This window comes from Taudactylus pleione, unplaced genomic scaffold (genome assembly GCF_031769625.1).
Source record: "Taudactylus pleione unplaced genomic scaffold, aTauple2 ptg000615l, whole genome shotgun sequence".
Classification (NCBI taxonomy): domain Eukaryota; kingdom Metazoa; phylum Chordata; class Amphibia; order Anura; family Myobatrachidae; genus Taudactylus; species Taudactylus pleione.
Window position 1 is genome coordinate 5,883,435 of NW_028285017.1, and position 288,358 is coordinate 6,171,792.

Genomic DNA, 288,358 nt, shown 5'->3' on the forward strand with positions numbered 1-288,358 from the left:
AAGGAGGGAACTATTACTGGGGGCACTGCTTCAGGGGGGACCACTACTGGGGGGATACTACTGGGGGGCACTGCAACATGGGGGAGCACTACTGGGGACTAATACAGGGGGCACTGCATCAAGGGGGACTCCTACTGGGGGAACTATATAAAGGGCACTGTATAGGGGGGACTGATACTGGGGACACTGCATCAAGGGGGGTCTCCTACTGGGGCACTATATAAAGGGCACTGTATGGGGAGGACTACTACTGGGGGCACTGCATTGGGGTGACCACTACTGGGGCACTATATAAGGGGCTTACTACTGGGGGCACTGCACAGGGGGAACCACTACAGGGGGCACTGCATAGGGGGGTAACTACTGGGGGCACTGCATAGAGGGGGTAACTACTGGGGGCCTGCATAAGGGGGACAACTACTGGTGGGCACTGTATAAGGGGCACTGTATAAGGGGCACTACTGGGGGCCTGCATAAGGGGGGATCACTCCTGGGGGCACTGTATAAGGGGAACTAATGGCAGGCTGCATAAGGGGGACTACTACAGGGGGAACTGTGTAAGGGGCACTACTGGGGGCCTGCATAAAAGTGACCACTACTGGGGGCATTGTATACTGGGGGTACTATATAAGGGGCCTGCATAATGGGGACCACTACTAGTGGCACTGCATAGGGGGGACTGTATAAGGGGCACTGCATTAAGGTGCAAATGGAAAGAAATGTTCCCAGTGACAAGAAAGGGGTGTGTGTCATGATGATGCCCCATTTTTCAGTGGCCACGCCTCTTGTGACCACACCCATTTTTTACCGAGGGCACACATAGTAAGGGGGGGCTCCATTTTAAGATTTGCCCTGGGCTCCAAATACCCTAGTTACGCCACTGGTCGTGGGCATATCAGTGTCACAGCCTCTACTTCAACTGTGTCACCCTTTGAATCACCCCCAGAATTAGTAAATCCAGCTACAAAGTACAATTTTACACCTTTGCAAACAAGTATTGTCCTTTAATTTAAAATTACCTATGCACCCCTTGCATCAAAATGTGTTTTCTCTGAGGGCAAATTTCCACCAATTAGCTGCATTTTATCAAACTCTAAGGGCCTGATTCAGAGGTGGACGTAGTGTTGATGTTTTCAGTCTGCGCATGCGTCCCGATGGGTACCACCAGCGGCTACAGAACTAATTTGGATGCAGAAAGAGGCAATTTCATTGGGCATTCCTGGGTCGTAACAGGAGGGTGGCTAGCATTGCACAAATTATTGCACAGTTCCACATCTCTAATCTGTTGTGAAACCCTACCATTCCTGCCCAAGCACACACCTTCCTACAAGCTCTACACCAATGGATTTTAATGATGTATCAAATTACAGCAGAATTTTAAGGTGTGTTTTGTGCAAGATTTGGTGTTAGCTAGGATTTAGGATTCAGCCAACCAAATCCTGAGTTCATATGAATTTAGTGTGCAGGACCCCTAGATAGGCACCTGGGGTATATTTACTAAAGTGTGGGTTTATAGAAGTGGAGGTGTTGCCCATAGCAACCAATAAGATTCTACTTATCATTTATCTAGCACCTTCTAGATTATAATAGCTAGAATCAGATTGGCTGCTATGGGCAACACCTCCACCTCTATAAACCCGCACTTTAGTAAATAAATATATCCCCATAAGTTTCATTTTATGAAATTGATGAATACAGTTTTTTTAAGGATTTGGTACAGCTACTGTAAATTCTAAACTCTAGTTTCATGCATTGTTTATATAACTTACTAGTCTTGAGTGTTGTACACATTGGCCCATACAGTATGTACAGTAAATAGCCTGTGAGTTGTGGTAGGGGCCAAGATTCTTGCACTTAAGCCATGCGATTTAAAATGTTAACTTTCTAAAGGCAAAACATGTTGGTTTTGCCTTTAAAAAAATTGGTGTTTTAAATCTTGTTACTAAATCACAGAAACACGGTACTTGGCTCAAATCGTAGGCTATTACATTTGGTCCATTTACTTATACTGCAGTTTATATAGAGTTTATCCAGTGTCATCTTAAGGCAGGTATAATGCAGTATAGAAAATTTACAATGCATGGCAAGCATAGATGCACCTGTGTATTCCAAAGAAAATACAGTAAGGATGGCCAAATCAAAATATATTTTTCATATTATCACCCAAGTTGTCCTCGAATTCTAGGCATATATGATAATGATATGATTGCTATATTTGGGGGGAATTTTCTTTCATACCAAAACATCTGTTCATCTTGTAGATGCCATTAGATTGAGTAGCAGGATCAGCCCTGGTTTGGCTTTGGAAGAGACTGATATGGTATGAAAAAGAGGGAGAAGGGGATGGGGGAGAATGTCAAGAGAATTCCCATTCTGAGAGAGATGACACTGCACAGTATTTTATTATTACCAGGAAGCAGAGAAGCAGAATGTGTAGTAGTGTAGTACTGTAGAAACAAAGACCAAAAATTAGAACTAAGGGCCTGATTCAGACCCACTCGCGAGCGGCTGTCCGCTCGCAAGTGGGTCGATGTTATGCACTGAGCATGCGCACGACGGAGGGAGCTCCGTCGTGCGCATGCGCCAGACGCGACTAGCGAAGGAAAGTCCTTCGCTCGTTGTGTCCGATCAAAGGGGGCGTGCTGTCAATGTTGATTGACAGCACGCCCCCTTTGGTGGGCGTGCCGGGGGCGTGCCTCCCTGACGGGGGCGTTCCCACGGGAACGCCTCCCGTCAGAAGCCGGCCCACTGACATCACTAGTGATGTCAGTGGGAGTGATTTTGGCTCTGATAGAGCCAAAATCACTCCGGAGCTTGCGGTTGAAAACCTCAACCGCAGGCTCCGGCTCGCAATTTCGATGGTCGCGATGGTCTCGACCATCGCGGCCATCAAAAAGCACGCTCGTATAGCCTGTGGGTGGTGACCCACAGCTATACGAGCGTCCAGGAGGACGCTCCATGAAAATGGAGCCCGGCCCTCATTCAGAGCGTGCGCTCTGCTCAGAACGTACGGCTCTGAATGAGGGCCTAAATTAGTAGAGATGAAGCTAACACACAAGACAGAAAATTAAACAAATAACTCTGCATTAAATCCCATTAAACCAGAGGTTCCCAAACTTTTTTGAATCACGGTGCCCTAGAGTATCAGCATTGTTATTATCACGCCACCCATAAGCCAAATGTTTGTTATTGAGAAATTCAGAGACAAATTTAGTAAAGTAAATTGTGCTTACCTGTCATCTTTAGGGTCAGTTATGTGGTGGTGGACAGGTTTGCGCTTCTGTTTGTCCTCATATTTACATTACATTGACCATAAATATTTTTTTATTTTGTGCCAGACCACCAACCTGAGGCACCCCTGCAAGTGTCCTGAGGCACCCCAGGGTGCCTAGGCACACAGGGCCTGATTCAGAGCCAGACGCTCTGACCAGAGCGCTCGCTCTGAATCAGTGCCCTCCTACATGAAAATGGAGCGGCCTCTTGGACGCTCGCATAGCTGTGGGTGACCACCCACAGCTATAGCGAGCGTCCATGATGATGGTCGCGATGGTCAAGACCATCGCGACCATCGGGCTTGCGACGGAGACCCTGCGGTAGGGTCTCGCTGCCACAAGCCCTGGAGTGATTTTGGCTCTATCAGAGCCAAAATCACTCCCACTGACATCACTACTGATGTCATTGGGGCCGGCTTCAGACGGTATGCGTTCCCATGGGAACGCCTCCGTCTGGCAGCCACGCCCCCGGCACGCCCACCAAAGGGCGTGCGCATGCGCAGTCGGGCACCATCGACCCGCTTGCGAGTGTCCTGCGCTCGCGAGCGGGTCTGAATGACCCCCACAGTTTGGGAACCACTGCATTAAACAATCATATACAAACAAACAAATAGATTTGAACAATATAAATATTTATTAGGACAGTCCGAACATTGTCACAATTGTTTACAGCTATATATGTGTAACAATTTAAACTTGTTGCTTTTCTAATATAATACACCTTCTTTTAATGTTGTTCAGGCAGACATTCGTCCACCGCCAGTTATTAAGGCAGTTCATCTATCATCGTTAACTAACAGGAAATACAATAAGATATCCTGTTTTTCTACTGTTGTAAAAATGTTTTGTAATAATTTTGAGTAGTAAGGAAAATAGAGTTCATAGTACAAATCTGGTTAGACATAATGATAATATATGCTATACGCCTTATTGAACATGAGATAAGATTCCAGTAAACAACACATACATTTTTCATCTGGTCCAGGATCTTGTTTAATATTAAGGGGTCTATTTACTAAGCAGTGTTAGGAGATAAGAGTGAAAAGAGATAAGATATCAGCCAATCAGCTCGCAACTGTCATTTTTCAAACACAGCCTGTGAGATGGCAGTTGGGAGCTGATTGGCTGGTACCTTATCGCATTTCACTCTAACTAACACTGCTAAGTAAATAGCACTGCTTAGTAAATAGACCCCAAAGAGTTTCAGCCAAATGAATGTGAATCTTTATTTCAGTATTAATCTAGTGGACATGATACAGCAATCAGGGGCAGAATTAACATTAAAATGATACCTGCCCTGTATCTTTTATGTACCTAATACTTCATTTCATTATGCAAAATTAGGGTTAAGGTTTGGGTTGGTATTCAGCAGGATACTACATTTGGTATTTGGTAAATCCCTTGCACATACAGCTAATCTAAAGGTTCTATTCACTGAGTCATTGAAGGTGGGTATATAAAATAGGACTAAGTAGTACTGTTTGTGCATGCTTAGGGCAGGAGAGCTCTGTTCATAACAATTGTTTTTTTTGTTTTGGGTATTGATAATATGGCAGACATTTACTGTAGGCTGAAATAGACGTGTTCATTTTTGTAAATTAGATGATACCAATAGAGCTATGTTAGTAGTAGAGAAGACATATATACTAAATAAATAAAGATACATCTGTGCTGCTTACAGTACCTAGGCAATTTCTTAACTGCTTTTGGGTTGGGTATGAAACCCCGTGCTTTTATGTGATTTAAAATGGTGATATGACTGCAGTGTGTATATGTTTGGTGCGTAAGAGGCAATTGCAGCTTAACCACTTGTACATGCAACATACGAGGTGCATTTGCCTGAAATGGCTGATAAACAATTCCTTTAAGAGTGGCAGGTGTGCAGCATGTGTGTATGTGCTATATCTTTAGCTCAGTGTCATGATCAGTATGAGTGCTGCTATACATTTGGGAACAAAAGAGATCACTAGTTCTCATTATATAGGGACATAGTTACCATAATTTGGGAATTAAGCAGAATAATTCTAATTCCTTATTGAATCATATCATAGGAGCTCATCCCTGTGATGTGCAAAAAGAATGTGATTGCTAATACGATCACTTTAGTTCTGGATTTGCCCCCTGGCACAGCTACTATAATCGGGAGTAGAATCATGTGCACATGTGCAAGCAGACATTTTGTCCACCAAAAATTAGCATAATTAGCCCAAAGGGTACAATGGCTAACACCATGATATCTGGCTGATGCCTGATAAATTTCACAATTTAGCTGCTTTCGCGAAACAAAACAGGAGGACCGATGCAGATATATGCGCAGTCTCTACTTCATACATCCTGGGACACTTAGTTTAGGGATGTAGTTAAATTACCGGTCATCAGGATGTTGGCTGGCGAAATCCCGGTGCTGGAACGCCGAACCGTGGACAGTACACCTGTGCCAGAATCCCAACATGAGGGGAGATGCCAACACCAGGATCCTGACAGGTCTAGGCACTAAGGGGGGAGAGTTAGGTTTAGGCACTAGGGTGTGGTGTAGGGAGGGTTAGCACCCTAGTGCCTAAACCTAATCCTGTCAGGATTCTCAGCATCGGGATGCTGCTGTCAGTCTTTTGACAGCCAGCATCCCAAGTGCCGGGCTCCTATCCCCAATCCCTTAGATTATGCAGGTATTCCACAAGAGCAGCTGATTTCGGAGGATCACTGTCAAAATATTTTTGATAATTTGCCACTAATACCCCTTTTCCACCAAAATTCCGGGTCTGACCCGGAGTTGGAACAGAGTTCCTATCCGGATCAGACCTGGAATTTAACCGGCGCCGACTTGAGATATTCCCGAGTTGGCGTCACTCACAACGGAGTCGGGTCTGCATAGACCTGGCTTTCCCGGCATGAAAGTGGACGCTTGGAGATTACGTCATCTCCAAGCGCCACTGAAGCCGGACCAATCGGCCGGCTTGCAGCGCACTCCAGGTCATCGTGACCTGGAGTGCGCTGTTCTCACAGCAGGGTTTCACCCTGCTATTTACCTGGGTTGGATTGCCGGGTCACTCGACCCAGCGATCCAACCCACTCCCCTTTTACACCAGGGAACTGCCCGGGTTAACCCTGCAATAACCCGGGTTTTAGCTCCGGTGTAAAAGGGGTATAAAAGTGATCTAAAATTGCTGAATGACAAGAGATATATAAAGCAACTCTTGCAGCTTTGTGACCAAAGGAGCCAGTACATTGGATGTTTGAGAATCCCCAATATTTATGCTCCTATGCCCTAATACAAATATAGTTTTAAAAAAACAAAAGTAAAATACAGGTATAAGCTAAAATAAAAATTTTAAATATTGATATGTAAAAATAAAAATATCCCCATCAAACTGCTTTCCCCCACCCACCCACACTGTATGAAGTTTGAACCCATTCACAGTGATAATGACACATTTTGCCTAAATATTTTGCAGCTGTTCTTTTGTTCTGGGGCTCTCTAATTATCAAACCTTGAATAAAGTAAACCTGTTTGGTATAGCTGTACTTAGGAAAACTTGTCAACTAAGTTATATTTTTGCCTGCTTTCCCTGGGTAATGTTTATGAAATATCAGAAGAAAGTCCTTTCTGTAGTAGAAAAAAACTATATAAAACTAATTTGGGTAGAATGAGAGACAAAAAAAAGATTTTTCCATTTAAATTGATGCATCCAAAAAAAGTTAAATTTGGTCTGGTCGGTGAAAAGAATAAACCTTCCAGTCATCAAGTGGTTAGCTATACAGTTGGCACCCAGAAATCATTATATGACCTGTTTCATGGAGCTCTAATGGTGCAAACACACGGTCAGATTTGTTGTCAGATATGAACGATAACGATTTTAAAAAACGTTCAATCATTCATATCTGAAAGAAAATCTGACATGTGTGCCTGCAACGATGAACAATGTGCGTTCCTGAATGTCAGATAGCGATATCTGACATCGTCTGCGTTTGCAGTCAGATTTTGACGATTTCATTCATTTTAATACTGTCTGAAATTGTTCAATCGATGGTAAAATCGTTCATCGTTCATCTGACAGATCTGACTGTGTGTATGCACCATTAGAAGAAACCCATGCAAGTGTGTGCGATAATAGCTCAAAGCTTAAGAAATATCACATTAGAAATGTCCAATGTTGAACTAAAAAGTCACACACGAAATGTAAAATATAACTACTCAAAGCACAGTGTCTATTTAAAAACAAAATGTGAAGCTCAATGTTAAAAACCCTTCAGGTTGAAAATTAACAGTAGCACAATTATACCACAGAATACATTTACATGAGTGCACATTATATGTTCCATGTGGTGGGTGGATTTCTGGGACCCTTTGGTTTACAAAATCGATTTCCAAATCCTAAAAACAGTGAATAACAAAAATATGTTAAAATGGAAGAACTATACACAATTGACAAATTACTAAAGTTTTTGCAGTGGATTGAATACTATGCAAAACATTGCAGTGCAAATTGAATGATATCAACAAATGAATATAATGATTTATATACTTAACAGTGTATAACATATAGGTTGACAATAAACAAAATAAAAATTATATCAGGAAATGCCGCTGAGTTCAAAAAGTTGACTAGCAGACACAGGGACCGATGTAGAGTTGAACACAAGTCAGTTTTGTATACGTATATTGTGTGTTTTCACCTGCACATGACCTTTAGCCGAGCGACCGCATCTCCACTTGCAGCTGCGAGGATGTAACTGGGTGTTAACCGGTAGTGACCTGCTCTGCTATTTTGGTGTCAACCCCTCGGATGGAGTCACCGAGCAGCCACACTGCAGAGAGAGGCAGGGGAGAGGCTGGGGGCTGCCAAGCAGCTGCTGCTACAATGTGTGACCGGGGCTTACTCAGCGAAGCAGCAGCTGCTGAGCAGCCCCCAACCTCTCCCCTGTCTCTAAGTCCATCGAGTGCCGAGAACGGGTGGTGTGTGACATGCGGTCACAACCCCCAGGAGTGGCACACATGACTTGGTGTGGTGTCGCTGCACAGGGTGCACATGAGAGGATCTATGTCAGCCGCACCGAGTGTCACCAAGGTTAGTAACAGCGCTGGTAACAGGGTATTCATGTGTAGGCAGTAGGGATGTGCAGGCTCGGATAGGTTCGAGTTTGCACGTGGAGTTCGGATTTTTCCCTCCAAAAAAACGGAACTCAGAATGAGGCAAAACGTCATCTTACATGGACGAACATCATCATTCCTGGACAAAAGACCAGGAATGATGATGTTCGTCCATGTAAGATGACGTTTTGCCTCGTTCTGAGTTCCGTTTTTTTGGAGGGAAAAATCCGAACTCCACGTGCAAACTCGAACCTATCCGAGCCTGCACATCCCTAGTAGGCAGGTGAGGAAGTGTCAACACAACTGCAGGCTCTGCAGAGTTGTGCATACACAAAGATATATCTCTCACACCAGGCATAGGGCTGGTGCAAGTGTGCAATGATAATGATAGCTATTAAACCAAGCGTACGGATAGGAGCATAGATGCACACAACTCTGCATACAGGCGAATATCCATGATATTTATCTGTGCACACAAAGGGGCTGTAATAATAACCGACTTAAGTTCAAATCAGCATCAGCTAGGGGTGGGACTACCAACGGTGTAGCTGGTGCATTGCACCAGGACCCACGGCAATGAAAGGGTGCGCATGTGCTGTGGGCCACCATCGACCCGGTTGTGAGCGCTCAGCGTATAAGGGGATGTAGTGCAGTGATGTAGGGTAAAAATGTAGGTTAGCGAGGTAGTGTGGTTATGTAGTGCAGAGGATGGGGGGGGCATGTGGTGCAGTGATGCAGTGTAGTAATGTAGTACAGCATATACGATGGGGGTGGGCGGCAAAGCATATTTTTGCCACTGCAGGGCTGACAGTCTGTTTTTAGTAACATCATGTGGGTCCGGTTTTCATAGCAGAGATGAGTGGGTTCAGTTTTGGCTCCCATCTTCCCGCCAAGTGTCATCTTTCATAGACATCTGTGGCGATATGTCTGTAAAAGATGATATTTTGCCTCATTCTAAGATCCAGACTTGGCAGGAAGATCCAAACCAAAACAGAACCATGTTTCCTTGTTATATATCATTTTAGATAGACCAATAAAAGTTATTTTTTAGTATTTGTTTCTTCTGCCTAGAACTACATACTTTAGGCATTTCAAAAGAGCCCTTACCAAAATTTAAAAATGAGAGGGAACCACTTGACTGAGACGTTTCAGATTCTTGCTTTACCAAATTGCATACATCTGTGAAGGAATAGCAAAATATTAATCAATAGTTGGGGAAAATTGTCTTTGGAATCTCAACTCATCCGTACAAACTGATTAGAAAGAGCTCTAGCACACTTACTGCATGGAAAAAGCCAAGTCACCCGACTTTAACAAAAGTTATTAAGCTAATCTAGCAGACATACAGAATGGAATATATGGTGTATTTAATGATATTTGTCCTCTTTTTATAATGTTTGGGCTTTCCCGGGCTTATTATTTATTCAACCAACCTCTGGTTAACGTTTGAACTAAAGTTTCCTCCCTTGACTTCATCCTTGGTTTCAGCTTTGTTCCAATTCTCTCTCTCTCTATCCCTGTATCCCAGTTTTACCCCCTTCCTCACTCTCCCTATAATATTCTTTTTCTTTTCCTACCCTCCAATGTCCTAATTAGTAATTGAAATATTTGTCATTGTCTGCACCTTAACATTCCTAGAATAACAACAATACATTGGCTGTGCTATCCAGCAGTGTATTTATAGGCATTTTACATGCTGCCAACTAGCGCTTTTACTGCCACCTTCTGCCATTGGAGAGTTGGAAGTACTAAATATAAAATAATAAGTATTTGATGCAGTGGTGGTTCTTACCTGCCTCCTGTGGAGAGGCTGCCCGGGCTGAAGTATCCCCTTGCCTCAGCCACAATCCTACCCCTATCCATTTCGCATGCGCAAGAAAAGAACAGGGGAAAAACACATGTCTAGTGTATCCTCAGTATAAACAGTATTGGCTGCTAGAGGCTGCATCAGGTGCAGCCCCTAGAAACTGAATAGGGCTGCTATAATAAAAGCAGAAGAGGCTTCCCTATGGAAGCTCTCTATAGCTAATGGCAGCCCCAGGGAGCGGAAAACTCCTTCCCCTGGGACTGCCTGTCTGAAGTGTGAATAGCAGAAAGCACTTCCAATGGGAAGACGCTTTTATAATAGGTGCCATGGGAGGAAGGTAGGAACTGCCACTGTTAAGTGGGGCCAGGGACTGGGGGCTCACAGTTAAGTTGTGGATTTTACTGGGAGGGCTGCATCCTTGCATCCTCTAGGTAATATCTGCCACTGATTTGTTGCCAATATTAGAGGTGTTTCTGTGCAGCAGGATTGTTCCCTGACTGTTGACAATCAGTGTTGAACCATTAGACTAGCTATTAGTTCCAACTCTCTTCCCCCATGCTTCTTTGATACGTTATAACATTTTAAGAGATGTTCTTGATAATTCATTAACTACCACAGGATGGCTTATTGGCGGATCCTATGTTGGTAATAGGTGCCAGCAGTGTGCCATGAGGTTAGTTCCCAAAGTAGATAACTTAACCGGGAATTGCTTTATTAACCAATAGAAAACAGGTGCAGAATAACACAGGGTTCAACATTATGCAGCAGATACAGCATGCAATATCCACAGGTACAACCGGGAGCATAAGGGATAAATTCTGGATGGTAAAGTACACCTATATGCACAATGGTGACAGCGGGAAGTATAATATACAATATACAGCGATTGTGACAAGCCCGACCTAGGCATAGACATTATAGGCAAATGCCTATGGCATCTGGGAATACCTAAGGGCATCCCGATTCCAAAGCCTAGGGGTCAGCGCTGTAGTGGGTTGGGCCGGTGGCAGCTACCGGGATCGAAGCTCAGTTCTGCCTGTAGTATATAACCTCCTCTAGGAGGCACTGTGGGCATGTTCTTTGGCTACACTATGAACGCTGGAGAAGAGCAGATGTGCAGAGAACAGCACATGCGCAGTAGTGCAGGCAAGGTTGGAGGGCACTTCTCCAGTGGTCCTGGGTCTTAGTGCCCAAACAGAACAGAGGATACAGCATGCAGTGCATGCTCCTCTAACATGGCTAAGTGGCTATCACATTTTCCCTCACTCAACATAGATACTATGGTGAGAGCACTTCAATTATCTTGCAATTCTTTCTATGCTAGAATATGCACTGAACTTATTCTAAATATCTTTCATAACACCTACTTATCTCCCCACAGGCATTACCAAATGGATATTTTTCCTAGCCACAAATGTTGTAAATGTAATCATAATGAAGCAGGCATTTACCAGTGCCTATGGGACTACCCCTTGGTCAAACATTTCTTAGATAGACAATATGTTAAGCAAATTGTGTACATTATATTTCATTAACTCCAGAGTGGCCTGTGTTGCTGGAAAACCAACATTTAATCAAAGGATGGAAAGAATTATTGCTTGCACTTAATGCGGCAAGGGAAAAACCTACGCTCCTATGATAGACAGTGACTGGACATCCCCAACTAACTGTGTTCTTGGACAAAGCGTACTTCCTTGATTGTGTTGATAAACTACCAAATAAGGGTTGCTTTTTCGCAGTCTGAGAGAGCTATGTTGATACCCTACTGACCGTTACCAAAACTCAAATTTATAAAGGCCTATACCAGACCACATGGCATGAACTCAGAGTGATTGCAGAAGACACCTCTATTTAAATGCAAATAATTTTTGCACTTATTGTATAAGTCTGTGGTGTGGTTGTATTTTTTATTCCCTGTTCTTCTGCTGTGCTTTTACACTCATGTGGATGATTGTGAGTTGGGATCAAAACCAAAAAATCCATATGGCACTGCAGGTGCGGCCGGTTTAAAATGTGCAGAGAGATTTAGGGAGATTTGAGAGGGTGTGTCTAAACTCAGATCTAACTTGCAGTGTACATATAAAGCTTTCCAGCATTTGTGGGCTACATGCAAGACATCATCAGTAGTATTTACTAGAGATGAGCAGTTCGGTTTTGCTGAAAACCAAACACACCTGAACTTTGGGGTTCCGAGTCGAAATGAGTCCCATCTAGGATAACTTTGGGGTTCCGATTAGAACCCGAGGACTGACTTGGGTCTTCTTGCCAAGTTTGGAACTTGGATCTAAAAACCGGATCTTGCATATTTTGGATTGCATGTAAGTTCCCCCCTCATGATTTCAGGTGCTGTCAGGTGGTCCAAATTGACTGGAAATCAATCTTATTGATGTTAATAATACTATAGGAACAAAAAACAGGTCCAAGTTACAGAAATCCAAAACCGAATATGCAACCTAACCAAAATACTTGAGGGTGGTTTTGCCAAAATCAAAACACTGGGGTTCGCACTAGGGGTGAGCGGGTTCGGATTTCTGAAATCCGAACCCCCCCGAGCCCCCCCGATCCGAGTCCGATCCGAGTCAGGCTCGACTTTTCCCGCCTGACTCGGATCTGACATCGAGGCAAAACGTCATCATCCCGCCTTCCGAGTCTCGCGGGTTTTGGATCCTATATAAGGTACCCGCGTCGGCGCCATTTTCTCACTCGGCTGTGGACAGTGAAGAGGGAGGGTGGGAGTTAGTGCTGTGTAGTGTAGTGTAGTGTAGTGCTGCTGTTGTCCACTACTTCAAAGTCCATAGGGGCTGGCTGTGTTGTGCTGTGCTGCTGTTGTTAATAGGGGCTGTGTCCACTACTTCAAAGTCCATAGGGGCTGGCTGGACTGTGTTGTGCAGTCAGTTCCAAAGTCCTGTGCAGTGTCCCAGTCCTAAAGGGGTGCTGTAGTGTTGTCCAGGGGGTGCTCTGTCCATCAGGGGTGCTCCCCCCAAGTGCTAAAAAAATAATATATTTTCTGTGTTTGTGAATTGTGTGCGCAGTAGCCGCACGTGCATCAACAAAGTAGTGCCAAGCGTGCGCCTGTGTCATAAGTAAAGGGCCGGCTGGCTTGACTGTTAAGGGTGCTGTAACCCCCGAAAGTACACTCCAGTCCAAACCAAAAAAAAAATTATTTTCTGTGTTTGTGAATTGTGTGCGCAGTAGCCGCACGTGCATCAACAAAGTAGTGCCAAGCGTGCGCCTGTGTCATAAGTAAAGGGCCGGCTGGCTTGACCGTTAAGGGTGCTGTAACCCCCGAAAGTACACTCCAGTCCAAACCTAAAAAAAAATTATTTTCTGTGTTTGTGAATTGTGTGCGCAGTAGCCGCACGTGCATCAACAAAGTAGTGCCAAGCGTGCGCCTGTGTCATAAGTAAAGGGCCGGCTGGCTTGACCGTTAAAGGGTGCTGTAACCCCCGAAAGTACACTCCAGTCCAAACCAAAAAAAAATTATTTTCTGTGTTTGTGAATTGTGTGCGCAGTAGCCGCACGTGCATCAACAAAGTAGTGCCAAGCGTGCGCCTGTGTCATAAGTAAAGGGCCGGCTGGCTTGACCGTTAAGGGTGCTGTAACCCCCGAAAGTACACTCCAGTCCAAACCTAAAAAAAAATTATTTTCTGTGTTTGTGAATTGTGTGCGCAGTAGCCGCACGTGCATCAACAAAGTAGTGCCAAGAGTGCCCCTGTGTCATAAGTAAAGGGCCGGCTGGCTTGACCGTTAAAGGGTGCTGTAACCCCCGAAAGTACACTCCAGTCCAAACCAAAAAAAAATTATTTTCTGTGTTTGTGAATTGTGTGCGCAGTAGCCGCACGTGCATCAACAAAGTAGTGCCAAGCGTGCGCCTGTGTCATAAGTAAAGGGCCGGCTGGCTTGACCGTTAAAGGGTGCTGTAACCCCTGAAAGTACACTCCAGTCCAAACCAAAAAAAAATTATTTTCTGTGTTTGTGAATTGTGTGCGCAGTAGCCGCACGTGCATCAACAAAGTAGTGTCAAGCGTTCGCCTGTGTCATAAGTAAAGGGCCGGCTGGCTTGACCGTTAAGGGTGCTGTAACCCCCGAAAGTACACTCCAGTCCAAACCAAAAAAAAAATTATTTTCTGTGTTTGTGAATTGTGTGCGCAGTAGCCGCACGTGCATCAACAAAGTAGTGCCAAGCGTGCGCCTGTGTCATAAGTAAAGGGCCGGCTGGCTTGACCGTTAAGGGTGCTGTAACCCCCGAAAGTACACTCCAGTCCAAACCAAAAAAAAAATTATTTTCTGTGTTTGTGAATTGTGTGCGCAGTAGCCGCACGTGCATCAACAAAGTAGTGCCAAGCGTGCGCCTGTGTCATAAGTAAAGGGCCGGCTGGCTTGACCGTTAAGGGTGCTGTAACCCCCGAAAGTACACTCCAGTCCAAACCAAAAAAAAAATTATTTTCTGTGTTTGTGAATTGTGTGCGCAGTAGCCGCACGTGCATCAACAAAGTAGTGCCAAGCGTGCGCCTGTGTCATAAGTAAAGGGCCGGCTGGCTTGACCGTTAAGGGTGCTGTAACCCCCGAAAGTACACTCCAGTCCAAACCTAAAAAAAAATTATTTTCTGTGTTTGTGAATTGTGTGCGCAGTAGCCGCACGTGCATCAACAAAGTAGTGCCAAGTGTGCGCCTGTGTCATAAGTAAAGGGCCGGCTGGCTTGACCGTTAAAGGGTGCTGTAACCCCCGAAAGTACACTCCAGTCCAAACCAAAAAAAAATTATTTTCTGTGGTTGTGAATTGTGTGCGCAGTAGCCGCACGTGCATCAACAAAGTAGTGCCAAGCGTGCGCCTGTGTCATAAGTAAAGGGCCGGCTGGCTTGACCGTTAAGGGTGCTGTAACCCCCGAAAGTACACTCCAGTCCAAACCTAAAAAAAAAATATTTTCTGTGTTTGTGAATTGTGTGCGCAGTAGCCGCACGTGCATCAACAAAGTAGTGCCAAGAGTGCGCCTGTGTCATAAGTAAAGGGCCGGCTGGCTTGACCGTTAAAGGGTGCTGTAACCCCCGAAAGTACACTCCAGTCCAAACCAAAAAAAAATTATTTTCTGTGTTTGTGAATTGTGTGCGCAGTAGCCGCACGTGCATCAACAAAGTAGTGCCAAGCGTGCGCCTGTGTCATAAGTAAAGGGCCGGCTGGCTTGACCGTTAAAGGGTGCTGTAACCCCTGAAAGTACACTCCAGTCCAAACCAAAAAAAAATTATTTTCTGTGTTTGTGAATTGTGTGCGCAGTAGCCGCACGTGCATCAACAAAGTAGTGCCAAGCGTGCGCCTGTGTCATAAGTAAAGGGCCGGCTGGCTTGACCGTTAAAGGGTGCTGTAACCCCCAAAGTACACTCCAGTCCAAACCAAAAAAAAATTATTTTCTGTGTTTGTGAATTGTGTGCGCAGTAGCCGCACGTGCATCAACAAAGTAGTGCCAAGAGTGCGCCTGTGTCATAAGTAAAGGGCCGGCTGGCTTGACCGTTAAAGGGTGCTGTAACCCACAAAGTACACTCCAGTCCGAACCAAAAAAAAATTTATTTTCTGTGTTTAGCCGCACGTATATATCAAATCGATATAACATAAATGGAGGACCAAACTTTCTCCGATAAAAATAAAATAGAGAAAGATCAAGAACCACTTCCTCCTAGTGCTGAAGCTGCTGCCACTAGTCATGACATAGACGATAACATGCCATCAACGTCGTCTGCCAAGGCCGATGCCCAATGTCATAGTAGAGGGCACATACAATCCCAAATGGCAAAGTTCAGGAAAATGACCTTGAAAAAGACATTTAAATCAGCTGAAGAGAAACGTAAACTTGCCAATATGCCATTTACGACACGGAGTGGCAAGGAACGGCTAAGGTCGATCCCTAGTATGTTCATGACTAGTGGTTCAGCTTCACATGACGATGGAAGCACTCCTCCCACTAAAAAAATCAAAAGAGTTAAGCTGGCAAAAGCACAGCGAAGAACTGTGCTTTCTAAGAAGATATCACAAATCCCCAAAGAGAGTCCAAGTGTGGTGGTGGTTGCGATGCCTGACCTTCCCAGCACTGGACGGGAAGAGGTGGCTCTTTCCACCATTTGCACGCCCCCTGCAAGTGCTGAAAGGAGCACCCACAGTCCACTTGCTGATATGCAAATTGAAGATGTCACTGTTGAAGTACAACAGGATGAGGATACTGGTGTAGCTGGCGCTGAGGAGGAAGTTGGCGAGGAGGATTCTGATGGTGATGTGGTTTGTTTAAATCAGGCTCCGGGGGAGACAGTTGTTGTCCGTGGGATGAAAAATCCCATCACGGTCATGCCTGGGCAGAAGACCAAACATTCCACCTCTTTGGTCTGGCAATATTTCTATCCAAATCCGGACAACAACTGTCTTGCCATATGTACCATATGTAAAGGTGAAATAAGTAGGGGTAGGGACGTCAACCACCTAGGAACATCCTCCCTTATACGGCACCTGCAGCGCGTTCATAAAAAGTTACTGTCAAGTTCAGAAACTTTGGCTCAGACCGTAAGCAGTCCAGGGACACCTAAATCCCGTTGTCCTGTTGTATCCAAGCGCCTGCAAACCACACCGTCAACTCCCTCCTCGTCAATTTCCTCCTTAGTCAGGATCGGAAGTAGTCCTGCAGGCCATATCACTGGCATGACTGACTCTCCTATCCGGGATTCCTCCGGAGGATCCTGCATTGCTACGCCTACTGCTGCCGCTGCTGCTGTTGCTGCTGCTGCTGGGAGTCGTTCATCATCCCAGAGAGGAAGTAGGAACACCACTACTTTTACTAAACAATTGACCCTCCAACAGTCCTTAGCGAGGAGGATGAAGTACGACAGCAGTCATCCTGAAGCAAAACGTATAACTGAGGCCTTGACTGCTATGTTGGTGTTAGACGTGCGTCCGGTATCCGCCATTAGTGCAGTGGGATTTAGACAATTGATGGAGGTAGTGTGTCCCCGGTTCCAAATCCCGTCTAGATTCCACTTCACTAGGCAGGCGATACCGAGACTGTACAGAAACGTCAGAAAAAGTGTCCTCAGTGTCCTGAAAAATGCCGTTGTACACAATGTCCACTTAACCACGGACATGTGGACAAGTGGAACAGGGCAGACTAAGGACTATATGACTGTGACAGCCCACTGGGTAGATGTATCACCTTACGCAGCAACAGCAGCAGCGTCACCAGTAGCAGCATCTCAGAAACGCCAGCTCGTTACAAGGCAGGCTACGCTGTGTATCACCGGTTTCAGTAAGAGGCACACCGCCGACAACCTCTTAGAGAAACTGAGGGAAATCATCGCCCAGTGGCTTACCCCACTTAGACTCTCCTGGGGATTTGTGATATCTGACAACGCCACCAATATTGTGCGGGCATTACATCTGGGCAAATTCCAGCACGTCCCATGTTTTGCTCACACAATAAACTTGGTGGTGCAGAATTTTCTGAAAAGCGACAGGGGCGTGCAGGAGACGCTTTGGGTGGCCCGAAAAATTTCTGGCCACTTTCGCCATTCAGCGACTGCGTGCCGAAGACTGGAGCGCCAGCAAACACTCTTGAACCTGCCCCGCCATCACCTGAAGCAAGAGGTTGTGACGCGGTGGAACTCAACCCTCTATATGCTTCAGAGGATGGAGGAGCAGCAAAAGGCCATACAAGCCTATACATCCACCTATGACATAGGCAAAGGAGGGGGTATGCACCTGACTCAAGCGCAGTGGAGAATGATTTCCGTGTTGTGCAAGGTTCTTCAGCCCTTCGAACTTGCCACACGTGAAGTCAGTTCAGACACTGCCAGCTTGAGTCAGGTCATTCCCCTCATCAGGCTTTTGCAGAAGCAGCTGGAGAAAGTGAAGGAGGAGCTAAGACGGAGCGATTCCGCTCGGCATGTGGGACTTGTGGATGAAGCCCTTCATTCGCTTTGCCAGGATTCCAGGGTGGTCAATCTGTTGAAATCAGACCACTACATTTTGGCCACCGTGCTCGATCCTAGGTTTAAAGCCTATGTGGTGTCTCTCTTTCCGGCCGACACAAGCCTGCAGAGGTGCAAAGACCTGCTGGTGAACACACTGTCAGCTGAAGCGGAACGTGACACGTCAACGGCTCCTTCTTCATTTTCTCCCGCAACTGGGGCTGCCAGGAAAAAACTTAGGTATCCTAAGCAACCCGCTGGCGGTGATGCAGGGCAGGCAGGACCAAGTTTGGACATCTGGTCCGGACTGAAGGACCTGGCAACAATTTCTGACATGTCTACTGTCACTGCATATGATACTGTCACCATTGACAGAATGGTGGAGGATTACATCGGTGACAGCATCCAAGTAGGCATGTCAGACAGTCCATACCTGTACTGGCAGGAAAAAGAGGCAATTTGGAGGCCCCTGTACAAACTGGCTCTATTTTACCTGAGTTGCCCCCCCTCCAGTGTGTACTCCGAAAGAGTGTTTAGTGCAGCCGGGAACCTTGTCAGCGAAAGGCGTAGGAGGTTGCTTCCACAGAATGTGGAGAAGATGATGTTCATCAAAATGAATTATCAGCTCTTCCAGGGAGACCAGCCTCCAGAAGGTACAGAGGGACCTGTGGTGGTGGATTCAAGTGGGGACGAGTTAATACTTTGTGAGGATGAGGATGTACACACTGAAGAGGGTGAGGAATCGGTGGATGAGGAGGATGAGGATGACATCTTGCCTCCGTAGAGCCAGTTTGTGCAGGGACACATTAATTGCCAGCTTGTTTTGTGGGGGCCCAAACGAACCAATCATTTCAGCCACAGTTGTGTGGCAGACCCTGGCGCTGAAATGATTGATTTGTTAAAGTGTGCATGTCCTGTTTATACAACATAAGGGTGGGTGGGAGGGCCCAAGGACAATTCCATCTTGCACCTCTTTTTTTCTTTGCATTATGTACAGTTTGGGGCCTAGTTTTTCTAACTGCCATCCTGCCTGCCACTGCAGTGTCACTCCTAGATGGGTCACGTGTTTGTGCCGCCCACTCGTGTCGCTTAGCATAGTCATCCAGCTACCTCGGTGCAACCTTTTGGACATAAAAACACTATTGTGAGGTGTGAGGTGTTCAGAATAGACTGGAAATGAGTGGAAATTAAGGTTATTGAGGTTAATAATAGCATAGGAGCAGAAAAACCTACAAATTCTGTGATTTTAGCTGTTTTTATGCTTTTTTTCAAAAAAATACAGATCCAAAACACAAAACCCAGAACCCAAAACACGGAAGGGTGGTTTTGGCAAAACCAATCCAGATCCAAAACACGAAGAAAGATCCAGATCCAAAACCAAAACACAAAACACGAAAAGTGGCCGGTGCACACCCCTAGTTCGCACACAGTATTTACCCTGCATGAAAATAAAAAAAAAGGATCTGCACCCATAGCAGTGCAGCATGGTTTGTTTCAGGTGCAAAGTTACCTGCTTTTTGCTTCGCTCCCAACTCAGAATCAGGCCCTATATGTTCACCAGGGAATGGTATAGAAATACCGGCAGCTGTTCATCCGCCGGTTCAAATCCTGACCACAGAAGCCCAACAGGAGGAGGTCCCGATGAGGGACGGTAAGTACCCTCTCCACCCTAAGCCTCCCTTAGTGGTGCCTAACCCTAACCTCCTGGGGGGGTTCTTAACCCTAATGTCCCCCAGTGGTGCCTAACCGTAACCCCCCTCCCATCTCCTGGGAGGTGCCTAACCCTAACCTCCTCTCTGTGGTGCCTAACCCTTAGGCTATCTCCGTAGTCTAACCCTAACCCTACCGGGGGGTGCCTAACCCTAATTTCCACCCGGGGGTGCCAAAACCTAACCCCCCTTCCCCTGGGACATGAGCATACTTACCCATGGACATTCGGAATACCGGCAGTTCGGGATGCCGACGCTCGTATCCTGATCTCATTTGGGATATCGGCGTCGGTATTATGCTGATGGGATGCTGATGGGATGCCGGCATATCGACGGCCGGCATCCTATCTGCCGGCAATATCACTGCATCCCAATTATCAGATTCTTTTATGTGGTGAAAACTAGCAATTGATATTCGTGAAATGATGAACTAGTATACAGCATGTATTATTGATAGGCAGTGGTTATTATGGCCAATGGTGATACTAATACATTATTTCAACATTCTTTCCTGTTGCTCCAATATTCATATTATGTAAAGCTATATAATAGTTTGAAACATATATTAAAATATTTGTAAAATACTCAAATGTGCTGTTTGGTTAATTTTGTGTCAATGTTCCTATTTGTCCCTCTAGTGCACTCATTGGAGTTTGTACACATCCTAGTTTTAGAAACTGCTCTTAATAAACTGAAGATTAGACTACATTTACAGAATTTGAGTGCACAATTAAATGCACAAGTAAAAAAAACCACATAAGTTATGCTTAATAGCCCAAGAATCATCCCTTTACCTTTTGGGAGGAAATTATAGCATCCTCCAGTCTCTTTTGTGTCTCTCTTTTGTGTCTTAAGTCAATCATGAGAGTTTGGATGCGACCTCCCCCTCTCTCTCTCTCTCCCCCCCTCTCTCTACCCCCTCTCTCTCCCTGCCCTCTCTCTCTCTCTCTCCCCCTCTCTCTCTCTCTCTCTCTCTCTCTCTCTCTTTCTCTCCCCTCTCATCCCATCTCCCCGCTCTCTCTCCCCCCTCTCTCTTTCCCACTCTCTCCCTCTCCCCCTCTCTTTCCTTCTCTCCCCCTCTCTCCCACTCTCCCTCCCCCCCTCTCTCCCCCTCTCTCTCCGTCTCCCCCTCTCTCTCCCCTCTCTCTTCCCCTCTCTCCCCCTCTCTCTCCCTCTCCCCCCTCTCTCTCTTTCTCTCCCCTCTCCCCCCCTTACCCCCTCTCATCCCCTCTCCCCGCTCTCTCTCCCCCCTCCCCCTCTCTTTCCTTCTCTCCCACTCTCCCTCCCCCTCTCTCCACCTTTCTCTCCGTCTCCCCCTCTCTCTCCCCTCTCCCCCTCTGTCTTCCCCTCTCCCCCTCTCCCCCCCCCCTCTCTCCCTCTCCCTCTCTCTCTCTCTCTCTCTTTTTAAGATCTAAGAATAGTTTTAAGAAATAGTTGAGAAAACTTACTCTTTTTGACATTCCTCAATATTTTTAAACTCTGTAAAGTAAAAAATAATAATTTTGAAATTAGAACATTAACACATTTAAGAAAGCATTGTACAAGGTAACAAACAATATCATGGGCATGTCCTGCTTATCCACTTTCCATAAAACCCTTGGGGGTAAGTCTAATAAAATTGTGGCATATCTGCACTTTTGCCTGCAGAATTTTAAACAGTAATAGTATTAAGTGCAAAACCTGGTGTGTTTTAAATATATATAATTGAATGGCACCATATAAGCTGCTTTGTAATATGAGTGCTGACTTTTTCTGCAGTTATTTTTAGAGCTGAAAGGACAAATTCTATCCCTGGCATTTTTGTGTGATCCGCGCACCACATTAAAGGAAGCACATAAGCCAACTTTGCCTGATATTATGTTATTTTTCCATTAAACATTGGAAATATCCAAATTCCCTAGTTGCAGTAATACTACTACTATCTCCAGTACATCTGTATAATGAGATGTCACTGAGTAATGGTTAATTATCATGTTTCAGTATTTGATAATTACATTTTAAATGGAGGAAGATAAAGATAAGACCATGCACATTCTTATTTATGTCACTTAAAAGCACTTATTACAATTATGTACCACCTAACAGCATATTTTACCTTTTTCCTTGTAATTTGTTTGCCAGGCTCTTCAGATGACAAAGAGCCACTCGTTCTTACTTCATTGGGTGGTAAAGGTAGCTGCATTTCCGAAAAAATGTTTTTTACTCCTGAAAAACAAGAGACTATGTTTAGAGTCTGATTAGCAGCCACAAATAAGAATTCTTTTTTAGTGCAATACTTTTCTAAACACCAATCTCTAATAAAACATTTTGCCTAATCAGTGGTACCTATTTTACTGCTAAATCAGCTATCTATAATGAATAAATACATGGGCATAGGGTTGGTTTCTATCTCCATTTATAGTCACGTTAAAAAAAAACCTTAAGCTGGCCATACACCTACATGATGAGGCCAATGCGACTTATCGTGCCATTTTCCCTTCAACTCCCCGGCAGTTCCCTGGCAGTTCCGGCCACACGATTGACACACAATGTACATACAATCTCACTATATGATGCATCGCGCGCCTGTGATGTGACCGGCTTCATTTATTAAAAAAAAAAAAGACGGATGCACGCATGGCGATATCTGTGATGCATGCTTCTGTCTGTAATAAAATAAGCACAGATAACCACCCGTGCATCTGTGAAAAAAAAATAAAGAAAGTGTTTAAAAAAACGGCGTGCACCCACCCCCCAAAGAGCAACCAGCCCTGGGCTTTTAGGGACCCAGTGCTGGTTGGGCAACATATGGGGGACAAACGATGTAGGGATCCCTCGTATGTAAGCACAACCAGCACAGAGCTAGTCAGAACCAGCCCTGGTTGCCAAAATATGGGGGGACAAATGACGTAGGGGTCCCCCGTATTCTGCGCAACCAGCACTGGGCTCTGATCCAGTTCCTGGTTCTGGAAATTAAGGGGAAAAAAATTAGTAGGGTTCCCCAATATTTTCCAGAACCAGCACCTGACTTTTTCTAGCGGGGGGGCGGATGCCACAGCCAGGGGAGCCCTTTCACTGCGCCCCCCAGCTGCAGCATCAGCCCTGACCGCTAGTCAGCCCAGGCCGGGGATCCCTGGGGAGCTGGGCCCCCCTGTATTTTGGCAACCAGGGCTGGTTTTTACTAGCCCGGTGCTGGTTGTGCTTAAAAACGGGGGACCCCTACATTATTTGTCCCCCGTATGTTGCCCAACCAGCACTGGGTCCCCAAAAGCCCGAGGCTGGTTGCTTTTTGGGGGGTGCACGCCGTTATTTTTTTTTTTAAACACTTTTTTTTTCCACAGATGCACGGATGGTTCTCACTGAGCCATCCCTGCATCTGTGCTTATATTATTACAGACAGATGCATGCATCATGGATCTCCCCATGTGTGCATCAGTCTTTTTTTTTTTTTAACAAATGAAGCCGCTCACACGACGGACGCACGATGCATCGTATGGTGAGATCGTATGTACATCATGTGTCAACCATGGGGCGGGGACTGCCAGGGAGCTGCCAGGGAGTTGAAGGGAAAACGGCCCTCATCATGCAGGTGTATGGCCAGCTTTAACCTAACACATTGCTGGAGTAGTCACAGGGGTTGTAGCCAGGCCATATGTGCACAGTGGAACCAGGGATGGGCTTTCACTTCCACCAAGTGACAAAAAAAGTAAAAATAGATCAAAAGTATTACACATTTATATCAGAATTCCACACTGACGAATGCTTTATTTGAATAATAAAGAATTATTTTAAATAATTTTTCCTCCTATCGCTGGTAAAACTCAGGGGCGTGTTACCTTCAGCAGCGCTATCGCCATTGTGTTTACCACATGACAGTGAGAACTAAATAAAGACCTTTCTATTTGGAAAACATCTCTCTTGCTGGAGATAGGGCATTCTCTCTTTGATAACTAGAATCATTAGCATTGTGTGTAGTAAAGACAATAGAGATTAAATAAAAATGCAAATTGTTTGTGGTCCTCCCTGTTTTAGTAGAAACCATCTCATGCTGTCTAGCACTCGGCTGGTACAGGATTTTGGATGCAACCCAATTATTTTATTATTATGTATCAGCAGCATCTGTTATCTGAGTGTAAATAACTTTCAACCACAGACACTTGTGTTGCACAGTTATTCTTTGGGAATCAGACTTGACACAATGGGCCTGACTGAACAGAAATTGTCAGCATTGTGTGCATATATAAGTACATATATTCGCCCTCATGCATCTTGTGGTTTGCCCACCTGCCCCCTATTTGAGGACTTATTTTGATGATCGTCATCATCATCAGTGCACACTTTTTGCAAGGCTATATTTGGTGCACACGATACGCCTGGAAGCAGGCATGCTTACATATACATCTAATGGAGCTAATATATCAATAGGCCGATTCCTCTGATCCACAATCACTCACACGATTCACAGATGATAAGCAAAATCCAACATGTTAGAAATCCCAGACTCATCGATTCCGATGATTTTTGGGTCGGAATTGGCGAATCGAGGATATCCAATATGTTGGATTTTGCCGATTCTCTGACAAAATCATCTGCAAAACGGAGCATTGTGCCAATAAATTCTTTATGTATTGGCTCCTTTACTCTGCATAGCCAACTGTTGCCTGTGGGAGAAGACCCCGTTACAGCCCATTTGAAACGCAAATGAGTATGCAACACCCGTACTTGTGTAAGCAAGACTGCCGAGCTTACGCAGAGTGAAACCACGCAAGGTATACCCCACAAATGAACATATGTCCAACTCAGCATCAGACCCAATGTGATGGGTTTCCTTAAAGAAGAAAACTCTCCCAGCGTTAGAAGACAATTTGATTAATGCTACATCCACGAGAAAATTGCTAAGACAAAATAAAAGAAAACCAAATATTTCCAGTTTACTTCAGGGATTTTTAGCAGTTTCTTCCCATAGTGCAATTGATAATGTGATATGTTTCTGCTTTTATACTCACCACTAGCTTCCTCAGCAACAACATAAGAATCCTCAGTTCTTTCTGGCAAAGGTGGCGGAGAAGCCGATCTGTCCCGTGTTCTTTCTACAATACAGAAACCTTTGGTTAGTTGCTAATTCATATCACTGCAAGCTATGAAATAATTCCTACATCCAATAATTATATTTTGATCATTTAATGCATATAATTAAAGGGATTGACGATTTTTATATGACCTAATGGCAACCAAGAGCCAAACAATGCAGTGTAAGCAGCTGCTGTAGGAGGGCAGAATAGAGTACTATTGTTATGCAGTATTGAATAGGACAGAACTTGGTAATTGATACATGTGGATAGGGCAAGTACATAGAAAGGTGATAGTAAATTGTCTAAAAGTTTCCAACCTCTGTAACCAGGACTGTCTATAAAATGCTATGTTAGTATCTGACTATGGGGTCTATTCAGCAGCAGTGACGATGTTGCACAGAATATTATCGGGCAACATCGTCATGATTTTTTATCAATAGCTGCTATTCAGCATTATATTCTGCAGGGACAGTGGTTGCGGTAACACGCTGTTCCTGCGACGTTACAGAAGGCATTGTTTTTGGTTTCCGAAAAAAATACCTTCCCTTTCTGCTTCTCTGTATGCCCAGTCATGCGCTTCCTTTGAGGTGACTGCGGAGGGGTAAGTTCAAATAAGGCCTGTACAAATTGATTGACATGTGTACACAGGCTTTACATTAGTCTATATACATGTATGTTTATGTGCTTTTATAATGAACATTTATATAGAAATTTTAAATATAAAGCACATAAATATACATGTATAGAGGCTAATATAAAGCCTGTGTACACATGTCAATCACTAAAGTCAGGTTTGACATGCTCTAGATTGACTTAACCGTCGACTGTCACCGCAAAGCAGGTACGGAGACTGGGCAGAGTTACACGATGCTGCAGGGAATTATGGGAAAATTTCCCTCTGTCCCTGCAGTTTTCAGGGAATTTAATGCATTTTCTTCATATAATGCCATTCTGAGATGGCGTTATATAAAGTAAGGAATTTTTGAGTAATTTAACGCTTTTTGTTTTGCTGAATAGCAAAAAGCGTTAAAGAACTATAGAGATCAATGGCGTTATCTTCTCCATTAACCCATTGCTGAATAGTGGATTTATATAAAAATGCAGAAATGATAGTTTCCACATTTTATATTTAAAACAATCCTTGCTGAATAGACACCTCAATGTTACAGCATGCTTTCTTATTTCAGCACAGTTTTAAATATTTGATTATATGAAAAAACCATCTTACCTAAATGAAATCCTATAGGTGCGTACACAGACGATTTTTTGAACGATTTAACTATAACGTCATCATTATCATTCAATCGTTTAAAAAAATTGTTGCATTTTTTAGCCTAAACCATGAACGATTATCGTTCATGCGCCTTCACGTTTGTAGATCGTAGTTTGTTGTTCATCGTCCATTCTGACTGAACAACTTAACGATTTTCATTAAGGGAAAGTTACTAAAATCGTTTGTAGTTCAAAAAAATCGTTCATTACATTTTGTAAATGAACGATTTCATTTTTCCCTTAGGGCATTATGAAAAAACATACACATTTCTTAATATGACATGTAGAAAAATCTTGCTGCATATATGGTTTTTAAGTGCAAATTGCTCAAATGTTGGGTCAAAGTGACCTTGAGTCCTTATCAACATCTAATCAGGACCAATCAGATATCAACTGGGAAAGGTGGAAAATCCATTTTGATTATAGCAGCAATATGGTAAAGTGTGCAGACAACGTCTGACCACACAAATCGTCTCCTATCCATCCAATTTGGTTGCCCACTTGTTTGTAGATGTAACTAAACACTTACACAAACTAAACAGACTTTTTATTTTTTAGTGTTCTTATTTTGTTAGCATAATTAAATTTGAATAGAACATTAATAATACCAATGTGCTTTAGAATAAACATGATAAAAATGCTGCACTCTTTTCTAATAAAATAAATCAAAGTTCAAGTATATTTATTTGACACTAAATAAAGATTTAAGGATTGTGGAGGGAAAATTACATTGTGCTTGCAATGGTAAGATTACAGGTCTGCATGGAAATCCACATGGCGTCACAGTATAGGTCAATAAAATCCAGTTTAAAATGACTTTAGGAGCACTACTTAATTCATTACATCTTTGACATTATTCCCCAAAACATTACACTATTAAACCTCAACTATGTCATAACTCATGAGAGTGAGTGGGAATGTCTAAAGTCATGAGAGTGATGGGGACTGTTAATATTACATGTGATACTACTGTGCATATTCAGGATGTTCCTAGAATGCAGGTGACCTCCGCTGCACTTTGGATGTAAAAAGTCCATTTTCTAGGAGAGAAAGGTTTTGAATGTTTTCATATGTGGTCTGAATACAAGGCACACAGGTGTAACCAGTCAGCATTCAGGAAGATATCCCCATATACTGTACACATCTTCCTTTCAAATGATAGAAAATGCTACACCCCTGTGTAGTAACCAGGGCTATTTTTCTGGAAAAATAGGTTCAGGAACTGTTGGTGGAACTACTGGGGGTGGAGTTATAGAAAAACTATTATATAAATATTATATATACATATATGTTGTGTTTAGAAAAGAAAGCACTCAAAAGGGACTTTAAAATAAAACTTATGTTATGGAAAATACATTTTGGCCCAGGACATTATGTCGTAGTTGAGAGTTCCTGCTTGTTTCTGCTGAAAAATAGCCCTGGTAGTAACCATATGTAATCCTCCTAATACATGTGCTTTCTCTTCTGAATAAAGTAATTCATGAAAACTCACAGAACGGCACGTGCCCTTATTTTAGATTTGCAAATGATCTCTAACATACTTAATAATTAGTCAGTGTTGTTGTTTTAAAGAAATAATAACTTACCACTTCTTGACCCTCTTACTTTTACACTCTGTAAGGATTAAGAACAGGAAAGAATAACCAATGTTAAGAGCTGAAATCTTCACAATCAATGGAATATTTGTATGCAATGCCACGCTATAATACATAATACATAACATAAAACAACAATCTGTCGTTTATTGGAGCGTACACACGGTCAGATTTGTCAGACTTGACAGATTTGTCAGATGAACGACTGAACGATTTGAACGATTTGACCAAAGTTTTGAACGATTTGAACGATTTGAACGATTGAACGATTTTTGACTGCATTAAAATGAATGGAATCGTCCAAGTCTGACTGCAAACCCATCAGATGTCAGATATCGTTATCTGACAAACGGGAACGCGCATCGTTGATCGTCCATCGTTCAGGCATGTCAGATATGTCAGATTTTCCTTCAGATATGAACGACTGAACGATTTTTAAATCGTTATCGTTCATATCTGAAGGAAAAATCTGATCGTGTGTATGCACCATATTAGCTAAAAAAATTAGACACTTTTAAAAAAGTACTATTATTAATATGCAGCGTAATTGGTTATCCCTGAAGATGGCGTTTTTACAAAGCTGAAATGTTGGAGTCTGTGACCGTGTTGTACTTTTACTAGTTCTTCCAAGTCCCGGAGTGTAACCTATTTTGGAATGATCAGGAAACTGTTTAAGGTTGGTACCCTGGCAAGTTTTCTGCAGTGCATATTAGGGGTGTGAATGACTGATATTGAGGAAGAGAACGTGTTTAATTATTTCAATTAACTTGATAACACCCTGCACACGTCCTGCCTTGTGCTATGATGTTACCAACTGCTTTTCCTCCATGTCTGTGATAGCCTGGGACTGTGTTGCTGCTCTCTCATGTCTAAGTGCTCATTTGCCAGTGTGTAAGGGTGACACAGTGACCGCCCCATTACACTGGCTGCAGGAACGGCTGACAATGACATCACAACTGGGCGGGCAAATTTAAATGCCTGCCCAATTGTGATGAGTGGCCAGACATAAGTGGCCGATTGGCAAGAGTGTATGCTTACCATATTGGCCGCTCGGTCTGTGGGGACAGTTGGCCAGCCAATGGGTCGCTTAAGTTTGTACCCTACATAAGAAAGACATTCTGCTCCTCCATCTGCTGCCTCACAGCCCGCCTAGTACTAGGTAGGACGTAGTGAGTGTGTGTGTGATGGGCAGCATCTGTGGATGTGAGAGCATTTCAGAGAGCATTTGGTTACCTTGCTGCGTGCCATGAGTCTGAAATCATCCATCTTACTTTGGGGCACCCCACCCCATTCCAGCGACGTGCCAATTCTTACACTTGGAACATTGGGTTGCAATTTAGATTGCAGTTTTAAAGGGTCCTGAGGGGGTTGATCTAAAGAAAATAATAGTAAGGAATCAGTCATGCTAAAATATCAAGACATTCCTATTTTATCTACTCTTGTATACTATTTCCCAAAGAACGACAACAGAAAACAAGTAAAACATTTATTATATTTGGAGCATATCATTTTATTCTGTGATATTTTGCAAGTGAAGTCTGAGGCAGTGGAATTATGCTAATTGTCCTAACTTTAAATGGAAAGGGATCTAAGACATTTAAATCTGTGCCCAATGACATTGGGATAATTCAGTTATATGTGTTAATTTGAATCTTTGGTTTGGAGCACATGACATGTAATCTGGTCTGGTCTCCAAGGCAACCAATAACATTTCACCGTTCAGCATGGTTATTATAAATTGTTCTTAATACATGTATATGCATTTGCCCAGCTTTTTTTAAGTCTTTGTTCTTAGTACATCACCCAATAGCCATCTATATATAAAAAAATATAAAATAAAATTACTAAATAAAAACAACAAAACATCATAAAAAAATCTAAATCTATACCATGCACTTTCTAAATGATTGCAGCTGGGTTCAAAATAGAGGAACACTACTTCTCGAATAATATGCAAAACAAATAAAAAATGAACCTAAGCGTTACCATATAATGTTGTCTTTAAATGTAACAGTTCATATATTGTCAAATGCTGACTGCGTCCATGAAACTCCTCAAAGATCAATCGTAACATGAAAAACACATCAGTAAAATAGTATAACACTGGTAATCCTAACTGGTATCAGTATAGATACACCGATGTACTCACATTTCAATAGATACAATTTATATTGTAGGTCCTGAAGCAAGCAGGCTACCGAAACAGAAAAATGGCTGCAGATGCCTCAAATTTAAAATCAGGGCCCTAGTATGTACACAGCTTTTATCTATTCACTACTTACCATGTTCATCAGCTACAATGAAGGAGTCAGGTGTGCGTTCTGGCAAAGGAGGAGGACTTTCTGCATTGGGAGATGTAACTACATATAAAAAGAAAAATACAAGTTGAGGAAATGCTACCTTTTATGTAGTTATTACACTTTACTGGTATAGATGGCCACACATGCAGCAATATCATCACGCTGACCTAATATTGCTTTTTGGTGTATATCTCAAACACTTGTCCTCACCTTCGATGAGGCCAATTTTAGATAATTTCCAGGGCTATTTTAAGATCCCAACCTGCCCCTGGAGTGCACTTCTATACATACAAGGCAAGAAAATCTGCATAATTGTGCAGAAATAAATATCTTGCTTGTCAAAATAATATTTTACAACTACTAAATAACAGTCCATGGACATCCAGAGAGAGGGCAAAATATTATATAGTATAGTTGTTCTAAGTCCCTAATTTTACCAGAAGTGTACTAGGAATCCATTTATCTGGTTTATATAGAAACATAGAATATGATGGCAAATAAGGACCTTGTAGCCTATATAGTCTGCCCTCTTTTTAACCTTTTGGTAACATCAACCCTATTTGATCATTGGTTCTTTGTAAGGATATCCTTATGCTTATCCCAAGCATGTTTAAATTGCTCTACTGTCTTAGCCTCTACCACCTTTGATGGAGGCTATTCCACTACCCTTTATGTGAAGTAATTTTTCCTCAAATTTCCTTTGAACCTACCTCCCTCCAGTATCAGTGCATGTCCTTGTGTTCTAGTACTTCTCTTTCTTTGTAGAATTTCTCCCATCTGCACCTTGTTAAAACCCTTGATATATTTGTCCCCCCTTTCTCTTCTCTGCTCCAAACTATATATGAAGATCTATTAGTTTTCCAGGTAAGTTTTGTGATGTAGGCCATGCACCATTTTAGTAGCATTTCTTTGCACAGTCTCTATGTATTTATATCCTTCTGGAGATATGGCCTCCAGAACTGAACACAGTACTCTAGATGAGACTGTACCAATGACCTATACCGTGGCATTATTACTTTTTCCTTTGTGCTACTGATTGCTCTCCCTATGTAACCAATCATCTGACTCCCAGGAATGTGACCAAATAGTGTACACCAATTCTGTTTGTCTAAAGCCAGCCCTGACCTCAAAGTATATCACCATTATTGATTGTCTGCAGTGTCGTTTGCATCATGCATTAACCCTGCTGTGTGTGTGTGGGGAGGAGGTGGGACATTGCTCTGACACTAAGGGGCATATACAACTGGGCGCGAGGTTTAGTGAGTTAAAATCCTCGCGCACCTTGTGCCCAATTCCGGAATACCACGGGTATGCGCGCTCCCACTACCCGCAGTATTCAATTAAATAAATCAAAAATGTGGTCGTGGGGTTTTCAGCTCTGAAAACCCTGTGCAGCGTAAAATCACCACATCGGGGGTCACACACACACATACTAATGCACACACACACACACTCACTCATACACACTTACATACACCACACACGCTGACATACTCACCCTGCTGCAGAAGAGCTGGCTCCCGACGCTGTATGCAGAAGTAGATGCAGAAGACAGCGCTTCGGAAGGGGAGTAATTAAGGACTAATTAAGCTAATTGGATGTTTCCAATTGCTTAATTAGTCCTCAGGGGGTTGCCGCGGGTGTCAGAGCAAGTTCCGGTGATTTTTCCTAAAATCATCGATTTTAGGAAAAGTCACGCTTGCTCAGGAGGTGCGTGAAAAAAAACATCCCGGTGAATGTTTTTAAAAAAAATACGCACCTAATAGTATAGCAAAAAAAAACGCACCTGCAGGAAAAGCCTCGCAGGTGCGGGTTTTTTGCTATTCTTGCACACAATTGAATATGCCTCTTAGGCAGACATCAGAAATGATGGAGGTGTTTGGGGATTTGGCAGAATACATTACCTCCTGACCGCAGTTCATGATATAAAGAGGTGGCCCAATCCTTACCTCTGAGAAATGTGAGAAAAGGGTGCCCAAAAATTGTGTGTGGCCTCATGGTAGGGGGCATCTCTGACTGTGCAGCATGCAATTGTTTTTGTCACTTGGGGGCATGCTCAGGAGTTCCCTAGCTCCTGGGCTGCCAACAGCCCTTCTATCTAGTGTTTAGATGCCACCCACATGCATGCTGTATCTGTTTACTTACTGCTCTGGGATCACACTGACTAGTACAGGTACCCCATGTTTACACCATACCTCTCCTTCTGGTATACCATGTAGTGATATGGGACAGGGACTCTTTGCTTACTAAATGCTTCCACATGAGGCCTAAGTATTCTATTGTTGAGTTGGTGGAAGAACAAGGGGAGATGGGATTAACAGAGGGGACAACAGGGGGAGACAGGAGAAACAGCATAAAGAATAAACTAGTGTAACAGAGGAAATGGGAAGAACAGGAAGAGATGGGAGACACAGGGACAGACGGGGGAAAACATAAAGAACAGGGGGACATAGGAGGAGAAGGGGAAGAACATGGGGGAGATGGGTGGAAAAATATAAAAAACAGAGGGAGATAGAAGGAGAAGGGGAAGAACATTGGGGAGATGGGTGGAAAGGGGAAGAGCAGAACGAGATAGGAGGAACAGAGGGAGATGGAAGGAACAGGGGGAGATGGCAGGAACAGGGGGATAAAGCAGGAAAAGAGAAAGAAAAAAAATCTCAGCACAATAGCTAATGATCCGCCAAATGATGGGACAAAAATACAAGTAATATTTGAATTTTCTTCAATTAATTGTTATGCACACATGGTGAATAGATAAGCATATTGAAGAACATTGAGGGCTCCCTTTCTTAAATCCACAGACAATTGTAATACGTTTAAGCCATAGTGCTTTTGCACTATTGACATAATTTAGATTTGTAAGGTGAAGCTGTCATTTCCTACTCAGTAATTTTCATCAGTATGTATAGGTTTGAGCTGGAACCATAGGATTAGGTTGGCAGCATCCACCCATGAGTGTTGATCTATGAAAATAAACCACCATACAAGCCTCAGTCCTAAGGATAAAACTATTATAATTGGTTGGATCATTTTCAGGTATGCCCTTAAATGCATTTGACAGATGACTGCTGTTAGCTTGTGTGTACTAACCACAATAAAAGGCCCCTGTGTTATATGGTTCTAGTTTTTTAAATGTAAAATATTTACATTTATTGCAATCTGCACAAAATGAATACAGAACACATGATGTTACATTAGGCCCAGCTTTAAATAAACTTTGTTGATACTTACTCTTGTAGTTTAGGTTGCTTTCATGAAGTACATCTTGCACTTTTAGTGGCTCTTGGATGGAAAACTCATTCACATGAGATAAATCATAAGAGGCAGACGATGGCAAGTTGAGGCTTGGTATATCTTTGACTTTTGGCATGCATATATCAGGGGAAGTGGCTTCCAGGCAAAAATCGGCAAATTTTGGTGAGCCGGGGTCAGAAGATGAAGTTGGGGAAAAATAAGGATCTTCAGTCAGGCGTATGTATACATGACTACTATGTACAGTACTGATGTTACCCAAAGAGCCCGTAAGTCCTGAGCATTGGTTAACATTAGATTCCAGAACATTTGGCTTACATGGGTAGGCAGCTGATGCTTTGACAACATGCTCCGACATAAAGGGCTGTCTCTGTTGTAGCAGTTCAAAAGGAGTGGATATAGTTCTCATTAGTGGTGCATGCACATTGTAACATCTTTTGTCTGTGACAGGAAGCACGGTATCAGAATCATTGCTGGCGATATTTGGGGTATTTCTGCCATATTGTGTCCTGGGCAAAGGATGAGGTGTATCTATACATGGCCAGATAGAATCCAGGGTATGGATGCTGAGATTATTTAGCTTTGATGTGTTGCAAGTTTTATACATCTTTGGAGTTGTTAAAGGTACCATAATGTCATTATAGCTTACTCCACTGTTGCATGCTGTTACAGATGAGCTCCCGATAGATGTCTGAGTATTTTTCCCCATCATGTTAGTACCTGTATAACTATAACAGAACAATATTTATCTATGTAGGTATATGCATGCCTTTGATGAATTTTATACTTTACTATATTTGTTCAACTACTTTGTATTAATGTTTTTTGCTACACTTGAGAAAAGTTAATATTTTAACATGGAAAAGTTGGTATAACAAAAGAAGAGCGAGGGGTGGTGGGAATGGGCAAAGAAATCATAATGTTGATAAATCTAACTATATTTGGGTCCTTTTACTCCTTGATTTCACATTCATATAAACCATCGGCTCACAGAGAATTATTTAGTAACTTGGATTTCCTTCATTGGGCAACACACTGAATGAAGGAAATGTAAAGGCCGTAACCAGACAATTGGAAGAATTGTTAAAGGATTTATAGTTAAGTGCATTACCAGATAGATATGTTTATTAGGTGCAATAAAGAATACAAATATCAGCACCCTATTAAGAATTCCAAATAATATAGATCACTCTTCAGCTAATCAACAAAAATGAATGAATGGGACCGGAACCAAGAACAGACAACAGATGACCAGAGGCAAAGGGGCCCATTTATCAATGATTTTTATCATTCACAACGAGTTTTAAAACTCATTGCGTATGATAATTGTGCTACAGCCAATCAGCTCCCAACTGTCATCTGTTTGAAAAATGACAGTTGAGATCTGATTGGCTGGAGCATCATTTATCATACACAACACATTTTAAAACTCATTGTGAATCATAAAACTCATTGATTAAAGAGGCCCAGAATCACCTAACTGGGATGTACATACTGTATAGTCAGCAACACTTTTCTGAGTATAATCTCCCAGACCCCTTTCTATATTTGCTACCAAATTTGTTTTTGTTTCTTTATCTTGCGAAGCATCTTTCCCTGCTTATGTTCAGGGCGCAAATGCCGTATTAAACATAGAAATATGTAACAGCACTGTATGCTGATTCTTCCTTTATCTACAAATATAGTCTGTGCTATATGAAGATATGACACATAGCTGAATGTTTTCTTGTTTGGTTTAGGCTAATGTCTCCCAGACCTACAAAATGCAGGTGGTTTTCCGGATAATGTTATTCTCTACATTTTTATTTCTACTATTTCCCATGTGGAAGTGGAAAATGCTCATGTGAGACTAACAAAGAATCTATATAGATTATAATGGGAAGGAAATGCAGCGATTAAACACTACATTTCACTACATTAGCCTTACACTGATAACTTCAACCACGGCTAATTATAATTTCAATAATCCAGTTGGTGTAAGAAGTGTTGCTGTACTGTTTAGTTAATGAGCCCTATTAATCTTAGAGATGTAGGTATTGTTGTTGCCTGAGCTAATGACAAAGACAAGAAGTGACAGCTAACGTAAGAATAATTGCCTCACTGAGTCGCAATGTACGATATAATTAGCTATTGTTATATTGTGTAAAGCTAAGTACAAGGGTGGTTATTTATAAGCATTCGGTGCTTTCAGTGTGGACTGTGAAATAAAGGCGAGGGTGACGTCACGTGTTTGGTCCTGTGTGTTACTAGAGCAGTGATTCCCAATCTCAGTCCTCAAGGCACACCAACAGTCCTGGTTTTAGTGATATCCATGATTAATCACAGATGGTTACATCAAAATAACCGAAGTACTTTTTAAGTCACCTGTGCTCAAGTATGGTTATCCTTAAAATATGGACTGTTACTGTGCCTTGAGGACCGTGGTTGGGAATCCCTGTACTAGAGTATCAGTACTGGATTATTAGCTCAGGAAGGTTTTCAGTAGACCAACAAAAATTATTTGGTTGATTGGAGAGAACAACTGCAGACATAAGGAACTATTTACTAAGGAACTGCAAATAAGATATCACTCGAGTCATAGCAACAAATCACATTTTTCTTTTTCAATTAACCCCACAGGAGGTTATATTTAGATTATATGCAGGTGATAGAGGGGAGGTCATTTACAGTAAGAGAATATATAAAGAGTAGTAGTGAAGTTATAAGTTGATCTATGCCTTGTGGGAGACACATGCAAATGTTATATTTTACTGTCTACCAACGCCCTCTAATAATTGTACAAATAGTACGTTTCCAAGGAGTTCCATTTCCATGATCTGTAGAAGAGAATGTGATTTATAGTATCTGTATAGTTTTATATTGTATTGGAACTCTCCAGTCTAAATACCTAATATTTAATGTGTAATATAGAATATATTGTCCATTTAAGTGGTTAGCTTTGTGCAGTAATAGACAGGTTATTGCACATTATTTGTGTGACTGCAGGAAATGCATCATGGTCAGTTTTTCCAAGATTCTACACTTACCCGCCTGGCAGCCTATTTAAGCCACTGTCACCAATTTGTAGGTCTGTCGCATACCCAAATGTCTGCAAATAAAATATAGAATATTATATTCATAAAATAAAATCATTAAAAAAATCATAAAAGTCAAATTTAACAAAGAAAGTGTTTATTAATAACAATAAACATAATGTCTACACCCAGGACTGGATTAAGGCTTGTGGGGGCCCTGGGGCAACTAAATTGTGGGGGGCCCTCCAATAAAATTGATACCTAGTCACTAAGACCTCCTTGCCTCACCACACAATGCCCCACATCTTTATGCAACACATAGGGGGAGATTTAATAAAGCTTGGAGAGAGATAAAATTGTAGATAAATGGCACCAACCAATCAGCTCCTAACTGTCACTTTACAGGCTGTGTTTGAAAAAATGATAGGAGCTGATTGGTTGGTGCTGCTTATCTCCAATTTTATCTGTCTCCAAGCTTTATTAAATCTCCCCCTTTGTGTCCCTCCCAATAAGTTCCACAGTGCACCCCCCAGTGCCCCTGATTACTCAACTCCCATGTAGCTGGCTCGTCTGGAATGGTTTCGCTTGTTAGCTGAGCTCTGTATTCTTCTGCATGCAGAGCGGTTCCAAGTCCCCTCATCAGTGATCAGCAACACATACTGTATGTGATGTGTCACATGATGCTGATGAGGGGATTCTGGAGCCGTTCTTCGCTGTATGCAGAAGAACGCAGAGCCGCGGTAGACCCCATAAGGGAACAGGTGCTGCTAGATACCTGTTCTCGGCAGGATTACACCAACCCTGTGTGGGGGCCCCCTCTCTGTGTGGGGGCCCCGGGGTGATCTCCCCTATCACCTTCCCCTTAATTCGGCCCTGTCTACACCTAATAATCAGTTCTGATAACTAGCATGAACTGTCTGGCAAATAATTCTCATATACTGTACTGTAGCCATTTCAATGCTGGTACCAAATGTTTTGAAAGACACATATACATTTGTTTCTTCTGTTTTTGTTTTGCCTATTCCTCACTATAGCACATTCATAGGTGAGAACTCACATCTGTTTCTGTAAAAAAAAAAGGGTGGAAATGTCCATGTTAAGCAGGAATGAGCACAGAATAAGCCAGTTCTTAATCCAAGATCTAAAATTAGGGCAGGAATGAGTGTATGTTTCTAGATGCTTAGAACAAGCAACCATAAGAAGTTAAAACTAACATTTTTAACTACAGTATTATCCCGGATTCTGGAATATGCATTTCTTGTTTTTGTAAAAATAATTTTGTCCAAACCATAACCATTAATTTGTAAGGACCAGTAGCAAGTGCATGAAGGGCGCTGTCTAAATGGTGCAAAATAATTTTCATGTAGATTTCATGAATTTTTTTTAGTAGATTTTAAGCAGAATAATAACTTTTTCATGCAGATTTGGTGACTTTATTCATGTGAATTTCATTAATAGTGATATATTGTTTATGTAGATTTGATTAAATTAATTAGATTTCTGCAGATTTAATAGAAACATGAATTTCCAGTAATATTTAGTGCATATTTCAAGCAGATTTAATTTAGCTTTCTATGACATCTACTCTTCATAACAGAACTGCATGATGTGCCTGCATTAAAGAAGAGGGATGCATTCTGTTGTCGGATGTGCCAATGACATGACACAATACACAATACAACACCCCACACTTTGAAAATTTTCCAAAAGCCATAAGCAAATGCAGGTGGGGTCTCCAGTTACCATGTTATATTGTACTTAAGGGAAGTTCCGATGTACAGTATTTACTAGCATTTGAAATTACACTTTTATTTAAAGCAATCTATATTGTTTATGCAGTTTCCCTTTATAATTATGGGCAGACGTATACGTCCTCTCTAGGTAAACTCATCCGCTCTTTTGACCTCCATTATTATCTCTATGCTAATGATACTCTGATCTACCTTTTTACTCACCTGATCTTTCCGCCTCTCTATTGACTCATATCTCTAACTGTCTCTCTGCTATCTCTTCCTGAATGTCCCAGCGATTTCTCAAACTTAATATGTCTAAGACTGAGCTGATCGTCTTCCCACCCTCCCACATAACATCATGTCCCCCTATGTCTTTATCAATAGATGGCATATCTATCTCATCTAGTCCCAAAGTGTGTTGTCTTGGAGTCATCCTGGACTCTTCCCTCTCCTTCAAACCACATTTTCAGAACAATCTCGCAGTCCTTTCGTTGCCATCTCAAGAATATTTCCAAGATCAGATCCTTTCTCACCCAGGATGCCACCAAAACCCTCATACATTCACTGGTCATCTCCAGATTGGACTACTGTAACCTCCTCCTATCTGGCCTCCGCAATTCAAGGTTCTCACACTCACTTACAAAGCCCTCACCCATTCCTCTTCCATTTACATATCTGATCTCATCTCCCTTCACTCTTCTGTCCGCCCTCTTCGTTCACTTAATACACGCAGCCTGTCATGCAAATTGATTACTTCCTCCCACTCCCGTCTCCAAGATTTTGCCCGCACTGCTCCCCACCTTTGGAACTCCCTCCCTCTCCTCATCAGACTCTGCACCTCTCTACAATCTTTCAAACGAGCTCTTAAGACCAACTACTTCATTAAAGACTTCCAGCTGTCATCCTAACTTACTGCTACATCTTCCTTTCTCCCCTCCTACCCCATCTGTGTCACTCCTGTTCTTCTGCCCCTCCCTTAAAGAATGTAAGCTCTTTTGAACAGGGCCCTCTACCCTGTTGTGCTTCTCCCTACTGTAATTTAATCTATCTCTTACTCCCCACTAGGGCAACTAACATTTGGCTGCTTATGTGGGTGTAAAGGTCACTAATATAGTAATGTTTATTATACATGTTCATGTCCTGCTTTGTATTGTATTGTATGTTACTGGTTACTTATTTGTTTCTGTACTTTGTAAGGCGCTGCAGAACACTTGTGGCGCCATATAAATAAATGATAATAATAATAATAATAATAATAATAATAATAATAATAAATTTGGTGCATGTGCTCCTGTATTGCATGCACAGGAAAAAATGCTTATATTTTACCCAAATGCTGAGGTTGGTTTTGTACTAGTCATCATCATCACTGTGTACTTCCACCAGCCTTATATTAGGTGCATATCATATGCCTGGAGACAGGAATATTTAGGCTTACAGTACCCATATCTCTGTATAGTGCATAGTTGCATAAACACACTCTCACTGAACATTGCCTATGTGAGAACGCCCTGGTAAAGCACAGTTACGATAGATGCAATGAAAACACTTACGACTCTGCACTTGCACATGCTTGGTTCTGGAGTATGTATACCAACAGGCATGCATTTAACTCAGCATCAGGGACATACTGTTTTCTATTATTGTGTATCCCAGTTTACCTCCCAGGATCTCCCAGTAACAATAGACAAGTTCCCATTTGAAATCTTGAATGTTTACTAATTTTTTATGAAAATGTACAGTATGTACCCAGGCTGTTTCCCTGTACAGTCTCTTCTGCAGCAAAGGAAAGTGCAGCTTGTATAATAGAGTCTTCATCACAGAGACCCCCACCAACAGCTACAGAGAGCATACTATTAGTCTATCTAATAGAGCACCTGTCATTATATGTATCAGCTGTGGCCACCTCTAGCACTGCATTACCATAATAACACTGCAGTTAGGCTTCACTCCAATATTAATGTTAATATTACATTTTCACATTCTCATGAGAGGCAGCATTGTCACTAATGTTCAGATGAGCAGGACAAATAAAAGCAACATCAGACACTCACTTTTTCCTCTTTGGAGTCTGTTATCCCATTGATCTTGTCAAGTTCTTTTTTGAAGAGATGGATCACCGCACTATAGACAAGCTCAAACTGTTCCTAGGAGATAATAAGTAGGACATCTTCTAAGTACCTAAGTGGCTGCATTTTATAATAAAAATGCAATATGCTACAGAGCATACAGTAAGAATAATATTTTCTATGCTTGCTTTGTGAAGTAATACTTGTGTGCAATTTAACATTTCAATTTACAATGACAAAAGGACACTTAACATGTATTTAATACAATCCTATGCAACTTTTTCAAAACCATTAAATATAAATATGTTTTAATTATAAAAAGTAGTCTGCATTGTCAGGTTGTGTAAGATACAGAGGAATACTCTTTATGTTTCAGTTACAAGACATACCTTAGTCTGGACCAGCGAAGATCTTTGAGTTCTCATCTCTTGGATAATGGAATAAATGCTGAAATTGACTGGAATAATCTAATGAGAAAGATAAAAACAGGTAAATAGACACACACGCACACACATACATGCGCACACACACACACGCACACACGCACACTTACTTTTTGGTTCGGCTTGGGTACTTGAACATATTTACAATGGGCAATAACTCACTAATTGAAAGGTAGAGGCATAAACAGATAGATGGGCTAAATGACCCCTATGGGAAGCAGTATGTCCAGTGTATGCAAGTGTCTGAGAATAGGCAATTGTTTGCCATGTTATATTTTCAATATGTCAATGTTCTTATACTTACATGAGTTTTGTGACTTAGGGGCAGATGTACTAAGCTCTGGAAAGTGATAAATTGGAGAGTTATAAACCACCAACCAATCAGCTCCTGTCATTTTTCAAACACAGCTCCTAACTGTCATGTTACAGTGTAACATGACAGTTAGGAGCTGATTGGTTGGTAGTTTATCACTCTCCAGTTTATCACTTTCCAGAGCTTAGTACATCTCCCCCATACTAATTTAATTTATCACATTCCAACACTTGTTAGTAATACATAAATGATCTAACATGACACAATACACAGTATTTGATAAGGCTGGTTAGCAATCCTTCTTGTCCCAACTAGCTTCCTTTAATTGCCTTGTAACACAATGGCGACACGCGCCAGACTAGCACATTAAAATAAATCAAACCCTGAGAAGTCAGCTATGTAAGAGTATTTGTTACCTCTGCAAACTGAATAGGTTAAATAGTGAATTGGGCCCCATGAAAACCAGTGTTACATAATATACTTGATATTAGCTGCACCAGATACACTTAATAATGGCACCAATTGTAATGCTGGGTACGCACTAGACAATATTGTGTCCGATCCAGCGGATCGGAGCGACATATCGGGCACATCGTCTAGTGTGTACCCGCTATTTCTCTGATGATGCACACTCCCATATCAGCATCATACTCCGTCGGCCCTACACACAAATGAGGATATCGTTAGTGAGGGCCATTCTGGCAAATGCAGCATGGCCCCCACCGTCGCTTCGTCACTGCCGGCAACATCTAGTGTGTGTGCAATTGCCGTTGTTGGCTCCCCTGCTGGGTCCCGTCGCTGAAGATGTCAGGTACACTAGTCATCGTCTAGTGTGTACCCGGCTTAAGAGTATTTGTTTCCATTCAGGGCTTGACAGGTTGCCACTGTGGTTATGTGGCAAATACAATTATCTAGATGTGTTTGACACCAGGAATGAAATGGGACAGGAGAAAAACCTTGTGTAGTGTATAATGGTTAAGGCTATTGTAAAGGAGATCAGCATATTAATTTCCAACCAGAACGCAATCCGCCTTGGGCAATGCTACCAGTCAGATATGCACAAATGGTCCTATCTGGGAACATTGACAACAATGATTAGTGAAGGTTGGAAAAAAATGCATGTATTAGGGAGCATGTACTAACTACATTATAGGGGGTTTTCTGTGTGCAGATACATAATGTAGGTGAGAAATGGCCCATTCATCTGTGTCTATGGATCCTCCCATCTCCTGTTCCCACCTCACCTCCGCTAGAATCTTCTCAGGAAAATCAGTGTATTTCAGATGTTATAAAGCAGTGACAGAAGGAACATTGAGGTGAAATGGAATATACACACTGTGATTCTAATGTATACATGTAAGGGACAGTCTGGACAGTAAGGCATATACTGTAAGTCTGGCAGCTATCCAAGTAATGGAAAATCTTCAAAGAATCACATTTGTCCTTTGAGACTGAAAATACACTTTTAGCCAAACTCAGGGTACACAGAGGATTATTCCAATGGTGAGTAAGTGATCCAGTCACATGGAGAGGAGATTGTAATTGTTGCTTGTCCGGTCTCATATGTGTCATGAGAAAGCTGTACTAAGGTGCCTCTATAAGGCTCAGGGTTTAATATTTTCAGGAAGCCAAAAGGTAGAGCCTGTAACCATGTTGGACTGCAGCTTCAATGTAAACTCAGTTACGGTCTCCAGAGAGAATACATTTATCACATTGGCACCCAAGTCAAGTAGTATTTTAAAATCTGGACTAACTAAATAAAGTTTCTTACCTGCCTAGATAAAGGTAGAGATCATTTTATAGAGATCCACAATTTTTACCCTGGGATTTTCACAGAGAGAGTTTGAAACAGGTCAAAGGAAATGGAAGGAAATTTATCTTCACTGAAACAATTCTGCTAATCCACAATGTCAGACATTTGTTCCAATTACTGTATTATGGGCCTGATAGAGTATTGTATGCTATTGCTGCCGCAGTTATGATTTTACCAGCTGTGGATGTGCGAAAATATGTTATTGCAACAAGCCACAGAAACTTGTATTGAGACGCCCACCATAGCTTCATAGCTGTGCAACTGCGTACACATCATTAGACGCAGGTAAGGAAAACGTAAACTCCTTTAGAGAGCGTATGGTATGAGTAAGTGCCTAACCCTAATCTTCCCTTCTAGTGCCTAACCCTAACCCTAAAAAAACCCCCCACAAACTTGAGTTGACCATTTTTGTGTCGAACATTCCCATGACAACCTTTTGTACCTGTCAACATTTAGTACTTGTCGACCTAAACAAATGTCAACATTTTGTACCTGTTGACCCATTGACTGTCGACCATCTGGTGTCGACCTTTTTACTGTCGACCTTTCATCCGGAACCCCTGAATCAGGCTCTATAGCTTTTAGCATAGGGAAGAAGATGGTAGACCTTCAGTCATCTATCTAAGTATTAATTAATATCAGATGGCTACCATTTGAAATTAAAGTTGATCTCTAGGTGTTTTTAGAGTGTGGATGGAGTGGAATAGATGGAAGTCTAGAATCTCTGACTATCAACAACCTTTGGGCCTGAATCATCACGGATCACAACTGCAACAGGCCGATGGTACGTACTGCGCATGCATATGCAGTGCGCGTTCGTGAGTTAGCATTGCGATCACACTGCGATCACCTACGCAGATTCCAAGCCAATGCAGACCGAGGGACGGGATGTCAATGTTTGGGGGTGGTGACGGGGGAGTGGATGGAGAAATGCAGACATGCCTGTCCGATTGGATGCCATTACATGGACGTGCATAAATTAGCACTGTGAAGGCATACGTAGCTTGTGTACTCACTACGTGCAGTGAGGTTAACAATTTCTGAGTAAGGTCAGACCTGTTATTATTATTATTATTATCATTTATTTATATGGCGCCACAAGTGTTCCGCAGCGCCTTACAAAGTACATAGACAAATAAGTAACCATTGACTAACAATACAGTACAATACAATACAGGACATGGATAAACATTGCTATATTAGCGACCTTTACGCCCGCATAAGCAGCCAGGTGTTAGTTGCCCTAGTGGGGAGTAAGAGATAAATTAAATTACAGTAGGGAGAAGCACAAGAGGGTAGAGGCCCCTGCTCGAAAGAGATTACATTCTTTAAGGGAGGGGAAGACAAACAGGAGTGACACAGATGGGGTAGGCGGGGAGGAAGGAAGATGTAGCAGCAAGTTAGGATGAGAGCTGGAAGGCTTTAATGAAGTAGTGGGTCTTTAGAGCTCGTTTGAAAGATTGTAGAGAGGTGCAGAGTCTGATGGGGAGAGGGAGGGAGTTAAAAAGGTGAGAAGCAGCATGGGCAAATCTTGGAGGTGGGAGTGGGAGGAAGTAATCTTGGCATGAAAGGCTGCGTGTATTAAGTGAACGAAGAGGGCGGACTGAAGAGTGAAGGGAGATGAGATCAGAGATGTAAATGGGAGAGGAATGGGTGAGGGCTTTGTGAGTGAGTGTGAGTGCCTTGAATTGGGTTCTGAAAGGGAATGGGAGCCAGTGGAGGGCTTACAAAAGAGGGGAGGCAGATGTAGAGCGTTTGGAGAGGAAGATAAGCCGTGCAGCAGCATTGAGCACAGACTGGAGATGAGAGAGATGGAATTTGGGGAGGCCAGCAAGGAGAAGGTTACAGTAGTCCAATCTGGACATGACCAGTGAATGTACAAGGGTTTTGGTGGCATCCTGGGTGAGAAAGGGTCTGATCTTGGAAATATTCTTGAGATGGAAACGACAGGACTGCGAGAGGTTCTGAATGTGTGGTTTGAAGGAGATGGATGAGTCCAGGATGTCTCCAAGACAACACACTTTGGGACTAGATGAGATAGTTATGCCATCTATTAATAAAGAAATAGTGGGACATGATGTTATGTGGGAGGGTGGGAAGACTATCAGCTCAGTCTTAGACATATTAAGTTTGAGAAATCGCTGGGACATCCAGGAAGAGATAGCAGAATATCTGTTGTAATTGTGCGTGATGGGCCGATGTTACTCGATGTTTCCAATATATATACGCAGCACTATAAGGTGTTACGGATGTCATATAGCAGTAGCAGGAGGTAGTGGGCGTTTCTATGCTGGCTGTGTGACGGCTTTGTGATTGCATTCATTAACATATTTTCACAACAGATCACCATGCATAATTGCAGCCACAATCACAATAGCGATCTGTAATGAATAAGGTCCTTTATCTATAAATTGAGATACAATATGATTACCAAAATGTGTAAATGTGGGTTTGATGTGAACTGATAAATATTCTGATAGTTTTTGTCTTTGTTATCTTATTTTAAAATTGTGTACAGAAATGTCACACTTAAGTTGAAGTTCTGTGTGACAAGATAATATATGTAAGGCAACTTAACATTTATTTTTAGGCACCCACTTTGTAATAGATCTTCAAATGATTATAACTTACTCCATTAATTTACTCCAACTTGAATGTATGAGATTCTAAAATGTTAAACCCCTATCTTTCCAGACATAGCACTCTCTTACAACAGTTTTGTCATTTGTAAGCACAAAGAGATAATAGATGTGTTAGCATAGAAAACATATGTATGATTGTACAATGTCTGTTTGTCGATCTGAATGCATATTTTCTATTGGGTAAGAATAAAAGCTGTGAGAGTATTTAGCAATGTGACACTCACATGATAAAACGAGTGAAACCACAGAAGTCATTACATCAATCTCACCTCATCTTTCAGAAGTCTCCATATGTAATCAATTGCACAAATTACTCCAGTTCGCCCACAGCCAGCACTAAATTTAATGCAACATAATAAATGATAGAAATTATGTTTTTATAGTTTGTGAAATATTGATGTTCAATAAGTTACTAATTAGAACATTATTATGTTGTGTTACATCCTGTAGAAATAGTGGTCTAACACTAGATGGCACTGCAGCACCAATAATCCATCAAGTCAACTTGGTTCACTACTGTCACTGCTAGTTGTCTGTAAACAGAATAAAAGCAACTTGACAGCCAGCCAATTGTACTGCTTGAATATTTAAAAGCAGAATGTACTATAGCAGAGAACGTGATAAATGTATGCGTATTTGGGGGTGAATAGTATACTTTGTGCAACTACTATTACATTGAATCAAGTGCTATATTTCTTCTGAGAAACAGACTTTTCTCAAAATGTTTTTTGTCGACAACATTTTTATGGAATTTCTATTTAATTTCTTAAAGTGCCCATACACGGTGCGAGGCACGGTATAGGGTGACTGCCGATCCATCAGCAGACTGATCGTGCTGTCACCGCTGGCAATCATGCATTCCCTGCAGACCACACGATATGCCGGCTCCCCCCTCCTTCAACTGAAAGGGATCGTATCCCAGATCAGATGAATATGCAGGAAGATCTGGGGATGCGATCTATGATCCCACGGTAGTGCACTGCAAGGATATCAGGTACGATATCGTTCCCATACATGGCACAATAAAGCACCTTTATTGTGCCGATTCTGTCGGATCGGCATGTATATCGTGCCGTGTATGGGGGACTTTAGGTGTTTTTTTTGGCTGTGTGTAACTAAGAAATTATGCATTTCTGGAACAAATCAGTAGCAATGATATATAATTCTTTTTTGTAAATGAAATAGTATATTATATTTAATTATTACTACATTATAAATACAACAGTAGAACAGATAAAGATAAGTTGTTTTAAGTAGTCATAGTTGTCAATATAAACTACTACAGTCATTTGCCCTCTGTATTTTATTTATGTTCTAGTGAATAAACCCTGAATGTATAAATTTGCTAAATGTCCTCCACAACTATGACTAGCAAGGATCTGCACCACAGATAAATCACACTTAGGGAGCTGTATTTATTGCATTATAATTTGTATGGACCTCTAACATATCTTACACTTTACAGTATTGTTTTATAGTTTGTCATATAATCAAACATTATTATTAGTATACTTCACTGATCACTCAAACAAGTAATATTTCTAAAGACCTTTTGCTGAGAAAGGTTTCATAGAATAATTGCTCTTATCAGCGAGCCCCCCATACCTGCAGTGGACACATATTGGGGGATAATCATCTTTTTGCAGAAGACGAATGTCTTGTATCATGTCCAAAATATGTTGAACGGAATAGGGGACATCATGATCAGGCCAGTTCTTATAGTGAAATTGGTGAACTATTCGTTCTTCCTGCATCAGATTAACAATGTGACACAAAATACAGCATACATTATTGACTGACCAATAAATAGCAAATCTACACAAAGGTAAATATATGAATTAATATGTATGATATGAGTAAAATAATAATGATTATAATATCAGAGGTAAAAATAAAAAATTATAAGCCAATGTAGTCTAGTACAATTTAATAGGTATAAAAATTAATGACAATGCTTAAAACATCAAATATAAGATGTACAATCCAGACCACAAAATAAAACACATAAATAAATATAGAAGTTAATGCACCGCCTCTAGTTGAGAACACAATCAGCCCATAATATAGTTAATGTTACGTGGCTGATGATTACATGGCAAACAGAATAAAGTGGAATTGTACTATATGATGTAAGTATTTGTTAGAAGAAAACCATGGATCCTATGCACGGGTAGCCACAGACTCAAGGGGCAGTGTCTGCACAAACTCGACGCTTATGGCGGCCTAACATGGCAGTTTCACCACAAACAAGACAAAGGGCCAGCACTCATAATGCATTAACCAATTAATTGCAGTATGAAATTAAATTTAGTTTTTTTTTTTTTTTGCTCATTTGTTAATTTGTGTATTTGTTAATTTATCTATCTACAGACATAACATACTGTACATATACAAGTATGGAAATCTTGAAAGAATAGCATTGTTCTGTGGAGGAGAAGTTGTAAACATATAATAAACAAAAGTGATATTTACAGACTATTTTAATAACATTTCCCCTCTTATGTTACATGTCCTTCAAAAGAACCAGCAATTGTGCTGGTTTTTTTTCCAAGTTAAATACAAGAAATGTAGTTTTCATATTAGGAAGTACATTACAGGAATCCCTAAAGTGACCTGGCCCCTGTAAGCTATAGGTTTTTTTTTGTATTACCGTTACATATAAATTTAGATATCTGGTATAAAATATCCCCACAACATATAACCCAGTGTCAAAAACTCCCCATGTGCAAAGTCACAACTTGTTTTTCATACTTTCAAGGGAAATGAGTGCCCAGCCACAGCTATTTAATTCCCTGTGCTGTAATTCTGCCCACATCCTCCTGATGAGTGAGCAGAAATTTGCATAAACTAGTGCCACAGGGAATGCTGGTGTTTAGAACACCAGTGCCGGAATACCGACACGTGTCAGAATCCCGGTGCCAGCATCTCGACCATCGGCATGCCGAAGTAAGTAACAGGGTTAGGGGGAGGGTTAGGGTTAGGCATTAGGGGGAGGTTAGGTTTAGGCACTAAGGGGGAGGTTAGTTTCAGGCATCGAGGTGGGAAGCTTAGGGTAAAGGGAAGGTTAGCGTTAGGGGTTAGGGTTAGGTATTAGGAGGAGGTTAGGTTTAGGCACTGGGGGGGTTAGGTTCAGGCATCGGGGAGGGAAGGTTAGGGTAAAGGGAAGGTTAGCATTAGGGGTTAGGGTTAAGCATTAGGAGGAGGTTAGGTTTAGGCACTAGGGGGAGGTTAGGTTCAGGCACCGGGGAGGGAAGCTTAGGGTAAAGAGAGGGGGAGGGTTAGAGTTAGGGGTTAGGGTTAGGCATTAGGAGAAGGTTTGGTTTATGCACTAGGGGGGAGGTTAGGTTCAGGAAAAAGGGAGGGAAGGTTCAGGTTAGGGTAAAGAGAGGGGGAGGGTTAGGATATGAAATGGTATCCTAACCATGTCGGGATGCCGGTGTCAGGATTTTTACCGCCGGGATCCCGAGTGCCGGCATCCTGTACCCATCCCATCCGGCACTTAAGTTGTAAAATGCAATTTATTGCTACTAAGCCCCGGGCTCAATGAGGGCAATTGAATAGCTCCAAGCACTCATCCTGGGAGCTTAACAAACTCGCATTTCATTGAATTCTCTCCTTTAAGTTAGTTAGACATGTCTGCACGCTGTTTCATGTAAGCAATTAATCTTTGCCCTGGAAGGCAGTAACAGCTGAATGCAAAATACTTTGCTACTTGTATATATTTAAAAGAATAGTGTGTTTATGTTAAAGTGATGTAATGTATTTACAAGATTCAATAAAGTGAGAAAAGTAACAGTAAAGTTTAGTTTTGGTTCTAAATCATTGTTGTGTTTTGGGTTTGGGTTTGGTTTAGTTTTGTCAAAACCACCATCAATTGTTTTGTTCGGTTTTGCTTTTGAATTTCTTTTAAAAATTGATAAAACAGCTAAAATCATGTAGCTTGGAAATGTTTTTTAGATGTGAGATCCAACTTGCGGGAAGACCTGAGCCGGGACTCAATTCATCTTGAAACCCCCAAAGGGACCCAAGTCGACACTCAGTTCGACTTGGAACCCAAAAGTTCGGGTGTGTTTGGGTTTCAGCAAAACCGTACTGCTCATTTCTACATTTAACTGGAATGTAATCAACATCCCGGAGCACACAATGCAGGCAGTCAAAATCCAGGTGTCGGATTCTCGTCAGCAGTCAGATCCCGGCTCTAGAATCCCGACGGCTGAGATCCCGATGGTTTAGGGTTATGTGCTGGGGTGAGGGTTAGGGTTAGGCTGCGGGAGGGCAGGGTTAGGGTCAGTATGTTGGGGTAGGGGCGGTTAGGGACAGGCTGCGGGAGGGGAGGGATGAGATTAGGCTGTGAGAGAGATTGATTAGGGTTAAGGGTAGGGTTAAGGGAAGGTTTCGGATGCTTCTCTGCATGCGTCGGGGTTATGTTGCCAGGATTCTGACAGCCAGAATTATCAGCACCGGGATCAGGTACCCAACCCCTTCTAACCTACCTGTAAACTACAATTCAAATACAGAGATTCTTAATGCTAGTTTGGCCAAATTAGAATCCTACCACAGCAAAAAGGTGATCTCTGTTAGGGGAAGGGTTATACACTATGTCTGTGCAATCAGGTTTTTATAAATCTAGTAAGAATTAGCTCAGCTGCAAACCCTTAAGGCTAAATCTCCCAGATAAAAAATTATCTAAAAGAATGCTACTTGCTCTTGCAACAGGGGTGGTTTGGTAATAGCCTTCACCAGGTGGGCCAATGGGTGGGTCCTGCAACTTAGTCTAGGTACCTCAAGCTCATAAGGGCTAGCTTTGGCTTATTGGTGACTAGTCCTGACATAGATATGCTTCTTGGTGGCTAGCCTGTGCATTAGCAGCTCTAGTAAAGCCATCCCTGAGAAAGAGCTTTGAGCTATTTAGACAAGCTGAAGTGTAACATCAGATAGACAGTGTCCAAATGATTTAGAGTTATTTCCCAAAATGGGTCATCAAATCTCTAATCAGCAGTGGACGGGATGTAGTTATGAGACCGGTGGCCGCGATGCAGCCGGTCTCAATACTGACAGGGGAATCCCGACAAGGGACTTAAGATAAGCGTCAAAATACCGATGCCTATCTTGATCCCCTCACCGGAACGCCAAGGACGCCAGCCCGAATGAGGTCCGGGGGGCCTTTAGCGTTAAACAGGTCTTTGTTCAATTTATAGCTGGGACAGCTGCTCTGGTAACAAGGTGTCCAAGTGATGTCCCAATCCAGTACTTTTGCTGCTAACTGCCCATTTTGTTCTTATTCACTAATTTAAGGATTAGGAAATGTCACATTTCACATTAAGCAGCTGCATATATTCTTTTTATCATATCAGCACCGAAGGTATTTGTTTTTTCTTTTTCACCTTACTAACAATTAGAGATGTGCAGTTCGGTTCTCCAGAAATGCGAATCCAACCGAATCTTGTGAATCCAGGTAAATCCGAGTTGCGGTTTTGATCTCCTGAGGAGACCCGGGTAAATCTGAGTTACGGTTCTGATCTCCTGAGGAGATCCGGGTAAATCCGAGTCGCAGTTCTGGTGTTTTTGCTGTTCACAATTTAGATTTTAAATCCGAATTTCGGGTTTTTAGATTGCATAAATTACATGATTGTAGCTGTTTTTAGAAAAGTTTTATATATACATTTTTTTTAAATTCCACATTCAGAACCAAAACCAAAACATTTGAGGGTGGTTTTGCAAAACCAAAACATGAAGATGAATACAGATCCTAAACCAGAACACAGCGATCAGCACACATCTCTACTAATAAATCTTCGTCCTACCCTTCCAGTGTCGGACTGGGGCATATAAGGCTCACCAGGGAATGCAGTGTTAGGACTCCAAGTTTAAGGGATGTGGCTAACAACCAGAGAAGGTGTGTCCAGACACTACAGAGGGACTTGGCCAACAATTAGAGATGACATGCAAAGAACAGGGCCCTTTAATAAAGGAGGAGATAGAGGGGGTCTCAGGTCCTCCCACTTTCATTAGCAGGAGGGATAATTTTGGTGTAGTTTCCATAGAACAAATCAAGCACCCAAGTTCATCCATGATCCTGCTCCACCAAGTTACTGACCCCTAGAGAAAGGGGTGAGGCCCTAAGGCAGTGGGGCTCACAGGAGAATTCCCCTGTATACCTGTGGGCCAGTCCGATCTGGTCCCCTTCCTTAAGTAAAGACAGCCTCACTGAACTTTGCCTATGTGAGAGGCGCTATATATTAAAATAGTTTTTAATGAATAATAATACTGGTTCAGCCTACTGTATGTAGGGGACAGATACACTTTATATCATATCATAACAATACATTTCTCAGACACAAAAAGAAAGAAGAAGCAGCTTACACTCCCATAGGTTGCTATCAAAGTCCTGATGACATAATCTTTCTTCTTCTCCTCATTACTCTAATGAAGAATAAAGGTGAGCACAGTTATATGGATGGACAAGTCATTTTCATACTGACTATAAGTATAATCATAATACTTACACATATAATGGAGAATGGACCACACTGTAATACTTCACACCCTTCCTCCACCCAGTAGCGCTCACACTTTTTCTAGTAATAACAGAAAAGTTACAGACATTGGTAATAAACTCCACAAATTACTTCTACTCTAATCTGTACTCCAACCTTTAGACTTTGGGAGAAATGCATTAAACCTTTAGTGAAGAAGGGCACAAGTGAAGAAATTGCACATAACAACCAATCAGCTTGTAGAAAGTATTTATCAAGTACATTTTATACCATGAGAGGTAGAAGCTGATTGGCTACTATGGCTAACTTCTCCACCGGTCCTCTTTTGAAGGTTTGATACATTCCCTCCTTTATATATAAACAGTAATTCATGTATAGACTAGAGTATTGCTTATCAGTGGTAAGAAAACACAAAAGGTTTGCCTTTGATGTGAAGGAAACTTTTACTCACTTTTCCATATTCAAACTCCATACAGGCCATGGCTATAACCTGTCAACAAAGCAGAATGAATAAGTCTCACAAACCCTGAATAATACGCCCTTAGGAAGAGCAATGTTTTTCATTACCAGATACAGTCATATAGGTTATGTGAAGCATACCATTCATTACCATGTGGCATGTTGCACTGCTCTCTCTCCTTTTTCTCCTGTTAAAAAGCCTGTGCCACTCCTGTACAGGTCAGCGCTGGCCAGTATTCCAACAGTTGTGTTATATGTAATAACTAAATATAATATATGGCACCATTCTGCTGCAGACATAGAGCACTGGGGCACTACATAGAGACATAAGTTTCAAAGTATGAAATAGTCTGAAAAGTATATTATATGTATCTATTAGTATGATGCGTATTAATATGTATTAGTAAACGTATGGTTTGTAAAAGTGAGACAGTGATTTTCTGAATGATGTGCTTGTATGTTGCGGTTCCTGTAGGAATCCCTGTCCACTCTCACCACTGTACATGTGATCTCTCAGAGCCCTCTTACACATGCATAGAAGCATGTACCATGTAAACATGCGCTTCATAATGTATTGAGTGCGATTTGTAGCTGTTTTCTGTACATGGCTATTATTAAATATTCTCACATTTTTCAGTCATTGGGGCAGATGTATGAAGCTCTGGAAAGTGATAAAGTGCAGAGTGATAAACGACCAACCAATCCGCTCCCAACTGTCATTTTTCAAATACAGCCTGTAACATGACAGTTGGGAGCTGATTGGTTGGCCGTTTATCACTCTGCACTTTATCACTTTCCAGAGCTTCATACATCTGCCCCATTGTGTTTTGACATACACAAAGCACAACCTTCACAGGACAATGAGGGTAATGTATTAAAACTTCTAAAGAGTGGAGAAGTGGACTAATGGAGAAGTTGACCATAGCAAACAATCAGTTTCTAGCTAGCATTTATCAATTTATTTATACATTCTATAAAATGATAAGTAGAAGCTGATTGGTTACTCTGTAGAGGAGTTGAAACATCTCCCAGCAAGTCTGGAATGTTAAAATGTTCTTTAGCATTTTCTGTCAAGAGGACTATAGCACAGGGTACATGGGAGTTGTGGGGGTGTTGCAACATGTGCTCTGATTGGGTACTTATCTAGTATGCTATAATTGCCTCCCTTTCAGATTGCCAATTGGAGCTCACTGATGGAGAAGCAGTCATAGTGCCATCATAGTATATTAGCATCTGCTACTGTAGCTAAACATATTGATCTTGAAATGTGCAACAATAATATTGGGTAGTTTATCCTGGTCCATTGTGATATATACTGTATTATGCTAGATCAGATGCATCAAGGTTGGGTTATCTACCTTACCTGAGCCCACGTGGGCCCGACAGCTGTTGAAGGGGTCAAATGTCTCCCCTTTGCATTTTTTTGGTAGGGGGTGTAGCCACGCCTCCCAGATTTGACCATGCACTCCTCAGTTGCCAGGAACCAGTGGATGTCTCAATGGCCCAGTGCTAGATATTTGGAGAGGGCTCTCTCTCAGACCCTGGGGATGTAAAATACTTGTGGTAGCTGGGGATGTATGATACTATGCTGGGCAGCTTGGGTTACATTTGATGGTGATAAAAATGAATTTTGGCATAAAGAACAATATCAACACCCCTTTGAAGAAAATTATAGGTTTTCTCCCTGTATGTAATTAATGGATATTAAGTTTTTCTCTGGAAGACAGTTGGTAAGTAGAGCACCTTTATTGCTATTATACGGACAGAGCTTTGATTTGACAAATCCACTGATAATGGCAGTCTAGCCCAGAAGTACAGGTCAAAAATATGATTGAAACATCATAACAGATCAGTAGCTTGATACATGCTTTGGGGTGTGCTGAAACAATACTCCACACTTACCTCAGTCATTAGCTTTTTATTAAAGCTCTGGGTTTCCTGGTTTATTACAGATTATTGAACCATAAGGTTACAGACAATAATCTTACCCCAATATTGTATTCCCAGAGCATTCTCCAGAAGTCTGCAACAGTATTTGGTAGGGGTCCTTGTGTGGCAATATATGCCCTAGGATAGTAAACACCCTGTAATAAATAAATTAGCTTGTCAAATGAGATTAACAAAATACATTTTTTTTAATTATCATCAATACATACGATCATGAGCAACCTAACTATATGTCAAGTGATTATGGGCCTATTTAACAAATAATGCGGTTTCACTTCGTAAACTATCATTTCTTATTGCTGCATGTCATAGTGATTAAATAATTTTCAGTGCCTAATTATAAAACAACCTCTTCCAAAGACTACGGTCCCAGTAAGAGCCTTTCATGAAGAAGAGCATACAGTAAAGATATTGCTTTTGCTATTACTTTACTGTCGGGATCTGACCCAGCTTCCCCACTGCACATTCTGTACAGAATGGAGTAGAAGATCCCTCTTCAACATAGCTCTTCCTATAGGTACACAACAGCCAACACTATCTTCATATGGTGTTCACTATTAGTGCCAAACTTGGTAAATTCAGGACTTAAAAGAAAAATAATTGTCCTTTTTGTTGGCACACAATTGAGTTTTAGTATAAAATATAACTTTTACTCATTCAATTTTAAAATAAATAAACTTTACCAGTGAAATATAAAAATAGTATATTAATGAATCATACAGATAATTTGTCAACTTACATATACGTACGATATAAAGGAATATTACTTCCAAAGCAAATAGTTTACAAAATATTATTACAATTAATATTTATGCACAACATTTAAAGAGTAAAAAATGGACAACGAGATGAGTGGATTTTAAAATGTATTATCATATTCATATAGTAATTATCTTTATGATTCATTAGTATACTCTTTATATTTCACTGGTGAGGTTTATTTATTTTAAATTTGAATGAATAAAAGTTATATTTTATACTAAAACTCAATTGTGTGCCAACAAAAAGGACAATTATTTTTATTTTGTGTCTTTTGGCAGCACCCCCACAATATGAAATGTATTGCACATTATTACTAAATATTGGGGTTATTTGTAATAAAAACTAAAAAGAGGTCTAACCTTCTAGTACAGAAGTATTTCCCTTGTCCCTTTATCCTTATAAACAAGTAAATTCATGGCCTAACTGGGTAAAATCACAAGTGTCTCAGAAATCCCGGGAGAGAAGCACAGTATACAGTACATGAGAGTGACGGAACATCATAACTGTCTATTTTACATGTGACTGGTTTTTGTATTGAAAAGTTTTATTGTATTGATCAAAATAAAAACTGGTAGGTAAAAAAAATCATCAAAGTGAAAGTACCGTATAACATGCTCTGCAGTAACCAGTGTACATGTCTCTAAGGGGCCTATTTATTTAGATACCGTCTCTCTAAAATCATGTGGCAATGGCAATTTCCACATGATTTAAATGACCTGCTACCTAAAAAGAGTCTAATGCGGAATATATCATAAATATCTTCTGCACTATGCAAACTAACTAGGGGTACTGGAATTTAAGACACCATGATCATAGACAGACACTTAACTCGTGGTTCTATGCAGCTTTCCGTAATTTTTTGCACTATACAGGACATGGACGTAGGTCGTCGGGATCCCCCTTTACCTGGATATGGTGGGTAGGCCCATAACCTTGGCCATGATTATGCTAAAAACCTCTATTGGTTGCAAAATTTTATTGCATTTATATATTATCAGCAATTTAGAGTTGTGCACCTGAGCTTTGTCTGTTTCTGTGCCTGCAATTAGTCTCATCAGGTAGCACCTCCCATTATATATATTCAGGGTGTGCAGTCCAGGAATCTTTCCAGCAGTACATTTTAGGACAGATGCCATTTAAGAACTGGTATTAGACTATTTTGCAACTTAGGGCCTGATTCATGTAATAGGGCCTGATTCATGTAATCTCCAATATTTTATGATTTGGGCATGTGTAGGAGTCGCTCTGCGTATGTGCAGATCTGCTCCTGCAACGTCGGTTGCAGTGTCCCAAAAGCCGTAGCATCATTGACATGTTGCTGGCGTTTGGAGGGCGGTGACAAAGAGCATTCCAGAAAATGGGGGCGTGTCAGCCCTGTTTTCTGGGCATGCTGACAGCAGTGGTTGTATCCATTGGCGGGCTGGGCTGGGGGGCAGAGTGCCATGTGCCCCCCAGGCCGCAGCGCCATGCGGGCCCCGGGCAATCTGTGTTACTGTGACACAGCTGCTCCGCGCGTGTAGCACTGACCGGACGGAGCGCTGTCAGACTCTCATCGGCTGCTGCTGCTCCCACTGCGGGAGCCATCTTCCGGCTCCCGCAGTGGGTACTGGGAGAAACGACATGACGTCATGACGTCTCTCCCATTGTGCAAAGCGGCCCTGGAGGACGGACGGAGGAGCTAATAGCAGCGGCGGGACCAGGAGCGGGCTTTCAGGTAAGTGTTTTTTGGGGGTTTTTTAATTACTTGTCTCTCTACTGGGGCGGGGCTACTACTGGGGGCACTACAAGGGGGATTACTACTGGGGGCACTACAAGGGGGATTACTACTGGGGGCATTACAAGGGGGGGCTACTACTGGGGGCACTACAAGGGGGATTACTACTGGGGGCATTACAAGGGGGGCTACTACTGGTGGCACTACAAGGGGGAGAGAGCACTACTGGGGGCATTACAAGGGGGGCTACTACTGGTGGCACTACAAGGGGGACTACTACTGGGGGCACTACAAGGTGGGGACTACTACTGGGGGCATTACAGGGGGAGAGCACTACTAAGGGCACTGCAAGGGGGGACTAGTACTGGGGACACAACAAGGGGGGCTGCTACTGGGGGAACTACAAGGGGGGATTACTACTGGGGGCACTACAAGGGGGGACTTCTACTGGGGGCACTACAAGCTAAAAAAGGGGGGGGGGGACTACTACTGGGGGCACTGCATAGGTGGTACCACTACAGGGGGCACTATATAAGGGGCTTACTACTGGGGGAACAAGTGGCACTGCACAGGGGGGACTACTACTGGGTGCACTGTATAAGGGGCACTGCATAGGAGGATCACTACTAGGGGCACTACTGGTGGCCTGCATAAGGGGGTCCTCTCCTGGGGCACAGGGGGAACTGCATAAGGGCACCACCACAGGGGGCTGCCTCATATCTTTATTTTTACTTTACATTAATTCCATATGGAGACGTCTCCTACCTGGAACACTTAAGGGGGGGGCGCCTAAGCACGCACGTGCTCCGGGCAACCTGGCTACACCTCTGCCAGGGCCACCTGCATGCATTTGCCCCCCAGGCTAAAAGTTGCCAGCCAGCCCCTGGTTGTAACTTGTATGCAGCTTCACTGGCCCCAGCAGCGTGATTTTGCCAGACATCTGAGTAACCTAAGGAGGGTCACTTAGATGTCTGATGTTTCAGTTGATTCCATGCTTTGTCTTTTTATGCAGCAGTAAATCATAGAAGCCGGCAGTGAGCATCTTTTTATTTAAGACGTATTGTGCAGCTTTTGCACAATTTTGCACAGCCGCTGCGTGCAAAGATGAAATTAGCGTATATCTTTGAAATAGGCTCTTACGGCTCGATTCAGACGCAATTGCTAAGAAGTCTTTGCTCTTAGCTGGATGATTATCGCATTCTGCGCATGCGTACGCTTCGCAGTGCGCATACCAGTGCGAGAGATCGTGAAGCGCATGCTCGCTGCGCATAGACTGCCCTGCAGAGTGAGTGACAGGAGAGGCCGTTTGTGGGTGGTGACAGGGGCAGGCCACTAGAAACGGGGGAGTGGAGGTGCGAACGCAGGCGTGCCTGAGCGTCTTAACGCCATTGCAGAGGCATGCATAATTATCAGGCAGTGTCACAGTGCAAGTCACCTGGTTCTATTTCACACTGAAGTGTTTGCAATGCTTGCGGTAGGATATGGTCTGCCTCAAGCGCTGTGATCGCATCTGATGGTTCCCGATGTACCGATGGTTGCATACACTTCCTGGAGATTCCGTGCGCAAGTGGGCGTCTTAAGACAGGATGGTGGGCATCTACTTACACAAAGCGATTGCACACCAAGAGATAGTGGGTGTGTTTATGCCTTGCCATGCGATCGTCTGCCATGCCGCCACTTTGCCGAATTTGCATATGCTGGGAGCGAGCGTACGCATCTAGCGAGCGGGTCTGAATGAGCTCCTTAGTATGTTATATTGCATCTTGGCAGGGATGTAACTAGTGGTGTGCAATAGTTGTGCGAGCGTTAGTATAAGCATTCTTATTAAACCTCTGCATACTGATCCTGGTTTGCTTCTCATTTTGAACCTCTGCCCTTGACCCCAACCGTGGCGTGTCTCTCCGTCGTGAACCTGCACTTGTGACCCTGGCTTTCGGTTTGTCATCTTATTGTTCTGGACATTGGCCTGTGACCCTGACCTTTGCCTGCTTGAGATTTCTCCTGCCTGCTGATGTTGATCCACACCTGTAGTCCCACATAGTCACCTCTATGGGGCAGTTAGAAGGCTGCAATGAGCGGACTCCCAGCAGAGAAGTCTGTCCTGCCGAGAGCAGTGGTGGCCCTGGGTACTGGGGGCATAGCCAAATTGAAAAGGTGATGCCATGTCTCCTCTCAAAACTGTTTTTATTTTTAAAGTACTATGGGCAACTGTGTAATCTCATGCAATGAATCTGCAAAAAACATGCTAATGGCTGCCAGCGCTCAGCCAGCCCAGAGATGCCCACTACTGCCTTCTCACATCCATAATACCTTGCAGGCCTATGTATACATCGGTGACATCGGAGAACATCGGCCCCTCATGCACAATCACAGCAGCTCTGACCTGTCTCAGAAATGACAAGTCTTGTTGCACGCAGTGAGGCTGTGTAGCCAATCGCAGTGGCTAATTTATACGTGACCATGCAGCGGCGTTCCAACGGTAAAGCACATCTGCGTTTCTGCAACCACTCCCCCGTCACCACCCCAAATGCTCACGGCCTGTCACTCATTCTGCAATGGATTCCACAGTGTGTCCGTAATTGCAGTGCGATCGTTGCACACACGCAGTGCATGCACAACATGCAATAATTGGCCGAGCTGTTGCAATTGCAATCTATGCTGAATCAGGCCCTATGTGCGGCACTGCGAAGCATACTTTGCACTGGGAAGAAAGCAGATTTGTCCCCCTCAGCCAGGGGGCAGATCCAGTGGTGGTGGGGTGCAGTGATCAGTATGATAGCCCCCTAGTAACACATTTGCAGGGAGAGAGAGGAGAATGCTGCTGCTCAGTGGAAGTAACCTCCCTGGACCCTCTGCAGTCCAGCACACAGCAGCGTGTAGTGGGCTGGGGAGAGAAACTGCTGCCGCTGAGCAACACCAATCTCCTCTCTCTCCCAGGGGGCGGGATGCAGCACTGTGAGAAATGCGGTCAACCGTTTGACCACATCTCTCATATGCACCAAGCCTTGGAATGCATCTGATGCGGTGTGTAACGCCATCTTCAGATGGGCTTCTATTCGGAAAGTGATGTGAGAGGGATCCAATTGGATCCCTACCAGCACCCCCTGTGGCATGGACATCCTTCTGTGCATGTGCATAAGGATGCTGGAGAGACTTCTGGGTCATAGAACAAGAAGTCTCTCAATCACAAAGGACAGCTCTTACTGGGAGAGCTATTCTTTGCAGCCTTCATCATGCATACCGGCGTAGTTAATATCGGTATGCATGCGAAGAGTGGCGGGATGCATCGCATCTCAAAAGCGATCATGTATTTCGCCCCCCGTCTGATATACTACTGACACGGGCCCCTCAAGCCAAGCCGGATAAGTATCTGCTCCCCCCCCCCTCTTGGCATGCATCCCAGTGCTAACCCTAGCCTGACTAAAGTGATAGCGTACCTCATCGTCAATTTCAGAGCCAAAGTCCTGGCAATGGTATTTTGTTAAATAGCTTCATATCCTTTGTCTTATACTTTTTTGTGGCCTCACTGCCACCAATATACTCCTACATTTTTTATATTTGTCCTTGAATCTCATTTCAATAGTCTCATCCTGCTAAACAAAATGTTGTGCTCTCATTAAGAAGCAACCAAATCTGCTCAGCATATCAGAAAATACAAGATTCCGCAGCCCGCAGTCACTGATATCTTGCAAAAATAGATGCATTCACAGCAAGGAGCATTGGCTCTATGAGCCTGCAGATTTACACTTGTAAATAACAGTTATTGTCTAATATAAATGCATGCACAACCTCCCCCTCTACACTTCTTGACAAATTGGCTGGCCCACTATATGCATGGGGACTGTTTGAAACACATGAGCAAAACTGACATGATCCTGACATTAATTAATGTCCATCTTAAAAAGAACACATAAGACAAAAACTTGATTTTTTAACAAGAAATTTTTTTTACATCAGAGGTCTTTCTGACCACTTGGATCTAGCATCAGTCTGCTAGATCCAAGTGGGCAGAAGGACCTCTGATGTCACAACCATGTGACCTGCGACGGCAGTGGGAGGGGCAAGACCTGTGAGATATCAGTTTTAGTATCCACTTGCACATAGAGTGGGAACAGTAACTGTGGTGAGCAAAGCAAGCCCACGAGGGTACACTTTGGGTCCCATGTTCTGAACCTTACTCCTCCACCTGCCCTCATGTGTCACATAGTGTTCACGTCAGAGGTCCTTCACGCCACTTCACTTTAGACCTAACTGTTTCAGAATGCACATTTATCAGTAAAAATTTACATTTAAATATTCGAATGCTTGAATAAGCTTGAGAAGATATAAGCACACTGTTTTTTATTTTGGTACAGTAGTAGTTAGAGCTGGTTTTTGTTGATAGTTTGTAATTGGTTGAGGTCAGTTGCCAATCATTAATTTGGTTAGCCTATTAGCTGCCCCGTCGAGGCGCGGTTTAGCATTTGTATTTTAAGGCTGGAGGAGGAGTCAACTGCCTCTTGCCATTTTGAGATCCAGAGTGATAAGTACTCAGTAGCTGTAGTGTGCAGTTCATTCTTCACATAAACATTTTTTTATATCTTTTTCTTTTTTCATTCTGTCCCCCTTTCACATAGCCTTTCTCTCTATCACCCTATTTCTCTTTCCTTCCTTTCCTGTCTATTTCATTTCCTCTATCTCCTGTTATCCCAAACCACCCTTCCCCCCCTGTGTGCAGCACGATGCCCCGTCCCCGCAGAAATGCCCCCCCTCCCCGCCACCTTGCGGAGGCTGCCAGACCATTAGCGGCCGCCGTGGCCTCTCCTCTTGCCCGGAGTGCGCGCATGTCCGCAGCGCGCGCGGGCCCTCTCCTCCCGCCCGCCGCTGCGGCCACAGTGACTGACACCTCCTCCGCCCCGCTCCCACCAGCCCCTTTGCCATCCGGCCTCCGGGCTTGGTTGGCTGGGGGTGCGGGGAGCGCACCCAGCACCCCCCGGCTGTTTCCCCCGCCGGACGTTAGCGGGCTGCCCGCCCGGCTCCCCCGGCAGCCCCGCACAGTGACATATTCCCGGTGGCCATTTTGGATCGTGCGGGGCCCCAGCTCCCGCCCGCCGCTCCGGTTACAGCGGCGGGCAGCCCCGACATTATAAACCTGCCAGGTCCGGCGGTCGCTCTAGGGACCCCCCCAAATATTTTGGCCCATGGGGTTAGGGGGATTGCAGGCCACTAGCCACGCCCCCTCGCCTCCGGCGGCCATTTTAGATGAGGAGGAGGTTTTCACCTCCTCTGATTCCCCCCTCTCTGCCCTAGGGACAGGAGGACCGGGGTTTGCTTCAGCGCCTAGGGCGCAGGCCTATCCTAGGAGTCAGGCTAGCATGCCTGCAGATGCTTTGCAGCAACCCCCTTTTATTCAATTCACTAGGCCATTTGCGCAGCGAGATAGGGCAACCCCTTATGGTTCTGGGCCCAGGTTGCTGGCTCCAGGATCGACCCCCCCACCTGCTGCGGCCTACATAAATGCGGGGCAGCAGTTCTTGCGTTATCGGCCTGGCCCCACCCCCACCCCTCCGTTTGGTTTTTCACCTTACTGCAGCCAGGGTTCATACTTGCAGTCATTTACAAACCCGTTCATGGGTGCGAGCCAGCAATTTTACCCTAACTCGTACGCACAAGCGCCTGGGTTTTTGCCCCAGCAGCTCTTTTCTGCCCCGGGCAATTTTGCACCCATGCACCAACAGGTTCAGTTCATTCCTGGGCAGCACGTTCGCCAGCAGCTGGTGTGCCAACCCCCCCTTCCACAATCCCCTCCCCCGCCCTTGCTATCAAACACAGCAGAGGGTCAATCTTTCCCTACAGCAGCGCCGCCCCTACCACCTTCTTCTGCGCTCCCCCTCCTAAAAGTTCCTCATTAACTCCCCCTGCGCCTGTTGCTACTTGTCCTCCCTCTGCTACAACTACTAATCCGAATGTCTCGAGCCTGCAGGTTTCATTAGTTCAACCCTTGGCATCCGCGTCAACTTCAAGGGAGGTCGTCACTGATGTAAGCTCCATGGGCATGCCGCACATCGTGGGTTAAGCCTCCGCCTCCAGGGATACGCCCGAAGTCCCGTCGGCATTTGGATCAGGTGAGATGAGTGTTACAGTGACTTCAATTGCGCAGCTATCACATTTTGATGAGTCTTCGGACTCCTCTAGTTCTGGGGAGAGGCCGTGCAAGCTCATGAAATATTTTGTGCAACAGTTGAAGGGTAAAGGCAAGAGTCCCAAAAGAGCGGGTAGTTTAGCGGCTAGCTCGGTTCTAGACGCTTCGGGGGATGCGGTCCATTGCTCCAACACGGCAATATTAAGAGGAGTTAGGTCCAAAATCAGAGAGCGAATTCGTAAAGGCCGTTATGTCGACATGTTCGCCATTACTCATGACACTAAGAAGGCGTTAGACACAGCAAAAAAGGGGGGAGTAGCAGCAGAGGAGGCCAGGAAGAGCTATCAGAATTGGCTGACTGGTATATATGTGTTTGCTGCCTGTTATATCGAGACGCGCCCAGCTGAATGTCTGAATGTGCTGAAGTACCTGCATTTAGTCCAGGGTATGCAGGTTGCAGCTGGGCATAATGTTTGGAGACAGTATGATGAACTTTTTAGGAAAAAACAGGATGGCCAGAAAGTTTTTAGTTTTGGGTTTAAGGATGTTGAGGTGTGGCTGGAAGTGACGCAGCAGGCCCGATCAGCTGTCGAGCCTACGGTGGGGCGTAAACATCCCTTTCCGGCCCGCCCCGGATTTAATACGGGAGGCAAAGGGAAGTGCTACGCGTTTAATAATGCCCAGTGTAGCAGAGGAGCCAGTTGCCGCTACCGGCACGTGTGCATGCTATGTGGGGGAAGTCATGCAGCAAAGGAATGCAATCGTTCCGGGGGTTCCGCAGCAGGAAAAAAGGACCAGCATACAGGTGCTAAATAAAGCTGCGTCGCCAATAAGATTTGAAGTATTAGAGCCCTGGTTGAGGCGTTATCCTCTTATGGCGGCCTTCCTATTACAGGGTTTTAAGGAGGGTTTTAGGTTACCGTTGGTTCGTCCAGTTATGGTTGTAGCTAAAAGAAATCTTAAGTCAGCTAGGGATTTTCCAGGGGTGGTCGCGGAGAAAATAGAGGTCGAGCTGAGTTTGGGGCGTATGTGTGGCCCTTTTACCTCTCCGCCTCTGGAAAATCTTTGCATTTCCCCGTTAGGCGTGGTCCCAAAAAAGGAGCAAGGAAAGTTCAGGTTAATTCAGCACTTGTCTTACCCGGAAGGAGGTTCAGTTAATGACGCTTTAGATCCGAGCGATTGCAGTGTCACATACCAGTCATTTGAGGATGCACTTGGTATTGTGTGGGAGTTTGGTAAAGGGGCTCTGTTAGCAAAGATCGATGTTGAATCGGCCTTCAGGTTGCTCCCTTTGCATCCTGAATCATTTAAGTACATGGGCTTTCGGATTGGTGATTCAATTTACATAGACAAGTGTCTGCCCATGGGCTGTTCTATTTCTTGTTCCTTTTTTGAGTGTTTTAGCACCTTTTTGCAGTGGTGTCTACAAGCGGGCACTAGCCATGCAGGCGTCGCTCATTATCTTGACGATTTTATTTTAGTAGGGCCGGCCGATAGCGCAGTCTGTAGTGACCTGCTTTTTTCAATCAAGGCGCTTTTTGGTTCAATGGGGGTTCCCATTGCACACAAAAAAATGGAGGGCCCCGTTACTAGTTTATCTTACCTCGGTATTGAAATCGACACTGATTTGGGTTTATGCAGGCTCCCCTGTGATAAGGTGCAGAGGATCAGCGAGTTGTTATTGCATTTTACATCAGTTAAGAAAATAACTCTGAAACAACTGCAGTCGCTTTTAGGTTTGCTGAATTTTGCTTGTCGCGTCATTCCCATGGGTAGGGTTTTTTGTCGCAGGCTGGAGCGTGCCTCTGCCGGCGTTAAAAAAGCTTGCCACTTGGTCCGCCTTTCAGCGGACATGAGGGAAGACTTTAAGGTTTGGTTAAGATTCCTGCGAGAGTTTAATGGGGTTCGCATTTGGCTCGCTTCGTCTGTAGCCAATCACGAACTTCAATTGTTCACAGACGCATCAGGGTCATTGGGTTTTGGAGCATTTTTTGGCGGGGAGTGGTGCGCTGAAGCTTGGCCCGATTCGTGGCATTGGGGGGGTTTGACTCGCAATTTGCTTCTATTGAAGCTATTTCCAATTGTGGTAGCGGTGGAGCTCTGGGCTTCTAAGTTTAGCAATCGTAGTATAGTATTTTGGTGCGATAACTTGGGAGTAGTCCAAGCCATTAACAATCAGAGGTCGGTCTGCCCCCAAGTGCTCAGGCTGCTTAGGCATTTAGTTTTTGTCTGTCTGTTGAGAAACATTGATTTTAAGGCCAGGCACATTCCTGGTGTGGAGAATGAGATAGCGGATGCCTTGTCTCGGTTCCAGTGGGGGAGGTTTAGGTCATTGGCACCGGCTGCCAGGATTAATGGTTTGCCTTGTCCTGATTTTGTCTGGCAGATCATAAATCCGGCATGGAAGGACTCGCTTTGAGGGCACTCGCGCCAGGTACGTTGAGGTCTTATTCCGCAGCTTGGAATGAATGGCAGGTTTTTCTTGCAAATTCCGAGAAGGGTAAGGAGCTGCATGTCAGTATGTCTGAATTTGTGTGGCAGGGGCATGAGAGTGGTCATTCAAAAGCTTCTATGTCTGGCGCCTTAGCTGGCATTTCATACTTCTCGCGAATGTACGGTTTGAATGATCCTACGAAATCATTCATCATTACTAAAGCAATGAGAGGCTGGGCGAGGGGAAAAGGCGGCTCCGGCCGATTCCCGTAGGCCAATAGATGTGTGTATGTTGAGGGATTTAGTTTTGGCAGTCCCAGGAGTAGCTAAAGGTGAATTCGAGGCAATTTTGTTTAGTTTGGCTTTTGTGCTGGCATTTTTTGGCGCTTTACGGGTTGGGAAGTTAGTGGCAAAAAATAAAGCATCAGTCAACTCAGGGTTGCTTCTGTGTAATGTTCTAGTTAAAGAAAGTGCCATACTGTTAAAAATACAGAAATCAAAAACAGATCAGATGGGCCGGGGGCGTTGGATTTCTGTTCCCTCGCACCCTGAGCTGTGCATCTGCCCGGTCACTCTAGCCAACAAATATAATCAGCAGCGTCCAAAAGGGGGAACTCAATGGCTTATTCATGAAGATCTTTCCCCCCTATCTAAGTTCCAGTTTGCAAGCGTTTTCAATAAATGCTTGACAGCTTTGGGTGTGCCGACTGAAGAGTTCGGCACCCATTTGTTTAGGATTGGGGAGGCAACTTGCGCTGCAGCATCAGGTTCTTCCGCGGAGGCAATCAAGCACTTGGGTAGATGGAAGTCTTCAGCTTATAAGTGTTATATAAGCGGCGATAAGTTACAGAAGTAGTGGCGCCCCTGGCGAGTTTGTTATTTAGGAAACCCAGTGCCTTATGCTACCCGCTGCTAGGGGGGATTGGAGTTCTTTTCACATTTGCCCTCAAAGAAAGAGGTTTGGTGTTGTTCACCTCCATCTGGGTCACCTAAGCAACTCAGTTTTTCCCCTTCCATGTTTTCGTTCTGGTTTTAAGTTTTGTTTAATGGTTAATTCAAAATGATTAATGTTATGTTATACGGCTTTTTCCCATCACAGGTTTTTTGAAGAAAGATTGCCGGGTGTGGATTGTTGGGCATTCTTTTGTTTACTGGGCTAGCAGGCATAATGGGGCCAGTTTATCCCCTTTTAAGGTCCGTTGGATAGGGTTGAGAGGTTTTAGGTGGAGCGGCCTTTTGGACTTGCTATGGCAGTCAGAGAGCAAGTGGGGGACCCCTGACTGTCTGGTCGTGCACTTGGGTGGTAATGACCTTGGCACGTGTAAAGGAGTTGAATTGATCATTGCCATTAAGCGAGATTTGGAATTAGTAGCAGAACGTTGGCCACTGGTTAAACTTTGCTGGTCTGAGATGATTCCAAGGAGGTTCTGGCGAGGTACACAAGGGGGGGGCGGCCCTAGACAGAGTAAGAAGGAAGCTGAATGCTGCAGTCTCTCGGTTTGTGGTTGGCTTGGGCGGGCGTGCTATCAAGCACCGTCGTCTTCGATATGAGGAGGCACATTTATATAGGCCAGATGGAGTGCACCTCACTGAGGAAGGTTTAGGATTTTTTGTCTCTGACATTCTAGCCTCATTGGAATAGTTAGTAGGGGCTGTGTTTTTTCTTTGGTGGCGTTACGTGGCCATTCCTTTTTGTCCACGTTGTTGGCGGAAAGCAGTGCTCCTCGGCGGCTCAATTTAGCGCAGCAGAGCTTGGCTAGCATTCCCCCTTTGAGAAAAGCGAGTCGGTTGCTACCTTAAGGGAGAACCAGGTCTTCATCCTAGGGAGGGGCCAGCACTATGCTAGTTAAGGGGGGGTGGTTCTACCCAGGATAGCTTGCGCAGGGGGTGGAGAAAACTCCACCCCATTTTGGTAAAGCGATCAATTAATTATGAGCTGTGGACCGAGGTAGCACTGCTTTTTCGCCACCAGGACTAATTAACAATTCTAATTTCATATAATAAATTTGGCTGTGACCTCTTTTACCAATTCTATACAGTTGTCAGTGTCTTATTTATTAGTTAAGTTATAGCTTAAGAGTGTTGTGTAAAATAATAAAACTATGGGTGACTTAAAATATTCCAATGCTTGAATAAGCTTGAGAAGATATAAGCACACTGTTTTTTATTTTGGTACAGTACTTGTTAGAGCTGATTTTTGTTGATAGTTTGTAATTGGTTGAGGTCAGTTGCCAATCATTAATTTGGTTAGCCTATTAGCTGCTCCGTCGAGGCGGGGTTTAGCATTTGTATTTTAAGGCTGGAGGAGGAGTCAACTGCCTCTTGCCATTTTGAGATATGGCACATTGAGGAATTGGTTTGTACCAATATTTTATTCATGGTGAGAAATTGGTTTGTACCAATAGTTATCAGTTGAGGAATTGGTGTGTTCCAATACGTTTATTGGTGGAATATGCTATGTTTCTTGTTCCAACAGGTGAGGCGCAGCAGGCGGAAAGCAGTGCTCCTCGGTGGCTCAATTTAGCGCAGCAGAGCTTGGCTAGCATTCCCCCTTTGAGAAAAGTGAGTCGGTTGCTACCTTAAGGGAGAACCAGGTCTTCATCCTAGGGAGGGGCCAGCACTATGCTAGTTAAGGGGGGGTGGTTCTACCCAGGATAGCTTGCGCAGGGGGTGGAGAAAACTCCACCCCATTTTGGTAAAGCGATCAATTAATTATGAGCTGTGGACCGAGGTAGCACTGCTGTTTCGCCACCAGGACTAATTAACAATTCTAATTTCATATAATAAATTTGGCTGTGACCTATTTTACCAATTCTATACAGTTGTTTGTATCTTATTTATTAGTTAAGTTATAGCTTAAGAGTGTTGTGTAAAATAATAAAACTATGGGTGACTTATAAGTTGTTGTATTTATTTGTTGTTGATTTTTTTTATTCCATTAGCAACATTTTCAACCTTTAATTTTATTCAAATATTTGAATTAGCTTTTTTAAAAATAAATAAATAAATAAATAAATATATAAATGATTAAGCATAAAAAACAAATGTAAAATGGAAACAGTGTGTATTTTATTATTCCATAAAACTTTAAAACAGTATCTTCACAAAAAGTTAACATATTCTTACAGAAGTCTGAAGACGTCTGATACCCAGAGAAAATGCATTGGAGGCTCCTTTACTCTGCCTTTTATGAACTTTCCGCTTTCAAACCAGATAAGCCAGTTTTTGTTATTTCCACTCTGTGTGGTGTTTTATGTATTTTATGCTCTTGCTAAACTTTTCATTACACAGTCAGGTCCATAAATATTGGGACATTGACAGAATTTTCATATTTTGGCCTCTATTCACCACCACAATGGCTTTGAAATGAAACAAACAAGATGTGATTTAACTGCAGACTTTCAGATTTAATTTGAGGGTAATTACATCCAAATCAGGTGAACGGTGTAGGAATTACAATGGTTTCTATATGTGCCTCCCACTTTTTAAGGGGCCAAAAGTAATGGGACAAACTAAACAATCCTAAATCTAGCTTTCACTTTTTAATACTTTGTTGCAAATCCTTTGCAGGCAATTACAGCCTGAAGTCTGGAACGCATAGACATCACCAGACGCTGAGTTTCATCCCTGGTGATGCTCTGCCAGGCCTCTACTGCAAATGTCTTCAGTTCTTGCTTGTTCTTGGGGCATTTTCCCTTCAGTTTTGTCTTCATCAAGTAAAATGCATGCTCAATCGGATTCAGGTCAGGGGATTGACGTGGCCATTGCATAACATTCCACTTTTTAGCCTTAAAAAACTCTTTGGTTGCTTTTGCAGTACGCTTCGGGTCATTGTCCATCTGCACTGTGAAGCGCTGTCCAATGAGTTCTGAAGCATTTAACTGAATATGAGCATATAATATTGCCCAAAACACTTCAGAATTCATTCTGCTGCTTTTGTCAGCAGTCACATCATCAATAAATACAAGGGAACCAGTTCCATTGGCAGCCATACATGCCCACGCCATGACACTACCACCACCATGCTTCACTTATGAGGTGGTATGTTTTGGATCATGAGCAGTTCCTTTCCTTCTCTTCTCTTCCCATCACTCTGGTACAAGTTGATATTTGTCTCAGCTGTCAATAGGATGTTGTTCCAGAACTGTAATGGCTTTTTTTAGATGTTGTTTGGCAAACTCTAATCTGGTCTTCCTGTTTTTGTGGCTCACCAATGGTTTGCATCTTGTGGTGAACCCTCTATTTTCGCTCTTGTGAAGTCTTCTCTTGATTGTTGACTTTGACACATATACATCTACCTCCTGGAGAGTGTTCTTCATTTGGCCAACTGTTGTGAAGGGGTTTTTCTTCACCAGGGAAATAATTCTTTTGTCATCCACCACAGTTGTTTTCCGTGGTCTTCCGGGTCTTTTGGTGTTGCTGAGCTCTCCGGTGCGTTCTTTCTTTTTAAGAATTTTCCAAAGACTTGATTTGGCCACACCTAATGTTTTTGCAATCTCTCTGATGGGTTTGTTTTCATTTTTCAGCCTAATGATGGCTTGCTTCACTGATAGTGACAGCTCTTTGGATCTCATATTGAGAGTTGACAGCAACTGATTCCAAATGCAAATGTTACACCTAGAATCAACTCCAGACCTTTTACCTGCTTAATTAATAATGAAATAATGAGGGAATGGCCCACACCTGTCCATGAAATAGCTTTTGAGTTGATAGTCCCATTACTTTTGGCCCCTTAAAAAGTGGGAGGCACATATTGAAACTGTTGTAATTCCTACACCGTTCACCTGATTTGGATGTAATTACCCTCAAATTAAATCTGAAAGTCTGCAGTTAAAGCATATCTTGTTTGTTTCATTTCAAAACCATTGTGGTGGTGAATAGAGGACAAAATATGAAAATTCTGTCAATGTCCCAATATTTATGGACCTGACTGTATGTCTTTGTGAACCATTTATGCATATAGCCCCATATGTCTAAGGCTAGATTTTTTCTTAAGAAAAATTACTTTATGTTTTATAAAATCCAATTAAATTTTCTCGTTTTTAAATATATTTATAGATATTGATAATTGAGTGCACTATTCTATTCTTGTATTTATCTGTTTATTTTTCTCTGCACGTTACTAGCACTTTCCAATATACTTACATCATTTGTGGCTAATAAGGATCTGAGGGGTTCAATGAATAGCCATATAGTGGCATTTATGCACATTGCACTTTAAATAATTATTTTGTGTTTGAATTGTTGAGTATTGGTTCATATACACACACACAAGATACAAAAGCACGGTGGGCGCTCTATTTCAGTTCTAATCATTTTATTTCTTTTCACGTAACAGATTACCACTATTACATTCTTACTGTTTAAGTTGACACCCATATTACTGGGGAGCGCTTTTCACACCTTTTTTTTTAAACACACACACATATATATATAGTTGTTTCTGATAGAACAAGAAAATTTAAATACATACCCTAATAAAACTGGCATTGATAAAATCTGTATCTTCATCCGAGGTGATCAGTGAGAGTTCCACACGACTGTGATCAACTGTAATACAAAGGTACATACAGATGTATACAGAACAATTTTTACCCTCAAATTGTATAAGGCAGTGTCAGAGATACCTTTTTAGTCGTATGTTGCTACTGTTTATGATTCAAGCTAAATGTTTGAGATAACATCTGAACCATGTACATAAGAACATTTTAGAAATTGTGGCTATAACAACAAAATGTGTCTTAATCAATTTTGAAGTGATATAAAAAGTCAGCACTGTTCCTGCCATCTTCAATTTATTTACACAGTTTGACCATTTGGCAAGTGAATTCAAGGAAAGGTTTAAGGTGTGTTGAATGTGTGTACAAGCAATAGTACAACATCCTAGAGCAAATGGGGAACAGTAACAGTGAATGCTTATCATGTGCTATAAAATAAAAGTTAGTATTTACAGTATTTCAAAATAAATGTATAATTCATATAAAAGTATATTGTACACATAACTGTCCAACTTATTGCATAACTCAATGTCCATGTCAATTAGTTGTAGCAGCCAGTCAAAGTCCTTATTCTTATTAGAAAGAATAATTGGGTTTCAAAATAGAAAGTGTAACCAGTGACAGAAGATCTATAAAAGCTTGGAATGTGAAAAAGTGGAGAGAGATAAAGTACCAACAGATCAGCTCCTGTCATTTTTCAAACACAACCTGTAAAATAGCAGTTAGAAGCTGATTGGTTTGGAACTTTATCTCTCTCCGCTTTATTTAATTCCAAGCTTTGATAAATCTCCCTCACAGTTGCCAATGCCTTAAGCTCTAATGATTGAGGTTGATTAATTTTTGCTCATAGCGGAAGAATATCCTATGCTCACAAGGCCGGGTGTAATTAGTACTTGTTGGCCGCCATAACAAATTGCTTTGTACAGGAGAGGAAGGGGGGTGGTTTTGAGATGAGCATCCATACATTGCTCAAGATTAATTAATACACTCATTACCACCTGCATTGCCTAATGCATTTATCTCCTTAGTTTCTCTAACCAGACTTCCTTTGCAAAATTTTCTTCTACTCTTGTCAGTCTCTACATTACATTGGTTGCCTATATTTTACCAAATTGAATACAAAATACTTCTACTAAAATGCAAAAGCATTACCAAACCTGCACCAACATACATATCTTCAATTGTCGACATATTACAAGTTACAACGCTACCTCTCAACTCTGCACTAGATCTTTGTCTCTCAGTCACATTCATACCCATTCAGTCCCTGGCTTGCCCTCTATTTCTCTTCCACAAGGTGTCGCTTCTATAGCACTCAATAGAATACTAGCATGTGAGGGTTCGGTATATTATGTTGAAAGTCATCATGTTGTAATGTCGATATGCAGAATGTCAATATCCATCATGTCTACACTGATGAAATGTTGGACATAATTAGGTATTGTGTCAGTATTTAATGATTCACATAATAAATGTGATTTATTTTGTATTTATGGGCATTTCTCCAGAATATTTTTTATCCCAGCAACGCTGTTTACTGATTTAGTTCATATGATTAGGCAAATTCACACCTTCCCTTTTGTTCAATGATTAGAATATCCACAAAACAGTCCGGGTGCATCGATCACTTACCTACTAGCGGATCTCCGGCAGCTCCTGCGGTGCCTTCTAGGTCTGGCAGTCAGTTGACGATGACTTCCGGCTGTCATCCAGTGGTAAGTTATGTCCCTAACCATAACCTTCCCTTCCCGCAGCCTAACCCAAATCCCCCCCTATTGGCTAACCCTAACCCTCCGTTCCTGCAGCCAACCCTAATTTTGGCAGTCTGCAAAATGTCGACATTTCACATGTCAGCATTCTGCAGAATGTCGACATTTTGAACATGTTGACATTCTGCAGATGTCGAAATGTACAATGTCAACATATTAACAATGTCAACATCATAACTGTCGACATTGTGCTGTCGACATTAGGACTGTTGACATTGTGATTGCTGACTGTATCCCACTTGTGACACCTTATCACAACTTTTTTTCCTCTAGCATATCACACATAGCCATGGGAATGTTCAGCCAGAGGGATAGTTAAATGAGGACCTGTTCCAGCCTAGGCTTTCATACTCTGTCCATTGTATACTGCAGAAGCTATAATGCCACCAGGGTATTAGGCAAACAAGCAGTGGAGGGAAAGACATGGTTTGGAGGAGTTGTCCGCAATGCTTCTCTCCTAACAAAGTTTCAAGGGTAATAAGTTAACAAAAACATGCTGCTCGCTTGTATGTTGTCCCCTTAATTCTTGTCTGCACCTACAGTATGTCTCTTGTTTGTTCCACCATGTCTGCGCAGTTGATTGTATTCTGCATTACTTTCCTTTCATTATCTGCCTCTTCTTTTGTGTCTTCTCCCCCTTCAATTTGTTTTCTTACTATTAAATAGAGATGTGCGCTGACTACCGGGTTTTGGTTTTGGATCTGGATTCATCTTTGTGCTTAGCTGTAAATGCGAATTCCGAACTGTGGGAGAACTGTGACTCAGATCTGTCCGGATCTCCTCAGGAGGTCAGAATCGCGACTGGATTAATGAACCGCATATCTCTACTATTAACTGCCACAAGTTTGATGCAATATATAGCTTGGCTACGTAGCAATTCATGTATACTTACCCTTCCGGCAAAGCGATCCGGTACCCAGGTCACCGGCGATCCTGTCTTCAGCTGCGGCCCTCTCTGGGAAGCAAGGAGTTGACAGCCAGGTCCGCTGCTGGGATGTCAAGGGGCGGAACCAGTGCCGGGTGCCGGGCAGAACTCAGGGAGGTAAGCAACTTCCCTGCCCGCTTTGTCACGTTGTTCAGAGTACGCCATCCTCAGATGGCGAATCTGACCACACAGGAGAAGTGGAAAACTCATCTTTCTGTTCTTTAATGAATCACATTCATCATACTACAGTATGATAATGCAATTCAGCCACGGAGCAAGGGTGCCACTGGAGAAGTAATGTAATGGAGAAGTAATGTAATGGAGAAGTAATGAACTTACTTCTCCAGTGAATAGCACCAAGCAGAGAAAAGCCCTGTTTACCGCAAAAAAAGCCCTGTACTGCAAAACAGGGCTCTTCTCTGCTCCATAAATAGACCCCAATTTCTGTTTCTTCTCCCATTCCCCATGGAATAATTACCCCCGTACTTGTACTCTATGTATATTGAGTCTAAACTATTTATGTACCCCTCCACCTCTTATAGCTGTGCTCCCCTTTTTGCTGGTTAGACCACAGCACCCTCTGCAGGATGAGTAAGGCAGACTCCACTCTTTGTCACATTCTATCAAGAAGACAGGAGGCTCTGATACTCATTTGTGGTTTCTTTACTCTTTTAGACTTGCCAAGTCACTCAGTCCCATCATGTGACACCTTGTTAGGGACTGTCTCATGGTCCCATAGTGAATGGCGCACATCACGGGGTGAATTAGATCTTTGTTTTGGTTGTTTGTTTTTCTTTCAAGCCAAATCCCATGACCTGTCACACACCATCATCACTCTCTCTAACATAGCCATGCCCTCTGTATTTAAATAAGCAGAGACAGGAACAGTGGACATAGGCAAGTAGAGGAGCTATAATCTAAGGCCGCACATGTGCAGGAACACTAATGTTGTCCCATTACATCTGGCAATGTAATCTTTTGCCACTTCAACAATTGGGGAAATAATAGGTATTATCAGTCATTGAAACATCTGCTTATTGGAACAGCTGTCCTGGCAAAAAGAGAATGGTGAATAGCCCTGATAGTTCATCCATTATCAACGTAAATATGGGTGATAAGAGATGTTAGATGCTGGGAAAATTAACAAAAGTGTCTTAAATTAGCCCTGTGAAGTGTTTTTTGCCATTAAAGTTGCTCATGGGGTTTTCAAGATCTGTATTTCTGCTTTTAGTCTTGGGGATCTATTTACTAAGCTGTTTTAGGAGATAACGTGAACGGTGATAAGGTACCAGCCAATCAGCTCCTAACTGCCATGTCACAGGCTGTGTTTGAAAAATGGCAGTTAGGAGCTGAGTGGCTGGTACCTTATCACTGTTCACTTTAACTCCTAACACAGCTTAGTAAATAGACCCCTCAATCCTCTAGAAATTGCATTTCTGTAAAAAGGAAGCCCTGGTGCATCTCTAGAATCACCAACTCTACTATCTCTTATAAATCTGCAGCTAATTCACAGACATATTTCTATTACTCAACCTGAACACAAACATATTTCTTCCATGAAAGTGCTTTCAAATCTGCATTATTAGATCCGGTGTTATTTTTCATAAAGTTAGGTACCTGTGCACTTGCAGCCAGGGCTGCCATAAGAAATTGTGGGGCCCAGTACAAATTAACAGGAACCCCCCCCCCCCCCCCCCACCACCAACTCTTTACATACACACAACCAAATCTTGCTCCCGTGGGCATGCAATCCTGGCACATGGTCCTATCAAATAACAGATATGTCCCTCAGATCTCCTTACGTGCCATCAGACCCCACACACATAAAAAAGTAGTATATATATATATATATATACGCACACAGAATAAAAAGGTATAAGCATTTAAAAAATATAAAAATATATATTTTAGATTTTTCAGGGATTGCGGTAGTGCATAGAAAAATAGAGAAGAATAGAGTAAAAGCTCCGGTGGTTTGTTACAGGGACATTGTGCTTACCGGTCATCTGTCGATTCAATGATGTGGCGCACGCTGATCCCAATTGTGTGTCCTTTCGTCCACATCACCTATCACTTCTCATTGGTAACCAACTGTCTTAGAGATGGGAGCAAAGAAACATGTGGGGAGGGGTGCAGAGTCACATATGAAGCAGGAGAGGCACATACAGTATAGGGCAGGAAAACACATGGGGGAGCAAGGCACATGCTGTGAAGGGGCCAGAGACACACATTGGGCAGAAGAGGCACATACAATATGGGGCAGGAGAGACACATGTGGTGAGGGAGGCACATGTGGCGAGGGAGGCAGAGGCACATATTGGGCGGAAGAGGTGGATACAGTATGGGGCAGGAGAGGCAGATGTGGGGGGGTGTGACATAGATGGTTAAATGGAGCAGGTGCATGAAGGGGCAGAGGCGCAGATGATAAAAGGTAAGAGGCAAAGGCACATATGGGGAATGGGCAGAGGCGCAGATGATAAAAGGTAAGAGGCAGAGGCACATATGGGAAATGGGCAGAGACACAGATGATAAAAGGTAAGAGGCAGAGGCACATATGGTTAATGGGCAGAGACACAGATGTGGAGGAGGCAGTAAAGGGGAGGTACAAAGGGCACAGATAGTAAGAGGGGGAAAGAGGAGCAGGGGCACATATGTCAAAGAGGCCAGTGTATGTTGTAAAGTGAAAAGTGGTATCTCTATGTAACATTGTGCATCACAGCTACTGCTCCGTGTGCTGCACAGCCACAGTGCTTCTTAGCTCATGTAAGTACAGTAGTTAGAAGTAGAGAAGAGAGAGCAGGGGAGTACTAGGTGCGGTACACCTGTGGTTGCTTAGTTTGTATTAGAAAGGAAGATTGCTCTGGAAGGGGTCTGTATAAGAAATGGGGGCACGGAGCGCACACCTTCATGCACCTATCTGGCCTTAAAAGTGCAGATGATCCTGACAGGTCAGCCGCAGGGCCGGTTCAAGACATTGTGGATCTCAGGGCGAAAGTTCCTAGTTGCGCCCCCCCGCCCTCCCCCCCCAAAAAAAAGTAAGAAAGAAAGAAATTACTTTTTTAGATGGCATTCCTCTGTGCGCGCTGAAAGTGCACCCGCTTCCAGAAAGGGGGCGTGTCCTTGCGGAACACCCCCAATTCATCACACTGTGGGGCGTGCCCAGCACTTATGAAGGTGCTGGGCTTCCCCTAAGCTCTCCCCTCGTGGCGAATGATTGCCATGTGCAGTAATGCGCCTTACACAGTATGTCTTGCACAGTAGTGCCCTGTATAACACATTATGCCACATGCAGTAATGCCCTTTATAACACATTATGCCACATGCAGTAATGCCCTTTATAACACATTATGCCACACGCAGTAATGCCCTGTATATGACATTATGCCACATGCAGTAATGCCCTGTATAACACATTATGCCACACGCAGTAATGCACTTTATAACACATTATGCCACATGCAGTAATGCCCTTTATAACACATTATGCCACATGCTGTAATGCCCTGTATAACACATTATGCCACATGCAGTAATGCCCTTTATAACACATTATGTCACATGCAGTAATGGCCTTTATAACACATTATGCCACATGCAGTAATGCCCTTTATAACACATTATGCCATACGCAGTAATAACCTGTATAACACATTATGCCACACGCAGTAATGCCCTGTATAATACATTATGCCACAGTAATTCCTTTATTCATGTTCCCCAATTCAAATTACGCCACACAGTAGTCCCTTATTCATGTTTATGACACACAGTGGTGCCCTTTTTAGACAATGCCCAAATTAGTGCCCCTTATACACAAGGCCCACAGTAGTAGTGGCCCTAATACAATTCCCACAGTAGTAGTGCCCCTAATACAATGCTCACAGTAGTAGTGCCCCTTATACAATGCTCACAGCATTAGTAGTGCCCGCAGTGGTGATGCCCACACACAGTGTTAATGCCCCCACTGGTAATGTCCCTTATAATAGTGCCCCCATTGGCAATACCCCCAATAGTAGTGCCCCCAATAGAAATGTCCCCCTATAGCCATGACCCACTATAGTCATGGCCCCAGTAGCAATGCCCCCCTATAGCCATGCCCCCTATAGTAATGCCCCCTATAGCCATAAAAAAACACAATTAAAATACAAACACAATACTTACCTTAAGCCCCGCTCCTGCGTCCACTGCTGTCCGGTCCAACCGTGGCTCCACCACGGATCTATGGGAGAGACGTCATGACGTCTCTCCCACAGTGCTCTCTGCGGGAGCCAAAGCTCAGGAGTGAGCTCCGGCTCCTTGGATCTATGGGAGAGACGCCATGACGTCATGATGTCCCTCCCATAGTGCTCTCTGCGGGATCCGGAAGCCGGAGCTCAGGAGTGAGCTCCGGCTTTCGGCTGCCGCTGCAGGGAGGGAGCTGGGTGCCCGCTGATAACAAATATCAGCAGGCATCCGGCAGATGGAGCCTACCTACGGCGACTAGTGGGGGAGGAAACGGGGCTGTGCGGTTTTTTGGGGGGGATTTTTTTTTCTTCTCTCTTGGGGACTCAGTGGCGCCCTCTAGGCCCTGTTAGCCCGCCCCTAGAACCGCCACTGGTCAGCCGCGTACTGTAGCGCGGTCAGTCAGAATCATCATTGCCGCAGCATCGGGGCCCCCAGTCTACCTGTAATGACAGTGCCGGTTACACATCACTGCCGCTGGTCGGCCGTGTAATTGCTGTGTGATGAGTCTTGACTCATTCACACCTCTCCAGCCACTGGCCAGCACTAGCGGCTTGCGCTGACCTGTGTGGCAATATAGTAATTCATTGCCGACGGGTGGGCCCCCTCAGCTGTCCGGTACCCCCTTGATGACGCCCCTGCTTGCAGCACAGATATATGCCAATATTATACCTATATGGCATAATCAAAGGACACTTTGGAGGAGATGTATCAAACCTTCTAAAAAGGCAAGTGGAGATGTCCTCCATATCATCCAACCAGCTTTTAGCTATCGTTTATCATGTACATTCTATAAAATGATAGCTAGAAGCTAATTGGTTTCTATGACAAGCTTTTTTACCTGACCTCCTTAGAAGGTTTGATACATCTCCTCAAAATATATTAGTTAATAACCTTAAAATCAGTCTATTTAACTTCATACCTAATATTTAGGTGACCAAAGCTGGTCTGCAGGGAAAGTCAATGAGACCTGGAGATACAACTAAAAGTGGGACACGTGTGGCGATATATATTCTTGAAGAAGAGCGCAGCGTGGTAAATGTAGAGATACAGTGATCCACCAATCATCAACAACATATTCAGGTGCTCAACTTGCCTTTTTCCACTACTGGTCCCAGGACCCCATCACTGGCAAATGAAGAGTCACAATATATTGAAATTAAGAACTCTGACCCATCAAATCAAATCTTCAGTAATCACTTTGTACACAGGTGTGTTGACCAACACATGCTTCCATACCACATACCCATGGCGTACTACCTCTCACTGAATTTTTTTACCTGGCCTCTTCACTATGACCAACACCCTCTGTCCTTCGTTGAGTGATGCAGCTGTTGGAGGAGGACTCAGAGATGTACCTTCAAGGTCATCTGTTCCATCCCCACTCAATTTGCTATCTTCAGACACTGTTTCAACTCATGCACCCAACCAGCAAGGTCAACTTGCCAGTCTCCTTCCCTGGATGCCCCAACATCAGGGAGTACAGAGTGTATCCTGTAACAAGATGTATATGCATATTGTAGGTCCATACCAATTTAGGCACAACCTAAATTTTCTGGACTGCTTCAAGGGTTCTGAGCATCTGTAGTATGTAGCGATTGAATCTCTCACATGCCCCATTCCCCTGAGGTTGGCATGCAGTGGTCCTGGACTGCCTCATACCATACATTTGGCACAATTCTCATATTGGACATCCTTGGAAGCAAGCCCTTTGACCTCATATGCAGATAAACTGGTCCACAATAGACTTGGCAGCTGACCCCAGAGATTGATCCTGAGTGCAATGGGTGAAATTGGTAATAACGGTCAGCCATGACCAGGGAATACTGATAACCATTAACAGATTCCCCACGAGCACATAGTCCACCAAGAGCCTGCACACGTCTTCCTGGTCGCCACAGCCACTTGCATGTTTTTTCCACCATTAAAAGGGCACCTTGCACATGAGTGCTTTGCATCATCTCTCATTCAAGCTGCCCTAGATATTTGCATATTTTTTACCTGCAGCATCCAGATATTCTCATGGACACAATAACAGCCCTTCCTGAACAGCATTCCATTCCTAACTGGAACATAGCCGAAGCACTGGTAAGACCAAAGGGCACCTGGTCAAAAAGGCGACAGTTGCTTTCTTCTCCCTGTCTTTCTCAGCCACAGGTATTTGCCAGTCCATACGAAATTCTTAAAGACTCAGGGCCTGATTGAGCAAGGTTCGCTATTCTGCTTATATGCACGCAAGGCAGTTGCTAATATCAGCGTTGATATGTAAATGCTTGCATTCGCATTGCGATCGCAGCCTGACGTAAGGACGCACATTTCCCCTTACATCCGTATACTTTGATAGCATAGCTAAATAATCAGTAACATGGAGTAACATCGCACACATACGCACAGATAAGGCAGCTCAGACCTCACTCAGGAATTGCTTACTTCAGCGCACGCTATGGGGCCTCAGGCTGCGTATGGTATCGCTGTGGATAATTTATGCACACCCCTGTAATGCCGTTCCAAAGCACTGGCACGCCTGAGTTCACCTGACCATCCCGCAATGGGTCTGCGTAGCCTCTGTGATCACAGTCCCGATTCCAGTGGCTAGTTCGCGCAGGCACACTGCGATGTATAGGTATGCGCAGAACGCAACAATCAGCCGATTGCCTGTGTATAAGCGACTGCGGTCTCTTGCTGAATCAGGCCCTCAATGAGCAGTGTTGGACATGCATCCCCGATTGTACAGCTGTTCAGGCAATGTTAACTGATTTTCTCAACAATAAATAATCTACACAATTTAATATTACCGAACAATATATACCAACAGCATATGCGGCTTAACTAAAGGTTGCTTATTAAATTATACAGTTCAGCAAACTCTATGTGGCGGTAACATTAACTGTTAATTAGCAACAGCTATACCTATATAACAATCTCATGCTACATAGCTGCTCATTACTAACTGGGATATCGCTATAAATAACGTTATGTGGTCAGATTACAAGCTACTTATTAATAACCGGTGACATTACTACTGGTGTAGGTTACATATTTTGTGGATAAAAAAATTGTAGCTGCTTAGTAATGAACCAGCACCTATTCCAATGTGTATTATATGGTTATATTACAAACTGCTCTTTAAAGATCTGCTATGCTGTACATTCCCAATTTTAGATCTATACATGTATTCATAGAAGGATTACAAGGATTGTGGGTGTGATATAATATGTCTACATTCAGAATGTCCACATTCAGTATGTTGACAAATGATATGTCGACATCCACAATGTTACCTAAATGTCGACATTATAAAATGTCGACACTCACAATGTTGATACTGATATTTTGGCCTAAAACTAACTCTATCGCCAACTGCAACCTAACCCTACTAGCAGTCTAACCCTAACCCTGATTGTAGTCTAAAGGTAAGTACACACTGGGCAAGTAAAGTGAACGACTGAACGATAACCATATCGTTATCGTTCAGTCGTCCACTTTATCATCCATTTTTTACATCAAAATGATGAACGATAACGACGACGTGCATTCCCGTGGGTCGTTTGTCATTATCGTTCATCGGGTTAACATGCAGGCCAACCTGACGATGTCGTCAGGTTGCTGCATGTTATGGAATGGGGGAGAGAGCCCGGCGCTGAACGATATCGTTAATGATATCGTTCAGCGGGTGTGCTCAATGTCATGAACAACATTGAGCACAGCCTGCCGGGGACACTCTAGACGATATCGCTCAGGGAGCATATCATCTAGTGTGTACACTTACTAACCCTAACTGCAACCTAATTCTAATTGTAGCCTAACCCTAACCCTAATTGTAGCCTAACCCTAAATCTAATTGCATCTGTCGACATTGTGACTGTCAACATGCACAATGTCAAAATTGTTAGTGTCGATGTCGACATACCATCTGTCGATATTCTGAACGTGATGAGATGCAGAATATCCTCCAGTCTGTCAGTACAGTTGTTCCGAGCATGTGATTTCAGAAGGGTCAAGATCTTCAACGGGGCTCTACTCTAAACTCACACGCCTATTTCACTGTGGGAAGAACTGTTTTGTTTCCAGCTGAACCAACATGGTGCACGAATCATCTGGGACAGGTTCCAAATCTACTCTGTGCTTCGTATTCCTTGTTCTAATCCAGGATCAGCACAGCACCAAAACTCAAAAGGCCAGCAGCAAGCTCTGATTAATTATCTGTCCTGTCTTCCCAGTAGACAAGTCTGAATCTTTTCAGATTTAGGGTTTCCAATGCCGAAATGCAGTTTGATTGTACTGTGTAAGGCTCCAGCGTTGATAGCTTCTCAAGGGTGCATTCTGGCAATAATATAGGGCTACAGCTAGTTAAACAATTCTGGGACTTGTACTGATAGAGGTCAAGAATTTGAGCAAAAATGTAATTATAAAGAGTACTAACAAGGGGAAAAACACTGTACACTGTTACAACTCAAGATTGACTATTAAGGGAGTGAAACTAGCAACAGCTAATATATATGTATTAGGGGTGAGCGGGTTCGGATTTCTGAAATCCGAACCCCCCCGAGCCCCCCCGATCCGAGTCCGATCCGAGTCAGGCTCGACTTTTCCCGCCTGACTCGGATTCTGAAATCGAGGCAAAACGTCATCTTCCCGCCTTCTGAGTCTCGCGGGTTTTGGATCCTATATAAGGTACCCACGTCGGCGCCATTTTCTCACTCGGCTGTGGACAGTGAAGAGGGAGGGTGGGAGTTAGGGCTGTGTAGTGTAGTGTAGTGCTGCTGTTGTCCACTACTTCAAAGTCCATAGGGGCTGGCTGTGTTGTGCTGTGCTGCTGTTGTTAATAGGGGCTGTGTCCACTACTTCAAAGTCCATAGGGGCTGGCTGGACTGTGTTGTGCAGTCAGTTCTCCATAGGGGCTGTGTCCACTCCAAAGTCCTGTGCAGTGTCCCAGTCCTAAAGAGATGCTGTAGTGTTGTCCAGGGGGTGCTCTGTCCATCAGGGGTGCTCCCCCCAAGTGCTAAAAAAATAATATATTTTCTGTGTTTGTGAATTGTGTGCGCAGTAGCCGCACGTGCATCAACAAAGTAGTGCCAAGCGTGCGCCTGTGTCATAAGTAAAGGGCCGGCTGGCTTGACCGTTAAAGGGTGCTGTAACCCCCAAAGTACACTCCAGTCCAAACCAAAAAAAAATTTATTTTCTGTGTTTGTGAATTGTGTGCGCAGTAGCCGCACGTGCATCAACAAAGTAGTGCCAAGTGTGCGCCTGTGTCATAAGTAAAGGGCCGGCTGGCTTGACCGTTAAAGGGTGCTGTAACCCCCGAAAGTACACTCCAGTCCAAACCAAAAAAAATATTATTTTCTGTGTTTGTGAATTGTGTGCGCCAGTAGCCGCACGTGCATCAACAAAGTAGTGCCAAGCGTGCGCCTGTGTCATAAGTAAAGGGCCGGCTGGCTTGACCGTTAAAGGGTTCTGTAACCCCCAAAGTACACTCCAAACCAAAAAAATATATATTTTCTGTGTTTGTGACTTGTGTGCACTGTGGCTGCACGTGCATCAACAAAGGAGCAGCGCCAAGCGTGCGCCTGTGTCCCATAAGTAAAGAGCCGGCTGGCTCATTTCTTAAAGGGTGGTGTAACCCACAAAGTGCACTACTCTCCAGCAAAAATAAAAAAATATTTTCTGTGTTTGTGTGCGCTTTAGCCGCACGTATATATATCAATATAACATAAATGGAGGACCAAACTTTCTCTGATAAAAATAAAATAGGGAAAGATCAAGAACCACTTCCTACTAGTGCTGTTGCTGCTGCTGGGAGTTGTTCATCATCCCAGAGAGGAAGTAGGAACATCACTACTTTTACTAAACAATTGACCCTCCAACAGTCCCTAGCGATGAGGATGAAGTACGACAGCAGTCATCCTGAAGCAAAACGTATAACTGAGGCCTTGACTGCTATGTTGGTGTTAGACGTGCGTCCGGTATCCGACATTAGTGCAGTGGGATTTAGACAATTGATGGAGGTAGTGTGTCCTCGGTTCCAAATCCCGTCTAGATTCCACCTGCATCCTCAAAGCAGCAGCGACAAGCGTGCGTCTGTCTGTTAAAGGGTGGTGACACCCTCAAAGTGTGCTACACAAACAATTAAAATATTGTTCTTTTTTTTTCTGTCTTTGTGAAATGTGTGGGCTGTAGCCGCACCTGCATCCTTAAAGCAGCAGCGACAAGCGTGCGTCTGTCTGTTAAAGGGTGGTGACACCCTCAAAGTGTGCTACACAAACAATTAAAATATTGTTCTTTTTTTTTCTGTCTTTGTGAATTGTGTGGGCTGTAGCCGCACTTGCATCCTCAAAGCAGCAGCGACAAGCGTGCGTCTGTCTGTTAAAGGGTGTTGTAACTCTCAAAGTGCTCCAAAAAATCAAAAAAATTTTTTTTATGTGTTTGTGACTTGTGTGCGATGTAGCCACACTTGCATCCTCAAAGCAGCAGCGACAAGCGTGCGTCTGTCTGTTAAAGGGTGGTGACACCCTCAAAGTGTGCTACACAAACAATAAAAATATTCTTCTTCTTTTTTCTGTCTTTGTGAATTGTGTGGGCTGTAGCCGCACCTGCATCCTTAAAGCAGCAGCGACAAGCGTGCGTCTGTCTGTTAAAGGGTGGTGTAACTCACGAAGTGCTCCAAAAAATAAAAAACTATTTTTTTAATGTGTTTGTGACTTGTGTGCGATGTAGCCGCACTTGCATCCTCAAAGCAGCAGCGACAAGCGTGCGTCTGTCTGTTAAAGGGTGGTGACACCCTCAAAGTGTGCTACACAAAGAATAAAAATATTCTTCTTTTTTCTGTCTTTGTGAATTGTGTGGGCTGTAGCCGCACTTGCATCCTCAAAGCAGCAGCGACAAGCGTGCGTCTGTCTGTTAGAGGGTGGTGTAACCCTCAAAGTGTGCTCCACAAACAATAAAAATATTCTTTTTTTTTTTCTGTCTTTGTGAATTGTGTGGGCTGTAGCCGCACTTGAATCCTCAAAGCAGCAGTGACAAGCGTGCGTCTGTCTGTTAAAGGATTACATCGGTGACAGCATCCAAGTAGGCATGTCAGACAGTCCGTACCTGTACTGGCAGGAAAAAGAAGCAATTTGGAGGTCCCTGTACAAACTGGCTCTATTTTACCTGAGTTGCCCCCCCTCCAGTGTGTACTCCGAAAGAGTGTTTAGTGCAGCCGGGAACCTTGTTAGAGAAAGGCGTAGGAGGTTGCTTCCACAAAATGTGGAGAAGATGATGTTCATAAAATGAATGATCAACTCTTCCAGGGAGACCAGCCTCCAGAACGTACAGAGGGACCTGTGGTTCCAGCAGGGACGAATTAATACTCTGTGAGGATGAGGATGTACATAACACTGAAGAGGGTGAGGAATCTGTGGATGAGGAGGATGAGGACGACTTCTTGCCTCCGTAGAGCCAGTTTGTGCAGGGACAGATTAATTGCCAGCTTGTTTTGTGGGGGCCCAAACGAACCAATCATTTCAGCCACAGTTGTGTGGCAGACCCTGGCGCTGAAATGATTGGTTTGTTAAAGTGTGCATGTCCTGTTTATACAACATAAGGGTGGGTGGGAGGGCCCAAGGACAATTCCATCTTGCACCTCTTTTTTTTCTTTGCATTATGTACAGTTTGGGGCCTAGTTTTTCAATGCCATCCTGTCTGCCACTGCAGTTTCACGCCTAGATGGGTCACGTGTTTGTGCCGCCCACTCGTGTCGCTTAGCATAGTCATCCAGCTACCTCGGTGCAACCTTTTGGACATAAAAACACTATTGTGAGGTGTGAGGTATTCAGAATAGACTGGAAATGAGTGGAAATTAAGGTTATTGAGGTTAATAATAGCATAGGAGCAGAAAAACCTACAAATTCTGTGATTTTAGCTGTTTTTATGCTTTTTTTCAAAAAAATACAGATCCAAAACACAAAACCCAGAACCCAAAACACGGAAGGGTGGTTTTGGCAAAACCAATCCAGATCCAAAACACGAAGAAAGATCCAGATCCAAAACCAAAACACAAAACACGAAAAGTGGCCGGTGCACACCCCTAATATGTATATACTCATCTAATTACACTCCAAACTGTATTTCATTTATATTCAGTGAATGTTTGTTCCATAACTAACGTGCACAGCGTGTGCATATAGCTGCAACTTCATAATGTATATGAATGTAATAATTCAGTTTTCCATATATACACACTGAACACATATAACCCCCACATGATCAAAATCATAATTTCTCTGCCAGAGCTATGTTGCGTGTGCTAGTTGTCTCAAACGTGTGCGTGTCACAGCGCTGCAGAATTAATAAATAATAAAAACCGAGTTACCAAATAATAAACACTGTACACATCTCCCCCGACCCCACCCCATGCCCCGTTAGAGAAACAGAAGGCATTGCCATATGGCTGTGTGTATTAAACACCAAGGGGTATATTTACTAAAGTGAGAGTTATTAGAAATGGAGTTGTTGCCCATAGCAACCAATCAGATTCTGCTTATCATTTAACTAGCACCGTCTAGAACAGTGGTGTCAAACTCGGGCCCTCCAGCTGCTGTGGGACTACATATCCCAGCATGCCCTGCCACAGTTTTAGCATGCCCTAATAGCAAAACTCTGGCAGTGCATGCTGGGATGTGTAATTCCACTGCAGCTGAAGGGCCCGAGTTTGACACCACTGCTCTAGAAGATAATAGCTAGAATCTGATTGGTGGCTATGGGCAACATCTCCAATTCTAAAAACTCTCACTTTAGTAAATTTACCCCCTAGTGTGTGTATGTTTGCATTTGGTTTGGCAGGAGTTAATGTATTGTTGTGTTTGTGTTCCATTGTAGTTATCCAATCAGTGGTTTAAGGGTGTGTTCGTGATAGTATTTTCTGTGTAGGGGAGGTTTTTGGACATTCCTGCCTGCCCATCCCATGGTATCTTAGTTGTCAGCTTTATTGCGGGAAAGAAGCAGTGGCTGTCTTGCTTGTAGATCTTGAGGTGCCTTCCCTGCCAATACACGGGTTAGACTGATTCTACCCCACTAGGGTCAGCGGCACTACCAGTCCTGGTGGGCATTTTTGTGTGTCATTGGGAGGGGAGTTTGGCAACCAGGACTGGCTCTGAAAAGCACGGTGCTGGCTGTGCTAAATACAGGGGACCTCTATGTCATTTGTCCCCTGTATTTCACAACCAGGAACGGCTGTGAAAATCCCGGTGCTGGATGTGCTTTAGGGAGGAGGGGGGGACCGCATTTAAAAAAAAAATAATGTACACTTGTTTTAATTTTTTTTAACACAGATGCATGGATGGATTTCACTGATAGATTTTTTTTTCAGATGCAAGCCACACTGATCCATGTGTGCATCTCTGAATCATTTATTTTACTCAGATGCCTGCATCACAGATCTCAATGATCAGCTATCTTTAGATCTTGCATCAAAATGTGCTGTTTAAGCACCATATCGTATCCTGGAGTGCCGGGGAGTGTTGAAGGGAAATTGTTCATGATCTTGCATCGTGAGCACATTGTTCTGTGTGTAAGGACCTTAAGAAGCAGTTCAGGGCTTGGACCATCAGCACCAGTGAGCCTTTCAGTCCCCCCATAGGCAAACGCAGGGGGGGTTTCCGTCTGCCTGGAAACCCCCCTCCCCAGCCCACACCATGACTACAATATAAGTAGTAATGTACTAGAATTTTACTAGTGCTGCATGTTCCTCACAGTATCACAAATGAAATGATTAGCACCACCTGTGCAACTTTTAACATGTATCAATAATCTGTGCACCAACTAGGAGATCTGGAAAACATTCACTGTTAGGGATGTGCTGCTATAGAGCCCAATATGTACATATATGTCCAGGGCAGTGCTAGGTTATTCTGCTGCTCCCCCAGACTTCCGGACTTGCTCTAATACTCTGGAATGGTGCTCACATCTAAAATAAAAACATTCAGCTGAGGCAGGATGGCCCTACTGCCGCATTTAATGGCTTAGTGTGATTGCTAGTCCTCTATATGCTGGAATTATGACACAATTATGATGCATATTAAAGCTGGTTAAGTGCTAATTCTACCCTCTTCATGGACTGGCCACACTCACTCTAAAATCAAGCATTTGGAAACCCCCCTCTAGAAATCCTGCATTTGCCACTGCCCCCGATGCTACCCCTGTGCACTGCCCCGCTGCTGCCAATGCTCCGCACCCCTACTGCTGCCCCTTTGCACTGCCCCATAGCCACTGCCCCCACGCCCGCAGCCTGCACCATCAGCTGCACTAATTTCTGCACCCCCAAAACACCTCCTGTGTGCTGTCCCCTCCACCACCAGCGCTAGTGTACCATTTTGTTGCCCTTCTCCCCTGCAGATGGCCCGGTTTGCTGCTCCCATCCCTGATGGTTAATAAATTATAAAAAAAGCAATAAAATTCCAAAGACAAAAAAATATCTTACAGTTTCACATGTCCATTAAGGCTTCTTAGACGTGATCTGACATTTCACACCTACTGAATTTCTGTCGCTGGATGGGGGAGACAAAAAGGCATGATGGGAAAGGGGGGATTAAGCAGCACAGATGGAGGGGAGCCAAAGTGATGCAGATGGGTGGAAAACAGTGATGAAGATGTGGGGGAGACAGAACGGCACAGTTTCGGAGAACAGAGTGACATGGATGGGGGGTACAGAGTGGCATGGACGTGGGAAGACAGAGCCATGCAAATGGGTAAAGACAGATTGGTACGGATGAGGGGATACAGACTAGCACAATGGGAGAACACACATCAGTAGGGATTTGGGAAGACACATTGGTGTGGATGGGGGGAAGACAGTGCCACGGTTGGGTGGGACAGAGTGGTACAGATGTGGGAATAAAGACTGGCACAGATGATGGGAAGACAAAGTGGCATGGCCGGGGGGAGGGTAGTGGTGCAGATGGAAGGAAACTGAGTGGCACGGATGCAAAAAGACAGGTGCAGATGGGGAAAGACAGATTGGTGTGGATGAGGGAATAAAAAACTAGCACAGTTAGGAGACCACACAGCTGTAGGGATTGGGGAAGATAGAGCAGCTTGGAGGCACAGATAGTGTACATGCATAGACAGAGAATGATAGTTTTAGAAATTAGGGAGCTGAATGTATATTGAGCATGAGATGGATGTATGGAATGAGAAGGATGTTGGAACCCAGTAGGATTGTTGTGGTGAACGAACGGGAAGATTGTGGGCACTGATTGGTATGTGTGTGCCACATAAGTGCTCAGACCTCAGTTGCATAGACTGCATGTGTGTATTTCAATGAGCACACAATTCTGGAAATTAGCAGCTCCACCATTTTGTAAATGACAGCAATCTCACTCTGTGAGAGTGCTGAATCTGCAGTTAGCCACAGGGTGTGATGGCATACTATCTCTGTATTGCGCAAGGAACACATCCATTAATGCATCAGTCTTAATTATCAGAAATATATTGCTTTTTTAAGTTTGAGTGGCAGAAATTCAGTAGGTTTTGTGAAATTTCAGATCATGTCTGAGAAGCCTTAATGGGACATGTGAAACCGCAAGTTTTTATGTCTATGGAATATATATATACTGTAGGTCAGAAGAAGCCTATAAATATGTAACATTTACAAAAAAAAGAAAACAAGACTATAATTATATTTCTTGCACAACTTTTTATATCTTTATTTTATCTAGCTGGTTTTAAACTCAGTACCAGAAAGTCATGTTTTAATAATAATCAGTTAATGTTTTATTTTAGATATAGATTTATCTCACCAGTGCATCATACAATTTTACTTATATTTCTTCGCAAACAGTGTAGTACAACAACTCAAGTTGACAGCAACCCCGGGTATATTATGCACTAAGGGGCTGAATCTGAGTCACATACTTCTGCGACCGCTTTAGCATCTTTTGATATAACTGTGTCTGCAATTTTATGCTAATACTAGTATCAGCCCTTCCCCTGGTGTACAACCAAATGCAAAAACATTGCCTTTAGGAGCCACCCACAAACCAAACTGATGTGTCCTATCATAAAATGCTTTACATTTGAAATGCAAGATTACAAAACTGCAAAACAGATTTAGGTACTGACAAGTCTCTAATGGAGCAGCAATATATGTTCTAGTCTGTATGTGTTACAGTCCAATGTATGAGTTATGTAATTAATGATTACTTATAAAATTGTTTTCCCAAGTTTTCAGGATTCTAGGTATATTTACTTACTTTCATATTTACCTGTAAAAAGACATAAAAAATAAATACTAGGTGTATCACGATGTGAACAAGTTAGAACAACTAAGTGTTGGTAAGAATTTCACTTACATGGCAGGATATCTTTATACCGGTTCTTCTTGATGTTCTCGGACCGTTCTGCTGCCTTCGTGGTATAGTGTTTATCTGTCTTATACTTTGCAGATTGTCTTTTCAAATTCTGTTGTAAGGTAGAAATATGCTTATTCATTACGCTGTATATGTCACATTGATAACGATTTTAGTAGTTTCATCTAATAGGGCCGGCGGCAGAATTGAATGTACGCCCATTAGCAGAGCATCTTTTATATGATTTAGCAATACACATGCCTGAAATCGGGCTAGCGCAAGTGCACACCCATAATGATGATATCAAACCAACATACTGACAAGGGTGGCCTGCTTGCAGATATGCGCACAGCTCTGAAAACGGGCCATACACAGGCATAGCCCACAATTCTGTCACCACCCTCTCACTAAGCTTAACCTACATGTAAACGGAGATGTGACTGAGTTGTACATGACTCTGAGTCACCTATAGATGCATACGCTCATCTCAGGAGCATGCACGGTACGAAAAAACGAAAGATCCATCCAAAAAAAGGCCTTGGGGATTTGAGGGCTCCTTGAGTTTACCCTTTCACTTCTAAAGTCATATATCCTATGTTGGTAATTAACCACAGTGCAGAGTGCCTGCAATCTAGGAAGCACACATATGATTTATTAAACACATAAACGTAATCCTATAGAGAACTAGCTGTTCACCCACGATGAAATCGCTTCTGGCAATATTTGAGGTGTTCTAGTTGTATTGCTTTGCATAAGGGCCATGTTGCGGGAGTGGCCCAGGTGACCAGCAGCGCTATACAGACTAGTGGAAGCAGCGCCTTCACCCATCACTCACACCAATGTCACTGTGTGCCCTGTGTGTAGACTGCTATGTAGCCTATCCTATTCAAGTAAACGCCGGCCCACAACACCTCTCCCTCCACTCCTTACTGGCCACACACATGGTGTCACATCTGTCTCTTGCATTGATTGCTCATCTTTAACTTGACAGATAGAGATGAAACAAAGTGCAGTTTATTTCTAGGAGTTTCCACTACAAAATGCTGCAGATTTCATGGAAATCGGTTCAGTAGTTTTTGCGCCAATTTGGGAAAAAAAAACAGATAGACATGTGGGGCCAAATGTAATAGGGTGAGAATTTAGAAAATATGAGAGTTTTCCCCACTTATTAACTCGGCCAATGTAATAAAGTCAGAGAATAGGCAAACTCGCATGCTTTTCAGACTCAAAAAGCTCTCACGATTTAAACTCTCATCCATGTTTTCCCATTTTGAAAATACAACTGGACCAATGTAATAGTGTGAGATTTTACTGCTAAACTCTCACATTTTCTAAACTCTCACCCTATTACATTTGGCCCAACGTTCTTATTATATTAGTATAGATGAATCGTAATAAGGATGTCACCAGAGACTATGAGAAAGATAATTTTTTGCCACAATGCCCCTGTGTTACATGCTCTGAAAAGACCTGGATGTATGTGACTGACAGCCGATGATATTCCATGTTAGCATATGCTTAAATAGATATTTATTCAACTACATATTTCCCTTGTCTCAATTTGGGTTGACTCTCCCCCAATCTAATTATCAGGCTTTTTGTTTGGATTCCAGATCATTTTGCAAATGTCTTCCTGCTGTAGGTACACATCATTGAAAGGGTCTCTTTAGAGGAATAGAGTGGGATTGTGATAAAACCACGCCCCTTTTTGACAGCCTGATACACAAAATTCTGATTGGAAGAGAAGAAAAGTATGTGACTTTTGTATTGGAAAACAGCACTGTCTGCATATAAATACAAAAAAATTCCAGACAAAACCAACATATTGCGGAAGAAAACAAAAGGTGCAGCTCGCTGAGATCCTGGTCCTTGTGATGAGTACAGTCACAGACGGCAGGAAATACTGTACCTATTTGTGAAACGCTCACAATAAGGACCTGATTCAGAGATGGACAGAATTGCAGAGCTGCACACAAGCTGTTGTGCAACTCCATCCATCTATAATGCTAATGCAGGATGTAGGAAACAGACACCTCCTTGCTGCATCTGCGATCCCAACGCTGCGACCCCCGTCGCAGCCTGGGATCATCATCGGTCGCAATGGTTGCTCCTTTGGCCAGGCTGTAGCGGCTGAAGCTTACCACAGCCTGGCCAGATCCTGGTCACTTGCAAGGCCAAGAAATCTGCATCCACCGACGCAGACCCTATTCTTGTCCCTTACTGAAAATGGGGATGGCATTCCCCCGTTCCAGGAACGGTGACCAGCCACTCCCCCGCTTTGCCCACTAAAAACCGTAGCATGTGAATTATACTGCGGCTTAGAGGGTCTGCAGACAAGATTGCAGGCCCATTCTGCACATGCGCAGAACGAGTCCTGATAAGACCACTCACCATTGGAAATGTATGTGAACCATTAGTGTACATCTCTGAATCAGGCCTTAAGTCCAACAACAAGCGCTAGCCACCGGGGTAGGGGTCGTGCAAACGGGCAGAGAAAATTATAATGTGAATCGTTATTGATGCTAGAAGGAGATTTTTTAATCTGTTAACTGTGTTTATTTCATATACCCATAAAAGAATCTTAACAGAAGTATCCCCCACCCAATTTAACTGCTGGCCTTTTAAATAAAAATTTAAATACACTGCCACAAGTTAGTATAGAAGACAGGGTTAGACTCGCCTCGCTTTATACAGCTGAAAATATACCTCTTTCTGAATATTTTCAACCAAGCAGTTTTTTGTTCTTATGTAAATTTGGATATTCTACATTTCCAGTTATGTTGATATAACAATATAATTTTAAAGAGGACCTCCAATGAATTACAATGCCACAAATGTCATGTGTTTTCAAATCACATTTCCATCTATTCACATAAAATCTAATGAAAGTGGAAATTTAAACATGAAAAAGATAATGTTCCATTTAATGATGTGCTTACATTGACAGAAGCAGAAGTGATACCATATATTATATTTGTGAAAATTGTTTTTACACCTATAGATGGTTAATTTATGCTTAATTTAAATACACAGTTTTATTCAAAGTGAGATGTGCGTAGCTGAGGGACAGTAGTGTAACTGGATCTTTCTGAATTGAAAATATAAAATGTGTGAATGACCCACTACTCTTATTTCCTCTATTGATTCATAAAGTATCATATTTGACACTGGGCATCTCATGAAAGAGCCACAGGGCCCAAAGCACTGTAGAAGAATAGTAATAATCCCTTTAGGAATAAGTGCTTTTGGTAAAATCAACATGACACTCTTTCACTACTGGTAATACAATGCTCTTGAACCAAACTTATGAAACCAGTTGGTTCTATTATAACACTTAGGGCTCTATTTGCTACAATACATTGAATGCGGATTGTAGTGTGATATTACCGAGTGAATTCGCATTGCGAATTCAGGCAATATCACAGGGATTTACTATAAATCCCTTGCAGGGACAGAGCTTGTGATAAAGCTCTGTCCCTGCGGATCCCATCCGCACTCTAGTCGTGGTATTGAGCCCGCGACTAAGAGCCCGCGCATTTCGCTGACCCACCATCGCTGCTACCCCCACAGACACTAAGCCCCGCCCCCCCTGCGATTGCGGACCCCCGCGACCCCCCCCTCCCTTCATTACACTTACTTGCATCCACCTGGCCTCCGGTGATCTTCTCCGGGCTTCCCGTTCAGGTGATCTCCCATACTGCACTGGGACCCGATCACCTGATGACCGGGCCGCAGTGCACTATGGGAGACCAGCTGACCGGAGAGGAGCCATCACCGGAGGCCCGATCACCGGTCCCTGGATTCAGGTAAGTAAAAAAAAAAGTTTCAATTTTTTTTTCTTTTTTTTACAGCAATCAGCTTGCGGTCTGTTTAGACCACATAGCTGATTACTGGTACCAGCTCCCGCCTCTGCTCTCCCCATTAGAGCAGAGTGGAAGCCCGGTAACCGGGGGAGACCCTGGATAACGCCACCTCCAGGTGGCGTTATTATCACAGGGCTTCCCCCGGTATTTTTTTACAATTTATTTTTAGTAACTGTGGTCGGATCACATTTCCCATTACAATTATGGGAAATGCAATCTGCTTTACTAAAAATAAGTGATACTTAGGGGTTGGAGTAGAATTTTACTAATTCTACTCCAATTGCCCTGTAATAACTACAGGTGAAACTAAAATAATGTGAAAAGGGTGTGAAAACACCCTTTTTCACTTTATTTTAGTAAAAATAATGTCAATAAATAGAGCCCCTGAGGAGTTAGCAGCAAAATGTGCATGTCCTGTCTGCACCAGAGTCCAGCAGTAATAGTTACGCAGGTCAAGAGCCAAAATTCCCAACCACTTCTCACAAAGAAAGCGGCGAATCATCTATCACATGATCTAATCATGTGATGTCATGGAGCAAGAGATAGGAGTATGTTTGATGTAATGATAAACCTAGCTGCCAAAAGACGACATGAATATAATAATGTGATTTTGGGATCTATTTAGTAAAATATGCAGAAGCTGGCTCATAATTATCGGCTTTTCTCACATATTTTACTTTGCAGTATTATATAAAAACTTCTGCTAGGACAGATCATGCCATAAAGAATGGGGCTGCTGTGACTAAAGCTGGGTACACACAAAAAGATTTTCTGTCCAACCATCCAACTAGTTGATTGGTTGGAATGAGAATCTGGTAATGTATAGTAGTAAATGATGATCAGCAATTTGCTCCTAAATGCCAGTAAACAGATGAAAATGGTCGTCAGACAAGTTTGTTAAATGTTTGATCTAAACAATTTGTTCAAACAACAGTTTTTGTCCATTTTCCGGCGTTTGGGAGCAAATTGCCGATCATCAGTTTCTCCCATACCTTACCAGATTTTCATTCCAACAAATCAACTAGTTGGATGGTTGGACAGAAAATCTTTACGTGTGTACCCAGCTTTACTCTTTGCCATCTTTCACAAAAGTGAAAGACAGTGGCATAAGTCTGAACCTGGTGCATGTGCAGAACAGATTGTCTGTACCTGGCGCATTCACAGAGCGGGTACCGACGTAGAAAGCAGGAAGAGAATTGTCTCTTTGCTGTTTTTCTCCAGTGACAGGAGACATAATGCCATCCTGAGACGGCGTTAGGTTTTTGATAGAAGCATAGCTTCTCCCAGCTATATAAATAGCATTTGTGCACCGCCCCCATTAAGACCTATGGGCGCTACACAAACAAATGAAAAGGCGGAGAAATTAGTGATGGCTTCTCACGTTTCTCGATATTAAATATAGAGACACAATAATTCTCTAAATTGTATGCTTTCTCCAGCTAGAATGCTGGAGAAAAACTTTTTTAAGTTTAATAAATAGACCCCAAAAGCTTCTGAATTCATTATCAACAAGGTGTTCTTCTCAGAAAATACCTTTTGTTGTTGGATTGCCAGCATCACTGAGATCTTGGGACTTTCCAAAGATTACTACTTATTATTTTTTAACATGACTTCTCAGAATCAGCTTGTCCATGAACTGTGACTGCAGTTATGAAATAATAAACTATTGTGTTAAAAGTCCAACTCTGATTTCTGAGTAAAAAAGATATTCATTTTGTGGACTAAACAGAAATATTTAAGGTGCTTTTTTTCTAAGCTCTGACCTCAGTCTTCAAAACGGGAAATATAGATGTGCAGGGGTCATGCCTGCCCATGTATAGATAATTTGGAAATGGGATAGACTAAGCCAATGTATATTCAATGTGAGCATCTAAATATTAACAACAAAGTGAAGTGGTATGAGACTGCTATAGAAAGATTGTGTCACAATTTCTACCTCAAAATAAAATTTATGCATCCATCTTGTTATAAATACGGACTACAAAGAAAATGGATCTCAGACTGCACACTCTGGACGTATATATATATAATTAGAGGTGCTCCCTGTGGAGACCATTGATATATACACCAAGAAGAAATACAGGTGTACAACTCTAAATTAACTGATTATATATAAATAAATACATTTTGCAGTAAATACAGTAGAGGTTTTTGGCATAATCTTGGCCAAGTTTATGGGCCTGCCCACCATATCCGGGAAACCTCTTGTCGGGCAGGTCCCTAACATACTTGGGCTCAAACCCAGAGCACAGGACACCCCCAAACTAGCCCAGCTAAACCACCCCAAGGCACCGCTCTAATAAGAAAAGTGAAGTGTTAAGAGCAGCCGTTAGCTGCATATAAAGAATAAAAATAAAAAAGTGAAATACATATATATAAAAGAAACAGACAGTGAGGTATTAAAATGTGTTAAAGGAAAATGTGTTATACTGCAGTGCCCTGAAGCAGACCAGCAAAGCAATCTAGGGGGACCCACACCCCAAAAATGAACCAAAGCTGCACTACACAGTCTAAATATTAGCAGGACTTACCTATATTGTACCTTGACTGGTGTGCATATTACATTGCCAGACTCCATGCTGTAACCAATGTAGTAGAGGTGCTAGTCTGAGTGGGAAGTGGCTCAGGCTTCTCAGGTGTGCAAATCAATGCACTAATTAGTTTACAAAGAAAATGGATCTCAGACTGCACACTCTGGACATATATATATAATTGGAGGTGCTACCTGTGGAGACCATTGATATATACACCAAGAAGAAATACAGGTGCACAACTCCAAATTAACTGATTATATATAAATAAATACATTTTGCAGTAAATACAGTAGAGGTTTTTGGCATAATCTTGGCCAAGTTTATGGCTATAACACATTTTCCTTTAACACTGCGGCATAACACATTTTCCTTTAACACATTTTAATACCTCACTGTCTGTTTCTTATATATATATATATGTATTTCACTTTTTTATTTTTATTCTTTATATGCAGCCAACGGCTGCTCTTAACACTTCACTTTTCTTATTAGAGCGGTGCCTTGGGGTGGTTTAGCTGGGCTAGTTTGGGGGTGTCCTGCGCTCTGGATTTGAGCCCTAGTATGTTAGGGAACTGCCCGACAAGAGGTTACCCGGATATGGTGGGCAGGCCAATAAACTTGGCCAAGATTATGCCAAAAACCTCTACTGTATTTACTGCAAAATGTATTTATTTATATATAATCAGTTAATTTGGAGTTGTGCACCTGTATTTCTTCTTGGTGTATAAATAAATACGGACTAATAAGAGCTAAAAGACATAACAGCCTATTTATTAAGGTCTGCATCTTTTGCCATGTTAAATAACATCCGTTATCACTGCTATTGGCAGAAATATAAGATTAATTGATGCTACTATTAATAATAGTGTGCATGGCCATCAGAGAAGAGATCAGGTGATCCCTACCCATCAAAACTGTAGTTTATAGGCTACAGAGGCAAATGTCATATGAAGATAACGTTAGCTTTTGGACCTAAAATCAGAAAAGTTAAGTTGTTGAAACTTGTTAAATTGCCCAAGATCACAGCTCCCATTGAAAAAAAGATGTGGACGTTGTATCCTCTTACTGAGCAGAACTCAGAATATATTTCTCATATCTCCTACATTCAGTTTATGGTAAATAGCAGGGATACATAAATCATGAAGAAAAAAATTAGTAAACCCTCTACATTTTTGAGGCAATCGTGGATGCCCTAGACAGTTCGGGGTAATCTAGTTTTATGGATGTCAGACCCAGTTAATCTAGACTTACAGACAGGGGCAAAGCCTGGGCGGAGCTCATACTCCATACGCCAACTGGACCCCACTTTAGTCATTCCCCACAGCTGTCAATAAGACCTCTTGGGACTGTTTCCTAGTGGCAGTGGTGTCCCTCCCTGCTGTGACATGCGGTGTGGGGAGGGATGCCATGTGCGCGGCACAGTCGCACGCCACCGAAAAGGGGGCCTGGTCTCGCAGACAGAGGGAAATGGATTTGTTAACAGGGTGCATGGCCTCGCAGCCTGAACCCTGGCCCGTGCCATGGGTATCATTACTGGGGTGGTGGGTGGTGCCAGAGGTGCAGAGTGCCGGCTCCATCACTGTGACAGGAGCTGGGTGCTGCACTTAATGCTACAGAGCAGCACCCAGCTCCTGTCACTGAGGGGGAGTCAGCACCTTGGTGTCACCCCTCGGCGGGTGACACCCGGGTGCGGCCCGCACCCCCTTGTGACGCCACTGCCTAGAGGAACAATTGCATTTTCGTGGGGTTTTACTGCATTTTTCACTTTAGTACATCCCGCCCACAGACAGCATACAGTTTTCCTGTTTCAATAGGAGGCAAAGCTCTAATTGCTCTACCTATGCTCCAACCTCCTTTAAATAAACTTTGCACAGCCATAAGACAAATATTAAAAGACTGGAAACATGTACTTCAGAGCCGTAACTAGTGTAACCCCCCTTTTAAAGGAATCTTGGTTACTGACTCCCAATAAGTAAGGATATTCCCTTTGTTAGATCAGTGCCTCCACCTATGCCTCACAGACTTCAATTTATAGGGCTAGCCTAGGTTTTCTCTACAATGTGTCTTAAGTGTAAATGGTAACTTATTGTTTGAATGGTGTAATACAGAATAGCATATTACTAGACATTCAGTTAATGTGAATTCACCATATTAATCCAACCACCTGTTATTCATGTCTCTGTAGGTCTCAGAAGGATGTAGATATCCACACAACTCCTTAAGGTAAGTACTACACACATATGCAGTTTTATATTTCTTATTTACTTTTCACAGTAGATGAATATGCATTAAATATGATGAATATGCATATGCGACCGCCTCTGAATGAGGGCCAATGTTACAAAATATATACTATTTGCGCCCCTCTGTTAGCTTTTGCGTCCTTTCTCACTTTCCTACAACGCTGATGATGGTCATACATATATATACTAGCTTACAAATTAGTCTACATATGAGTCTTGTAGGAATAGAAGCCAGTGCTTTATATACTCTGCTGAATTTCTCCCCTGAATAAGGCTAATACTGTAATCTAGTTAATTTATAGTCTAATCCTGACTTGAAAAGTATCCATTTGATTTGTAGTTACTCTTATAGCCACTCCCTTGCTGTTGCACGATCTGAATATGACAGCCTTCAGTATATTGGCCAGCAGCCACTCAGGATCCGGAGCTGTCGGGACTGCCCACTGCTTAAACCGCTTCCTCACTTGGGATCCACTGACAGCGGCCTCCGGAGCAAGAGGAAACTGCTATTCCATGGCCCCACAGGTAAAACAGCCTACAATGGTTCACTACCAAGGGCTCCCAGCCACTGCCACTAACTACCGCTCAATTGCTATGCAGCACCAGAGAGTCCTGACATAAGCGCTCATGGGGGAACAGCAGACTGGCCCCCAGCTCTACTGCAGCCCCTTATATAGCCCTGTCCTAACACCGCACAACCTTCCATCTTCCCGCACGTGGCACGAGCACCTGCACGCTCTGCCCTATGTTATACCCAGAGACTTCCTAGCCTATAGCTCGCACTATTTCTGGCACTTTCCCTGGAGGGCTTGTGCAGCTGGCTCTTACCCCAGACAAATATGCTTACATCTGTATTAGAGATGGCTAGTGAGTGAATGTCTAGACACAATGACTTGAATCATTTAGATCAGTGGTGTCAAACTCGGGCCCTTCAGCTGCAGTGGAACTACACATCCTAGCATGCACTGCAAGAGTTTTGCTATTAGGGCATGCTAAAACTGTGGCAGGGCATGCTGGTATATGTAGTCCCACAGCAGCAGGAGGGCCCGAGTTTGACACCACTGATTTAGATGTTCGAATGATTCGAGTCACTCATAGTTTGGTGTGCCGAGATTTAGCCATACATCAATTTGTCTACACTAGACTTTTTGGTGCCCTGGGCCAGAAAGAGCATTGGCGCCACCACTCCAATTTTTAAAATAGGGACACAAGATGTGCACCCGCAAAAAGGAATGTGGCCTCATGGGGAAGGGGCACGACTTATCTGATTTGTGCCGTACAATGAAGAAGGTGTACTGATCCCTTTGTACTACTGTTATCCAGGTATCACTGCCAATTACAGCATGAATGAAATGGCTGCAGTGGTGATACACAATAATTATGCAGTATAATGCTGCCCATCCATTACACGATGCGGGGGACGATGGCACAATTACGACGCCGTCGTCTCCCGCGGGGTGAACTGCATAATCTGAACGTTCAGACGTTCAGTGTATGCAGAGCAGATCAATCATCCTCGAACATGGCAACCTGACGGCGGTCGTCAGGTTGACAGTCATGTTCGGGCGATGATTGATGTTAAAAACGACCAGCGAGCGCTCGCATCGCTGGTCGTTTTTAACCTTTTACTGCCCAACTTGCGGGCGATTACCAAGCGATGAAGCGATAACGACTGTCGTTATCGCTCCATCGCTAGGTTTAATCGCCTAGTGGATTGGCAGCTTAACTCTCCAGCTCTAGATGTGGGAGAGCTCTGGTGAAGCTGCACCTGCAGAAGGTTTTGTCCATCAGCACAGCTGGACACCAGCCTAAAGCCAACAGTGTAGATCACCAACTGAAGGTATAGAAAGAGTGCTACTGTAGTGTATATGCAGCAAATATCAGCAGCAGGGAGGTCCATGTAGGTACCCTGCGTCGACAGCTGAACTCGTAGTGTAGTAGTAAAATCTTGGTTGGGAATCGGTGGCTGTGTTCAGGGCTGCCATCAGAAATTGTGGGACAATTTGTGTAACATTTATAGAAAACTTTAAGAACCGTCCAAGAAAATGGATTTGGACACCAAATCCTCTTATACCACATTCATGCGCTTAACTTGAGAGCTCCTTGTCATTCAGTTACATTAGCCTTTATTTTAAATCACACTTTGTGGCCAAAGGGTAGGGGAGTGGGCCAGGGAGGAGATAGGGGTGGCCAGGAGATGTCGGGGCTAAAAGAATAGGAAGCAATAAGTGAAAATGATTATAAACAGGCGCCACCGAACAGTGCACCCTGCTATGCAGTGCCGTGGCACATGTTGCACCACCCTACTTACGGCCCTGATGTACAGTAAGAACCCTTTCCTAACACTGTGTTCAATAAATATGTTAAAAATAATTGTTAGTTAAAACAGTAAAAATGCCTAATAATTCAATAAATATGTTAAGGATGCTGCAGCTTGGGTGTATCTATAATGGGTGCAGGGTGTTTGCTGCACATGGGCCCCTAGGTCTAATGGGGGCCCACACCAGACACCCTGCACCCATATATAGTTATATTTACTTCTCCAGACAAATACAAAAGCACGCACACCGCGCTGGTAAGAAATATATATGAATATGAATAGAAATATAATAGAAATTCAATATAGGCAAAAAATATGCAAATGAGATGGTAATAAATAAAACATATATCAGAATGAACACATATAAATGACAAAAAAACAAGGATAAAAATAGTAAAATGGTGAATAACTAGCACATGTACACATAATAATAATGGTTGTACTGGTTTGGAATCAGAATTGACGATTCCTGCATTGAAAAGTTCCAAATGAGCATATGAAGGATGTTTTGACACACTTGGCTAGTTAATCCATAATTTTGAAATTAAGCAACGCGTTTCATCCCGTTCCTCTAGCTTGAAAAAGTCCCAGGAACGGGATGAAACGCGTTGCTGTCCTTACCTACTCAAAGTGTCTTGTCCTGCAACTTGTTCCTGCTAAAGTGCTGCCAATTTCTATTATATTTCTATTCATATTCATATTTATTTCTTACCAGCGCGGTGTGCGTGCTTTTGTATTTGTCTAGTGTTTGTGGGGTTGCAATTATTCCCCTTTATCACACCGCTGCAAGTCTGTCCTTGACATAGGTTTCAGTGTTGTATTCAAGCGCTAGGGTATTTTCTTCTATATTTACTTCTCCGCAGTCTCCGGAGTGCTGCTTTGCAGCACCGGGTACGGCGCGTGCAGAGCAGCAAAAATCACAGAGAAAATGACGGTGACCATTTTCCTGGTGACTTGTGCATGTGCAGTAGAAATGTCCCCGGGAATAAGGCACGGACACTGGTGTAACTACCGTAGGTGCAGAGGATGCGGCTGCTATGGGGCCCGGGCCACCTCCAGGGCCCTCCCTTGTACCTACATTGCCAGGCCAGCCGTGGTGCTGCGCAAGGCAGGCAAATCTAACCTCCCAGTCGGCTCCACCTTCGGCTCTCCTCATTAACTGATACATACCAGATGCGAATCAGCAGGAATCAGGCCTAATACTTAAGTTGCAAGAATAGGTGCCCACCTGTTCCCTGACAGGGGTTGATGCTGCTCTGTGTTCTGCATGCACAGTGCACACAATGCAGAGCAGCTCCCTAGTCCTCTCATCAGTGTAACACAACACATTAAGTCCATGCTGATGATGATTTGGGAGCCGCCCTGCGCAGTATGCACTGTGATTGACTCACATTCACTCACTTTCCACCTGGGTCTGGTATTTGGCTGAGTTTCATAGGACTACACTGTCACTGGCAGAGCTGCGCCCAGTGGAATAAAAGTCTCCTCTTTTTTCACTGCTCTAGTCTCTTACTGCTCTTTATCTTTTCGTCTGCTGCTGTCTTTTCCTGCTTCTAATGCTTCCTACCCTCAGTCTCTGCTGCCTGACACCTCCTCCCTCTCGCTACTCTACCACCCACTTTCCACTGTTTCTAACTGCCACTTGCCCTGTCCACCTGGCACTGCTCATGTGTCCTCCTCCTGACTCCATGAGCAGCTGAAGAAGGCGCTGGCAATTGCAGTTTGTGGTTTGCCTGGATATTAGCAACTGGCATGTGCATACACCATACTTGCCTACACTCCCGGAAAGTGTGGACAGCTCCCGATTTTTCAGGTAGTCCCCCAAACCCTCAAAAGGCTATTTATGTGCTGTCTTTCATGCTTTTATATGTTGGCCAATTTTGGGCCTAATGACATAATAAATGTGTTTATATTTGTTGGAATATTACACTATATTGTGCCTTCTGTTCTTTCCCTACATGCTTGAAACTTCATTGAAATACATTCCGCTAGTGCGCTCACCGGTACTTGGGTTTCTGCCTGGACTTAGGGGGTCATTCAGACCCGCTCGCGAGCAGCAGGACGCTCGCAAGCGGGTCAATGTTCCCCACTGTGCATGCGCACGACGGAGGGAGCTCCGTCGTGTGCATGCGTGAGACCCGGCAAGCAACGGGCTCACCATCGCTCCAGGACTCGCACCAAAGGGGGCGTGCTGTCGATGTTGATTGAACAGCACGCCCCCTTTGGTGGGCGTGCCGGGGGCGTGCCTGACAGATGGAGGCGTTCCCATGGGAAGGCCTACCGTCTGAAGTCGGCCCCACTGACATCACTAGTGATGTCAGTGGGAGTGATTTTGGCTCTGATAGAGCCAAAATCACTCCAGGGCTTGCGGCAGCGAGACCCTACCGCAGGGTCTCCATCGCAAGCCCGATGGTCGTGATGGTCAAGACCATCGCGACCATCATCATGGACGCTCGCTATAGCTATGCGAGCGTCCATGAGGACGCTCCAAAAAAAGGTAGGAGGGCCCTGATTCAGAGCGAGCGCTCTGGTCAGAGCGATCAGCTCTAAATCAGGCCCTTAGTTCTCACTAGGTATGTAGTGGCTGATGGTGGTGCTGACTGGTACAGGTCACAATGAAAGTCACTAAACTGGAATAGTCACTGTTTTGTTATGAGTATGACTAGGTGTGAATGCGACTTGGACGGCAAGATGTGGGTTTGAGGGCTGAGGAGCATCTTTGATGGTATGATGCATCCTTGAGGGCTGAGATGTGACTTGGAATATATGATGCACCCTTGAGGGCTGAGATGCGGCCGTGATAATATGATGTGGCCTTGGGGACCGAGGTGCAGCCTTGAGGGCCGAGATGCGGCTCCGATAATATGATGCAGCCTTAGGGGCCGAAGAGTGTCAGTGGGGGCCGAGGCGCGGCCTTGAGGGCCGAGGTGCATCCTTGAGGGCCAAGGTGCGGCTCTGATGTTATGTTGTGGCCTTGAGGGCAGAGGTGCGGCATTGAGGGCCAAGGTGCAACCTCGATGGCAGTGGTGCAGCCTTGAGGGCCGAGAAGCCATCAGGTCACAATGAAAGTCACTAAGGTGAAATAGTTGCTGTTTTGTTACCAGTATGACTAGGTGGGAATGCGACTTGGACAGCAAGATGTGGGTTTGAGGGCCGAGGAGCATCTTTGATGTTATGATGCATCCTTGAGGGCTGAGATGTGACTTGGAAGATATGATGCACCCTTGAGGGCTGAGATGCAGCTCTGATAATATGATGCTGCCTTGGGGGCCAAGATGTGGCTCCGATAATATGATGCAGCCTTAGGGGCCGAAGAGCATCAGTGAGGGTCGAGGTGCAGCCTTGAGGGCCAAGGTGCAGCCTTGAAAGCGGAGGTGCTGCTCTGATGTTATGTTGTGGCCTTGAGGGCCGAGGTGCGGCCTTGAGGGCCAAGGTGTGACCTCGATGTCAGCGGTGCAGCCTTGAGGGCCGAGAAGCCATCCAAGTGGTAAAGGTAGCTAGGCCTCGGGCAGGCCAGCAGGTGGAGGTAGTGTGAGTGGCAAATGTAGATGGCAGCAGGCCAGAGATGGTAGTCACCACTCTGAGATTAATGCTGTGGGTGCGGCAAGGCCACAGGCTGAGACTGAACTCAAGATGGCAAAGATGGCCAGGAATACAGACAAGGGAGTCTAAAACACGTACTGACAGGACAAAGGCAGACAGAGACTCCGACAGACTGACAGGAACCAGGATTCACACAAAAGGTGTTAACTTTCACTGGCAACGTGGCGCCGGTCTAGACAGACTGATAAAAGATCCACCACCAATGAGCTGAGGGTGCATAGATTGATTGATGGCTGACAGCTGGGACACTGCATGTCTATCCGGCAGACCCAGCAAAACCCACGACCGTCTAGCGTCTTGATCTCCAAACAGCCACAGGTGCCGTTCCAGTTCAACGTCCATGTGCCTGGTGACCGGAGAGGCTGTTAGAACCTGCGGCCGGAGGATAAGGCGTGAAGGTAACAAGCCACGATGGCGGCTTGTAGCACAGGTATGGATAACATCCGTATCTTTTTATAGCATGATCCATTAAACATTATTTTATATTTTATATGTCCCAAGACTGCATTATAGGAGAATCTCACTATTATTTAATAAACCTCACCTGTAGATGAGCATCTTATGCAGGACATACTGTATGTGGACCACTGGTTTCTAGCATGATAGAGGAATACACAAAGGGAAGTCAGCAAGCCAGCATCCAGTACACTAGAGATCATGGATTTTGCAGAGGAGAGTCATGAACAAACCAAGGTCAGAACATTGCAAGTTGTTGGGTAAGCCACATGGATAATACAGAGAGGAGCCAGGGGTCTATTTAGAAAGAATTGGGTTAACATGTAACCAATTATCGTTGATCGCATTGTAGATTCTGCCGTATTTAAGTAAAGATACCTGCAGGGATAGACCGATCAAATAAGAGCTTGCCCTAGCAAGAAGAAAACTGGCCAACGTTGGGCTCTTTTGCCGTATGTCACAAGTGTGAAATACGGCAACATATACTTTTAGCCCAGTGGAATGCATCTGCCCGCATATGTGCAGAATGAGTCTGGGTGACCTGCATATGGGCTGATCTCTGGGAGAAAGCAGGATGAGAACTCTCTACTTTACCCTAGTGCTGGCAGACATAGTAATACCATTCAGAGATTGTGTTATGTTATAAAAGAAACAGATGAGAGAGATGAAGTTCGAAGACGCAGCATCGGATCAACATCGCAACCTTTCGTCGCAGTATCGGTCATCTGAGTGAGCCTAATGTTAGTCAGAATGGCCTCCTCATCTCCGCTGTAAATCTCCATTGGAAACAGTCCCTCACATTGCAGTGCAGCAGTCCCGCAACTATAGGACACGTGCATCCAAATCAAGATTGCATGATAGCCTGAATCAAGCCCTATAGGTTTACTACATGGATCCCTTTGTAACAAGCTGGGTTATATACTAGAGCATACACATATAAACACTAAGTAGCAAGAGTAAAGTTGTAAGCCTAATTCTCTAGCAGCTGACCTCAGTAGTAGTCCCCCATATACAGTGCCCCCAGTAGCGGCCACCCCCCCATAACATGCCCCCAGTAGTGGCCACCACAATAGTGCCACCCATAGCATCCAACCCCCCCTATAACGTGCCCCCAGTAGCGGTCACCCCCTATACAGTGCCCCCTAGTTGCCACCCCCCCCCCGTACTGTGCCAGATCACGCATCATTGGGGGTGGGGCATGACGGCTTGACAGTGCATTTGCGTCACCATGGCCCTGCCCCCTCTTCACAATGCCAATATTAATGGCATTGTGAAGCAGGGGGCAGGGTCACGATGACGCGATTCTGTACGGGGGGCCTTTCTGGGGGGCCGGGAGGGCACACGATTTTCGGGAGGATCCTGGCCGAATCGGGAGGGTAGGCAAGTATGCCTTTAGATTTATGTGTAATTTCAATAAAGTCAATGTTTAATCATAAAAAACATGATTTACAACGAGAACTAATCAACATAAACTTTTGAACATAATACGCCTTGAAAAACACAAACATTTCATTAGGTTAGGTACGGGATGCTGGGGCACGGATCCCGATGGTCAGAATCCTGATGCCTACACCTGTTGGTAGGTATCCTAACTCTACCCCTAACCCTCGCTCCCCGAACCCTAAACCTAACCTCTCCCCTAGTGCCTAAATCTAACCTCCATCCCCCACAGCCTAAACCTAACCCTTCCCCCCTAGTACCTAACCCTCCCCTTAGTGCCTAACCCTTCCCCTAAACCCACTACTGACCCTCAGGGTGCCAGCGCCGGTATTCTGACTGGTGTCGGGATTCCAGCACCGGCATTCTGAGTGCCAGCGTCCCGCACACAGAGATTATGACTACATCCCCATTTCAACATATAAATGATAACTGCAGCCCACACATATACACACAAAGTCACACCCACATAAATACATACATACAGTCACACTTATACACATACAGTCAAACACAATCTACCACATACATATATACAGTCAAACACATGCATGTAGACATAAGGTTACACATCTACAGTATACTCCCGGCCTGGAGGCTCCCGAAAATGGGCAAATCTCCCAGTGTCAGCTGCCCTATGCATGGAGCAAGCTTTTGCACACTTCGTATAGATGCCCCCGGCCAGCTCGCCCCTGCTCAAAAGCCCTAGAATCGTGGGACTCTGCCCAGAGTGCCAATATATTAAGATGGCCCTGCTGGCAACACAGCATAGACCAGAATTGAGCAGCATGTAGATCAGCCATGAACTAACCGGTAAGACACTTTGGGTGCTGCATGTGACATCATGGAACTGTGAAGCAAATGAGCAGCTTGGAGATTGTGGGCCTATTCATCATACAGTACATAATGGGCCTATCGGCACATGTTTCCGCATGCTTTATGTAACGGGCCCATTTATTTTTAGGGGAAGCCTAATAGTCAGCAAACTCTGGAAACTGGGAGTTTGCCTCAGAGAATCAATGTCATTTTAAGATGCTGCTGATTCTCAGTGTCCCACTTCTTACTATGGAAAGATGTTCCGGTACTACGAAGAGGAATCTGATTGTATCCTTCCACCAAGAAACAATGGCCGTGCGCATGTGTGACCTCAAGTCACACATGCACAATCGGCAAACTTCGGGGGCTAAGTAACGCTGCTACTTTTGAAGCAGTGTTACTGATCACGGACACAGCTGCTTTTCGGAGCAGATGTCCCCACACCAAATCAATAATTAATTGCACTGGTACTTAAGTACCCACCGCCGTAACTCGCGGCAAGTTACTTAAGGATACTGAATTATTGGGGGCTATCCGGCCCAGATGATGTAAAGGCCCATGTATCACCAGAACTTTTGCACCTGTATGAGATGGCTTTTTTGCCGTATAACAAATTTTAATGCAATTTTTCTCTGCCTAGTAATATGTATATAGATCCTAGCTATGAATGAGTGTCAGGAGAGCTTTGAGAAGACTGCCCTAAATACAGGTTAATTTCCTCAATGAGCAAGGGTAATAAACAAATAAAAACTGCTCTCTCAAGCCTAAAAGGATTATATAAAATATAGTTCCTCTCAATATAATCAAGGATAAATAACAAGAGTTAGCAGTTCTTTGATACAAGATTTTAAAATTATAATTTGCAAGTTTAGCAGCTTAACCTCTGGGGAGCTAAAACCTCCCTAGTATATGTCTTTTAACCTTCTTACTGTTAATACGGACTCTAATGAGTAAAGTGCTGTCTTATAAATACTTCATACATGTGTAGCAGTGGCGTTCCTTCCTGCTATTGCACCTGGTGCGTGGAGGGCATTAGCACGCGCGGCTCTGCCACACGCCCGGAGAAAGGGGTTGTAGTCTCACAGGAGGGGGTGTGGCCGTGCAAAAGGGGTGCGGCATCACGGCCCGAACCCCGTGACAACTGGGGAGCTCCGGTGAGGGGGTGTCCCGGAGTTGAGTACTGCACCCGGGGACCACTCTGCGGGCAGTGCCGGCTTGCTCACTTTGTCGGAAGCAAGTGCTTCAAGAAATGTTACAGTGCAGCACCCGGCTCCTGTCACTAAGGGAGAGTCTGCACTTTGGTAACACCCGCATTGTGACACCACGGCTGTGTAGTGTGAGGTGCTCTGCTATACAGATAAGTTAATCAAGTTCATATTTTGTATCATTTACAAGGAAACAACTAATAACAATTCAGGAACCCTTGAGTCATCATCAAAGATCAGAAATTCAGGGGGAAGTACTGTAAATGTTTAGTGTACTTCACCATTTAACAATATTTATATATTTTATATGTATTGTTGCTACATCTTTTGAACTGTATTCAGCACTTTAGGTTTGGGGTTTTTAGTCATCATCCTACGTACCAGAACACACTTCCTGAACTCACTGGGATTCCACAATTTAAGTTATGAATTGTTGGCGTGGGTTCGGGTCCCTCCCTAGGTCTCTGGTTAGTATGCAGAGGGATACAATGCAGAGGGATGCACATGTATGTCACTGTGGGCCTGATTCAGACCCGGTCGCAAGCGCTGAGCGCTCGCAACCTGGTCGATGGTGACCCACAGCACATCTCCGTCGTGCACATGCGCGAGACCCGGTTAGCGACGGGCACTCTGTCGCTCTGTGTCTCGCACCAAAGGGGGCGAGCTGTCGATGTTGAGTGACAGCTCGCCCCATTTGGTGGGCGGGCCGTGGGGGTGGCTGCCCAAACGGAGGCGTTCCCATGAGAATGCCTGCCGTTTGGGGGCGACCCCACTGACACCACAAGTGATGTCAGTGGAGAGCTTCCGGCTCTGTTAGAGCCGAAAGCTCTCTGGGGCTTGCGATGAACGAGACCCTACCACAAGGGTCTCATCGCAAGCCCGATGGTCGCGATGGTCTTAACCATCGAGACCATCATCATGGCCGCTCGCTATAGCTGTGGAAGGGCACCCACAGCTATGCGAGTGGCCAAGAGGCCGCTCCAAAAAACAAAAAAAGCCTGGCCCTGATTCAGAGCAAGCGCTCTGTCAGAGCGAGCGGCTCTGAATTAGGCCCTGTGTTCTAAAACTTTGAACAGTTGGCCTGATTCTGACCCGGTCGCAAGCGCTGTGTGCTCACAACCGGGTCGATGGTGGGCCAGTGCGCATGCGCACGACAGCTATGCGGTCACCCACAGCTATGCGAGCGGCCAGGAGGCCGTTCAAAAAAAAAATAGCCTGGCCCTGATTCAGAGCGAGCGCTCTGTCAGAGCATCTGGCTCTGAATCAGGACCAGTAATCAAAAACTGACCATTACAAAGCTGCAAAAATGCAGTGCCAAAGGGAAAATGGTTTGTAGAAATGAGTGGCTTGGACTCTGAGAAATCTGACAGAACAGAATTTAGGGCTGAACAGTGCGGTGCTTAGGACCCAGAGGAAACTCTCCCCGGCACTCATTAGCACTATAGAGGAGACTCAGGCCCTGATTCAGAGCCGGACGCTCTGACAGAGCGCTCGCTCTGAATCAGGGCCGTCCTTTTGAATTTTTAGAGCGGCCTCCTGGCCGCTCGTATAGCTGTGGGTGACCAACCACAGCTATAGCGAGCGGCCAGGAAGATGGTCGCGATAGTCAAGACCATCGCGACCATCGGGCTTGCGATGAGACCCTTGTGGTAGAGTCTCGTTGCCGCAAGCCCCAGAGAGATTTTGGCTCTAACAGAGCCGGAATCTCTCCACTGACATCACTTGTGATGTCAGTGGGGCTGGCCCCAGACGGTGGGCGTTCCCATGGGAACGCCTCCGTCTGGGCAGCCACGCCCCCAGCCCGCCCACCAAAGGGGGCGTGCTGTCACTCAACATCGACAGCATGCCGCCTTTGGTACGAGACCCGGAGCGACGGATTGCCCGTCGCTATCCGGGTCTCGCGCATGCGCCCTAGGCCACCATCGACCCTCTTGCACCCGCATAGCGCTCGCGTGCGGGTCTGAATCAGGCCCTCTGTCTCTGCGACTCCCCTATGCACACTTCTCACTGAATTTTTAGCAAAATATGCAGTGAGAAGGTGTCCATGCTGTACCCCCACCACGATTTTCATGAAAAACTACTCCAATTGCCCTTTAATACATTTATGTGATACTAAAATAATGTAAAAGGGTGTGAAAACACCCTGTATCACATTTTTTTAGTAAAAATAATATTGATAAAGAGGCCCCTGTGAGAGAATGCTGACACGTTGTGAGTTTACTTTTGCAGACTGTTTATTACCAATAGAGGCCATGCACTGTGGTCCCATATCAGATATTTGGTAGTGTCAGGTGTAGTTGATTGGGTATAGTCTCAAAGTTTAGGCTTTTGCAAGTTGCATTAACATATATATGCTTTTGTGTATATATATATATATATATATCTATATATATAAGGTAGCCGCGGGCTTGGCACTTCCTCCGGGAAATATATGGTGGGTGCCCCCCGCAAAATAGGGAACTAGCAAACAAACAACGGTGGCACTCCAGATACAGCAGTATTAAAGCCGGGTCAATAGATCATCGGCATGTTTATTGAAAATCATATATATATATATATATATACATACATACATATAACCCTCCATCCCCGGTGCCTAAACCTAACCCTCCCTCTCTAGTGACTAACCCTAACCCTCCCCATTGTGTCTAACCCTATCCCTCCCCCCAACCTGCTACTTATCTTCAGGATTTTGGCGGTTGGGATGCAGGCACCGTATTCCGATAAGTGTCAGCATTGTGACCGCCGGAATCCCCGCTGTCAGGATATTAAACGTATCCCCATCTCCCCCTATGTGTAAAATGAACATACTATTTGCCATACTATTGCAAAATCATCAGACTGTATTACAGTGTATTCAGTGATGGATCAGTCAGGATTATCATCCTAGTACTAGCAGCAACACTGGCACTAGTACTAGTAATTCAAACGCCATTCAAAATTGCATATATCTTGCTTAATGTCATCTTATGGTGAAGTGACTGCAGTACCATAACAAGGCAAAGCAGGGGAGTATTAAGAGAGTAGGGGGCCCGTGTGCATTCCTCATCCAGGGCCCCCCTTTCTCCCCAGCGTGGCCGCCATTTTCCCGGCAATTTCCTCACGGCATATGTGCAAAACGCCAGGAAAATTGCAGTGACAACCATTTTCTGGCATTTTGTGCAGGGCTGAGACACCCAACAAGGGACCTCGGAGGGGAAAGTATTAGAAAATATGTGTGCAGGGTATGTGGTGTGGGCCCCCCCAGACCCAGGGGCCTGTGTGCACCGCACACCCTGCACCCCCATTATAGATACGCCCCTGAGGAAAGGAGTGTCCTGCCCCTGTACACTAAGCCCATGATGTCATGACATTGCACAGAGGGAGAGGGGTCACCAGCACCAGGAAGTGCAGCACTGCCCGTGAGAATCCTGAGGATGCTCTGAGCAACTGTACAGATAGCAGAGTGCATGCCCGCAGCTCTGTGTGGCAGCACCGCTCGCACATCCCTACTTACGGCTCTGTGTGACTAGCAGTGGAAATGTCATTGATGATGAAAGTAGTGATGTAGCCTAAAGAAGAAAAATAGCAAGCATCCATATATAAGCCATAGTGCCAAAGAAAGGATCAGGTTATGGCCACTTTTTTGCTCTCCATGTTACTAGTAGAATATAAACAAGCCCAAGTCAAAAGTAAATGGCCAACACAGTCATTGCATCTACTGCAACTTCCCAAGCACTAGCTTCTCACTCTAAGGGGTCTATTTACTAAGCCTTGGAGAGAGATAAAATGGAGAAAGATAAGTCCAGGCCAATCAGCTCCTAACTGTCATTTTTCAAACACAGCCTGTAAACTGACAGTAAGGAGCTGATTGACTGGGACTTATGTTTCTCCATTTTATCTCTCTCCAAGTTTTGGTGATTAGACCCCTAAGTTTAGTACTAGTAGTGCAACTGGTGTCACCTCCAAAACAGACATATCCATAACTGAAAATATTAACACTGAGCCCAAAAATCAAAAACAAAATGAATGTTCACAGAAGAATCCAGAGAGAGTTCAAGGGTGTCCATGAGTGGCATGTGTGTGTCAGACAGATCACATTTTGAAACTGTGATAAGTTCTGAGCAGCATTCTATCAAAATATCTATATAATCTAAAAATGTGAGAATGAGTAGCAATGATCAGGATTTAGGAATCAGGGGATGGAAATTCTGAAGATGTTGTTAATCTGCAACAAGATGCTGGTGATAACTGTGTATCTGACAATGAGGATGGTGATGATGCTGATAATGACTACTGTATGTAAAAAAGATGATGATGATGGTGAAGACAGCCACCAGTGGTCCCACCTCATGCCCATGATAAGCATATTGTAGTTATGCCTGGCCAAAAGACCAAAAAATCCACCAATAAACTCCTCCTAAAAGAAATATCCACCAAATTTTGACCAATAGCTCTCTCTGTCACATTAACCACCGTGGCTATAGACTCACAATCTGCACTCGTGCAGTTGCCATTCTATAGGCATTGTGGGCCTCATTCAGAGGCGGTCGGAGGATGCAAGCAGTCGCTCAGAAACTGGGCGGCCACTTGCATCCTGACCGCCCGCCTCTGTTGCGGTCGTTAGGCTGTGGGTTGACACCCACAGCTCTAACGACCGCTCGACAGCTCGCCCCCTTTGGATCGAGACCCGCAACGACCGGCGCTGTCGGTCGTAGCGGGTCTCATGCATGCGCACGACGGCGCCGGCGCCGTCGTGCGCATGCTCTGTGGGGGGCCATCAACCCGGTACGAGCGCATCGGTGCTAACGACCGGGTCTGAATGACCCCCTGTATCTGTTATGTGTTTGTGCAGCAGCTTTATCACTGAGTTTAGACAGCCAGCTCCCTGCAGCCTTTGGACAATATTGATCAAAAATTTAAATATTGCAAGTTTATATGTGTTCATTAAACACTAATGATATTAATAGGAATGTAGAAAGTTAAACTAAAAAAAACTATAAATTACTGTATTTACCAAAATCTAAAACCAATACCCAATAGCAAAACCAAAACACACAAAGAATTTTAGGTAAAGCCAAAACCAAAGCTAAAACATGAAAATGGTTTCAAAGCCAAAATCAATAACAAGACCAAAACACGGGTTGTTGAAACTTGGGGTTTCCGAGTGGATTCAAGTTCAGATCTCAGAACATGGCAAAACATTATTTTCCCAGAAATATCAGATCTCACGTGTTTTTGATTGCATATAAGAGTCCCTCTTCTTTACCTCAGTAACTGATGCAAAATAGGTTCCCTTTAGTACAGATTTGACTTTAGGGAAAAAAGGCTAGGTCTGGTGAGTATGGAGGGTGTTCTGGCACTGCAATCTGTTTCTCGCCCAAAATCTGCTTCACAGAGAGAGCTGTGTGGATTGGTGCATTGTCCTGATGGAGGGTGAAACCATTTTTCCACAACTCTGTTCCCTTTCTTCTGATTCTTTCCAGCAAATTTGCTAGATTCCCCAGTGCAAATAGACAGTCCCCTCTCCAGACACAAGCAAATAGACAGTCCCCTCTCCAGACACAAGCAAATAGACAATCCCCTCTCCAGACACAAGTGGATGCAAAAAACTATATATGGATGTAGTCATGCATATTTTTGGTGTGCATGCATGGTACACAGGGGTGCCGAGAGGGGGGGGGGTTGCGGGTGCCATTTACCCAGGCCCTGGCTTGCTGGAAGGGATCGGCAGGGGCACGGGCTCAACACCACCCCCCTCCACTTTTCCTGACAGCGGTCCAGCACATGCTGCCGTGTGCTGTGTTGCAGTAGGAGACTAATGGCTGCAGCAGCAGCAGTGTCCTTAGTCTGTAGGTGGAAATGATCACACTGATCGTGTGACGGGCTAAGGGGCTCACAGCGCCCCCTCCCCAACGTGCAAAATTAGGGTTTTTTCTTTTTCTGAGGGGGCGTGGCAATTAAGCCACGTCCCTACGCTCGGCTCGGGCCGACTTTTAAGGGTCCTAATGGTACAGAAATGTATGTTATTCTCAACTGTCAATACTTTGCAACATATTTTTGAATGTGCTTAGGGTTCATCTATTAGTATGTGTGGCACTCATCTATTAGTATGTGTGGCACTCATCTATTAGTATGTGTGGCACTCATCTATTAGTATGTGTGGCACTCATCTATTAGTATGTGTGGCACTCATCTATTAGTATGTGTGGCACTCATCTATTAGTATGTGTGGCACTCATCTATTAGTATGTGTGGCACTCATCTATTAGTCTTTAGTATCTATCAGTAGCTTTTAAGTGTTAAAATCACCTTATAGGGTACTGTTTGTAATTAAACTAGCTATTAACATAACTTGGAAATTTACTTGGAAATGAAATGACGATGGGAAAAATATGTTAGTTATATATGTTTTAAAGGGGCTATTTATCAAACTATGGACCGTATTCAATTAGAGGTGAAAAGCCGTAATCGGTGAAAAAGTATTACTGCTTTTCGCCTGGTCGGACCTTACTGTATCTCCAAATTCAATTCCAGGTGAATTCGCCTACGCGGAAACTCAATGCAATGTATTAGGCAAAAAAGATTTGCCTATGAATGAATAGCAGATAAAAAGAAGTGCAAAATCTTTATTTTAGGATGCAAATGTGGGGAAACGAACCAGAACCCTTGGCACAGTCCCCCAAAGGCCAAATCTTGTAGAAAAAAAAAGAAAGAAAAAAACTAAGAACACTAGGAAAAAGTAATTTCATTTTTGGGACGAAAAAGTGGGGGACAAGCATAAAAACTAGTGAAATAGACTTCTTGGGGTGCTGTAAGGACGGGTCAGGTGTTTTTGGGATTGCAGGTACATGTAGCAAGTGCATTTTTAAAAAAAAATGTAAACTACACTTTAGAAACATTAAAATATGCTAGTACCCAATTTTAAGTACCCCAAATTTGACAGGACTACTTGTTTTCAGCAAAAAATACTGCTTTATACCATTCTTCACCACTTTTGCATAGATGCTAATAAGAATCTATTTAAACTACTTAAGTAGACCAAACACTTTTATTAGGACTATTAGTACACATCTACATTGAGGGGGTCATTTAGACCCGGTCGATAGCGCCGATGCGCTCCGACCGGGTCGATGGCCCCCCACAGAGCATGCGCACGACGGCACCGGCGCCGTCGTACGCATGCGTGAGACCCGCTACGACCGACAACGCCGGTCGTAGCGGGTCTCGATCCAAAGGGGGCGAGCTGTCGATGTTGATTGACAGCTCGCCCCGTTTGGAAGGCGGGCCGGGGGGGTGGCAGCCCAAATGGAGGCATTCCCATGGGAACGCCTACCGTTTGGGGGAGGCCCCACTGACATCACTAGTGATGTCAGTGGAGAGCTTCCGGCTCAGACAGAGCCAAAAGCTCTCCGGGGCTTACGACAAGGGAGGCCCTACCTTAGGGTCTCGTCGTAAGCCCCAGAGAGGTCGTTAGAGCTGTGGGTGTTAACCCACAGCCTAACGACCGCAACAGAGGCGGGCGGTCAGGATGCAAGCGGCCGCCCAGTTTCTGAGCGACCGCTTGCATCCTCCGACCACCTCTGAATGAGGCCCTGATTCCCTATGTTAGTAAGTCTTTTTTGGGGGTACAGACTGACTTCCCCACTTCTTATAGTACTTTCATCCTGTTCCGCATTCGCCGCTTTCAGTTTTCGCGTGGTTTGGAATTGAATTGGGCGAAAAGTGGGAAGCGCATGAAAAGTTTTCGCCTCTAAAATAGGCGAAGGAGGTAGAAAGTTGGACAGGCGAAACCTTTCCGACTTTTCGCCTCTAATTGAATACGGGCCTAATTCTGTCTTTAAAACATGCATAAACTACAGAATTTAGTATCGGCACTATTTGACAAAGCTGGAGAGCAGGAGACATCAGAGACATCTCCCATTTCCGATCACAAGCTCTTGTAGGTGACGGCACTATGAGGCTATTTAACAGACTCCAAAAATAATAGTTTTTCAGAGGTTTTAATCTAATGAGATCTGCAGATAGTGTTAGCCTGCTGCTCTCTATGGGGGAAGCCTGGCAAGAGATAGATCTTCTGATCCGTTCCCAGTGGTCGGGACCTTTTCTCAATGACAATTTTAACTGCAGTATATCGCTTTGCACAAACACGGCATGATGGAAGCAAAGCTGATTTAGTGAAGACATATGCGCTCTACATTGCACAGCATGATCCATCCTCCGTGGGACAGTGGTTTTCAGAAGCGCTGTCCTGGCATATGAAGAATGATACATTTTTATGAAAGAGAGATTTTTTTTTGTGAGAGAAATTATGGTGAGTTTGTAACAAAGTGAAAAATTACAGTTGTTGGCAAATAGACCCCTAAAAGAGGTCCTATAAGTTTTGCACATGATGGTGTGACTTTATTTCTTTCTGCAATTTGTAAATCACATCAGTAGAGCTTCTCCGGATATTACATTGTTGAGGTTTAAAGAAGATGCTAATTACATCTCTCTGGGGCCTATGTATCAAAGCTTATTTGCAGGTACCTGCAAATATTAAGTATCACCTGAATGTGATCCCCCATTCCTGTTTGCAAAAGCTTAATTGTTGAAATTTCCAAGCTTCTGAATGCTTATCTTCCCTGTATCTAATGACATCTGCAGATGGTGTAAGCCCAGAGGTTTCCAAAAGCGGCCCTGAAGGCACAGTTCAAGTTTTAGAGATATGCATGTTTGAGCACAGGTGGTTCAATCAAATTGACTGAGGTACTGATTAAGTCACTTGTGATCAAGCATGGATATCCTCAAAACCTGCGCTGTTAGGGTGCCTTGAAGACCGAGTTTGGGAACCTCTGTGTTTGCCATTATAGCCTACAGTCTACCAGTGATATGTGGTGAGGTGAGGCAGAGCCTTCCCTGTCATACTTCAGTATACTCCAGAGTGTTGACTATAAACATTCTAAGAAAAAATGTAAGAAAATATTATAAACATCCTCTTTGTTTTATTGAAATAATTTTTATAGTCAAAACTCTGGAGTAAAAAGTGTATGGCAGGTGAGGCACTGCCTCCCCTGTCTACCTTTACTACACATTCCTGATCAAAACACACCACACGTTATACTGCTGCTCCTTTGTATAATGCCCACATGAGTCCTTGGGTTCATATATGTATCTGTAAATCTGACTCTGATACTAGCCAGTGCCTCCCCAGTCATTTACCTTCCCGCACGTCACTGCAGTCTACATTGGACAGATTTCTTCAGGATCCCTCTCAGGCGACATCCACTTACACATGTGCCTAGGAGCGCTAGCACGTGTGTGCAGCACTGCAGGTGGGGGTGGGAGACAGGGGCTCCTAAAGGAATGTTAGATTCTGACAAATGTGGACTCCGTATAGCTGTGAATTTTAGTGATAAAGAATCTTTAATATCAGGAGCTGGACGCAATTAATAATAAATATACCCATATATGAGAAACTTATTGATAAGAGTAACTTGCCAAATATCGAAAGCATTCATCAGAACAGCACTTATCTTTCACTTCCTCTTTCTTAGAGGACATTTCCTGATATCTGAGGGCCAAGCAGACTGTAGCTAGTGTAGCCAGATAACTAAAGTGACTAAGGGGTCTATTCATCATTACTTAATTTCTACAAAAGTTCTGTAGGTGAAAATTAAGATTTTCACCAACTTTTCTATAAATTAAGTGTCAAGGTTATTTATAATTGATTACAACAATTGTCCCCCGATAATTTTCACAGTCCACATACGTTAGTATGGGGATGTGGAAATTATGTAATTCATCAAGTACCGCAAAAGCGTTTTTTTCGGCACTTGACAGAGAGACTGTACACAATTCTGAGATGGCGTACAGCACCCAATGCAGCAGAGAGATCTGAATAGATCCCTACCTGATGTGTCCTCTTATCTCAAGCAGCTCCCTCCCAGCTCCCTGAGCAGTCAACCAGTAAGCCAGGGGCAAAAGAGAGGGCACAGCAGCAGCGGCGGGGGAACTTACATGGTGGGGCAGCAGGTCTGAGCAGGGGGTGGGGTGGACACAGACTCTACGGCCCAGGGGTCTGGGGTTTGAGCTAGACAGACATTGGTGGGCAGGCGGGAGGAGGTTGGCTGGGTCCTCCGTCTTCTCTTTTCTCCTGCTGCTTCACTTTACAGGCTCTTTGCAGCCTCAAGCTACACATGCACAGCTTCAAGGCAGGCTGCAAAGAGCCCAAGAAGACTGAAGTAGCAGGAGAAAAGTGCCACATTTCTGAAAACCTGTCTCCACAAAATAGCGGCTTTTCGGAAGTGATAATTAAGTATAGGAGGCATGATCAATGCCTCCGATACATATATTGAACTTGCAATGAGTTCAAACCTTAATTATTACTGGGCATATTTTTATAATTATGAATATGGCCATAAGAAATGCTTGGACCAAAGGTATCCAAGGTTAACATTATTTTTACTAAAATTAAGTGAAAAGGGGTGTTTTCACACCCTTTTCACATTATTTTAGTATCACCTATAGTTATTACAGGGCAATTGGAGTAGAATTCGTAAAATTCTACTCCAACCCCTAAGTATCACTTATTATTAGTAAGCAGATCGCATTTCCCATAATTGTAATGGGAAATGTGTTCCGACCAAAGTTACAAAAAAAATTTTTTTTAAAAATACCGGGGAAAGCCCTGCATTAATAACGCCACCTGGAGGTGACGTTATCCAGGGTCTCCCCCAGTTACCGGGCTCCTACTCTGCTCTAAAAGGCAGAGCAGAGCCCGGAGCCGGTCCCAGTGATCACCTGGGTGGTCTAAACAGACCGCAAGCTGATACACTGCAAAAAAAAAAAATAGTCGAAAAAAAAATTCACTTACCTGACTCCAGGGACCGGTGGTCGGGGCTCCGGTGATGACTCCCCTCTGGTCAGCTGGTCTCCCATGCTGCACTGTGGCCCGGTCATCAGGTGATTGGGTCCCAGTGCAGAATGGGAGATCAGCTGACCGGAGGCATGGAAGACATCACCGGAGCACCGATGACTGCAGGTAAGTGCTATTAAGGGAGGGGGGGTCGCGGGGGGAATCGCGACGGGGTCCGCGACTGCGGAGGGCGGGACTTAACAACAGGGGCAGGGCTTAGTGCCGGGGGGGTAGCAGCGATGGGGGGGTAGCAGCGGCGGCCGGCGTATGCGCGGGCACTTTGTCATGGTATTTTTTTTGCAAAAATATCGTGACTAGAGTGCGGAGGGGATTCGCAGGGACAGAGCTGTCTCGCAAGCTCTGTCCCTGAAAGCGATTTGTAGTAAATCCCTGTGATATTGCCTGAATTTGCAATGTGAATTTAGTCGATAATATCACACTACAATCTGCATTACTAATGCGGATTATAGTAAATAGAGCCCACTATGAGCTCATTACAACAGATAAAAGTCCATTTTCTACTGTCCACCCATTTCTATCCACATATAACTATCTATTTGTATTAAGAAATGTACATTATTTGTTATGCATTCAGCCAATCATAAAAAAGTGGTAAGAGAATAAAAGAAGGGCAATAGTGCAGTATTGCTGCCTTCCAGTTGCAAAAAAACATCATACGAGGCATTACCCTTACAAAACACATTAATATCATATTCATCTATAATGTTGGTAAATGATTCTCAGTAAACCACAGGGGCTTTGCGTACATCATACTTATTAGCTCTCCACTTCCCCCATGTTGGCTACAAAATAAATACCTTTAAATATCACATACACTGTGCCCACAACAAATGTATCGTTGCAAGCTCCCACAACACACATCCTGTCACACTACTTGACATTATGATTGTAATACTTTTTTACTACTGCACATTTTAACTTAGGGCCAAATTCAGCAAGGAATACAGTTGCTAATACGCACATAATTGGCCGATTGTTGCGTACTGCGCATGCGTATGCATCGCAGTGCGTGTGTGCGAACTAGCCATTGCGATCGGGACTGTGCAGACCCATCGCAGAGTGATTGACAGGAAGTGCCGTTTGTGGGTGGTAGCGTGGGGTGGTCGGGTGAACTCATGCGTGCCAGTGTGTTTGAACGCCGTTGCATGGGCGTGCATAAATTAGCCACTGCGATGCCCTATGCAGCCTGAGGTCTCATAGCATGCGTGAAAGTTAGCAATTTCCGAGTAAGGTCAGGGCTTCTGCAAGTGTGTGTAAGGCTGTGATGGTGCTCGATTGTTCCAATGTTTTCGCAGTCTTGCTAGACATTATGGATGTGTGTAAGATAAAGTGGGCGTCCTTATGTAGTGCTGCGGCGGCATAGCTGTGGATTAGTATACTATCGCAGTTGAACTGCCTGCGTAATTGCTATTGCATTCGCAGTTGCGTTCCGTAGTGAATCAAGCCCTTAATCTGGACATACACAATTAATGTAAAAATCCTGTGTCTTTCCTTCTATCTGCCCAATGGTTCTGGTCTATAAGATGAAAGTGGTATCTTCCTCATTCTGCTGTTTAAAATAACTTCAGTGTGCCTTCTCATAGTTTTACAAGTTTCATAGATTTACAAGGAAGAAAACTAACCACTTATTTAACTCGTTTCCATACCGAGTATCTCTGCCTCAAACCACAATATTATTTTATAGAAAAGCACCACCCAGAACTAAATTTGTTGGGTAAACAACCACCTTCCCAAATAGCAGAAATCTGTCACTATCATTTGTAATTGTACGGCAACAGTGCCTGGAGTGACAATAACAAATTTTCTTTCCAGAAGTTTTAAACATCAGTATTGTATTGTGTTGAGAGTGCTGAATGGACAGCTGTGCAGCACTCTTATACAGAAGACATCATTTCCAATAAAGGTCCCACAAATAAGAATGTCCTGGAGGAAAGGTGTGTTAAATAAAATGGATCATTGGATGAATTGTCTTTTAAGGTCACAACTTGTTCAAAATATTTCCTTATAAATACAGAAGTTGTTTTCAATAAAAAAAGATAAACTACTTTACAATGAGATTACATCACAGGATATTCATAGGGCCATCAAACAACATTATGGGGGAAATGTATCAAACTTGCTAAAGAGTACAGGTAGAGACGTTACCCATAGCAACCAATTAGCTGCTAGCTGTCATTTATCTAGTACATTCTATAAAATCATAGGTAGAAGCTGATTGATTGCGCCTCCAGTAATGCCTCCAGCTGTACACTTTAGATGGTTTGATATATCTCCCCCTATGGGTGAAACTTGTCAAACAGCATTTTTTTAAATTTGCTGGTATTTTGATAGATGTTGACTAATTTATTATCTAAAAAGCTGCAGAATAAGGCCCTAAAAACTACCTGTCACAAATTCCTATCACAATTGTTTTCATCAAAAATATGCAAAGCATCAAATACACTAACATTCAGTTACACACAATGCAAGTTAGCCAGAGAAACAATGTCCACCAAAAAGAGAGGTGCTTGGCCCTAACAAGATAGTTGAAGTCACATCTATCTTGCCTGTCATTCTGTAAATAAAAAAATTAGATCCCCTCTCTCTTCTGAATAGGTCATGGTACTTCCTGGACCTCTCATAAGGTCACTCCTGATTGGGCAATAAATTGGATTGGCAGCCATTCAGGTACAGTCTTCTAAAAGTCTGCTCCTGATTAGTGATACATGTATAAATTAAGTAGGCTTGATAATTCTTAACTAATTTTTTTAGGAACATAGATGTGTGCAGAAGCCGGCACAGGGGGTGCCATAGTGTGACCTCCCCCTCCGCCAGGTCATGGACACATCACACCCGCCTCATCCCTCTGGCACATAGATTACTCACCTGTGTGGTCAGGTGAGTAATCAATTTCCTGGACGGAGGGGAGGACAGGGTAGTCAATGACCTGGCAGAGGCGGAGGTCCCGCTGTGGCACCCCCTGTGTCAGCTTCTGCGCAGACCTATACAGTAGTTAGTGTTTTTCCTTATATTATTGTACTAGAAAGAAAAGTAGATATACGATCCATTACACTACAAAATGTTTTTGGAGGGTACAATTATATAATAATAATACTAATACTACTACTAATAATAATAATAATATCAACATGATAAAATATTATCATTTTTAAATGGGGCAATATTATAATTGTTATTTATTAAGTGGTTTACATATTAATGTATTCATTGTGGGAGCCCACACAGTACTTTTTTGTTCTATTCTTTTTATTTCCATGACTATTTCCAGGAACAGGAAGAAATCAGTGAAATAATTTCAGCAATGAATAAAATAAAGGTATACACCCTTATCCAGAGCATGGAAGCTATCATAAATCTTGTATCAACTTGGGTGAATACTTGCACATTTTTCATCGCACTGAGCACATATACTGTATATATTTTTTTCTTTTTAGAGACTAACACAGAAAGTCTTATTTATATAGGGGACAGATTTTTTTTAACCATGGAAATTTATGGCTAGGAGGGTGGGCAATAAGCGGCCCTCCAGCTGTTGCTGAACAACAATTCCCAGCATGCCTTGCAACAGTTTTAGCATAGCCAAATAGCAACACTGTGGCAAGGCATGCTGGGATGTGTAGATCTTCAAGCTGGAGGGCCGCTTATTGCCCACCCCTAGGCTAGAGGTACCATGAAGGGGCACATTATATTTAGCATTGTCTCTGGCATCCCAATGTTCTATCCCTCCATTTAGAACAGTGGTAGTTTTCCTTTAACATTATGTGAATTAGGGGTTTCTAATCGCCGCACATCACTGCCCATCGCCAGCAATTTGCATTTTAAGTATCCAAACCACTGTATAATAAGTCTGGCAGTTTGGAGGGCAAAAATACCAGCGATGTGCAGAGATACAGTATGCGGTAATTACAAACTTGTCGGTAAAATTTCCCGTTGATAAATTCCCCCATGTAATCTGATCAGAGTGCATTGTATAACAGAAGTCACGAGTGCACATAATATCAGCAGAACTCAAGTAACCTGATACACGGTATGATTCATCACTGGGAAGTTTGAAATTTGACCGAGACCTCTACCAAATTGCAATTAAATTTTTCAGAAACACATACGCATTAGCGTCCATCTCTGAATCATGCCCTATATGGGTATATGTTACTGTACTGTATACTGTCTTTACGTGTTGTAGCACCTAAACAGTATAGTACTTAAAAAAGAACAATTGTAAATAAGAAAGGCTTCATTATCTAATCAACTGAACAAGCTAGGGAGAGACTTCTATTTGCAATATTAAAACTTTGTGTTTAGTGAATATAATTTATGGGGAAAATCCATAATTTAATATTTATGTTTATACAGCAGTGACTTAGTTGTTGCATTTGATTAAGTGTCAATATTACTCATACACATTGTTTTTTTTTACAAATCTTCTTTTAAAACCAAAAAACACAAACAAGATTTCTCCACTGCATTGTTAACTACAGTATTAATTGAAACTGTTGTGGTACAACAGAGCCATAACCAGACATTTTGGTGCCCTGTGCCAGAGAGAGCATTGGCGTCCCCCCTCCCCTCCCCTTTTTTAAATAGGACATAAGATAGTGCACCTGAAAAAGGGCCATGATCTCATGGGGAAGGGACAGGGAAGCGATAGGGGAGGCCAGGAGCTGGTGGTGATAAAAGAAGAGGAAGCTACAAGTGAGAATGATAATAAACAGGACAATTGACAGGCCCAAACAGCGCCCCCTGCCCTGTGGTGTCCTGTGCCATGGCTCAGGTCGCACCACCCTAGTTACGGCCCTGTGGTACACTATGGGGAACATGTGATAGGTTGCGGAATTCAGGCATTAGCGTATCTCGTAAAAGACTGCCCAATGTTTTAAAGTAGCAGTCACTTAAAAGGCAAAAACAGGTTGATTTTGTCTTTTAAAAGAATGGTACTTAAAACATTAGGCAGTTTTGCATGGGACTCGTCTGATGCTAGAAGTCTATTACATATACCCCTAGGTCTGATTGTAAAAATGACATTAGCTAATAACTTTTCTTTCATTAAAGTATAACTTTATTCAAACTGAATGTAAATCTGAGCACAATACAAGCCTATATAGAAAAACTATTATACAGAAAATGTTCTAAACAGTTCTCCAGTATAATTAAAATACAGTCGTATTCTTCTGGAAACAGAAATTCATATGGCTTTTCTATAAAATAAGGTTGTATTTCAAAATCCAAAAAATAGATGTTGTAGGAAAAACTTGCCTCCGCCTTCAATTCATTAATTGAGGATTAACAGATGTTTTTTTTTTAGCTCTATGAGCCAATGCTGTTTTATATTATCATTAGTTTTTTATTATTATTATTATTATTGTTATATTATTATTGTTACTATTATATTATGTTTCTAAAGCATATTAATTTCTTATACTGCATATTAAGAAAGTTTTAGTCCATAGATTTAATGTATTGGTTTTGCCAATTAATGCAGCAGGCTATTACATATCTTATGACTTAAGCAACTATTTAATTCACCTCTTTTTATATCCTTTTTTTACATTATATCTTCAACATTATTAAAGGAAATATTCTCTTTTGAGGAGACAATACTAACATAATAACTTCTCCTTTTGTCAATTATCTCTGAATCCTTAAGAACACCATCTACACTGCATAAAAATATCAATTGTAATAAAGAAGCAGACATATACTGTACAGTATATCAAATATACATTTTATTTCACTTTGTTTTTATACCTTTTTCACATTATTATATTTTAACAATTTTAATATTTCACTCAGCTATTAATTACTACTGGTTACTTAAATATTTTAAAGTACAGTAAACCAATAAAATGTAAGTTTTAAATATATCGCCACACACACTTTGTATACCATATAAGAATATTTCCCTCTTCTGGGGTATTACATCATATACAGTAGTTCCTCTGGAGTGCCTCACAGACTCACTCTTTACTTTGTTTTTAGTTTTCAAAATGGTAGGCCTTGTTGGGCTACCATAGTCTTCCTACACATAGTAAGCATTTAAATGTAGACATTGTGCATTTTTAGTTCAAGTGCAGATTTTTTTTTTGTCAATACGTACATATCCTGCTTTTTTTCTGTTTTGGAAAGGTGGGTTATTGGGGAAACAAGAATCACAAAGCATTTATTTGTGGTGTTTATAGGACAAAAATATATCACTTATTTTCTTGAAATTTCAATAAAAAACACTTTGTTGGCCACTTGTTTTTTTTCTGATGTGGTAGAATGAGTAAAAAGACTAATGGTATTTTCTGAAAAAACAAAGTTTTCTGAAAAAAACAAGGTATAAATTGAGTGGGTACTTTATAAAAAAATCTGTAATAATGGGCAAGCGCTAATGTCGGTAAATCACCTCAGCACAAAGGTGAGAAAATCATCATCAGCAAAGGGGTTCAAATCTTTTGTTAGGAATAAATGCTAATAATGCAAAGTAGGCAAGGTTTAGTGTAACTAAAAACACTTTAATTTTAATACAATTTCTAGAATTATGCTAAATAGTTATATTCAATACTGAAAATAAGCTTTCAAAGTTGAAATTTTGTTTTACTAGGAAAACACTTTAATTTTTATCATAAACAACAACAAATGTAATATTTTAGTGTCATTCATTTTTATGGTACTTTTAAGCTTTTATAGAGTAATTTTTTTATAGAATAGGCCTACAATGCCCTAATACTGTATATTGCTTGCAAGAATAAAGACAGAAGTCAGTTTGATAAACATATTACAGTATAACCTCTATGCTGCCAATGATATAACGCCTATGTCCTCTAACTGCTGCACTCATTTTCCAATTTGTGCTAGGCAGCAGCAGCAGTCTCCTCTTCCCTGCCTGTGGGGGGGGGGGGAGGTCACACTGATCGCATCCCCCATGGATTTGCACCGTGCATAGGGGCTCACAGGGGGTAGTGGTCACACCTCATGCGATTAGGTCATGCCCATCGGGGGGGGGATAGTAATGGGGGCTGGGCTGGCTGTCTACGGCCCTGGTGCTAATACATCCTGTATTGCCGAGATACACAACAATAACCCGATATTACACTCCCCTGGTGAAATTACTAAATTGTTGAAAGATAGTGGGAGCAAATATAACAGTGATAAAGAAATAGCTATAGTACTAGGAAAGATGCATTAATACTCAGATATCATATTAAAGCCTCTCAATCTCTGTTTCTTCTCCCTAAGAAAACAAATTACATAAGGTACATAATGCATAGACAACTTAACTCACTCTTCTAACTTTGTAACACTTTTTATATCTACTTTTTAATATTTCAGTTAAAAAAAGATCCTACATAATATGATAATAAAAAAACTAATAAAATGTTTTAATTATCTAAGTAAGCACCCAATGTTTTACCTCTGCACATGTGTCCGAGACGCCCTGCGCATGTGATCCGATGTTTACCTCTGTGAGACGTAAATGGAAATTGGTAGGGATCCATACAATTTTGATGGGCATTTCTGTGTCGTAAATGAATGGGTAGCTAAAGCTGGGTACACACTGGAGTGCTGTTGGGCTGATTTGCCGTTTCGTAACAACAAATCACCTACATCACTCAGTGTGTATTTGCCGATTGCATGCTCCTGCGGTCGCTAGCAACGGTCGCTAGGTTTGATATGCTGCACATCAAACTTAGCGATATCGCTAGCGACCTGTAGTAAGTTAATAAAGGACGGAATAGTCTGGCATTCATTAACTCATTCCGGTGTGTACCAGCTTAACATTCACTGGCGGGTCGATGTCAGTGACTGCGACACTGCCACTGGGGGCCATGGTTACTCATACATTTTAGTCCTGCCATTGGCAGGTGCAATGTCCAACGGTGTGGCCGATGTAATGTCGATAATGAGTACGGATTCACGCTACAGCATGTGGGTGTCCCAATAGGACGTCCATTGGCCATGGCATTCATTAGCAGTGATGTGTAGTCCACCTCTGAATCACCCCCTGTATGACTTATAAGTGTTGTTGTGTTGCATATATAGCATGCAGTATAAGCATGGAGTGACACACAATCTGTAAAACACAATAGGCCAGGACCTACTGCTAAGTGCAGACAAATACAGCAATTTATTGCTGGGTTCACCGCAGGGCACAAATCTACTTTATTCCAATAGAACAGGTTTCATACCTGAATATTTTTACAAATATTTTAGGATAATTTTCTGCAAATATTTCAAGGATATTCATGGCTATCAGCTTGAGATGTTCCAATGGAGAGCAAACTGTATTTCTATGAAAGTACACCTAAAACCGCACGCATGGAAAATAGGCCATGTTAGTGACAATTAGAATATGCACTTATTTTTATGTGTCTACTTTTCATGTCATTCATCATTAGTACTGTGCTAGTTTATAGAGGACATGTAATGCTGCAGTGCATAAACTCACGTCATATTTTCCTTCTGTACAGGAAATGGAAATAAAACAGTCTCACCAGGGTGTGTAAAGATAGAACAGGTTTTAATAGAAATAATTTAGAAATACCTAAAGGTTAAAAGAGAATTTGAGCAGTACATGCTGTAGCTCTTTATAGCAGCAAAGAGGAATAATAAACCTTTGAGTTTTCAAATAATAGATTAGTAAAAGTCACTGAGCAAACCCTGCAATGCCCACTTTGCATATCTGACCAATGCTGAACTGCGCTGGTGGTTCTGGTCACTCCACCATCGAAATCACCATCGGCCACAACATCAACTCCTTCAGCAGCCCCTGCCTAGTGCACAGCCTCTCTTATAACTTTAACAAAATATGGCCCATGACACTCTCTTAACCCGCCCATGCCACCTCCTTTTTGCAATCACTTTAGATCACCTCCCAGTCTTCACCCTGAAACTCCCATGGATCGCCGACAGTGGCTCAAGTCATAGCGATGTTGTATGCAAATGCTTATGCACACATTGGTTCGCACATGTGCAGTAAGGGTTTTTTAAACTCTTGCACATGCTCAGTAGCAAATAATCACTCAACTGGTATTGGGTGCACCTCTGCATGAGGTCTAATGTGAGGGTTCCAGAGCACCGGAAGGAAATCCTCATGAGGAGAACACAGAGATAGCACCTTCATGAAATCGAATCCAAGGCTCCAGAACTGAGAGGCAAAAATGTTAACCACTGTACTACCATCTGACATAAAGCTGATAAATAATAAATAGCAGATATAATGTTGTATTTGTATGAATGGAGAATAGAGCGAACAAACAACTTTGTCTCCCTATTTGGCAGAAAGCACAAATATTTTTGTTCTATGATTTGCAGGTACTGGTTTTATTTTATCCCTGGAATGTAATGCATATGCCTACAGAGCACAAAACAGATGTAAACAATACATTTTATATATACATCTCTAAAACTTGTAAGAAACACATGAATTTTCCCTTACTACCACAAGTTCTTTGAGTTAAAGTGAAACAGGTCGTGCATCAATCAAAACAAAAGTCATTTAATTAAAGTACTTGGCAAAAAGTGGGAATGTTTACACATGACTTTCATTAAACTGGCATTTAAACACACAATACTGGCATTTGTATTAAAGGCAGTCTCAGGACTAATTTAACTGATAAATGAGGCTATTTCTATTTTATTTACAATAGTATTAAATAGGGGTGTGCACCGGCCACTTTTCGTGTTTTGTGTTTTGGTTTTGGATCTGGATCTTTCTTCGTGTTTTGGATCTGGATTGGTTTTGCCAAAACCACCCTTCCGTGTTTTGGGTTCTGGGTTTTGTGTTTTGGATCTGGATTTTTTCTTAAAAAATAAAAAAAAAAACGCTAAAATCACATAAAATGGGCCTTTTTTTGTTCCTACGCTATTAATAACCCCAATAACATTAATTTTCACTCATTTCCACTCTATTCTGAACACCTCACAACTCACAATATTGTTTTTAGGCCAAAAGGTTGCACCGAGGTAGCTGGATGACTATGCTAAGCGACACAAGTGGGCGGCACAAACACGTGGCCCATCTAGGAGTGGCACTGCAGTGGCAGACAGGAAGCCAATCAGCGTTATGGTGCCCATTTGCATGTAGCATGAACCCGGGAGATCCGCGCTACATGCATCTGTGTGATTGGCACAGAGCAATGACAGGTCCGTGAGACCCGTCTGTGCTGCTGTGGTAAAAAAAAAAAAAAAAAAACCTGTGTAAAAAAAGAAAAAAATGGCGTGCACCCCCCCAAAAAAGAGCAACCAGCCCCGGGCATTAGTAACCCAGTTCTGGGTGTGCTTAAATACAGGGGACAAACGACGTAGGGGTCCCCTGTACTTAAGCACAACCAGCACCGGGCTAGTCAGAACCAGCGCTGGTTGCCAAAATACGGGGGACAAACGACGTAGGGGTCCCCCATATTCTGCGCAACCAGCTCTGGGCTCTGATCCGGTCCTGGTTCTGGAAATACAGGGGAAAAAAATTAGTAGGGTTCCCCTGTATGTTCCAGAAACAGCACTGGACTTTTTCTAGCGGGGGGCTGATGCCACAGCCAGGGGAGCCCTTTCACCAGGCCCCCCAGCCGCAGCATCAGCCCTGACCGCTAGTCAGCCCAGGCCGGGGATCCCTGGAGAGCTGGGGACCCCCCCAATAAAGGGGTCACCCTCTCCAGGGCACCCCAGGCCCAGGCTGATAGCCCAGGGCTATCCCCGCCACCCCTGGTGGCGGTGGGTGGCGGGTTGATTGTGTGGTGTGGTGTAAATAAAGAATATCAAACATTGTCTTTACAAGTAGAACTGCAAGTCCCAGCTAGCCTGCCCCGCATGCTGGTACTTGGAGAACCACAAGTACCAGCATGCAGGGCATTAAGGGCCCACTAGTACCTGTAGTTCACCTGTAAAAAAAATGTTTAAAAAAACACAGGACACACACACCGTGACAGTATAAGTTTATTAAACATACATACACACACACACACACATGTACACATACTCACCTATGTAACCTGTAGCATCGGTCCACTTGTCCGGTAAAGTATCCATAGGGGACCTGTGAAAAAAAACATACTCACCATCTCCTATGCGAGGTTCTGTCCTCTTCGTTCCAAAGTAGGCATCCCCGGACTTGGCAAAAAAAAAAACGAAAACGCGATCCACGAACTTAGTACCGTTCTATAGAACGGTACTTCCCGAATGAGAGCTTAGCGGCGGGGTATCACCATGGAAACCCCGCTGCTAAGCGTTCATTGGCTGAGAGAGGTCATCTCCCGTCTCTCAGCCAATGAACGGCTCCCTCCATTGTAGTCAATGGTGGGAGCCGCAGGGTAAACTTTAATAACCTTGCGGCTCCCACCATTGACTACAATGGAGGGAGCCGTTCATTGGCTGAGAGACGGGAGATGACCTCTCTCAGCCAATGAATGCTTAGCAGCGGGGTTTCCATGGTGATACCCCGCCGCTAAGCTCTCATTCGGGAAGTACCGTTCTATAGAACGGTACTAAGTTCGTGGATCGCGTTTTCGTTTTTTTTTTTTTGCCAAGTCCGGGGATGCCTACTTTGGAATGAAGAGGACAGAACCTCGCATAGGAGATGGTGAGTATGTTTTTTTTCACAGGTCCCCTATGGATACTTTACCGGACAAGTGGACCGATGCTACAGGTTACATAGGTGAGTATGTGTACATGTGTGTGTGTGTGTATGTATGTTTAATAAACTTATACTGTCACGGTGTGTGTGTCCTGTGTTTTTTTTAAACATTTTTTTACAGGTGAACTACAGGTACTAGTGGGCCCTTAATGCCCTGCATGCTGGTACTTGTGGTTCTCCAAGTACCAGCATGCGGGGCAGGCTTGCTGGGACTTGCAGTTCTACTTGTAAAGACAATGTTTGATATTCATTATTTACACCACACCACACAATCAACCCGCCACCCACCGCCACCAGGGGTGGCGGGGATAGCCCCGGGCTATCAGCCTGGGCCTGGGGTGCCCTGGAGAGGGTGACCCCTTTATTGGGGGGGTCCCCAGCTCTCCAGGGATCCCTGGCCTAGGCTGACTAGCGGTCAGGGCTGATGCTGCGGCTGGGGGGCCCGGTGAAAGTGCTCCCCTGGCTGTGGCATCAGCCCCCCGCTAGAAAAAGTCCAGTGCTGGTTCTGGAACATACAGGGGAACCCTACTAATTTTTTTCCCCTGTATTTCCAGAACCAGGACTGGATCAGAGCCCAGAGCTGGTTGCGCAGAATACGGGGGACCCCTACGTCGTTTGTCCCCCGTATTTTGGCAACCAGCGCTGGTTCTGACTAGCCCGGTGCTGGTTGTGCTTAAGTACAGGGGACCCCTACGTCGTTTGTCCCCTGTATTTAAGCACACCCAGCACTGGGTCACTAATGCCCGGGGCTGGTTGCTCTTTTGGGGGGGGGGGCACGCCATTTTTTTCTTTTTTTACACAGGTTTTTTTTTTTTTTTTTTACCACAACAGCACAGACGGGTCTCACGGACCCGTCAGTGCTCTGTGTCAATGACACAGGTGCAAGTAGCACGGATCTCCTGGTCCGTGCGTGCATCTGTGTCATTGAAATACACAGCAGCACAGACGGGTCTCACTGACCCATCTGTGCTCTGTGTCACTGTCAGTCACACAGATGCATGTAGCACGGATCTCACGAGTCCGTGCTACATGCAAATGAGCACCATAATGCTGATTGGCTGAGAGCCGTGACAGACGGCTCTGTCAGCCAATCAGCACTTTGCCCATTAAAGGCAAAGGCATTTTTTTAAAAATGGCCGCTCGAGGCAAAACCTCGAGATCCGACAGCAGATCTCGAGGTTTTGCCTCGGGAGAGGGATCCGGGGCAGACAGGGAGATCCGAGCTTGGGCTCGGATCGCCCCGGATCCCCGAAGTTCGGGTGGGTTCGGTTCTCAGGGAACCGAACCCGCTCATCCCTAGTATTAAACTAATGAGAGGGTTGACCCTAAAAACTATACCGCAGAGTACCTTATTCACATTACGCCTCACAGAGCCCAGTCACATTATGCCTCACAGTAGTACTCCTTAAAAACATTATGCCACACACAGTAATGCCCTTTAAAACACATTATGCCACACATTAATGCCCCTTAAAACACATTACGTCACACACAGTAATGCCCTTTAAAACACATTATGCCACACACAGTATTGCATCTTAAAACACATTATGTCACACAGGAATGCCCCTTAAAACACATTATGCCACACACAGTAATGCCCTTTTAACACAATATGCCACACACAGTATTGCCCCTTAAAATACATTTTGGAACATGGTAATGCCCCTTAAAACACATTAAGTGTGTCTATATCTCCTCTCCAACCAGCAGTTCTGACTCCCCCTCAGTGTCCCTCTAGCAGCAGCTCTCTCTCCCTGTGTCTCCTTTACCACCAGATTATATCCCTCCTGTCCCTATAGCAGTAGCTGACTGCCCTGTTTTTCCTCTCCCACCAGATTATACCCCCTGTCCCTATAGCAGCTGCTCCCTGTCCTGTCTTTGCTCCCACCAGATTATTACCCACCCCCTGTCCCTATAGCAACAGCTCCCTGCCCTGTGTCTCTTCTCCCACTAGATTATATCCCACAGTCCCTATAGCAGCAGCTCCCTGTCCCTGTTTCTCCTCTTCCACCAGAATATACCGCCCCCATCCCTATAGCAGCAGCTCCCTGTCCTGCTACAATGTCTTTCCAATCACTGTCAGGAACTGTGTTAATTCTATTAAAGCCCACAACCAAAAAGGAGGAGATAGGGTTGTGTCATGTTTGCCCACTTTGATTGACAGGAGGACAAATATTGGTGTAGTTTCTATAGAAGCGAACCAAGCACCAATGTTCATTAGTGGTACTGCTCCACCAGGTAACTGACCCTCTAATGGAGTAACAATGTATATATTGAGTGCACAGTCTAGAAACTGCACCCTAGAGCAGGGGTGGACCCACAGGCAGTGAGGCACACTAGGGATTTACCCTGTACCCCTGTGGGCCAGTCTGACCTTATTCTTAGTGAATGTGAGTCTGCCCTTTTATCTAAGAGAGACCTATGCTACAAATGTGACAAATGTGACAAGAGACCATCCAGTTACTTATGAGGTGAGATCACACGTGGAATATCAGCAGTCTTTGCAACCAGTCTATATTGCTGAGCCGGAAAAAGGTCAGCCAGATGGAAGCACCCACGTGACTGCAGGTGAAACGGGGCCACGAGACATCCCAGCTGGCTCTTGTTGGTTAACTTAGCCTGAGTCGATGAGCGGGTCCCCCTAGACTGGAGGCAGTGAGGACTCCAGGTACACCTGGCAATGGGATCAGTATGATTTTCTGCTGGCTGCATGGCCGGCGGTTCAAATCCCGACAGCGGAAGCCCGGCAGTGAAGATCCCGACAGGTGAGTATTTTTTATATCTACTAACCTAACCTATCCCCTAACCCTAACCCTCCCTTAGGGGTGCCTAACCCTAACCTCCCCCCCCAAGTGCCTAACCCTAGCCCATCTAAAAGTGCCTAAACCTAACCCCCCCTTTCCCGCAACCTAACCCTAAGTCTCCAGGGGGGGCGCCTTACCCTAACCCTCCTCCCCTTAGCCTAACCATAACCTCCTGGGGGTGCCTAACCCTAAGTCCCCGCCGGGAGCCCCTAACCTACCCCCCCGCGGCTGTGTGCGCCCGGCTTACCTTTGATCGATAAGCTGGGTGTCGTGCTCTCAGCGTAGGGCTAATGACTGGCGTCAGGATTTCGACGCCAGTCATTAGACACTTGCCGGGATTAGACAGTTGGGATGCTAACGGTCGGCACCCCGACTGCATCCCCTGGCAATTATAAACACTGCACCTGCCGTTAAGCGGCTATCGAGTGGAACCTACACAGTGGATAAGGTGGGAATAATCTATTTCCACAGATGGTCAGAGAATATATGGTACCATATGACTAAAAAATGTATGTGCAGAAAATTATTAAATATACACTATCAGAGATCCCCGTCAGAGGCTGCTATAATACAATAATATAGATATTGAGCCCACAGTAGTGTAACAATTTAAGTAAAAATTGTGGTTGAACCAAAATGAAGGCCTATATTAACAAGACATTTGAGGTCTCTCTCCTGCAATGCATTAATTGTAACAGTAACTGCACAGCCCCTGTACAGACACAAATGTTTTCTCTCTTTCCCCTAGGATTATGCACTTCCCACTCTCTCGTTCCTTGTCCAATGCTTGCAGACAAGGGACAGTAGAAGTGGTGAGGCACTTTCAATATCCTGGCTCCACTGCTATCACTTTTTTTTATCTCTCCAGACATCTATAATTCTGCTCTATTGTTATTTCATTGTTTAAGATTGAACAGCTGAAACTTACTTGAAAGTCCTAATTGGTATTCTGTGTGATAGATCTTAAGCTGGGTACACACTAGGTTGACGGGTTGGCTGTTCGGCCCACCTGCAGATCTACCTGACGATTGGTAAGTGTATACACACTTACCAATTGTCTGCCCAATGTGCCGGGCTTGACAGCTCAACTGGGTGGACATGTTAATTTGCCCGCCCAGTTCAGCTGTCAATCACCGCCGTGTCCCTGCAGAATGTGTACAGGCGATCGGCGGGTCGCCCGTACACACCAGCAGATGACTGATACATCTTTCAGATCTATCAGCCATCTGCTGTGCTGCACAGAAGGTCGGATATGTCTGTGAACTACGTCGTTCACAGACATATCCACTGTATACAGGCGGTGATGCACTATAGCTATATCACCCGTTCAATGGAACAGGCAATATATCTTATCAGTGTGTACCCAGTTTTAGGACCAGTCTAATTACAAAACAAGGGAGACACAATCTATGAGTTTGCTTTACTGGCATTTTATTGCCTAAGATTGAACAGCTGCTGCTGATATCAATAACATTCATTTACATTCTAGGATCAGTCCAATTAAGTTTAGTAACATTGTTGTAGTACTGTATATTAAATAAATTGTAGTACACTCTAATAACATTCGGCAATGTGAACAATGATGTAATGAGGTTATATTTTGCCTTATCTCTATTGATTGAACACAAGCCACTTCTGGGGGTAACTTTAGGAGATATTTAATATGAGAAATCTGTGATATAGTTTCCATCTACTGTAGTTCTACAACACAGCGGTAACATTTGTTACTATAGTTATACATCTACTGTATGTTTGCACTACTTTGTCTATGACAACAGATCTACAGTACCTTGAATAAAGGGGATTTTGTAGTATTTACTTCCTCATTATAATCCCTTGTGTCTATATTTTTTCCGCTTTCAAAATATCTTCAGGAGATACCACTCACATGTGTTTACCAACAGTTTAGAAGCATTGATAACACTGCATGGTGGATATACTATTTTGGAGACTTGCACACCAATAACAAATTAAGATACAGTAAAATATTCTTGTAATTTAATAGAATAGAGTGTTTTCATTCATTATAGATTATTACATGTCAACATCATATCCCTTTAGCAATTATGCTATATTATTATTATTATTATTATTATTATTATTATTATTATTATTCTACATAAAGGGATTTAGTTATTTTCACCTTTTTTCATCTTTTTCATTTTGAGCTCTAATTACAGTACGTCATTATTACAACCATTTAATATTACCAGTACACTATGTAGTACACCTTTTTAAGGGTTCAAGATTAAAAGTTATGTTTTATGTTTGATTCTAATTTACTTAGAAAAGTGCTCCAGAAAGAGTTTTTTTTGTCCTTTTTTTTGTGACTCTGCGCATTCAGAATATCTTTCTGCTAAAATACATACAGACTCCAACTGGGTTTTCACATGCAATAACATGAACGCTCTGGTCTCAAGGAAATTTCTTTGCTTTTTTAGAGATACATTGATTTTCATTTTGCCAATTGTTACAACTTTTTATGATAACTTGTTTCTAGTTTTATTGCAATAGGAACTAATTGGATTGCCAAAATATCCCTGTGATTTCAACTAACTATGGTTTAGACGAGTAAGGTTTTATCCTGAATATAGGATTTTTGTTTGAATAAATACTTTTAAATAGGAGAAAAAATATTTTTTATTAGTTATATTAGTGCAGCTATTTATGAATTTTATGTTATTTCTCGTGTTTGCATGATTTGGTCGATCCAACCAAATCATTCTTACTTTCCAAGGCATTAAATGGAGCAAGCTAATCCTGGTGATTCCCACTGGCCTATTGATCTGAGCCTCCTGAAAAATCTGATCACTGCGGTATCTGGGATTGCTTTAGGCGCTTTTTAGATTGTTCTGTTTAGCATTATTCGGGGCCTTTGGTGGGGGAGTCAGTGATGTTTAATAGAAATTCACTGACTTCGGGTCTGGTTTTTGCTAAAGTTTTTGTCAAGTCGGATTTCATTTTGTGTACGATACATAGGTTTAAAATGGATCACTTGGCAAGCAGGCGTTGGATGTATGTTCTTGCACATTTGGATTTTCTAGTTTGTCCGGTGGTTTTAGATGCGTGCTTTAGCAAATTGCGGCCAAAAAGGCGGCTTAATGGCTTAGCCATGCCAAACTTTCATCGCTGTCCAAGTTTCAGTTTACAGTCGTGTTCATAAGTTGCATTAGGATTACCAATTGATCATTATGGCACTCAATCTTTTAGGATAGGTGTGTTGACTTGCGCAGCAGCGGTGAGTTCTTCCATTGACTCTATAAAGCAGTTAGCTCAGAGGAAGTCAAACTGTAGGCCTACAAATGTTATTTATGGGGTGATAAGTTGCATAGTTAACTGCACTTCCTGCAAGTTTGTTTGGAAACCTTATAGGCTTAAGGGGTCTTGGATGGAGATAAAGTGAACAGAGATAAATTCCCAACCAATGAGCTCCTAACTGCGATGTCACAGGCTTAATGACAGCTAGGAACTGATTGGTTGGGACTTTATCTCCGTTCACTTTATCTCCATTCAAGGCTTAGTAAATAAGCCTCCTGCAACTTTGGGGTAATGAAGATCTATCCAATTGTTGCCCTCGAAGAGGTTTTTGTGGTTTTCCACTTCATCTGGATCTCCTAACTCCTGTTCTCCCCACCTTGGCTAGGTTGTTTTATGTGTAGCTGTTTATTGATTTTGTGAATTTTTTTTACAGGCTTGCTTGGGAGGTCTAACAGCCGGGTGTGGTTTGTGGGCCATTCCTATATTTACTGGGCTAGCAGACATCCTTTAGCCATTAGGACCCCACTTCTGATAACCAGGGACGTGAGGTTCTGGATCTTAGAGGGATGCATTGGAGTGGTCTTTTAGACTGCCTTTGGTGGCTAAGGTGAAGTTTGGTACCCTTGACTGGGTGGTTATTTATTCAGGGGGAAATGATTTGGACACTTGCAAGAGCATTGAACTTATTAATGCCATTAAGCAAGATCTGCAAGCACTCATAGTTTGCTGGCCTAAGGTGGGTTTGATCTGGTTGAAGATTGTGCTTCGTTGTTTTTGGAGGGACACGCAAGGGGGTGCAGTATTGGATAGGGTTCGGCAGAAAGTTTACATGCCAATCTCTAGGCCTACTCTTAGGGGACAATCCTATTATGTGCGAAGGGTGCGAGTTGCCGTTGCAACGGCGTTAAAACACTTGCAACGGATCGGCACCTTGCACGCTTCACGGCCCACTCCGAGCCTGAATTCACTGAATTTTGAAGAGCAAAATTCAGCGAATCCGGGCTGCTGTAAATGTGTGGAGATCATCGTGGATAATAGGATTGACCCCATAGTTTAGGCTGGTATGTTATCAAATACTGGTGTTTACATTATGAGAAGGGAGGTTTTTATAGACCGGACAGAGCCCACTTCACTGGGGAGAGTGCAGTCTACTCACCTGACTCGACTGTAATGTGGAGAGCATTGCTGATTGAAGCAGTCTGTCTGTTTACGTGTATGTCACAATAGTGTGGTTGTCGTGCCGATTTGTGATGGAGTCACTAAGCACAACAGAGCTCCGCTGCACAATACTTTATTATTATTTTTTTTCCATAATGTGATAAATGAAATTGGGTGGCAATCTTAAAATAGGGTGGCAATCATAAAAATATTAACAATACTTCTTATTTTGCTATGCTAGATATATACAGGTTTGCACTGGTATGGATAAAGTTTTTTTTTTTAATCCACTTTGCAGAGGTGAAGATCTACTGGTGTTTTTCACTCTGTGAGCTGTAAAAGCAGGATATATGCAGGGGGAAAGCAGGCAGGTCATCTGAAGTAAGATATCTAAGACACGTGCAGGAATGGAGAGAGGAAGGCCCTGCCTGTCAGTGGAGTATTAGACGGTGAGAAGGTTACAAATTGGACAATAAGTACTATGAAGAAAGAAACAATTGCCACTAAAAATTAAAATGAAGGTCCTATAAAAGTGTGGTTAACACATAAAATAAATTATACCTTTGCTTCCAAAGAGTAATATTACAGTAAGTACAAAGAATCTGCTTTAGGAAATGCTATGCTTGCTATTACTTCAGGGGGGATGTATCAATCTTTCTAAACACCAATTAGCTTCTAGCCATCATATATAAAATTATTTCTTTAAGCTGATTGGTTGCTATGGACAACTTCTCCTGTTCTCTTTAGGAGCTTTGATACAAAATTTGGAGCATTTCAAACATATGCTTTGCACTATTACTCTAAAATTTGGACACTTCTTGGGGTAATTAAATTACGGAACCTCAATGTGTAATACATCACGGGATAGAGGTGCATGCACAAACAAGCAACAATTTCATGACACAATGGCCGTCATGCTGCCCCCGTGATTTTATTTTAATGCAAAAATAAATTGTTTTAGACTTTTGGGGCTAATTGCTAAATAGACACCTATGGTTTAGCACTTGTCATTTTTTGTTATGTATCATCGAAGAGAGCAAAGAAATCTGCTCACTGGCTTTTTTTATGAGCATAATGTTTTCTTCATGTTTGGGTTTGTGCCCTGATTAATGTCATCTGACATTGGAGAAAGGGAGTGAATATATCTGTACACAGCTTTATATTGATGTCATGGGAAAAACTGAACTCCCAGCTTAACCCCTTGGATGCTGTTACAAGGCACACACTGCAAATACAAATGAATGTTCATTATGAGCACTAAATATAAGATAATTTCGGTACAAGATATTTAAAGGTGTTTTATTATCTTATATTATATGATAATCAGTTAATAAAATAATGAAACGTGTCTCTGTAATGTTTATATAGCACTATTACTTACAACATTGAAATGGGTATGTGTTTACTAAATCAACATATAAGGGACCACTGGTTCTAATTTTGTTGACATATCCGTTGCCTACATTAGTATAAGAGTAAATTCAAGGTAACATATATATATATATATATATATATATATATATATATATATATATATTAGGGATGTGCAGGCTCGGATAGGTTCGAGTTTGCACGTTGAGTTCGGATTTTTCCCTCCAAAAAAACGGAACTCAGAAAGAGGCTAAACGTCATCTTACATGGACGAACATCATCATTCCTGGACAAAAGTCCAGGAATGATGATGTTCGTCCATGTAAGATGACGTTTAGCCTCTTTCTGAGTTCCGTTTTTTTGGAGGGAAAAATCCGAACTCAACGTGCAAACTCGAACCTATCCGAGGCTGCACATCCCTAATATATATAGTAGTCCCAGTAGTTAGCGGCACTGGAGGACTTGATCAATCAAAAATATTTATTAGACCAACGTTTCAGGGCTACTTTGCCCTGAAACGTTGGTCTAATAAATATTTTTGATTGATCAAGTCCTCCAGTGCCGCTAACTACTGGGACTACTGTACACTTTTACAGAGGGCACGGGGGCAGCATTTCTTTATATGGGAGTAGTGCTGGACCATTTGGACTTTTTATATATATATATATATATATATACACTTGATGCACAAACACAGGTCATCAGGTCACAGATGTAAGAAATAATACGTACTGTGTGAGTTAAAAGAGAGTGGGGGAACATCTTGGACTATCCCAAAACGGTTTTGCAAGTTTCACCCCTCTCGCCCAGATAGTTTGCTGTCACACAGCGTTCAAAGAAGTTGTGTTTTCCTGTGCATTGTAAAGATGCTCAGTCCAAAATTAAAGCAATGTGTTATCTTAACATTTTTAGTTAAATTGAACAAAACCACCACCAAATCTTTCCGTATGCTAACCGAGGCTTTCGGGGCAGATTGTATGTCACGTGCATGTGTGTTTGAGTGGTACAAAAGATTTAGGGGTATATTTACTAAGAATCGAGTTTGGGAGAGTTTGCAATCTCTGGAGAATTTGGGCTTTTTTTCACACTCGCAAATTTACTAATGTAAAACTCAAGAGAGAGATCTCCTTTGCTACGAGTTAGCAAACTCTCTTCAATTCACCATCGGCTAAACTTGAGAACCTTTTCACTAGTGAAGATAGGATTCAGGAATTTACCAAACAGAGAGTTTCTAAACTCTCATGAGAAGGGACAACTCTCCTGTAAAAACTTTGGAAAAAAATTCACCTGCCAGTGATCTGCGAGTTTGGCAGAAACATACCAGCTCACTGTGATACATGTATGTTTCTGCCTGTAGATAGAAAAAAAGGGTTAATTTTTATAAAAAACTGATGTGAGGTCCCCCCGTTTCACCGGGCGCCCCAGCCGCAGCATCAGTCCTAAACGCTAGTCAACCCAGGACAGGGATCCCTGGGGAGTTGGGGACCCCCAATAAAGGGGTCCCCCTCTCCAGGGCACCCCTGGTCTAGGTTGATAGCCCGGTGCTATCTCCGCCACCCCTGGGCAGTGGGTGGCGGGTTGATGGTGTATATGGTATGTAAGAAATAGAAGTATCAACATTGTCTTTACAGTCAAACTGCAGGTCCCAGCAAGCCTCCCCCATATGTTGGTACTTGGAGAACCACAAGTACCAGCATGCGGGACATTAAGGGCCCGCTGGTACCTGTAGTTCATCTGTAAAGAATGTCTAAAAAAACACAAAACACACACACCGTGAAAGTACAGTTTTATTACATACAGTACATACACACATGCTCACCTACATTACAAGGAGTGGTCCCCTTGTCCAAAGTAGGCATCCAAGGTCCTCTTAAAACAATAAAATGAAAATCGCGATCCACGCAACAGATACCAACAAGGATGATTGATATTTCCCGAATGAAATGCTCAGACGCGGCTTCTGACATATATGAGCGTTCATGGTCAGGACTGATGCTGCAGCTGGGGGGCCCGGTGACAGGGCTCCCCTGGCTGTGGCATCAGCCCCCCACTAGAAAGGGTCCAGTGCTGGTTTTAATTTTAGGGAGACCCTACACAATTTTTTTCCCCCCTATAATTAAAACCAGGACTGGCCCTGCAGCCTGGTCCTGGTGCTGGTACCTAAATTACGGTGGAACTCTACTAGTTTTGTTCCCCATAATTTTAGGTACCAGGACTGGCTGGTAAGTCTGGGGCTGGTTAAGCTTTGGGGGGGGGACCCTACGTAATTTTTGTTATAACATTTAACCTGTTTTTTTTACAGCTACAACACAAGCAGATTACAAATATCTCACTGATATGTGAAGGCTGCTTGCTCGGGAGAGTTTTGCAGAGAGAAGACACTGCAATCTCGGGTGAGTAATCTACTGCAAAACGTGCTACTCGAGTGAGATATTTCATTCTGCTTCACCATCGGCCATCTCACTTTCAGCTAAACTCACTTCTTGGTAAATTTGAGAACCTGTCCAATCTCGTTCGATCTTGGAAGCGATACAGCAATAGGCCTGGCCAGTACTTGGATGGGAGACCACCTAGGAATACCAGATGCCATAGGTTAATCCACATTGGAGGATTGGGATAACACTTGGGACAGATACTACATGAATCAATTGTTTATATTTATACACCATCAATATATGGACTGGAGAAAGTATGTCACGTATTCTATGTATGTGTTGTGGAATGCAGATTTGATTTGTTTTATTATTTTTGCTGCCTAGCTCGGTTTATATTTATCTATACCCGAGTTTTGTATTTATTTTATATTTGTATTTATAATTGTATTGACAAAGCATATTTTGACCATACTTGTGTTTATATTAGATTGCCTCATAATTTTATGCAAGTATAATAAAAGTCATAAAGCAATCAAGTTCTATGTCAAGCGCTAACCTCTGAGGGTCAGTATTCGTGCATGCAGGGAATTGACAACCAATTACCAAAAATGGTGCGGGATAAACCCATTCGTTGTGAGGGTTTGTAGTGGAATGCAACTATGGGATGAGGGTGTATGCCTGCTGATATGAAGTGATGGTATTCTAGCAATCCTATTGATCCTAAGGACTTGAAAAAGACGTAATTATAGTTTCAATATATTTATTAATAAAATGTCACAGGGTATCTGTGCACATCTGTAAAATCAAATGTACGTGGTGGCCGGATGTAAGGATCAAGTTATAAGTTATGTCCAAATGAGTCACTTAAGTGACTCATTTGGACATAACTCATTTGGACATAACTTATAACTTGATCCTTACATCCGGCCACCACGTACATTTGATTTTACAGATGTGCACAGATACCCTGCAAGTAGAGGTGAGGTGTTTTTTTGATTGCAGGTGCTTGTTTCAGGTGCGTTTTTTAAGTTTTTTAAAACTTAACTTTAGCGACTTTAAAACATGCTTGCACCCATTTTCAAGTACCCCAAATTTGAAAGGAGTACTTATTTTCTCCAAAAAAACTGCTTAATGCTATTCACCACTTGTACAAAGACGCTAATTAGAAGAAAATTACGCCCCTTAAGTACCCCAAATTACTTTATTAGGGCTATTCAGGGGCATGTACATTGGTCCCCAATGTTAGTGCATCTTTTAGGGGGTGTCAGGCTGATTTCCCCTATTCCGACAGCACTATTCGCCTGGTTTGCATTCGCCGGATTGCGTTTTCACGCATTTTTGTATTGCTACCACATTGTGTGCACTAAGGGGGTCATTCAGACCCACTCGCGAGCGGCAGTACGCTCGCAAGTGGGTCGATGTTCCCCACTGCGCATGCGCACGACGGAGGGAGCTCCGTCGCGCGCATGCGCGAGACCCGGCGAGCGAAGGACTTTCCTTCGCTCGGAGTGTCTCATCAAAGGGGGCGTGTTGTCGATGGTGACTGACAGCACGTCCCCTTTGGTGGACGTGCCGGGGGCGTGCCTGCCAGAAGGAGGCGTTCCCAAGGGAACGCCTACCGTCTGAAGCCGGCCCCACTGACATCACTAGTGATGTCAGTGGGAGTGATTTTGGCTCTGATAGAGCCAAAATCACTCCTGGCCTTGCAGTTGGGAAACCGCAGGCTTTCACTCGCAGTTGCGATGGTCAAGACCATCGCGACCATCTTTTTGCACGCTCGTATATGCTGTGGGTGGTGACCCACAGCTATACGAGCGTCCAGGAGGACGCTCCATTTTAATGGAGGAGGGCCCTGATTCAGAGCGAGCGCTCTGGTCAGAGCATCCGGCTCTGAATCAGGGCCTAAATGTGTATATTCACCACATGCAAAGTTGTAATCATCTCTATTGCCAGACTGCCTTTATCAGTATGACTGGATTCATTTCATAGCTGTCATCATGATTACTACGTACTTCCACCAACAAATTGCCAGGAAAGATCCATCTAACATCTGATAATAGGCATAATTCATACTTGCCTACATTGTATTTAGCTGTTGCGGGAGACTTGGGGAGAGAAGAAAGATCGGGTCGTGATGGGGGTGGGGCCTGACATCTTGCGTTATTAGGCCCCGCCCCCTTTACGTTAAATTGCCACGATTGGCGTAAATTTGCATAAGGGGCGGTGCTAAATGACGTGATTCGTGCAGAATCGCGTAATTAAGCCCCGCCCCCTACACAGAGACCCGCGATTGCCGCGGAAGTTCTCCCCATTCTGCCCACTTCACTAGGAAGTGGGCAGAAATCGGGAGAAATGCCTACCCTTCCGGGGGTGCGGGGGGTTACCCGAAAAATCGGGAGCCTCCCGCGAAAACCGGGAGGGTAGGCATGTATGGCATAATTACACATACAGTACTGTACACAGTAATGTACACACAAGTCTGCATAGACCACAAGTCTGCATAGACCATCAATTTTGACGACAAGTCCTCTCTGAAAACACGCAAGATGCGCCCGCAAATCCGACTTGCGTTCCATTATGATTTAGGGTTGTTTGAAAGGAATAGTAGCATTGATTTAATCTTTACATTGTACGTACACCTTCATATTTTTACACCTTACAGCAATGGTTCAGTAGGCACGCTCCTAGTATGCGAACGTGTCTCCTAGAGTTGGGTACGGCATCCCAGCGTTCGGGATGATGGTGGTCAGAATACTGACAATGACATCCCGGCAATCTGAATCCTGATGCCTGAAGGTAAGTATGCTAACCCTCCCCCTAACCCTTCACTCCCCTCCCGCAGTCTAACCCTAACCATCCCCCTCACAGCCTAACCCTAACCCTCCCCTTAGTGCCTGACCCTAAGCCTAACCCTAAACCTAACCGGCCCTAACCCTAATACTTATCGTCAGGATGCCGGTGGTTGGTATTCTGGAGCTGGGATTCTGACTGCTGTCGGCATTCCGGCACCGGTATTCTGAGCCGGTATTCTGAGCACCAGTATCCCAACCGCCGGGATGGGAACTACATCCCGTCTCCCGAGACCAGAGAGTGAATGTGCTAAGTGAACAATTTAAGTGCACCAGTCGCAAACAAAGGTGTGCATCCAGTTTGTGTTCTAAATGAGAGCCTCACACGGAGATGTACGCAAACCCCATGGTTTGCATACATATCTGATAATGGGGCGCCTGGACTTGTGCCCCCTGAGCAGCAGGCTGGGTGAGGGCGGTGCCGAGTGGTTCTGTTCAGGTAAATGGCAGTGTGCCGCCCACGTTCTTTTTCTGACGTAGACTTCCTGGCCTCGGCTACAGAGCTCAGTAAAAACCTCAGTTACTCAGATGGTCAATGGTCTAGCAAATAATATGATGCTGCAGACACTTCCTGCTTCATTAACATATCGTCAATTTGCTGCTGGTTCCAAAGTCGCAGCAGCAATATGAACTGCATCCATCTCTGAATCAGGCCCTGAGATACAAAGTCTGTTGTCCATATATTCTATATTATGCTATATATTTTGGGGATGATTAAGCAAAAACGAACAGGTAACTTTACACCTTGGCAAAACCATATGGCACTGCAGGTGGGGCAGATGTAAGATATGTAGAGAGATTTTTGAGGGGCGTGACACTCTAAATTGCAGTGTAAAAATAAAGCTGTCCAGCATTTGTGGGCTACATGCAAAAAAAGCCAGTATTTACCCTACAACAATATCATTGTATTTTGCACCTCTCGGTTTGTTCTAGATACAAATTTACTTTTTTTTGCTTTGCTTCCCCCTCAGAATCAGCCCCTATGTAGCTTCATATCAGGGGTGCAGGGGGCCCACACCACACACCCTGTACACAAACTTTTATAACTTATCTCTCCTGAGAGCCACATCAGCACTATCAGCACTGTAAAAATTGCCTGGAAAATGGCCGCCGATGCCATTCTCCCGGCGTTTTGCGCATGTGCAGTAGGGAAATCGCCGGGAAAATGGCACGACAGCATGCACAGTAGACTCTGGACAGACAAGTGCCCAGAGCCTACTGCTGCGGCGCTGCGCTCAGTGTGCTGTCGGCCGTCGTAGAGAGAGGAGGGGGCCCCGGACGGAGAATGCACACTGGGCCTCCTCCTATCTTAATATGCCCCTGCTTCATATAAATGAATATTTACATACAAAAGCTCATCAGGTAAAAAGATAATACAGAACTAAAAGCAATTTTCATACATAAAATATGTATGGGTTTTGCTTATTGTCGAGCATTTTGTTGCTTCCTTTATTTGACTGAGCTTATAACACATTCACACAGAAGATAACCATCTGGCCTGTGTGACAAGGGTCTGTATGATTTATAGAACCTGTACTTACACATCAGATCTACTGTATATTCTTCTGCTTTCTCCTTCACATTTGCTTCAAGGCTATTTCACATACCACAGACTTTCTAACTTAGAACTTTGTCTTATAGCATTAGAGATGATTCTGAGTGTTTTTCCCCACATGCATTAACAAACATAGTTAAAATCATATCATGGCTAAAATATTCACCTGATCTGACCTACCCAATTGTCCACAGAACATCAGGTATGTGGACAAAACTGTACAGTATATGACAGGCAATACACTGACTGTATATATGAAACACTGCTCTTACGGTATCAGTAACAGTATTCTGAATTGAAAATACAGACATTTCTTACCATGAAATCATTGGCAAACTCATCCGACTTTTCTTTCTTTTTCTGGTAATTATCAAGATAAAGCTGTATAACCTCCCTCTGCTCCATCTTGTTAGGCTGGCAATGAATACAGTCACCTTAAGTAGATGTTTAATGAGACCACCAGGCAGAGGCGAGGAGTGTGGTTAACAAACATTTCGACAAAAGAAAGAAACAAGTATAAACTCTTAAGCGGAAGCTATTACTGACAGCTACTTGTGGTCAAGAGACAACCAGAAGCTGACTGGGTCCTATAGCCTTCCATTTTTTTTTCACAGTAACAAGATTTGCTATGCTAAAACACCAGCCTCTTAATTTGTGATAGAGAATGCTCAGCATTATACTGAACTCAATGTGTTTTATTGTGTACTGAACACACATCCCACTGAGGGCTGCACAAGCACTATATATATATGGCTCTGCTGTGCTTGTTACCTCTTCCTCTGTGTGATAAACAATGTGTTCTTTGTTGATACAGATCAGCATATTGCTTATTTGGATATACATTTTAGCACAGTAACATAAAAGATGAGCATTGTCTCCAGGCAATCTTCAGTGGCACTAGTTAGTGTGTGTAAGTGTACATGTATATATATATATATATATATATATATATATATGTATACACACACACACACACATGTGGTGTGTGGCAGCTCTCAATCCTATGTAAAGCTGCATGGTGCAGAGGCCCTGATTCAGAGCCGGACGCTCTGACAGAGCGCTCGCTCTGAATCAGGGCCGGCCCTCTTACTTTTTTGAGCGGCCTCCTGGCCGCTCGCATAGCTGTGGGTGACCACCCACAGCTATAGTGAGCGGCCAAAATGATGGTCGCGATGGTCAAGACCATCGCGACCATCAGGCTTGCGATGAGACCCTTGCGGCAGGGTCTCGCTGCAGCAAGCCCTGGAGTGCTTTTGGCTCTATCAGAGCCAAAAGCACTCCCAGTGACATCACTAGTGATGTCAGTGGGGCCGGCCCCAGACGGTAGGCGTTCGCATGGGAACGCCTCCGTCTGGGCAGCCACGCCCCCGGCATGCCCACCAAAGGGGGCGTGCTGTCAATCACCATCGACAGCACGGCTCCTTTGGCGCGAGACCCATAACGATGGCTTGGCGGAGCCGCCTCCATCGTGCACATGCGCACTTGGGCAACATCAACCCGCTTGCGCGCGCTCAGCGCTCGCGAGCGGGTCTGAATCAGGCCCAGAGTTCAAACATAGGGCCTGATCACTACGGATCGCTATTGCAATCACAGCTGCGATTACGCATGTAGGTCTGCTGCGAAAATATGCTACTGTCTTGAGGTGTCAGCTGAGGTGACGGACCGCACTGCTATTGTCCGCGGCCCATTGTGGGACACATCCTTGTGACCGCAGTAAGAGAGAGGAGACCAGAGATAGTGCTGGGGTGGAGCTGCAATCTGAGGCCAGTCTCCCCTCCATGATTGTGACCATATTCGTGATGAAGGAAGTGAGGGCAGGGATGGAGTGCTGGAGGCCAATCTGTTGCATAGGAGGGCTTGACTGACAGGGCTGAGCTGTCTCCTCCCAGCAGGGGAGTGTCCAGGGAGGAGAGAGACTTGGCTGCCATGGATTGACAGCTGGAACTGTCAGCCTGAAAACAGTAGCACTGAATTGCCTATGAGCCTACCAAAGTGGACAGTGAGTAAACAAACACAGTCCACTGCCTACACCCTGCAAGAACTATTTATAGTATAGCACACTACCCTTACAAGCTGCACTCACACAGAATAGTGCTAAGAGTTGCTGCTACATCTTCCTTTCTCCCAGCCCACCCCATTCTGTGTCACTCCTGTTTGTCTTCCCCTGCCTTAAAGAATGTAAGCTCTTTCGAGCAGGGCCCTCTACCCTCTTGTGCTTCTCCCTACTGTAATTTAATTTATCTCTTACTAGCCACTAGGGCAACTAACACTTGGCTGCTTATGCGGGCGTTAATGTCACTAATATAGCAATGTTTATCCATGTCCTGTCCTGTATTGTATTGTATTGTAAGTCAATGGTTACTTTTTTGTCTATGTACTTTGTAAGGCGCTGCGGAACACTTGTGGCGCCATATAAATAAATGATAATAATAATAATAATAATAATAATAATAATAATAATAATAATAAAGTTCAGCATAGAGAGACAAGCTAGAACTGCCCCTATAAATCATAGGACAGACAAATTAAAAGGTGTCAAAGGCTGAGTAGTGGCAAGTGACTCCTCAATCAGAGAATAGCTGAACTGTTAACCCCTCAGGGGCTTTAGCTGTTGTTATTTCAATTGACTGTGACTAGTATTTGAAGGTTGAAGTGCAGTTAGTTCCTTATTAAACAGGAAACGGAGTGTGATTAACCCCAGTTTTACTTCAGGAGATAGATACTTGTACAGTGCAGCACATATAGGAGCAGTCCATACACATTGAGTAGCTGGAAATAATAAATAGGCCTCTCTGAGATTTTAAAAGAAGATTCTGTACAAATTCATTTTAGGAATCTGCAAATATCCATACTTTTGTGTGAGGTATTACCTTAATTGCTCAGAATAAAGCATCCTAAGGGAAGGAGCCATCACCACCATCCTATACTTTCTTAAACTTAATATGTCTAAGACAGAGCAGATCATCTTCCCACCCTCCACCATAACCTCCCTTCCCACTATCTCTTTATCTATTGATGGCACAACTATCTCCTCTAGCCCCAAAGTGCGCTGTCTTGGAGTTATCCTGGACTGTTCCATCTCCTTCAAACCACATATCCAGAACCTCTTGCAGTCCTGTCATTTTAATCTCAAAAACATTTCCAAGATCAGACCCTATCTCACCCAGGATGCTACTTACACCCTCATACACTCACTGGTCATCTCCAGATTGAACTACTGTAACCTCATCCTATCTGTCCTCCCCAAATCCCATCTCTCTCCTCTCCAGTCTGCCCCCAATGCTGCTGCTCGGCTCATCTTCCTCTCCAAATGCTCTACATATGCCTCCCCTCTCCTACAAGCCCTCCACTGGCTCCCCTTCCCTTTCAGAACCCAAGTCAAGATTCTCACCCTCGCTTACAAAGCCCTCACCAATTTCTCTCCCACTTACATCTCTGATCTAATCTCCCTTCACTCTCCTGTCCGCCCTTTTCATTCAACTAATGCACGCCGCCTTTCATACCAACTGATTACTTCTTCTCACTCTCACCTCCAAGATTTTGCCCATGCAGCTCCGCACCTTTGGAACTATCTCCCTCTCCCCATCAAACTCTCCACCTCTCTACAATCATTCAAACAGGCTCTCAAGACCCACTACTTATTTAAAGCCATCCAGCTCTCATCCTAATTTGCTGCTATATGCTTTTTTCTCTCCGTCTACCCCATTTGTATCACACCTGTTTGTCTGCCCTTCCCTTTTAGAATGTAAGCTCTTACGAGCAGGACCCTCTACCCTCTTGTGCTTCTTCCTCCTTTACTTTCATCTACTTCTTACTCCCCACTAGGGCACCTAATACCTGGTTGGTTAACTCTGTTGCTTTTGTGGGTGTTATGGTCGTTAATGTAGCAATGTATATTATCCATGCCCTTGTCCTGCATTGTATTGCATTGTATTGTTTTGTGCTGTAAGCCTTTGGTCACCTATTTGTTTATATACTTTGTAAGGAAACAAAGAATGGAGCACTGTCCTAAAGAGGTATAAAAATTTATTAAGACAGTATTTAATCACTCATCCTTAGCGGATCATAAAAAAATCATAAAATGACATATAAAAACAAATGTAAATAAAATCCCAACATAAAACATCCTATAATTGCTATCACTTAAACCTGTCCGTAAATTGAGAAAAGTTTGATTAACAAGAAGGATGATAAACTATCACGAGATAGGGAAGATTATACAAATGATCAGGTCCATACCTATAATAAAAAACATAGATTTACATCTGCCAGTAGGAGACCGAGAACTCCCTTCTCTAATAAAAGACCACAGAGATATGGGCTATATAGGAAATTAAGACCTGGTTCGAGTCCACTGAGAACTTATACAAATAGATACTTGGATAGGCATTTTAGTTATAAAAACAAAGACCAGAGTCCCAGAGAGAGGAATGACTCGTTGTCAGATATACCTACCCTTAATAGGTTTGACTGCCTATCCAAAAGAAGTGAACAGGAGAATGGTTCACAAAAGACACCCCCTAGAGATATAAGATCATCACCAAATACTAATAATTTTTTAGGGAGGGAGAGATTGCAATCATTGCAAATCGCCCCCATTGCAAAGAAGAGAAAGATTGGGACAGAGAAACAAGGGGAAAAGAGAAAGAGAGGAAGAAAAAGGGGAGTACGAGGAGGAAAACATATTAATAAATCTAAACAAAAATCTAAGGTGGAGATAGAGACTAAAGGTATATTTACCCTATCAAATAAGACTCTCTCCAAAGATGAATTGTCTATATTGAATAAAGGTTTTAAATTTGACCCTACAGTCGGACCAAACCTATATGACCTGTTTGCCGATTGAAATAGATACGGTTAGGACCCTGAGCAACAAAAAAGATTTTTTGCTATTTAAACCCTCAAAAAAAAAGAGGTACAGGGATCTCCCATTGTGCTGGATTCCAGTGACCAAATATCTTTGGAAATTTTGAGTCACTGAGACAAGAAAATGAAGGTCTTTGTAATAATGACAGCATCAAATTATTTGATAGCGAAATTAATGGGAAATGTTTCAAAAAGCCATCTGATTTTTACCCATTGCACCAGGCACCTTTCGTAGAATGCTTTTATTCCACTACAATGGAAGATTACAGAAACCTGTATAAATAAATAGATCGTAAAAAGAAAGATAGGAAAAATAGGGACAATTTATCTAATGGATAGAGAAAGGCCCTTAAAAAGTTAATGGCTGAGAAAGATCTGATTATAAAACAGGCAGATAAAGGGGGGGGTAGTTTGACAGAGTAAGAAAGATTATCTGATGGAGGCTGCCCGACAACTTAATAATGAGAAGTTTTATAGAAAACTGTCATATGATCCAACGCTGACTTTCCAGAAAGAACTTAAATTTCTTTTAGATAAGGCACTGGACAATACTGTGATATCCAAAAAAAACTTGACAATTTTTATTTATAAAAATATCCAGTAATGCCAATATATTATCATTTGCTGAAAATTCATTAATGTTTAATTATGCTGGGCCGACCGATAATTTCGGGGGATTGGGTCATTGACCACAAATTTAACTTATTATGTAGACTCAAATTTACAGAATCACGTGGTGAATTTACAGGCTTATACCAGAGACACTATGCACTTTCTACAAAAAATCAGTGGGATAGAAGGGAAAGATTCCGATGTATTATTGACATGTTATGCGGAGTCTTTATATACAATTATACTGCATAGACAAGGTATTTCAGCAGTAGAATACTATTTACATAAGAATCCTAATATGTCAGATTCATCACGTGATTTTGTTTTATAGGCCATACGGTTGATTTTGCATCACAATTATTTTCGGTTTGTATCACAGTTTTATTTACAGATGCATGGTACTGTGATGGGAACCAGGTTCGCTCCGAGTTTTGCCAACCTCCATATGGGCCTGTTCAAGGAGCAGCACATCTGGGGTGGCGACTTTGGAGCAAACCTGGTTCTCTACACGAGATACATTGATGATCTGTTTTTTGTTTCGGAGAGGGATTCACAGTCTATTGCACAATTTTTTGAATTTTTGAACACTAATGATTTTGATTGGAAATTTACTAGTTCTTACAGTGATACTGTAATAAACTATTTGGATGTCACACTAACAATTAGGAATAACAGGATCTGCATGTCAACTTATATAAAGGATGTTGACTGTAATAAATTCTTAAATTATAAGAGTTGCCACAAAAATAGTTGGAAAAGGAATATTCCAAAAGGACAGTTTTTGTGATTGTGCCAAAACTGTTCTAATATGGAAGTCTTTCTGGAACAGTCAGAAATGTTATATGGGGCTTTTTTGGAACAAGGGTATCCTAGTGATATATTGGATATAACACTAGAAAAGGTCAGACAAGCAGAGAGACAGTCACTGCTAACCTCTAAGACGATAGAGATGGCAGATAAGAACAAGGAAGATTTAGGGAAACACAATAGATCTATGGCCTTTATTACTAAGAATAATTCCTCAGGCATAGAAATTAGGAGCATTGTTAATAAAAATTCTATACTCCTAAAAAGAGATAGGTTTCATTTCTTGTGGATGCGGAATCCAATACGTAGGTCGGACCACACAGACTGTGTAAATGGGGCCCCCAAGTGGACTTATATTCTGGCCACCCCCAACAGTGGGGGTCGCCATTGAACTGTGTAAATGGGGCCCCCAAGTGGACTTAGATTCTGGCCACCCCCAACAGTGGGGGTGGCCATTGAACTGAGTAACTGAGTAAATGGGGCCCCCAAGTGGACTTATATTCTGGCCACCCACAACAGTGGGGGTGGCCATTGAACTGTGTAAATGGGGCCCCCAAAATGGTGTACTGAACACTTTTGTTGAAAATCTTGATTTGTTATTAATAAAGTTGTAGTGTGATTTCTTTCAGATGCATATAATTGTCTATGGGGTGAGGGATCAATCCAATGCAGTATCACAATGCGCTTTCCATGATTACATTTATAAAACATGTTGTGGGGAGGGGGGAGTGGCCGATGGGCATTGGTTCAAAAACATAGGTGGACAGTGGTCAATGGCCATTAATGGGCAATCAGAGGTGGCCATTGTTGGATAAACAATAAGTAGATGGTGGGAATTGCTGGGGAATAGATGGGCATTGCTGGGTAAACAATAGGTAGATGGTGCGCATTGCTGGGGAATAGATGGGCATTGCTGGGCAAAAATGGGTGGGCATTGAAGGGTAAACAGAGGTGGTCAGTGTGTGCAGGGCTCAAACCAATGCCCACTATGCATATGCTAAACATTGGTGGCCAATAAGTGGCCTGCAAATACTATACAACACCTGCACAATTGTGTCTGCTGCTCACGTTGCTGATCCTCTCCGCTCGGGCGCTGTCTGCAGTGAGCATAAACAGGAACTTGTCACTCAATTGACGGGGCATGGCCGGTTGGATGCACAATGCATCGCATGCTCAAAAATATGGCAAGAAAAGCATACGAATACGACGGAGAAGATATGCTGCCCATCAGATCATACGATCAAATTTAGGAGCTGCGGGAACGTGCATCGGATCATATACGGGGAAAAAATGCATGATTTCTACAGGATTGATCTACGGCTCGTCGAAAATAATACAATTGGACACAAATCACGTAGGCGTATGGGCACCTTGAGTCGATATGCTCTCTCCAGCTCTGACTGCTGTTCCTGCAATCCCGTATCATATGCTGCCCGATCACCATCAGAGCAGCATAGACACATCATCCGGCTGGCCCCCGGCAATTTTTGCACTATGTGCTGCTCTGACTTAGCGAGAGCGCCAGAGGCAGAACAACCAGCTGACAGCCTAAGAAGGAGATAAGACAACGATCTCTCAAATCAGTGGAGTGAGAAAGAAGCCTCATTACCGGCAATCTCAATTGATTTTTGGAAGCAGGGAGAGAATGTTTGGCTGCACTAAAGGACTAGTGAGCTGAGTATACTTATATATATTTTTTTTTGCCGTGCACGGCCCCTGAACATTACTCACGGATATTTTGTGTCATCCCCTTTCACTTATTGCTGCTACTGAGCTTTAAATATTGATTGTTCAGGTTACAATGTTGGAGGAGAGCAATTATGTTTATTATCTATAATTGGATACTAAATCAATTCTGCTGAGAGACTGTTACTGTTTTTTATGAACTTTTACAACACGGACTGTTCATTACTAAATCAGTGCAAATACTCCAGGAGGTGATCATTAAAACTGATTCTGTTTGTTGCAATTATATTTGCTTCATCTGTTACATATTAAGTGGTGCAGAAAAAGTTAACATCAGTATTCTCCAGTGGATTTACTGACATGTTTATGTGATAGCAGTTATTGGACGTTTTATGTTGGGATTTTATTTACATTTGTTTTTATATGTCATTTTATGATTTTTTTATGATCCGCTATGGATGAGTGATTAAACACTATCTTAATACATTTTTAGACCTCTTTAGGACAGAGCTCCATTCTTTGTTTCTTTGTTTCTCTGTTATTGAATTAGGTATTAACCCTTCATATTGGTAGCTGCAGTCCTAAATAGTGGCCTATTGTTTAGTGTGTGAGGTTATTGGTGTCACTAGCGCCTGTTTTGGGTGTATGTGGATGTGTGTATACAATTTTTTATATACTGTATATACACCATATATATATATATATATATATATATATATATCTATCTTCTCTTTTATACCTTGTAAGGCACTGCGGGACACTTGTGGCACCATATAAATAAATGATGATAATAATAATAATAATAATAATAATAATAATAATAATAATATAATTCAGTAACAATTTTAAGTGCAATTCCTAAAATAACACTGAGACTAGGATAGCTACAGTAAATGAGGACCGGATACAACTTTTGCAGGAAGCAACTAGTTCATTTTAGCTAAAGCTTCCCTTTATGCTAATCTGTGTGTTTCTTTGAATTTGCACCCATGACAGGATCTTGACCAATAATTGTAGACTCTATAAATGGAATGTCACATTCCGTGCAGTTCCTCTGCAATGCCTACGGTGTCGCTTCCCTGGTGGTCAGTATTCAGCACATCTCAGCTGTGGGCTGCACCTGGGACTTGCTATTTATTCCTGCTCAACTATGTGTTCGCTGCCAGATCATCAAGTCTAACCTGTGACTGTTACTCTGTGGTAGAGTCCCTGTGCAAGATCCTGACTCCTTGCTTCCTGCTCTTCCTGTTACTTCCACCAGTGTTCCTGTGTCTAGTCACTTTCCTGGTGTCTGGATCCATTTGTTACTCCCTGGGTTTGTACTTCAAGTCTTCTCAGCAAGTGAGACTCTGTGATTGTAACTGTATCCACCTGAGTACCTGTGTTACTTTGCAAGTATTCCTGTATGTTTCTCCTGACTGCTGTCTTCAGAGTTTGGCTACACAACATTGCTCCCACTGCTTCTGCGTTAAGTTCTCTCAGCACGTTCTGCTGCTGCTGTTTAATACTGCATTACAAGTCTCAAGGTTTGCTCCTGTTAATCTTGACTAGCCTCAAGTTGTTCTTGTTTTCTACTGTATTACAGTCAGCTACATCCCAGTCTGTTCCTGTTACAGTACTACAGATCCCAGCCTGTTTCCTACTGCAGACCTCTGCCAGGAAGTCTATACATTCCCTGCATTGCAGTGGAAGACTCATCATTCTGAGCAAAAAGACTGTTTCCAGTTCTCCCCAATGTGTGAGTTATCTACATCCTGCTCAGCCCTACCATCTCCTGTGCCTGCAGTATTCAGTTATCATTAATAGACTTTATTTACTGAGCCTACTGCTCAGCACTACATTTACTTCAGAGAATACTTGTGTAAAATCTTACATATTCCTAGTGCCAGTTTTATCTACAATCAAGAGACTATTTGAGCATAATCTTGCATGTTCTTTGTGCCTTATTCAGGTTGGATCACATGGCTGCGTTCGCATGTAGCCAACTGATGCTTGTGCTCTGCACATGTGTGAACCGGCCGCTGCGTTCAGGAAGCAATCATAGTGAGCACGCAGTCCAAGCGCATAGTGATAGATATGAAGTGACCGTTTGGGGGTGGAGATGGGGGGTGGTTGGCAGAACGCAGGCGTGCCTTTGCATTTGCACACCGTTACAGGAGCATGCATAATTAAGCCCCTGCGATTGTATACGCTGGCTGAGGACTAGATGGCGACAGAAAGTTTAGCAGTTTGTGAGCTAGGGTCAGGTCAACCACAACTGTGCAAATGGTTCCAATGTTACTCGATGTTACCGATGTTTCCGCTGACTTGCGGATGCATGTCATGGGAAGTGGGCGGATTTATACAGTGATGGGCATCTTGGCATAGTGCTGCGGTTGCATTCATTAGCATATTTTCGCCGGCTAGCGGGTGCATGCGAACGCATCCGTGCAATCCGTGCTGAATCAGGCCCTTTGTGTCAATTTGACCTGCAAAAAACCTGCAAGAACCTCTGTTAAAAGATTACAACATGCTTACCCTGCACCACCCTGTGTGGTTTAACAGAGCCTTAACTTAATTTATCTCTGTGACACTTGAGTGCTTCTAGCAAAAGACACACACACAGGGGAAATACCTGTGAACTTTGGGCCTGATTCATTACGGAACACTATTGTGATCGCAGTTGCGATTACGCATGCAGCTCTGCTGCTAAAGTATGTTAATGTCTGCAATTGCTCAACCAGCATAGACGCCCACTACTGCTTTCTCACATCCGTAAGACCTTGCAATCCTGCGTATACATCGGTAACAAGGAGTAACATCGGGCCCTCACACAGAATTACAGCAGGTCTGACCAGACATTGCAAGTCTCGTTGCATGCAGTGAGTACTTAAGCTGCGTATGCCGTCACTAATTTATGCATGCCCCTTTAACGTTGTTCAAACAGACAGACACATCTGCGTTTCTCCGACCACTCCCCCGTCGAGACCCCCAAATGCTGATGTTCAGTCAATAGCTTCCTGTCTGCGTGCTGGATCACAGTGCTCACCTGCGCACATGCACTGCGGTGCATACGCATGCGCAGTATGCAGCATCGGAAGATTTACGTACGGTGTTGCAATTTCAATCCGCAATGAATCAGGCCCTTTGACAGGGAATAAATCTAGTCCAGACTAAGGTTTTTATTATACTGTTAAGCATAAGAATAGATACCGTGTTTCCCCGATAATTAGACCTTCCCCGAAAATAAGACCTATTCTTACTTTTGGTGAATGGCCCAAAATAAGCCCTACCACGAAAGTAAAACCTAATAAAATCAACATTTTCCCCGGTCCCTGCACTACGCTAATATGCCCCCAGCTCCGCCCCCAGCATGAAATACTATCGTAAATTAAAGAGCTGGAGGAGGCTGCTCGGGCCGCTCCTCCACCAGCTTACAGTACCCTAGTCAGACTCCAAAACAAGCTTTCAATAAAGCTTGTTTTGGAGTCAGCGCGCGTGACGTCATGACATCACGGCGCGACTCTGAAGGTGGACATCAGAGGAGCCGCGGATCGTGGAGGAAGGCGCAACTCTGTAGGTGGAGAACGGAGGAGCTGCGGATCGTGGAGGAAGGTGCGACTCTGAAGGTGGATATCGACTCCGGATTCTTCTTATTGTAAAGGTAAGTGGGGAAATGGCTGCATTCAACAGGGAGAGGGACAGGCTGCATTCAACACCAGCATGGGGGGGGGGGCTGGAGAGGCACAGGCTGTAATCATCAACAGGGGGGGGGCTGGAGAGGCACAGGCTGTATTCAACAACGGGGGGGGCTGGAGAGGCACAGGCTGCATTCAAAAATGGGGGGGAGGGAGAAGCTCAGGCTGCATTCAACAAATTGCTGTCAATGTTAATTAAAATAAGCCCTACCCCGAAAATAAGCCCTATGGTGTTTTTTTGACCCCCCCCCCCAAAAAAAATAACACAATGTCTAATTATCGGGGAAACACGGTAGTTGCAAACTATTGTTCTGAAAAAGTGTGATGAGAAAGAAACTTGAAATGTTGCAATGTGTCCATGTAAAATGTAAATGGAACAGACATGTCACTCCGATTGCTGCATTCACAAAATGTATTCACAAAGCTCTAGATCCTGACTTTCAGTACAATAAACGATTACGTTCTGAAGTGTTATATTACTTTCTTTGTGTGAATTGAATGAATTTATGCACTGTTAAAAGTGGTCTGTTGACTTCCTTTATTCAAGGTTACACAATAACTAACAACCTTGATTAAGGAGAGTTCAATTTCGAGAAAACTGAGCTCTACTGTGTTAGGGAATTGGGGTACCTTCATCTCTCTGCCTAGTAGGGGGAAGCCGTGTCATCCAGAAGAAGCTTTCATATCCCACAGTGGGCATGACATGTAAAATTGATTTCAGAAAACACTTAAGGGGCCTTTAATGTGATTTAATTGACTTGCTAACTAAGGGCCTTATTCAGCACTGCTAAACGCAGATTGGCGATGGTCGGGAATCTGCACAGTTCAGACGGGTCCTGCGTGTTCGCACACAGGGCCTGATTCAGTAAGCAATAGCGATCACGCACGCAGTCTCACTGCGAAGATATGCTAATGATTGCAATCACAATGCCATACGCAGCCTACACTAAGGACGCCCCCTTTACCTTACACACATCCGTAATACTTAGCAAGACTGCAAAACCATCGGTAACGTCGAGTACAATCGCAGCCTCATGCACACTTGCACAAGGTTTGACCTTACTCAGGAATTGCTAACTTCATCACACACGGTGAAAGCTCAAACTGGATATGGCATCACAGTGACTAATTTATGCACGTCCCTGTAACGGCGTTCAAACGAAATTACCACGCCTGTGTTTTGCCAAACACCACCCCCAAACGGCACTTCCTGTCAATAACTCTGTGATGGTCTGCAAAGTTACTGCGATCGCAGTCCCGATCGCAGTGGAGTCTTTGCGCATATGCATGTGCAGAACGCCACAATCGTCCGATCGCATGCGTAATTGCAGTTGCAATCAGCAATGAATCAGGCCCACAGAGCAGCAGCAGACTGGCCATAATTAACCGTCTACTGCCGTTTTGGGGGTGAGGTGGTGGCGACGGCCTCCGTTTCACAAAACAGAGGTTTGTTGCCGCTGTTGGAGGGGGGGAAGAGGGAAGAGACCAGGATCTCCATCATCTGACGGAGATTTCCTGACCCATTTCCCTCATCTGCGATGGCCGGCCTGCGTGACCCCTTGGTCACTCAGCCGGCCAAGGATCACACAGAAGATCCAATGCTGCATCCATGGATGCAAGTCGGATCATTAATGTATGCAGGAGACATGATGCCTCTTCCTACAGTAACATAATTGCAAGGATGGAATTGCAAAGCTGCTTTTGTGCAGTTTTGCAGTTCCATCCACTACTGAATCACTACTGAATAAACCACAATTCTCTCTTTTGTGTCCAGTACTGTGAACTAGTAGGCGCTTAGGGGTATATTTGCTAAAGTGCAGGTTATTAGAAGTGGAGATGTTGCCCATAGCAACCAATTAGATTATACTTAACATTTATCTAGCACCTTGTAGAAGTTAATAGCTAGAATCTGATTGGTTGCTATGGGCAACTTCTCCACTTCTAAAACCCGAACTTTAGTAAATAACCCCTTAGAATGAATTGTTAAAGTTATAATTTATTTTTCTACAGATTAAAAAAAAAAAAGTTATTAAAAATGAAAAATGCTGCTTGAATAATTATTCAACCCCAGCAGACTAGTACATAGTAGAACCAGGGCCGTTGAGAGCCTGGCCGAGCCCGGGTAATGGAGGGGGCGTGGCCTAACTGTGGGAGGTGTGGCCACGCCCCCTTTAAAAAAATAACTTTTGCAGTGCGCGCGCCAGGGAGGGGGGTGCTGTAAGCCCCTTAGCACACAAGCTGTGTGCTGAGCTGCTGTGAGGGAAGGTGGGGGCAACGCCAGACCCGGGCCCCGCCGGGCCCCTCTAGCAAACCCGGGCCCGGGTAAACTGTACCTGCTCCCTCCCCTACTCTCGGTGCCCATGGGTAGAACAGCCATTTGCTGCAGTAACGGCTATAATTACAGTATGTTAGGGTAAGCTTTGTCCAGGTTTCCACACTGTGCCTGCTTCAGCAGTGCACACAAGTGCTCTGCTGAACGCAGATTCCCGATTATTAGGAATCTGCACGTGCACAGGACCCATTCTGTGAGTGTGCAGAATGGGCCCTGCTAAGACGCATGCAAGCCCTTGAATGCCTCTGCCTGATTGACAGGCAGAGGCATTTAAGCGGCGGTGTGGGGGTGGCCGGCATTCCTGGAAACGGGATGTGTCTGCCCCGTTTTCCGGGAGTGGCCAGCTCAGGGACTGCCGGGCTCATAAGCCGGCCAGCCTGAGTAAGCTGAGGCTTACTCAGCTGGCCGGCCGCCCGGCAACATCCACCATCATGACCATCGACCACCGATGGTTATGATGGTGATCCTAACCTCCATTGCAGTGCTGGGAACGCAAATATAGCAGGGGGTGTCATACACCGCTTGCTGCATTTGCATTATTGCAAGGATCGCAATTGCAATGCTGCCTGCGTGCGGCTATGCAATTGTGATCCTTGTTGAATCAGACCCAGTGTTTGGGAGTGATTTGAGCCTATTCTTCATTGCAGATTTGCTCCAGGTAGTTCAGGTTGGTTGGATGATGCTTGTGGACTGCATTTTTTAATTAGTGCCATTGATACTCAGTTGTTCTGAGATCTGGGCTTTGACTTGGCCATTATAGAACATTCACCTTTTGCTGTTCACCCATGCCAGTGTTGTTTTAACCTTCTACTGCTAAAAGGTGAACTTTTTCCCAAGCTTTACTTTTCTAGCAGACTGAAAGTAGGTTGTCTTGTAGTATCTCCCTGTATTTTGCACCAGCCAATGGTCATTCAGTATTAACAAGATGTCCAGTACCCGCTGAGGAAAAACATTCCTACATCACATGATGCCATCCCTATATGTCACTGCTGGTATAATATCTTCTGATAAATGGACGCTGTTAGGTTTGTATTTTGAATTGGGGCCAAAAACTACATTTTTGTCTCATCTGACCGCAAAAAACTTGTCCCACATTTTATCTTGGTCACCCTTATGTTTTCTGGCAAATTCCAGATGTACTTTGAAGTGGTTTTTCTTCAATAATGGCTACCTTCTAGCAGCCACCCAGCACATGCAGGCCAGTTAATATGGTTGACTGGTGCACCTTGACTGCAGTCTCAGCCACTTCCTCCTTGAAAGTTTTGGAGGATGGTTTTGTCTAGGCAGTGCCTGAGTGGTATGATGCAGCTACAATTTCCTCACAATTGATCCAACAGTGCTCACTAAGATATGCAAACACTTGAATGTTGTAGCCTAAATCCTATCTTGTGCATGTCTATAACTTTATCTTTAATTTTCTCAGAATGTTATTTGGTCTTAACTTTCAAAGTTTTCCTTTAGATTCACAGAATGACTAATGTTACTTCAATTAGGGGATCTTTTATTCACTAAAACTGATCGTCCCTGGGGATTCATGCTCGGAGAGAGGGAAGGACAGCACACACGGGTGTGGGCTGGGTGGATGCAGCCCCAGCAGCGTCTGTAAACATCCTGATGGAAGAGGCTGATGAGGGGCACAGATCTTTCGTGGCTGGCACCAGGAAACAAACAGGCAGAAGAGACACAATAACACTGAGCTCCCGACGGCACCTTCTCCGCCTCCCTGAGCACAGAGCACTGGAGCCAGGCAGTACAGACCCGCCGAGCAAACTTCTCCCACCACATCATGCAGCCTGCACTGTATGGGGTGTGATGGGGCATGATGGGGCATGGGCTTCAGGCCTCGATGGAGACTGGCAGCTGGAAGCAGCTGTGTGGGATCCTCCGCTTGTGGGACACAAATGTCTCTCAGACCACCATTGTCTCTCCACAACTGCTTACATTAACATGCGGTTCACACTCCAACTAACCAGAGCCCACCCCTGCCATGCTAGACAAGGCTTGTTACAGTCAATCATCGCATCTCTGTCCCAATGTAATGTCATGATGTCGCTAGACACAGGAGTCAATCATCACCCTCCTCTTGTCGTTCTCAGGGAAGCCTACTACCCAGGCTGTTTTCCACTACAGCCAGCCAATGTGGAGGCAGGATGGGATGGACCATCTGGCAGCAGAGAGGGGAGGGCAGGAGACAGAGCAATAGCTGTCTGGCTACTGTAACTCAAATATGGGGCCAAGAGGCTCCGCACCCCCTCCCTCAGATTATACAAGGAGCTGCTGCTGGAAGAAGCCTAGTAAGTTATTTCTGTAATGGCTTCCTGATGAGGAGAAAGGATTGGTATGTATGTGTATAGCCTATGTTACCTGGAGGATCTCGAGGAACATTTCAGTGAAAACCCAAAAATCAAAAGCTGTTCAGTTTTTCTCGAGTTTATCACGAACATACATACAAACAAACAAACAAACAAACAATTTTATATATATACGAGCTGATGTACTTGGTTTCACCTGGGTAGACTTTAGATATTTCCATTTTCTTCATCCCATCTTAACTTATTTGTTTAGTTCATTTTATGCTTCAGGGGTAAAGGAGTGTTCTAGTATCAAGATTAAGTAAATTAAGATTATTTTTTGCAAACAATTTTTATTGGCATTAAGAGCAAAAAAAAACCAGAAACACATTTTTAAAAAGGCATGTCATTAACTTCAATACAGATAAGTAAAGTTTACATTAAAGTAAAACACATAATACAAAGACACTGTTTGAAAATACTCCAATGGATAAGTGTATAAAAACATCCTGAAAAAACAATGTGGCCTTACTGTCGTGGGACATGATTGAGAACTCCTCCCCATTATCCACCACGTGCCTCGCAATTAGTTCACACATCTCCCTACCCAATAGCTGAGTTTCATACATGAGATAGGAGAGGAACCGGAGCAAGCAGGCTCCATCTCCTGTGATGGGAACAATGGTGTGAGGCACCATCTCCCCTTTAACATTCAAAAACTCAATTGCCATATTCGAGAAAAAGAAAAATCAAATACAAAGCAGGTGAAGTATCCAAATGGAAAAAACCTAGTCAAGTGTTACCTGTAAGTGCTTAGTAGCGACTCCAGTGGTGTTGCAATCACAGTCCAATATTCGAATAGGGGAGCCACACCAACTGCCACCCCATATGTTGCCAAACATCACTGGCAGCTGGTGTGGCTCCCCTATTTGAATATTGGACTGCACTTCAGCCACATCTCTGAAGCTACCACTCAACCTAGACAATGAGCTTTACAGTACCACAGCACTTGGGACATGTTGCTTTGTCACCTAATCACCTCGGTCGAGAGGAAACATTTTACCATTTTTCCCCCTTTTAAGGGGTCAAATTTTGTAAAATTCCTGCTTAATGGATGCGTACATCATGGAAGGAATATACTCCACAAATTTCATGTTTATAGTCAAGGGGTTTGTGTTGGGCATGGATGAGTCAATCAGTCAAGACATTGCATAGGGGAAAAAACATTTTAGCCCTTTTTACCCCCTTAAGAGTCAAGTTTCTAAAAATCTCTGCATAGTGGGTGCCTAGTCATGGAAAGCATATACTCCCCAAATTTCATGGTTTGGGCTGGGCATTGAGGAGTAAGTCAGTCAGTCAGGATTCAAATAGGGGAGCCACATCAACTGCCACCCCAAATGCTGGCAAACATTACTGGCAGATGGTGTGGCTCCCCTATTTGAATATTAGACTGTGCCGCAGCCCCACCTCTGAAGCCACCACTCGACCCAGACAATGAGCTTACAGTCCCACAGCACTTGGGACATGTTGCTGATTGAGTCAGTGAGTCATTCAGGACATTTGTTTGTATTTAAATAGATATATAGATACAACCTTAAAGCAAATGCCTGCACCCAGCTCAGCTCAGGTGGAAGTCAGTGATCAAGGAAATCGGGCACAGCCTTTTCCATGCAGCACTGTCATGACCAAGTGAACATTTCCTTCTAGGCATTTTGAAATCTCCACCAAAACTAACCAGAAGCTGCATTTGTGTGGTGTGTGTGCATGTATATATGTGGTGTGTGTGTGTGTGTGATAACATATGGCATGTGAGTGAAGCTGCTGTGGCTGGGCATGCACAGCAGCTCTCTTGGCCATCTGTATCCAGGCAGAGAGCTCTGCTAATCAGAGGGGCAAGAAGTGGCTGGTCCATAAACCATAAACATGTTTGCATAATAGGGTGCAAAATGTGTTCCCACAGTGGTGCCCATTTTTTGTATGTAATATTTGTCCTGAAACCAGAAATAATTGTTTTCTAAAATAAATGTAATACTTTCATAAATAAAATAAATTTTATTTTCATTCATCTCACTCTTCTCTAAGAAGAATTTCACCACATCCAGTCCTTTGAAATGATCAATTACCATACAGAGAAAGTTAACATTGGTTGTGACCAATATGTAACTCTCCGTTCATTCTACATTTTTTAATCTATTAAGAAAGTTTACCGTACCATTTAAGTAAGATTTCATTTTGACCATCTTGGGTTGTAAATGGTGGTCAACATAATTTGAGAAGTTGACTCTGTTCCTGCAACAAGCTATCTTCCGTGGGGGTTTTGCTGGTCCATATGAATTTTAGGTAGGATATAAAAAAAATTGGAGCATAGCATTTTCTTTGTATGGATGAAAAAATATAGGAGGCGCACAATAGTGAAGTAAGTTAAAACTCAAAGATTTGACTACAGAAAGATTAAACCCACTCATATAAAGCATGTGTGATACATTGCTATATCACAATATAAGCATAGGAGGCATAATTATCTGATCTTTAGCTCTGAACAGGCATCTCTGATGTCCGTCCACACTCCTTCCTGGACCCTAGATGTCATTGTGTTCACATACTTTTCAGTCACGCTTTTCGTCCAATCGGACTTCCTCAGTGGGGTGTGTCTATTAATCACTAGCTCTGTGTTTATATAATGCCCCATCTAGTCACATGATGTTATGTTCTGGGTTGTTTGTGGACCCGGGGTGGTAGCAGGAGCGATCACAGAAGCAGATTTGAAAATAAAACTAGGATTTTTAATAAGTGCTTGAGTAGACATATAATGTGGCAGTAAATAAAAGTCCAGGAATATATAAATGTGCACAAAAGTTCTGTGGTGGGAGTAAAAGGGTTAATGTCCAAGTAGAAACAATTAGAGCTGTCCAGGTGTGCAGGTAGTGAAACTGAAAATAATCAAACCAGATATGCAGGTAGTGAACTGAAAATAAACAAGCCAGGTATGCAGGTAGTGAACTGAAGCGCAGGATGTCAGCAGGCTCAGGCACTCAGATATGGGCAAGGGTGATGGAGGAAGCGGGGTAGTCCAGTGGGAGCTAGGAGCTGACAGGCAGACTGGCAGACAGCGAATTCACAGGAACAGGATAAGCACTGAGAACTCCCTCTCAGCTAGGCTGAGATACATGTTGCACTGGCAAAGAAGGAAGGCACTGACCCTTCCTAAATACCCCATGCCCTGCTGTTACTGGCCGGAGGGAACATGTGACTCACCAGGATTGGCCAGCCGCATCACATGGCTAGAAGGCAAGATGGCGGCGCCCATGCCAAACGGAATGGAGACGCCGCCAGGTCTTACCAGCGCAGAGTGACAACAGGCCCGCACAACAACGCGCGCAGCCAAAGCCCCCTGCCAGACACCAGCTCCGCCACCAGACAGCCTGCGCCACAATGACCTCACAGGTAACACTCGCCTAGCGCCATGCTGAAATACCCTGGCCATGACAGTACCCCCCCCTTTTGGGGTGGCCTCAGGACACTCACCAGGCTTCTCCGGATGGGCAGAATGGAATCTCCTGATGAGCGTGGGAGCGTGGACATCACGAGCATCGGTCCAGCAATGTTCCTCTGGACCGTAACCTTTCCAGTCCAGCAAATACTGTAGATGACCTCTGCGTAGATGAGATTCCAAGATCTGGGCGTCCTCAAACTCAACTTCTCTCTCCGTCTGGACTCGAGGAGAAGCAGGTAGAGCACTATGGAATTTATTCAGGACCAGGGGCTTCAATAAGGAAATATGGAAGGAATTAGGGATTTTTAGGTATGGGGGTAACTGTAGACGATAGGCCACTGGATTAATGACTTCTGTTATGGAGAAGGGACCAATGAAGCGTGGTGCAAATTTCATAGAAGGAACCCTCAGACGAAGTTCCGGGTGGATAACCAGACCTGGCTTCCAACTTGCATGCGTGGAACTATTCTACGCTTTCTATCGGCCTGGGTCTTATAGCGAGAGGATGCCTTCAACAAATCAGACTGTACTTGAGTCCAGATGGCAGCAAAATTCTGCACCGTGTCCTCCACGGCCAGAACATCGAAAACAGGCAGGCTTCGGGATTCGGGAACACGAGGATGAAGGCCATATACAACCTGAAATGGCGTTTGGTTAGTTGACGAGTGGTAGGAAGCATTATGTGCAAACTCAGCCCAGGGCAGCAAGGCAGCCCAATTGTCCTGGGAAGATGACATAAAAATTCTTAAGAAAGTCTCTAGATCTTGATTAACTCTCTCGGTGGAGCCGTTGCTTTGCGGATGGTAGGCCGTGGAAAAGTTTAACTTCACTTGAAGAACAGAACACAAAGCCCTCCAGAATTTTGCAGTAAACTGCACACCACGGTCAGAGACAATTTCAGCAGGAAGGCCATGTAGACTAAATATGTGTTGGACAAACAACTGTGCAGGGTCAGGGGCAGAAGGTAACTTCTTCAACGGTATATAGTGGACCATCTTAGAAAATCGGTCTATTACAACCCAGATAGTGTTGAAACCTTGAGAGACTGGCAGGTCTGTGACGAAATCCATGGAGAGATGCGTCCATGGACGTGATGGAGTAGGTAATGGAAGCAATTCCCCAGCTGGAGCTTGTCGTGATGATTTATGCTGGGCACAGGAGAAGCAGGAAGAGATGAACTCCATTATATCTGCCTTCATAGAAGGCCACTAATAGTGTCTTTTCAGGAACTCAAAGGTCTTCCGAGTGCCTGAGTGCCCTGCGAAGCGAGAGGAATGTGCCCAAGTGAGAAGCTGCTTCCTTAATTCCGGGGCCACAAATGCTTTTCCCGTAGGAGGCTGAAGTTGTAATGCGGTGAAAACTCTTGATTCCAAGACAGGGGTATTGCTTTGATTTTCAGATTGATCATCACAGAGGAGAGATCTCGATAGGGCATCAGCCTTCTGATTAAGTGCTCCAGACCGGAAGGTCAGGGTGAACTGAAACCTGGCAAAGAATATTGCCCAGTGGGCCAAACGAGGACTCACACATTGGAGGTTTTTGAGAAATAGGAGATTTCTATGGTCCGTAAATACAGTAAATGGAAACTTGGCGCCTTCTAGCAAATATCTCCATTCCTTCAATGCCAACTTTACAGCTAGTAGTTCTTGCTCACCTATGGCGTAGTTCTTTTCGGCAGGTGAGAATTTTTTAGAAAAGAACCCACATGGATGGACTCGGTTGTCCTCATAACGCTGAGACAAGACTGCTCCCACAGCTTCAGATGATGCGTCAACTTCCAACAAAAAAGGCCTGTCCAGATCTGGTTGTCGAAGAACTGGTGCTGAGATAAAGGCCTGTTTTAGAAGATGAAAGGCAGACTCTGCCTCAGGTGACCATTGGGCAGGATTAGTGCCTTTGCGGGTCAAGGCTGTAATGGGAGCCAGCAGTGTAGAAAATCCCTTAATGAAGTGTCTATAATAATTGGCGAAGCCCAACAATCTCTGGATGGCCTTCAGTGTCTGAGGTTGGGTCCAATCCAGAATTGCTTGTACCTTCTTGGGGTCCATTTCTAAACTGGAGCCAGATATTACATAGCCGAGAAAAGGTACACTGGGCACTCCAAAGACGCATTTCTCCAGTTTGCAATAAAGGTGGTTTTCTCTCAAATGGGTCAGAACTTCTTTAACATGTTCTTGATGTTTAGCCACAGAGGGTGAAAAAATCAGTATGTCATCCAGATAGACAACAACCGAAACATATAACAGATCCCGGAAAATCTCATTAACGAAACTTTGAAAGACAGCAGGGGCATTACACAATCCAAAAGGCATTACTAAATACTCGAAATGTCCATCTCTGGTATTAAAAGCGGTCTTCCATTCATCGCCAGCTCGGATACGAATGAGATTGCAAGCCCCTCACAGATCGAATTTAGAAAAAATGACAGAGCCCTTGACCCTATCAAACAACTCAGTAATCAGGGGAAGAGGGTATCGATTCTTTACAGTAATGTCATTAAGGCCTCGATAATCGATACATGGTCTTAGACCACCGTCCTTCTTGCCAACGAAGAAAAACCAAGCTCCGGCAGGTGAAGTAGAGGGGCGAATGAACCCCTTTGCCAGGTTGTCCCGGATGTACTCGGTCATGGCTTGAGTCTCAGGCAAGGACAGCGGATAGGTACGGCCACGAGGTGGTATCTTATCAGGTATCAATTCAATTGGACAGTCCCATTCCCTATGAGGGGGTAAGATATTTGCTTGTTGTTCAGAGAAAACGTCGGCGAACATCTGATATTCCTTGGGAATGGCAGAAGAAACTATGGAACTGTCTTTCTCACAGGTCGAATTTTTGGAAGACAGGATTTCTGACAGTCCATACCCCATGACAGAATCTGCATAGAACTCCAATCAATCCTGGGATTATGTTGACATAACCAGGGTAGACCAAGAACAATTTCTTGAGAGGCCTCTGATATCACCAGGAATCTTAAGGACTCAGAATGAAGTGCCCCAATTTGGACCAATACTGGTTGAGTCTCTTTGGTGACTATCCCATTAGTTAGAGGGCGTCCTTCTATAGAGGTCAGAGAGATGGCATGGTTGAGAGACAAACAAGGAATCTGAAAATTATCTATGAAACTAGACGTTATGAAATTTCCGGCTGCTCCCGAGTCGAGTAGAGCAGTAGCAAAGACAGGTTTGGGTTTAAGATCCAAGGCTAGGGTAATCGTGAAATCTTTAATTTTTGGAGACGGGTTCATAACTCCTAACTTGATATCTCCAGGGTCAGTTAGGATTTGGCATTTCCCGGTTTACGGGGGCAGGAGATCAGCAGGTGACCAGACTCTCCGCAGTACAGACAGAGGTTCTTTTGCATTCTTCTCTGACGTTCTTCTTTGGAGAGGTGTGTATGATTCACCTGCATAGGCTCCTCTTCAGTAGGAGAAGGAATGGGACGGGTAGAAATGAAGGGGGTAAATGACCTTTGCTGGTAAGTTCTGTTTTTTTCAGCCTGACGTTCCCTGAAGCATAGGTCAACTTTGATACACAACGAAATCATGTCGTTCAGATTAGTAGGAAGCTCTCGAGTGACTAGATCATCCTTTAGTCGGTCTGACAACCCATGCCAGAAGGTCGAGGTGAGGGCTTCCTCATTCCATTTGAGCTCTGATGCTAAAATTTGAAATTGCACGGCATATTGACTGACAGGACGGACCCCTTGTCTCAGTGTCATGATGTTCGATGATGCTGATACAGTACGCCCAGATTCATCGAAAATCCTCCTGAAGGATGACACAAAGCCTGCATAATTATCCAGCAGCGGATCTGAGTGCTCCCAGAGTGGGGAAGCCCATTTCAAGGCCTGGCCGGATAACAGAGAGACTATATAAGCCACTTTAGTTCTTGCAGTTAGAAAGTTGTCAGGCTGCAGGGTAAAATGTATGTCACACTGATTTAGGAATCCTCGGCAGAGTTTAGGATTGCCGTCAAATTTATTTGGTAAAGGAAGATGTAAGCGGGGAGATGATCTGCCTCCTGTATTCCCAGACGCTGATGCAGATGTAGATGCTGTACTTCAGGAGTAGAAAAGGAAGTTTGCAAACTATCCTGTCGCTTGGACGTCTCTTGCAGAAATTGAGCCATCTCATGCTGCATGTTTTCCAGATTTTCTAAACGACCAGAAATGCACCGGAACAAATCCACTCCTGACTCCTGATCCGTGGCCGGCTCCATGGGGCCAGTGCAAACTGTTATGTTCTGGGTTGTTTGTGGACCCGGGGTGGTAGCAGGAGCGATCACAGAAGCAGATTTGAAAATAAAACTAGGATTTTTAATAAGTGCTTGAGTAGACATATAATGTGGCAGTAAATAAAAGTCCAGGAATATATAAATGTGCACAAGAGTTCTGTGGTGGGAGTAAAAGGGTTAATGTCCAAGTAGAAACAATCAGAGCTGTCCAGGTGTGCAGGTAGTGAAACTGAAAATAATCAAACCAGATATGCAGGTAGTGAACTGAAAATAAACAAGCCAGGTATGCAGGTAGTGAACTGAAGCGCAGGATGTCAGCAGGCTCAGGCACTCAGGTATGGGCAAGGGTGATGGAGGAAGTGGGGTAGTCCAGTGGGAGCTAGGAGCTGACAGGCAGACTGGCAGACAGTGAATTCACAGGAACAGGATAAGCACAGAGAACTCCCTCTCAGCTAGGCTGAGATACACGTTGCACTGGCAAAGAAGGAAGACACTGACCCTTCCTAAATACCCCATGCCATGCTGTTACTGGCCGGAGGGAACATGTGACTCACCAGGATTGGCCAGCCGCATCACATGGCCAGAAGGCAAGATGGCGGCGCCCATGCCAAACGGAATGGAGACGCCGCCAGGCCTTACCAGCGCAGAGTGACAACAGGCCCGCACAACAATGCGCGCAGCTAAGCCCCCCACCAGACACCAGCTCCGCCACCAGACAGCCCGCGCCACAATGACCTCACAGGTAACACTCGCCTAGCGCCATGCTGAAATACCCTGGCCGTGACACATGATTATAATGACTCAATCATAAAAACATGTTGATTTATCCATACAAATGCTGATGAAAGCAGAACAATATTGGGATGCCTCATGTTCAAGAAAACATCCTGACTTTATGGGAGCTTTTTTGTTGAAGATCAGTATATTATAAATGAGTCTCCATATTGTCTGAGCCTAAAACCACTCTTAGAATACTACATTGCACACATCTTTTTATTAACATTATTAACATGCTCCTCAAACACAATAGGCTTAGAAACACGATCCTTTATATAGCCACATATGACTATTGGTTTATAACCCATTGTTTTGGTCTTCTGGAATTCAGCGCCATCTTACTGGAGACTACTATAACTAAAGACATATCTTCCAATATCATTATTTAAAGCATCCTATCAAATGCAACAACATGCACCATATTTTGGGTGACTCATTTTATTCTTATTCCTACATAGTCAAAGCGCTGTTCTCTTGAATGACAGTTTAATACTATGCATTCCAAAATATCCACATTGTGTGCAAATAGCTAATCCTAATATTACACATCATAATACAGAATCTCAAAATACATTACACAATACATAAAATACATCATAATTTCATATTCATACCACCCATAAAAATATAAAAAATATATATGGTGTTTAAAAACAGATATCACAAAACCAATATATTCATTTTGGGGATTTCTCATATAAATTTAGTATTAAAGTAAAAAATTACCATACCATACTACACGACCCAACAGGGATGTCTCCATCCAATAACTGTTAAGTCAATGGCATGGGAACCCTCAATTAAAAGAAAAAAAATCCAAGGAATAAAAAGGGAAAAACATATTAGTCAACCAAAATAGGAACAGTATCACATATTTCCTCTAAGCCATATGGTACCATAGTGTTTATTTATAGATCCACTATGTTTCCCTTTTCAAACATTTTTTATATCCTTATACTGTATCTGGTGTTACATGTTCTATTCCCTTGAATTTAAAATTAGCTAAAGATGATTTTTGACATATGGCAAAATGTCTAGGGACATTGTGATTTGTAACTTTATTCACATAATGTCTCTGTGAATAAGTATCCTCAACTTTAGTTGATGTTTTGTCTTCCCTATATATTTCATGCTGCATTGACATTCAATCATGAAAATTACATGGATAGTACAGCAGTTTATTAAATTCTCAAAATGTTTGACCCTGCATAATTTCCAAATTTACTTCTCTCCTTACTGGATAGTTTGCATACCTTACAGTGAGTACAAGGGAAAACACCTTTTGCTCCCTCTGGGATTGCAGCACCACAAAAATGTTATATATATGGACATTATCTGGACTGTATGTTAAAGACACAAATATTGGGATTCTTTAATTATAGATTTAGCTTCCTGCTCAGATATTTGTGCCTTGTTCTTTATGTTTACATACAAAGCTTTCCAGCTATTTCTCTATTTTTTTTTTTAGTCAGATTACTTCTGAGCAAGTTATATACATCCCGGTCATTCAAATGACAGAAGATCTTTTTCTCATATAAGGGGAGATTTAATAAAACTTGGAGAGAGATAAAATTGTAAGAGATAAAGCACCAACCAATAAGCGCCTAACTGTCATTTTATAAGCTGTGTTTGTAAAATGACAGTTAGGAGCTGATTGGTTGGTACTTTATCTCTCACACTTTTAGCTCTCACCAAGCTTTATTAAATATCCGCCATAGTCTTGGAACACAAAACTAATTTAGAACTAGTGCGTTGTTTAGCCAATATAGAGCGGCAATATACATCAGATATTTAAAGTAAATGTGTTGTGCCGACAAAAAGGTTTACAAAAAGTTTTATATGCAGACTGTTGTTTTGTTGATTTTATCCTGCAGTATGTTTTTATTTTACTATGATATACCCGCCCACACATTAATAGGAAATGAGTGAAGAAAGTATAAAAAGATAATTAAGCCACTAGTGTATCACACCTTAAAAAGTATTTAAGTAGTCAAAATATATTGGTGACAAGCTGGTGAAGAAACAGATTTTTTGAGAAAAAGAGCCAATAAACTGAAGATCTCCCGCTGTATACCCAGGACAGAAAGACCAGTGCTATCTTTGGGATAAGGCTCTTTTGACTTTGGTTATCTGTCACGCCTTTTCACAAGCCATTGGTGGAGTTATTAAATTGATTATAATATTGTTCTGTTTGTGCTTTGTCCTTGATATTTTATTAAAAGTTATTGATATATATATATATATATATATATATATATATATATATATAGTGCGCTACTGCATTCCTCCATGATGCTCCACAATATGAGATGTTTATTCTTTACTAAGATGGGCGCCATTAGTAGTCTGCGCATGTGCAGTGCCATCTTGGCAGTGTGTATGAGTGCCACATCTCTACACAGGCATGTAGTACTCAGCTCCATGGGGACCCTAAAATATCCTGTGATACCCACTTACATACATGACCAGATGGTCTGCTGTATGTTCTGCTCTGCTGTGAGTACGGCTGTACAAAACCTGTGCACTGCAATAAACTCAAGCTTCTGGATAAGTCTATCTGGCTGGTGTGTCTAAAAAAATATTTTCTGCTGCTGTCTACTATTTACTGACTGTGTATACCACAAAATATTATAAACATATCAACAAAATGTAGCACACTATGGGCGGGATGTACTAAGCAGTTGATTACCATGGTATGTACCTAGAATATCGCAAAGTACAACTCTCCCGTTAAGAGCTGTCCATTGCGATGCCCCTGGAGAGAGGGACTTTCGGGTTTATCACCCAGAAGTCGCTCAGGCGTCCTTCTGCACATGTGCATGGGCCACGGAGGGTGATGGGAGGGATCCGATTGGATCCCTCTCAGGGGGAGCATCCAGAAAAAAAGCTCATAGGCTTCTATTGGGTAACGCCACCTGAAGATGGAGTTACCCATATGGGGTATGCGGTAAAACCCCCCAAAACAGCATTTTTGGGGGTTTTACCGCATTTTCCCCTTTAGTACATCCCGCACATCGAATGCTATACACTATTGTTTGTTTGAGGCATATGGTCCATTCTAAAGGTAATCTCACTGGATGAGGATTTTCTGTTCTGCATGAATACAAGATAAGAAACTTGTGAGTATTTCCAGTAATTTCTTAGGCTGGGATTTCCTCTAATAACTACACAAAATATGTTTCTTTCTGCTTTTAAAGGTCAAGGGGAACCATCCCTCACATAGTGAAATTGGGACATTTGAGAGTGTGTTTCTATACCTTTATGGTGGGTACAACCTTAACTATGTGCACCCAGCCGATGTCTCGAGCGACGAGTCCTGGCGGGGGTGCCAGGAGTGATGGCGGGAAGTGGGAGCCATGCTGCATTCAGCAGGATGGCCCCCACTGATGATATCGTCCGTTGGACCTACATACAGGTACAACGGGCGATGTAGCTGATGACGCATGGGAGCGCGCATTGTCAGTGTTATAGCAAGTACACACTGCTCGATGTGGACAATATTAGAGTCCTTTATAAACCAGGGTTCGCAAACTAGGGGTATAACTTAAAATTCACTTAGAACTGGAGTATCTAAAATACATAGGGTAAATGCATGTAAATGTAAATCAATTTGTCTTTTTAGCAACCTTAACAATTTATTGAATAATTCCAGGGTTTTAAAAGTCCCCATATTGTCTTGTAAAATCTCAGCAACTATAATATTGTTAGCATCTTCCTCCAAAAAAGATAGCAGTTCTGCATGCAATAGATTTGCTATGGCTATTTACACAAAATCGAGGACAGCAACCCTTCATGTCCTAGTTATCGTCCACAAGCACCTATTAAGCGGCTTCCTCTATCGCAGTTTATCTGAGTTGAAGATGTAGTCAGTGACCAAAAATAATGTGACACTGAATTGCTAGTCAAGGGGCCAGGGGTGGATCCAGGGGAGATGGGGAGGCGGGGATCAGGGCAATTGCCCCTCCCCTCCCCCCTGCTTACTACCTGGCTGCTCAATAACAACAGTGGCATTTCAGGCAGGGAGAGAGCTGAGACTGCTGCAAGCGCCTATCTGGGGAGGTACAGAAGGCTTCTCTCTCTGCTCTCTCCCTTTCTGATGTGCCGCTGTACTGCTAAATACTTCCCAGTGGTAGAGGGCAGGGATGCAAGGGGAAGGCATTGTCACGGTCTAATTATTTTGTAGATCTGGCTTGGAACCCCTGGGTCTGGCCGACATGCTTGTGAAATTAGATGCTCTGGCTCATGAGCAAACAGGAGGCTAGTCACTATAGCAAGGGTAGGAACCACAGATTAGTGATGTGCAAGGATGTTAAACTGGAACTGAGGTGATAACCCAGGTAACTGGGCACTCCCTTGCCTAGTGACCACAGAAGCCTACTAGACCAGGAATATGCTCCAACCACAAGGGTAATCCCGGAATTGTATAGTACTGGTAGATAGGAACTCAGGATCTGAGTCTTATGTATCCAGGATACAATTTGAGAAAGTTGTAACCCTGGCACAGCTCTGACGCAAGACCTGGAACTGGAATCCATGCGGAACTCAGAAACTGAATGTTAGGAAAAGTAATACAGTCTCTGAACACCTCAGTGCACAGACTGTATACCACACACTGAACCACAGCCCTGGAACCAGCACCCTTCTCTAAACCAGCCCAAGACAACAGCACGTAGTGCAGGGAAACCAATACCACTAGCAGGGTAGTATACTATATACCTGGATAACTAATGAGCGCAGCAAGCAATGTTCCAGCTGTATGATGGTATAAACTGAGGATGTATACAGTTCACAGGTACATAACAGAGTATACTTGCAGGCGATGGGAGTGCGATGGTAAGACTGACTTGTATGCAGTATGGGAAATGCAGGCCTGGCAGGTAACGGAACACTGTGGTGGATATTTCCAAGATTGTGAGTAGCGTGGATGCTGTAATACTGGCGGAAGTGCAGACACAGCGCCAGATGAGTAATGGATCTATGCAAAACTTGGAAGCTGCAGCACTGACAGGATAGGAATATAGCGATAGATGGAACTCGGCAGATAGATGGAACTCGGCAGAGCTCTGTGATGCTGGTCTGTAGTAGCATGAATGCTGTGAAGCGGACAGGTGAGAGTTATTCAGCAAAGGTTGGTAACTTGCTGGAATCGATGAGGCAATGCATAAGTCATGGCGGACAAAATACAGGATACAGAGAACATCTGGAGCCTTGAAATATCCGGATATGAACTCATTGTTCAGGCAATGGTTTGAACACTAGAGAGTGGTCTCTCGCCAGTGGCCTAGCAGACCAGGTGAACACAACAGGTGCAGCAATCATCACAGGGAGACATTCCTGTGATGTTTTGAAACTAAAATAAAGGAATGTCTGATGCTAAGACCCCAAAGCATGACAATACCCTCCCTTTCACGAGTGGCCACCGGACACTTAGGGTGGGCTTAGCAGGATATTTAAGGTGAAACTTTTTGATCAGATCTGGTGCATGAACGTCAGAAGCTTTAATCCAAGACCTTTCCTCTGGTCCATATCCTTTCCAATCCACCAAATAGTAAAAGTTATGTTTCCTGAATTGGCAAACAACATTAGATTCGATCTTGGAGAATAAAAACGATTTAGAATGAAAGGCTTGAGTAGAGAGACATGTAATGAATTTGTTATTTTGAGGTAGGCAGGTAAACATAGTTTGCAGGAAACAGGATTGATGACTTGAATGATGGGAAATAAACCAATGAATCGAGGTGCAAACTTCATGGTGGTTACTCTTAGACAGAGATTACGTGTAGATAACCAGACCTTTCATGCTGGGAATGATACTGCACTTCTTATCAGCTAGAATTTTGTAACATTTGGAAGATTTGAGTAAAGCCTCTCTCACACGACGCCAATTATCCGCTACATTTCTGACAAATTGTCCTGATTCAGGAACTGTGGGCTTGATTCAGCAAGGAACACAGTTGCTAATACGAACGCAATTGGCCGATTGTTGCGTAATGCACATGCATTGCAGTGTGCATGCGTGAACCAGTCACTATGATCGGGACTGCGATCGCAGTGACTAACACAGATCCATCTCAGATTCATAGACAGGAAGTGCCATTTGGGGGTGGTGTCGGGGGGGTGGTCGGTGAAACGCAGATGTGCCAGTGCGTTTCAACCCCATTGCAGAGGCGTATATAAATTAGCCACTGCAATGGCCTACGAAGCCTGAGGTTTCAGCGTGCATGGAAGTTAGCAATTTTTAAGTAAGGTCAGAGCTTGTGCAAGTGTGCATGAGGCTGTGATGGTACTCGATTGTACCGATGGTTTTGCAGACTTGCTAAACATTGTGGAACTGTAAGGTAAGGTGGCCGTCCTTATGAGGTGCTGCGTATGGCATTGTGATCGCAATGGATTAGCATATTTTCACAGTTGAACGTGTGTAATCGCTATCGAATTTTGCAGTTGCGTTCCGCAGTGAATCAGGCCCTGTATCTGCTGGAAATGGTGTGAATAATGGTAGTCTGGGATGCAGACCAAAACTGTTTAAAACGGAGTAGTAGATAAAGTTTCATGATAGTGTTGATTATGGGCGAATTCAGCCCAAGGTAGGAATTGGACCCAGTCATCCTGTGAAGAAGAAAGACACATTTGCAGAAAAGTCTCTATATCCTGATTAATTCTTTCCATTTGACCATTAGACTGTAGGTGGTATACAGATGAGATATAGAGCTTGACTTGAAGACTCTGTCCGACACGATATCCTCAGGACATCCATGCAGTCTGAAAATATCTTTGACAAACAACTGTGCAAGAACTGGAGCAGATGGAAAACCAAGAAGTGGAATGAAATGTGCCATTTTAGAAAATCTATCTACTACCACCCAAATAGTAGTGAAACCATCAGAGCTAGGTAGATCAGTAATAAAATCCATAGAGACATGAGTCCAAGGTTTATGTGGCACTGGGAGAGGCAGAAGTTCCCCAGCTGAACCCAGTCTTGAGCTTTTATGTTGAGCACAGATGGCACAAGCTGATACGAATTATTGATCTTCTTGAAGAAGTGAGGGCCACCAATAACTTCTAGAAATCAAAGCATAGGTTTTACATACCCCAGAATGTCCGGCAAACTTTGAGCAATGAGCCCAATGTAACAACTTTTTCCTCACATTCTCAGCCACAAATGTTTTTCCTAAAGGAGGAGTGCCCTCTGGTTTACTGACTGCAATACTCATAGGATTAAGAATGGGCTGTGGCTCTGTAGATTCATAAGTTTCTTCCTCCATTATAGACCGTGATAGAGCATCAGCCTTACAGTTCTTATTTCCTGGAAAGAATGTGACTCGTAAGTCAAAATGAGATAAAAACAGTGTCCATCTGGCCTGCCGAGAATTCGTACATTGCACTGACTTCAAATACAATAGATTTTTGTGGTCAGTAAGAACAGTCACTGGGTACCGAGATTCTTCTAAAAGATGTCGCCACTCTTCCAAGGCTAATTTTATGGTACGCAGTTCTTGGTCACCGATGGCATGAATTCTTTCAGCAGGTAGGAATATGCGAGAAAAAAATCCACTAGCAAAACTTTGTTCGTCACATGATTTCTGTGAAAGAACTGCTCCTACTCCTACAGATAATGCATCCACCTCCAAAAGAAAACGACTGTCAAACTTAGGCTGTTTGAGGATAGGAGCTGAAATAAAAGCTTGTTTCAACTGTTGGAAGGCCAATTGAGCCTCTTCAGGCCATTTAGCAGGTTTAGCCCCCATTTTTGTTACTGCTGTGATAGGAGCAACGACAGCGGAGTACCCACGAATACGTTTTGGAGTACCCACAAATACATTTTTGGGAGTAATTAGCAAAACCCAAAAAAATGATGTATTGCTCATAGAGTAGATGAATGTGGCCAATTCAGAATGGTTTGTACTTTCTCAGGATTCATGGCCAAACCAGTACCAGATATAATATATATATCCCAAGAATGGCATGTACAGTATGTTGTTTCAAAGGTGCATTTCTCTATTTTGCAATATAATTGATTTTCATGAAGTCTCTTAAGCACTTCTTTCACATGGCACCGATGACTTTGAATGTCAGAAAAATATATATATATATCATCTATATATACCACAACAGTTTTGTAAAATAAATCACGAAAAATTGCATTCACAAACTTCTGAAAAACTGCAGATGCGTTACTTTGACCGAATGGCATCACAAAATATTGATAATGACAGTATCTGTTATTGAATGCAGTTTTCCATTCATCACTTTGTCAGATACGTATCAAATTATATGTCCCTCCAACTGTAAGTCCAATTTCATAAAGATCGTGGCTCCCTTGACTCTGTCAAATAATTCTGTGATAAGTGGCAATGGGTATCTGTTATTCACAGTTATTTCATTGAGACCTCGATAATCGATGCAGGGACGCAATCCTCCATCTTTATGCTTCACAAAAAAAAACCTGCAGCAGCTGTAGAGGATGAGGATGAATGAATCCATGCTCCAAATTTTCTTTAATGTAATTTGCCATGGCTTGTGTCTCATGGACATGTAATGGATAAACCCTGCCACAGGGCCAGTTCCAGGGGTCTGAGCACCCTGTGCCGACCTGGTACACAGCACACTTCGTCGCGCACGACCAAAATTGGGGTGTGACCTATAGGCCACACCCCCTGTGTGACATTATTTGGAGGCGTGCCCTCATGGCACGCCTCCAAATAACGTCAGGCTGGGGGTAAAACCCAGCCCTCTGTCACTGGCTGGGCTTCACCCAGCCCTCTGCCATCAGTGAATGGATGCTGTGCGCATGCATGCTGCATCCATTCACACTCCGGGTGTCCGGCACACAGTTGCGGCGGTGGGGGTTCCCAACCTCCCGATTTGACCACCCGCGGGCCACTTCGGCCCACGGGTGGAACAGAGGGACAGTAATGTCCCGCTGAAATCTGGATGCTGAGGAGGGGTGCGCCCTCTATGGGTGGTGCCCCTGTGTGACCGCACTGGTCCAACACCCCTAGAGCTGGCCCTGCACTACCATGAGGGGTAATTTTCCCGGAATGAGATCAATTGGACAGGCCCATGGCCTTTGAACTGGCAAGGTCTCTGCAGCATTTTTACTAAAGACGTCTGTAAGGAACAGGCAATCCAGAATTTACCTCTTCAGATGTGGAACAATGAGACAACACTGTTTGGAGACAGGTTTTAACACAGTTGGAACTCCAGGACAGAAAGTGTGGAGATGTGTGGGTTATAATAATGCAGCCACGGGTAACCCAGAACAATCAAACTAGTAGTTCAGGAATCACCAGGAAAGAAATTGTCTCTGAATGTAGAACTCCAACCAAAACAGTTACAGGAAAAGTACGGTATTTGACATGATGACGCGAGAACCTTGTGGGTATTTTACTTTTTACAGAATTTCTCCTTAATATGCCGTTCACATTCTTTCATAGAAAGACAGGCCTTGCCAAGCTGCATAGGCTCATCTACAGGAGGTGACCTCGACTTTTTCTAAGAAGTTATCTGAACCCTAGGGATCTCCTTCTGGTGTTTCTCCAACTGTCTCTGAATCTGATATCCACCTGATTACAAATGGTAATAAGATCATCCAGCTTAGTTGGTAGCTATCTGTACACAAGTTCATCCTTTACTTGATCAGATAAATCTTGCCAAAAAATGCTACTAAAACTTCATTATTCCAAGATACTTCAGAGGATATTTTCCTGAAATGAATTACATATTGTCCCACAGTTTGGTGACCTTGTTTCAAATGCAAGATCTGAGATACAGCTGAAGAGGATCTGCCTGGTTCATCGAATATCCTATGGAACACAGATAGGAATCCAGAAATGTCCATAATTATATGATCTGACCTTTCCCACAGTGGTGAAGCCCAGAACAAGGACTGTCCTGTCAGGAGTGAGATGATGTAGGCAGTTTTAGATTTCTCAGTAGGGAATTTGAAGATTGCAATTCAAAGTGGATACTGCATTGGTTGAGAAACCCCTGGCAATTTTTTGGATTACCATCGGGAGTAGGTAACCTGAGATTGGATGTTGGAGGAGGATTAACATTTTGGTTTCCTGTTGTTTAACACGTTTGGTCACATTAGACATGGCATCTCCCATTGGGGTATGTTCCCCTGCTTGATCCATTGTGCCTAAACAAACTGTCATGGTCTGATTATTTTGTAGATCTGGCCCGGGACCCCTGGGTCTGGCCGATGTGCTTGTGAAACCAGATTACTTGATCTAGCTCCGGCTCATGAGCAAACAGGAGGCTAGACACTATTGCAAGTGTATGAGCCACAGACTCATAATGTGCAAGAATGTTAAACTGGAACCGGTGTGATTACTCAGGTAACTGGGCACTCCCTCGTCTAGTGATTACGGAGACCTACTAGACCAGGAACATGCTCCAACCACAAGGATGACCCCGGAACTCAGAATAGCATAGTACTGGTAGATAGGAACTCAGAACTCAAACCAGGAATCAGAGTCTTATGTATGCAGGATAGAGATGAGCGGGTTCAGTTCTTAAAGAACAGAACCCACTCAAATTTTGCAGAAACGAGTTGGAGGGCTGATCGGATCTCAAAGCGAGTCAAAACGTCATCATCCCGCTGTCGGATTCTCGCGGGTTTTGGATTGTATAAAAGGTTCCCTGCACTCACCGCCATTTGCATTATGGGTGTGGAGAGTGAAGAGAAAGCAAGGGAGGGGCTGTGCTCTTGTTGTCCACAGCGTCTGTGCTGTTGCTGTGCATAGGGGCTGGCTGCTGTTGTCACTTGTCATGGGGCTGGCTGCTTAATGTCTATAGCAGCTGGCTGTTGTCCATAGGGGCTGGCTGTTGTACATAGGGGCTGGCTGGCTGTTGTCCATAGGGGCTGGCTGGCTGTTGTCCATAGGGTTTGGCTGGCTGTTGTCCATAGGGGCTGACTGGGCTGTGATGTGCTGTTGTCCATAAGGGCTGTGTTGTTGACTATACTCTATAGGAGCTGTGCTGCAGACAGAAGAGGGGGCTTCAGTGGCTCCTGTGTCACTGCAGTCCATAAAGGGGTGCTGCTGTGTTGTCCAGGGGGTGCTCTGTCCATTAGGGTTGCTCTTCACCCCCAGTGTGAAAAAAAAGTTTTTTTTTCTGTGTGTGTGTGTGCATTAGCCACACTTATCTGCAATGTAGCTGCACAGGGGTGTTGCCTATGTCATTTATCAAGGCAGCTGCTGCCTCGTTCAGGGGTGCTCTCCGCCAGTGTAAAAAAATAAAAATGAATAAAAGTGTTTTTTTTCTGTGTGTGTGCGTGCGTTAGCCGCACTTATCAACAACATAGCTGGGCAGTTGTGCTGCCTGTCATTTATCAAGGGGTTGCTGCCTCGTTCAGGGGTGCTTACCCCCCCAGTGTGAAAAAAAAAATTAATAAAAGTGTTTTTTTTCTGTGTGTGTGTGCGCACATTAGCCGCACTTATCAACAATGTAGCTGTGCAGTGGTGCTACCTGTGTCGTTTATCAAGGGGCTGCTGACTAGTTCAGGGGTGCTCTCCCCCCCAGTGTAAAAAAAATAAAATTTAAATAAAAGTGGTCTTTTTTGTGCGTGTGCGTGTGTGTTAGCTGCACTTATCAACAATGTAGCTGCACAGGGGTGCTGCCTGTGTCGTTTATCAAGGGGCTGCTGCCTTGTTCAGGGGTGCTCTCCCCACAAGTGTAAAAAAAGAAAGAAATTAATAAAAGTGTTTTTTTTCTGTGTGTGTGCGTTAGCCACACTTATCAGCAATGTAGCTGCGCAGGGGTGCTGCCTGTGTCGTTTATCAAGGGGCTGCTCCCTCATTCAGGGATGCTCTTCACCCCAGTGTAAAAAAAATAAAACATTTATAAAAGTTTTTTTTTCTGTGTGTGTGCACGTTAGCCACACTTATCAGCAAAGTAGCTGCACAGGGGTGCTACCTGTGTCGTTTATCAAGGGGTTGCTGTGTTCATCCAGGGGTTGCTGTGTCCATCCAGGGGCAGTGGCTGCTGTGTCCATCCAGGAGCTGCTGTGTCCATCCAGGGGTTGTTGTGTTCATCTAGGGCAGGGGCTGCTGTGTCCAGCCAGGGCAGTGGCTTCTGTGTCCATCCAGGGGCAGCAGGGGTGTATTCGTAAAAAAATATTGTCAAACTGTAAGTGCGAAATGCAGTGTATTTGTAAAAGATATTGTCACACTGTAAGTGCAAAATGCAGTGTATTTGTTAAAAATATTATCACACTGTAAGTGGAAAAGGCTGTGTATTCATAAAAAAAATTGTCATACTGTAAGTGGTAGCACAGTGTGTTATTCTTTTCTAATGCATAATAAAATCTTGTGACACTGTAAGTGGAAACTTCACAATTTTACAATTTAATAACACACAGTTAGCAATAAAAAATGCAACTTTTCATTTCCTCAATCATGAATAAATGATTAGTCTACTCTACACACCAACTACAAGACCACAACAAAGTGCTAATTAACGTGCATTATATATTAAACATAATGACATCACAAACACCTCAGCTGAGATTCACATAAACATTTTAAAAATGTGAATATAGAGGATATGGTTTAAAAAATAGAATAAAGCAGCTAAAACTGCGTTCTCTGATTATAGTGTCCCTACTCCCTACCCATGGCCCCTCTACCTGAATGGGGCAACTCCATGCAAACATATTCCAGAGTGCAACTGCTCCTCCTGTAGCCAGAAGATGTGTAGGGGGTGTGGTGATATGGACTAAAATGGAGCTCACATCTGCTAAAGTGGACATTGAATCCCCAATCTGACAGGGAGCGCAGCTGTAATTTATACACAACACAGTATGTAATGATGACATAGGCTTGGGTGATGTTATAATCTGGGGTGATGTACAGTATACATCATCTTCTTCACACAATATTAATTTGTCCCCGCTGGACTCCATCATTACAGGTGCCTCTGTAATTTTTGCACATAATTGACGGTAAAGGTCTTTCTCATAGAATGTGTAGTTCATTTTGATGGACATCATCTTTTCCACATCTTGGGGAAGTAGTGTCAGGCCGATCACTGAAAAGGTTCCCGACTGTGCTGAAAACTCTTTCTGAGCACACACTGGAAGGTGGGCAAAGCCAGTTTTTGTAAGGGTCTCCAAATTGCCTCTTTTCCTGCCAGTAGTTCTTTACATCTTTTCAGATCTGTGTCCGCTGGGAAGACAAAACAATGTCTTCGTCCCTTCTAGTATGAAAATCCTCTCCAAGCAGCAGGCATGGGGCTCAAGAATTCTGAAGAAAGACACAATGTAAGACTTAAACCTTAAATCTGCAATATTGCATTTGATCTGTTCCGCTTGTCAACATATCTGTCACAGATTCTGTGCTGGTTAAGTGGATAGTGGGTACAACGGCAGTTTGAAGGCCACTAACTAACTATGTTTTTTTAATGTCCCTGTACAGGTTGGGAAAAAGTTTCAAGTGGAATCTTTGCAAAGGATTATTTAACAGTCAATTGTTTTGGAAAGCACTCTTCCTGGTCCCCTTCTTGGATGAAAATCCACTCCTAGCAGCAGAAGCAGGTGCAGGATTCTCAAGAAAGCCACAACATAAGACCTTAAATCTTAAATCTTGCATTTGCTCTGTTCCGCTTGTCCGCTTGTCCACATATCTGTGCTGGTTAAGTGGCAGTTTGGAGGCCACTAACTATGTTTTTTTAATGTCCCTGTAAAGATTGAGAAATGCTTTTCATATGAAAGCTTTGCAAAGGATTATTTAATAGTCAATTGTTTTGGAAAGCACTACTAGAAGTCTTCCTGGGGCCCTTCTGGGATGAAAAAAAAATCCACTCCCAGCAGCAGGCATGGCACTCAAGGATTCTTTTGGGGGCAAGGACTGATGGGAATGTGAATGAGTAACATTCTTTTTGTAGATTCCTCCCATCCCCTTCTCCCTCATAAATTTACTTCGGAATAAAAAAATGAAATTAAATTTACTACCAATCAAATGTATATATATGCGGTAACCCGGCACTGTTTGGTATATATAAAATAAGTTGTTTGTAAATAAAAATATACTAAAAAGCTGCTACCCAATAAATAGCTCTAATATTACTATTTGGCCGTAAACAGATGACATATGAGGTGAATCCTAGAATAATTCACCTCATGAGTGCACCCTGAGGTGAATTATTGTAGGATTCACCTCATATCATCTTACTACCAATCAACCCTTCCTGTCCCTGCCTTCAACTACATTCATACTCCAACTCCCTCAGGCCTCTCTTGAATAATAAAAACATTTGTTTCCTGATGTGCCATGTTGGAAGTTGAACAGCCACGTGTTTGTGCCGCCCACTGCTGCCGCTTAGCTTAGTCAGCCAGCTAGTTTGGTGCAAATTTTGGGCCTAAACTGGATGAAAACAATATAGTGAACTATGAGGTGGAAATAAATGTTATTGAGGTTAATAATACTGTAGGAACAAAAACAGGCCAAAATTATGTGATTTTAGCTATTTTTATCATTTTAAAAAAAAAATACAGATCCAAAACCAAAATCACGGAAGGGTGGTTTTGGCAAAGCCAATCCAGGAGATAAGATCCAAAAGCAAAACCAAAACATGGGGTCGGCGCACATCTCTAATAAAGGATATAAATTGAGAAAGCTGTAACCCTGGCACAGCTCTGAAGCAAGACCTGGAACCAGTGCAGAACTCAGAAACTGAATGTTAGAAAAATAATACAGTTTCTGAACACCAGTGCACAGGCTGTATACCTCACATTGAACTATGGGCCTAATTCAGATTCAGGTTGATGGTGCCCTAATGCGCATGCGCACGATGGAGGGAGCTCCGTCGTGCGCATGCGCGAGACCCGCATAGCGACAGCCAAGCTGTCGCTCCGGGTCTCGCACCAAAGGGGGCATGCTGTCGATGGTGACTGACAGCACGCCCCCTTTGGTGGGCATGCCGGGGGCGTGGCTGCCAGACAGAGGCGTTAAGATGGAGGCGTTCCCATGCCTGCCGTCTGGGTCCGGCCCCACTGACATCACTAGTGATGTCAGTGGGAGTGATTTTGGCTCTAATAGAGCCAAAATCACTCCAGGGCTTGCGGCCACGAGACCCTAACGCAGCATCTGTAGACATTAAAAGTGGTCATCTCAGTCTTGCACAGTCAGACGCACAGGTGTACACCAGGGAAGGGCTCTATAGCAGCATTAGCATTATGCCACCTGCGCAACTGCAGCAAAAGACGCAAAGAAAGCCACAACTGCATCCAACTCAGGGTATCCCCCCACCTCACTCTTGACAAACCCTGCCCCCTCCACAGACCCCTCCCCCATTAGGGCTGCTTCCAGAAATTTCCCGGGCTGGTTTTCCATCCCAATCCGCCCCTGGTATGAACTCATTGTTCAGGCAATAATTTGAACACTAGTGCATGTTTAAATAGGGAGTGTCTCTCGGCCAGTTGCTGATCCAGGGGGGGGGCGATAAGGGCGATCGCCCCCCGTAAACACAGCCCCGTTTCCTAAAATCCCCATCCACTTATTGACAATACTTTCAGCCGGCTTAGCTGGTGCTGCTGCCTGCCAGCAGTGTGTGCCCGTGGCGCAGCACCAGCGCGAGTGAGACTCTCCGCGGCCACCGGGCAGAGAGGGAGGGCCTGCTGAGACTGAGATAATAGTCTTTTCAGCGGCTGGCCCCCATGCCGAGCACACGCAGAAACCCCCCACCCTGACACACCAATTTTTTTTTCTTAGAAATGGAGACTCCGTCTCTCCACCGGCCACAGGCCACCCACCACCATAATCAGAGCTGCCCGGCCAATGCATTCTAAACTGTCAGCGCTTCCACGTCATACCACCTGATGTGGAAACGCTGACAGCTTTACCGGCAGGGTCCGGACAACGCGCCTGTGCTGCAAGACCGGATTAACAATGGGGCAGGTGGAGCTGCAGCTCCAGGCCCCCCCCCCCATGAAAATAGGCCCACACCACCAAGAAATATACACTGGAGACAGGAAAAAAATATTTTTCTGTCACCAACAGTGGGCGTCCATGGTCCTGTCCATTCAACCCATATCCCCAACAACCACCTCAGTCCTCTATCCACACCCACCCGGAAAGAACTCCCAGTCCTCCGAACATTCGAAGATCAATTCAGTGGAGAGCTTTGCTTCACAAGCCCTCCCTGCATCGCGTAGTGTGCCTCAGCCTCTTCTCTATGCCATGTGACGTCACCGCAAAGGGCTCTACGTGGGTAGGTGCCGCTGCCGCCATTGACCCCTTGGCGGACTGAGAAAGCAGTGCTGACTGAATCTTCCTGACTTCTGGAGCACTGTCTGTAGTTGTACTGCCGGCAGTACCTGTCAGTAGGGAGACCTTCCTGTCACTGTGGAGCAGACCCATGGAAGGTGTAAGCCTGCAGGAGGAGCCCATGCCGAGGAACAGAGAAGAGAGAAGGTAAGTGAACTACGGGAGGTGGAAAGAGCAGGACACTGAGAAAGGGGGGAAGTGAGGAGCACTATAATGGACACAAAAGGGGACATAATAATGGACACAGAGGAGGGGCACATAATAATGGACCCAGGGGCATGCAATAATGGACACAGAGGGGGAATATAATAATGTGCACAGTTGGAGGGCACATAATAATGGACACGGGGGGCACACAATAATGGACACAGAGGGGGGAATATAATAATGGACACAGGTGGGGGGCACATAATAATGTACACGGGGGGCACACAATAATGGACATAGAGGGGGGAATATAATGATGGACACAGAGGGGGAATATAATAATGTAGACAGATGGAGGGCACATAATAATGGACACAGGTGGGGGGCACATAATAATGGACACGGGGGGCACACAATGGACACGGGGGAATATAATAATGGACAAAGATGGGGACAGATAATAATGGACACGGGGGGCACACAATAATGGACAAAGAGGGGGGAATATAATAATGGACACAGATGGAGGGCACATAATAATGGACACGGGGGGCACACAATAATGGACAAAGAGGGGGGAATATAATAATGGACACAGAGGAGGGGCACATAATAATGGACACGGGGGGGCACACAATAATGGACACAGAGGGGGAATATAATAATGGACACAGATGGAGGGCACATAATAATGGACACGGGGGGGCACACAATAATGGACACAGGTGGGAATATAAAAATGGACACAGGTGGGGGACACATAATAATGGATACAGGGGGCATAGTAATGGACACAGAGGGGGAAGGGACATAATAATGGACACAGTGAACACATAATAATGGACACAGAGTGAAACATAATAATGGACACAGAGGGGTGGGACACATAATAATGGACACAAGGTGGAATAGTGGAATATAATAATGGACACAGAGGGGGGAACATAATAATTGACACAGGGGGGGGCATAATAATGGACACAAGGGGGGACATAATAATTGACACGGGGGGCACATAATAATGAACACAGAGTGGAACATAATAATGGACACGGGGGGATATGATAGAGGCGAAAAAACATAATAATGGACACAGAGAAGGAGAAAGGGGGACACAACAGTGCACACAGTTGAGGAGGTAGCAGAATATAGAACATACAGATGAAGTCAGGAGAACAACACAGACCATGCAGATGAGGGGGTATCACAAGATAGACCATGCAGATGAGGGGGTATCACTACAGAGACCATGCAGATGAGGGGGTATCACAATACAGAACATACAGATGAGGGGGTATCACAATACAGAACATACAGATGAGGGAGTAACACAATACAGAACATACAGATGTGTGTCTGTTATGTGGTTGGGCCATGATGGTGAGTGAGGGGTATATCAGTGTGTCTGTTACAGGGTCAGGGAGTGGTGGTGATAGTAATTACAGATGGTGAAATATGGGATCGGTAAGTAATAGTGAATGATGGGTATTTCAGTGTTTGAGAGATAGTATCTATGAGTGGTAGTGGGTAAGAGGTTCTGTATACAGAATTAATTGATGGGTGACAGGTATTTCAGGGTGGGTAGTAAGGTAGTGTAGCGTAGTAAAGGCAGCAATACTTACACCTGCTCCTGCACAGAAGTGACCACTGTCAGCCACTGGCGGATCCAGGGAAGGGGGGCGATTGTGGCAATCGCCCCCCCTAGAAGTCAGACTCCACTGCAACAGAACAGCACAAACTATGCTGCCGCATGACAGCGCTCCGCATCCCCATAGCATCCACCAGCCTCTCATTTCACGCTGCTACAGGCACCAGGGGGAGATCCGGGCACTAGAGTGTGACATACAGTAGTAACAGGTGTCCCCTGGCTCTGCCTGTGTGCAAGATAAAAGGAGCAGCGGCCATTTTCTCGAGGATCAGCCCCCAGGGTAGCATGCTCGGCTCCCGAGTCCTGCACGCCGCATCAACCACCTTCCTTCATCTCTGCTATAGTTGGCTAGGTCCAGGAGGCAGGAGCTGTGGGGAGTGAGCAACTGGAAGAGGGGACTGATGGGGGAGAGTGCCGAGGCAGACAAGCAGAGTGCAGGCTGCAGAAGTTGTAATTACAGGAGAGCTCCCGGCTCAGGCATAAAGTGGTACCATAACAGGGTAACAACAGCACATAAGTTTCTTATATTTCAATGTTTGTATATGTGTATATATGTGGCTGCATGTGCATCATACTTGCCGACATCCAGCTCCCTCCTTCCGGGAGGGAGCTGGATGCCTGCATTCTGTGGGGGGCGTGGCCGGACTGTGATGCCGTTTTGGGGGCGGGGCTGGGGGCGTGACCGCCCGAACGCGTCATCGTGGCCCTGCCCCGACTTCACAATGCCGGAAAAAAGGCGCGAATCGCGTCATCGGGCCCCCCGGCAGCGGGGGTTTTTACTAGTAGTCTGGGGGGGTAGGCGGCAGCCTTGAGGCTTGCCTGCCTTTCTGGGGGGTCGGGAGCGGCACCCGATATTCGGGAGGCTCCCGACCAAATCGGGAGGGTAGGCAAGCCTGGTGTGCATATGTGGCTGTGTCTATATATATTTGGCTATGTGTGTGTGTGTATGTGTATATGTATATATATATGTGTGGTTATCTGTGTGTGTGTATATATGTGGTTATCTGTGTGTGCATATGTGGCTGTGTGTATATATGTGGCTATCTGTGTGTGCATAAGTGGCTGTGTGTATATATTTGACTATCTGTGTGCATATGTTGCTGTGTGTACATATTTGTCTGTGTGTGTACATATGTGGCTGTGTGTATATATATATATATATATATATTATATATATATATATATATATGGCTATCTGTGTGTATATATGTGGCTGTGTGTATATATGTGGCTATCTGTGTGTATATATGTGGCTGTGTTTATATATATATGTGGCTATCTGTGTGTATATATGTGGTTATTTGTGTGTATATATGTGGCTGTGTGTATATATGTGGCTATCTGTGTGTGTATATATGTGGCTATCTGTGTGTGTATATGTGTGGCTCTATGTATATATATATGGCTATCTGTGTGTGTATATATATATGTGGCTATCTGTGTGTGTATATATGTGGCTATCTGTGTGTGTATATTAGGGGTGAGCAGGTTCGGATTTCTGAAATCCGAACCCCCCCGAGCCCCCCCGATCCGAGGCAGATCCGAGTCAGGCTCGACTTTTCCCGCCTGACTCGGATTCTGAAATCGAGGCAAAACGTCATCATCCCGCCTTCCGAGTCTCGCGGGTTTTGGATCCTAGATAAGGTACCCGCGTCGGCGCCATTTTCTTACTCGGCTGTGGACAGTGAAGAGGGAGGGTGGGAGTTAGGGCTGGCTGGGCTGTGTAGTGTAGTGTAGTGCAGAGTAGTGTTGTGCTGTGCTGCGCTGTGCTGCGCTGTGCTGCTGTTGTCCATAGGGGCTGTGTCCACTACTTCAAAGTCCATAGGGGCTGGCTGTGTTGTGCTGTACTGCTGTTGTTAATAGGGGCTGTGTGCACTACTTCAAAGTCCATAGGGGCTGGCTGGACTGTGTTGTGCAGTCAGTTGTCCATAGGGGCTGTGTCCACTCCAAAGTCCTGTGCAGTGTCCCAGTCCTAAAGGGGTGCTGTAGTGTTGTCCAGGGGGTGCTCTGTCCGTCAGGGGTGCTCCCCCTAAGTGCTAAAAAAAATAATATTTTTTCTGTTTGTGAATTGTGTGCGCAGTAGCCGCACGTGCATCAACAAAGTTGTGCCAAGCGTGTGCCTGTGTCATAAGTAAAGGACCGGCTGGCTTGACCGTTAAAGGGTGCTGTAACCCCCAAAGTACACTCCAAACCAAATAACAAAATATTTTCTGTGTTTGTGAATTGTGTGCGCAGTAGCCGCACGTGCATCATCAAAGTAGTGCCAAGCGTGCGCCTGTGTCATAAGTAAAGGGCCGGCTGGATTGACCGTTACAGGGTGCTGTAACCCCCAAAGTACACTCCAAACCAAATAACAAAATATTTTCTGTGTTTGTGAATTGTGTGCGCAGTAGCCACACGTGAATCAACAAAGTAGTGCCAAGCGTGCGCCTGTGTCATAAGTAAAGGGCCGGCTGGCTTGACCATTAAAGGGTGCTGTAACCCCCAAAGTACACTCCAGTTCAAACCAAATAAAAAAATATTTTCTGTGTTTGTGAATTGTGTGCGCAGTAGCCGCACATGCATCAACAAAGTAGTGCCAAGCGTGCGCCTGTGTCATAAGTCAAGGGCCGGTTTGGACATCTGGTCAGGACTGAAGGACGCGCCAACAATTTCTGACAAGTCTACTGTCACTGCATATGATACTGTCCTCAAAGCAGCAGCGACAAGCGTGCGTCTGTCTGTTAAAGGGTGGTGTAACCCTCAGAGCTCAGAGTGCGCTCCACAAACAATAAAAAAATTCTTCTTTTTTTTTCTGTCTTTGTGAAATGTGTGGGCTGTAGCCGCACCTACATCCTTAAAGCAGCAGCGACAAGCGTGCATCTGTCTGTTAAAGGATTACATCGGTGACAGCATCCAAGTAGGCATGTCAGACAGTCCGTACCTGTACTGGCAGGAAAAAGAAGCAATTTGGAGGTCCCTGTAGAAACTGGCTCTATTTTATCTGAGTTGCCCCCCCCTCCAGTGTGTACTCCGAAAGAGTGTTTAGTGCAGCCGGGAACCTTGTCAGCGAAAGGCGTAGGAGGTTGCTTCCACAAAATGTGGAGAAGATGATGTTCATAAAATGAATTATCAACTCTTCCAGGAAGACCAGCCTCCAGAACGTACAGAGGGACCTGTGGTTGTGGATTCCAGCAGGGACGAATTAATACTCTGTGAGGATGAGGATGTACACAACACTGAAGAGGGTGAGGAATCGGTGGATGAGGAGGATGAGGACAACATCTTGCCTCCGTAGAGCCAGTTTGTGCAGGGACAGATTAATTGCCAGCTTGTTTTGTGGGGGCCCAAACGAACCAATCATTTCAGCCACAGTCGTGTGGCAGACCCTGGCGCTGAAATGATTGGTTTGTTAAAGTGTGCATGTCCTGTTTATACAACATAAGGGTGGGTGGGAGGGCCCAAGGACAATTCCATCTTGCACCTCTTTTTTTTCTTTGAATTATGTACTGTTTGGGGCCTAGTTTTTCAAACTGCCATCCTGTATGCCACTGCAGTGTCACTCCTAGATGGACCACGTGTTTGTGCCACCCACTCGTATCTCTTAGCATAGTCATCCAGCTACCTCGGTGCAACCTTTTGGATATAAAAACACTATTGTGAGGTGTGAGGTGTTCAGAATAGACTGGAAATGAGTGGAAATTAAGGTTATTGAGGTTAATAATAGCATAGGAGCAGAAAAACACACAAATTCTGTGATTTTAGCTGTTTTTATGCTTTTTAAAAAAAAAAATACAGATCCAAAACACAAAACCCAGAACCCAAAACACGGAAGGGTGATTTTGGCAAAACCAATCCAGATCCAAAACACGAAGAAAGATCCAGATCCAAAACCAAAACACGAAAAGTGGCCGGTGCACACCCCTAGTGTATATATGTGGCTATCTGTGAGTGTATATATATATGGCTATCTGTGTGTATATGTATGGTTATGTGTGTGCATATGTGGCTGTGTGTATATGTGTGTGTATATATTTGGCTATCTGTGTGTATATATGTGGCTATCTGTATGTGTGTGTATATATGTAGTTATCTGTGTGTATATATGTGGCTATCTGTGTGTGTGTGTATGTATATATGTGGTTATCTGTGTGCATATGTGGCTGTGTGTATATATTTGACTATCTGTGTGCATATGTGGCTGTGTATATATATTTGGCTATCTGTGTGCATATGTGGCTGTGTGTATATGTGTGTATATGTGTGTGTATGCTTTGACAAAGTCTTATATGTCCTGTTTGTGTAATATTTAAAGGTTTGTTGGAAATGGTGAATATAGCTTTCTCATGGTTTCAAACTAGGGCACAGATATATCGGGCATTGTACCACTATCACACCCACCTCATTGGCTGGCAAGGCAAGGTTTTAATTAAGTTAACTGGAGGGGGAGGAGTCAGGACAGGAAAGGGGAGGAGTCTCTGCTAAACAGTAAATGGCCTCCCCTAAAAGAAAAGTCTAGATCCGCCACTGCTGTCAGCGTACCAAGATATGTGTGTGTGTGTGTGGGGGGAGGAGTGGCATCGTGGTGCTAGCCACACCCCCTGTACAGACCACTCCCCACAGCACTGGTCATGCCCCCCCACATAAGTAGTCACACCCCTGTGACACTGGTCACAACCCTGCGGCAGCATACAATAGGCCCTTGATAACTTTCAGCTCCAGGCCCATGTGGATCTTAATTTGGCACTGCTGTGCTGCAGTGTCCTTTCAGAGGGAACATTTTCAGCGTGGGAGAAGGCGGGTCACTTTTACACTTTTCCTCCTTATTAAAACTCACCTCTCGTGGCAGCAGCAAGTCTGCAGGGTGTGAGTGGGAGAAGGTGGACATGTTGTGCTTTGGAATCAGCAGGGCCCTGTGGGAGGTTTGCAGCTGCTAAGTAACAGGACAAAAAGTGTTTGGTGTGTGACAGGTATAGTGTATCTGTAGAAGCACCATTTGTGAAGAGGTGGAGCTGTTTTGGTGAACAGTTCTGTACTTTTCTGTACAACTAAAGAGGATAAAAATTACCACACTATCAGGCACTCGTCCTTGTCCCCCTCTCTCCCTCTCCCTCTCTCTCTCTATATATATTTATTAGAAACCTCCCACTAAAAATCCTGCGTTTGTAACTGCCAAGGTGGCAGATTTCTGACATATGCTGTGAGAGCTAAAGAGCACACTGGCACTGGAGTGTGGGCTGAGCTGGCAGACAGTGTGGTTGGATAATTGAAGAGTTGCAGACTCGTCTTTTCCTGTCTGTCACTTTTTTTTGCAGAGTGCCGTAAGTCATTGGCATATCATTGGGGGTAAGGAGGAGGATCTGGTGCACATGTGGAGCTAGGGGGAGCCTGCTCTGTTGGGTATATTATTGGGGGGGCAGGGGGGTCCAGTGCACAGAAACCCCCCCCCCCTAAAAGTAAAGTCTAGATCCGCCACTGCTCTCGCCCAGTGGCATTCCTCCCTCTGGTGACACCCGGTGCGGGTAGGGTCAGTTATGCTTGTAGTGTGCGCAGCTAAGCCATGTGTCACTCCGAGGGTCCAGACATGCGGACTGCCCCCGGGGTCCAGTTTGTTTGCAGTGCCGGCTCCCTTACTGTGTCAGGAGCCGAGTGCTGCAAGTAATGCTACAGTGCAGCATCTGGCTCCTGTCACTGAGGAGGTCTCGGCACTTTGGTGTCACCCCTCGGCGGGTGACACCCTAGTGCGGCCTGCACCCCCCTTGTGATGCCACTGCTCTCGCAATTGGCCTAGCAGACCAAGTGAACACACCAGGTGCAGCAATCATCACAGGGAGATGTCCCTGTGATGTTTTGAAACTGAATTAAAGGAATATCTGATGCTAAGACCCCAATGCGTGACGGTATGGGTGACCGCCCCCCTCATCCCTGAATCCACCACTACATGAGGCAACAGTTTACTGACAGAGGTTATTCCATTTGTGATATCTCAAAATCGATCACCATGGTTTAACAAATTGATAGGAAACTTAAATTGAGAAATAAAAATAAAAAGGACTAAACATTTACATATATTTGGATCTGCTTATAATAATAGTCATTGCAAATGCAAAAAGCGGTTAAAAATCATTGAAAATTATTAGCTAATTTACTATGTAAAAGCGAAAATGTGTCCTTCTGTCTTTCTATACAAATCCACAGTTTACAAGCCAAGATCGTGAAATTTTACATACGGGCATATTAAAACACGGCCGAGGCAACTAAAAAATTTTAAAATTAAAATGAATTACTGTTAATTTTTAATTAATTAAAACACACAATTTTTGCTTGACGCTCATTGTGGGGCCTTGCACTCAGTACTGCTGTCTGCTGCCTCCAGTGGTGATATTTAAGACTTTCTTATCTCTACTATTTATACTATTTCTGTCCTTCTGTCTTTCTATACAAATCCACAGTTTACAAGCCAAGATCGTGAAATTTTACATACGAGCGTATAAAAACACAACTCAAGGCAACTAAAAAAATGTTACATTGAAATGAATTACTGTTCATTTTTAATTCATTAAAAAACACAATTTTGGCTGTACACTCATTGTGGGGCCTCATGGCATATGGGTAGGGCCTCGAAGCGAGCGTTTTGTGTTGTCATGTTTTGTCATGATCTTAATGTTTATTATCGAGAGCTTTAGCAGGCTTTCCCAGCATTCTCAGCTGTCTGACTATACCAAATTACGCAACAACATTGACTTCTTTCTTTGAACTGTGTCAAAATTATGACTTTGCATGGACCCTGCTGTACTGTGAGCTGCCAAAATATCACACATGTAATGCTTCTGGAAAAGTTTTTATACGCAGAAAAAAGGGAGTAGATGGTCATCCTGGTATCAGAGCAACAGAAGCTCTTGGCCGTGTTTACACTGTACATCTGACACATTTTGAATGCTTCTATCTCCAAAGTTTGCTTTACACCGTTACAGGTCCTACTTCCTTCAAAGACCTTAGGATTGTTGATGGGGAAGTTTGTCACACTTTTCATGAGGCCTGCCTAAGGACAGGTTTGTTGGAGGATGATGTGTAAACAAACATTCTTAAAATCCCGGGCAATGCCGGGTACTCCAGCTAGTGACATATGAATTTAAAGGGGTTTTTGCTAAAAGTGGGATGTATTTTCATGTTTAATGATCCAGTTAAACAATAAGTTGTGCATACACCATCTTTTTCGCCCTCCTGCTAAGTCTGGAGTAATGAGGATGAGTGAGGACCTACACTGGATTAATCCTTGGAAACTTCTTTTATCATTCTTTAAATGGGAAGAGGATATATTTGAAACGGCGACTTACCTGCTCCAGTGCTATGTATCATGTTATATGTTGGCAAGATAGACAGAAAGACCCTTGAATCAAATAATTGCTAATGATCAGTTAAGCATTAGGCAGGCAATTAACTACAAAAAAAATCAGACCAACCTGTTACTAGACACTTCTATTAGAAGAACCGCCATGGAATATATTTACTAATCATTAGTTTTGTTTATTTGGCAGTTTCATGATCCACTGATTTACTATAGGCAAATATAACAGCTATCCACTGAAAATAAAGACTTTAAAACATACCATCGATTCACCCTAATGCAATCGCAGCTGCAATTTCGCACGGAACACAGCTATGAAAATATGCTAACGTTTCCAATGCTTACCTGAGCATAGGGACATCCGCTGCTGCCTTCTCATATCTGTACAACAGCGTAAACATCGGGAACATTGACGCAGATCAGGCAGTCACGCAGCTTGTAAGTCAATGCTGACCTGCCTCAAACACTGCGGTCTCCTGACACGCAGGGAGCTCTCATGCAGCTAAGGAAATCGCAATGGTTCATTTATGCAAGCCCATGAAATTGCATGTAAACGAACAGACACGCCTGCGTTTTTCTAATCATCCCCTTGTTACCACCCCCAAAAGCTGACTACCTGTCACTCAGTTTGCGAATGAATCATCTGTACGAGGGCAATCAGAAACCAATCGCTGCACATGGGCAGTGCGGCTTACACGCAGGCGAAATGGCAAACAATCACTTGATCTGTGTAAACATGTACATCTCTGAATCAAGCTCTTAGAACCCAACACAAAGCCGCCTGCCAATCAGCCCAATTACTAGACCTGCCTTTGGCAGGCTGTTTGTGACTAGCACTGCACAGATCACTCTGCTCTGTGTAGGTTTTGTTAACAGGTAAAATTTGTTAAAACTGGTAAAATAAACAATTAAAAAACAGCATGGGGTACTCCCTCCAACTGATAATCAACCCCAGGTCTTTTAGCCTATGTTTAAAAAATAAGGGGGACAAATCGTGTGGGGTCCCCCGCATTTTTTAATAACCTACACTGGGGCTGGTGACACTATAGTCATAATGTCAAACTAGCCAAGGACTGGTCAGCCCAGTGCTGGAATCCCCCGGGGCTTTGGGTGCAGTGGTAATAGCATTAGTAATAATAATTGAATTCTTCATAGGTGGACTACAGCTACCAGCAAGCTATGCCAGGGCATGATGGCGCTTGGTGAACCAAACGTGCCAGCATGTCTGGACATCAAGGGCCCACCAGCACCTATACTCCACCTGTAAAAAAAATATTAAAGAAAGACTGGACAAAAACACCAAACATTTTCATATTTTATTAAATAAAGACTTCCCATACCCATTTATAACTTACAAATAAAAGGAATCACGTCCTCTACAGCCTATGTAGCATCCTAATTCTTGGCAAAAAAGTGTTACTGATCCTCCTGGAGCTCCATTGCGAATGAGAGGTCACTCGGGGACACTCTCCATGGGAATGCATGAGGCCATGCTGATTGGTCAGAGCTACATTGTATCATTGATATAACCACAAGATTAACCTCAATTAATCTTGCGGTTACAATGTAGCGGCTCCCACCATAGACGGCTATGGGGATTTCTCACCATAGACGTCTATGGGAGACACAGGCTGGCCGCATTCAGCTAATCAGGGAGCTGCTCCGACGGAGATGCTCCCTGATTGGCTGGTGGCCCTTTCACTGACGGGGCACACGTGTGCCCCGGTCATTTACGCGGAGCAAAGGTATGTGTTCACACATACCTTTGCTCAGTCCGTATGGATCGGGTTTTTTTGCGTTTTTTTATTTGAACCCCTGGATTGCCAGTGGACGTGATCTACGCATAGGAGAGGTGAGTATGGATTTTTTTTTTCAGGTACACCCCTATGGATTACTTTGGATACTAGGTGAGTATGTGTGAGTGTGAGTGTGCATGTATGTTTTATTAAAATGATACTTTCACGGTGTATGTTTGTTTATTTACGTATTTCTTTAGTTGTGGAACTACAAGTGCCAGTGGGCTCGTAATGCCCCACATGCTGGTATTTATGGTTCTCCAAATACCAGCATGCAGGAAGGCTTGCTGGTACTTGTGGTTCTACAACTAAAGACAATATGGAAAATTTATTCTTACACTTTACACTTTACACTATCAACCCGGCACCCACCGCCCTAGGGTGCCGGGGATAGCCCTGGGCTATCAGTCTAGGCCTGGGGTGCCCTGGAGAGGGGTACCCCTTTATTGGGGGGGTACCCAACTCCCCAGGGATCCCCGGCCTGGACTGACTAGCGGTCAGGGATAATGCTTTGGCCGGGGAAACCGGTGAAAGGTTTTCCCTGGCTGTGGCATTATCCCCCCGCTAGACAGAGTTTGGTACTGGTTCTGGAATTTTCAGGGGACCCCTACTCGTTTTGTCCCCTGATTTTCCAGAACCAGGGCCAGCTCAACAAAGCCCTGTGCTGGTTCTTAATATACAGGGGCCCCCTACGCATTTTGGCCCCTGTATTTTTAGAACCAGAACAGGCTTTATAAAGCCCGGGGCTGGTTATGCTTTTGGGGAGGGGGTGCACGTCACTTTTTTTTAATTTAAACACATTTTACATAAGTACTCACACAAACATGTACATATCTCATGGATATGTGCATGTTTCTGTGTTAATCTGACCTGCTCAGGATGTACTCGCTAGCCTGAAGCAGGTCTATTATTTGGGGGCTTTTGGTAATCTTTTTTTTGCGAGTCTGAAACAGACACCCTATTACATTGGGCGAGTTGATTGTTTTCAATGTGAAAACATCTGTATGCGAGTTTGAGAATGGAGAGTTTTAGTAACTCGGAAAAATGCGAGTTTTAGTGAACAGACACCCTATTACATTGGAGAGTTGTGAAAAATTGCGAGTTTAGCACCAAACTCGCAATTTACCAAAACAGACTACCTATTACATTTGGCCCAAAGAGTTTGAGAAATCGCAATTGAACAACTGATATATCGTGTGCCCATCGGCTAGTATGTACAGACGATATGTCGTTCACAGACATATCGCGTCGGCTGTGCAGCACAACTGATGGCAGATATATCTGCTCATTGTGTGTTTAGGTAGGTCATCTGCAGATATATTAGGCATTGGTTATGCAGCACAGCCGAGGCGATATGTCTGTGAACGACATTCACAGACATATCACTGGTACACCATGGCTGATGCACACACAATATACTGAATTGATCGGCCAATATATCTGCCAGTGTGTACCCAGCATTAGTGTCAGATTAGTGAAGTCAGATACTAAGATGTATTAGCAGAGTACAGCGGAGTGCGTCTGTTTGCGAAGTGACCAGGGAAGGACACTGGGGTTCATAACTTGATAGATGGTATGATGTAAATATATGTATATAAACCACAGACAGAACACTGGGAGTATACTGGCCCTGGGTGTTCAAGATGTTACATTAGTTGCGCAGCAGAGGTGCACATGTCTGTTAGGCCACACATTGAACAGCTTATCCAGGTCTTAGGTTTAAATAATCAGGTACAACAACAAGGTAGCATAGAGAAACATGGATAAATAGGTACAATAACAATGCTGGAGCAGCCTAGAGTGTAAGGTTATTGCTGGACATTGTAGTGTACTGGGCATCAGGATGGTGAACGCCCTGGTGGTTGGTGGCGCTATGCCCCTTATTAGTAGCATATGGTACTTGTGGTACTCTGTAGGGCTATATGGCGCTCATGGCTGGGAGTCTCAGAGTCTCTTGGAATGCTGAGTAGGAAAGACGCAGTAGTGCATTGCAGAGGTCAGGCCTCCCGCTGAGCCATAGTGGGTCCTAGAGACCGCTGGCTCCGCTGCTATATGGATTTGAGGCAGTGCTGAGCACTTTTCATCCAACAAGCTGTTCAATGAGCAGAGTGTTATTAATAAAAATAATAATAACAACAACAAAAACAGGCTCTTGCCATTATAATCCATTATGAATGCAGCTGCGAGGCTGGTCTTCCTCACGAAACGTTCATCGTCAGCTGCCCCGCTCTGTCAGTCCCTCCATTGGTTGCCGGTTTTCTACCGTATTCAATACAAAATACTTTTACTTACACATAAGGTTAGTAACCAAACCACACCTACATACATCTCTTCACTCATCTCAAAATATCTCCCAACCCGACCCTTCCGCTCACCACAAGATCTGCATCTCTCATCCCCACGCAGTACTTGCTCACATTCACGGTTACAGGACTTTTTTTGGGCTGCACCCACTCTATAGAATGCCTTACCACGCACAATAAGACTTTCCTTTAGTCTCTAATCCTTCCAGCGTTCTCTGAAAACTCACCTCTTCAGGCAAACTTATCAAATTCCAGAACCGCCTACATACCCTTTATAACTTCCTTATTTAATTACACCCCTCTCACAGGCCACTTATAGCCTCACACATCGTCTTTCTTTCACATTCTCCTGACATTTGGCCGACATTCCTGTGTGACTGGATCATGCAGCCCACCAAGAAACTCTGCATTCTGGCTGGACCAAAATGCAATATTAAGCACCTATCCTTGTGTATCAATGCCTATTTCCCTATAGATTGTAAGCTTGCGAGCTGGGTCCTCCTATATCTGTCTGTTATTACCCAGTTTTGTTCTATTAATGTTTCCAATTGTAAAGCGCAACGGAATATGCTGCGTTATATAACAAACTGTTAATAAATAAATAATAAAATACATAAATAATAATAAAAAAATAACAATTAATAATCCCTAAAGGTGCCCACACACATACCGATCTGCACACGATCCCACGATGTGTGCGATTTCCCCTGAACTCTCCCCCGGCAGCTCCCCGGCAGCTCCCCGGCAGCTCCCCGGCAGCTCCTACACACGATTTGGAGTAAAAGGCATAAGATCTATTCTGCTTCTTAACTTTTTTCTTTTTCCCCAGTGCATTTTGTCCCAGATTGTCAGATCTGCCCTACTGCACGGCAGATCTGACGATGCGATGTGCGACCAGCGGGGACGCGCATCGCATCGTGATCGTGAGTTAGGACTCACGATTTCCTCAGGATTTGGCCATATTTTACACGATCTGTCGTCACGATTCGTCGGAATCGGCCAGATCGTGTAAAATATCGCTATGTGTGTGGGCACCTTTAGAGTACTTTTGCCACTCTTTGGAGAAGTTGTGTCCTTAGCTCTACAGTCTGTATTGGAAATAAATAATTTCTAGTATCATCTAGCCTGTGCAGTACTCTCATAACAATTTTGCCACATCTCTAAACCTGCCATTTTCTAACAAGTATTCTTGCAAATTACATCTCAACCATCCAGTCTTAATTCACTGTCCAGCAGCGCCATCTAGTGAACTTGACCCTGGATTACACATTACTTATTTTTTTGTGTGATTTTCACAGATCTTTTTGTAAAAGACCATAATTACCTTTTTGACCACTAATAAAGCACATTGTTGGGCTACTTATCTTGGTAAACAGTAACTACTTGTTGCTTCCATAACTGTAAAACACCAGTTACATTACGTTTCAGAGTCGGGTACTTCTATTATCACACAACCAGTTTTCTGCCACTCATCAGCTTATGTGATTGCCATGACTGCCACCGTAAACAGATGTGAGCTATATTTTCTATGGCTTTGTGACTTTGTAATCTTGTGTGATGTGATCTTTTCCTCCTTACATCATGTGCATGGACCACTTATTATCAGAAGCATCACCAGTTACATAACTGGATGCTCTGTCTTATATTCTCTCTGTAAGCTGCAGTAATGCCCAAGAGCAAAAAACCAAACTCGCAGACCATAGTAAATGACCGTAAATTAGGCGAGCCTCGTCCATCTCAAAAAGTCTCATCCTCAGTGAGTGGATCCAAGGCGAAGTCTGACATGGAAGATCATACAACTCCATGAACTGAAACTAACATTGCTGCCATCCTCTCAGAAATAAAACACTTTAAAAAAAACATTAAAGAAGAGGTTTAGCAATTGATGTCTAGTTTCACCACAGGAGTAATCAACATTGTAAACCAAGTGGAAGGAAGGAATTGTTGTCACCACCAGTTCTCCCTATTGGCCCTATTCAGCAACAGTAACAATAATGTCCCAAATATTATCGAGCAACATTGTCATGATTTTTTTAATCAGCTATTACATTCTATGAATTCTATTCAGCAATTTTTTGTTTTCGGGATTCCTAAAACAAAACCTTCTGATTTTACTTCTACGCATGCTCAGTCATGCGATTGCGAATAGTCTCTTTGCGGTGATCGCCGACTGTAAGTCCATCTCCAGCCTGTAAAAACTGCCTAAATTGATTGAAATGTGTACACAGGCTTTATATTAGTCTGTATACATTTAGAGTTATGTGCTTTTGTATTTACATTTTTTATATAATTTATATATAAAGGGAGGTGAGATCCTGGAGAGAGATTACCCATGTGTACTGCTGACCCCCCTACCCAGGTGTGCCTCTTACCCCCACCCCCCACCCAGGTGTGCTTCTGACCCCCCTTTCCCATGTGTGCCTCTGAACTACCCTTCCCATGTCTGCTTTTGACGCCCCCACTGCCAATGTGTGCCTCTGAACCACCCTCCCCATCGTTTAGTGTGACCCCACCGTCACCCCCAACTCATACTTACCAACTCTCCCTCATTGTCAGGGAGACTCCCCGAAATAGCAGTAATCTCCCTGTCTCCCTGAAGAGTCTATCAATCTCCCTGATTGCATCTTACCCCCATTATGAAGCTTATATTTGCCCCTCAGATGTAACAGTACACATCCACTTTACCTCTGCGCTCATTGGTGTTTCTTTCACAATCTCCCTGAAAATGCTTTTTCAAAAGTAGGCAAGTATACTCCAACTGTGCTTTTGATTGCTACCCAAGGCTGTTGGCTGACGATCAATAGTAGCCTGAGTGAACAGAGACAAGAACAGGGGCGTATATGCACCCTGCACCCATATTTTTTTTTTATACTTACCTCTCCGATGTCCCACTTTGTAGTGCTACAGAAAATGCCTGGAAAATGACCGCGTTTTGCACATGCGCAGTAGGAAGTCACTGGGAAAATGACACAGTGATCTGCGCATGTCCAGTAGACTCCGGGCACACTCTAGTGCTCGGAGTCTACCACTGCTGTCAGTTCACTGACAGCAGCCAGGGAGAGAGTGGGCCGCGGACGGTGAATGAACACGAGCCCCCTCCTCTCTTAATACGCCCCTGGACAAGACCATGTTCAATTGAGCATAAAGATGGCAGGTAAGCACAATTTTCCTTCTTTTTAAAAGCATTGCAGGCCCTTCGAACTGTATTTTATTTTATGTGGATCATACTTCTCAATGTATTTTATGTGGATGTGGCTCTTTCGATGTATTTCTATGTGGGTCATACTTTTTCAATGTATTTTATGTGGATCTGGCTTTTTCAATGTATTGTATGTGGATCAGGATTTTACAATGTATTTTATGTGGATCAAGCTTTTCTTCTACATGTAGAATTGTTTTTCTTTGGATGTGTGTGTGAATTTACAGCAGTTTTATTTCCTATATTTCTATATTTGTATAGTTTTATATATTATATGATTAACATGTTATAACACCCACCCTCGAGGCCAAACATTGACAATTTGTTTTTAAATTGGTTTACGCAGCAATTAATGCCCCACCCCTGCTGTAGCTCCACCCACATTATCCACACCACCACCCATCTCAGCCACCCTCCAGGAGTTCCTGAACCTATTTTTCTAGAAAAATAGCACTGCATAACCCTGAACCAATAAAAAAAAAGGGGTGTCCAAAAACTTTTGTAAGGAAGTGTATACATATTAATGTAAAAAAACAAAACAAAGTATGGTAGTGCTTCTATGCAGTTGTTTGAACACCAAGATCACCACCGATCAAACAAACCCCTAATAAAAATGATAGCAGATCGGCTATATAGAGGCACCAGAAAGTATAATCAAAGAGGAACTCTTTTGGGTATATTTACTAAAGTGGAGATGTTGCCTATAGCAACCAATCAAATTCTACTTATCATTTATCTAGCACCTTCCGGAAGATAATAGCTAGAATATGATTGGTTGCTATGGGCAACATCTAAAAACCCGCAGTTTAGTAAATATAACCCTTTATTTCTGTTCAAGCATGATCAAACACATACTGTACTGCAAACTTAATATGCTATTTTCAAAATGGAGGAGGAACGAAATAACACCTACTATAACAGTATGGATGAAAACACACCCCGTAGCTACCTTCTTTTTTATCTAACTTTATCAGCAGCTGAGCACTGATGACATCTGCATGTATAATAAACACATTAGAGATCAGTGGTTCAAAATCAAAATGACATTTCTAAATTAAAAACCATACTGCAAAATTTACAAACCTCTAAGCCGCATAACCCACAACCTCTAATGAGACGGCAACAGTAATGAACAAAATCCAAAACACCCAATATGATATCCTAAATACCCCAGACCTTACTATCCATAAAATATCAAAATAATCAAATCCAGAAACAGATTGGGAACCACGTGTAAACAATCCATTAAGAACCAACAGATATGCAATACCAAGGTCATAAGAAGTGAGGAGGAAAGAAATCTAGGAAATAACATGAAAATGAGGACATCAAGCCAGAAGTAAAATTCCATATACAGTATTTGACAGAAAGAACGAAAATGGTCTATGTACTAAGAATTGGAGAGAGATAGGGATGGAGATAAAGTACCAACCAATCAGCTCCTAACTGTCACTTTTCAAACTGAGGGGTATATTTACTAAGCCTTGGATGCAGATAAAATGAATGGAGATGTAGTACCAGCCAACCAGCTTCTAACTGCCATGATAGAGGCTGTGGGGTCTATTTACTAAGCTGTGTTAGAAGATAAAGTGAACAGAGATAAGGTACCAGCCAATCAGCTCCAAACTGTCATTTTTCAAACACAGCCTGTGACATGGCAGTTAGGAGCTGATTGGCTGGTACCTTACCTCTGTTCACTTTATTTCCTAACACAGCTTAGTAAATAGACCCCTGTGTTTGAAAAATGACAGTTACAGTAGGAGCTGATTGGCTGCTACTTTATATCCGTCCATTTTATCTCCATCCAAGGCTTAGTAAATAGACCCCACAACCTATTTTGACAGTTTGAAGCTGATTGGTTGGAACTTTATCTCAATCCACTTTATCTCTCTCCAAGGCTTAGTACATAGACCACTTACTGTATGAACTGTAAAGAACACACACTTGAACTTGAAATAACAAGATACAGCGAACTGCATAAAAGTATGTCTTTATGAGACCTAAATGTCAATCCAAAGACCATTTGATTCTATGTTCTACTTAGCTCTCTACACTTTTAGAACCCAGGATAGGATATGTGTCAGCATGTTAACAGATATCAGATTGAGTCACGGGGGTAAATTTAATAAAGTGAGAGTTTTTAGAAGTGCAGATGTTGCCCATAGTGACCAATCAGATTCCACTTAACATTTAACCATACATGCCTACCCTCCTGGTTTTCACGGGAGGCTCCCGATTTTTCGGGTAACCCTCCGCACCCCCGGAAGGGTAGGCATTTCTCCCACATTCTGCCCACTTCCTGATTCTACATTAATCACGTCATTTGGCCCCGTCCCCTATGTAAATTCTAGCCAATCACGGCAATTTTACCGCAAGGGGGCGGGGCTTAATGGTCAAATAATCAGGCCCCGTCCCCATCGCCACCCTCCTGATTCTCTTACCTTGGATTCTCCCGGGACGAGAAATGACAAGGTAGGCAAGTATGCATTTAACTAGTACCTTCTAGAAGATAATAGCTAGAATCTGATTGGTTGCTATGGGCAACATCTCCACTTCTAAAAACTCTCACTTTAGTAAATATACACCACACGGAGACCATTAGCCATAACGCTCACTGAAATAAGACAGTACTATACTGGCTACCCTTCTCTTGTTGCTGTATACTGACAAATATCTGATCTTTGCAGTACTGACATCAGTGTGTATTCACTTCATGGGATATTGAAACTGCGACACATAATATTACATGCAACTTCACAGAAACAATACCATTATACACTTTGTTTCATGTTACTATATATTATTTATTACCAGTTATTTATATAGCGCACACATATACCACATCACTTTACAGAGAATATTTCGTTATTCACACCAGTCCCTGCCCTAGTAGAGCTACCTGTCTATGTATATACACACAACTGAATTAGTTCACGGTATACAGTATTTTATTATTTTGTTTTACTTTTAATATAAAGCAATGCTATTTTTATATTGTAACACAGAGGGTTTGATATTTTAATTACAACATGAGCTTTGATGCATTGTGCAGATTTAAAAATGCACAAAAGGCAATAAAAAAATAAGGTTTATATAATTTTCGGGAAATCTGCTTTTCCTCTCTTATATTTACATACACATATTGTACATACATTTCATTTTGGGACATCATTCCATAGATTCATTTCAACAGATTTTCCATTAACTACTTGTATTATTTGACCTGTTTTTTTCTTCTGTAGCGTATAGTGTAATATGCACAAATCTAAAGTGAATTCTGCACATTTAGGGCCTGATTCCGAGACGGACGCAATGACGATGGTTTCGCAAATGGACAATGTATTTTCAACTGTGAATGTGTCGCAGTTGCACTGCGCATGTTCTTGTGACTGCGATCGCAAAAATAATTTATTTGCAAAGTGATTGACAGTCAGGGACCATTTGTGAGTGGTAACGGGGCAGGGGGGGTAACATAAATGCAGGCGTGTCGCCACCATTTCGGGGACGTGTCACAGATTGTGATCCTGTGCGCAGTTGTTAAGGCTCCGGCGTCTTAGTTCCGTCGGTTATTCTGCACTGCCATGGGGTTGCTCAAAACTTTGATGATCGACAGTCATGCGTCCAATGGTTGCGTCCTTGTACACAAGCAGCGGATTTGCCAAGCCGCTGGTGGGCGTCTCAATACAAATCCCAGTGAATGCAACATTTGCATATCTTCACACAGCCGCTATGTACACAGACATAGTTGCAACGGCATTTGTGTCCATCTCTAAATCAGGCCCTTAATACTTAGCAAAGATGACAATTACTCAGATTTACATGCTACATGTCAAGTACCCAAGGCCAGCTCCAGGGTTAGCCGCCCTGTACGGGATGGGTAATATTCACCCCTTACTAGCACGCGGCCTAGATGGGGGCGTGGCCTAATTACCATAGGTCATGCCCCCTAAATTACGTTATTTGGGGATGTACCCGTATGTCACGCCTCCCGTTAACGTCAGGCTGGGGGCGAGCCCAGCACTGCGTCAGTAGCTGGGCTGCCTAAGCCCTCTTCCTGCATTGAATGGATGCGCATGTGCTTGGCATCCATTCCTCTCTCCCCTCTCTTGTCACACCTGGATGTGACCACAACCTTGGTGAACATGTTTAGCACTTCTGCTAAGCCACCCTTTCCCCTACAGAAACACCGTTTATTGCTGCACTCAGTAGACCCACCAGTCTCCATTGCGAGTAGCAGGTAAATATCTCCCAGTCTCTCCTAAATTGGGACTGTGAAGATGTGAAAACCAACGATAATAGAGGGAACCACAAGATAAACTGAGTTCTCGTTAAATAGGGTGAAGGATTGATAAAAGCTTTCTCTGGCAAAAATAGCCGGAGATAGGGAACATCCCGGTTCTGTAGCCTAGAAATGTCAGACTCAGCTTTTTGGACCTGGTATTTTGCTGTCATAACATACTGTATATATATGACAGACTACATGGAATTGGTACGATATACCGAAAGTTGGGATGCCGGCTGTCAATACACTGACAGCGGCATCCCAATGTCTACAATCCTGACAGTGGAACGGTAAATACTCCTTTCCTGCACCCTAACACTAACCCTTCCTACCCTGCACCCTAACCTTAACCCTCCTGGTAAGTGCCTATACCTAACCCTCCCCCCTTAGTGCCTAACCCTCCCCCCTTAGAGCCTTACCTCCACCCAGTGGTGCCTAACCCTAACCCCCCTGTCTGGAGCCTAACCCTAACCTTTCCCCTCCTGCAGCGTAACCCTAACTCCCCCCTGGGGTGCCTAAACCTAACCCTCTCCCCCAGTGGCTAACACTTACCTGGCCCCACTATACTTATGATTGGAATGCCGGCTGTCTGGATTCTGGCATCGGCATCTCCAGACATGTCAGGATTCCGGTGCCGGTCTTCTCATGGAGATCTGGATTCCGGCGCCAGGATTTTGGTAGCCGGCATCCCGACCGTAGGTATGTTAATCGCATACCCACTACACTATTAGTGTAAATATCACACAGTATTTATCTTTTTAATCCTTTAAGGAAAAATGCTAATTTTTACTTGACGAAAAGTATTTTTATGTATATTTATAAATGAGCCAGAGGTATCTGCAATTACTGTTTTTTGGGGGGGGTTTTTTACAATTGAGAGTAGAAAAACAATTTATATTTAGTGTATGAGTTCTAGTGAGCATGCTGTGTTGTATTCTTCACCACGGAGGCATACAATTCTGCATTGGCATTTTCGGCTTGTGATGGTCCTGACCGCTTCACCACTGCAGTAGTTTCTGTATCAGAGCTCCTCACAGGATTTCTTCCCTCATTACACTTCACACCTGTGTAGATAATTCCATCATTGTCTTGTGCTCTCTACAAAAGATATATAGAGAAGTCATATCGGTTGTTCAAATATCTACATGTGTAAATATATATAATATGCAGATACATTAAAATTATGTGCTTTACAGTATTATCTTCAATGACTAGTGATATCAGACGGCAATCGAACAGGTGAAATCATATTACTTTCCCTAGCATTTCCCTAAATATCTACTATCTTCATATGGCAATATCAGGCCCGGTGACAGGGGGGGAACAAAGAGGACACCCATACTGGGCCCCAAAGGTCAGAGGGGCCCCAAGGATCAGGGACAGAAAAAATGGGGCAGCAGCACCTATTAAAACTTTTTTAAAGTGCTGTACTGTTACAGTAGCAGTCCAGCCTGAAGCCCCACCCACTGACATCCTTCTCCCCCACCAAGTCAAATGCTGGGTCACACTGTGACACGCAGTTGGTTCAGTCCCAACTTATGACCTATAAAAAGGTGTCACACAAGAAACATCTCATGATGGGTGAAAGCAAAGAGCTCTCTCAAGACCTTTGCAACCTTATTCTTGCAAAACATACTGATGGCATTGGTTATAGAAGGATTTCTAAACTTCTGAATGTTCAAGTGAGCACTGTTGGGACCATAATCCGGAAGTGGAAAAAACAATTTCACCATAAACCAGCCACGACCAGGTGCTCCTCGCAAGATTTCAAACAGAGAAGTGTAAAGAATTATCAGAAGAGTTGTCCAAGAGCCAAGGACCATTTGTGGAGAGCTTCAGAAAGACCTGGAATTAGCAGGTACAATTGTTTCAAAGAAAACAATAAGTAATGCACTCAACTGCCAGGGCCTGTATGCACGCTCACCACACAAGACTCCATTGCTGAAGAAAAAGCATGTTGAAGCTTGTTTAAAGTTTGCTGCACAACATTTGGACAACCCTGTGAAATACTGGGAGAATATAATCTGGTTAGATGAGATCAAAATTGAACTCTTTGGAAGCCATAATATACACCATGTTTGGAGGAGAAATGGCACTGCACACCACCACAAAAACACCATACCAACAGTGAAGTTTGGAGGTGGGAACATCATGGTGTGGGGCTGTTTTTCAGCATATGATACTGGCATACTTCATATGTTTGAAGCAGGGCCGGCTCTAGGGGTGTTCGACCAGTGCGGTCGCACAGGGGTGCCACCTGTAGACGTGGCACCCCTCCCCAGCATCCCAATTTCAGCGGGACAGTAATGTCCCGCTGTTCCACCCGCGGGCCAAAGTGGCCCACGGGTGGTCAAATCGGGGGGTTGGGGACCCCACCGCTGCAGCTGTGTGGCGGTGCCGGACCCCCGGAGTGTCCCCGGAGTGTGAATGGATGCCGCGCGCATGCGCGCGGCAACCATTCACTGATTGCAGAGGGCTGGGGGAAGCTCAGCCAGTGACGGAGTGCTGGGCTTTACCCCCAGCCTGACGTTATTTGGAGGCGTGCCATGCGGGCACGCCTCAAAATAACGTCACGCAGGGGGTGTGGCCTATGGTAATTAGGCCACGCCCCAATTTTGGTCGCGCACAATGTTAGGGCGCCTTCTCAAGGGCCGGCACAGGGTGCTCCGAACCCTGGAGCCGGCCCTGGATTGAAGGAAGGATGAATGGAAAAATGTACAGAGACATTCTTGATAAACATCTGCTGCCATCTACCAGGATGCTGAAGATGAAACAAGGGTGGACATTTCAGCAAGACAATGATCCCAAACACACAGCCAAGGACATTATCAATTGGTTTCAGAGAAAGAAAATAAAGCTGCTAGAATGGCCCAGCCAATCACCTGACTTGAATCCAATTGAAAATCTATGGAAAGAACTAAAGATCAAAGGCCCTCATTCAGAGCCGTACGCTCTGAGCAGAGCGCACGCTCTGAATGAGGGCCGGGCTCCATTTTCATGGAGCGTCCTCCTGGACGCTCGTATAGCTGTGGGTCACCACCCACAGGCTATACGAGCGTGCATTGTGATGGCCGCGATGGTCGAGACCATCGCGACCATCGAAATTGCGAGCCGGAGCCTGCGGTTGAGGTTTTCAACCGCAAGCTCCGGAGTGATTTTGGCTCTATCAGAGCCAAAATCACTCCCACTGACATCACTAGTGATGTCAGTGGGCCGGCTTTTGACGGGAGGCGTTCCCGTGGGAACGCCCCCGTCAGGGAGGCACGCCCCCGGCACGCCCACCAAAGGGGGCGTGCTGTCAATCAACATTGACAGCACGCCCCCTTTGATCGGACACAACGAGCGAAGGACTTTCCTTCGCTCGTCGCGTCTGGCGCATGCGCACGACAGAGCTCCGTCCGTCGTGCGCATGCTCAGTCCAGAACATCGACCCACTTGCGAGCGGACAGCCGCTCGCGAGTGGGTCTGAATCAGGCCCAAAGTTCATAGAAGAAGCCCACGGAACATTCAAGATTGAAGACTGTTTGTGTGGAAGAATGGGCCAAAATCACACCTGAGCAATGCATGCGACTAGTTTCTCCATACAGGAGGCATCTTGAAGCTGTCATTACCAACAAAGGCTTTTGTACGAAGTATTAAATAAATTTCAGTAAGCGTGTTCAATACTTTTCCCTATATCATTTCACATTACTACACATAACTAAATTTATGGAGATCTATGTTTTGATTTATTTGCATGTGTGGATTGCATGGGTTGTTGCTGATATTTTGGTGAAAATAGCTCCATTACAAATATATTAACTGAGAAAAATGTTGATGTGTTCAATACTTATATTACCCGCTGTATATGTATATATATATATATATATATATATATATATATGTAAATATATATATATATATACTGTATGTATGTATATGTATGGAATGCATTCAGGATCCTGACAGCTGGGATTCCGGTGTTCTCAATGCCAACGCCGGAATCCCATCAATTATCAGAATACATGTGCCGACATCCCGACCGCCGGGCTCCCGAAGATAAGTATTGGAGTTAGGGGGAGAGTAAGGGCTAGGGGTTAGGGATAGGCACTACGAGGGGAGGGTTAGATTTAGGGTGCAGGGAGGGGGAGGCTAAGTTTAGGCACTAAGAGGGAGGTTAAGTTTAGGCACCAGGGAGGGAAGGTTAGGGGTAGGGTTAGGGATCAGGTTAATATACTTACAGCCGTCGGGATGATAACCTGGTCAAAAAGCCAGCGTCGGAATTCTGACTGCCAGGATCCTGAGTATCGACATCCCGTACCCAACCCGTATATGTATATATATATATATAAATATACACATATATATGTGTGCATTTCTCTATCTGTAATAATGGTGCGTGAATGTGTGTGTGGACCCGGCATTTGTGTTTGGAGGAGGGGTCAAGAAGGAGGCATTGGGAGAGGGGTTTGGGGATCCCAGAGATATCAGTGTACCGAGCCCCAAGATTTCTGTTGCCGGCACTGGGCATTATTATAGCTTCCCTCCCGTTTTCCCTACTCCAGCTCTGCTCTGACAGCCAGAACAGAGCTCAAAGTTTGCATTTGTGATCAGCCATGTGTGTCTAAATAGACCACAGGCTGATTACTTAAGAAAATATAATGTTAGAAAATAAAATAATAAGCTAACACTTAAATGCATGCCGCTACAGCCAGGGATCAGTGTCTGGCTCCTGTGACTCCAGTCAGCTGATCAGCTCACTGGGGTCACAGAAGGAGCAGGACACCGAACCCTGGCTGAAGCAGCGTGAAGATAACACATGTAACTTTGAAAAGGAAGATGAGTCTCTCTAAGCTCCCCATAGCAGCTGCACCGCTTACACCTATGGTAGTTACGCCCACGTCTATAGTAAGACATTACCATCTCTCACCTGTGCAAAAACACATTTCTCTCCCTCGCCCATGTTGTGACACATTCGACATTCCCCTCCCTCACCTGGGTAAAGATAAAATCCCTCCCTCACACCTGTAGTAACACATTACCCTTGCTTACCCCTGTACTAACACATTCCTTTCCCTCACCCCGTGGTAACAAATTTGACAATCCCTTCCCTTCCCTCACCTGTGTAGTAACACATTCCCCTCCCATACCTGTGTAGTAGCACATTCCCTTCCCTCAATGGCATACATACGGGATGCCAGCATTCGGGATCCCGGCTGTCAGAATCCCAACATCGGCATCCTGACAGCATCCTGTTGGTCAGTATCCTAATCCTTCCCCTCTCCATACCCTAACCCCAACCCTCCCTCCCCGATGCCTGAACCTAACCTCCCACTCCCCACACCCTAAACCTAACCCTCTCCCTAGTGCCAAACCCTAACCCTCCCCACACGAGGGTATTTAAAAACCAACACATCAAAATATTCTTTCTTCTTCCCACCCACCACACTATATGCATAAGGGGCTAAAGATAAGGAGCACAGTAGACCATACAATACCCAATATAAAAAAAAATTATTGATTTAAATTTATGTGGTAACGATATACCATAAGTTGGCTGTACTAAAGTATTTTCCAGCATGAAGGCATTTTTATTGCTTCTGGAAACAGCTATTGTTAATGTGCCATAGACACTTCTACTTTGTCTAATTGCAATATGTTATATATGCAAGTTCTATAAAAGTTTGGTATTAGGTCTCAGCTATGACTCAGAGAAGGGAGAGGTGTGAGAGAACCCAAGTCCGACAAGGAATCCTAATTGTTTCATTTATTACTTTAGGGTGACAAAAATATAATTTCTAGATAAAAACAGGTATTATATGGAAATTACCTTGACTTGAGCGTAAGTTATGTCTTCTTCAGATTTATTCTTCCTTGGCAACTTATCACCATTAAATGCAATGCTACTATAAGTTAGATTGTCATCTTTCTGTAAAACAGAAATGCGCATAAGCAAGCTAATAATACATTCGAGTGCTTGTATAAGCTGGAGAGAACATAAGCACCTGTTTTTTTATGGGAGCAAAACGGACGGTGATTGGTTGATGTGTTTTAGTCAGTGGGTCGTCAAGGGGTAGTTTAGCCAATAGATAGCTCTTGGTAGGCGGGGTTTATAGGGGGTATACTGTATATTTGTTGGTCGAGGAGTCATCTTCCTCTTTCCAGTTTGTGATCTTCCCAGGCTGGCTAAGTACTCAGTGTCTCGCTGATTTCTGGGCCAGGCAGCAGTCAGTAATTCTGGGGGTAGTGTCAACCCCAGTGCCACCTAGTCTTCCTAATTTAATTAATATCGCCCACCGCACCATTGCTTCCCTTGAGGCCAACCCAGACAGGTTTTGGTTGGTCACCTTATTTTGAAGGCATGCCACAGCAGCAGTTCTGCCCGCCCCTAATGTCTATTTTGCAGCAGCAACCCATGTTTGCTCCCCCCTGCGCAATACATGCAACAAACATATTTTAAGCCTTTGCAGCAGTCTGCCAGTTTTAGTACTGCACCTTATCTGTTGGTTTAGCATCCGCTTAGCATGTCGGTCAGGCCACAGCAAGCATTTCAACCACCTCTCCCGCTGATACCCCATCCAGTTACTCCACCTCCCCCTCCGCAGGTAGTGCAGGTTCCCCCCTCTGCTCCATCCGCCCTTACCGTTTCATCAGCCCCTGTTACGTAGGCTGCTAATATTGTAGTTTCAAGTCCACAGGTTTCGACAATACGTTCAGCTGCATCTGTGTCAGAAGTGGCCAGCATGGAGCTAGTGGATGCTGGATCAGCGAGTCAAGCCGCGGTGGGCGCACCGTGTAGTGAAGGACAAGATTCAGTCTCTAAGGAGCCTTCGGTGGGTCCTTCCACATCAGGAGCAGTAATTTTCGGATGATTCTACTGATTCATCCAGCTTTTAGGGGAAACCACGATAGCTTATGCGTTATTTTGTTCAGCAGCTAAAAGGGAAGCGTAAGAGTCCGAGGAAATCACGTAGTGTGGCAAGCAGTTCTGTGCCAGATGCTGCGGGGGACATGGTAGACTGCGCAAATACAGCTATATTGCGTGGCGTCCGATCCAAGGTGTGGGATAGGATTAAGAGGGGTAAATTTGTAGATTTATTTGCAATAATGCACGATGACAAGAAGGCTTTAGATACAGCTAAGCCCACTGGTCCTGTGGCGGAGGAAACCAGGTGGAGTTATGCCAATTGGCTGTCTGGCATGTATATATTTACGGCTTGTTATTTAGAAACTCGTCTCGGGGATTATGTGAATGTATTAAAATATAGGCATATGATTCATGGCATGTACTTAACAGCTAGGGCTAATGTTTTGGGTCAGTATGACAAAGTGTTTCAGAAGAAGCAGGATGGGCACACGGCATTGACTTTAGGCTTCAAAGATGTTGAAGTATGGCTTGAAGTTATGCAGCAGGCGAAGGTCACCGCTGAGGGCTCAGTTAACCGAAAGCAGCCCTTTCCAGCAAGGCAAGGTCTTAATTTGCCAGAAAGGTGAAGATTTTATGCCTTCAACAATGCATAGTATATTAGGGGTGCAGGTTGTAAATACAAGCATATCTGTATGTCATGTGGGGGTGGCCATCCTGCAAAAGATTGTAGTCGTCCCTGCAGTCAGGCAGTGGGTGGAGGAGAGCAGAAAGGAACTGGTAAACATAGCTAAATTCCCTGTCAATTGTGATGTCTTAGAGGACTGGTTGGGGCGTTATCCTCTGAGGGACGAGGCGGCCTTTTTGGTACAGGGTTTTAAAGAGGGTTTTCGTTTGCCGTTAATGAGTCCAGTTTTAGTAGTAGCTAGAAGTAATCTTACGTCTGCTAGGGATTTTCCGGAGGTTAACTAAGGTTAAAAAGGAAATAGAGTTGGGTCACATGGTGGGTCCTTTCCAATTTCCACCTAGTGAGGGTCTTTGTGTCTCACCTTTGGGGGTGGTGCCAAAAATTTAGCCGGGTAAGTTCAGGTTGGCACAGCACCTGTCTTATCCGGAAGGAGGATCGGTAAATGATGCGCTCGATCCTTCAGATTGTTCTGTAGTTTATCAATCTTTCGAGGATGCTTTGAGTATTGTGCAGGGTTTTGGGAGGGGGGCGTTACTAGCTAAGGTGGATATTGAGTCCACCTTTCGGCTGCTTCCCCTTCATCCTGATTCATTTAAATACTTGGGGTTTAAAGTCGATGGCCAATATTATGTGGACAAATGTCTGCCGATGGGTTGTTCGATGTCATGTTCCTTTTTTGAATGTTTTAGCTCTTTCTTGCAGTGGTGCATTCAGGCAGGTACAAGGAAAACTGGTATTGTCCACTATTTAGATGACTTTCTGTTGATGGGGCCGGCTGATTCAGCAGTCTGCAGCAAACTTCTTTTTTCAGTAAGGGCATTTTTCTCAGTTCTGGGGGTTCCCATAGCGAAGGAGAAAATGGAGGGGCTGGTTACTAGGCTATCCTACTTAGGTATTGAGATAGATACTTTCTTGGGTCTGTTTAGGTTGCCTGAGGATAAAATGTACCGGTTACAGGAGTTATTGGTCTCTTTTGTCTCCGCTAAGAAAGTTTCACTGAAGCAGATGCAATCATTGTTGGGTTTATAAAATGTTTCATGCAGGATCATCCCAATGGGGAGAGTTTTCTGCATTAGGTTGGAGAGGACTACTGCAGAGGTGCGGAGGGCTCACCATTTAATCCGACTGTCTGTGGAATTAAAAGAGGATTTGCGGGTGTGGTTGGCTTTTTTTTAGAGCTTCAATGGGGTTCGCATTTGGCTGCCGCAATTGGTCACCAACGGCGAACTTCAGTTGTAAACTGATGCTTCTGGCTCGGTAGGTTTCGGGGCTTGAGCGGTAAGTGGTGTGCGGCAGCTTGGCCTGAGTCATGGAGGTTTGAGAGTTTAACTACTAACATGTTGCTTTTGGAACTCCTTCCGATCATGGTGACTGTTGAGCTTTGGGCCTCGGAACTCAGCAATCGTCGTATAGTTTTCTGGCGCAATAACTTAGGCGTAGTGCAGGCCATCAATAACCAGGGGACAGGGCTTTGCGTTTGTTAAGGCATTTGGTTTTGCTTTGCTTAAAGGGGAATATCGAGTTCACTGCTTGTCATGTCCCAGGCATTGAAAACGGGATCGCAGATGCGTGACCTTGTTTTCAGTGGGCTAGGTTTAGATCCCTGGCGCCCTGGATAGCGAGGTTGGTTTATCTTGCCCTGATTATATCTGGTAGATTATCAGGCTGGCATTGAAGGACTAGCTCTGAAGGCTTTGGCTCCGGGTACGATGAAATCTTATTCTGCGTCTTGGAGGGATTGGCAGGGTTTTTTGGCAGTGAGAGGTGAGGGTAAGGAATTACATTAAGTAATGTTGCAGTTTGTTTGGGATTGGCATGAAAGGGGCCATTCCAAAGCTGCAATGTCGGCATCGTTGGCAGGGATTTATTTTTCTAGAATTCGGGTTTTGCGATCCGACAAAATCATTAGTTCTTGCTAAAGTTCTAAAAGGTTGGGCAAGGGAACAGGTTCAGGCTGGTGATTCATGCAGACCAATAGATCTCAATTTACTGAAATATTTAGTTGTGGCAGTATCAGGTATTGCCTTTGGGCCTTATGAGGTGTCTTATTTAGTTTAGCTTTTTCTTTAGCATTTTTTGGAGAGCTAAGGGTGGGAGAGTTAACAGCATCTAGTAAGAGTTCAATTGATTCCGGGCTTTTAGCCTCCAATGTCATAGTAAAGACGGACCTTGTTTTATTAAAAATGTATAGGTCAAAAACTGATCAATTAAGAAGAGGCCACTGGATCTCTGTTGCTACACATACGCATCTTAGCATTTTCCTGGTGAAATTGGCCAGTAGTCCCTTGCAGAAACGTCCTAAAGGGAGTGTGCAGTGGTTAATTCATGACGACCTGTCCCCCTTATCTAGGTTTCAATTTACTAGCGTGTTTAACAAATGTTTGGTTGTGCTGGATTTGCTGCTGGAACACTATGGGATGCATTCTTTTAGAATCGAGGCAGCGACATGTGCAGCAGCATCAGGCTCTTCCATCGAAGCTATTAAATGATTAGGTCATTGGCAGTCTTCAGCTTATAAAGGGTACATTAGGGGGGGAAAGTAGCATAGCGCGTAGCGCTCCTTGCGAATTGCTTTTGAGAAACCCAATGCCTTAAGCTTCCCGCCATATAAAGCGGAGGAGTGAAGTTCTTTTCAAATTTGCCCTCAAAATATTGGAAATACAAGAGGTTTTATGTTTTTCACCTTCATTTGGGTCACCCAAACAGCGTGTTGTTTCCTTCTTTGCCAGTTTTTGTTCTTATTGTTTCACACATACTAATGTTTAGATATTTTTTCTTACAGGTGTTATGGTGGAATCTTGTTGGTTGCGGTTTGTAGGGCATTCTTATATTTTTTGGCTCGCAGTGCATGTTTTGGCCACTCAGGCCCTTTGATGCTTGTTGGATTGCTGTGAGATGTTTGAGATGGAGAGGTTTGTTGGACTTGCTGTGGCAATCGGGGGAGAAGTGGGGTGCGCCTGATTGTTTAGTGATAGGGGGAAATGACCTAGGCACCTGTTAGGGCATTGAGTTGATAAATGCTATCAGGAGAGATTTTCAGGCAATTGCAGATCGATGGCCACATGTCCTATTGGTTTGGTCAAAGATTATACCACGTAGGTTTTGGAGGGGCAAGCAAGAAGGTGCTGCTTTGGATAGGGTCAGAAGGAAGCTGAATGCAGCAGTTTCCAGATTTGTTGTGAGTCTAGGAGGTTGTGTTATCAAGCACCCCCATATATGTTTCGAGGAAGTGGATTTTTACTTGCCGGAGGGCGTGCATTTAACAAGAGAGGGCTTAGAACTATTTGTTGAGGTCCTTACCTCATTCAGTTAGTTGGAGGGGTTGGTTGGCTTATGGTGGCGGTACTTGGTCTTCAACCCATAAGTGGCGGAAGGCTGTGTTCCTCGGCAGCTCAAAGTTTGCACAACATGGCTTGACTAGCATTTCCCCTATGGGAGCGGCGAGTCGGTCACTACCTAAAAGAGGGAGGGACCAGTACTGGGCCATGTAAGGGGAACTGGTTCTACCCAAGTCGGCTATGTGCAGGGGGTGGATTTTCCGCCCCCAGCTGCTATTTAATAATTTATTTCTGGGGCTGTGGCCGAGGTTCACTGCCTTTCGCCACCTTTTTCTACGATCAATCAATAATTTCAATTCGATTAATAAATTTGGCTGTGACCTCCCATTTTGCAAACTTATTCAGTTGTCTGTGTCGTTATTTTATTTTAGTTAAATAGGTGAATAGTAAATAATAAAACATTTCGGTGTTGTCCGTGTCGTTATTTTTATTATAAGTGAAGTGTGAATAATAAAACCTATAGGTGACTTAATACACTCGAGTGCTTGTATAAGCTGGAGAGAACATAAGCACCTGTTTTTTTATGGGAGCAAAACGGACGGTTATTGGTTGATGTATTTTAGGCGGTGATTGGTTGACTGGGTCATCAGGGACTACTTTAGCCAATCGATAGCTCTTGGTAGGCAGGGTTTTTAGGTGGTATATATTTGCTGGTCGAGGAGTCATCTTTCTCTTTCCAGTTTGTGATCCCTCCTACCCACCCGACAAAGTCTGGTATCTGTTTTAATTACTCAATTCAATTGATTTGTTGGAACATAATTCTATGTTCTTTTCATGCCAGCACCGGTATTCTGATTAGTGTCAGGATTCCGGCATCAGTATTCTGACCGCCGGAATCCCAGTGGTCAGGATATTGACCGCACCCCCCCTGCTCATCTCTATAGTAACACATTCTCCTGTCTTTCATCTCTTATTTCCATTTACCATGTGTGTTCAATTTCAAATTATCTTCAATTGTTATTACCACCTTCACTTGCAGCTTTAACAACTTTGAATAGGGGAGCAATATTCACTGCCATTCCACTGAATCGCATCCTGCTTTAGCAGACAGGTTTGAGTTACAGTATACACCAGAGGGTGCCTGCCAATGAGCTAATGACAGGGGGAGGTCCATGAGCAATCCCTGTCAAGTGACAACATGAGAGCGATATGTTGTCTTTTCCAAGCAGATGAAGTTATAGAGCAAAATATAAATGAATTATTGGTTTCACTTTATGTGGTAAAGAAATACCATAAGTTGGCTGTACTAAAGTATTTTCCAGCATGAAGGCATTTTTATTGCTTCTGGAAACAGCTATTGTTAATGTGCCATAGACACTTCTACTTTGTCTAATTATAATATATTATATATGCAAGTTCTATAAAAGTTTGCTACTCGGACACTTACTGCAGGGTGACAAAAATATAATTTCTAGATAAAAATAGGTATTATATGGAAACTACCTTGACTTCAGCGTAAGTTATATCTTCTTCTTCAGATTTATTCTTCCTTGGCAACTTATCACCATTAAATCCAATGCTACTATAAGTTAGATTGTCATCTTCTTTCTGTAAAACAGAAATGTGCATAAGCAAGCTAATATTACATTTGGAACATGAGCATGGTCTGACAGAATCATTTCTTCTTATGCTTTAAACCTGCTCATGGAAATATAGCCACTAAATTAGACAAGTGATGTCTAGCAGGTGTTGCCCTGGACAGATTCCCAGTGTATTATGGTGGTGGTGCTTCAGCAATTTAATGATGAGGATGAAGAAGTAATGATTACAGTAATCTTTCATTTCTATTTTTAATGGAGGTGTTACACACATGGCCTGGGTCCAAAAAACACCAGTATATGTCCTGTTTTTCCTGTTACCATCAGGGCCGTATTCAATAGGTGTGCACCCACGATACTTTTTTGCATGCCGCAGTTTTCGCCAACTTCGCGTGTTTTAGCTGCGGAAATTTATAGTGTGCATCCCCCGCTATTCGCCGTATTCAATTCCAAAGGACGCGAAAACGCATCCCGGTGAAACTGTAACAGGCGAAAAGTGTTGGCAGAATTGGGGAAATCAGCCTGACACCCCCCAAAAGATGCACTAACATTGGGGATCAATGTAGATGTCCTCGATTAGCCCTACTGAAGCTATTTGGGGTACTTAAGTGCTGTAAATTGCTCCAACATAGCGGCTTTGCACAAGTGGTGAAGAATAGCATTAAGCAGGTTTTTCTTGTTGAAAATAAGTAGTTCTGTCAAATTTGGGGTACTTGAAAATGGGTGCAAGCATAGTTAAAAATCGCTAAAGTCACGTTTTAAGTGCTACAAAAAACACACCTTCAGCAAACACTTGCAATAAAAAAACCACCTCCACCATACTATCAGACCCCCCCAAAAGTCTATTTCGCTAGTTTTTGCATTTGTACCCCCACTTTGTACTTTTTTGTCCCCATTTTCAAGTGCTTTTTTGGGGTGTTCCTCTTTTTTTTGCATTTTCTGACACAGTTATCCTTTGGAGGTCTGTCCAAAGGGTGTAGAGTGGTTTCTGCACCTTTGCACCCCAAAACTGCAATTCTGCACTTTTTTCTGCTGGGTATTCATAGGCAAAACTTTTTTGCCTATTACATTGCATTGACTTTCCGCGTACGCGAAAAAGTATTTGCAATTGAATACGGCGAAAAGTTTCCGCCTGGCGAAATGACGTCATCTGCGATACTTTTTTGCAGATAACAGCTTTTCGCCGCTAATTGAATATGGGCCTCAGTGTTTGCAAAAATCTTTCAAAAACTGACACCACCTAAAACAAATTTTTCAATGTTCACCAGAACTTAGTGGATTCTATGTCAGCCTTCTGCATCTTTAATATGATTAGAAAATAATATATGTTAAAAACAAAAATGTATTTTAGGCAATAAGTCAGCAAAATTAGTTTTGAAGAGTGAATAAACAATATCTGTATCATGTCTGATTTTTAAGGGCTCTATTTAATGTTATGCATGGAAGAAGGGACCAGAAATATTTACAGTAACTAGCCCTGTCCCTGGCAAGGGTTGCGCTGGGTACTGATAGCTATAGACTTCAACAGCTATTCAACATGAATTGCAGTAGTACATGTATAGCCAGCTGTCCTTCTAGGCTATCATCTTATCAGCAGCATGGGCAATGTACAAGAAAAATGCTTTCATTTTAAAAATGTTGAATCTGCTCAGGAAGCTTGAGGCTGGGCTTTCAGTACAATGCTTTGTGTTATATGAGAAGGGCCAGCAAAGTGATTCAGGCCTGATTCAGAGATGGATGCTAATTTCTAATGCCATTGCAGCTGTGAATTTGTACGCAGCATGTCACAGTCGCCTGGATATGTATTAAGACCTGTACAAAGACGCAGAATCAGTCGCAGTCGGCCTTCTTAGTAATCCTATGGTCGCACAGAATGGCCACGGGAACTGACACACTGGAGCAATTTTTTCCTATGAACGGGATCGCAGCCGCAGGCTGAGACAAGGGCCTATAACGGTCACTTTACAAATAAATCTTTACTGCAAGCAACGACGGTAATGGAACCTGACCTATGCGCAGTGCGACTCAGATGCATGCGCAGATTACCGATACTTGCTTAACTGTGTAAACATTGGCATTGCGTCCATTTCTGAATCAGGTCCTTAAGGGTCTATTCATCATCATGGTTTTTACAAAGTTTTCCTTTAATATTGTAAATTTGAAGTAATGGACCCATTCATGAAACAATTAACACAGGAGATCTCACTGATGTTTCTTGGTTACAATTCTCCCTGACAGTGGCCGCCATCATCATATGGGGATGTAGAAATTGTGCCATTCAACAAGTTCTGAAAAAGCATTTTTTTTAGTAATCCTGGAGTGTAACTATATGTCAGTCACCTCCCTCCTCTCCCTCACGGCACCTGTAGCTGTATGTCAGCTCATGGCATCCTCACATTTGAGCAACAGTCCAGTCTGACTCCTGTAACTCCCAGTATCTCCAGTTCCCTGGGGGAAGAGGGCGGGGGGGGGGGGGGGGTCAAGGGACAAGCTGCAGTTATCCCTGGTGGCTGTGTTTTTTTTTTAGATTGTTTTGGGGTTCCTGGATGGTGTAACTAGGGGGGGTTGAGAGGGGCACATTCCCTGGGCGCTGTGGCAGGCCCAGCAGAAGGGGGCGCTGCCGACCAGGGCATCATATCCAATGCCCACCCCCTGCCACATGTAATAAGCAGGCAACTGTGCCTGCTGGGGATGACTGTAGGTAGAGCTGCAGCAGAAGCGCACAGCCCCTCCCAGGCAGTCATTCCCATCCTGAGAGCTGCCAGGTGACATAGTGACTCTTCCTTCCCCGGCGCTCCGCTCAGCTGCGGAGCACCCAGGTGTAAATAGTTTCTTTGCCTGGGGGGGCGAACTTCTGCTGGGGGGGGCTATTGGGGGGTACACTGGTGTGAAAGAGGTGTGTGTATCTGTATCAGTGTGTGTGTCTGTTTCAGTGTGTATCTGTGTTAGTGTGTGTGTGTCAGTGTGTGTGTATATGTGTCGGTGTGTGTGTATCTGTGTCAGTGTGTGTGTCTGTATCTGTGTCAGTGTGTGTGTGTGTATGTGTGATGGTGTGCTGAGAGATGACACAGGAGGAGACGATAGTGTGGCTGAGAGACAATGCAGGGGGGCAATGGTGTGCTGAGAGATGACGCAAGGGGGGAGGTGATGGTGTGGCTGAGAGATGATGCACGGGGGGAGGTGATAGTGTGGCTGAGAGATGATGCAGGGGGGAGGCAATGGTGTGCTGAGAGATGACGCAAGGGGGAGGCGATGGTATGGTTGAGAGACGATGCATGGGGGGAGGTGATAGTGTGGCTGAGAGATGACGCAGGGGGAAGGCAATGGTGTGCTGAGAGATGATTCAGGGGGGAGGCAATGGTGTGCTGAGAGATGATGCAAGGGGGGAGGTGATGGTGTGGTGGAGAGACGATGCACTAGGGGGAGGTGATGGTGTGGCTGAGAGATGACGCAGGGGGGAGGCAATGGTGTGGCTGAGAGACGATGCAGGGGGGAGGTGATGGTGTGGCTGAGAGATGAGGCTGGGGGGAAGGGAATGGTGTTCAGAGAGACAATGCAGGTGGGAGGCAATGGTGTGCTAAGAGATGGCACAGGGGTGGAGGTGATGGTGTGGCTGAGAGAGGACGCAGGGGGGGAGGTGATGGTGTGATGATAGACAACGCAGGGGGAAAGACGATGGTGTGGCTGAAAGATGACGCAGGGGGAGATTGTGTGGCTGAGAGACGCAGGGGGAAGGATGTTACACAGGGGTAATGAGTCTGGTTGAACCGATGTTGTATGATGACACAAACAGGTATCTTCCAGACTTACATGAATAGTGAATACCGACTGAAGACACTGGGCCTGATTCAGACCCACTCGCGAGCGGCTGTCTGCTCGCAAGTGGGTCGATGTTGTGCACTGCGCATGCGCACGACGGCGGGAGCTCCGTCGTGCGCATGCGTCAGACGCGACGAGCGAAGGACTTTCCTTTGCTCGTTGTGTCTGATTAAAGGGGGCGTGCTGTCGATGTTGATTGACAGCACGCCCCCTTTGGTGGGCGTGTCTCCCTGACGGGGGCGTTCCCAAGGGAACGCCTACCGTCAGAAGCCGGCCCACTGACATCACTAGTGATGTCAGTGGGAGTGATTTTGGCTCTGATAGAGCCAAAATCACTCCGGGCCTTGCGGTTGAAAACCTCAACCGCAGGCTCCGGCTCGCAGTGGCGATGGTCGCGATGGTCAAGACCATCGCGGCCATCAAACTGCACGCTCGTATAGGCTGTGGGTGGTGACCCACAGCTATACGAGCGTCCAGGAGGACGCTCCATAATTATGGAGGGCGGCCCTCATTCAGAGCGTGCGCTCTGCTCAGAGCGTACGGCTCTGAATGAGGGCCACTGTCTTCCCAAGGAGGATACATTTCTTCAGAGGTTCCACATTGTGAGAAACTACAGTGTAGGTAAAGTGCATATAGAATGGAAAGGAATGTTTTCAGAGTGACAAGAAATGGGTGGCGTGTCATGTTTGCACACCCAATTTTCAGTGGCCACTCCCCTTTGTTATGTGACCACGCCCACTTTTTGACACGCAAATATAATTCCTGTGTGTTTGTTTGTGTGTGTATGTGGGCGGCGCCATTCTTCAACTTGCCCTGGGCTCCAAAGACCAGTGGCAAACGCAGGATTTCTAGAGGGGGGTTCCAAATGCTTGATTTTAGAGCGAGTGTGGCCAGTCCATGAAGAGGGTATAATTAGCACTTATCCAGCTTTAATACACATCATACAAATATTGTATTGCATATTTCAGCATATACAGGACCAGCGATCACAGTAAGCCATTAGATACGGCCGTAGGTCCATCCTGTCTGAGTAGAATGTTTTTTTTTCAGATGTGGGCATCATTCCAGAGCATTGGAGCAAGTCCGGGAGTCTGGGGGAGCAGCAGAAGAACCTAGCACTGCCCTGGACATATATGTTCATATTGGTCTCCTTATGCACTGGATACAGTATTAATAATTAACCCTATTTATGGTCTATATCAGTTCACTCCTAACAGTACATGTTTTCCACATCTCCTAGTTGGTGCACAGGTATATTTATTACTGGCTGACACATTTTAAAAGATCCACAGGTGTTGCTAATCTTTTCATTTGTGATACTGAGAAGAACATGCAGCACTAGTAACATTGTATGATATTACTATTTCTATTGTGGTCATGGTGTGTGCTGGGAAGGGGGGTTTCCAGGCAGATGGAAACCCCCCTTGCGTTTGCCTATGAAAGACCCTAGTTACGCCAGTGCCTAGACCTATAGGAACACCAAATTCTGTGAGCATATTGCTCCCATTCTCCTTTCCTTTCTCTTGTTATACGATAGACCCCCGGGAATCAAAGATAATGGGTCCCGAAGAGTGGTGAGGTGCTGGGCGCTGATTGGTTCTCCAAAACAGCTGCTGGCCACTGTATACAAATATACATTGTACGATATCTCTCTGGAAGGCGGCGCGTGGGCAGACAGGAAAACAGGCAGCGGTAAGTAAGGGGAGCAGGAGGAAAGTATCTCCATTCCAAAAAATGTCTTAGCAGAAATGACAGTTTTTTGGAAGAGATACTTTTTACAGGAAATATGATGAATTGCTCCGGTAGTCTCTTCTTACCGATGCTGGCCAGTATCGCTGAGGAGCTGGAACATTATGTAGCTGCTCAGCAAAGTTTTTTTGTTAAATAATGTTGTTTTTAAAGAGATAGTACTATAATTACATACTGTTTCTGTCATCTCATGGGAATTCTGTTTAGTGCCTGTAATGAGAGAGACAAATACCATTTTTGTTGTAATAACGAAAAAGAAAAACTTAATTTAATCTTATATAGTGCTACACTGCCAGAATTGCCATGGATACTCTGAGGCACAGATGAGGAAGAGAATTTACCCCATATCCCTATGTCTGCCCCTGGGCACTCGTATGAATTGGTAATCAAATAGCAGGTGCCAGCTTTGAAATACTGGAACACATCTTACCATACAAGATTTTCTAGCATTCCTTTCCCTTAATAGGATAATTATTATTTTGCATAAAAAGGAGAATACATTCTGTCAGAGTCTAAGCAAATGTTCAATGCTGAAATAGAGAGCAGCATCTGCTCTCATCCTGTTAAGGTGTTAACGTAAGAGGTAAAGCTGGGTACACACGTAAAGATTTTCTGTCCAACCATCCAACTAGTTGATTGGTTGGAATGAAAATCTGGTAACGTATGGGAGTAACTGATGATCAGCAATTTGCTCCTAAATGCCAGGAAACAGATGAAAATGGTCGTCAGACAAGTTTGTTAAATGTTTGATCTAAACAATTTGTTCAAACAACAGTTTTGTCCATTTTCTGGCATTTAGGAGCAAATTGCTGATTGTCATTTGCTTTCATACCTTACCAGATTTTCATCCAACCAATCAACTAGTTGGATGGTTGGACAGAAAACCTTACGTGTGTATGCACCTTAAAACAGGATAAAAGCCATAGATTTCATTTACTTGTTTCTGCCAGGTACTGGTAACCTGTTGTCACAGTACCATACACAAGCATACTAAAAAAGCATGTAGGGAGTGTGCAGAGCCAGCTTACTGTAAAGGTGCCTATACACTTGGCGATATTTTACCCGATCTGGCCGATTCCAACGCATCGGAACAACAGATCGTGTAAAATATGCCCAAATCGTGAGTCTGGATGCACGTTAGATCGTTTGTAAATTGGACACTTTAAACACCAAATCGTGTGCAGAGCTGCCGTGGAGGAGTTTCAAGGGAAATCGTACACATCGTGGGATCGTGTGCAGATCGCCAAGTGTGTAGGCACCTTAAGTCTTCTGATAGCCACTGATTTGTGTCCTTTTATTATTGAAATCATGATGTGATTCCTGGCTTCTTTCAACAGCTACTGAAGTTAATCAGATCTTTTACCTCTATTAAATGAGCAATTACAGTGATTTACAAACAACAACAGAGTGCCTGGAAGATAAGACCTTCCCCCTTAAAAATTGTACTAAGCCCTGACTCTGATCTACTTCACTTTGCTAAGCTGATCTTCTGGTTCACTTTAGAAGATGACTTGGCTTTAAGAAACCATACTGGGTTTCCAGGTGTGACTGCTTTACTTGGTCCTGACATAGACCCTCACATTCATAGTGAACAACTCTGCCAAGGAAGATTTTAAAGAAAAGTGTCTCAAGTAAAAAATAGCAGGCATCACTATCAGAAATATATTGAATAAAGGAATTTATTACACTTGCTCTTTGTTCCTGGCTATGCATTCTCAAATACCTGGCACAAGCCAAAGGCAGGATGCTAGAGCAATATCTGGAATTTTATAAGACACCTGTCCTTTGCAGAACATTAATATATCTTTCTAGGGAAATCGGTTCAAGCTAAACACAAATAAGGGAGGTGAAATATGAATTAATGTCTTGGGTATACCTTTCTCCTATAACTTTTGATGGTAGGGGCTCCTAATTTGAATTTTTGAAGATAACCACATACATATCTCTCGCAGGCCAGGTAGGTGACACTCTGGACAAACAGTGTGTGCCGTCTCTGGATAGAGTCAGAATCTGGTCTTCAATCAACCTACCTCAGTTGTGGTCCAAAATGCTTTTCAAGTACGCCCCTTTAATCTAAAAGTGGGCAATACTAAAAAAGATCTGTTTCAAAGCTGCTCTATGGATATGGAACAAGACAGTAGACTCATTGTCCCAACAAAAGATTTCAATGAGAACCCTCCCATTGAATGGTACATTGTTGCAGAGAATTGTCCAGACTTGGGAGAACCAAATGTAGGTCTTTCCATCTTCAGTCAGCACATAAATCCAAAAATTTGTGTCCAGAGTATGGATTCAGCGAGCTTGATGCATTGACACACTACAGTTCAAGTGGGAACACCTCAGGAGCCCTTATGTATTTCCTCCTCCCTCCTTCCCTCCCTCCCTTTTGTTCAGCCTACTACACACGATCAGGATGGATCAAGTTGACAGAATAATTGTAGTCCATCCAGTCTGGTGATTTTCTGCTGTTGAACAAGGTTCAGAAATTCCTGTTGTATATTTCCAGTGAGTCCTTCCCAGATCTTCTTCAAATCTTCCCCAATGGCATGCAGTTACTGTAGTGATATTTCTAATTTTCAGCATCAAAACCTATTTCTGCCTTTACCCAGCCATTAATTATTGCTTAAGAGTGACACATCCTAGAAAAAAATGCTAGATACCATACTATTGTTTTCTAATCTATAACAAATTGTCTTACTGATAACTGTCACAAGCCACCGCCGCGTGTTTTTGGACAATGGTGCTCCCAACAGTTCCCTTAGGCATGTTGCTGGAAGACGGAGTCGTCGTACTGTCAATTCATGATTGTGTTCCCTCTAGCCATACGTCATCTCTGCCGGGTCTGGGTTGGTTACTCCTATTTCTTTCCTGTGGATGTATTGCTCAGATGTCGGTGATAGCGTTTCACGTGTTTCCGGTACTGGTGTTTGCATCGTGTCTAGTCAAGAGTTTTGTACCTCAGCCTATCTTGAGTGTCTCCTGCCACTTGTGTCATCTTGGCGGCACAGGTCATTATCCAGCGTCCTGCCGCTTGTGTCATCTCGGCAGCACAGGCTGCACACCAGTATATCCTGCCGCTTGTGTCATCTCGGCGGCACAAGCCATTGTCCAGCGTCCTGCCGCTTGTGTCATCCCGGCGGCACAGGCCGCACTCCAGTGTCTCCTGTCGTTTGTGTCATCCCGGCGGCACAGGCCACAATCCTGCATCTCCTGCCTGCGCTATCCAGCATCCTTCCACTTGTGTCATCCCGGCAGCACAAGTCGGCACTTCAGTGCCACCTGCTGCTTGTGTCATCTCGGCGGCACAAGTCGGACTCCTGCGTCTTTTGCCGATGCAACTTTGCGTCCTGTTACACAGCCCAACGACTGCATCTAGCCAAGTTCTACCAGCCCTAAAGGCTGCTACACGGCTCAATGGCTGCATCTAGCCAAGTTCTTCCAGCCCTCAAGGCTGCTACATGGCCCAGCAGCTGCATCTAGCCAAGTTCTACCAGCCCTAAAGGCTGCAACATGGCCCAGCGGCTGCATCTAGCCAAGTTCTTCCAGCCCTCAAGGCTGCTACATGGCCCAGTGGCTGCATCTAGCCAAGTTCTTCCAGCCCTCAAGGCTGCTACATGGCCCATCAGCTGCATCTAGTCAAGTTCTACCAGCCCTCAGGGCTGCTACTCGGCCAAAACCGAATCAAGCCAAGCACCACCAGCCCTCAAGACTACTGCTCGGTCAAAACTGAGTGCCTGATTCAGACCTGGTCGCTAAGCTGCGCTTGCTCGCTAGGGGCGATATTCGCACATCTGCGCATGTTTATGAGTTGCAGTGTGCGTTCGCAAGCCAGTCACTGTGATCAGGAATTGTGCGCTCATTGTAGACAGACTGATCGCTACTTTGAGTGATAGATAGTGCCGTTTGTGGGTGGTAACAGGAGAAGGTGCTTGTGAACGGGGGAGTGGTGGTGCGAACGCAGGCGTGTCTGAGCTTCAAAACGGAGTTTAATGGGTGTGCATAATTAGCAAAGTAGCGTCATTGAACATGTCACATGGTTGTTTTTTTGCCTGAACTGATCGCAGTGCTTGTGGTGGGGTAGGGTCTACCTCAAGGGCTGCGAGCTGCTTCGATGGCTCTTGATATTACCGATGATTCATACACTTCCTGGAGATGACGTGGGTTAAAAATGAAAAGTGTGCATCTTTAAAAACCAACATATGCTCACTGCCGTCGCTCTCTAAGACATAGAGAGCTCCTTAAGCCAGACAATGTGATCGCGGGATTTGCATACCCGGCCCCTTTTGGCAACGAGCGAGCGCAGTTTAGCGACCTGGTCTGAATCAGGCCCTGACTCTTATCTACATTACCAGCCCTCAAGGAGGTTGCTGGACTTCGTCCTTAAGGGGTACCCCAACCAGAATCGGTATGAAATACCGCCGGCAGCCCGACATCAGCAGAGTTCCGAGCAGCGGAACCCCAACAGCGCTGGAAATCCCGATCGTGGATAGGTGAGTATCTACTAACCTAACCCCCCTAACCCTAACCCTCCTTAGGGGTGCCTAACCCTAACTTCCCCCCAAGTGCCTAACTCTAATCCCCCCTCTAAGTGCCTAACCCTAACCACCCCCTTCCCCGCTGCCTAATCCCAAGTCCCCCCCGGGGGTGCCTAACCCTAAGTCCCCCCCGGGGGTGCCTAACCCTAACCCTCCCTCCCCCTAGCCTAACCCTAACCCTCCTGGGGGGGTGCCTAACCCTAAGTCCCCCCCAGGAGCCCTAAACCTAACCCTCCCCCCCCGCGGCTGTCTGCTCACGGCGCCCGGCATCACTACGATCGGGATGCCGGGCACCGGTCTCCCGGCGTCGGGGAAATGCGGGCGTCTACATCTAGACGCCCGGCATTTCACCCTTGCCGGGATATGACAGTCAGGAAGCCGGCTGCCGGTATTTAGGCAGTCGGCTTCCCGATTGCATACCCCCCAACCATCATCTTTGCATAATCCTGAGCACTATTGCTATTCAGTGGTGATTCCACCCAAGACTCATAACAATAACTGGATATAGTTGTGCCTGATTAGAGGCGCATTGCTCTCCAGACCTATTATACCCATATACACATTCATTTGTTATATAGAACAGTTATCCAAGGCAAAAGCATGTCATTTGTAAATGATTTATATATGTACAGTACAGTATCAATGGCTTTTGCACCAGGAGAACAGAATTTACATTATCTATGTATACATATCTTAGATCCTTGGCTGTCAATAACTTCTAAGGGATTCCACATTATGCTTTAGGAGGAATGAAGTAAAACAGGCACTATGAAAAAAATGAGTGATGAGACGTACTAAGCTCTGGAAAGTGATAAATTGGAAAGTGATAAACTACTGTGCCATAAGACGTTGGACTTTTTTGTAACAATGTGTCACTCAGGACAGGAAATCTTAGCTTCTGTTATGAACACATTGGTCCTTGGAGGCACTTTTGTTAAACATTATTGAAGACCATGGGGGAGATTTATCAAGCCTTCGAGTGGAGTAGTTGCCAAAAGCAACCACTCAGCTTCTGTCATTTATCTAGCACAGTCTTTGAAATGATAGTTAGAAGCTGATTGGTTGCTTCTTTACTATATCACTATCCAAGACTTGATACATCTCCACATACGTGATCTTTAGATGGTTAGATTTTTTAGCAACCACCATTATAACTAAATGGCAAACATCTTCAAGGGAATGGCAGAAGTTTGAAAAAACCTATGAATTGCAAATTTCAATTATTCTAGTGAATTAGCTTTTCCACATTGCCCTACTATTATAGTTTTAACAGCTGCTGGCATCTTGGGAAAATAAATCTAATGGATTTCCTTGTTCTCAGATTGGCGATTGTTTCTAATAAAGTTCAAGAGGTATTGGCTAAAAGATCTAATTCTGTTTTTTTTTAATCTACTGTTCTATGTGTTTCAAGTGTGATAGCCGCACATGACTAGTAACTTAGAGTTTACACACAGCAACCAAGAGTAAAAATGTTGGCTCTATTCTTGCTAACTCCTGTTTTGGTTGTATCCCCTATCCTCCCATATTGGCGGAGAATTGCCAATTGCAAGTTGTACAAGAAAAATCTGTAACAGCTGTGTCCTCTGTCCAAGGATGCTGGATTTTGAAGACTCCTGCCCACTTTCCAACTGCTGCTATCTGGCAATCCTTAACTAGACCACAGGTTCTCAAACTCGGTCCTCAGGAACCCAAACAGTGCATGTTTTCCAGGTCGTCTCACAGAATCACAAATGAAATAATTAGCTCTATTGCCCTAGACCAGAGGTTTTCAAATTCGGTCCTCAGGACCCCACACAGTTCACGTTTTCCAGGTCATCCAGCAGGTGCACAGGCGTATTCATTACTCACTGACACTTTTTAAAAGACCCACAGGTGGAGATAATTATCTTACTTGTGATTCTGTGTGGAGACCTGGAAAACATGCACTGTTTGGAATCCTGAGGACCGAGTTTGAGAACCTGTGCCCTAGACCAAATTAGGTGTCCATTTTTGAGGTCATGTGCTTACTTGTAGTCTCCTGGAATGCACACTACTATTTTGAAAGGAATAGGCCCCAAGCAACCGCTATTTTGTTGCAGACTGCAGCAGGCCATAGAAACTTCTTAAATCAAGAATGCTTTTTAAATGGGCAAATAGGCTTATCTGTATGTAGACTTACCACCATTTCTTCTCCTCTTTCGAAAGAACAATAATATTGCTGCTGCTATCAGCCACAAAACTGTCACCAGAGCACCTGTGGCAATATGGTATATCTTGCATTCTGCAAATCCTGAAAAATAGTAACTAGAGATGTAACCACATATCATCAGTCACTGTATGTACACATTAAGGCACCGATGCAGAGTAGCATACAAGTCCAGTTTGTGAATGGATCGTGCTTTTTTAAGCACCGCACATATTCCTTAAATGAGTGTATATATCTGTGGGTGACTCAACTCAGTCTCCTCTCCACTTGCAACTGAAGGGGCGTAACTGGGTGGTAATGGGGCGTTCGCTCACAAGCAAAATTTAGCAAGGGAATGTAAAGTAAGTGGCACTGCGGACTATGCAGAGATCTGTCCGTTTTCTGGCACATCTCTTGCGCCTGGTGCTCATTGATAATGATAATGGTGACAGTATACGGGTACGAGCAGTTCAGCCAATGGGGTGCAACTGTGCATCAGCCCCTAAGTCTTATTCATAGAGGTACTGTATGTTTTATTGTAATTAGATGGCTACACTGCTGGATATATCAAATGTTATATATTGTAATAAAATGGGTTATTTTTGATTTTTTTACCCCCAAAATTTCTACTCCAATAATATTTATACTGTCGATCTTCACGATGGTACTATACTAATTAACCTATATGAGTGCATGATTTTAAGTCTTATCTATTTATATTTTTATTCCGAGGCAATCCAACATCAACTGAAGACCACAAAAATTCAAGATATATTCCTCTAGTGACTATACACAACCACTAGACAACCAGCCCTAACACTAGAGAACCATGTGGGAGCACATGGTCGAGAGCATACTGAAACCGGAAGTACACAGAGCAGCACTTCTGGTTTCCTGAAACTCGAGCCTCACTCTTTAAAACGCCCCACAAGCACCTACCGAATACCCAGACCTAATAGGAGGTACAAACACCTGGCACAGGCACCTGTGGAAGCAGGGAGAAGCTTTTAAACAACGCACACGCAAACTGGAAGTCACGGAGTGGAAACTTCCAGTCACTTCTGGTGACGTCAGCGGGACTGCACATAAAAGGAAATCCTTGATCACAGCACACACATAGCCTTGAAGAAGAGCCACTACAGCCTCGAAACGCGTTGGCCAATCTGTGTGTAGGACTTGGACTTTGCCTTATGTATGTGAGTGTCTGGTGGGATTTATCCATATAATCTCCACCATTGCCTTTTACCCTAAGGGACACACACCACCTCAGACTGGTACAAACTTGCTTATAATGAATGTGCTCATTTTGAGCTAAGTATTGTGCCTCTATAATAGCTCACCAGAGCTAATGATTGTTCTTTTATTTGGATATAATTTTTGTTACTATTGCATATTCGCTCACCTGAGTTAACTGTTGTGCATGTTATTGTGTAACTATTGTCACTCCCAAGGGAGCTATTGTTATTTGCTGTATTGAATAAATAGGTTATACTTAAGATCCATCTAGTTCCACTTCGTCATATCCGCAGCGCCCATGTCAACCACACACATTTTATGGTCATATCTATTATTTGGGATAAGGGTATCCCTCAGTGGTACACCCTGGCAGCTAAGAGATAGGGTGTGCTTATTGGACTACCTACCTATATATCTTTGTACTTTTGATTATTTGCTACATGTATAAAATATACAACTTCTGTAAGCACCTTCATATGAATTGGGGGTATTAATCATATGTGAGTAATGTGAGAATCCTTTATTAACATTTTACCAATACTTCTCTAATGTTGCATACACTGGCCTCTGGATTTCTCTTGTGTATAATCAGTCACTATATATCAGTAAGCTATGTGCTAATTTCTGTTACTGAACAGATACATTTATTAGTGGGGCATTCGTTATAAATTTCAAATTTACTGCGTTAATACTACTACTACTACTACTACTACTAATACTACTACTACTACTACTACTACTAATAATAATAATACTACTACTACTACTACTACTACTACTACTACTACTACTAATAATACTACTACTACTACTACTACTACTACTAATAATACTACTACTACTACTACTACTACTAATAATAATAATACTACTACTACTACTACTACTAATAATAATACTACTACTACTACTACTACTACTACTAATAATAATAATAATACTACTACTACTACTACTACTACTACTAATAATAATAATTCTACATTGGTTGGGAGATTAGATGGCTATTATATGTATTTTTTTTATATTTATGATTTACATAAATGTAATTTTTATGTACTTAGAGTGAAATTTCTCATATAATATATATATTTTAATGTTATGTTATAACATATTTATTAATATAATCATATATACATATATTTGGATCAATTATTGGTCAATATTATTTGCTGTAAAAATTTTTTAGTGCTGGTATTGTTTTATTCATAAAGTACATATTGTTTGCTATAATAACAATTAAGTATACTGTAGCCTGATTCAGAGATTTATGCAATGCCAATATTTACACAGATAGAGCGATTGTTTGCAACATGAGAGCCCTCTGTGTCAGGATAGTTGCCGAGTCTGTGGCTGGTCAGGCCTGCCATAAGGGCAAGATGGCCACTTGATTTGCATCAATGTTACTGATATTTACGCAGGTAAGTGACATCATACGCATATGAGAAAGCAGCGGTGAGTGTCTTTATGCCGGCTGTGCTTTGGCATGCATTAGCATATTTTCACAGCTGCCTTCTGTGTGTAATAACAGCTGCAATCGCAAAAGCGTCCATCTCTGAATCAGACCCTATGTCTAGAGCAAGGCAGCTTACTATTTTTCAAGCACACTATATCAAAGGTGGACTGTATATCAAAATAATGAAAATGTTGGAATAGGGGCACTGTTTCTGTGACTGATGGAAGTCCAAGTTGTTATATCAAGTGTTATGTGGCTGTTAAGTGTTTAGAACAAGCCTTCAGCATTTGTGCATGAAAAAAAAGTAATTATACTATGAAAATATGTAGGTTGAATACAGGTTCAGTATGTAAAGTGCAAAGACTATTTAAGCCAATTTTATCTGCAATTTCACGTCTCTTACCATGTACGACTGAAGACTCTCTATGCTCCGCTCTCTGTCTTTCCAGGTGGACTGACTTGTATACTCATTGAGATTGCCATAGCTCTGATGTTGTATTACCGATTCTATGCTCAGTTTCTAATTTCCTTAACACTCCCTTCCACCTCTCTGATCATTATATTATCACCTGTAAGCTCTCCTCCATTACGTTACCCTCTCTGCTCTACCAAGCCACCTCATGCCACAGAAATCTTAACTACTTTCCACTTACAACAATTAGGTCTCCACTTTTTGTTAGTGCTGTACCACATCTTAATATAACCCTAGCAATAGCCATGTACTCTTCACACTCTATATTGACCTCAATGTCAGGCTTGGCACATTTAAGTAATACAACATCTTCAAAACTTAACACAGTGGAGCACCATTGCCTTAAATATTGTATTTCTAATGACTTCCTCACATAAACTGATATCTACTACACCTACCAAAATTGTTCGGACACAGTTTTAAATCATTTAAATCTCTTCTTAACCAATTTAACCAGTTTCTAGACAATATGGCTCCCAGAGTTAGGAGTTATAATGCACCACCTCTCCAATATATTGAGAACCCTATCAGAATAAAGCAACTTGTAATACATGGATTGCACACTGAGGGGTGCACATGTTTTTTAAGTGATAGATAAACACCATATTTAGTTTTAAAACTCTATAATATTATGACATTGAGCTAATGTGTTTTTCAATTGTAAAATTGTCTGGAATCTATGACATTTATAAAGTACACATACAACATGTTTCCAGCCATTCCTGTAAATGAACATAATGATATATAGCCAAATGCACAACATTAATCACAATAGTAATCATTATTACAATTGTTTAGTATCCATTCCCTATAGTCAATTTCACAGGATAAGAAGAATAATTTGCAATGAAACACAGGGCATCCTTTTAAAGAAACAACTTACTGAGAAAGTATAAGAGGAGGAACTAGTAGAAAAATAATTTCATTAAACACTTTACTAAAGGACCCAATCATTAAGAATCATATAAAAGAAAAACCAAGATTTATTTATTGTAAGGCTAATAATTTAAAAAGTCAAATTGTACATAGTGCCACAGTAAATTCTAATAATCTAAATAATTTTTTTGGAGTGGGTCCTGTGTCATGTGCAGGAATTGCAAAAGCAATACATCAAAAATTACAAAATATATCTCACAATCAAATAAATGAGAATTTGAGATAGTTTCATCACGTGCCATAGTAAAAATGTAAAATATTTATTACAATGCTCATGTGTCCTCCAATATGTTGGAACATATACAAAATATAAAAAAAAAGTCTAAATTCACACAATGTATCAGCACACTTTAAAGAAAAACATAATTGTGACCCCACACATTTGGTTTAATTTTGTGATATCCAGATTCCCCCCGTTGATTGGAGAAAATAGGACTGTGAGGAGTGTTTGGCAAAAGCAGAGATGAAGACCATTTTTAATTTGGGGACCCTAAATCCTAAGGGACTCAGGGCATGATTCAGACCCACTTGCAAGCGCACAGCGCTCGCAAGCGGTTCGATGGTCCCCCACTGCGCATAGAGCCTCCGGCATGCACATGCGCGAGACTCGTCCAGCGGCTGCAGCTCAGTCACTACATGTCTTGCTACAAGACGGGGTGGCTGTCGATGGTGAGTGACAGCTCGCCCCGTTTTGTAGGCGGGGAAGGGGGGTGGCTGCACAAACGCAGGCGTTCCCTAGGAATTCCTGGCATTTGTGGGCGGCCCTACTGACATCACTAGTGATGTCAGTAGTGGACTTCCTGCTCTATTAGAGCAGGAAGTCCACTCGGGCTTGCGGGAGCCGAGACCCTACCACAGGGTCTCGTCGCAAGCCCAATGGTTGCGATAATCGCGATGGACTCCAGGCCGCTCGCACAAGCTGTGGGTGGTCACCCACAGCTTTGCGAGTGGGCTGGAGGAAAAAACAAACAAAAAAAAACCACGCCCTGATTCAGAGCGAGCGCTCGCCAGCAGCGAGCGTCTCTGAATCAGGCCCTCAATTTGGATTTTGAGATTAAATCGTTTTATAAAGAGCTTTTATGAATTATTGTATTTACTTCATTGCTTTATATAACAATTTTATCTGTTTATGTCCATTATTACTAATTTTTTAAAGTGTTAACTCTGTTATAATAAATATCCTCTAGTATGGGAGTAATTAAACTGCATGATGCATTCCACAGACCGGACTTCTGGTCCAGCATCAATAGTAACTACAGAAATTATTGAGTACATTGTACTGCATGAAGCGATCCACAAAAACTGGAGCAAAGAAACTTTGACTCACAGCCCAAGCATTTCCATAAAGTTCAGCACAGGCATACCCCTGCCACACCATATGCAGGCTAAGTCAAGTGATCAGCGCTCATTCCAGCCCCCATCCTAGAGGTTTAAACTACCTTATTCTTATAGTAATCATTTGGTTTCACTTCTCTCATTCACACTCATTATCTGCTCCCATTGACATTTACAGGACTTATTCTGGGCTGCACTTTGTCTGTGGAATGCCCTTCCTCACACAAGACTTCTAGCCTCCTAACCTTACCTCTTCAAGCAAGCACCCACTTAACCACTTTAGGCTATTAAACCCATTTAACACCCCTCTGTTCTACCAAATGATCACACCTTTACACAGTTCACTCAATCAACTTGACCCAGCCCAACATTTGTTGTGTGACTGTATCATATAGCTCACCAAGCACTTTTTACCCTTTTAATCTGGCTTGACCAATATGCAATGTGTAGCACTTTACCTCATTTATTAAACTCCTATAATCTTATAGATTGTAAACTCGTGAGCAGGGCCTTCTTACATTTCTGTCTATCTATTAACACCATCAGTTTTGTTTATTGTTTGCTCCCAATTGTAAAATGAGGTGGCGCACACAGCCACTATACTGTATATATGTACACAAATATATAAATACAAAACAAAAACATTTTTAGAGTACCAAATAATGCTTTCTTTTTTAAGGTATATAATATAATAAGGTATTTCACATGTAAAAATAACTTACTGCTATTGTCAAATTTGGGACTCTGCATAAAAGAAAGAAGATGGCAGCACCAAGAAAATCTTTAATATGCAACCGCCCAACTGTCTCACTTTTGGCAGAACAGTCCTGCTGTTAATGGGGATGTGACACCATTAGAGATGAGCGGGTTCGTTTGTACGAGAACCGAGCCCTCCCGAACTTGCATATCCGAGGCGAAATCCGAGTCTGGCTCGGGTTTTCCCACCTGACTCGGATCTCAAAGCTAGGCAAAATGTCATCATCCCGCAGTCGGATTCTCGCAGGTTTTGGATTGTATAAAATACCTTCCCCACGGTGATCGGTGCAATAAGCTTGCTGAGTCCTGGGCTGTCAGGGCTGTGCTTCATCCAAGAGGGGCTGCTGTGTCTATCCAAGGGCTGCTGTGTCCATCAAGGGCAGGGGCTTCTGTGTCTATCCAGGGTCTGCTGTGTCTATCCAGGGATTGCTGTGTCCATCCAGGGGCAGTGCCTGCTGTGTCCATCAAGGGGCTGCTGTGTCCATCCAAGGGCTACTGTGTCCATCCAGGGGCTGCTGTGTCCATCCAGGGGTTGTTGTGTCCATCTAGGGCAGGGGTTGCTGTGTCCATTCAGGGGCTGCTGTGTCCATCCAGGGGCTGATTTGTCCATCTAGAGCAGGGGCTGCTGTGTCCATCCAGGGGTTGCTGTGTTCATCCAGGGGTAGTGGCTGCTGTGTCCATCCAGGGGCTGCTGTATCCATCCAGGGGTTGCTGTGTCCATCAAGGGCAGGGGCTTCTGTGTCTATCCAGGTTCTGCTTTGTCCATCCAGGGTTTCTTTGTCCATCCAGGGGTTGCTGGGTCCATCCAGGGACAGTGGCTGCTGTATCCATCCAGGGGCTGCTGTGTACATTCACGGGTTGTTGTGTCCATCTAGGGCAGGGGCTGCTGTATCCATCCAGGGGCTGCTGTGTCCATCCAGGGGCCGCTGTGTCCATCAAGAGCAGGGGCTGCTATGTCCATCCAGGGGTTTGTGTCCATCTAGGGGCAGGGGCTGCAGGGGTGTATTCGTAAAAAATATTGTGACACTAAGTGGAAACGCAGTGTATAAATATTGTCACACTGTAAGTGGAAAACGCAGTGTATTCGTAAAAAATATTGTCACACTGTAAGTGGAAAACGCAGTGTATTCGTAAAAAATATTGTGACACTGTTAGTGGAAAGCGCAGTGTATTCGTAAAAAATATTGTCACCCTGTAAGTGGAAAATGCAGTGTATTCGTAAAAAATATTGTTACACTAAGTGGAAACGCAGTGTATTCGTAAAAAATATTGTGACACTGTTAGTGGAAAGCGCAGTGTATTCGTAAAAAATATTGTCACACTGTAAGTGGAAAACGCAGTGTATTCGTAAAAAATATTGTGACACTGTTAGTGGAAAGCGCAGTGTATTCGTAAAAAATATTGTCACACTGTAAGTGGAAAACGCAGTGTATTCGTAAAAAATATTGTCACACTGTAAGTGAAAAACGCAGTGTATTCGTAAAAAATATTGTGACACTGTTAGTGGAAAGCGCAGTGTATTCGTAAAAAATATTGTCACCCTGTAAGTGGAAAACGCAGTGTATTCGTAAAAAATATTGTTACACTAAGTGGAAACGCAGTGTATTCGTAAAAAATATTGTCACACTGTAAGTAGAAAACAGAGTGTATTCGTTAAAAATATGCACACTGTAAGTGGAAAGCGCAGTGTATTCGTAAAAAATATTGTCACACTAAGTGGAAAATGCAGTGTATTCGTAAAAAATATTGTGACACTAAGTGGAAAACGCAGTGTATTCGTAAAAAATATTGTCACACTGTAAGTGGAAAACAGAGTGTATTCGTTAAAAATATTTACACTGAAAGTGGAAAGCGCAGTGTATTCGTAAAAAATATTGCCACACTGTAAGTGGAAAACAGAGTGTATTTGTTAAAAATATTCACACTGAAAGTGGAAAGCGCAGTGTATTCGTAAAAAATATTGTCACACTGTAAGTGGAAAATGCAGTGTATTCGTAAAAAATATTGTGACACTAAGTGGAAATGCAGTGTATTCGTAAAAAATATTGTCATACTGTAAGTAGAAAACGCAATGTATTCGTAAAAAATATTGTGACACAGTTAGCAAAAAACGCAGTGCATTCGTAAAACATCTTGTCACACTGTAAGTGGAAAACGCAGTGAATTCGTAAAAAATCTTGTGACACTGTACGTGGTAGCGCAGTATGTTAGTCTTTTCTTATTGTTATTCGTAAAAAATATTGTGACACAGTGTGTTATTCTTTTCTTATTCCTAAAAAATATTGTGACAGTTAGCAAAAACGCACTGTATTCGTAAAAAATATTGTCACACTGTACGTGGTAGCGCAGTGTGTTATTCTTTTCTTTTACATAAAAAAATCTTGTGACACTAAGTGGAAACTTCACAATTTTACAATTTAATAACACAAAGTTAGCAATAAAGAAATGCAACTTTTAACGTCTTTCCTCAATCATGAGTAAATGATTAGTCTACACACCGACTACAAGACCACAACAAAGTGCTAAATAATGTGCAGTATATATTAAACATAATGACATCACAAATGCCTCAGCTGAGATTCACATAAACATATTTTTAAAAGGTGAAAATAGAGGATATGGTTTAAAAAATGGAATAAAGCAGCTAAAACTGCATTCTCTGATTATAGTGTCCATACTCCTTACCCATGGCCCCTCTACCTGATTTTCAGCTAGTCAGAGGGGCCAATCCATACAACCGTATTTCAGAGTGTAGCTGCTCCTCCTGTAGCCCAGGTCAGAAAATGTGTAAGGGGTGTGGTGATATGGACTAAAATGGAGCTCACATCCACTAAGGTGGACAATGAATCCCCCAATCTAACAGGGAGAGCCGCTGTATTTTATATACAACACAGGATGGGATGACAATTTAGGTATGGGTGCTGGTATAATCTGGGGTGATGTATACATCATCTTCTTCACACAATATTAATTTGTCCCCACTGGAATCCACCATTACAGGTGCCTCTATAATTTTTGCACGTAATTGATGGTAAAGGTCTTTCTCATAAAATTTGTAGTTCATTTTGATGAACATCATCTTTTCAACATTTTGAGAAAGTAGTCTCATAGGCCGATCACTGACAAGGTTCCCGGCTGTGCTGAAAACTCTTTATGAGTACACACTGGAGGGTGGGCAGCTCAAGTAAAGCAAATCCAGCTTTTGCAAGGACTTCCAAATTACCTTTTTTCCTGCCAGTAGTCAAATGGACTGTCTGACATGCCTATTTAGATGCTATCATTAAAATGTTTTAAATAGTCCTCAACCATTCTTTGAATGGTGACCGTATCAGATGGAGTCACAGTAGAGGTGTCATTAATTGTAGTAAATTCTGACACGACCAGATGTCAAAACTTGGTTGTGTTGACTCAACTGCATCACCAGTGGGTGTTTTCAAAGTTTAGTTTTTTCTCAGCAGATGCACTTGCTGGAGAAACTGAAGGGGAAGCCTTTGCTGCATCACGTGCCACTTGAGCTGACAATGTGCTTATCAACAGCTCTTTGCATCTCTTCATATCTGTGTCCGTTGGGAAGAAGGAACAACATCTTCATCCCTTCTGGGATGAAAATCCACTCCAAGCAGCAGGCATGGCGCTCAAGGATTCTCAAGAAAAACACAATGTAAGACTTAAACCTTAAATCTAAAAATATTGCATTTGATCTGTTCCGCTTGTCAAGCTGTGCTGATTAAGTGGACAGTGGGTACAACAGCAGTTTGAAGACCACTAACTATGTTTTTTTTTAATGTCCCTGTACAGGTTGGGAAAAAGTTTCAAGTGGAATCTTTGCAAAGGATTAGTTAACAGTCAATTGTTTTGGAAAGCACTCTTCTTGGTCCCCTTCCGGCAGCAGAAGCAGGTGCATGATTCTCAAGAAAGATACAACATAAGACCTTAAATCAGAAATCTTGCATTTGCTCTGTTCCGCTTGTCCATCTGTGCTGGTTAAGTGGACAGTGGGTACAACTGCAGTTTGGAGGCCATTAACTAACTATGGCCCTCATTCAGAGCCGCACGTTACCAACAGTACGCTCGTTGCGTTCCGATGTTGACTAACCGCGCATGCGTCGGTGTTACACTGTGCATGTGCGTACGGCAGATTGCGAGTTTTTTTTCTCTCGTTCCTAAAATAGCGTACAGGAAGTGACATGTCAAATGTGATTGACAGAACAGGGCGTTTTTGGGTGTTGACGGGGGTGGAGATGAAAAAACGCAGGCGTGGCGAGGCGTTTTTGGGGCGTACATACATTAGCAGATGCGAACGTCAAATGTGTTCGGACCGTCTCATACGTCACTGGAACATCCGCTTTCCCTTCAAAATGCTCGCACAGCTTAGGGTCAGGATTACTCGACCACATTGGCGATGGCCTTCTCCTCCGTCCCGGGACTCAACGATGGTGCTGCGATTAATCGCGGCTGGTCAGTAAAGTAATTAGTGTTGGATTGAAAACCGGCTTGGTATGTGTTTGGAAAGCAGTTTATTGGGATAGCACAAAAGCGTACGCAGGTGGAAATCAGAGCTGCTAATGTCATGATTACACAATCAATTAGCGTACATTTTTGGTGTTTTATTTTGGCCACAATTTGTTGGTTATGGCCTATTGTAACAATAATGTCATCATGTTTTAATTAGCTCCCCTTTTTTTTGGTTTACTGTGGAATTTGCATCGCTATGTGATTTTTTAAACGTTCCTTAAAGAGGCCTTTTTTTTTTTTTAAGAGGGTCAGTTTTTGCCTTTAGGGCCAGGATTAAATGTAACCCATTTGTACAATAATGTCACAATACAATCTCAGTTTTTTGTTTTAAATTTATTGTTTAAACACAAACAAATTGGCCTAATATTTTGTTGCCTTTTTTTTGTGGCAAAGATATTTGTTAAAAAAAAAAAAAAGCCATAACTGGTAACATAAACGTAAATACCAAATGTAAAAAAATTTCACAAGAAAGGAGAGGGAAGTTTTGACCAGAAAGGAATATGAGCCAAGCACAGAAGGAGTGTGGGAAAAGTCGCCATTGCTGTCACCGTTTTCTCGCCCGTTTGGCTGGGTGAGGGTGGGCGCCAGACCGGGTCCGGGATGCCATCGGGCTGGCCTGTCCAGAGGCAGATGTTGTGGCCTCTGGACTAGGCACAGGGCTAGGCACATTTGGAGGATTGGCTGATGTTGTGCCAGAGGTGGAGGATCCGGATGTTCCGGCAGGAAGGGAGGTCGGCTCCACCATGTGCTGGCGAACGAGCTGCTCCAGGGCATCGGCGATGCGGATGTTGGCCCTGGTATTTTCCGCCAGGGCCTGACCAATGGTCACGTTGGCCGCAGCATTTTGCTCCAGGGCCTCAGCCACCCGTAGCAGACTGGCGTCCATCCTCTGCAGAATCTCCGTATCCAAATCCGATTTAAAATTGAGTTCTGTGAGGAGGCCCACTGCCTGCGAGGGGGCACGCCCTGGACTGGCTTCTGCAGGGTCCTCAGCCGGATGTACTGGTTCCTCCCCTGCAGAGCCAGCAGAAATTCTGCGGCCAAGGCTCCCCTCTGGAGCAGACTCATCCGCCTCTGTCTCTGTTAGGAAAATTGCGAAAAGACTCACATTAGAATCTACATATTGGCACAATAGCATTTCAGAGTTGGTGACATCACAAGACTTACCTTGGCCAACATGAGGAGCCGCAAAGTCTGGCATGTCCGTATCCATGTTGGACACGCCAAACACCTCCACAGCCTGCACACACCCCTGTGCCAGCTCTTCTAAGTCTGTCAACTCCAATGACACAGGGGTGGGACCCCCACCTGTCCCCCTTGCATGCCTAGCCCTGTCGGCAAGTTTTTGCTTGAGACGATATTTGAAGTCTGCCCATCTGTGGAATGAAATTGGAACCATTATCCTTTTTTTTACAATGGGGTTTGTTTATAGGATGGGAAAGTGTTTACTTACCGCCGTTTGACATCCCGGGCTAGACGGACATAATCACCCACCCTATTGACAGCAACGGCGACCTCCTCCCACATTCTCCACTTCTGGCTTTGGCTCATATTCCTGGCTGCCTGGGGCAGGATGTCAACGCACTTCTGGATCAAAACCTCCATCTCCTTGCTTGTGAAATGTGGCTGCCTTTTTTTTTTGGCAGCTTTGGCGGGTTGACTGGGGCCAGCAGTCTCTTCCATGTCATCCTCCTCACCTATTTGGGTAAATATGCAGATTTAGCCACTTCACAACTTGCCCAATATTATGTTTTAAAATAATCATTGAGACAAAATGCATGAAGGCCTTACCGCCGGATTTTTGGCCATTGTTTCCCTGGTCTGAAGCCATGTATCTGCTTCCAGAATGAAATCAACCAGAAATTCAATGTGATTTCGTGACGTATTTATACATGCGTCCTTTGTTTGCGGCCGCATCATTGATTGTGCGTCCCTATGATTCATCCTTAATTTGTGCGGGAAAATAAACACTATTTATGGCTTGGTGTGTGTGGAGTCGAGGTTGGGTTGTTGGATTGTTGGCGGTTAAGTTGGTTGGATTTGGTTGTTTGCGGTTGGAGGATTTGGCAGAGTTGGTTTTTTGTTTGGTTTTGCTACAGTTGTTTTGGTTTTCCGTTCGCATTTTTTTGCTTTTTTCCCCATCCTTTCCTGATTTGGTAAGTTTTGTGCAGTCTAATTTGTGGCCAATTGGTGTCTACTTCTGTTTTTTGGTTAGCTATTTTTTTTTTTACACTAATTTCATCTTTTTTAGTTTGTTTTGGCTTTCGGACCCAAAGACCTTTTTTTTGGAAATCTTATATATTCGAGTTGGGTAAGTCCATTTTTTTTCTTGCATTTGCGAACTAATTAACGCATTTTTGACTGTTGGTGTAGTGACTTGCATTTGCGAACTAATTAACGCATTTTTGACTGTTGGTGTGGTGACTTGCATTTGCGAACTAATTAACGCATTTTTGACTGTTGGTGTAGTGACTTGCATTTGCGAACTAATTAACGCATTTTTGACTGTTGGTGTAGTGACTTGCATTCGCGAACTAATTAACGCATTTTTGACTGTTGGTGTAGTGACTTGCATTTGCGAACTAATTAACGCATTTTTGACTGTTGGTGTAGTGACTTGCATTTGCGAACTAATTAACGCATTTTTGACTGTTGGTGTAGTGACTTGCATTTGCGAACTAATTAACGCATTTTTCGAGGCTTATTCATCATGTAAACCAGTTTTGCTTTTCCCTTTTCCATTTTTGGGGTCCATTTGAACCCTATTTGACGTACGGTGTGCAATGTCGTTTTCATCGATGGCCAAATGTGTGTTTCGCCTATTTTATGTGTTGGCTTGCAACAATTTGACAAACAAAAATTCACCCTCTAAATTTTTGATGTCTAATTTTTGGCTTTTTTACAGTTTATACGTATCATGACAATACCCCGGCATGTAAGCAGCTATGGATGGTATCAGAAAGCTAAGTTGTTTTATGTTACTTTTGGGGTGGCTCAAAAGCCTTACATTGTAAACTTTGAATTTCAGGTAGATCTGGGGCGAATTGTTCTGGCCCTGCTCCCGGAAGACGACCAACCTCAAACTCGTCCCAGGCGTAGGCATCGTAGGCATGCAAGGCCCCAGATATTTCGAACACGTGTCACCCTTTTTGGAATGCCCGATGATGAGGTTTTAAGACGCTACCGTCTACCTCCCAAAATCATCATAGACACTCTCTCATTAATAGAAAGTGATCTTGAGCGGCAAATTGACAGTCCAACAGCAATACCACCACTGACGCAATTTATGGCGGTGTTACATTTCTGTGCCTCAGGATCGTTTCAAACAACGGTGGGAATAGTGGCGAGCATCTCCCAATCCTCCTTTTCCCGGATCCTGAGGGCAGTGATGGAGGCACTTTTCAAGCACCTCCATCATTTTATTAAAATGCCTTTGGATATGGGTGCCCTTAGTGTGGCCAAGGCCAATTTTTACCAAATAGCTGGCTTCCCACACATCATAGGGGTTGTGGATGGTACTCACATACCACTTCAGCCTCCAGCACGGCTGGAGGCAATATTTAGAAACAGGAAACACTATCACTCCCTGAATGTAATGGTGGTATGTGATGCCTCCCTCCAGATCCTGTCCCTGAATGCTAAATTACCCGGAAGTGCTCAGGACTCCTTCGTCATCCGGCAATCAGGGATATGGCAGAAATTAACCAACCTACAAGCTGGTGATGCGTGGCTTCTGGGTAAGTGGAGACCTTTAGTACATAACAATGTTAAGCTTGATACACAGTGTTCCTGATGTGGTATATTTTTGTTCACAGGAGACAGTGGATACCCTTGCATGTCCTGGCTGCTCACTCATTATTTGGCTCCCACACCAGGGCCACAAAGTGCGTATAATTCCGCACTTACAGCCACCAGGCAAGTGGTGGAGCGCTGTATCGGCCTTTTAAAAGGCCGATTCAGATGCCTCCACCGCTCTGGTGGCGAGCTCATGTATGTGCCGGATATGGTGTCTAAAATTGTGGTCCTGTGTGGGATATTTCACAACATTGCCATAAGGAGTGGTGTCCCAATGCAGCCAGAGGATGCCTTACCTGAGGATGGCCCCCCCGAGGTTGGTCGAAGGTCAGTATGTGGGGGGGCCATACGCGATGATGTGGTGGCAAGATTTTTTAGGTAAGTTTGAACAAAACTACAGTGTTTATACCTAATGTGTTTGTGTTTGTTTGCGAACATCTAATTTTGTTTTTTTTTTCTCACCATCTTCTGTTTGTTCACATAATCTTTGGCACTCCAACGCTCACTACTTCCTGCTACCCTTACCAAACCTGGATCTGGTCCTTTTGGGCATATATTCTGGAACCCATATCGCAACGCCATGTTTGTGGAATCATGTTGGCATGGTCCTTCGTCAACCAGTTCTTGATTTTTTGTTTTTATTTAATTATTTCTTGGTATGTGTTGTATTTGAATTTATCACTGTGTTCTTTTTTTGGGAGTGACCACTTTGTTTTCTCTGTTATGTTGTGAATAAATGTTTGGAGAGTGAAATGGTCTTCCTTTTTTGGGACGTTAACAGCAAGTGTAACAAGGTTAACACAAGTTACATTTGACTAAGGGGTAAACCAGTACTGACGCCCGTTGAGCTAAACTGAAATATGTTTTCAGCTTCCCAACCCACACCAAAAGGAAGCCTGGCCCAACCTTGGGATTTGTAAGATTGGCCTAAGCAGCTTGCGCACCAACTAGGAACCTGTAAAATGTAAAAATATGTAATTGACACTACACCCAAAAAGGGAAATGACATTGTTACTGTTATGTGTTTCTTGTGTCTGTTTGACATACAAAGACAAAACACAATCTAAGGGAAATCCTTGCAGGAACAGTCTACTTATGTCATGCTAAACTATCTTGGTTTTGGATTTTAAAAATGAGCCACAACGTATATTTGTCTGAATAAATTTATTTTGAAAATATAACAAAAATAAAAAAACTACTGCCGAAGGAGGCCAGACAGCCGGTCAAGGGCCACCAGAATGCCGATGACATGTTGCCGCATCTGCCCCACACAATCCGCCACCTCTTGCCGACGCCTCTGTTCCTCTGTGGGTGAGAAAAGTGTGTGGGTTAATACAACAAATAGGGAATCCACATTAAAAAAAAAAAACACAACCAAATCACTCCTAAACCCAAACAAAAAAAAAAAAGGGGGGGGCTGGCAAAAATACAAGGCCTAGGTACAAATTCCCACAGGTATGATATGTGTATGTTGAAATCACCAGGAAGAGGTAAAGGCAAACCTTCAAAATCACCAAAAGTCAAGCCACAAAAACACGAAGAAAGGCACGACACATGATTACATACAAACAGTTTGTGCTTTAAAAAAAAAAAAAAAAAAAACATACCGGGAGCCAAAACGGGAGCTCCGGAAATACCTCCATGATCCTCCTCGGAGGATCCGTCATTCCCCAAAGAATGGGGAGGAGTTATGATGGACTCCGGGGAGGGGGTAATTGGAAGAGGGGTGGGTGGAGGAGAGGGGGAAGTGGGACGGAGGGGAAGGAGGCCCGACATTTCCGGGAGAGGGTCTGGGAAGGATGGGGAGGAGTGGGGAATAGGGGAAAGATTTGGGGTAGAGTGTTGGCTGGGGGTTGGGGATAGTGGCCGGGAACGCCGTCTGGACGGACGGTGGAATCTTGGCTGTCCCCCTAAAATATGACAAAGAAATTGCGGTTAGTTTATGGACAAATCCGGGCAACAAAACTAAAAAAAAAAAAAAAAACAACAAATAAGCCAAATAGCAGTAGAATGAATAAATCAGAAATAGAGGGAAAACATGCACACGCAGATATGAGTACAAATAATAAATAGGACAGACAGGAAAACATGCACACGCAGATATGAGTACAAATAATAAATAGGACAGATAGGAAAACATGCACACGCAGATATGAGTACAAATAATAAATAGGACAGACAGGAAAACATGCACACGCAGTTTGCCCCACAAACACAAACATTAAAACCACAATACATAACACTTACTTTCCAGGATCTGCATGTGAAAGCATGCCAGCAAGCGGGGCGTTCGCCGTTGCAAGTCGGACCACCTGCGCTCCAGCTGCCCGATGTTGCGGCGTGAGCCGAAGGACCGCAGGCAGGACCGTGCCTCCGCATACGCGGAGCGCTTCTGCCGGTTGGTCATGGGTTGAGGTTGGCTGGTGATCCGGCGATCCATGACCTCCGTAAGCACCAGCAGCTCGCGCCTGGTGAATGCGGAGGCTCTCATGATGGCAATGGTGTTTTTCTTAAAAATCATTTTTGATAAAGTGTGTAAAAATTTTCTGATTGGCTAATGTATTTTGGAAATTAACAGGAGCAATTTTATTGGTTAGTGTATGAGTCATGTGTTCGACAGGGCCAGAAATCTCTGGAGAGTTATGATAGGCTTGATGCAGTGACATGCGTAAGCAAATTTAAATAAAGAAATGAACCCAGGGAAATATGCGGGGATCCACAGCAATAGTACAATTGTTTAATTGTGGTTCACATGTTTTTTGAACAATAAAAGCGAATGTTTCATCCGTACGTATTCTGCGGGTAAACACAAACACGGACAAGAGTAAAGTTTCTTGCATTGTGTTGAAAAAAACAAACAATTAAGCTAATTGATACATTGATTGGCATGATACGATTGATGGAGGTAGGCAGAATAAAGGAGCAGGTAATCGACATCTGACAAGGCCACTTCCTGTTTATACTTGTGCGTGCGTTCCTTTCAAGCCATTTCGGGGATGTACGCTCGCTATTTCGTACGCTCGTTAGTTAGAGGAGGGGTCGTCAGAGTTTAGGGAGGAATTTTAGATGCGAACGAAAATACGAGCGAGCCATTGAATTTAAATATTTTTGTACGTACGCCTAACGTACGTGCGCCCGCTTGCGAGTCAGTCTGAATGAGGGCCTATGTTTTTTTGAATGTCTGTACAGGTTGGGAAATGCTTTTCAATTGTTTTGGAAAGCACTACTAAAAGTCTTCCAGGTCCCCTTCTAGGATGAAAATCCACTCCCAGCAGCAACAGCAGGCACTTTTGATGTGTGACTCCCAATCCACTGGTCATGCGCAGTGATGTGATCTTCCATACACCATGGCATAGCACTACATGGCGTATGGAGTGGCTCCACTGGGCATGCGCAAGAGATCCCATTGCACCCCTCCACTGGGCAATGGCCAGAAATCCCATTGCAACCCCTCATTGTAACACCTTGGAGCTGACAGCCACTGCAGCACCGACATGCTGACATTGACACAAGCTTGCGCTTTAAACGCACAATCAGTATGTACTGTAATACAGACATCCCACTTTTGCTGTGTGACTCCTGATCCACCCGGCATGTGCAGTGCTGTAATCTTCCATACACCATGGCATAGTGCTACATGGCGTATGGAGTGGCTCAACTGCGCATGCGCCAGAAATCCCATTGCAACCCCTCCACTTGGCATGCACCAGAAATCCCATTGCAACCCCTCCACTGGGCATGCACCAGAAATCCCATTGCAACCCATCCACTGGACATGCGCCAGAGATCCCTTTGTAACCCATTGGAGCTGACAGCCACCACAGTGCCAACATGCTGACATTGACGCAAGTTTGCGCTTTAAATGCACAATCAGTTTGTAATACAGGAACTATCTCACACAAACAGAGCCCACTACCAGTTACTGGTCATGAGAAATCACTATAGTGTCCAAGTCTGGGACTGTGCCGACATTGATGAAAGTTTGCGCTTTAAACGCAGTCAGTATGTACTGTAATACAGACATCCCACTTTCACTGTGTTTGACTTCTGACCCACTGGGCATGCACAGTGCTGTGAACTTCCATACACCATGACATAGCGCTACATGGTGTATGTAGCGGCTCCACTGGGCATGCGCCAGAAATCTCAAACGCACAATCAGTTTGTAATGCTTTACTTATAAACAGCCCACTACTAGTTTCACTATAGTGTCCAGAGCCGACAGTGCCCCAAAAAAATTATTCTTTTCCAGGGCTCGAACCCGGGACAAACATTGTTGCAAAGCGATCACCTGACCACTAGCCCACAAGACAGCTATTTTAAGAACCGTACATAGCGGGCTCAACCTCGTGCACTCCACCCACCCGCTGCTGTTTTTAATATTAAAAAAAATTGTCTTCCTTTCCAAATATTATACAGTACTAGTACATATATACACAGTACCCCACCATTAGAGAATAATTCATCCCATCTCATTGAAAGCTGTGCGTGCATCTCATTAATCTACAGTATCGGTTATACCGTGAGAACAACTCAGGCAACTACACTACTGTACAGTTATGCACAGTATGTGTACTGATTTGCGTCTTGTTCTAAGAGCTTATGTGATATTAAAAAGATTGGTTTTGTGAACATGCAAATACTGTACAGTGCGTGAATGTGATATCCATCCAATTTAATAGTATGGTATTCAGTACAAATTACAACAGTGGAGCACTAGCCACCCAACGGTTAAGCTCTGTATTACATGCCGTAGTGTATCCTTCGTTGAAAAATACCACGGTACTCCACACATCCAGCCATCACGTAACGTTCCATGGCGCGTCACAGAGGCCTGTATGGCGCGCCATGAACAACAAACTAGCTGGGCACATCTGTACATTACAGCATTAAAACCCCTTCTCTCAAATGCTTATGTCTGCTCTCATTTTGTTCCCAATCTGCTACAAGAATGAATGCATCCTAAATCAGATACCGTACCCATTGCCAGGCTGCTCAGACAAGCCTGAACCCTGTTAGAACCCGATTCCCCCCTCTTGGCTCCCCTGTCTCCGCCTCTGCCTTCTTTTCTTCTTTTTCAGTTCCTCTTTTCTTCTCTCTTGTAGGGATGAAACATTATGGCCGCCATTCAATTCAATGCTGAATAGCCCCGGGAGGGAGCTCCCGGGGTTATTCAATTCAGCGCACTGTTTGGTTCAACTAAAGGATTTCTTCTTGCACCCTCCTGAGGGTGTAAGTAGAAATACGACAAAAGTGCAGGGCCTGCGTGGCTGTTTGCCGACTTAGCGCAGCACTAACAGCCTCTCAGCCAGCATTTTTGTCAGAGAATGCTGGTTCTCGCGACTAACAACCAGGTTAAGTTGCAAGAACTTCCGTCTAAACAGTGCGCTGAATTGAATAGCTCTAGAAGCTTCCTCCCGGGGCTATTCAGCATTGAATTGAATCGTGACCTATGATATCAGAATGTCATGTAAGAGCCAGAGGAGGGAGGGGAGCAAGCAGGAAGCTTTGCACACGCATTTATTTATTTATTAACAGTTTCTTGTATAGCGCAGCAAATTCCGTTGCGCTTTACAATTGGAAACAACATTAATAGAACAAAACTGGGTAATAACAGACAGACATAGAGGTAAGAGGGCCCTGCTTGCAAGCTTACAATCTATATGGAAATAGGTATTGGAATAGGTGCTACATATTGCATATTGGTTTAGCCAGATTGCAGAGGTTCTTGGTAGGCTGTATGATCCAGTCACACAGGTATGTTGGCCTAGGGTTAGGAGGATGTGAAAGTGAAGAAAGATAAAATAGGTAAGGTTATGTGTGGACTGTAAGAGGGGATGTAATTAGATAGGAAAGCTATGAAGGTTATGTGGGCGGTTCATATCTTCCATTGCGATGGGCGCTACATGTCAAGGGCAGGTGGCAGGGCCGGACTGGCCATATGGACCTTCTGGGAAATGCCAGAAGGGCCGGACTGGTGTGAAAGCCTGGCCAAGAAGCTCCCCCTCCCGGTGCTCTGCTTGGGCGGGATACTGAGACTAGGGAGCATGCCATGAGACCAAGCCCAAGTTACTCACAGCACGCCCCCGTGAGATGTAACCACTTAATACATATGATCGTTTCTATATAATTTTTACCAGATTAAAAAAAATAAAATAATATTAATTTACATGTGTGGTATTTAAAATGGATTACCTTCCTAATCTGTACAGGAAAATAAATTTGCTTACTTTTTTTTAGCTGCTGAGCTACATATTTTTCCATTGAGGAAGTGGTTATTGCTTAATTTAAACTGAATTACAGAGCACTGCTCAATTTAACCATTTGTGACAACCATCTTTTTTCTGTACCTCATGCAATGCATATATGTGTCACTGTAACAAAGTTAAGAGAGAAATATATGTACTTATCATATGTGATTATAAAGAGCCTAATACATAGATACATTATATAATCAGTCTAGCTTTGTTTAGTTTTACTGAAATTCTGTTGCTCTTTTGAAGTAAAAAGAAAATTAATTAAAAAGTTGCAGAGGCCAATAAAGGAGCAACCTTCTCTAAGGGCCAGATTCAATTAGCCGCGGCTAATTACCTTGGGCTAATTGATCTGCCGGGGTTATTCAATTATAGCCCTCGGCAGGCACTGAACAATCCTGCAGGCTGCAGTTAGCACGGATTTCTGTTCGAGCATTAGCAGACTCTAACAAATATCCACGTTAAATACACCGATCACAGGTACCGCAAACGTGTTAACCCATAGATCTGGGACCTTATCCCATTTTCTATGGGTTAACGCTTGTTATATATTAAATCTTGAAGATTACAATATTCAATTAGAGGCGAAAAGTCGGAAAGGTTTAGTCTGACTGTCCGACTTACCGCCTCATTCACCAGTTTCAGAGGCGAAAACATTTTGTGCGAGTCCCCGCTTTTCGCCTTATTCAGATCCAAAACAGGCGAAAACGGGAGTCGGCGAATGCGGAACAGGCGGAAAGTACTGAAAGAAATGGGGAAATCAGTCTGTACCCCCAAAAAAGTTGCCCTGACATAGGAAATCAATATGCATATGTACGGATAGCCCTAATAAAGCTATTAGGGGTACTTAAGTTGGGTTAATTGCTTGCTTTTAGCGTCTTTGTAAAAGTGGCGAAGAGTGGCATAAAGCAGTATTTTCAGGTGAAAATAAGTACTCCAGGCAAACTTGGGGTACTTGAAAATGCTGTCTTTCTGGACAGTGGGAAGCCTCTATAATGCCATCTGCAGATGGCATTATTTTCACAAAGCTCCCTCCATTATTATTTGACATTTTGACATAACAAGTAAAAAAGGGCTTCCTAAAAAAGGGCTTGGAGGAGAATTTTTGTGAATTCTCCTCCAAAAGCAATTTCATACATTTCAGTGATACCAAAATAATGCAAAAATGGTGATAAAACACCCATATTCACATTATTTTAGTAAAAAAAATTAATGATAAATATGCCCCATAAGAAGGAGCATAGCACCAGTTATATCAAGGGCGCTTCTAAAGCGCAACTCAAGAGTACAACAGTGTTAGGATCCGCAGGTAGCAGATCATCTTGGTGGCAGGTCCCAGCCATAGTTGTGACTAGGATACTGCATCTAATCATGTCTTGTCTGTGTACAGCTCATAGGCTGTCATTCCTACCTGTCTGTGTGCTGATCTCATGTGCTCACTAATTAACTAGCTGCTTCCTTTCAGTTACAACCAGCCCTGCACTCAGGACCAGTTATACTGTCTGACAACCAGTGTATGCATGTCTCTCTGAAGTCAGAACTTTTGCCGGTCTTCCCAAGTTCCACAGTTCCAGTATCCTGTACCTGTCAGCATTTGTTCAGTGGCATTTCTATACTGCATGTCCTGTCAAGCTGTGTGTCAGTATTCAGCTATTTAACCTGCTGTTCTCTCTATCCAGTTGCAATTATTCTGGTTTCCGGCTGCATCTGTTTATTCCTTCCTGCCATCTGGTTCCTGCATCCCGGCTGTCTCGGCTGTACCTCAGCTCACAGACTGCTTCCCAGCCATGTACTACCCGGCTCCCAAAGTTGCACCTCAGCTGCCTCGGTCACACCTCAGCCCGCAGGCTCCTTCCTAGCCAAGTACTACCCGGCTCCCAAAGTTACAGCTCAACCCGTAGGCTGCTTCCTAGGCAAGTACCACCCAGCTCCCAAAGCCGCACCTCTGCTATCTCAGCCGCACCTCAGCCTGCAGGATGCTTCCTAGCCAAATACCACCTGGCTCCCAAAACCGCACCTCAGCCCGCAGGCTGCTTCCTAGCCAAGTAGTACCCAGCTCCCAAAGCCGCAACTCAGCCCGCAGGCTGAGTTTAGCCAAGTATCACCTGGCTCTCTAAGCTGCATCTCAGCCTAAAGGCTGGAACTCAGCCAAGAATCACCCGGGTCTCAAAGTCGCATCCCAGCTGTCTAAGCCACACCACGGCCTCAAAGCCACCTCTAGTACCTTAGATCGATTTTGTTGAGTCTGTCTAGTTCCTGTCTGTTTTTCTGTCAGTCTTGTCATAGTCTATTCTTGTCTTGTCTGTAATCCTGCTACATCTCAGTCCAGGTCACTCCTGCCCTGCAGCAATTAGTATTGTCATGCCATTCATTGCCTGACTACTCAGTTGCTCCTCAGTCCCTGACATACCTACAACCATATTGTTCTGTGTAGGACTATCCTCCCACAGCCACACTCCAGCTAGTCCCCGAAGTGGAGGACTGCCACCTCATCATCTTGCCTAGCCCTCAGTCAGTAGTCCTGTGGCCTCACCATCATATGAGATCATAACAAACAGGAGTCCTCCTAGTGGGAATATACCAGTCTCTTACAAATATACAACAAAGGGTAGTCCCTAAAGGACACAACCTGATTATTGAGCACTGTGACTTACCTAAGCTGTAATTAATTTACAATAAGCCACTTTCACATCAACTCTGGTGTTTGTCATCATTTTATACACACACAACATACTCCACATCCTTTAGGCACATAGGACAAACACATATACACCTGCTCTCTCACTACCTCTCCCTCTATCCCTCCCTCCCCACTTTAGCCCTCTGCAGGGGTGCTGAAAGGAGGGGGGAGTGGGTACTAATTACACAAGCCCAGGCTTATTGGAAGGACCCCGCGCCGCCCCACCTCCCTCTTGCCTGTCAGCATTACAGCACACACTGCTGTCTGAAATTGGTTGTGTAGAGATGCTCAACCTGAATATTGGAGATTAACTAAATACTTGAACACTGGAGATGTACAGAATACTTGAACACTGATGATGAACTGAATCCTTCAATACTGGAGATGAACTGAATACTTGAATACTGGAAATTAACTTGAGAATGTTAGAGATCCTAGTCTCAGGCTTACTTGAGAACACAGGAAAATTTACTGGGAATTGCTACAGATTCAGGTGCTGATTTGCACAGAGAAACACAGAGAGAAGTGAACACAGGCATGTACTGGGAATTGCTAGAGGTCCAGCTGAGAGCTAATAAGTAATTAGCAGGAAACCTGACACCTCAGTAACACAGGGAAGCTGCATTAGAGCTGAGCAGCACACTACAAGACACAGGAAAATAACATAACACACTGGAGTTCTGAGAGAGCTAAAGGCTCAGACTGAGAATAGCATGAAAGCTAATATAGGAAACCTTGGAAAACTGTGAATATGCTGAAGCAACAATCTGAAGGGAATAACACAGAGCAACACTGGTGAGTATCTCAGTCACTGGAACAGCAAAGTTGAACAGCAGTTTACTGTTCCTGGAGTCAGACTTAAATACCCCTGGATAGCTGGTCATTGGATCAGAGGATCAGCTGAGTGACCACAGGACTACCATTGGAAGAGACTAGTCAGGTCTTATGGACCAACATGGCTAGGTCCATGCCCAGCACCCGGAAACCAGGATGCACGCATGGTCTTTAACTTGGAACCTTTTCCTCTCTGAAATGTAGGTACCTCAGATGTAGTAGTCAAACAGACTGACAAGTCACTTGAAGCTACCTTATACATAACACTGAAAACCCTCTGTTGGGGTAAACCTGAAAACTTCCCCTGAAGTATAATACTTGAAGACTCCTCTTGGGGTATAGCACTTGAAACCCCCTTTAGGAGAGACATTTGAAAACTTCTCCTGGGGAATGATACTTGGAACCCCCTTCTGGGGTAAATCACCTGGAGACTTCACCTGAAATATAACACTTGAAACCCCCTCCTTGGGCATGACACTTGAAATCCTCTCCAGGGGAATGGCACTTGGAACCCCCTCCTGGGGTATAACACTTAATGACTCCTCCTGGGGAATGGCACTTGAAATCCCTTGCTGGGGAATGGCACTTGGAACTCCCTCCTGGGGTAAGACACTTGAAGACCCCCTCCTGGGGAATGGCACATGAAGACTTTACTTGAAGTATAACACAAGGAACCCCCTCCTGGGGCACAAGACTAGAAACCTCATCCTGAGGTGTAAAACTGGAAACAGAGACCCCTCCTGTGGCATGAAACTTGTAACCCCCTCCTGGGATATTAAACTCAAAACAAAGGCCCCCTCATGGGATGAGAAACTTGAAACAAAGGCCCCCTCCGGGGGCGTGAAACTTGTAACCCCCTCCTGGGGTATGAAACTCAAAACAAAGGTCCCTTCCGCAGGCAAGAAACTTGAAAAAAAAAGGCCCCCTCCTGGGGTGAGAAACTGAAAATGAAGGCCCCCTCCTGGGGTGTGAAACTTGAAACTAAGGCCACCTCCTGGGGCGTGAAACTCACTAAAGCCCCTTCCTGGGACATAAAACTCAAAATGAAAACCCCCTCTTGTGATGAGAGACTTGAGACCCCCTTCTGGGGTGCGAGACTTGAAATCCCCTCTTGGGGTGAGAGATTTGAGACCCCATCCTGGGGTGAGAAACTAGAAACCCCCTCCTGGGGTACAAAACTTGTAACCCCCTCTTGGGGTATGAAACTTGAAATGGAGACCCCCTCCTGGGGTATGATATTTGAAACCCCCTGCTGGGGTGTGGGACTTAAAACCCCTCTTGGGGTGAGAGAACTGAGACCCCCTCCTGGGGTACAAATCTTGAAACGGAGACCCCCTCCTGAGGTACAAGACTTGAAATCCCCTGTGGGTGAGAAATTTGAGACCCCCTCCTGGGGTACGACACTCAAAAACCCCTTCTGGGGTGTAATACAAAAAGACCCCTTCTGGGGTAAGACACTTGAAAACCCCTCTTTTGGTACAACTTCAGATAGTTCCTCTTGGGGTGAGAAGTTTGAGACCTCCTTCTGGGGTAAGTAACTAGAAACCCCCTCTGATGGTGAGGACACAGGAATGTTTCCTGGAGTTAGCTGAACTGATTTGTCCACAGAAGATGTCAGCTCAGATGTCTTTTCTAAAACTTTTAAATCAGATACTTCTCCTATGGCCAAAGGAACTGACGTCTTAAAGAAACTGAGAGAAGCACAATCGTCACCGGAGTCGGATCTAGAAGAAGCTTTACCCGGACTGAGACCGGAACAGACTGGAGGCGATATACTAACTTTAGGTGGTTGGAATATGCTGCCTAACTTCCCAAAATGAGAGTGGAAGCATCTTGTAATAGGACCCCAATTGTAAATTCGAACCTTATCCTGTGGAGACGACATCACCTCCTTGCCCAGAGCAGAAGTTAGGGAATCTGCAGAAGGCTGAGGGCTGGAACCGAGAGTGTTGTCATAGGAAGTCTTATAGTAATTACCCTTACAGGGTTGACAAAGGAGACAGTCCTTAATAAAGTGATCCGCCTTTCCACAAGTGATCCGCCTTTCCACAATATAAACAAAGAAAAAGTTCCCGGCGTCGCTGGGAAGCTACGATGTCTTACTTTTTCTTGTAAGAGAGGAGGCACAGGTGCCTCAGTTGAAACAGGGACAGCACTAGTAAGTTTTGGAAATATTTAAAAAAATTTAGGGAGATCTTGAAGTTGCAGTAGATGCTAGTAGAAACTAGTAACCTGCATCGAGGTACAGAAATTGGAGGATCCAGAGGCCAAAAGACTACTGAAATGTTGAGTTGTACAATCAGAAAAAGATTCTGCGGTCGGAGTTGAGGTTATTTGGGAATATGGTCCAGGTGGAAAGGGCACAGGAGGGTTTACAGGTGGAACTTGAAGTGAAGCTGGAGTCAAAGGAACAACAACGGAATGGATTTCAACTAAGAAGAAATTCCTTGTAACCGTTGCCCCATGAGTTGCTGGGCTGCCTCTTGTGCTGTGACACAAAAGAGTAAATCTTGAAAACCTGCTTCACCCTGGACTCCAGCGGCTTGCATGTGGGGCTGTTTAAACTGTCACAAACCATATGGGAGAATCCAGGGGGTAGGGTGGCTAGGGAATAAGCAGGTGAGTGACAGCTAGGTCTCCCTAGTGCGGCCAAACCCTGGTTTGGCTAGACCTGCCCAGAGGCGCAGAGTCTAACCCACTTGGTGGTCTTCACCAGTGACCCCTTTAGTCGGGATTTGGGTTTCGCTGCACCAAGTGGGCAGGTCGCGGCCCCCTGGACAGGTACCTGGGAGTGGCAGAAAGACCGTAACTATATTAAATGAAAAGTATATAAGCTAATACTTGAACACTGGAGATGAACTGAATACGGGAACACTGTAGATGAGCTGAATACTTGAATATTGGAGATGAGCTAAATACTGGAACACTGGAGATGTACGGAATAAGTGAACACTGGAGAAGAACTGAATACTGGAGATGAACTAAATACTTGAATACTAGAGAATAACTAAATACTTGAACACCGGAGATGTACGGAATACTTGAATACTGGAGATGAACTTGAGAGTGTTAGAGATCCTAGTCGCAGGCTTACTTGAGAACACAGGAAAATGTACTGGGAATAGCGATAGATTCAGGTGCTGATTTGCACAGAGAGACATAGAGAGAAGTGGACACAGGCATGTACTGGGCATTGCTAGAGGTCCAGTTGAGAGCTAATAAGTAATTAGCAGGAGACCTGACACCTCAGTAATACAAGGAAGCTGCATTAGAGCTGAGCAGCACACTACAAGTCACACAGGAAAATAACATAAGACACTGGAGGTTCAAGAGAGAGCTAAAGTCTCAGACTGAGAATAGCATGGAAGTTAATACAGTAAACCTTGGAAAACTGTGAATAGGCTGAAGCAACAATCTGAAGGGAATAACACAGAGCAACACTGGTGAGTATCTCAGTCACTGGAACAGCGAAGTTGAACAGCAGTTTCCTGCTCCTGGAGTCAGACTTAAATACCCCTGGTTAGCTGATAATTGGATCAGAGGATCAGCTGAGTGATCACAGGACTACCATTGGGAGAGACTAGTCAGGTGATATGGACCAACATGGCTGCGCCCATGCCCGGCACCACGGAAACCAGGACGCATGCATGGAAGCCCTAGCAGACCCCATGGAGAATACTCAGTCACCACTCACCTCTACTCCCAGCAACTGAACACCTAAGCCCAAGGACGCCAGCGCGGAGGTTAGTAGCGGCCGGTCCCAGGCTGCATCCTGACAGTATTACTGTGTGTTCGGACCCTAAAATTAGGCATCTCAGTCCTTGCACATTCGGACGCACAGAAGTACACAAGAGAAGGACTTTTTAGCAGCATTTCCAAATATTCACAGATGGCGAACGGCAACAGATGAAGCTGCAGGTGCTACTGCGTCCACCTCTGAATCAGACTCACAACGCAGTGTAATAGTACAATTATGGTCCATAGTAATAGTACTAATGTACTACATTAAATGGGTCTTTGTTTTTCATAAGACTGCACCACAGGCAGCTGATTGAAATCATTTATTAGTTATGCAATATTGTGCAGCTACTTGTTGGTTGCACATTTACATGTAATTTCTGAAGAAACCATACCTACATTTAAGGTCTGATCATTGTTTATTGGATATAGCTCTACTGCCCGGTGCACCACCATCACTGAAAGACTGACTGTATACTGGTTCGTAATCTACTAGCCATTTCCAGGGGCCCATCACACTGCAATTCTATTGCTGCCTGTAACTTGCTGATCCATAGCCATGAGCATACCAGGCAGAGGTCTCTCCGTTATTCAGTCTCAACGATTGGGAGAGAGGTGCTGGGAGCATTTCCTCAAGGAGTGGTAATCTATCTTGTCAAGATCTTGGTGACAGTTGTTACTGCTTTATGCACACTTCACTATAGCTTATTCGGAGGGATTATTTTCCCGTAATAGACTGAACCTCATTCCATTTGTTTGGACTACAGGGGTGCAAGGGCAGGTTTTAAGAAGTGGAGATGTTGCCCATAGCAACTAATCAGATCCTACTTAACATTTATCTAACACCTACAATAGCTGGAATTTGATTGGCTGCTATGGGCAAAATCTCCACTTTTCACTTCAGTAAATATTCCCCCAGGTGGCTATATAATCTCAATATAGTGTTTATCTTGGATTGTCATTGATGTTGTATGTGCAGTGTTAGCTAGTTTTCAATTGCTGTTTTTATTGATACACAATTGCTGCATACTCTACATAAGATATAACATTGGGATGGGTTAGGTACGAGCCGGTGGCTGACTTGCCGCCAGTTCAAATCCCGACAGTGGAAGAATCCCAATGGTTCAGAATCTCAACAGGCGCAGTGAGTACCCTAACCCTCCCCCTGTCCCCCCCAACCCTAACCCTCCCTTTGTCGTGCCTAACCCTAACCTCCCCTGGTGGTGCCTAACCCTAACTCCCCCTTCCCGCAGCCTAACCCTTCCTCGGGGGGTGCATAACCCTAATTTCCCCCTGGGGGTCCCTAAATCTAACCGCCCATCCCCAGGCTAAGTGCAATACTTACCGTATACTTACCTTCAGAATGGCAGGGGAGTATTGGCATCATTATGCCGGGCGTCTGGATTCCGGCCGCCAGCATATTAAACGTATTCCCATTGGGATAAACTTATTGTTCATGTATAACTGATTGTTATGTTTTCCACCTCCAGGGGGAGGGACGGGATCTTAATATTTAGATTATTTGATTTATAAATACTTTATAGATTTCCAATATTATATAATTTTTGCTTATATATTGTTATTTTTATTAGCCTGTACTTAGTCTGTCTGTACCACAAATGTAGTCTCATCAATGATCCTCCTTGAAATCCAGGGAATTTTGGAGAAATGAAAGATGCTGTATCCAGATGGAAGTGCTGCCCCAGTGAAGGAAAAGGTGTGATTGAGCTACCATTTCCTTTGATATTCTCTGGTACGAATGTTTGTACATTTTAAGTGTCAGTGCTTGTATGCACTTAATACATTTATATGAGAATGCACCATTAGTGCATTTCTCGTTGAGGTATATTCAGTTGTACGAATAATGAATGAGGAGGAAAAGGAAACTTTTTGATGTTCATATGTCCCCTGGTCTAGGTGAGTAGGATTTACCTCTTTTTACTTATATTTTTGGATCAATAACAGTATTACACTATCGCTATTACTCTCTTAGATTTTGGGTGCATCTATTGGGAGAGACAAGTGAATATTGTGGAACGTCTACCCATCCACCATGGGTGAATTTTTGTAGAGATCAGTGAAAACTAAAGAAACCATTCAATGTTTCTATCACACCTGTTTAAGGTAAGTATGTTCTACATCTACCCTGTTATGTTTGCCAACAGATGTTACTACATTACAATGCTCTTTTATTTCCTTTATATATAATCAAGGCAGGTGCATTTTTATAGAGGAGGGGGCCTGTGTGCAGTGTCCGTCACGGGCCCCCTCCTCTCCCTCCGGTGGCCAGCTGCGCACTGAGTGGAGCGTGGCCAGCACTGCACTTATAGACTCTGGGCACTAGAGTGTGCCCAGAGTCTATTGCTCATGCACAGGTCATCAGGAAAATAGCCTGGCGGCCATTTTCCCTGCACTGCACATGCGCAAATAACAAGAAAATGGCCGCAGGGGCCATTTTACAGCCATTGTTACAGGTGCAGACACCAGAGCCGATGTGGGACTCCGGAGAGGTGTTTTATGGGTGCAGGGTGTGCGGTGCGGGGCCCCCAAGGACCCAGGGGCCCATGTGCCCCACACACCCTGTACCCATTATAAATACACCCCTGAATCAAGGTGAAGAACCAAGGAAACATCACTGCAGGTCATACATCAGCAATTGACTTGGGCAATTCCTTGTACTGCCAATGACTAGGTTGAGTCATCGGCAAAATCCAACATGTTGGACAATCTTCGCTGATTCAGACCCAAAAATTATCAGAATCAGCGAGTCAGGGATTTTTGCCGATCCCCCAGAGAAATTTGATGGACTCCGATGATCCGTGATTTCTCTGAGGGGTCTGAATCGGATCGCCGATCGGCAGATTGGATTTGAGGTTTTTGCAAACTGATTACACTGCACAACAATGAAAATGTTTCTGATGTGAAAATAGTTACTTCTAATTGATTTCAGCATGCAAAGAATGAATATGACATTTAAAACTCTCAGTTAGCTCTGAGTTCCGAGATATAGACCATTTATGACGATGTAGGGGTATTCCTAGTGAAGTGGGCAGAATGGAGAGAATCTTACCAGCAATCTGCGTTCTGCGCAGAGGGGGCGGGGCCTAATGACCCAATTAAATGAATCAGTTATTTGTCCCCTTCCCTATTCAAATATATGTGATTCACGGGATTACCCACACAAGATAACTGTGGTGTACTGAGTGACAAGCATAGTGAGCGATTCCACCAAGACATTTCAGCAATGGAACAAAGATATCAGGATAGGTGAATCACTACTGTTGGACAGTGACAAGAGATGCCCCAGAATAGGAGTACAAGCGACAAGCAAAGAGAAAGCACCCCCATGAATAGGCCACTATATTAGATAGTACTTTCGTATGCTGTATGTTTGTTTCATTTTTTGTGTTCTTTTTTGTGATTGTTTGAATTAAAACAACTGTTATTTATTTTCTATCAAGAAAATATCAGATTATTTTAAAATAGCTTTTCACTATGACTATATTACTAATGTACATACAGTATAGTGCAATTAGTGTAGCTCAAAAAATAGAGCTAGTAAAAACATTATGAAATAATTTACATTTTTCTTGACCTCAAATTAGTAATGTATGACTATTTTTAGAAAAGAAACAAATTAAAAGTATTCATTTGTTGTACAGTGTTAGTTGCATTAGTTAGTTTTACTGACAGCACCTCAGATGTATGGGACAGTGCATCTCCTGGAATCCCACTACTAGCCCAACTCCTGTCACACCAGAAGGGTGGAAGCAGGGGAGGTTTTAGGGTGGCTCTTGGGAGGTGAGTCCTGCAAAGTGGCTGAAAGGGAAACCACAACTGCACCTGGTCAGCGAAGTTAGCTCCCTGTCACATCCAGTCCCACAGTTGTCAGTCCAGTCCTATCATGGCACTCACCAACCATCTCTCCTTGGGTCGTCCTCAGCCCCAGAGGATTCTGTCACTCACAAGGGGGTAAATCAGGGGGGCAAGGCCAGGTTGCACCTCCAGATCCTGCCCTGGACTATCCGGTGTATGAAGACACATCTGTATATCTGTTACACACAATCACTGACCTGGGTCTATTCATACATCACACATATATTCGCCACTCACACAAACACAGTTATTGTTTTTCTGACTTTTTTTTTGCAGTGTCTGGGGGAGCATCAGATCAGTGACATTTATGGTGCATAGCTGTTATAATCTCCATACAGAAAGGCTTGGCTGATATTGCTTGTTCAGTGGTCAGCAACACCAACCTGTCTGATGGGTCTACGTCTTACGCATGGTATGAAGAAGTATGGGAAACACCTTGGGCTATGCACAAGGGGCTCTGCACCCTGACCAAATTTGAGGCCCTGCAGGATTTCAGGGCCTGACCGTTTACTGCTTATCTGCCCGTCCCCTTTCTTTCCACCATAATTTGCACAATAATTGCAGACTCTCTTTGAAAGTCAGAGAGACTCCCCGAAATAATGGTGATGTCTTTGACTCCCTGAAGAGTCTAGCAATCTCCTTGAGGCCTATATACAGTAAGTGTGCACAATACAGTGGCGAAGTCATCACTGTCCACCAGTAGAATGTGTGCTACAAAAAATGGCCACCACTCTCCAGCACACTGATGTTACATGTGTGGCTGTGTTATGAATTACAGGGGCGTTGTGCCAAATAAGTGTGCTGAATTACTGGAGGTGTGTACTCTAGTAAAGGCATGTGTGTTGCATTACAGGGGATATGTAATGACATACTTGAACCTGCGTAACCTGTTTTAGAATTACTAATTTCAGAGCCTCATTCGAAGCTTAGTGTAATAGTAAAATTGTGGTATGGGCCTGCGTGGGTAAGCATGTGTGTTTCTTTTTAATATTATTTTATATTAAGGTTATATATATTGACATCAGTTAGTGAATATATGTGTATACAATTCCTCCCTCTCCAACCTCTCCTTTTGTTACCGTACTGTACTTCTGTTCCTTCCGTCAGGTCAGTGATTGACATTTAAAATGGTTACATCGGATGCAGAAGCAAATGCATATAATCAAATTCGATACAATTAGTAATGCTTCCAATTTTCATTCAACTTTCCACCTGGACAAAATAATAATTACTAAACAAATAAACCTAAATGTGAATGCCGCACAACATTACATGCTAATTAATTGCGAAATCTATAAAAGACCTTTCTCTTAATGAGACACAAAATAATTTGATTTATAATACAAACTCATCACAGGTAATTTTGTACTCAACAATAGATTTGAGTCTTTCACTTTACAGTAATGCAATACTAAAAACAACCTGTACTATTTATTTTACTGTAAGAAGTATGGAAGGACGGCTATAAATTAAGTCCCCTAAAGAAAGTTTCTAGGTTCAAGCTAATAAAAACAATTAGCTGATAAAATGCAATTTAGTCTTTTTTCCTTTTATTTCTCCTCTTACATATGCATGCTCCCGAGGCATGTTTATGCTGCGTATATACTATCCACAGCGGTCAATTCCACTCATGCCATTAATCGTGCTTTAATCCATTGCTGCTTGTGAACCAGTAGCAGCTTTCTCCTGTCCCTTAGTTGATGGAGTTTGTTTAAATATTAGCAGCTGTACACTGTTACATTTATTTATATCCTTTTCCTGTGGAACTTTTCAAGATATTGGTGCCAGCTTTCTGCATTTGATTATTCATATAGCTTTTTTGATACAACAGTTGTTTTCTTTGGAGATGAACCACAGTCCCAGGCAACGATTTGTATACATTTAATGAAATTGGATTAAAGTTTATAATCCCTAGAGTTAAGGTGACACTGTCGGCTATGCTACAATATTCAGTCCTCCACCAACTTTCCCCTGCGTTTTTTCCTCTACAAAAAATTGAGCAATGAGCTGTGAAAAATATACTAACAGCAGCTACCTATTAAACGCTACTTTCACTTCTTTCTTGAAAATGATCTCTCCACTGTTGAATTTACAGCAAATTCAATGTTGAAGCAGTGCAGATTACAACTATATTCCCCTTCCCTTTCTAGCCACTTATGTCTCTCTCAACTGGCTTACAATAGGTGGTTCTTATATTGTCTACCATATAATATGTTGAGATTGTAGAGGCTTCAATTAAGCCTTACTTATGCCCACCACCAGGGGTGCCAAGGAGGGAGCATGTACTAATTACCCAGGCTTGTTGGAGGGGCCAGGATTCGCCGCCGCCTCCTCCCTCTGCTGTGTGCTGGGCTGCAGTGGAACCAAGGAGGCTTAGTAAATGGTAGTACCAAGCCCTAAATATATGGTTGTGTAAAATAAAGATACTAATAAAGGGAAAAAAGAAAATGCACAAAATGACAGTAGAGTCACATACAATGTTTATAGTCTTTTCAATATTATTCGGGCCCCAGCTGGTGTATAGTTGCAGAGCGTGCTTGGAGATCTTTCCCTATACTTGCCCTAATTGGTGCTGGTTCTTCAGACGGAGAATCCAGTGGCTAACTTCTCTACTGCAGCAGCCTCTGTGGCCATGGCAGTTATTGATGATGTATTTCGCTTTGCTCTGCTTATTGCTGGTTATGGCTCATTGCCCAGTGTTGCTACCTCCAACGCATTTCATAGCACCTGACTACTGTACTTTATCAAGGATAGTGTAGTGTGTTGCAGGGTCTTCTTTTATATTCAAAACTTATCAAAAAACTTTATTGTTTTTGTTAGAAATGGAACTTAAAAACAGGAAGTGTCCTGAGAACAAAGCGGGAATCGCATGTTCCTCTTTGTAGCAATCACTTGATGCCAGCTTAAATACAATTATCATTTGTGCTTTTAAAATAAATAAAATAGGAAATAAAAGTAAATATAAATAAAACTAAAATGAAATACAAAAATAATAATATATGGGGCCAAATGTAATAGGGTGAGAGTTTAGAACACGTGAGAGTAATCTCTTACACTTTTTAAACTCGGCCAATGTAAAAGAGTCTGAGAAAATGCAAGCTCGCATGTTTTTTAGGCTCAAAAACTCTCACGATGTAAACTGTCATCCAGATGTTTTCTGATTTTGAAAATGCAACTTGACCACTGTAATAGTGTGAGAGTTTACTGCTAAACTCTCACATTTTCTAAACTCTCACCCTATTACATTTGGCCAATATGTAAAATGAAAAATAATGAAAACAAACATAAAAATAAAGTTAAAATAAAAAATACAATAAAAATAAATTAATTATTTTATATTCTTAATCTTAAGGATGAGGTTGTAAGAATACGCTGAGTTGAGGAATAATAATGTGAATATGGAAAATGGGATTCCGAATTTAAAATTGAATAAATAAGGATATATGAATAGTCCTAAAGGTTACAGCAGGTAGATCCATTATGCCTCATTTTTCTTTAGGACTATGACTATACAACCACTCCTCCAGTCTTTATTTCTTTTTTGGATTCCTGTAAATTTCATTCCTTTTGGGTTATTGTTGTAGCAAACCACAAAATGTTGGGATACGCTATATGTGCTTAATCCCCTCTTGAAGTTGTAAATATACTCAGCCACTCTAGTTTTCAGTTTCCTTTTGGTCTAGCCAATATATTGCATGCCACATGGGCATTCCAAAACATATATGACTCCTTCTCTATCACAGGTTATTCGGTCTCTGATTTTGCATTCTTTGTGCATTTGATTGTACTTGATGTTTTTATTGGTTTTGTGGTTCCAGTTTGGTTTCTACAACCCATGCATTGTAGGCAATAATAATGACCTTAGTCTTGTTCCTTCTTTGTTACTTCCATTGAAGTATAGCTTCTTACTGTCCATTCTCTATAGCATCAATTCTTGCTCAGATTTTTTGCCTTCTTGTAGATTACTTTCGGTACTGGTGGTAATAGGGTTTTTATTTATTTCTAATTTGAGTATGTGCCAGTGTTTTCTCAGGATTCTTTCAATTGTTTGATAGCTTCCATTGTACTATGTGATGAAAGAGCTGCGGTTCGGTTGTGTTTTGTGGTTTTGACTTGTAGTTGATCATGTCTATATTTGTGACATCTTTATTATTTGTTCTTCAAGGACTTATTCTTTGTATCCTTTTTGTAAGAATTTTTTCTTCATATCTTTACTTTGGAGGTGGAGTCCTCTGTACAGTTTAGTTTCAATCTTCAGAATTAGTCCTCTGGAATATTATTGATACACTTCAGGTGGTGATTGCTGTGAAAGGAGAGCATGTTGTTTCCGTTTATGTTCTTGATGTGCATTCTTGTTTGGATTTTGTTGTCCTTATTAAATATTTCTAGGCCAAGGAATACTACCATACTCTTGCTGTAGGTTGTAGTGAATTCCAAAGTCAGGTTGTTCTGATTCATATGGGTGATGAATTATTTGAGGTCTATTTCTGAACCTATTTTTATCCTCCCACCAAGCTACAAACAAGTTTGCGTAACTTGGTGCGAAGGACATACCCATTGCTGTCCCCCTTTTCTGTAGGAAGAATTTGTTGTTATGCCAGAAATAATTATGGACGAAGGATAAAATCTATGTTAGCCATAATGAAATGTATCTGTCCATTTGCTATATCAGTTTGCTTTGCATCAATCTTTGTGACCAATGCAGGTGTAGAGTGATTTGATGTCACTTGTAAATGGTATATAATGATCTACCCACTTAGTTGTTTAAATAATTTGTAATATGTTCATAGTATATCTAAGGTAACTTATTTGCTTTCCAACAATTGGCTATAGAAAGTGATCCAGATATTTGGAAAGGTTTAATGTAATAGAGCCGATACCAGAGACGATTGGTTGTCAAAGTCGATTATCAAGGTTCTTGTTTAATTTTGGTAGGTGGTAGAAGGTCAGTATTTTTGGTTCTCAATGGCGATGTAGTTGTATTCTATTTTGTTTATGATTCCCATGTTGAGACCTTCTGATTCATTGATTAATTCTTTTTGGAAAGCAGGTATATGATCCATTTTTAGTTTCTCACATCTGATAATAATTCTTGTAGTTTAGATTTTTCTCTGTCTTGAATTACCACTTCTCCGCCCTTGTTGACTGGTTTTATGACAATTATTTTGTCATTTTTAAATGACTGCATAGACTGCATGTGTGTATTTCAATGATCACACAGTTCTGTGAATTAGCAGCTCCACCATTTTGTGAGTGACATCACTCTGTGAGAGTGCAGAATCTGCAGTTAACCACATGGTGTCATGGCATACCATAGCTGTATTACACAAGGAACACGTCCATTAAGGCGTCAGCCTTAATGATCATAATTTTATTGCTTTTTGGAGTTTGAGTGGCAGAAATTCAATAGGTTTTGTGAATTTTCAGATCATGTCTGAGCAGTCCTAATGGGACATGTGAAACCGTAAGGTTTTTTGTCTATGGAATTTCATAGCTTTTTTAAAATTTATTAATTATCAGGGTTGAATGAGCAAACAGGGCCACCTGCAGGGGAGAATGGCAACAAAATGGTGCACTAACGCAGATGGAAGAGGGGCCAGCACATAGGAGGTGGTTTGGGAGGTGCAGAGTGCAAGACGGCTGCAGGGGCAGGCTGTAGCCTTGCGGGGTATTAGCAGCAGTGGTGGTGCAGAGCAGTGGCAGTGGTGCAGTGCAAAGGGGGCATCAGCGGCTGACAGAAGGCTCACTGGTACTGTGCATGCACCTGAGAAAATAAAATCAATAAGTTACAGATGCACGAACGCAGCAGTGAGATCCATCTATGCATCTATGTTAAAAATGTAATTTGTAAAATTAAAAAAAGTGCCCCGCCCCCCCAAAACAAAACCAGCATTGGGCTTTTAACGGCCAGTCCTGGTTGTGCTTTAATACAGCGGACAAATGACATAGGGGTCCCCTGTACTTAAGCACAACCAGCACAGGGCTAGTCAAAACCAGCCCTGGTTGCCAAAATACGGGGGAAAAACATCGTGAGGGTCCCCCGTACTTTGCGCAACCAGCACTGGGCTCTGATCCGGTCCTGGTTCTGGAAATACAGGGGGAAAAATTAGTAGGTTTCTCCTGTATTCTTCAGAATCAGCACCAGACTTTTTCTAGCGGGAGCTAATGCCACAGGGGAACCCTTTTACCAGACCCACCAGCTGAAGCATTAACCCTGACCGCTAGCCAGCCCATGCCAGGGATACCTGGGGAGCTGGGGACCCCCCCAATAAAGGGGTCCCCCTCTCTAGGGCACCCCAGGCACAGGCTGATAGCCGGGGCTATTCCCAGCACCCCTGGTCGGTGGGTGCCAGGTTGATTGTGTAATGTGCAGACTATTTTCTTTTGCAGGTGAACTATAGATCCCAGCAAGCCTCCCCCGCATGCTGGTACTTGGAAAACTACAAGTACCAGCAAGCGGGGAATTTTGGGCCCACTGGTACCTGTAGTACACCTGTAAAAGAATTATTAAAATGAACAGACACCCATTTTTTTAATAAAATTTATTTTATCTGCACCATCACCTGGGGGCGGTGGCCTTTAAAACTCTTTTTCATGGCCGCTGCCACCCCAGGACTTCAGCGTCTTCGCCTGGCAGGCGCCAACCCACCAGGGCTTCAGCATCTTCACCTAGAGGGTGGCAGCCTGTGTCAGCTCTTTTACGTGTCTGGCATCTTCGCATGGCAGGCGCCAACCCACCAGGGCTTCGCCTGGCGGGCACTAACCCACCAGGGCTTCTGCGTCTTCATCTGGTGGGCACCAACCAGCCAGGGCTTTGGTGTATTCACTTAGTGGGCGGCAGCCTGTGTCAGCTCTTTTTCATGGCCACCGCCCACTAGGAGTTCTGGCGTCTTTGCCTGGCAGGCGCCATCCGGCAAGGCTTCAACATCGCCTGGCAGGCACCAACCCTCCAGGGCTTGGGCATCTTCACCTAGTGGGTGGCAGCCTTTGTCAGCTCTTTTTCATGGCCACCACCCACTAGGACTTCTGTCGTCTTCACCTGGCGGGCGCCAACCCGTCAGGTCTTTGGTGTTTTTGCCTGGTGGGTGCCAACTCGCCAGGGCTTTGATGACTTCACCTAGTGGGTGGCAGCCTGTGTGAGCTCTTTTTCGTGGCTGCCGCCCACTAGGACTTCCGGCAACTTCGCTTGGCATGCACCAACCTGCCAGGGCTTCTGCATCTTCGCCCGGCGGGCGTCAACCCGCCAGGGCTTCGGCGTCTTCACCTAGTGGGCGGCAGCCTGTGTCAGCTCTTATTTGTGGCCGTTGCCCACTAGGACTTCTGGCAGGCACCCAACCCACCAGGGATTCAGCATCCTTGCCTGGCGGGCTCCAACCCACCAGGGCTTCGGTGTCTTCGCCTGGCAGGTGCAACACGCCAGGGCTTCAGCGTCTTTGCCTATTGGGTGGCAGCCTGTGTCAGCTCTTTTGCATGGGTGCCACCCTCTAGGACTTCTGGCATCTTCGTCTGGTGGGCACCAACCTGCCAGGGCTTTGGCGTCTTTGCCTAGTGGGCGGCAGCCTGTGTCAGCTCTTTTGCATGGGTGCCACCCTCTAGGACTTCTGGCATCTTCGTCTGGTGGGCACCAACCTGCCAGGGCTTTGGCGTCTTTGCCTAGTGGGCGGCAGCCTGTGTCAGCTCTTTTGCATGGCTGCCGCCCACTAGGACTTATGGTGTCTTTGCCTGGTGGGTGCCGAACCTGCCAGGGCTTCTGGCGTCTTCACCTGGGGGCTGGTTGCCACCTCCCCAGGGCTTCTATTGTCCTGTTTAAGTGCTGCTGATGGGTCCCGCCGCCTTCGATGATGTCGCGAGCCATGATTGGCTTGTGACATCATCGGCGGCGGCACCTGTTCGGGTGTTGGCAGCGGGCCTGGATCCGAGAGGATCCGGTCCCTAAAATGAACAAAAGAAGCAAAGTATTCCTATATCGGGGCACTCACAGATTAATCGTGATGTACTCAAGTGACCAAACAATTAATAAAACATAACTTTTATTACGTCCTTAAATAATAAAAAAACAAAAGCGAAATATATTACTAAATATATAAAATAAGTGTTCTCTAGTAATAATTATTGTGTGGTAATCTTATAAATGTGCTATGTAACCACTATGGGCATATTCATTCCACACAATATAGTTTAATGTAGAATATCTCACCAGTAAACGTCTCGTACCATGATTGAAACCTATGTGAAATGGATATTGGTGATTTACTGAAGAGACTGGTGCCAGACAGCACTCAATCAATTCACTATAATCCAATTACCTCAATATATGATTGTTCTATTATTAGAGCTCTACACTCTCACAATCTTCTGGTATAGCCACAGTCTCCTAATATACCACAGTGCTGTATTGTGGCACCTAAAGGGTGTTAGAGTAATTTAAGCTGTGATACACAAGAGTAAATTGATTTAATAGCTTAACTCACAACACAGTAATATTGTCCGTTTAGATTCTCTCATGAATATTCACTGTTCTTATTACTGAGCTCTGCACCTCCGTAGTCTATTAGAACATAAACAGTGTCCTGATCAGCTGCTCTATCTGGCAGTTCTTTACTTGCAACATAGTAGCATATTACGTTCTGTCTACTTAATGAATATTCACTGCTCTCATTAGGGAGCTTTTACACCTCCGTGATCTGTTTGTATTTAAGCTGTCTCCTAACCCACCGCTCTATCTAGCGGCTAATGATTATCTAATAAATATTCACTGCTCTCATTAATGAGCTCTGCACCTCCGTAATGTATTAGAACATGAACAGTGTTTTGCTGCTTAATCTAGTAGTTCTTTACTGGCAACATAGTAACATATTACGTTCTGGTTATTGTGTCAATATTCACTGCTCTCATTAGGGAGCTCTAGATTTCCGTGATGTGTTAGTACTTAATGAATAATCACTGCTCTCATTAGGGAGCTTTTACACCTCCGTGATTTGTTAGTACTCGAGCCGTCTCCTAGCCCACCGCTCTGTCTAGCGGCTAATAATTATCTCATGAATATTCACTGCTCTCATTACTGAGCTCTATACCTCCGTAGTCTATTAGAACAGGAACAGTGTCCTGATCTGCTACTAAATCTAGCAGTTCTTTACTGGCAATATTGTAAAATATTACGTTCTGGCCACCATATGAATATTCACTGCTCTCATTAGGGAGCTTAAGACTTCCGTGATATGTTAGTACACGAACAGTCTCCTTACCCACCGCTCTGTCTGGCGGCTTGTGATAACTCTTTAATTTAATCGTATTACTCGGTATTCAACATAAACAACATATTACAATGAGAAACACATAATTAAAAAACCCAGGTCACGCTATGCATCGCGTGCCCGTATGATCTGACGCGCGTTTCGCATGATCTGCTTTATCAAAGGAGCAACCCGACCACTCGGTTACTGCTCACTATATCCTGCACTTCCTCCAATCATTATGGGAATCCATGATTGACATGTGTTTAGACCAATAGGATGCTATTCTCAAATAATCCATTCAAATTCATGATTGACACTGTTATGAGCCAATAGAATGTACCTGTCAGTGTATTCATTCACTATTGCCAAATCCATTATAACAATATGGCAAAATTGCATGGGGAAACCATATCAACAGAGAATTAAATTAAGGGGTATTCTATTCTAATAAACATAAATCCTAATTAGTGTGGTATATCAGAATGTATCTAAATACATATGTGTATTAAACTAAATCCAACCTAGATGTAATAAAAGTATGATGAATTATTATATATTATATTATCGAGTGTTCATTAATAAACAATATACAGGTATTATATTTTAATAAATATTGACCTTAATTGGTGTAGTGTATTCGGATAAATTGATATTAAGCTAAATCTAACCTCAATATAACAAATTGTTATACAATGTGGAATATTCACTAATAACCACTATACATATAACTAGTGAATGAATAAATATATTAAATCATTATAATAAAGTGAAAAATAATGTGATGCTATACCTTATATATAAGTTATACTACTGTGATGTAATGTTCTAATAACATATTTCCTACTTAATAATATTATATAATAAACAAATATAAAAACTGGTGATGTGATACCACTACAAAGTGAAAAATAATCATGGAAAATATGATGTGTTAGGTAATATATAATAAATATAAAGTAGTTATAAATTAAATCAGAAAATATATTATATTAATGATCACTTATCAAAAATATGTATATATATATATACACACATATATACATCCATCAAGGTTAAATATATTGATGTAATATTATGAGAACCATCTATTTCAAAAATACACCATAATTGATGTTATCATTCAGCCCTAACGGTTGTAATCCACCCAATAGGAATATCCAATGACTCTCTCTTTCCAAAAGTTTCTGGGTGATACTACCACCCCTAATTCCCAAATGTATTCTTTCCACTCCAAAAACCCTCATATTTTTTGGCTCACTCTGATGGTGATCATAAAAGTGTCTCGAGACTGAGGTTAATTGTTTAAATTTCATCAAGTCTGACCTGGAGTTCCTGATATTCCCTGCATGTTCGAGTATCCTTTGCTTAAGGGGCCTAGATGTCATACCTATATAGCGTTTATCACATGGACACATAATACAGTATATAACTCCAGCGGTATTGCAATTAATATAATCTTGGATAACTCGTTTGGTCTTATACTTATCTTGAAATTCTGTTGTCTTGATCATATAATTGCATGCTTTACAGCTACCGCATCTATATGAGCCTTTGACTACAGCCTTCCTTTCTCTCTTATTCCTGAAGTGACTACATACCAATTTGTCTCTTAGGTTGGCAGACCGACGCCAACTAATATTCACCCTTGATCCCAAGGCTTTAGATAGATCTTCATCTAAAGTCAGCACAGGCCAGTGTTTCTGTATCACATGTTGTATCTGTTGCCATTCCATACAAAAGTCCCCCACGAACCTAATTACTTCTGGTTCCTTGTTCTTAATTTGATTAGGATATAAAAGGGAACTTCTATTTTTCTGGTTGGCTTCATACCGTGCTCTTTTAATAGCCCTTTTACTGTAGCCTCTCTTCAATAATCTATTTTGTAGCTCTTCAGATCTAATGGAGAAAGTATGGGGATTGGAACAGTTTCTCCTGAGACGTAGGAATTCCCCCTTGGGTATCCCTTTCAGTACTGGTGGAAAGTGTGCACTAGACCTATGAAGTACACTATTCGTTGCTGTATGTTTTCTGTACAAATCAGTTGATAATTTACCATCTTCCATTCTACGTATTTTTAGATCTAAGAAGGTGACCTCTTCATTGCTTACTTGGTATGTAAGTCTAAGATTCAAGTCATTATCATTAAGAAGATTAATGAATGTAACAAACTTTTCTTGAGGTCCATCCCACACTATTAATAGATCGTCAATATATCTCATCCAGATCAATATATGGCGGGTATATTCCTCATATGTGTCATTGAAAACAGCCGTTTCTTCCCACCATCCCAAGTAAATGTTAGCATAGGTGGGGGCACAGGCGGCTCCCATAGCTGTGCCCCTAACCTGTATATAAAACCGATCGTTGAATACAAAGAAATTTTTTGTTAATACAAAAGTTAACAATTGAATGAGGAAGTCCCCAAAATCCGTAGTTTTTTCTTGCTCCAAATAGTATCTTACTGACTGAATACCTCTTTCATGTAAAATATTGGTATACAGTGACTCTACGTCACATGTTGCCAAAAGTACACCTTCATCTATATGGACTTCATCCAACTTACGTAATACGTCCATCGTATCTTGTGTATACGAAGGGAGGGATGTCACATATTTCCTTAAATGTGTATCCAAAAATTTACTGGCTTGTTCAGTCAGATTTTTAATGCCAGACACTATCGGGCGACCCGGTGGTAGAATATCATTTTTGTGAATTTTGGGCAACATATAAAACGTTGCAATTACTGGTTCTTCAACTTTCAAAAATGAGAATTCAGTTTTAGTTAATATACCTTGTTGATAGGCTTCCTCAATCATGTTATCATATTGTTTTTTGAAATTCTCTAATGGGTTAAATATCAGATGTTTATAGCAATTGCTGTCATTTAATTGTCTCATTGCTTCTGATATGTACTGTTCTTTACTCCACAACACTACATTACCCCCCTTGTCAGAGGGCTTAACTACCACATCTTCCCATTTCTGAATTTCTCTGAGAGCTCTTTGTTCTTCTGTATTAAGGTTAGTGATTTGTTTGTGGTATCGATTCTTATTTTTCCACATCTCATCGAGATCTCTGGATACCAAATCTATAAATGTACCAACAACAGAGCATATATTTGTCTGTGGGAAAAAGGATCCTTTCTTTCTACATATTGGTCTTGATGTAGGTTCAGAACTCACTGAATCCTCATCAAGATTCTGTAAAATAGATAATGCTTCCATATCATCATTGGTCAATGTTATATTCTTAATATTACATTGAGATTGATTGTCATTATTCACTGAGGTGGAGGAATAAAATTTAGTAAGTAGAAGTTTCCTTCCAAAAAGTTGGAGATCTCTCTCCCATTTACACCTGTCAAAATGTACTTCCGGGGAAAAGGTAAGTCCCCTACTCAGTACATTAATGTGTGTATCACTTAGTTTCCTGTCCGTCAAATTGACAATTCGTAATTTATCATCATCCATGTTCATCAAAGATTTTATTTCCTCCTCTGTGTACGCCTCTGATACCTGGGAGTTTCCACTGCTTCCCATCGATCTCGGTTTCTGATGTTTCTTCCCCCTCCTGATCTTCCTCTTGGGGGCCTCTGATCCAGAGGAGAATTTTGAGGTAGATCTAAAAAATCCTTAGTTAAATGGGAAGGTAAGTTCTCTCTTAATCGGAATGAATGATCCAATTCCTCCGTCCCTGATGATTCTTGATCTGTGGAAATGTAACCCTGTGATGGTTTTCTTACCAAATCATTAGTTTCTTTATTTCTCTTATTATACCTCCACCTAAAGACTTGGTTGAGAGCATAGTCCCTTTTATCTCGGACAAATTTATGTCTCTTTCTATCAGTAATTATGGACTCATAATCTGCTAGTTCTTTTTTGTATTTCTCAAAAGTCTTCTGAAATGTAACATCTTGTTCAAAAGCCTTTAAATTGTGAGTTAATTGTTCAATCTCTTTAGTGTGAATATCCAACATTAGGTTGTCATGTTTTATTAAAACCAACATTAGATCTTGAGAGCATTTTTTAAGGACCTCCTCCCATTCCACTTTAAGATTTTCTGTGGCTAATTCAAATGTAGGAAAGACTTTTGGTCTCAAACCTCTAGGACTGATTTTCTGCTTAATATAGTTTTCAAATGTGGTCATTTCCCACCAAGTTCTGCTTTGTTTAAAAAGACTTCTTTTTAATTGTAAGAGATCTTCATGCCATCCTAAACCATGTTCTGAATCTTCATTTACATTCTCGGGAAAGATGGTACTTAACTCCGTATTCCACTTTTCTCTCCTATTGGTCAATTCCACTGATAAACTGAAGTTAGCCATTATACAGTACAGGATATATTCTAACACAATTGATGATTAAAATAATATCGAAATTGGGTCACTGGTAATTGTATCTCATAATCTGTCGTGCTGGATATTGGAAAGCTGAGGAAAAGACCTCAGTATAACATATATGAAGAAACAAGAAAAATGTCCGCACAGACCACTCTATAGAAGATTATCCTTCCCTTATTCCATATGAATAATCATAAATTCAATACGTAACTATTTTGGATGGAGGTGCTCCCAGGAATATAATATAACCATAAAATGAACAAAAGAAGCAAAGTATTCCTATATCGGGGCACTCACGGATTAATCGTGATGTACTCAAGTGACCAAACAATTAATAAAACATAACTTTTATTACGTCCTTAAATAATAAAAAAACAAAAGCGAAATATATTACTAAATATATAAAATAAGTGTTCTCTAGTAATAATTATTGTGTGGTAATCTTATAAATGTGCTATGTAACCACTATGGGCATATTCATTCCACACAATATAGTTTAATGTAGAATATCTCACCAGTAAACGTCTCGTACCATGATTGAAACCTATGTGAAATGGATATTGGTGATTTACTGAAGAGACTGGTGCCAGACAGCACTCAATCAATTCACTATAATCCAATTACCTCAATATATGATTGTTCTATTATTAGAGCTCTACACTCTCACAATCTTCTGGTATAGCCACAGTCTCCTAATATACCACAGTGCTGTATTGTGGCACCTAAAGGGTGTTAGAGTAATTTAAGCTGTGATACACAAGAGTAAATTGATTTAATAGCTTAACTCACAACACAGTAATATTGTTCATTTAGATTCTCTCATGAATATTCACTGTTCTTATTACTGAGCTCTGCACCTCCGTAGTCTATTAGAACATAAACAGTGTCCTGATCAGCTGCTCTATCTGGCAGTTCTTTACTTGCAACATAGTAGCATATTACGTTCTGTCTACTTAATGAATTTCACATAGGTTTCAATCATGGTACGAGACGTTTACTGGTGAGATATTCTACATTAAACTATATTGTGTGGAATGAATATGCCCATAGTGGTTACATAGCACATTTATAAGATTACCACACAATAATTATTACTAGAGAACACTTATTTTATATATTTAGTAATATATTTCGCTTTTGTTTTTTTATTATTTAAGGACGTAATAAAAGTTATGTTTTATTAATTGTTTGGTCACTTGAGTACATCACGATTAATCCGTGAGTGCCCCGATATAGGAATACTTTGCTTCTTTTGTTCATTTTATGGTTATATTATATTCCTGGGAGCACCTCCATCCAAAATAGTTACGTATTGAATTTATGATTATTCATATGGAATAAGGGAAGGATAATCTTCTATAGAGTGGTCTGTGCGGACATTTTTCTTGTTTCTTCATATATGTTATACTAGGATCCAGTCCCTGTCAGCCATTCTGCCAAATACGGCAGCGGCGCCCATGTCAAAAATGGCGCCTCTGCCGTACTCAGCAGAATGGCAGGCAGGGACTGGATCCTCTTGGATCCAGGCCCGCCGCCAACAGGAGCTGGGTCCCGGCGCTACTTCTGTCGGGTCCCGCCGATGACGTTATGAGCCGTGATTGGCTCATGGCGGCCATCTTTGATTTTCAAGAATGGCGCTTAGGCACCATTTTTTAAATGGGCGCCGCTGCCATACTCGGCAGAATGGCTTGCGGGGACTGGATCCTCTCGGATCCAGACCCGCCGCCAACACCACCACAGCTTCAGGTTCCCCCTCCACTGCCACCGCCACCACTCACGCCACAGTCCCCAAACCGCAATAATTCTGCACAACTCTACATTTGCATTGGCACACCCTCAGTGATCACTGCCTGTGAGAAAACGTCCAGCCCAGTTACGTCTTTTCAAAATATGTTTCACAAACAGTGGTACATTCTGCCCAAGTGTATTCATTAACAAAATGTTAACACTTCAATGTATTTATATGTTATTAACAAGGGGAGGAACATCGACAAAAGTGGAGAAGCAACTACCTTTCAACTTATAACCACTATCCACAAAGGAGAATAAGGATAAGCAAAGTTCTTCAAGATCTTTAGCTATATACTGTACATTTCTCAGACGTGCAACGTTCCTGAAAAACAATCATCAAGTTTCGCTTTTGCTTTGCCCTTCTGCATAATGCATTCTGCACTAAGAATAGAGCTAGGACGATGACGAACAATTTGAAGCAAAAGCAGAATGGAAAATTGCAGTTCAGGAATTTCATCCTCATCTTCTGCAAAATTTATTATGAGTAATTTTTTTTCTGCAACTTTGCTTATCACTACTCAGACATAATTTCAAATAGCCATATAAATTTGTAGCAGTGGATACATTTACCATATAATTTGTATATCTTAAAAGTTTTCTCATTGTGTGCTTAGTGCAAACTAGGGATGTGCAGGCTCGGATAGGTTCGAGTTTGCACGTTGAGTTCAGATTTTTCCCTCCAAAAAAACGGAACTCAGAAAGAGGCTAAACGTCATCTTACATGGACAACATCATCATTCCGGGACTTTTGTCCAGGAATGATGATGTTCGTCCATGTAAGATGACGTTTAGCCTCTTTCTGAGTTCTGTTTTTTTGGAGGGAAAAATCCGAACTCAACGTGCAAACTCAAACCTATCCGAGCCTGCACATCCCTAGTGCAAACTCATATTGACTTTGTGGCTTTTTTTGTAGACCGCTATAGGACGAAGAGTACTGACTGAAAGGAACTTTCTATTCAATACATTAGGAAAAAATACATTGAAGAAGGGGACTTCCTCTCAAACTAATGTAGATTAAGGGGTATATTTACTAATAAGGAGGTTGTCATCGCCCCTGATCATCATATGCTTTGACAGATAGATTTAAAACAGCAATAGGAATAAATAATAAGTAAGACTGATTTAGCGTTATTATTTTTAATTGCCGTTTTATAATCTGTTGGTCATGCCACTGATGATTGGTGGCTTTGACAACCATCTGGTTAGTAAATAATATGAGATATGGTAAGAACTTACCCTTGTTATCTCTATTTCTACGAAGTCCATAGGGTTCCACAGGATACCTTGGGGTATAGGTGTGACGTCAGTCGCAGGGCACCAAAGAGTTAAGCTTTCAGCCTCCCAGGATGCACTAGGTCCCCCTCCTATACCCCGCCCCCGGGCCAAGGCACCTCAGTTAGTTACCAAGCCATAGGCCGGAGGAGGAGAAGGAAGAGAGAGAACAAAGATCTGGACACATACAAGAATCACATTCTCACCAGAGGGAGACGGAAAACCGGTGACCAGAGCAAAGCCCATCTGCAGCACAGGTGCGACAGGGCGGGAGTCCTGTGGAACCCTATGGACTTCGTAGAAATAGAGATAACAAGGGTAAGTTCTTACCATATCTCATATTTTCTACTTCAGGGTCCATAGGGTATCCACAGGATACCTTGGGGATGTCCCAAAGCAGTATCCTTTAAGGGTGGGGACGCTCCTGTGCCGAAAGGAGAATCCGCCGCCCGAAGGAAGCATCCTGAGAGGCGAAGGTGTCAAACCTGTAATACCTCATGAAGGTATGGACAGAAGACCACGTAGCAGCCTTGCAGATCTGAACTGCCGAGGCACCACGTCGAGCTGCCCACGAAGGACCCACAGACCTAGTGGAATGAGCCTTCAGAGAAGGAGGGACCGGTAGGCCTTCATGAAGATAAGCTTCAGAAATAGCCATACGGATCCAGGCTGCCAAAGTTTGCTTTGAAGCAGGCCAACCCTTTTTACGGAAGCCATAGAGGACAAACAAAGCGTCCGACTTCCTAAACGAAGAAGTGCGGTCAACATAAGTCCTTAAGGCCCGCACAACATCCAAAGAGGCCTCACCCACGGAAAGACCCGGTAAGTTAAAGGCCGGAACAACTATTTCCTCGTTAACATGAAACTGGGAAACAACTTTGGGAAGAAACTCGGGCCGAGTGCGGAGCACTGCCCTGTTCCCATGAAAAACCAAGAAAGGGGGTCTACAAGAAAGAGCCCCTAACTCAGAAACACGTCTGGCCGAAGCAATGGCCAGAAGGAAAACAGTCTTAGCTGTTAGCCATTTAATATCCACTGAGCCCTGTGGTTCAAACGACGGTCCTTGGAGAGCCCTCAGGACCACAGCCAAATCCCAAGGCGCCACAGGTGGAACAAAGGGCGGCTGAATACGGAGAACACCTTGCATAAAGGTGCGCACATCCGGGATTGTAGCAATCCTACGGTGAAACCAGACAGATAGGGCCGAAACCTGTACCTTCAAAGAAGCAAGGCGAAGCCCATGATCTAGTCCCGCTTGCAGGAAGGCGAGAATCCGAGACAGACGAAACTCCCGCGGTGCATAACCTCTCGGTCGACACCACTGGAAGAACGTATGCCACACGCGATGGTATATCCTCGCGGAAGACGGTTTCCGAGCTCGTAACATGGTACGCACCACAGAGCTGGAAAACCCCCGGGACCTCAGCATGGCCGTCTCAACAGCCACGCCGTCAAAGACAGCCGAGTCAGGTCCGGGTGAAGACAAGGACCCTGAGACAGAAGGTCCGGTCGTAGCGGCAACCGCAGAGGACTGTCCACGGACAGACCCTGAAGGTCTGAGAACCAGTGCCGTCTGGGCCATGCGGGAGCTATCAACAGGAGCGTCCCTCCTTCCTGTTTGAATTTCCGGATTACCCGTGGAAGAAGGGAGACCGGAGGGAACAGGTATGCGAACCTGAACGTCCACCGGACGGACAGAGCATCCACCAGAGACGCCCCTTCGTCTCTTGTGCGAGACCCGTACACCGGCAACTTGTTGTTGTGCCGGGACGCCATGAGGTCGATTTCTGGAAGACCCCACCTGTCCACCAGTAGTTGAAAAACGTCCGGGTGCAGGGACCATTCCACTGGATGAACGTCCTGGCGACTTAGAAAGTCCGCCTCCCAATTTAGCACTCCCGGGATGAAGACCGCTGATATGGCCAGAAGATTGCGCTCCGCCCAAACCAGGATCCGAGAGACCTCTACGAGAGCCGCCCGACTGCGAGTTCCTCCTTGCCTGTTTATGTAGGCCACGGTGGTAGCGTTGTCCGACTGGACCTGCACCGGGTGACCCTGGAGAAACCGCTGTGCCTGCAGGAGAGCATTGAAGACCGCACGGAGTTCCAGGATATTTATTGGAAGCTCCGCTTCTGTCGGCGTCCACCTGCCCTGGAACAAGTGTGGACCCGAAACTGCTCCCCAGCCCCGAAGACTGGCGTCCGTTGTCAACAGGACCCAATTTGGAACCCAGAACGGACGTCCCTTGTTGAGGTGGGTCGTCTTTAACCACCACGCAAGGGACAGGCGAACCTCCGGGGTGAGCACAATCGTCTGGAACTTCAGAGACTGAGGCAGCCCGTTCCACTTGGACAGGATCAGGTGCTGCAGAGGTCTGGAGTGAAACTGGGCGTATTCCACCATGTCGAACACCGACACCATGGAGCCCAGTAACCTCATCGCCGAGTGTAAGGACACCCGGCGGCTGTGCAGACAACTGCGCACCCTTGACTGTAAAGCAGAGATCTTGTCCTCCGTCACGAAGATCCTTTGCCGTCCCGAGTCCAATAAGGCTCCAAGATGCAGAATCCTCCGAGACGGGACTAGAGTGGACTTCTGCCAGTTGATTAGCCAGCCGTGCCGTTGCAGCAGTGCAATGGTCAGGTCCAAGTGGTGTAACAGGAGCTCTGGAGATCCTGCCACCAATAACAGGTCGTCCAAGTACGGCAACATGCGGACTCCCTGCAGCCGCAGAGAAGCCGCCATGACCGCCATCACCTTGGTGAAAACACGTGGTGCTGTCGCCAGGCCAAAAGGTAACGCCCGAAACTGGAAGTGGTCGCTGCGGATTGCAAACCGAAGGAACTCTTGATGGCGCAAAAGAATAGGGACATGCAGGTAAGCGTCCTGTATGTCCAATGACACCATGTAGTCCCCAGGTTCCAGCGCCAGAATGATGGACCGTAGGGTCTCCATCCGAAACTTCGGGACCCGCAAAGACTTGTTGAGTGCTTTGAGGTTGAGAATCGGACGATATGACCCATTGGGTTTCTGTACCAAAAATAGATTTGAATAGAAACCCTGGCCCCTCTGGGAGAATGGAACAGACACTATAACTCCAGCCTGGAGCATAGTGTGCAATACCTTCCGCAGCTCCGTAGCCTTGTTCCGGTCTGATGGTAGACCCGTGGTGAAGAATCGAGCCGGGGGTCTGTGCCGGAAGGAGAGGGCGTACCCGTGGGAGACCACCTCCAGAACCCAAGTGTCTGTCGTAGTGAACGACCAACACCGGGAGAACTGCAGCAGGCGGCCTCCCACCCTGGGATCCCCCAAGGGGAGACCCGGACCGTCAGGCCGCAGGCTTGTCATCTGGCTTGGGGGCCGGACGTCTGGTACTCCATGCCTGTTTCCGGGGCTTGACCGATTTCTTAGGGCCAGCCTGTCGAGGAAACGACTGTGGTTTGGGCCTGCCCTGGGCCCTAGATGACCGAAAGGACGATGGTCCAGAACCAGAAGGAGCAGCGGCCGACGGAAGACAAGCAGATTTGGCTGCCGCCAGCGTGGCCACAATCTTATCCAGATCCGGACCGAAGAGAATTTCTCTGGTAAACGGCAACGCTTCCAGACCTTTCTTGGAATCTGCATCCGCCTTCCAGGATCGCAGCCACAAGGTGCGACGAGCAGCTACCGCTGCTGAAGAAATTCTAGACACCAGAGTACTAATGTCTAGAGCCGCCTCGTTGATGTAGGTGGCCGAATCACGGAGATTGCCAATCAACTCCGCCTGTTCGGCCGGACAGTCGGATTCAAAAGAAGCCTCTAATGAATCCGCCCAGCGCTCCATCGCTCTGGCAACCCAGCAAATGGCCATAGCCGGCCGTGCTGCCCCCCCTGCAAGGGAATAAGCGGACTTCAGGCAGATTTCTACCTTGCGGTCCGTAGCATCCTTAAGGGAGAACATGGATGGCATCGGCAATGTGGCACTACGGACAAGACGGGTCACGTGAGAATCCACCTGTGGAGGGGATTCCCACTTAGCAAAATAATTATCCGCGAACGGATAAGCCACCGCCAGGCGTCTCTGCGGCTGGTATCTTTTGCCAGGTTGTTTCCACGCCTCCTCTAAATGGTCCACCAACTGACCCGAAAGAGGAAAGACTGTGGCATCGCCCTTCACATCTTTGAAAAAGGCATACTTAGATTTAGCCGCTGGGGGAACTTCGTCCTCAATCACCAAGGCTGTGCGGACCGCCCGAATAAGTCCAGGAATATATACTTTGGACTTAGCATCAGCGTCCTTAGTATGGAGAGGTTCCTGATCGTAAGGATCCAGAATCTCCCCATCATCAGACGTCCCTTCGTCATCCTCATAAGGAGCGGACAGAGACGCCACCGGCCTTTTATGAGGCCGCATCACAGACTCCCCTTGCAACACATCCGATAAGTGCTGTACAGAACTCGTCAGGGAGTTAACCCACGCTGGCTCCTGAGAACCCGGGAGCGGGGAAATAGGGAGACTGTGGGGTACCACCAATTGTCGTGGGAACCCCTGCATGGGTGACGACACCACAGACTGCTGGGACAAACCCATCGGAGTAAACGCGGGCTGCGGAGCTAACTGGCCCACTAAAGCTGTTAACGCCTGAGCGAAACAAGCCCAGGGCGGCTCCTGTACCGGTGCTGTAACCGTAATAGGCCGCGCCATGGACAAACACTGCCGGCAAAGGCCCTCCGCGCTACCCTCCCCCTCCGCTAACGGTACTTTGCACGTGGTACACTGTAGCCGGAGGGGAAAATCACTTTCAGACATGATGGCACCACGTATGTGACCTCTCTCACCAATTAAGTATTAAATAGGCGAGAGACCACCCTGCAGCACCGCACCGCAAGGGCTTTAGCAGAAAGAACAGGGACAGTAATAAAGCTGACAGTTTAGAGAAGAAAAGTTACAGGCAGCGCTAGCACAGTCACATACAATGCAGAGAAATAACAATTCCTGCACTAACAGCGCTGATCACTCAACTACACAGACACAGGGCCTGGTAGGACACAGCGCTGCATACACAGACCTGAGCCACAGCGGAGGAGAGGTATGCGGGGGGACCCAGACCACGATGCTTCCTTCCAGACTTCCAGCAGCGTTCACCATGCGTTGCAGAGAAGATGGCCGCCGAGGAGCAGAGAGAAGCTGGCCTGGGGGAGGAGCGCTGACACAGGGCCAGTCAGCACAGTGCAGAGAGGGCTGTGTGCAGCGGGGGAGGCGCCGGCTGTGAGACAGGGAAGGCGTGCTCCCCTGGCATGCATTTAACCCCTGGGACGCCGCAGCGCTACCGCTCTGCTGCGGTCCGCTGTCCCAGGGGGTAGTGGAAAGCGCAGCTTCAGTACCTGGCTCCACGCTGCAGCCAGTCCCCAGGGAGCCCCCTGCCTGGGGACTTAGGACCATGTGACCAGCGGGGACCCACCGCGGGACCCCGCTGCTTACCTTTGTCCCCCTTGAATCCGGCCATGGTCCGGAACATCTGGGGTCACCGCTAGCTGTGACCCCAGATGCTCACCAGCATCCCCGGATCGGTACCGGCGTTCTGGTACCGGCGGGGGTGTAGGGAAGACAGCATGGACGTCAGGACTGACTGTCCATGCTGTACATCCAGATGTGCAGCCACAGCTGCACTGAAGAAAGCTTCAGGGGCTCTTCTAGCCCCCACTCCGACAGGTGCACCCGACGCCGGCCGGGCACCAAACTAAACTGAGGTGCCTTGGCCCGGGGGCGGGGTATAGGAGGGGGACCTAGTGCATCCTGGGAGGCTGAAAGCTTAACTCTTTGGTGCCCTGCGACTGACGTCACACCTATACCCGAAGGTATCCTGTGGATACCCTATGGACCCTGAAGTAGAAATAGTAAATATATCCCTAAGCCTTGTCAGCAGAGTGATATCAGTTTATGACTATATTAAAGCACACAGATTGTGATTATTATAAGAAAAATGCAGAGTGTACCTAATATGCTTACGAGAAACCTAGGACAGGCGCTGCACACTTTCTTCGCTCTGCAAATTAAAGCTTCTGCTTTGAACCCCTAAAGAATGGTGGACACACATGAAGGAAGTGGCGCTGGAAAAATAAAGCTCTTTATAGCGACCTTTCAATGATTACCACTTTACAGTCACTGATGGGCAAAGCTACTGTAGTGTCTAGCTTCCTCATCCATGGCTCTGCTTCCAGTGCAGTTTATTAGCATAGGGAACAATGACACGAAAGGTGAGGAGGTGGCTCTGGAGAGATTTAAAACACAATGAGCATATTTGATGCACCAAATTTGAGGTAGTCTGCTACTATAACAGAACAAAAAAAAAGGGATGGACACCAAGAAATTGTCAAAACACCAATACTGATCAAAAATATTTAACATTTATTTTGCTAAATAGTCATATACTTGGACAAACTATATCTTAATAGCAAAAAAGTACACATAAATATGAAAGTCTTCAACAAAAAAATTAATGGTGAACTCAAACAGTGCTCAGATCAGAACCACTAACTCTATTTTATGATTTGGAGGCTTTTCTTATTATTCAGATGGGACAATCCAATCTGGATTCATAACCCTCGGAGCAATCTGGGAGCATATGAACAACTTGTGAGGAGACTTTCCCGTGGATCAATATTATATTCCGTAACCAAATATGTTCATCAAAGGTGATAGATGAACTATACTGAACTGACCCAGAAAAAAAAAGAAAAAACAGAATCACTCACACAGGGCAGTTCCTAATAATAAAATTACTTAATAATTGCTCCAAATGTGGCCTTATATCATACATGTTGATAATGAATACAGTCCTCCTCCATGGTGGATAATATTATAGCACTCAGGCACCAGATATTGAAAATATTTGGCTCTTCAATATTCAATATATCATATCTAGCTAGAAAGGTACCCAGGTCTTAATGGGTTACAAAATCACACAATAGATAAGCATAGGTAACTTTATTGACAGAACCTATAGGTGCAGATATAGGTGCCAGAGGTGTGTAATGGAGTCCAGTACACACTATGAATAACTTGTGAATTATTTACAAGGTAGAACTCTATGCAGGTTA

At 43.7% G+C, this 288,358-nt stretch overlaps 1 protein-coding gene across 1 annotated transcript; it reads right to left on the bottom strand.

Annotated features, from left to right (window-relative positions):
* Nucleotides 1-7,579: 7,579 nt before the first annotated feature.
* On the bottom strand, nt 7,580-146,744 carry PTPN22 (protein tyrosine phosphatase non-receptor type 22). Its single transcript, XM_088454425.1, has 21 exons — nt 146,658-146,744; nt 89,988-90,096; nt 70,722-70,798; nt 54,260-54,355; nt 52,264-52,302; nt 51,822-51,893; nt 51,679-51,738; nt 46,921-47,063; nt 45,585-45,651; nt 40,494-40,571; nt 40,090-40,182; nt 36,315-36,376; nt 33,268-34,016; nt 30,019-30,096; nt 28,970-29,109; nt 27,728-27,755; nt 24,804-24,887; nt 21,914-22,023; nt 21,267-21,297; nt 9,469-9,540; nt 7,580-7,644 (listed from the first exon to the last, which is right to left on the bottom strand). The coding sequence occupies exons 1-21, from the start codon at nt 146,742-146,744 to the stop codon at nt 7,580-7,582; spliced, it is 2,340 nt and encodes a 779-aa protein (XP_088310551.1).
* Between the last annotated feature and the right edge of the window lie 141,614 nt (nt 146,745-288,358).

What these genes read in the sequence shown, in the direction of transcription:
- PTPN22 (XM_088454425.1), bottom strand. Translation starts at nt 146,744, where the DNA reads ATGGAGCAGAGGGAGGTTATACAGCTTTATCTTGATAATTACCAGAAA. An exon ending in TGGAGTTTGAATATGGAAAA is followed by an intron (nt 51,894 to 52,263) that starts GTGAGTAAAAGT and finishes TGTTATTACTAG; the next exon opens with AAAAAGTGTGAGCGCTACTG. An exon ending in AAGCAACCTAAACTACAAGA is followed by an intron (nt 30,097 to 33,267) that starts GTAAGTATCAAC and finishes TTTTATATGTAG; the next exon opens with TTACATCTCCCAATGCAGAA.